General features: G+C 42.9%; 1 protein-coding gene and 2 pseudogenes across 6 annotated transcripts; 1 reads left to right on the forward strand and 2 right to left on the reverse strand.

Moving 5' to 3' along the window:
- Window positions 1-15,249: 15,249 nt before the first annotated feature.
- On the forward strand, window positions 15,250-15,613 carry LOC109450326 (testis-expressed protein 30 pseudogene; annotated as a pseudogene).
- A 28,842-nt stretch (window positions 15,614-44,455) lies between these two features.
- Window positions 44,456-199,393, reverse strand: AMOTL1 (angiomotin like 1). Of its 6 annotated transcripts, XM_088791502.1 has the most exons (16): window positions 199,229-199,393; window positions 190,285-190,372; window positions 176,799-176,933; window positions 165,490-165,540; window positions 115,776-115,925; window positions 110,971-111,898; window positions 97,310-97,601; window positions 89,809-89,953; window positions 88,530-88,619; window positions 69,384-69,529; window positions 65,498-65,647; window positions 60,060-60,250; window positions 55,345-55,470; window positions 54,498-54,724; window positions 51,378-51,641; window positions 44,456-50,430 (listed from the first exon to the last, which is right to left on the reverse strand). In XM_088791502.1, the coding sequence occupies exons 3-16, from the start codon at window positions 176,881-176,883 to the stop codon at window positions 50,324-50,326; spliced, it is 2,952 nt and encodes a 983-aa protein (XP_088647628.1). In that variant the 5' UTR covers window positions 176,884-176,933; window positions 190,285-190,372; window positions 199,229-199,393; the 3' UTR covers window positions 44,456-50,323. The 6 variants fall into 6 exon arrangements, with proteins under 6 accessions (XP_088647628.1, XP_019593105.2, XP_074191686.2 ...); XM_019737546.3 differs by lacking the exon at window positions 190,285-190,372; XM_074335585.2 differs by lacking the exons at window positions 165,490-165,540; window positions 190,285-190,372 and having other exon boundaries at window positions 199,229-199,392.
- Window positions 152,413-152,699, reverse strand: LOC109450308 (small nuclear ribonucleoprotein E pseudogene; annotated as a pseudogene).
- Window positions 199,394-251,614: the final 52,221 nt, after the last annotated feature.

A 251,614-nucleotide genomic window follows, 5' to 3' on the forward strand; every position in this document is an offset into this window, starting at 1 on the left:
CACAGCTCACTCTTAATATGTTCCTCTTATAACTTTAGTTATTCTTTATCTTTTTTGTTGATTCATTTTTGTTGTGCTACCTTCTAAATATAATAAATGATGTGTGATCTCGTCAAAAAGAAAAAAGTTCAGCTCTTGAATTTAGTGATTCTGTGACTATGTGGATTCATTTTTTTATATCCACAAATGTATTTTTATATAATGTTATAGTTCATATAGAAGTGTTGTAAAAGTTATTTTCTAGTAAGTTTGGATCGCTTGGGTGATAGGAACCCTCCTCTCTGCCCCAGGGTTGACTTTGTGGTCACCTTAGGGCAGGGAAGGGCAGGGTTTGTCTTACTATTTCTCCAGGAGAGCAAACCATTTGCGTGTGGATCCCTTCCTGCCTGGTGGTCACTGTGAACACAGGTCAACGTGCACCAGATGACAGACTTCCTCCCTTCGGACTTCCCTTCTTACCTTCCCCTCATTTCCCAAACAGAATCCACATTGTCCCTAGTGAGAATTTTTTAAACATAATGTATTATTTTATTGATGCATTATTTATTCTTCCTCCTTAATAATTATTGTGTAAAAGTCTCATCATCTGTCAGTTTATATATACTGTTCACCACTGACCTTATTTGCATTGCTTTTGCCTCTGTTAAAAAAAATTTTAATACATATATTTAATTTCACATAAAATAAATGTAATTATGTCTCATATATTATGTGTGCTTTTTAAAAAAAAAAAAAAAAGGATGAAAAGACTTAGTGTTTTACTTTGTTTCTTGTTTTCCTTTTTCTCTCTTCTCTTACTTCTTCCACACAACCACCCACCAGGCAACCCATGGTCACAACCTAGTGTGTATCGTCCACATTTTTCTCTGTGCTCATATTCTCTCTCTCTGTCTCTGTCTTTCTCTGTCTCTCTGTCTCTCTCTCTCTGTCTCTCTCTCTGTCTCTCTCTCTCTGTCTCTCTCTCTCTGTCTCTCTCTCTCTCTGTCTCTGTCTCTCTCTCTCTCTCTCTCTCTCTCTGTCTCTCTCACACACACACACACGGGCATTGTTTGTTTCACATATATGGGATCATAATGACATAATTCTCTGACTTTGTTATTCTTACTCAACACAGAAATATTTCCAAGATAACCAGTGTGGTTCTAATTCATTTTTCTTAATGGCTAAGTGCAAGACTCCATGGTATTCTGGAATCACCTGGTATTTAATAATTACATCTTGTAAGAGCTACTTATTCAATATTGAAGAATATTGTAAGCTACTTATAATGTCATAAGTACCTTGAAATTATCCATAATGGTAGAATTTACACCATGGAAATTGACAAACACTACAAATCAAGACCTTGGTTTTTTTCAGAGAGCTGGCCCACCACCAGTAAAAGTTACAATAATTTATGCAAGCCATCACCTCTCGACTGGCTGTTCATTTTATTTCTTTTTTTCTATTTCCTTTCTGCCTCCCCTCCCCACTGTGAACAATACTGTAATAAAATCAGAGGATTTGAGCAGTACTGTGCTGAAGAGGCTTGGGCAGTTGCTCAAAGTCCTTCTGCGACCAGCGGGGCAGGATAACAGGGGGTGCCAGGGAGCAGACCCCAGCTGCAGCTACCTTATTGTTCCCTTGCTGCCTCCATTTCTGAGAATTCTGTATGTGGGTCGTCCACTGTGTTAACCTCACCTTCTTCCTTCTATTTCATAGTCTCCTCCATTTAAGCCCTTCCTGCCTGTTACCCTCAGCTGCTCCTCCACCGTTAACATTCTGAGGAAGACCCACATAGAATAACAAAGTCACTGTCCCCTGGGTTTTGAAAATTCTGCACTTGGGGGACTGTGGGTGTGGAGGTTGGGGAGAGATGGGAAGAAGTTTGTTCCACGTGGGTTAAGTAATTTCAGAAAGCATGGTACAGGTTTATGTCACTGAGCCCATAACTGCATCTCCAGCCCACATCTACTTCCGGAGCTCTTGCCCTGATTTCTGATTGTCTGTTGAGCATCTCCACTCTTGGTCCACAAACACCTCACACTCAACAAACATCTCCAAGATAGAGCCCGCCCCTTTCCATCTCCGCCTTTTACCAACACCATGATTTAGGACAATACTGCCACTTCTTCACTGGTATATACCCTGAGAACAATAATTTCTGTGGGAATTTAAATGATATTATACATGTAAAAAGCCTAGGTGTCCAGCAAATGTTAGTTCCTCTCTTCCTGTCCCTCTCAATTCCTTTCTTTCCATCCTTCTCTCTTTTCTGGAGGAAGACAATTCTCAATTTAGGCAAAAAGCAAAGTTCATCGAGTTGCCAAAGAGACTGTGCTTGAACTTAAAGGTAGAAAATGTTCTTTAGACAGAGAAGCCAAGCATGAGAGTCTCAAGAGGAAAGTGATACTCTGAGTTGACATGTTTTACCACTTTTTTATTTACTGAGACTCACATGAGAAGGGAGAGGAGGCAGGTGATGGGGACAGAGAGGGTTGGGCTCATCCTGGCTTTCTTGTCACCATACAAAGGGGCTCCGGTCCAGAGCCCACAGGAGCTGATTATGTACCTGAGGACACTGGCCAAGCTGAGCAAGAGGCAGTTGTTTTACCAAGGCCAAATAAATCAGAGAGAGAAAAAACAAGTGTTTCTCTTGAATTTCAATTTTAGTTCCACTTGAAAATTACTGAAGGCTACAGGCACATCCATCAGCCCTGGATGAATACCGCTCCATCCATCCTCCTATTACCTCCTGCGCTGGGTCATTGGAAAAAGCTCATAAAACATGTGAAGACAGAACATACTTATTTAACAGGTTGTCAGAAGCCTGAGCGCACCAAGGCAGCCGACCAGGAAAAGTGAAAGATCGCTCACATGGAGAAGTTTGTAGGTCTGCAGCAGGAAAAAAGAAAAAGAGAGAGAAAGCGAAAGAAAGAAATAAAATCTATGGAGGAAATACATCTAGAATGTGTTTTGCTTATAATAGTCAGTGCCTTCAAAAGATGGTCATTACCACTGAGCACCTCCTACGTCCAAAACACTGTTCTAAATGTGGATATTCAAAGACGTTTAGGACACAGTGCTAGTCTAACATAGCTGTCTGCCTGTCTGGGGTCAGACAGAGGTGTGTTTGAATCCCAGCTGTGCCACTTACTTGACTTTGGTTGCACCATTTCATCTCCCTGAGCCTCAGTTTGCTGATTTGCAAAATGGGGTTAAAGAACCCATTTTGTAAGAACAAGACAAAACACATGTAAAGCTCTTTCCATAATGCCTGGGACATAGTAAATGATCAATAAACCTTAGTTCTCTCCACACCCCACCTTCTCCCATCCCTCATATCTACAAGCGACCTGTTTTCTTCACTACTGTGTTCCCAGTGCCTAAAGACATGCATACTGACGAGGTGGGGTAGGGAGACCGGGTGTCAAAGGGCAAAGCTGGACTTTAGGAGAAGTAAATGAACGTGTTCAGAGGAGAACTGGTGAATGGAAACTGTTGAAGGAACCCTACATTTACTCCAGACAAGAGAAGATTCAGGGTTTGGCTAGGAGGGGTTGGAGGCCTGTATTCATCTGTGGAGGAGGCTGTTGCGTGGACGGGAATGAGTCTTGATGGGCTTGGATCTAGACAGACTTCAGCGTGGTGGGAGGAAGCATTTTCTGCGGGCAGTCATCAGGGTGCAGAGGCGCCTTCTGGCGGCGGTGAGCGGTGAGAGTGGAGGCTGAATGTTTGCAAGTATGTTACGGAATGATCGGGCTTAAGTGCTGCGTGGTGGGAAGGGGGTGAGACGACCTTGCAACCCTGCAGGCTCTGATTCTGCGAATTGCGCTGTTTTAGAAACAGTCTTCTAAGGAAGTCAATGTTTGTTACTTGTGGCCACTCTAAACCTTACTTGGAATTTTCCCACTTCCTAAATAATTGTGCAAATTTTGTTGTTCAAGATAATAACCACCATTTCCCTCAGCCCCTATGTGGCCTCCTTGTAGTTTCTCAAATGTTCCAGCACTATTTAGCTTCTTGCCCTCTCACTCACACTGTTCTTTCTCCCTCAGCTGCCATCTCCCCTTCCCACAGTCTTTCCAAATTATGCCCATTCTCCTGGTCCAGCTTAAATCTATCAGGAACCTTCCCAGATCCCCACAGGTGCAATCAGCAATTCCCCTTCCACTTTTCCACGGCATTTTCTTTATAGGTATATTAAAGATCTCATGGGTGTAACTCTCTCCCACACTAGATTAGGAGCTTCTGGCCTCTCTTAGAGGCTTTGTGTTACTTATTCTCACTTTCCCCCACTTGAAAAAAAATGGGTGCTCAATATTTGATTTTTACTTGCTTGAATAGGGTAAGTTACTACACATCATGCTCTCCTCCACAAAAACAAGCAAATAAAGAAAACAAGCAAGCCATACCAAAAATCCAATTTACAGTCAGTTTCCGTTTGTCTCTTCATATCCTGGGTCCATGAGAAAAAGAGCAATGCAGTTATTTATTATGTTATGAATGACTGTGGGACAATGCTTAATTCATAATCTCAGGTCCTTAAATATCACTTTCCTCCTTTGTTTCCTATAACCCTGACAAATCTCCAGTAGTGAGGAGCACGATTTTGTGTATTTGGGTTCAAGTTCTCGCCCTAGCACATCCAAACAGGGCGACCTTCAGCAAGATCATAGACCATGGGGACTGGGCCTGGGTTTCCTCAGCTGTCACATGGGGTGGATGGCAGCTTGCTCTCAGGATGATGTGAGAATGCAGTGAAATGCAAAGTTCTTTACAAATGTTAGTGGCTCATATCCTTAGTATTTAGTGCAATAATATCTTCTTTGCTACCTTCCTTGTCAAGCAGTTAATTCCGTAGCAGATGCTTTGAGAAAGGCAGGAGACCACCTAGCCCACTGCCCTTGGTAGAGCTAAATGTGAACTCAGAAGGGAAGTTGACGTTGCTGGCCCACCCCGCCCTGGTGCCCGCTGTTACTACAAAGCACATTTCCTCGCCTGGCGTTTCTTGCTCTGAAAAAGAGAGAAGTGCATGTGTCCTGCAACGCGAGGGCATCATTTAAACTCCCATTTCATCTACTTTAGTCCTTATAGAAAGGAAGGAGCTGTCAGTTTCCTATTGCTAAAGCAGGAAGGAAGATTAATAACAATCATAGTTTATGTGGAGATAATGTTCCATGAAAAATACCCATCCGTTCTAATTCTCTCAGTTCAGAGAAAGGGGGCCTGAGGGGCAGTGGAATTGATGTGATTATGAGTCATTCACTTGGATACAGACATAACTTGACTGCCCCAGAATCCCATCTCTTTCTTTACTTGAATTCTCCATTAAACTCAATTTGCTTTTCTCAATTAGGCCATGGACTTTTAGCCTTTAGAACTGTGAGAAATGAATTTCTCATGTTTATAAGCTATCTGGTCTAAGGTATTTTGGTATAGCAGCCTGAATGGACTAAGACAATTAATTAAAAAATCAGTAAGTTCTGAGTCAAAGTTAATTTGTTCATCTTAATATGATGTGTTTCCCATGAACAATTTTGCCTTTGAAATTTTGCCTTTCAGTGTATCCTATGTGAAAACTTCTGGTGGGCATTTCAAACAGGCTGGCAGAAAGCTTTAAGGAATCTTCATATCGTGCCATGTAGGCTGGTATCTAAGTTTGCGAACTGGTTGCAATGATATTTCTAACCTTTTTCTTGATATCAGAGGGATTATTCGTTATGAATTTGTACCAACTGAACAAACACTTAACCAAGTTTACTATTTGGAAGTGCTGAAAAGGCTGCGAAAAAAGATGAAAACGACCTGAACTTTTCGCCAACAATTCATGGCTCTTGCATCACGACAATGCACCAGCTCACAGGGCACTGTCTGTGAAGGAGTTTTTAGCCAGTAAACAAATAACTGTATTGGAACACCTTCCCTACTCACCTGATCTGGTCCCCAATGACTTCTTTCTTTACTCGAAGATAAAGGAAATATTGAAAGGAAGACATTTTGATGACATTCTGGACATCAAAGGTAATACAATGACAGCTCTGATGGCCATTCCAGAAAAAGGGTTCCAGAACTGCTTTGAAGGGTGGACTAGGTGCTGATATCAGTGCATAGCTTCCCAAGGGGAGTACTTCAAAGGTGACCTTCTCCTATACAAAGGTGACCATAGTGATATTCAGCAATGAGGATTATAGCACTTTCTAGGACGAGTTCACGAACTTAATTGTCCGATTTCATATTTTGTCTGGCTTTAGAATCAGATATAAAGTTGTTAGCTTAAACTCCGAGACATAGTAAACATTCAAAATGGTAGCTATCTCTACCATGAGCACTGTTAGATAAACAAATAACTGTATTGGAACACCTCTGCCTTAATTTTTCCCGTTCATTCTTTTATTTACTAAACATTTATTGAGCACCTGTGGGTGGGAGGCACTTTGGTAAATGCCAGAGAATCAAAGATGAATCAAATACAGCTCTTGCCCTCCACAACACCAAATTCTAAGAAGAGAGAAAGTATAGGTACAAAAAGCAACTATATAAAGTGTAGAAAATCATGAGAATTTTAGTGGAAGGCTGGATAAAGTGCTAACAGAGTGGAGAAGAGGGAGAAATCCAGCAGGACATCAGGAAAGACATTCTGGAAAAATAGATCCTTTACCTGATTCCTAAATGTCAAAATCTAGAGCCACGGGGCCTGGGGATGTGTAGAAAGGAGCCCTGAGGAAAGGGAAACACGTTGGGCATCCTATTTCTCCTCTGCCGTCAGCTGGCCTGGGGGAAACTGCGAGTGCTTTCAGGGAGGCGTTGCTTTACAGGAAACAGCTGCCTCTCAGACCGTGTATATGATTTATAAACGGCAGAACTACACAGCGAATCAGAAATAATAACAATGATAGTTTCCAACCTGTCATCTGTTCCTTTTAAGCAATTTATAAACAATGCTCATCTCTGAATGTTTTGAGAAACCTAGGTAAATATGTGCATGGGGGCACACATCAGGGCCTTTTCCTTTCTTTTGTTGCAGGTCATTAATAGAATAATTGCATGAGGTGTCAGCACCCCATGAAGGACCTCCACTCCATCTCTTGGGGGAACTGCCACCTGTCTCCTGCTCAGCCTGAGCCTCCTTCAAATTATGTTACTCTTGGTCTGTTCATATTCTGCCTTTACAACTTTCATTTCCTGCACGACCCCCACTAGGCTTCTCCTAAAACAAATGCAACCTGCAGGCACACATCTCGTGTTTTTCTGTTCCTCAAGCTTCTTCTGGGAGACGGCCATGGCTGAGATTTCCAGTAAGGTGGTCCGGTCCTTAGCCACATGTCAATGACCCTCATTTGGGGTCCACTTTGTGGAACCCGGGGAAGTTTGCTTTTTCTTTTTCCCTGTCCACCTTTAATAACTGTGGACTGGCCTGGTGATCTCTGGTTCCCTGATCTGATTGTGGCAGACCTGAATCTCAAGCAGGAAAAATTCAGGGAAGCATGCAGTGCCACCTGAGGTAAGAGAGGGTTCCGGATTCCTGCACTATAGGTGGAAGCCTTGGGGAGAAATTGGTCGGGGAAGGGGGCAGCAGGGGGAACAAGAGTTCAGTTTGGAAAGTTTGAGATCCCTTTTAAATCATCCATGTCATGCTGTAAAGTAGGCAGCTAGGTCTCTGTGTATGGCCTTCTGAAAAAAGGTTAAGATGAAAGATATAATAGACATAAATAGAGAGGATTTGGGAACATTCAGATATAGGTGTTATTTAAATCCATGGGACTAGATAATATCACCAAGGAAGTGAATGCTCACAGAGAAGAGAAAAGCCCCAGGACCTTCCAAAGATTAGAAGTCAGGGAGAAGATGTGGACCCAGCAAAGAAAATGAAGAAGCAGCAGCCAGTGAGGCAGAACAAATCCAGGAGAATTTGAAATTGTGGAAGCCAGATGAAGGAAGCATTTCAAGGATGAGGAATGATCCACTGGCCAGCTGTCTGATAGGTCAAGTGGGGCTAGGGGAGTGGGGGCTGAGAACTGACCTTGGGTTAACAACATGGACATTACTGGTGACCTTGATCAGAGAAGCTTCAGGCAAGTTTGCACAAGCTTCTGGGCCTGTGTTCCTGCCCTACTAGCTGCTTGCCTGCCCCGAGCTCAGCGTTCCCTTCCCTTTGGGATTAGGGACTCTTTGAGAAACCGATACAAATATGTGCTCTTTCTCCACATAATCCACACAATTATGTATTATAATTTCAGGGGTTTACAGACTCTGTAATCCCTGATCCCAGGATAAGAAAGCCTTACTCTAGGCTTACCTACTGACGTTCCTTTAGCTCTGGAAACACAAAGGTCTTGTAAACTCTGTGCCTTCAAGACCCCAATGCTCCTCAGATCTTTGTTCAAATCCAAGACAATTAGAGCTAAGAGCAAATAATGTTTTTATTACCAGGTCTCAGGGAGACAATTTAGGACAAACACAAGCAGACATGGTAGCCAATTCAAATGTGTATTAAAAGGAATGGTTTCACCTATATTCATGCTTTTGAAGCTTAACCTTAGACCTGATCTCTTCTGCTAGTTACCCTAGGTGGTTAGACGAGGGGCAGACAAATCTTCTATGCCAAGGATCATAAAGTCCACATCTGCGGGGACCAGACACAATAAAATAGGTTGAAATGCCTATTTCACCAAGGAACACATCCAAGTGATAGGGTTTGTAGTGAATAGATAAAGTGGGGGGACATGCTTGGTTTAAATGGAACAGCTGATACTGCTACTCAGATTATTGACATGCAAGAATTTCAGCTCATATTGCTAGAACTTCTGAGTTTTCAAGACTATCTGTGCTCTTGAGTCTCATGCAGGCTAAATACAAAAATGTAAGCAGTAGTCGGAATGTGTAGTCTGTAGGATACCAGCTTATGAGCCCACAGCTAGGTCGAGTCACAGAGAAGTCTAAAGTATGTTTATAGATTGATTTTAGTGTAGAGTCTACTTCTTTTGTTTGTTGTGACAGATTGCATTTTCCAAAGTTCATCAAAGCAATATTTCCAGTCCCACATATTTTCCAGAATCTTACCATGGGACCTGGAACCTGGGCTGGCTTTTGTAGCTGGCTTGCAAAACACATGTGGTAGTGCATGACTTCTAAGACCAAATCACACAAAGTGACGTTTTCTACCTGGTTCTCTCTCTCTTAGGATGTTCACCCGTGGTGCCCAGCCCCTAGGAAGCCCAAAACTAAACCAGCAGAGGTCACATGCTCCTGTGGAGAGGAAATGAGGCCCTCAACCAACATCAACCCAACGTGTATAAGAATAAACCTTTAACTGATTTTAAGTCCTAAGCTTTTGAGTCATTCAGCTGAGGCCACCAGGGAGCAAAGACAAGCTGTCCCTGCTATGCCTTGTCCAAATTCCTGACCCACAGACTCTGTGAGCATAATAGTTGCTTTATGTCACTAAGTTAGGGTGGCTCGTTAGGCAGCCATAGTAACAGAATTTCCATTTACAAATATGGAAGTGCTTCAGCAATTCCATCTGTGGAATATACCTTTTAGAAACATCTCTCCAGAGTATTTTTAAATTATAATTTTCTTTGGCTGATGCCCCCACAGTCCCTCCTATGACTCTGAATTCCAGACTTTTCCAAGACTGCCTTCGTTTTGATGGATGTTCTTCGTGGGAGTACAGCTGTCGTTTGGCCAATTTCAGCTCCTGTCCACTTTCCCAGGAACCTCACTTATCATGCCTGAAGCAGACTCCCAGTGTCTCTCTGGACAGTCTGTCTGGGCAGCCTAGCGACGTCGACATTCTTTAAACTTTTGACTCTCTAAAAAATGGCAGTTTTCACTAAGCAGGCTTAAGTCTCAAACTCTGAACACTGCTTTTTTGTTGGAGAGGTTTCCTCCACCTTGCCCATCATGGTCATGGCTCAAATAGAAGTACATCCTCTGGGAGACTTGACCTAACCACATCTTTTTCCCCTGACAAAATTCAAGGCCTGGTGCCCATAGCAAACATCTGGTGCTGCACAGACTGGTGGTGAAGGGCTTGGGAGTTCTTAGTGAGACAGACCTGAGTGTGAATCTTGCTTTGCCAGTTAATTTTGAGCTGTGGACCATGGACAAGTTGGGCCCGACATCTATAAAATAGGAATAATAGTGCCTGTCTGTTAGTGTTGTGAGAGAGTAAATAAGGTATTGAAAGTGCTTACCCCTATGTCTGCACTCAGGTAGAGCCTGGTAGAGAAAGATATTACTAGTACCGCCACCACGTCACTTCCACCGTCACATTCACCACCACCACCTCCACCACCACTGCCTTCTCTGTCACCCCCTATTGTGTGTTCATTTGGCTCACCTACTGTAGGAAGCTCAAAGGCAGGCAAGATAACTGGTTCAGTGTATCCACAATGTCCCCACATTGTGCTCTGAAAGTAGTGGACACAAATACTTAATGAACAAGTCAATGAATGAACATGCATGACAATATTTTAAAATCCCCTTTAGCTCTATATAATTTTCAATAAGGATATGGGACCTAACATAATTTGAGTCCCTACAGTGTGAAAGGAGTTGAGCGGGGACTTTCTATATATTACATGGAATCTTTAACCTCACCTCCTACCCCAGCATCCCTCTCTCTATTAACCCGCTGTGGGGACAGAGTACCAGACAGCAGTTTGCAGGCTCTCGACCTCACGTGGAAAGGTGCTGGCTCGGGTAGTAGATGGCCATCAGCTGTTACCAGTTAGCCATTAGCCACTGATATAACTGCCGTGGCTACGTTGGTTGGTTGGTTGGTTGGTTGGTTGGTTGGTTGGTTGGTTGGTTGGCAGAGAAGCAGTTAGCACATTGCGGATTGTGTGGCTCCTGCTTCCTATGTCTCCAACCCAGCCGCCAGCGAGAATATAGTGGTATGACTCCCCTATCAATGGCTCTGTGGGTGTTCCTTTTTGGCCTCACCGTATCCTGCATTCTTGTGCAGGGAACGGGAGCAGAGACCCTGCATGACATCCCCCTTCTCACTCACCATGTCCTGTCATTTTGGGGGCTTACCTCCAGCTGAGCAAAGTTTCCATCCGCTACTTAGTGTCACCTTTTCCTTGAGTTCTTAAGTTCATCTGCATTCTTCATACCTCAGGCATGATTTGTGCAAATTTTAGATTGTATTCATATAAACTACTGGTTCTCAAAGGTGTGGTCTGGGAACTTGATAGAAATGCAAAATTCTGTATCCTCCACCTCAGATGTAATGAATCAGAAACTAAGAGTAGGGCCCAGTAATCTGAGTGTTTCTACAAGCCCTGCAGGTGCTTACCCAAGTTTGAGAACCACTGATATAAACCACGTGTAAGTTGGTATTAAACAGTTCCACAGAAATGATGAATGGAAAGTTTTCAACCTTAAGCACCACAGTGAGGCTCTGAGGCTATTTGGCATTCCTAAAATAAAGTGTTTATAAATAATAAGGAATTGGCAGGGATGAATGCAGCAGGGTGAAGAGGACAGGGATAGGAGAAGGACAGGAATAGAGATGCAAGTAAGCCTTCCAAGCAGCCCTCAGCTCAGAAGTGGCTCCTCTTCTGTCTAGCATCAGGGAAACTTGTAAAATCCTTCCAACTCCACAGCAGAGCTGTGGTTTTCAGTTGAAGCTTTATGTGGAGCTGAATGTAATAGGAAAGACAGAGCAGTGCTGGCTGAGGGATGGGGTACCCAGGGCCTCCTGGTCACTCCCTGCGGTAGCCCCTGAGTTACTTGGAGAAACCACACCCTTACTTCCTTGCAGATGTGATTCTGTAAAGCCATTAACAGAGACATTGGTCGCATCTCAGCCATAGGCCAGGGCAAAGCCACTGAATCTGTCAGCAACAGATGAGACAGACTGACAAACAGCAGGGTGCTTGGTGGAATCAGGGCACCTTCCTTGTGTGCCTGCAGGGGGCACCATCGCACAGGATACAGGGCGGCCTAGTCAGCCTAGAAAGCCACTGCCAGGATCAAATACCAGGCTAACCTCTCCTGCTTGCAATGCCCAGGCCAGTGGAGTGAGCGGGAGGACAGAGACCATGGGTGAATCAAGCCTCTGGGAGGAGACAAGACCCTGGGATAACTGGGAGCACTTGGTCAGCTTGAATGATTTCTCCTGGACAGGCTTCCAGTAGGGTGGGCATTTGGGGGAACATTTTATAGTTTGGGGTTGTGTATATAGGTGTGACACACATTGTATAGAAAAGTAGTCATGGTTCTTGTTCCTCAGAGAGTTCAGTCACTCTCAACAAGTCACTTTGTTGTATTTAGATGTACCACAGTAACACACCATGATGTTATTTTCTGCTCTACTTCTGCTCTTTCTGAAATGCCTTTCCCTCTCCGAAGATTCCTATCAGGGGTCGCCTCTTCCTGGCAGTCTTCTCTCCGGTTGGTTGCCCCTTCGTTCCCTTTGTTCCTGCTGAGTGTATTTCTGCACTGTATTACATTGCTTACGGACTTGTCTCTCTCTCTAGACTATGAACGCTTGAGAACAGGCTCTGTGCATTCAGCTAATACCAGCCCCAGTGCTACTGCATAACAGAGGTTCAAGAAATCCTGGTGGAATGACTGAGTCAGTCATTGCCGGGGGGAGGAGATCTCACCTGGGCAAGCCTAGCTGACAGTGGAGGTCATTCCAGTTACCTGGGCTCAGCATGGCCCCCAGTTAGACATCACACCTGCTGGGTTTGGGGATGGGCCCCCTTCACACTCATTCCTGGTTTTCTTCCCTCCTGCTCTGAGAGAGCAAGGGTAAGGCAGGGAAGGCACAGATCCCAGAGCCAGGAAGGGGCAGCATCCAGTGGGTAATAAACCCCACTGCTAACACCATAAGCAGAAATGGGATTGCAGCAGGCCTCACTGGTCCCCAGATTCAGAATACTAAATCTCCTTGACTACAAGTTTGCCACTGACCCTGGAGTTTTCTGCCCAGTTGCTTTTTACTGTGGCTCATGTAAGCTGCCACTCACTGCCAGGCCTCTTAGAAGAAAGGGAGTCGAGGTGAAATCAGCTATATTCAATTAATTTGACGAGGGGGACAATTTCCCTGTTTTCCCTTCATATCCTGTGCTAAAGTGTCTTTCCATAGGAAGGATGCATGACCTAAGATGGAACCCTTTCTCTTTCACCCAGATACATATTAAGGTCTTTGCTATGTATATAAAAATGAATAAATGACTACAATCAGGTTTTATTTTTAAAGCTGACATTTTTTAACCTTTAGCAAAATGTTCTCAATAAAATCCGAGTAATTGTAAGTTTGTATGATAGAAGACAAGTCTCCCCCACACACATTTCACTCCCTAGCCTGAATGGACTAGGATAGTAAAGGACTATTTATGGACTGAATGTTTGTGTCCCCCCAGGTTCATATGTTGAATTTCTGTCTCTCTGTTCCCAAGTGTGTGCACCAAGGAAAGGCCATGTGAGGATACAGCAAGAAAGTAGCCTTCTACAAGCCAGGAAAATGGCTCTTACCCAGAACTAATTTGGCCAGAACCTTGATCTTGGTCTTCCAAGAACTGTGAGGAAATAAATTGCTGTCGTCTAAGCCACCAGACTTAGAGATAAGGACAGAGATGGGAGTGAAACAGAGGATTGGAGCCAGGATCCAGCTCTGCTGCTGCCTTCCTCCTGGCCTGTGTAGAAGGAGACCTGGGTTTTCTTCACAGCTGTAGGGACTGGTCGCTATGGCAACGACACTGCAGACTCTGGCTGGGGCCTGAGCGCTGATTCTCTCCAGCCTTACCATAGGACCAGTCAGCTGCTAACCAAGATAATCATGCACCAGGCATTCAGGCCTATAACCAATCTCAGGTGTCCCTTTAGACCCCCACCAACCTACTCCAGAAACCAGAGCCTCCCTCTCTTGGGCTTTTTGAGCCAGAGAGCAAATAGTGTGTGTGTTTGGGAGAAGTTGGAGATCCGGGAGGTTGTACACAAAATCAGCAGCTTTCAATTCCTGCCTTTCCTCTCCACAGTCGAGCTGACCACCTTGAATGTGGGAGGCTGAAAACCTTGAATGTGGTGGGGTATGTTGCCAGATGCCAACATCTGTTCCAAGGAAAAGACAGTGTCCTTCTCTGTCACCATAAGGCCAAACCCTTATGGTGACAGAGCCCTGCCATTCATCCAGATTCCCCACATCAAGGCAGGGATGAGGGCAGGCCAGAAAGGTTGTTACCGTATTTACCTCAAGGAGAAAAGGATTATGTGAACGAAGTAAAAAAGGTTCTTATCCATAGTTGGTGTTGAGTTCATGCAAAAAATCAGAGACAATCTCTTATCACAGATGGTCCCTGCAAAAAAAAAAGCGAAAAACCCCATCGCCCATGACTGGTCTGACCCATCTGAAGCTCTCCAGGGAATCACGGGTCATGGGGTCAGGGGAGCAGATGGTGACCCAGAGTTGAGCTGCAGGGAAGAAATTTCTTGTTTTCTTGTCCTAAGGGCTTCCTCTTTCCCACTGAGACCTAAGCCCGAGGAAATTAGGTCAAATAGCAGCAAGAGAGATGCTTTCCAGGAGAGCAAAGAGCATTTCAGACAAAAACGAGGACTTTCTCGGTGGTAGTTAGCTCTCTGAAGGGAGTGAGGGTGGTTAGATGCTCCCAGCCAATTTCCCTTCCCCAGGAGATACGAGGTGTGATCAAACAATACGAGTATGGTGAATGTTTAGATTAAAAATAATTTATTACAGTAAAAGACACATTGCCATTAATCTCCCCCAAAATACACCCCGTCTCTTCGAACACACTTATCCCATCATGCCTGCCACTTTTGGAAGCAGTTCTGGAAGTCCTCTTTCATGAGTGTCTTTAGTTGCGCTGTGGTGGCTGCCTCGATATCCTGAATCGATTCAAAACATTTACCTTTCATGGTCATTTTGACTTTGGAGAAGAGTCAGAAGTTGCACAGTGCCAGATCCAGTGAATAAGGTGGATGAGGACACACTGACCATGAAAGGTAAACTTTTTGAATCGAGTCAGGACATCGAGGACAACAGTGCAACTAAAGACACTCACGAAAAGGACTTCCAGAACTGCTTCAGAAAGTGGCAAGGACGATGAGATAAATGTGTTTAAAGCAAGGGGGAGTATTTTGAGGGGGATAATGGCAATGTGTCTTTTACTGTAATACATTCTCTTTTTTTTTTTTTTTTTTATAATTTAAACATTCACTGTACTTTTTGATCACATCTTGTTTTCTTTGTTTCTCAGATGTAATGTACTTTAAGTTTGTCATTCAGCCGTGAAAATGAGTCATGCAGAGGCTAAATTAAAAATGCTTCTTGGAAATAAGTTACTAGACCCTGTCTGGTACCTAATAAGAGCTTAACACAGGGAATAATTCTTACACATGGAGCATCAGGAGATATGCATCTTCCTCTTTTGATGTCACTGGCATCTGATCTTGCATCTCATGTATTTTGTTTTGTTTTATTTTGTTTTGTTCTGTTTTTTGCTTGAGGTTTACCTGTAAAGGCCTCAATATTGTACATAGAATTAAGGCATGTTAATCAGTTTTGAGTGACCTAAAGGCCTCAGGAGAATATAAACTTGCAGGTGTTTTCCTTGGAGAACTAGTTGGAGAAAGTGGCACAGAAAATGCAAACGCCTAATAAAATCTACTGGATTGAGAAGGCAAATCATTCCATGGCAGTGAAAGGACAGTCAGCGAATGATGTTTTCAAAGAAATAAACACACAGATTTTGTTTGGGATCCAGGAAATCACTGAAATGGACAAGAAATAATTGTCTATAGTTAAAAGCCGTGTTATTTTTTATATTTATCAAATAATTAATTTGATAAAGAATAGCATGACTCTCGGCATTATGCGATATGTTTCCTACTAATTTAATGTTGTTTAATGTTCTCCCATTTTTAATACACTTTTTGTTTGTTTTACTTTTTTTTATTAGTTTCAAGTGTTTAATACATGTTTTAATTGTGAAATGGGTGTCTTTTACAAAGTGTTTTTTGAAAGCATAGTTCTATAAAGATGATGCACAAATACTGAAGATTGTCTAAATATAATTTATTTTCATTGAATAGTTAAGTTTTGAAAAAAATTAAACATTTGCATTTTGTTACAGTGAAATAAAATGAGGACTTTCTCGGGTTCAGGTCATTTGGTTTGGAGGAGCTTTCATGTCCATTTAGGAAGCCACATGGTATATTTGAGGGAACACTAGACCGGAGTCAAGAAAACTGGGTTCAGGGATTACTGCCTACTAGCTGTTCGATCTCAGATTAGACAAATCACTTAATCTCCTAAGGACTCAGTCTCCTCATCTTTTAAATGAAGAGAACATGTCTTGCTCTGCCTGTTTCACACGATGGTCAAGATGATGACCAAACAAGAGAGAAACATGTGTGCAAAGGTTCTTTGTGGACATGCACTATATAAACAAAACAGATTCCTAAGCACTTTGAATCATTCCAAGGAAATGTGTTGTGAAAATAAAGATGGTAGTAAATCTGGTAGCAGGAAACGAAAGCCTCTCTCTAAGAAGACGGCAGTTAGATCACCCAGAGCACCATCTGGCCTTGCTGTTCTCCTCACACTGGTCACCATTCCTGGATCACAGTGCTGACTGGCTTGCAACCCTGGGGAGAACGTGAATCAGTCTTTTCACAGAACTAATTTATTGGGCTAGATCAGGCCGACAGCTCTCCATTCTGTGGACAAAATTGGTCAAGCTGGATTTGGGGCAGAATTGAACTGACAGGTACGAGCTTGGCTTGGAAGGTTCATCTGACACAGCCCCGGGGGTGTAGAAAAGCCAGCAACCTGGTAGATTTAAAGGTGGCCATTCTAAGTGCACAGTGTAGAAGAGATGACTAACCACTACTGACCCTAATAAGCAGCTCAGTGCCAAGCCACAGCCATCACACACAAAATGTTGGTGCAAATGACAAGATCACCACTTCTCCCAGGCTATGCAGAACTCAGGGCTAGATGCAGGTCCGGGAGTGCTTTGGAAGAACGTCTTTGTGAAATTCAAAACCACACACCTGCACTTGCTCTGCCTTTTTCGGTCCTCCAATAGCTGTTCTAGAATTTTCCTCTGGCCATCATTTTCACTGAGCAACCTTGCCTTTACTTGATTGAGAAAGTAAAGACCATCGAGGGTCTCCATACATTTCTGGTTCCCATCCTTAACAAATTGGTCTGTATATGCACACCATTCTCAAAAGAAGGGTCTCTTCTGCCCATTAAGAGAAATCATTCTATTTGTGGTTGTGATGCTACCTCCTTTTCCCTTCTTCTCCCTTAGTCATCCCTCTATTCCTTCCTTTCTATCCACATCTTCTGACCAGAATTTAAATATGTTCAAGCCTCTCTCATTAAAACAAACAAACAAACAAACAAACAAACAAACCTTCTGCACAGTCTTAGCCACGTCTCTTTTGCCCTCCTTTCCTTCAGCCAATACAATAAAATTCGTATTATACATTTTCACAAACAAGAATAGACTAGGACAAGGTCCGTCCACATATTGTATTTACCCAGATTCAAGATACTGCCTTGTTTCCAGCCAGATTTCTTGAACAAGGGATGGATACGGACATCCCACTCCATCTATAACCCCGAGGTCTGTGTTTCCCCCTCACCACCCAGTGAACCTGCTCTTAGGTATTTCCATCGACCTGACGGCTAAATCTCATAGGTACTTTTCATTTTGTATCTCCCTATTGACCATTTCACCCTTTGATTTTCTCTCCTTCCTGGCTTATCTGTTCCATTTTTTCCTGTTTTCACTGCTGCTGCTCAAGTTTCCCCTGCAGCTCCTTCTAGCTCTGCTTATAGCTTAAATGTTCCATTGGATTTTATCTTTAATGTCTTCTTTCTCCCTCTTCCCTTAAGACTTCCCTGACACACACTCCAAAATTGAGTAAAACATCTCTTTCCCATGTTTCTGGAGCCCCTATCCCACTGAATTGTACTTGTCTAGCTACTTACTGGCTTTCCCTAATAAACTATAAATTCCTTAATATGGAAAACACAGTTTTTATTAGTGTATTACCAGAACCCAGCTTAATGTCTAGCTCAAAGTAGGGCCCAATAAATGTGCGTTGAATGAATGTACTTCAGTCCTTTAATACCAATGTCAAGAGAACAGGCCCATTCAAAATCCAGCAGAATCACTTCACCAGCTTGTTTATGGATGCCTCCAGCTTGGCTATGAGGAGGCACAAACAGAAACAACTCTTTATTGTCCCTGCTAATTGGGGCATGAATAGGGAAAATTCCAGTGAGTTCCAGAGCCTCGTTTAAGCCCAAATTTCAAAGTCTCCCAAAATAGCAAAAGCCATTTATGCCAGAGGAATGGCTCTATATTTTGGTCACTTCCCCTGTCCCTGTTCACCAAGTCACAGAAGCCAAGAAGCCACAATAAGATCTGCAGGCGGGGCGGAAGGAGATGCACTAAGAACAGAGATGTCCCATAAATCCTGAGTAACTGAATGGGATCATTATTTCTCTTAAGAATTCTGAGGCTGGGAGAACTCCCTTTGAGCCCAGTTGACCTGGTCTCAGGTCAGCTGGTCTCTCTGTAGAGTCAGAGGTGTGGATTGCTGCTCTACTGACCAGATAAATTGTCAGTTTCTCTGCTGACCTACCCTGGGAGATCCAGACCAGTCTGTCTCCAGCAGATGACAGGCATCCTCAATTGGTCCTGGAGACATAAAACTGGAAGCCAAATGGGAAGTTACTAAGCCAAAGTACATAAGGAGAATAACTGCCATTTCCCGAGTACCTACTGTGTACCAGGCACCGAACTGGTCTCTCTGCATACATTCCGTCCTCCAACTGGCCAGCAAAATAGCTGTTACTAATAATAGTGGCATTGGCAATAACCCAAACCATCTTCTTCCCTTGATATAAGTGGTTTCACATATTTTGTGAGCACTCTTATTGGGTTCATCTTGTTTAGTTTTTATACAACTCCATGAGCTAGGCACAGGGCATTGTTCCCATTTCATAAAGAGAGAACTGAGCCGTAGACAGCATTTTGTCCAGGACCACACAGATTATGGAGTCAGATCTGACACCCCTGCATTGTCTGCCTCCCAAGTTTGGGCTCCCTTTGCTCTACAGCTGCCCAGAAGGGTGTCTGTCCCCATTGCCACCTGGCTCTGTGGGTCCAGGTGTTGTCCCACATGGAGGGAAAGAACCATGAACTGATCTCATTTCACCCACTGACACTCTCTGAAAAACACAAATTCTCTGAAATTCAGTTTCTTCCTCTGTTAACTGGGGCTGGTGATACCTGTCCCGGCTACTTTGTGGGGTTTTGTTAGAAGCCAAAGGCACTTTGAAAAGTATGACATGGAGGCAAGTGCCCAGGAGTATGCTTAGGGACACAGTGTTCAGAGAAAAGCTGAATTTCTTTGCTCGGAAATATTTTAAGGCGACCTTTAAACAAGGAGCCAGCTGGGTTCTTAGTTCACAGTCATGTAGAATGTTTTAATTCAGAGGTTTTGAAAGCACAGATAAATCCAGAGAGAAATATTTACAGGCACAGTTCCCAGAAATAGCCAGAGAGGAGAAACTGGAGCTCCCAGGGGGAGTGGGGTCAGGGTCAGGAAGCTGGCCTGGAACTCCTTTGCCCCAGCTTCTCATCCCCAGACTCAGGAAATCCTGGCCACTCCGGGGGCCCTTTCCCACACCCCCTGTGGGGGGTGGCACTCTTCTCTGGCCTCCTGTTCTTGAACTGGGTGTGGTGGGGGGGAATGGAGGAGGGTCTGCGTGCAGGAGTGCCCTGCCTATGGAGAGAACAGGAGGAAGTTGGGAGAGGAAAGTGAGGGGACTCATTTGCTGCTCTTCTGCTGTATCAGGCTGGGCGCTCCTTATTTTATGTCACATGTTCTATACACAAGGGCCCTGCGAAGGAGATATACCTATTTTTACTTCAGAAATGAGGAGACTGAGGGCCGGGTGTAATTTGAGAACTATTACACAGCCCTGCAGTGAGCGAGCTGGATTTAGAACAAGTCTAGTTGGCTCCACAGTCACAGAACCCACTTTCTCCTGAGGATCTCTCTGCATGTTGGTCTGAAGGAGACGCAAACCCAACACTGCGCGTGGTACATAACGCCCCTCTCCTGGTAATACTCTAAACATGAAGGCATACTCTCTGTGCTCCAAGCTCTGTACTTCCCTCTTCAGTCTTGTCTTCTGTGTTACCTTTTCTGAACATTTGGCCTGGTCACACAATCCCCAAAGACATCAAGCATGTCTCCTTGCCTTTGTTCATAAGGTTCCCTCTGCCTAGAATTCCCATCCGGCCTCCCTCCCAATCTTTACCTTTCCACTTCATCTCCACACCCCAGTGGCCTGGCAACTATCTACTGTTAAAAGATAAACTGAGGCATATTAAAATTTTAAGAGATTATTTGAGTGTGTACTGATTTGAATCGGGCATTGCCAAACCAGAAGTGGTTAGGCATGCTCTACCAACAGGAGCTGGGAAGAGACGTTTATAGAGCAAAGGTAGAAGCAAAATAAGGAAATAATTGATTGGCTATAGCTTAAAGCCTACTTTGCTGTTTGTGATTGGTTGTCCTTAGGTTTTGATTTTTAACCTTGAGGCATTTACAGGCTTAGATTTTGGTTTGCTTACTTAGGCTGCCACGGCATTAGAGTCACCTCAGTCTAATGGCCTCCTGGTTTAATTCATTTAATATGACTCATTTTTTAAGATAGCTCAAGGATTGCTACCTCTATGATGCTTTTTCTCATCCCTACCATCCACCCAAAGATAGAATTGATTCTTTCCTCCTTTAAGCTCCCACTGAGACCTATAAAGATTTCCATCATAGTATGTATATATAATATTTTATTGTGCTTGTTTTTAGAGGTCTATCTCTCTTATCAGATTATAAACTCTTCAGGACAGGGACCATGTATTATTCATTTTGGAATTTTTACAGTACCTGGGAGAATTAGTAAGTGCCAATTTAATTTTAAAATATATATCAGTGCACAAATTTTATACTAATATATTTTCACTGTAAACATTCTAAGCAATAAAGAAAATGAGAATGTCCTCTTTAACCCCAACTTAATCTCACCACCCTTCCCAGAGTAATCAATTTGGTATGACTCCTTCCAGGCCTTTCTCTATGCCCTCACATAACTGTGAACATGGAGAAACATAAAATTTTGAGGAAATAAATAAAAATAGAATTATACTATCAATTGTTTACAACTTGTGCTTTTCACCTACAAGTATCTTCCAGACATCTTGACAAGTCAGTATGTATAAATCTACCCAATACATTTTAATTGCCAGTATTCCATAGTACGAAGGTACCATAGTTGATTCAGCAAGTTCTCTATTAACAGACATTTTTGTGGTTTCCAATATTTTGCTATTACAAGTAATACTGCAACAAACATCCCAGAATATGCCTCTCAGAAGACATGGCTAAGTATTTCTCTATGTCAATGTCTCTCATTAAAACTGTATATTGGGCTTACCAGGTGAGCTTTTAAAAAATGAACATAGATGCAAAAATCCTCAACAAAATATTAGCAAATTGAATCCAACAAAGTATAAAAAAAATAATATACCACAGCCAAGTGGTATGCAAAGCTGGTTCAACATTCCAAAGTCAACTAATATAATCCATCACATCAACAAGCTGAAAAAGAAAAATCATATAATTATAATAATAGATGCAGAAAAAACATTTGACAAAATCCAGCACCCATTCATGATAAAAAGTCTCAGAAAACTAGGTATAGAAGAGACCCTCCTCAACTTGATAAAGAATATCTACCAAAAACCTGCAGCTAATATCATATGTAAAAATGAGAAACTAAATGCTCTTCCCCTATATTCAGAAACAAAAAAAGAATGTCCCCTCTCACCAATCCTTTCAATATTGTATTGTAAGAGCTAGCTAATATAATAAAGCAGGAAAAAAATAAAAGGTATATAGACTGATAAAGAAGAAATAAAACTATCTTTGTTCGCAGATGATATGATTGTCTGTGTAGAAAATTCCAAAGAATCAACAACAAAAAAATCCCTCCTGAAACTAAAAAGTGATTATGGCAAGCTCACAGAATACTAAGCCAATTGCTTCCCTGTATACCAGCAATGAATGACTGGAATTTAACATTAAAAATACAAGACCATTTACATTAGCACCAAAACATTTAAAATAGTTATTAATCTAATAAAATTTATATCAAGTTATATGAGGAAAACCACCATACACTGATAGTAGAAATCAAAAAACTAAATAAATGGAAAGATATTACATGTTAATGGATAGGAAGACACAATAATGTCAGGACTTCCAAATTGGATGTATAGATTTAATGCAGTCTCAATCAAAATGTTAGCCAGGTATATGTGGGTAGCAACAAACTGACTGTGAAGTTTACACAGAAAGGGAAAGCCTGAGAATAACCAACACAGTACTGAAGGACAAAGTTGGAGGACTGACACTACCCTGCTTTAAGACTTACTATAAAGCCACAGTGATCAAGACAGTGTGGCATTCATGACAGAACAGATGAATAGATCAATGGAACAGAATAGATGGGCTAGAAATAAAGTAACATAAATGTAGTCAACTAAGCTTTGACAAAAAAGCAAAGGCAGTTCAATGAAGAAAGGATAGTCTTTTGAACAAATGATGCCAGAACAACTAGATATCTGCAGGCAAAAAAAAAAAAAAAAAAAAATGAATCTAGACATAGAATTTACATCTTTCACTAAAACTAACTCAGAATGGATCATAGACCTAAATGTAAAATGCAAAACTATAATATTTCTAGAAGATAACATAGAAGAAAATCTAGGTGTTCTTGGGTTTGGCAATGACTTTTAGATACAAAACCAAAAGCACAATCCATGAAGAAAAAAATGATAAGTTGGACTTCATTAAAATGAAAAACTTCTGCTCTCCTAAAGACGCTGATAAGAGAATTAAAACTACAAGCACAGACTGGGAGAAAATCTCTGCAAAACACATATCTGATAAAAGACTATTATCCAAAAATACACAAAGAACTCTTAAAACTCAACAATACAAAAACAATCTAATTTTTAAATGGCCAAAAAATATAAACAGACATCTCACCAAAAAGACATATGGATGGCAAATGAACATATGGAAAAAAAATTGCCCACTACCGTATGTCATTAGGGAATTGCAAATTAAAACAAGATACCACTACAGACCTATTAGAATGGCTAAAATCCAAACACTGACAACAGCAGACGCTTGTAAGTATGTGGCACAACAGGAACTCTCATTCATTGCTGGTGAGAATGCAAAATGGTACAGCCACTTTGGAAGACAGTTTGGCAGTTTTGTACAAAGCAAAACATAAGCTTATCATAGGATCCAGCAATCCTTGTGCCTCTAGATATTTACCCAAATGAGATGAAAACTTGTATCCACACTAAACCTGCACATAAATATTTATAGCAGCTTTAAACTTGGAAGCAACCAAGATGTCCTTCAATAGGTGAATGGCTAAACAAAGAGGGATACATCCATGCAGTAGAATATAAATAACTCAGCTACAAAAAGAAGGGAGCTATCAAGCCATGGGAAGACACGGAGGAACCCTAAGTGCTTATTGACAGAAACCAGTCTGAAAAGGCTACATACCGCATTATTCCAATTTTATCATCATCGTCGTCATCGTCATCGTCATCGTCATCATATTTGCAGTCCCACACCAAGTTCAGAAAGCACTTTCACACCAGTGATCTGATCCTCACAAGGGTCCCACAAAGCAGGCAGGGCAGAGGTCTTGATACCAGTTTACAGATGGGGAAGCTGAGATTGGGAGATTGCACTGCCTGGGGTCACATGGGGGTAACTAAGTCACATCTTTCCAGCCTAGATCTTATATTATACCTCACTGCTTCCAGTCCACTTCTTGGGCCGTGGTTAGATGTTAGACCATGGTGGTGGGGGGTACTGGGGTATGTGATCATGAGGCTTGATGTGTTATTTTGGAAAGGGGTGCAGAAGAGAGGATCTAACAAGTGGGTTCAGTGGCTCCTGCCCCCTCTGGGCCTTGGATCAGCACGGCCCTCTCTCAATCCCTCCTTCCATCTTTCCCTGTTGCAGGCATTGATACTCACAGCATGCAGAGACAGGGCAGGATGCTTATTATTTATTCAGTGAGAGGACATCAGCAGATTCCTTCTTCGTTTGCCTGGAGGAGGCAGGTCACGATGTGCTAACTTGTGCCCTATCAGTCCTGGAGGCTGGACTCGCTAGCCACAGAGTTGCCCATTCCCAGAAAGCAGAAAGAGGATTTTATTTAGGTAAGAGAGTACCTCTGAAATATCCATAAATGAATGCAATGGTGATTTGCTAAGAAAATGTACAGAGGGGTGGGGAATCTAAAAGAGGTTGAGAGAATTTCCCTCACTAGCCTCTGGTCACCATGACAACACTGGCATCTTGAAAGAAGCATAACTGATCATTTTAAGTCAGAGGGTTTATACACACACACACACACACACACACACACACACACACACACATATTAAGACATACTGGATTCCAGTCTCTTCCATAATTCTGGAATATATGAATGGAAATGTGAGTCTGCACCCCAGCTCAACACCCCATCATAGTCTTGGGGACAAATGTGTATCTGAGCTTGGAAGCCATTTTTGCAAACAGTTGAACATACTGGTGGGAACTGAAAGAGCCATACTTTGAGAGCCAGGCAGGGAGTGATTGTGGAGGGGTGGAACTGGCCTTTCCAGAAGAACCAATTAGGCTCATCCACCAGTGGACAATGGAGGGGGCACGGGGTGATCTTCACAGCAGTGGAAGAGGATGCAGCAGCTGTGTGGGATCTGTGGTTGGCTGAATAATGCCTCCCTCCCCCAAAAAACACGTTCATGTTCTAATCTATGGAATTTATGAATATAAATTCAAATAAATTTACCTTGGCAAAAGACACTATTAAGATTAATTTAAAGATCTTGAGATAGGGGAAATTATCCTAGATTATCCTGGTGGCCCAATGTAATCACAAGGGTCATAAGAGGAAGGCAGGAAGACCAGAGTCAGACAAGGTTACATGACAATGGAAGCAGAGGAAAATAAATATGACAACAAAAGCAGGGCCCATGAGCCAATGAATTCAAGCAACCTCTAGAAGGTGGAAAAGGCACCTTGATTTTAGACTTCTGACCTCCAAAACTGTAAGAGAGTAAATGGGTGATGCTTTAAGCCACTAAGTTTATGATAATTTGTTACAGTGGTATCTGAAAGGACTGATTTTCAGTAATGGCACCAGCCATTATCACAGAAGCAAGGGGACCGGAAAACAAGAGCCCACCAGTGAATGATCAGACTCTCTAAACCTCTGTGAGCCTGGCATCCTTGGAATGAATAAGGCTGGGTTGCTCCAGGGAAAGAAGGATGTCTGAGGGGCAAGAAAAGTCCTGGCTTTCAGGGGGAATCGCACAGAGTTCAGGAGCACTGCAACACAGAGACCTCTCTTTTCTACAGAATGGCAGCCAGAGTGGGTTGCGGGGAGGTGGAGGAATGGGGAAAAGGAATATGAACTTCAGGCTTTTTACATCATTAGCCATAGTCAGGAGTCTCAAGTAGCTTTCCACGCCATCCACTAACAGTTAGGGAAGGAAAAGATGACAGTGAGGGAGGTAACTGTGATCAGTACTCATCAACAAATTCAACTTGAACATTTGGAAATAGTCAGAAATCTTCACATTTCAGAGCTCAAAACAATAAATAATGAAGATAGTTCACAGTTCAAAGATCACCTAATGTTAAATAAAAGATTATGTATTACTTCATCTGTTTGGTAGACGTGGCTTTAGTGACGTATATAAGTCTTTTGATCTTTATGAACAAAGACACACTGCTGTGAAGATCCATCAGCTTAACACAAGCTGGAGGGATGAGAAAAAGGAGAACTATGGCAAACATACCTGCAGAGTATCCAATACACAAAGAACTGGATCACCCTAGAATAGTTCATCTCTATGATTATTTCTCCTTGGATACAAATATATTTCGTATAGTATTAGAATACTGTGAAGGAAATGACTTGGATTTCTATCTGAAGCAACATATGAATAGCAAGATACCCATCTCACCTTTACAGCTCTGATTTCAGGAACTGAGGACAAGAGACCAAATACAACAACAAATGTTCCCAGGAAATTCCACGGACGTTAGGAGCTGTGAACCAGGAAGAGTGGAAGAAAATCAAAGATATGTGAGAAATATATTTTGGTCATCTGAATTGGCACTATTGCATACATCTTCTAGGAGCCAGTTCAGCTAGATGAGAGCAGCAGAAAGCTGGCACAATACTACGGAAAGCTGGCACAATACTACGGAAAAGAGCATAGATGCTGGCATTAAACCTAGTTCAAATTCTAGCTCAAGTAATTCCTGGCTGTGTGTCCTACGGCCAGTGAACTAAGCACTCTGGCCTTGCCTCATTTCCTTATCTGTAAACGAATAATTGTTTTGTATTTAACACACAGGGCTGAGAAGTTTAAATTATTTAGGCAATTAATGCCTGGTATAAAGTATACCCCAGCTGATTATGATCTAGCTGTCTTCCTCCTGCTAAAGCGCTTTCTTCTTCAAGAAGCAGAACAGAACTGGGAAATGTAAAGCTTGTTCTTCAAATCAATTTGCTAGACTTCAGGGCTGTCCAATAGAACCTTCTGTGAGATAGAAGTGTTCTAGATCTGCGTGCTCTAATGTGGTAGCCACTAGCACATGTGGCTACTGAGCACTTGGAAGGTGGCTAGTGTGGCTTCAGGCACTGAATTTTTCATTTTAATCGATTAAATTTAAATAGTCATAGTTGGTTAGTGGCTATTGTAATTGGACAGCCAATCAGAATCATCACTACATTTACTTATGGATGCAGTTCTCAAAGAGCTTTCATCTCTTTAGTTCTTTACTGTCTCGTTGGATCGTCATAACAGTCCTGTGAGAGACGGATACCATGCACCATTAATCTCATTTTACAGATAAGGAAACTGAACCTTGGAGACGTGCCCCAGCTAATGACCAAACTGGGCCCAGAGTCCTGGGCTCTGGGTGACGTTCTTGCCTTTAAGACATCAGAGTATGACTGCTAGGCCCAAATAATCTCTCATCTTATTGCCATGACTGTATAAAGGGTTGGACAGAAGCCAGGAGCTGGCATTGGAGTAACAGAATTTTCACGTTGGGATCCGAGAGAAGGGCGGCCATTCCCATGTCGGGCCGCTAGAGGGGGCTGTTGTCAGAGAAGCGAGCTCTGACGCCAGGTCATTTCCTTTAGTTCCATGCTTTTTGAAGGTGGAGCAGATGGCCAACTTCTTGGTGATATTTTCATGTCATATACAGGCACTGGCTCCAACATACCTTTACCTGAGGTCAGAATGTACTGATTAGATTCATTTTTTAACCTAGTTATTTAAAAGCAAATTTCCAAAGATTCATTAAGCCTTGCCAGTCATTTTCTGAAAGTCAGCTTGAACAGGAGGAAGAAACAATAGGCGAGTGGAAGAGGAGCAGGGAGGGGGTGGGATAGGATTTATAGAAAAAACGTCACTGAAAAGGGAGGCGCAGAGGAATCCGAAGACAGGGCTCAATTACTAGCCCAACTCTTTTTCTACTGTGACACGTAAAGACTTTAAAAGGGTTCCCATTATCCTACTTGTGGCTGGGTGGGGAGGCACGGAGGGTTGCATATCCTCCTGGGACAAGGCTCCAGGCTCTGAGTTTTAATATTTCCATCTTATTTTAGAGCAAAAGCTCTCCTTCTCAGTCTTAAGTGACATTTCTTTCCAACCTGTGAACAAGTTGGATGGGGGACAATACTGCCTCTATTCCATTAGCAACTGAGCCTCAGAGAATCCAATGACCTGCCCAAGATCACTTAGCTAGATCACTCTGAAATGGCAGAACCAGTGTAGAGCCAGGTCTGTGTGACTCAGCCTGACCAGTATGGTTGCACAGATTACACAATATCCAATTGCAGAAGGTAACATGCACCTAGGCCTCACCCTAATGTGTATATTTCTAATCACAGTTTTCCATCAAATGGTGACGGAACGTTTTGAGAGACGGTTGCATTTCTTGTGACTTACAAAAGATACTATTTGAGCCTTCAGCAGCCCTGGCATGGCTGCAGTCATGCCTCTATCTATAAGAAAGTAGAGACATGATGGGCTGTTCCAGAAGCCCAGAAGATCAGTCTTGAGGGCTGTTCCTGCTCCGTTGGACTCCTTATGCACCTTTGCTCAGGCTAATTCCAAAACCTACTGAGAGCCTGCTAAATCCCAGCCTAGCCTTGGGGTAGGGATAGAAGCTGGAGGTCAGAGGACGATGCTCTTTAGTGAAGAAGAATTTGCAAAAACAGAAAAGGAAAGGAAAAAAGCAAAAAAGAAAGAAAGGAAGGAAGGAAGGAAGGGAGGAAGGAAGGAAGGAAGGAAGGAAGGAAGGAAGGAAGGAAGGAAGGACAGAAAATTAAAAGAAAAAAAATATTCATTTCTTATTGACCAGGAAAGGAACAGAAGCACGAATGGAGTGAGAAAAGCATGGATTCTGGAGCCAGCCAGACCAGAGGCCAAATCTTGGCTTCATCACTTACTATCTGGCTCACAAGCAATAAGTTCCTTAGCTTCTCTGACCCTCCATTTGTTCATCTGTAAATGGTATGTGTACGAGTTCTAACAATTAAGTTCGCAAACTTGCCACCATGCGTGCCCATTGGCAGCACTGTACAAACAGCTCGGTAAGGTTTCATAACCTTGATATATTAGTGTCTCACAGCTGTTTTTATGTCAATATTTGGTGGTGTCTTGCTGAGTGGCGTTCATTATTGTTGTGTGTGTTTTTGTGTGCTGTCACGAGAATGTCTGAGCTTGAATTAGAGCAACAAACATTAAATTTCTCGTTAAACTTGGCAAGAGTGGAAGTGAAATCTGGGACAGCTTAGCCCAAGTTTATGGGAATAATGCCATGAAGAAAACGGCAGTGTACAAATAGATGAAATGTTTTTCTGAGGTGAGAGAACACATCACTGATGATGAGAGGTCAGGGCAGCCAATAATGAGCAGAACTGATGAAAACATTGCAAAAATTCATTGAATTGTGTGTCAAAATTGTCAACTGACAGTGAGAAACATAGCAGACCAAGTAAACATCGGTAGATAAACAGGAAAATCTTAACTGAAAATCTTGACATGAGAAAGGTGTGTGCAAAAATGGTCCCGAAGGAGCTCTTGCATCTTAACAACGCACCAGCTCACACGGCACTGTCTGTGAAGGAGTTTTTAGCCAGTAAACAAATAACTGTATTGGAACACCCTCCCTACTCACCTGATCTGGCCCCCAATGACTTCTTTTTTTACCCGAAGATAAAGGAAATATTGAAAGGACATGAAGGGTAATACGATGACAGCTCTGATGGCCATTCCAGAAAAAGAGTTCCAAAATTGCTTTGAAGGGTGGACTAGGTGCAGGCGTCAGTGCAAAGTTTCCCAAGGGGAGAACTTTGAAGTGATATTCAGCAATGAGATATGTAACACTTTTTCTAAGATAAGTTCATGAACTTAATTGTCAGATCTCGGATATGTGTGGGGGGAGGTCACAATTATTCAAAGGTTGTTGTGAGGATTAAATGAAATAACACACAAGAGGACTTGGCATGATGTCAGGTGGTCAAGGCTCCACAAAGTTTACCTTCCATCATTGCTATTGGATGTCAGGTCTGCAGTCAGAGAGGTGGACCCAGAGGGCTAGGCTGGGAATGAGGAAGTCAGACCTAGAGCTGAGAAACACTTCGCAGTCCGGGTTGCAGCCCTAGGAGCTTGGGCAGCTGGGCAGAGTGGGCCTCATTCTCATCAAGGCCCATTCAGACATCCCACCGCAAATTTTTAACAGGGAGGGTAATGAGAGAGAGAGATCCATCCTGGGCTCTGAGCTTCCCCTGCACATTCCTACGAGGTATGCCAAGAATGCAATGCCCTGACTGCTCTTTGCCCAGACTGTTTTTCAAGGTTGTATTTGCAATAAGCACACTTGACGGATGAGGTAATGTCTCTCTGTGGACAAAGAATAGGCTTGCTTACCACTCTGTAAAAGGGGTGGCTTGTTCAAGTTCAGTAATCCTCAGCGGTGCAAATCCAATGCATGGACCTTCTGCATTGCCCTGTGTGACTTGGGGCAAGGGAGACTGGTCCCTACGTGATACTCACTCTGCTTTCTGTGCCATGAATAACAAAGTCCTTTGTCTCTGACCAGGAGTGTCATGTCTTCTGCCAGCATCCATGAAATAACACCAGACTAGCTTATTACCTTGGAAGTAGGGTAAAATCCCAGACTCAGAAGGGGCACTTTGGGAGCCTTCTAGTTGGGAGGAGGAACTATGGGTATTTGTCATTTAGAATTTTTTTTTTTTTTTGAAGGTATATCTGACTATCAAACAAACTAGGGACAGGGTAAGAGAGAAACAACACATTGAAATTTATCAACACACCTGCCCCCATGGGCATCAGCACGGCCTTGGATAGGCCTTATGAATCAAGTGGGCAGGTGAGTTGGATGGGGGGGGCATGCTTTATCTATATCGTAGAGGAGAGTGCTGCTGGCTTTGGAGACGGAGCGGGGGAGGGATGGGGAAGGGCCTGCAATGCTTTATTGACTATGCAGCATGAGGGCTGTCCTGCCTCCCAGGAATGGGACTGAGGCTGAGCAGCTAAATTTCAAGGGATTTCAAAATTATCCTACACCACTGATCTTCAGCATTACCAAAGAATAGCTGAAACTGGGAATTTGAGATTACAACTATCAAGGGGCTCCTGTTTTTATTTTATTAACCATTCTGTGTGTGTGTGTACTTTGCTGTTAGCTGCCTGGAATCCTTGTGGGAAAGATGAAAGATTAAAAAAAAAAAAAATGAACAAGCAGACAAATGTCAGAAAGGCAAAAAGCCCACACTTTGCTCTCCTGGGGGAGATGCTGGTGATGTTCAAAGGAGGTAGAAAAGGGAGTGACAGATTTTCTGAACATGAAATTGATGTATTCTTGGAGACCTGGGTGTAAACAGAAGTTTTGTAAAACTCCCACTTGAAATGCACCACCAAAGGAAGTAAGGGATCATTTCTTGTCACAGGACTCCCATCAAGAAGGCTGTGTTTTAAATGCAGGCATATCTATGGTCTTTAATGTTGATTTTTGTTTTTCAAAAAGGAAAGGAAAGGAACAAAACCAAATATTTAGCTAGCTACAAGAAAGCCTGTGGAGTTGATAATATAGAAAGATGGGAGGGGCATTCTCTTACTTGGAACCATTGGAGTGTTGCCTTAGCAGGTCTTACAGTGGGGTCCATAGAGACTACACACAACAGTCTGGTTTGGAAGGAAGCTTTTAGGAAGCCTGAGGGGTGAGGCCATGGTATGTACTTTCTAACTATCCTTACTGTGGGGCATGGGAGGCAAGTGGCCTTGGCTAAGTCATGAGTCTTCCGTGCTTGCATTACCCAGGACTCTGAGTAATGGGAAACCAAGGGAATCCAAATCTCCAGCTTGGGCAAGAGGAGAGATGTTTTGACTCACATAACCAAATTACTAAGTCACCAGAAGGACAGGATTGTGCCTTGATAGGGGACGATGAAAACCACGGCAAGGAGAACAAGCCAAGATGGCGGAGTAAACATTGTGCCTGCCTCATCCCATGAACACATGAAAATTACAACTAAATTATAGAATAATCAACCTGGAGAACCATCCAAAGTCTGGCTGAACAGAAGTTTTATAACTAAGGATATAAAGAAGAAGCCGAGGTGAGACTTGTAGGATGGGCAGAGATACAAAACAGGCTGTCCCCATATCTCCGTGTGGCGGATGAAAATTGGGAGGGATATCTCAGCCATGGAGCTTCCCCACAGAGGAGCAAGAAGCCCCAGCCTCACACCAGGCTCCCCAGCCAGGAGCACTGGTGCCTGGAAGAGGGGCTCCCACAACATCTGGCTGTGACAAACAGTGGGGATTTTGACCATCCAGGTGGGATAGAAAGCTACGGAAAACTGAAATGTCCTCTTAAAAGGCCTACACACAAATTCACTCACTTGCAGGTGCTCACTCTGGGCTCCAGTGGCGGGACGCTGACTCGGGAGAATCGGAGACAAACAGAGGGCAGACTGAGGTGTGTGGCCTGGAGGGGAGGCCTGGAGGACAGTTGGTATTTTTCCTGCGTGGAGTCCTCCTCTCCTGACCCTGGCAGGCCGATGCCATCTTTTCTGTGTTGAGCTCACCCCCTATGCTTTCGGTCAAATCTGAATCTGATTGGTCTGGTGAGCTCTGCAGCTCCACCCTGCTGACTCACTGAGACTCTGCCACACCCAATTCTGTACCATGGGAAGATTTATCAGTGCTGAACCTTATGGGAGTCGCAACCAGCAATTGGCAGCAGGCAGCAGCAGGCCTTGTTGTGTCCTGGCTTTTGGTGGAGCTACCTCAGGCCCAGTTGCTGGTGGTATCCTCAGTTCACAGCATGGCCTCTCTCATATGCCTCCAGGTCCAGCACAGGCAGTGACCCACCGTGGGTCATTCTGTAGCTCTTACCAGGTAGTCCCTGCTGGTCACAGACAGTGGGTGACCTGGGCCTGCACTGGAGCCCTTCCCAAGAGGCCCCAGAATGAACATATTTAGAGGTTGGCTTCAGAGCACAGCAGAGCACTGCCCAATTAGCCCCATAAGTGGCACACACAAAGTGTGATCTCAACAAGCACCAGAGTCCCACTGGGGCAAATCCCGATCAATGTGGTAAGCCCCCACACAGCAGCCTGTAAGCTGTGAATGTGGCCAAATCCCATAGCCAACGAGCCGAGCCTGAGGGTCATTCCCACCCACTGGTCTGTCAATAGCAATGAAGTTTCAACTATAGCAAGAGGGCATACACAACCCACATAAGGGACACTCCTGCAGCGCCTGAAGCAGTTGACTAGGGAGGCTGTGCAGGGACCCATAGGACACCTACTACACAAAGCCACCCAGCAAGAGATGTAGCAGACCTACCTAATACATAGAAACAAACAGACAGGCAGCCAAAATGAGGAAGCAAAGAAATCCATTCCAAATGAAAGACTAGGAGAAAACTCCAGAAAAAGAACTAAACAAAATGGAGGCAAGCAACTTACCAGAGACAGAGTTCAAAACACTGGTTATAAGGATGCTCAAGGAACTTAGTGAGAACTTCAACACAGAGATAGCAAGCATTAAAAAAAGACATAGAAATCATAAAAATGAACCAGTCCATAGTGAAGAATACAATAACTGATATGAAGGCACTAGAAGGAATCACCATCAGAGTAGATGAAGCAGAAGATGGAATCAACAAATTGGAAGACAAGGTAGCAGAAAACACCCAATTGGAACTGCAAAAGGAAAAAAAGAATTAAAAAAAAAAATGAGGGTAGTTTAAGAGACCTCTGGGATAACATCAAGCATAACAACATTTGTACCATAGGTGTACCAGACGGAGAAGAGAGAAAGTAAGGGATTGAGAATGTATTTGAAGAAATAATGATTGAAAGCTCTCCTAATTTGGCAAAGGAAATAGACATACAAGGCCAGAAAGCACAGAGAGTCCCAAACAAGATGAACCCAAACAGGCCCACACCAAGACACATTATAATTAAAATGGCAAAGGTTAAAGACAAAGAGAGAATCCTAAAAGCAGCAAAAGAAAGGCTACTAGTAAGTTATAATGGAGCTCCCATATGATTGTCAGCTGATTTCTCAACAGAAACTTTGCAGGCCAGAAGGGATTGGCAGGAAATATTCCAAGTGATGAAAAGCAAGGATCTACAACCAAGATTACTCTACCCAGCAAGGTTATCATTTAAAATTGAATGACAGATAAAGAGCTTCCCAGACAAGTAAAAGCTAAAGGAGTCCATCACCACCAAACCAGTACTACAAGTCAGAGGGACTTCTTTAAGAAGGGAGAAAAAAAAGATAAAAATATGAATAAAATGGCAATAGCTACATATCTATCAACAACTGCTTTCAATGTAAATGGATTAAATGCTCCCTTCAACAGATATAGAAGGGCTGAATGGATAAGAAAACAAAACCCTTACATATACTGCCTACAAGAGACTCACTTCAGATTGAAGACACACACAGAAAGCAAAGGTATGGAAAAAGATTGTCATGAAAATGGAAATGGAAAGAAATAAAAAAATCTGTGGTAGCAATATTTATACCAGACAAAATAGACTGTAAAACAAAGGCTATAACAAGAGATAAAGAAGGACCCAGTAATCCCACTTCTGGGTATTTATCTGAAGAAACCCAAAATGCTACTTTGAGGGGACATGTACACCCATATGTTTATTGCAGCATTGTTTACAATGGCCAGGATGTGGAGGCAGCCCGGGTGTCCTACGATGGACGAATGGATAAAGAGTAGGTGATATATATATATTGCTCTGCCATGGATAGGAATGGGTTCTTGCCATCTGCAGTGGCATGGATGGACCTGGAGGGTATTGTGCTGAGTTAAGTATGTCAGACAGAGAAAAACAGATGCAATGTGATTTTGCTTTTATGTGGAATCCAAAGAACAAAATAACCACACAAATAATACAGAAACACACTCATAGATACAGAGAATCTTTTAATGGTTGCCAGATAGGCGGGGTGTTGAGAGCTTGGGTGAAAATGAGGAAGAGTTTAAGAAGTATAAATTGGTTGTTACAGTAACCATGGGGATGTAGGGTATAGTATAAGCGATATTGTCAATAATACTGTAATAACTAAGTATGGTGTCAGATGGGTAATAGATTTATCAGGGTGAAAGATGGGAGGGGGGTTATGGGACAGGGCGAAAAAAGTGAAGGGATTAAGAAGCACAAATTAATAGTTCCAAAATAGTCATGGGGATGTAAAGTAAAGCATAGAGAATATAGTCAATGGTATGGTAAGAACTGTGTATAGTGTCAGGTGGGTACTAGACTAGTCAGGGGATCACTTCTTAAATTATACAATTGTCTAACCACATGCTGTACACCTGAAATTAATACAAAATAATATTGAATGTTAACTGTAATTGAAGAATTAAAAAAAGAGGGAGAAAAGGTGAAGGGGAATAAGCAGTTCAAATTTCCAGGTATAAAACAAATAAGTCATGGGGATGTAATGTACAGCATAAGGAATATAGTCAATAATATTGTGATACTATGGTACGGTATCAGATGGTTGTTGGACTTATCGTGGTGATCACTTCTTTAGGTATATAAATGTTGAACAACTATGGTGTACCCCTGAAATTGATATAATATTGTATGTTATCTTAGGTTTTAATAAAAATCTTAAAAAACAAAACAAAAAACATGGGCAGGAGCTCAGCCAGGATGTTCCCCATTGCTCCTCTCTGCTCAATTCTTTCTCAGCCCTGCTAACATAATGCTGGCACCTGCCCACCTGACCCCACTCAGCTCTACCACCAGAGCAGGAGTGCAGCCTGGGGCAAGCTGAAAAGGTCTGCATGGAGGGAATGCAGAATGCTGGCTTCGGGAGGGCGGGGAGGGGACTTTGAGACTGACTAGTCCAACACAAATGTCTGTGTCATCTGAGGTGAGGAGGAGGAGCTATGAAAGAACCGGCCTGGGCCTGTCGGGAGCAGAAAGGCATTGTGTGGCCTGTGTATGGATAGCAGCTCCCATCTAACCATGTGGTTAGTGTCCTAGAAGAGGGGCGGGGGTGGTGCTGGGCTCTCTAGGCAATGGAACAGTGGGTGTCCCCCCACAGCGTGTAAGTCAAAGAGCAGGGCTGTCCGGAAGCTTTGGAGTCTTGGCTCTTCATTCTTCCAAAAGTAGCCACGGGAGATTTTATGCAGCCTATAAAGCCCTTTTGGGCCACTCTGGCCCTCCATTCTGGTTGTGGGCTGATTCCTTGCAGTCATTTGCCTGCTGGTCTTAGGAAAAGCCTCTCCATGTAGTTTTATCAGTAGTAGCAGGATGATAACCCACCCAGGACCCTTCTCCATGTGACAGAAGACTCTGTAGAGGGGCTGGTAAAAAAAAAAAAAAAAAAAAAAGACCTAATTCAAAGTCTAAGGCAGGTCCCTCCTATGTTGTGCCTCCCTGTGTACAACCAGAGAACTCCCTTCCTTTCTTCTTAAAGCAGAAGTGGGTTTGTCTAAGAATGATGCTGACAATTGCAGGTGGCTCCTTCTTCCTTGTTGTGGGTCCTGGGCTAACCAGAAGCACGTAAGCCCAAATCCAGGGCCTCCTGTCCTCACTGGGACACAGCTGTGTAGGCCCTCATCAGGGTCACCCCTGGGTTTGGGGCCAGCTCTCTGCACTTTCCAGCATCCATGAGACTGCAAATTCCTCCCTCTGCACCCCAACCTCACTCCCTTTTCATTGGTTGGTTTATGCCTGCATGTGGCTGGGCAGATGAACTGACCTCCATCCCAGCAAGACAAGTGTAATAAAGTAGCTTCCTGGCTATTTGCAGCAAACAGCACAGATCCCTGGACTGTGAGAACTCACAGTCTGCGAGTTAATCCCAAGGAGCCTTGGGCACCAGCTTCCAGCTCATAACAATAGCTGGCAGCCATCGAGTGCTTTCTCTGTGCCTGCACTGAACACTGTCCAGGCTTGTCTGGTACTCCTGCTAGGGACCTCTATGAGAAAGTGACTGTATGCTTATGTTGTAGATGAGGACACTGAAGCACTGAAAGGGTAAGTGACTGGCTCAAGCTCACACAGCTAGTAAATAGAGGAGCTGGTTTCCATTCCTACCAGTCTGACTCTATGGTCACTAAGAGGGGAGGCCATCAATTAATCTCTTCATGTTATTATGTCACTGGATGGGGACAGGATTCATGGCGGGGAGGTGGGCGACCTCTTGGAGGTAAGGTCCTCTCTATACAATATTAATTAATGCCTTTAAGCCTAACAGTAATAACAGTAATAATACCTGTCTATAGGTTTCTTGTGAATACTAAATTAGCTAATGCACATAAGTGCTTAGCACAGAGCCTGGCATTTGGTGAGTGGTAACTATTATCTGACTCCTTGGTATTTGCAGTGCTTTGCAATGATGGATGACCACAGAAATGTCTGTCATATAGCATCTAGTATGATGCAGATACCGCATGGATTCAATTGGTCCACAAGATCTGTTGATTCAGCCTTTTATCCAGCTCATAAATCGGCTCACAAATTGCCTGCCCTTTTTAGTGGTGACAACATTCCAGAGCAGAACAATGACCTTTGAATTAATCTGTCTTCGTGCTTTCGTTCCCATGGTTGAAGCGGCAGCAGGGAGAGGGAAAAAGGCCTTGGGGTCATGGGCTTGCACATGGAATCCAGCTCCATCGCTGCTTGGTGCATGATTTTAGGCAGACCACTTAACATCGCCTCAATTGCTTGATATGTAAAATGGGCAGGATAATACCTCCCTCATAGGGAGAGAGGAGAATAAAATGAGAAAATGTGTGTGATTTCGGATACTGGATCTGGCATATACCCAGTGTGGCAGAGTTTATTTTCCAAAGTGGTCACAGCAGCAGCAGTATTTCCAGTCCCTCATGCGCTTCTAGAACCTTGCCATTTTCACTTGAAGAGACAAAGCCTATTATGGGTTATTTGTGATGTTGTGTATATTCTTAACATAGTGAGAATCCTGAAGAACCAGCTGCTACATGTGGTCTCCACAACACTGTGGTGAGTGTCATCTCTCCAACCCTATATCTCAAAGGTGAAAGGGACCAGCATTTGCCATCAGCTCTCTCATCCCTGGGAAAGGTCCCCCTGTCTGTTGTCATCCACCACACAGCCACCATGGCCATTCTCACCTCATCCCTGCTGTCAGGTCATAGGGTTCTGAGGCTGTCAAAGGAAGAGTCCCCAAGCCTGTTCTGCTATAATCTCATAATGCTGGGCCCAACCCTCCTGGCTCTGCAACTGGGAGAAATCCTAACTCCTCTGCCCAGAACAGTGCCTTTGAAGAGTCTCTTGGCTCTTTAGACAAGTCAGACGTAAGGCTCTTCTTCGGTGACTGCCCGACTAATCCACACCACACCCATCATTTCTCAGTGTATTGATCCCTGGGCAAGGAAGGGTGCAGGGCTCTGAAAAGGCCTGATGCCTACACAGCATCAGCATAGATGGCACTCTGCCCAGAAGGTGTTAAGAGGGATGCAGGAGGGCCTGGCTCTAATCTGGCTCTGCTGGCATTTCACCGTGACCTTGAGAAAGTGCTCCAGTTTTCTGTCTTGGTTTCTCCCAGCTGTGTAAAAAGGAATCACGGTAGCCGTCTCTAGACCATGTTAATAGTACGAAAGACATACTTAGGCTCTTTAGAAGAAAGGCATTATGCACAAGGTGGAGATGTTGCTAAGTAGAGATTTCACATGTATTGGCCACTCATTCAATGGCCAGTATTGCTTTACCGAAACAGATGTGGGTGGTGGTGTCCTTTGTTTGTTCGCTACCAGAAGCCCTAACAGTGGACATTCATCTTCCCCTCCAGGACACTAGGATGGTCTTGACTGAGAGGCACACATGGCTTGAGCAGTGGCTGCCTTTGCATTTACTGGTTCTTACCTCTTGTTATGACTAATGTACATCAGTTGTACATACCTGACATGTGCCCAAGCTGGAGTTCGTGAATTAAGTGGGGAAGAGGAGTGTGAGGCAAAAGAAGGAAATGGGAAAGGGGGTTTTTATTTACAAAGACATGTATTGTATTGTATTGTATTGTATTGTATTGTATTGTATTGTATTGTATTGTATTGTATTGTATATTGTATTGTATTGTATTGTATTAATCTGTTGACATCTAAATATTTAAACTAAAAATTTTAAATTAAAACATTTTCAATTATTGACACTTAAAATTTTTTAAAAACAAAGATACTCTGATTACTGCCTCCAACTGCCTTTCTTCGCCGTAAAATTATACTGAGAAAGTAAATAGACCGGCAAGAGAGGAGGGCAGGAAACTCCACTGGCTTCTGTGTGGGGTCCCTGTCAGTCAGTGGTTCTTCTGGAAAGGCTGGGACATGACAGTAGATGGCCCCTGCTTGGGGGGAGGGGAGCAGGGGAGGGCAGGGAGCTCTTAGAGATAGCAGAAGGGGGAAAGGATTCAGTCTGAGCTCTCTAAAACCGTCCCAACTATGAGACTGCCACATGCAAACAATGGTGGAGTCCCCAGACAGAGGCAGACGCTGGCACCGGGACGGGCTGTCCACACGGCCTCCTTGGAGTTGGACCTGCAGCGCATGGCCGGGCACCACCAGCCAGATTCTGTCCAAACGCTGAGGGTGGTAGGGTCTTAACAGAGCTGTCCAAGGACCTTGGTGTACATGCCCCAGCAAGGACGAGCAAGGAGTAAATTGTACTTGTGTTGTGACCTCAGTTAGATCTAAACACGGAGGCTGCATGACATAGTGGGGAAAATCTTGACTTTTAAGTCACCCAAGCCTAGGCTCAAACACCATCCTGCCACTTACTCAGGGAAGTGTGGACCTTGAGTCGTTTATTTAACCTCTCTGAATCTCTCTGTACTTGATGTCTTGAGGATCGAATGCATTAACTGATGCAAAATCTTGGCACACAGTAGGTGGTCAGTTCACCTCAGCCCCCCAGGATCTGAAATGTTCTGGGAACATAATGAATTTTCAGTGATAACCTGATAAGTGAATCACAAACTGGGCTTCTGTTTACAGGCTATTCCTCAAGCTAAATATTTATAAAAATCTGATAGACATTCTGCAAAATGAAAGTGCTGAGGACAAGGGAAGGATCAATGTCGTCAACATCCTGGACAAAGTCAGCCTGGGGCTAGCACTGACTTGGGTTATGCCAGGAAAATGGGTTCTTCTTCACGCCAAGAGTTAGGACGTTGGGTGGACAATCAGCCCCTCAGTTAGAGAGCTGACAGGTTTTCTGGATACAAACAGGGCAGGCTGGGCCTGAGCCATCAGCTGGGGCCATGGCACTGTCACGTCCTTCGGATCCCAACTTCATCATGACATTAATGACTAATTTGTGCTTGGACAGGCAATTGGAAATGTTGCGATGCACTGGAGGAGATGGGGGACAGCATTAGGCCTCGCCTGACATATATTGCATAGTTTGGTCTCTTTCTTAGCAGAAAAACCGAGTATCTCCCCAGCTTCCACATACTCTTAGCAATCCCTTAACTGCTGGCGCAAACTGTGGGGGAGCTGGGTGGATGGATTTCAGTAAACTCCCCCTCTTCCATACTCAGGAACACTGCACAGCCACAGAAAGGAGTGCGATAGATCCACATGTGCTGGTACAGAAATCTGCTGAGGAGCTACTGTTGAGTAAAAAATGCAAGTTGTGTAAAATAGCATGATCTTATTTTAAAAATGAATATGCTTTCATACATATCTACATATCTATCTATTTAGCTGTATACAACTGTTAACAATGGTTCCTGCTAGGGATTTAGAGGAGGGTGTGGCTTCTTTGTACACTCTGTATCTTGTGTTTGTTTTTATAACACACGTGCATTACTTGCATAAGTTTTAAATACGATTTAACTTTAGGGTCCCTGAAAACAATCACTAAACATGCAATAAGCAACTTAGGATAATTCACATTTAGCTCAAATTTTAATGAGCATCTGCTCTGGATACAAGATAGGGTTCTTACCCCAGACGGATGAGCTGACGGACACTTGGGTGTGTCATTCACTGTAATAGGAGGCATGGGCTGGAAGATGCTATGATGCTCAGGGCTGTCATTGGTGGACGGCCTACTATGTGCAGGCACATTATAACTCTTCTCCCTTTAAATCCTTAGGGTTGACTCGTTCAGTCATCAAATACTCCAGCACTCATGATGTATCATGCAAAGTACTGGGTGCAGGGTTCACATTCATGAAGAAACAGACATGGCATCTTACAAATGAGAAGTTCAGAGTTAGGCAACTTTCTCAAGGTGGTTCAGCTAATAATGGAAGACAGGCAATTAATTTTGACCCTGGTGATCTGGAAAGACTCCCTGAGAAAAGTGACATTTCAGCTTCACCTTAAAGAATGCACAGGACTTGGAGAGACAGACAAGAGGGCACTCCCAGACAAGGGACCAGTGGGCAGGAGCCGAAACTGAAGCCCACAGAGCAGATTCAGGGCACAGTGGTGGTTCCAGAGAGACTTGAGAGCAGGGGTGGAACGAGAAGTAGAGAGAAACCAGCTGGAGAAGGGGCCAAGGCCAGACTGCGTATGACATAAATGTCTTATTAGCAGTTTGAACTTTATCCTGAAGGCCACAGGAAGCTATGATTTTTGTTGTTGTTTCCCTCTGGGGGTGGGGTGATGTGATCAGACACGCTTTAGAAAGGGGGAACAGTGTGGCCTAGAGTCTCTGGGGCCAGTCTGCCTGGGTTTGGATCCCAGCCCTGCCACTCACAAGCTCTAGAATCTTGAGGAAGAGACTTCTCTGCCTCTCAGTTTCTCCATCAGTCAAATGAGGATATGCTAATATTGCTGGCCTCAGAGTGATTGCACGAATTCAATGTCCTTATACAAGAGGATCACAGGAGTGTTGGGTGCACAGTGACAATAAATAAATGTCAGGTATTACTCGTTTCTCTGGTGTCTGTGTCAAGGATGGAGTGGGGTAAGATGGGAGGCAGGAGGCGACTGCAACTGTCCAAGTGAGCTATGCGGCTGTGAGGGTGGAAACAGCGTGGGAAGGAGGAGAGGACAGGAACAGGTGAAGGACTAGCCAAGAGGAAGAGGGAGGCAGGAGCCCAAGATGACTTGGGTTCCTAGCAGAGGTGACCAGCATAGGATGGGACAGCAAGCAGAGCAGTGAGTGTGGTAGGGACGACACCAGGTTTGGACTGGGGCCATATAAGTTTTAAGTGACTGGGAACCCCACATATAGAGAGGTCCGTCAGGTACAATCAAGGACCTCATTTGATTGAAAAACAAAGGCCCTTCCATTTTTACCCTCAGCATCTCTGAAAAACAAGTGCTGTGGTTTCAGAATATATCTGAGGAAAAATAAGAGCAAGACCCCACCCTGAGAGTGGACCCTGCGAGTGTCTGCCTTTGGGTCCCTCTCCCCGGCTGCCCACCAGGTAAGCCCGGTGATAATGAACAGTCAAGCCACTCTGCATTAAGTCTGTATCTTACACATGGACCAGAGGCTTTGAGCCAGTCTGTCTGACCAACACAGGCCTTCTTCTGGAAATACCACATTTTCAAAAAGAGCCTTAAAAGTGGTTTCTTTTTCAGTTATCCATTTGCCGATCAATTCTCTTTAGAACTATTACAAACAAGCAGACAAGCCATTAAAAACAAAGACAAAAACTCAAAGGCCACAATAGAGTATGTGGAGAAAATGGGGACTTAGAAATGAGTAGGTCTGGGTTGGACAGTAGAGCTCGTGTCACTGCATTTCTCACAAGCCTGTTTCCTCATCTGAAACTCAGAGGTGAAGATTTATGATAACACCCACCTCAGGGGTTGTTAAGGGAAAGTACGCTTCCAAAGTCAATTCAGTAAATGCTAGGTCCTCTCTCCCTCCAACAGTCAAGGGGTGAAACCAATCCAGATGCAAAGTTAAGTGTTTTTAGTTTCTAGCCATAAGACTGAGACACATTATTTTACTCCAAATCACGGACAATGTAGGCTGTGAGCCCTGTAGTCTCTATATTCATACCAAGACCTTGGGAAGAGCCGCCCTTTGACAGAAACCCACACCAGATGGGAAGGGCCTCCTTCCGGGCCCCGTACAGGAAGTTCTGAGGCTGACAGACTAGTCAAGAGGGTGCAGGCTCGCCTGGACCATGGCATCGATATCTGCCTGCCAGGAATAGGGCTGGTAAAAAAAGCGCATTGGAGAGACACATGGTGGTGCTTGATTCAAGGGGGACGGAAACAGTAGAATGGCAACATTCTTTAATGACAGAAACCTTTCATTTCATCAGCACAGAACATATTTTTAAGAAAGGAGTTTCAGAGCTCCTGATCCATTTCTCATTTGGGACCTGACTCCTGGTAAGAACCTAAGCAATCTAAAAGGCACTGTTACCCGCTTTAGTTTACGGAGGTCCCGGCCCAGGACCTCAGGACAGAGGCCAGCATTCCTTCAGGTTTCAACCACAGATGGTGACCCCTTGGAGGAACTACGTAGAGCTGCTGAGGGTGTGGCTTTCTCTCCTCTGGTGCACATGGAGGCAAGAGAAGGGCCAGAGCTTGGGGGCACCTCACATAAGCTGCAAGCACTGGGTCAGGACAGGGAGATGGCAGAGGTGGACACTGGCTCAGAAGGGTCTTCAGCTGAGCCCAAAAGGCAATGAGGTCCTCCAGCTGTCTTCCTGGAGTGGTGATGGGGGTGTGGGTTCGGGAGCTGCAGTTTGTCCTTTATGCTACACGAATCACATCCGCATGTGTGCAGAGATCTCGGGGTCCCTGCAGAGAATTCCTTCGGGTAGAAGGTAGGACAGGTAAAAACCCAAGCAGACAGGAGCTTGAGCTCTGTTGCCTCTAGCAACCACTGCAAATGTACGGGCTCCGCGTCGGGTAGACTGGCTTCAAACACCGCTTTGCCGTCTTTCGCATGTTACTTGCCCAAAGTTGTATGAGCCTCAGTTTCCTTGTCTTTCAAGTGGGGATGACTAGGCTGTTGTGAAGACTGAAGGACGTAATGCGTGTAAATCACACCAGCCAGTCCTGGGGGACTGGAGGTGCGTCCCTATCTCTCCCTGGGCTCACACTTAGGAAGCAATCCCTATGCAAGGTCCTGGGGTTTAGTGAGGCGGGAGGCTTCTGCTGAAAGAGGCATGACTAGAGAATAAAGAGGGCACCGCCTCCTCCCCAACAGTTCCCCTTGGGAGGTCACTTCCCTTGGGAGAAGGCTTCAGTTGGGGGCTCTCACAGGGTTTCTTCAGTTCTGCTGCTTCAGTCACGGAATTTGACCAGTTTACCACATGACCCCTTTATGCCAAAGTCTCCCTCCTTTCCTGTGACCCTAAGACACTAACAAGGCAGCTGCATCTCCCATGCCCATCCTGGGGTGCATGTCTGATTGGGCTCAGAATGATTGGGTTAATTCCTGAATGACAGTGGTCACTGGCAGGCTCTGTACCCAGGAACCCCAAAAGAGGACACTCAGATGAGATCAAAGTGATACTGTCTCCCGGGGCCCAGCCTCCCTGCATTTCCTCTTTCCTTGTCTGGGGGAGCCAGGAGTGGGTAGACAACAAATTCCAGTGGTCTGGATGACTCATCTCCTCAAAATTAAGAGCGTGTGTTGGTGTAAGCGAGGCCCACAAAGGGGGGACCGGATACCTCTGGAAGCAAAACTGCTAGTGAGGTTGCCTGGGAGCAATAAAACGAAATGAAGTTCAACAAACATTTCTTGAGCACCCAGTGTGTAAGTTCTTTGGGAAAGAAAAGAGCAAACGTGAGGGAAAGAAGAGCTATTTTATCCATTTATTATATACAATATTAAGGCACACATTTAAGCAGCAAAGAATAGGAAAATCTTTGGCTGACCAACAGTATCAATATTTGCTGTGGGGCTTACGCCGTGTTCTTGATTCTCCCCACGCTGTACACAGACCCATCTGGCTGTGCAGCTCTGTACACCCCCTTCAATACAGACTAGTAAGACGAAGATGCCAAAATGTTACACCAGAGTCCTCTGGAGAGCACACAGCACACTGCCACCAAGCACACACACACACACACACACACACACACACACACACACACACACAGCAGGCCATAGCGTGGTGGCACAGAGGGCTGTTCTAGCTTTGGCTGAGGTTGGTACGGGCAGGTGCCCTTGTGTCACAGAATTTCACAGGTTCTGTAAGTGCCTCGTTGAGGAGGAGGTTCCACTGTCCCTCCGCAAAAGGGAAAAACACCTTAACTCAAAGAAAACCACTGTGGATAAATTTGCTTACATTCTGTTTTGTAATAAATACTTACAGGTGTCTATATGGGAACAGAATCCTAGGCAAAACCACATGTAAACACACCACTGGGCAGCAAAACTTCGGGAGCTGGTACAAGAAAATGCCGTATTTATACTTCATTATATTGAGAACAATATTTTAATGCTGTAGAGAAGCAAAAGTTTCATGACAAACACTTCAGTCAGAGCATAACATGACAATAACATGCACTAAGGATAACACGGCTTTACAGGGTACCTACTAGAGGTTTACACTAACTAATATGCACCTATATCTGTGTGTGTGCAGAGATGTGAACACATACAGGGCATGGTGAGAGAAGATTTTTAAAAACGAATCCACTAGAAGTTACATGTACTAGTGACAAATGTCCTCCTTAGAAGTGGTCACTTTGAGAGGCTCTAGGAGTCCAAAGACTCATTCTAAGAAACATCTTAGCGTTTTTTGTTTGTTTTCTTTTGTATTTTAAAGCTAAAATGGTGTGACTTACCTTAATCACACATCTTTACTTATCCAACTGAGCGAATGACTTGGGATTATTTCCAAACTTAATTCCATTCTCAAAGGATGAGGATTTCTCATCTTTAAGGATAATCAAAGGAATGTGCTAGGTCCCGAAGGTCGTTCCAATATAGAATCGTTGGCAAAATGTTTCTAGTTGGGCAGCACTGCCGTGATCAATATAGAGTCTCCCAAAGGGCCACCATTTAAGGAAGGTGGGGTGAGATGAAACACTTGGATCTTCTGGATATTAAGAAAAGAAACTCGACACACAACCCTATTGCCACACCTCACAGGTATGCACTTACATATACACATATTTATATACCATTAAATTACTAAATGAGAAAAAGGTATACTACTTAAAAGGAGGAGAAAAAAAATGCTCATTGGTTCCAGAAGAAATCCGTTTACTGAAATGCTGACCTTTACATGCTCCCAGCTGATCAGCTTTTGGTAATGTCTTAATTACTCTGCCCATCTCCCATGGAGCCACACGTCAGAGGCAAACCCATTAAACAATCCTCACACTGAATGAAGATATTTTAAACACACTGATTAATTAACAAGAAAGGAGAAAAGAAAACCAACGTTTATGAAGCGTATACCACGGCTTCCTCAGGTTTGGGGATATGAAGAAGCCAATTGTGGGCTGGATGCTCTCTGGCTCCACAAAACCACTACCATTTAAGAACAACCGTGGGCTCTCACTTACCACGACCATGGTTGTCCTGCCCGTAAGGCCTGCAAGGTCACTCGGAGCACACAGATACACGCCCCACCGGTGCCCATGCAGACATGGAGCAGGACTTTGCTTTTGGAAAATACACTTCTTTGCCCAGCATAGCTCTCTGCAGCATAAGTGTGAGTCCCCCGTCTCGAAAACCTTTTAAACCCCCAATCTAGTCTTCGCTCCTTCTGGGAACCCAGTCTGATGCCTGTGTGTACATCAGTCTGCAGGACTCAGAAGGTGGCCGGACAGGGAGAATTTTCCCATTCCGCCAGCACTCAGCATACAGGTGCTTCAGCCACTGCATCAGGAGGATACAGGTGGCGAAAGGCAAACCCGGGACAGATGACTGGCTTCTCTGCAGGGGGGCATCCCGACAGCCTCTTCCCTGAGTATCGGAACACCTGAATTCTCTGTTCCAGGTTCAGAACACATTTGGAGCAACTGTCTTGATATCCAACCCAAGCCCTGTGCAGTTCAATTCATACACGAGCTCCAAACAGCAAGCCTGGAAGGACTAAAGAAAGAAGGCCCCCCCAGCTCCCGCCACTCTCTGCCTAGAGCCCTGGGACGGACACGGCACCCCTGTCCTGTGTGCCTGCTCAGAACAGGCTGAACTCAGCACCACCATTGGCTACCAACCTCTGGGAAACAGAAGAAAAGCTGAGCGAAGAAAATGCTAAGCAAAGAAAGATTCTGTATGTGCTCTGAAATTAGTTGCCAAATCCAGCAACGCCCCCTAGTCCATATAATAAACCCTGGGCAGCATATAATAAAGCTGCCAGACAACACGTTCAAGGAGGAAGCAGAATTACTCTGGCCTTGTCTTCTCACAAAGCCAAAGCCTTTATCCTGCACGCCGAGATAGGACCTGCAAGTTCCATCATTAAGACAACACTGGGAAGTTCTGAAGATGTCTAGGCCTCTGGACAATGTGCCAGTATGTTTTAAATGGATGTTTAACTGGAACACAAAATCTCCATCTGTGCCTGGTGTTTATGGGCAAATCCAGGAGTTCTGGGCTTTAGTCCTGTTTCTTAGCTCCCGAGAGAAGGGCAGCTGTGCGTGTGCGCGCGCGCACGTCTCAGAGACAGGATAGACGTGGCACCCATAGGCAGTTAGTATCCCCACACCAGAGGCCGTCCAGCCTGTGACAAAGGCACAGCCCTTTGGGATCCAAACCCTTGGTTCAGATCCCAGCTTTGGGATCCAAACCCTTGGTTCAGATCCCAGCTTCTCCTGGCTGGGAGGCTTTGGGAAGGGATTTAATCTCCCCAAGCCCCAGTTTCCTCTAGTGAAATAAGGATAAAAAAACTTGCCCTGGCTCCCAGGTGGCTTGAGGACTCCTTAAAAGGTATTTACCACAGTGCTCGCATACGGTCAGCACTAAAAAAATAGAGCTACTACTATTTTTGTGAAAATCAAATGAGATAATATATTGTATACTGCCCAGAACACAGAGTGGGTGCTCAGTATTGGCAAACCCTTTCTCCTACATGCAAGCAAGGCTTCGAGAAAGCTATGAAGATGAAAAGTGTCAGGGGCTCTGGCACGGCAGGAAATCTCCTATAAAGAAGACTTCTTAAAGCTATAGACCCCTTTTTTTATAGAAAAGTCTTAGCAGGTAAGAAGAAAACAAGATTGACAAAGATCACGGCACAACCGAAATGTGGTGGTGTGTGTGCTTGCATTCTAACAATGAACATGCCTGGCAACTCAGGGGACCGAGGATAGCGTGCCAGCCTTGTGCCGGAGCTCAAAGATGAGGTCTGGGGGAAACCAGGCTGTGGCTCTCGCTCTCTCCCTCTTCTAGGGGAGACAGCCCAAGTTTGGTGGCCCAGACATGGGCAAGGGGACGGGCAGAGGTGACTTGCCCTCCTGGTTCTGGAAACTTTTTTTTTACTTCCTGGTAAATACCTAACACTAATTGGGGGTCAAACTGTCCGTAAGAGAATCAGTTGCCATCTATTGAACCTCGCCACCCATAAAAAGTGAAGGGAACCCTCTACTCCTGCACCTACACGATCCATTTCTTCATTAACGGTGCCTCGGGGCTCGCTCCCACACCCCAGGGCGTTCAGCAAGCTCCTCGGACCCTGCAGCCCCGCCAGTTTCCCCGGCTACACAATACTCAGTGACACTTACCCGGGACTGAAGGAGGCGACAAGCATGAAGCATAGCGCTCAGTGCCCACCGCAGAGCAGAGCCTGGGGAGAGTCCGTTCCTGCCTCCTCTGTCACACTGGACAGCTCTGAGGTCCCTCTGAGCATAGCCACTGGTTTCCTCCCTCCCCTTCTCTAGCTGTCACCTCTGTCATCCTTCTAGCTCCTCAGTTTGGGGAGGCTGTAACTCCACCCAGGTTACACTCCAAAGACCAACCCTCAAATAAGCGACCCAAGCCAAATTTCCTGAGCAGTGTTGTGTCTAGGGCTTCACTGGGGTGGGACTTGAAAAAATCTCAGACCCAGGGCTTCTCCCCCCGCCCCCCGCCCCGTCCCCTTTCCCTTAACTAAGCATGCATGGAATAACACACATCCAGCTGACCTGGAGGGAGAAAGATATCAGGATCCTGCCAGAACATCTGACAGGCTGGTCAACTCCTCTGCTCTGATCCAACACCTCCCAGATCTGTAAAGAAAGTGTCTTCTGAGGAGTTAGAAATGAACTGTCACACACACACAGTGATAAGGGACCCATACCTCACTCACTCCTAGCTCTTTGACATGGTATTGCCATCTTACTTTGGACAACTTGACCGAAACTGAAACATAGAAAAACCTGACCACACTATATGTATACTGGCCTGTTGGGGTTACAAAGCAAGTTCAGGATGGAGAAAAACTGCTGTGTTAACACACACGCACTGTCAGTCACGGGTATCTGTGTGCTCATCAACAGTGACCAGAGGAGCGCGAGGGTGAGGAGGGGGGCACATGCTCGTGAGCCACAAATACTAGAACGTGTACCAGGGGACTGCTGAGATTCTGGAGGCCACCAAGTCAAGCGTCATTTGTTTCCTGGAGTGCCATCCTGAAAGTCTTATTCTTATCCCAACAGAGCAATGGAGTGGAAACACCAAGCTCCGTGCAAGAGAGCTGACGTGAGAGAGAAAAAAGCCAGGGCTGTGAATATCTATGATCGTAATGCAAGATGTCACACGGACCGTGGATCTTCCACCTGGTCAAAGCTGACCTAGTTCACAGGCAGAATGTAATTAACAGCTGCAGCCCAACTACTCAAGGGTAGAGGAAGCAGCCAGGGAGCCAGCCTTTGGCTTTGTCCCACTGGTCACTATTAAACACAGCAGGAATGGTGATAGTTCAGATACTGCTGTAATAAATCCCAGAACTATACTGCCACGTCTTACTTAAAAAGGAAAAAAAAAAAAAAAAAAGAAGGAAAAAAAGAATAAAGTTAAAAGAGAATGAAGCAGAGACAGAAATGAAGTCGGGGAAGTGAGGGAGGATGAGTAGCAAATCACAGAGCCCCCATCCCGTTTAGAAAATACTGCTGAATCCACAAAAGCTAAGAAGCCCCATCATCTCCTGAAAATCCCAATCAAGCAGGTAATTGGATGAGGACCGTGTTTTACATTCCTCGTCACGCCTGGATATTTCTTCTCGTTGTCACACCCACACCCTTTCATGGGACACCCCCTGGATGGCACATTATGCCCAAATGGGCTCTCCAAGATTTCTAGGAGGTTCTTCTTTAAAGAAGATGCTAAGAGGCAAGGAGAATGGGGGTATTCCAAGGACGATCCATGTTTGGGTTTATCTGTTTATAACCAGAGAAGGGGTATACACAGACCCTCCCCACAGGATATGTTTTCTGTACAATGAAAAATTCCATTTCCTATTTCTTGTTTGTTTCTGAACCTACATGCATCACCTCTCTGACATCGTATGCAATAAAAATCCATAACCCTCTCTTCATCTTCACTCATGTAGGTCTCCTGATTTTTTTTAAAAAAAAACATTTATTCAAAAGTGTTCTTACTAATGTGAAATCTTTATCAGTTCAAGTCATTCTTGATTTTCCATCCACAACCTTCTTGATCTTTCTTCTCCCTCTTTGCCACGTTCCTTGTTTGCTTGTCAATGTCCCGTTACAAGATTCAGCAGGGATGCCAGCGTTAGATGAGAACTTCCATCATCTCCCCATCAGGGAACTCGGGCTTGTGGAGCAAGCAGCTCACTCGGCCTTTGTGGTCAGGTGACTTCCCGTGGCCAGGAGAGCTCTCTGCCAAACAGAAGGGTAATATCAGCAGCCAGCTCCTCAGGAGGGGCGTGGGTCTTACCAGTTCTCTCTAAAATGGAACCATTTCCAATACCACCACCCACCACCGCTGTATGTTGGAAAGACCACATCAACCGGCCCATGGCGGAGCCAGGTACTATACCTGTGTTCCCTGCTTTCCGTGGAAAAGTGAGTTTTAGGAATTAAATCTCAATAAAATGACAATGCAGTATTTACTTCTCTGTTTTGTTGGATGAACATAAAGAACTCCCTTGGAGGAAACAGTTAATGTATGCCCCCAACAGCCCTCAGCCCCTCAGAAGAATTCCTGAAGAGGGCTATTCCCATGAGTGAGATTGGTCCCCAGGACAAAGCCAAGTCTCTTTTTCCCCCTGGACGCTTCTGGACTTATCGAAAGCTCACTCCTCCCAAGCTGTCATCTCTTAAATGTTTTAAAGTGACTCACTAGTACTGGCCTGCGTGCTGTGCCACTAGTTCCCCTCCTCTGCCTTCTCCTTCAGTCCGGACGTGTTCCCACCCCCCAATCCTTGCCGAGTAAGCACCTTGAAGGCCACTGTCTGTGTACACCATGACTCCAATGTACCTGGTGCCTGGTACTAGCTCCCCAACATCCCTTGGAGCACCTATTTCCACCCCTTCTGGGTAAGGGCTAGTCACAAAGCATATCATCAAAGGCCAAGTTGTGTACTGTTTTAAATAGTAATACATTAGGAGGTGAGGAGTGTCTACATACATTTTATTCCCATAAGAGCCCACGTAGCCTAAGTGCATTAAGGGTCACCATCATCATAAAAGACGAGACAAGAAAACCCATCAATTGAGAGCTAATTGGGGCCCCTGCTCCCTGCACTGCTCAACAACAGGCTCCCTCTCTCAGGCCAGAGAACTCTACGGTTTTCCATAGTGTGAAAGGAGGTGGGACCTCTCACCCAGTTTCTCTGCAGTCCCTTTGGCCGCTGGGTGTTTCAGGACGGGGCTGTTGGAAGGGGTCCCGCTCAGCCTGCCGCGGCTGGGCAGGGAGGCCATGCTGGGCCAGAAGAGCTCAGCGCCCTTATCCGTCTGGGTACTGCTGTCCCTGCTGCTTGTCTTGGCGTGAGCGCTGCTGGCCGATGTGGGGGACAGTGCTGCCGCAGGTGGGGTGGGGAGCACGGAGGTGGACGCGTGTTCAAGGTGCTCCTTCCCCAGGAGCAGCCCTAGGGCAGAAAGACAGCTGTTTTCAACGCCATTCTTTAAAAACAAAACAAAACACCCTCGTGGGGAAGATCATTTCCTTCTTGACTGAGGATTGTTTCATTCATTCCCTGAGTCATTCACCAAATGCATTATGAGCATTTACTATGTGGATTAACTGAGAAGCACTGAGGAAATTTAAAACACAAAAAAGAAAGACCTTGTCCCCTCCCTAAAAATTTATAGTTCGTTTATCTTTTTTGAGGGGAGGAGCAGCTGTCAAGTAAACTGATTAAAATATGGTAAATAGTAGAATAAAATTATTCTCAGGAAGGTAAGAGGTGCCCACTAGCCAGTGTTGAGGGGTTGGGGGCATGTCTGCAAGGCTATCTAGAGATGATGCTTGCTTTCCCCAGTGCGGTCCGGGAGGGCGAGCCTTGAGCAGTGGTGTGTGCTGCAGAACTGAAGGCGTCCCTGGTCCTAGACATGGTCCCACTGGCCTGCTGGTTTCTGAATGGCCCACAATTCCACCCCACTCCTGATATTAGGTTCAAAAACAAGCATGCTTCCAGGTCAGAACACTGAGCCGTGCACGTTATTCCCTAAAAGAGACCCCTGCAGGGAAGAGCCATGTCCTCAAGAAGCAGGAAGCCAGCTGGGCTCCTGGAAAGGGCCACTTAGCCACGTCTTCCCCCTCACCCCGAGAGTAGAGAGGCTGTTGGAGGGGAGGGCGTGCTGGCTAGAGAAAGGGACGCATGATGGACAGTGCTGTCCTTTTCCTCAGTGTCTTCCAACAAAGCTGGACAGGAGAACAACTTTATTTTTAAATAGTGAAATTCGGCACACATTCACAACACGCCACAACACTAGCCTATAGACACTGTGGTGAGCACAGCCAACTACTTGTTCACGTATCTTACCTCACCAGCAATTCATAAAGCATCCTCAACAGGGCTGTTTCCAGGTGCCCATTCATAACTCAACACAGAGCATTTCAGTTTGTCTACAGCAGTGCTGCTCAAATGCAAAGTGCCTGTCAGTTACTTGGATACACTGTGAAATGGACAATTCGATTCAGTGGGTGGGGCCTGAGACTCTGCTTCTCTAACAGGCTCCCATGTGATGCCCCTGCTATTGGTCCATGGACCACACTTTGAGTGGCCAGGGTCTTCGGCTAGGTGCTTCACGCACATCATCTCACTTTGTATTTCCCAACCGTCCAATGAGACAGGCTCGGTGTTCTCCTCTGTTTTACAGAAAGGGAAATGGAAGCTCAGAGAAATTAACTTCTAAGTAGCAGAAATGAGATTCAAACCCAGCTGTGCCTGACTTTAAGTCCAGCCTGGGTTCTTCCCACCTCCTCAGCCGCCTGTCAGAACTCCACTGTCTGACAAGGATATTCTTGTGGAACTAAGTCACTAGCCTGTCATCTCACCTGGGAGCCCCTGAGCCACCAGAAACATAGACACTGTCACCTCTACCTCCTTCCAGAGTCATCAGACAAGAGATTGGAAACTGTGAAGTGGCCTGTGAATATGTGCCTCTGCCGGGCCCCTCAGAGGGCCCCTGTTTTTGTCAGACGTGGACACCAATTACAATGACAACAATGGGAGGAATACCAGCACCGAGAACACAGCAATTCTACCTACACACGAGGTCTTCAAGCTCCCAGGCCTGGTGTAGACATGTGAATGCTGGGAAGATACAGGCGTGGACACTAGAGAAATGCCTGCCTGGCTGGATGTCACCAATGGTCTGAGCACATTTCAGACTGCTTTATCAGGCCTGTCTGAGCATCGCCTCCCAGGCTCTCGAACGGGTGGGGAGCTAAGTGTCCGTGGCAGGGTCTTTGATGATCCCAGCTGCTGTCCACACATGTCCTCTTTGAAGTGTATTTCCTTGGAGGGCAGGGGCTGCTGAAGCGACCCGTGGAGGGAGTTCAAACAGAGATTCTGGCTGGGTGCCTTTGATCCCCCCAACTCTGTCAGGTTCATACTGGAAGCTCTTATCCCCTTTGGCACAAAGCAGCCAGGCTCCTCTGGGGTTCTGTGCTGACAAAACCTGGCTCTCGGCTCTGCAGATAAACAAAACACACTCTGACCCGGAGAAATGCATCAAAGGAGGGCGAGACCCCTGGAGTTGTCCGAGTGCAGGGAAGAAAGCGGAGGACGTGTGTCTGGGAATGCTGCCTGCGTGCCGGGCGGCGCTGCGTGCTTCCTCTCCAGACTCAGACAGCCCCACCAACCAGCCGGGCCTCGCCCTGGGAAACCCATTCGTGGCTAAGACCACATCTGCTGAATTCTCCTCAAAATTCTGCCTGTGCAACAACAATACAACAAGAGCCACCACCACCAAGCTCCAATGCTCGAGCATACTTCTTCCAAAGTGCTTTCTCCTCATTATCTCATTTTGCCCTCACCACGGCCCCATGAGATAACAAGGCAGACATTACCCTGGTTTTCTAGACACAGAAGCAGAGGGGCAGCAGTCTTACAACTGGTCTGGGGCACAGCCAAGTTCAGAGGCCTGACATCTCTAGGCTTTTCCCATTAGAACATTTTATGTTGTAACGGTTACCTCAACTTTCAACAATAACGATAATCATTATGTGAGTCAAGCCATGCCTAATAGTTACTCTGGTGGTATAGCCTTAGCTTCCACACACTTCATGTAATTTCCACATCCAAAGTATGATTGATTATCCACCCCATTTCACAGATGAGTAAACTGAGACTTGGAACTAGTTAGTGACATTTCTGTGTCCCATGAGCCACATATCTCAAAAGTGTCAGGGCTCTTTCTACCAGATGAGGTGGCCTCTCAATGTTTGTGCACCTCTTGCTTTCCAGACCCTCGCCTGAAGGAGGTGTGGGGCTCACCTATGCTCCCCTTCCAGGTCCTCTCTTCCTTCTTCTCCTCAGCTAACTGACTGCTGGTAAGAGAGGTCTGGCGAGAGTGTGTCCCGGTGGCCGCGGCAATGGATGGGACGGAGCGGGCTGGTCGCAGGCTCGAGGCGTCCGTCTTCCCGGCATCTTTACGGGATCGTTGCTGCAGAACCTTAATCATGGCGTCCTTCTCTATGATTTTGGCGTGGAGATTTTTAATGCTGTAGAACCAACAAAGCAAAACAGTCACAACCGGTAGACATTTGGCTAGAAAAACTGGACATGCTTCTCTTAGGCTGCCCCAGAGATTTGAAAGATAAATCGGGATGGAGAGTGAAGCGCAGTTAAGTCTTCAAACATTTATAACCTGCAAATCGTACAAGACGGATCTTTTGTAGTAGATCAAAAGGGTGTACCTTCTCTGGACTCTCAGGAGATTCTGGGACGTCCTGGGAACCTGAGGACATACAGTTAGAATGACTGTGGCCGCCCAGCAGGGACCAGCTCAGAGGGGCTAGGATCCCCGGCTGCGGGGACTGCAGAGCAGCAGGAAGCACAGCAACTCTGACACCTTACACAGGCTGAGCTTTCCCCCAAAATCAATTTCCTATTTTCTGAGAAAAAGAACTCAAAGGTAGTTTCCTGGGAGAAGATAAGTTTTCCCCCTGAAGGCCAAAAACGAGAATCAGAAAACAGGTGTGAGTCCTTTTCACAACCTGGAGAATAGGAATTCGCTGAGCCTATTAGCTGTCCAGAACGGGAAAGGGCTGGCGAGGGAGCGCAAACGTTGGTCACTGAGGTGAGGGGCCGGCGTGGAGTTGCGCACGGGGCTGTCCCTTACGTGTACTCCATGTCCTGACACCGTTTGGTGGCCTGCACCACCTCCTCCTCCTCCTGCCAGATGTGGGCCTCCAGCGAGCTCTCGCCGTAGCTGCCGTTCCTCGAGTGGTTGATGATCGTGGTGTCCCTGGAAACACAGGACACACACAGAGAATGACGCGGATGCACACGGGAGGCACCCCAGAGCACCACACTACCAGTATCTCTCTGCATCTCCTTCACCCGCTTTCCCTCTCCTAATAAGTCCTGGCCATCTCTCGCCCTCAAACTCGACAGAATTAAGACGGTATCTAAGAAAAACAAAATAAAATCCAAAATAAAAATTCCCTGCCCCTTCTACGAACGACCGTGTATACCGAGCTCTGTGGCATGCTATGAATACACACACCTACTGACACGTGGATGCTACTACTGCATTTGTTAATTGCATGCGTTAGTGTCTACATGCTGCTCCTCTTTCACTTACTTAGCCTTCTTGCCTTTTTCACTCTGAGTTAAAGTTTTACTTCTATTTCTCACTCACATAGTAGCTGTTTCAGTATTTTACAGTAAAATGGAGACTCAGTAAACACTTGACACTGGTCCTCTTGGACAGAGAGACCTGAGCTGAAATCTTCCTTCACGTCCGCCTTCTAGCTCACTTCCTGTTTTACTGGCCCTTGCCTAGGATTCAGGTCTGCTCAGCGTGACCCTGTCCTTGGAAAATCAAGTCCAGGAGGTGGAGTTAGGGAGAGACAGACACAGGTAGCTGGTAGCAAGTGTTTGACGGAAAGCAACTGGTCAAAGAGAACGATTCCTGCCACTGGTTTTGGCAATTTAATCACTCCTAATTAATGATGATTGGTAAATAAAATAAGTGTGCCGTCTAAGTGAAAGAGACATTTCCTCTTGCACGAAGAATGACAAACAAGGCTGGGCTAGTGTAGTGTGAGTATGTCGTAGACTGAAAGGCAGAAAAATATCTCTGATCAGTGAATGCTAAATTAAGAAGAAATGATCCAGCCAAATATGTCTCGTCTCTTTTAATGTCTTATTCCAATGTTACACTCATACTTAAAATCTTACAGCTCTTTTCTAGAACATTGAAAAACAGCAAAAAAGAGCCCCTTCTTTCATCTCTTTTAACGACAGCTATCAAGGAATGAGCACTTCCTTCGCGCTGGGGACTGGGGAAAGCACGTCACACATAATATCTCACTTAGTTCTCACAGGAACTTGTGCAAAGGTATTATTATCCTCATTTTGCAGATGAACAAACAGGTTAGGTGACTTTGCAAGAATACCCAATTAACGAAAGTGGAAATGGATTCAAATCCAGATATTTTATGACTCCAGTGTCCATGCCTCCAACGTCACTCTACACTCCTGCAGTTTCCTGTGTTTTGGGGAAGAAGGCCTTGGCAAAGATGCTCATAGATAAAATAAACCAGTCAAGTGGGCACATGAGAAAATGTGGCTTAAGTGCAAATCACAGCTAAAAATAAATCATAAAGCCAAACAATGTAGAAAATAAGCAAAATGCTTTAAACATACTGGCAAAATTATAAATGTACCCTACAGTGCACAAAAAATCATTAACATAGGAATAATGGCTGGAGAAACGTTTTCCACCAATTTACTTTTACAACATAAAAGTAACGTTTATATTGCTACTGGGGCTTCAGTGTGCTCGGCCAGTGGAATGGGTCTGGTTCCCTGGTTGTCACCAGCCAAGAATTATAATTTCCGTTTCAGAGCCCAAACCAAGTGTAAAATTTCATGTTTATACTGCCACGTAAGGACAGCAGGTACAATTACACGAAAACAACTTAGAAAGTAAAAACACAAGACTCTGAAAAAATATGTATTACATTGCTTTGAAATGTGTACAACGTTTCTAAGCCATTAAAAAATAGGTCCAACCTCTCAGAGAATGATCAATGGTGCCCAAACACGCCACAATGGCAGTCAGTTGGTATACAAAAATCATGTTCTTTGTTTAAAAATCATTGCTCATAAATGTGAAGTAAGCAGTAGTGGCTGAAAAGATATAAAACTAATGGCTGGAGATACTCACTTTTACCAATTCACATGCAGCCATTTAGCATCTAGACAAGAGCTCAGAATTTGGACCTTTCTCAAAAATTCTTCATTTTCCTTTTCTCTCTTTCTATCAACGGAAAAGCAATGTTGAAATTACAGAGGTTTTCTTTGAAAAGAACATTAAGATTGGAGCTAAAACCCTGATTTTTCTCAAGACTGTGGGAAGGAGTGGTCAGTAAGGGGGAAGGTAGTTCGCGTAGAATTATTAGATGCTCAATAAATACACGTGGAAGTGAAGAAGGGGGGAAAGGAGGAGTGCTGGAAAGGGCCCCCTTCCTTCCTTCCTTCCTCCTTCCCCTTCCCCTTCCCCTTCCCCTTCCCCCGTCCGTACAGGACTCCAAACAGGGCCGAGGAAGAGAACAGGGCTAGGTGAATCCCACAGGACTATTCTCCGAGGGCAAGAGACGTTTCCTCTTGCACAAAGGATGACAAACAAGGCTGGGCTAGCGTAGTGTGAGTGACGGATGGTGTGTGGGCTGGCTGGTTCTTCCCATGCCCCCACCATCCCCCTCCTGTGCGCACGACAGGGGTCTAGCACTTCAGATATGTTCATTCCCCGCCACTTCTGATTTTACATTCCAGGCCTAGTCATCCTCTTAGGGCCCAGGATCCCAAATATGCATCTAATCTGATAAGTCAATAGGAGCTGAGATGACAATGACACATGAAGGCCCCCCGTATCATGCTTCCAAAGTGAAATGTTTACATTGCTATTGGGGCTTCAGTGGGCTCGGCCAGCGGAATAGGGTCTGGTTCCCTGGTTGTCACCAGCCAAGAATTATAATTTCCGTTTCAGAAATGTCTGAAAGAAGTGACACTGAGAAAGGCGTTTGCAGAATCACACGTCTGTAGTCAGCGATAGCGGGAGAAGCCTTGAATGTGGGTGCCCTGCCTCCCTGTGCAGTGTTCTCCCCGTTAATAAACCACACGAGTGACAATTCCCAGGGCATCACTGACAGCTATGGCTCAAACCAAAGTTAGCAAAAAAAGCCAAATCCCTCTGTAACTTCACGATGGTTTGTTCTCTTCCTCAGAAGTGAGAGGTGATTTACTTATTACCTCACAAAACAAAAAGCTGAAAATAAAAACATCGCAATTATGGAAATACCAAGAAATGTTTCGAAGAGCTTCCCTGTTCTCACCCATACAGTGCAAGGGCTGAACTGGAGGCTGCCACCTCCTCCACCTCTCCGTCATGACTGGAGCTTTCCCCACACAATGCACATCTCAAATGCCTATTCCCACTCCCGGGGGCTCACTCACATGGAATACTGTGGGTGGTTTTCCCTCACAGCACAGACATGCATAAACAACATTTGAGCACAAGAAAATTATCTCAAAATGGTCATTTCCCACATGAGTCCGCGGATCTCTCTAGGTGTGAATGTGCTGTGGCCCCCAGTGGAAGCATCTTGTATGCATGGCACTGCTCTCTCTCCCAGTTCCTGGAGGCAACATCTGAGCACGCTGCTAGCGGTGCTTCTGTGCTTGAGTAACGAGCACGAGAGCCCATGAATAGCTTATGAAGTATGTCCTCTCCACCCCAATGGGCCTTCTCTTCCTCATTAAAGAAGAAGAACCATCCCAAGGAAACGTGGGGCAGACTGTAAGATTAGGGTGCATCCTGAGTGCTTGCTCCTTTCACCTGAATCAAGTGCAACCATCCCAAATGGTACAACAACAGCCCTTTGTTGAGTCTAGTTTCATACTGTGTTTCCCCGAAAATAAGACCCAGACGGATAATCAGCTTTAATGTGTCTTTTGGAACAAAAACTAATATAAGACCCAGTCTTATATTATGTTATGCAAGACCTGGTCTTACATTATAGTAAAACAAGACCAGGTCTTAATATTAATTTTTGCTCCAAAAGGCGCATTAGAGCTGATTGTCCGGCTAGGTCTTATTTTCGGGAAAACACGGTAGATGCTCCTTTGAAATTTGAGGATCTCCTTCAAATATACTGACCCTAAATTTTAGTGAATTCCAAACAACTCTGCCCAAAATAGCCTATGGGCAAAAAGCAAACTGGTGGAATGTGGGGTGCAGGGCAGAGGCAGTGAGAGGCTTGACCGATAGAACGCACAGGCACTCAAGCCAGTGCAGCAGTCACGCACGCAGGTGAGCTCCAGCAGTCAAATGGGACTATCTGCTTACTCAGACAAGAGTATAGCTTCACAGAATTACTTTGGGAATGACTGAGCATTCTGAGCTGATTTTTAAAGGAAGAATAAGGCTGTGTGCCTACAGAAAGGAAAGAAAGCCATAGCGATAATAACTGACAGCAACAGAAAACAATTTCAAGGCAACTGAGGTCAGGCTTTAAGTCAGACAAATCTCACTTTGACATGTGGTCCCACCACTTACTACCAGGGTGACTGGGAATAAACCACTGCACCTCTCTAGGCCTCATTTCTTCACCTGCAACATGAGGGTAATAATAGTTCTTCCTCAGGGCTGTTACGAGGATTATGTATTCTTCTTGTCTGGCCCCTGATACATGCCCACTGTTAGAAAGGAGCATAAAAAAGACGTTCACAACATCACTCTTGAAGAACACATACTCCCACTGTGTGGATGGAGGTCCCTTACGTGACAGAATGAACGCCCTGTGGGCCTCTCGGCTGCGGCCTCACCTCTCTGCTGCGGCCGTGGCTGCGGCATTCATGGCAAAGTGGCGGATGGTGCTCTCCTCCAGGTACTTCTGCTCCCACTTGGTCATGTCGGCCTCCAGGGCCAGGATCCGCTCCTCCTTCTCCCTCACAAGTTCCATGAGGGCCGGGGCATTGTATTCAGGCATGCTGGCTGGCGAGCCGTTTCCATGTTTCTGGAGAAGCAGGAGAAGTTAACAGCTGATGCTGAAATGGGGCTCTGAAGCAGACCATATAAACCGTGTCTGTCTGCGTAGTTCCCCACAGACAGCACACAGGCTTCACCATCAGCACAGGCACACACATTATCATCACGCTTTTGCTCCCTCTCCTGCAGGGATGACCAAATTCAGGGGCTCCTAACTCCACGCTACCAAATTCCTCCAGCTCATTGAAGTCTCAAGGAGCTCTATGAAACAGATAATATCATCCCATTCTTACAGGGGAAAAAACTGAGCTTCTGGGAGGTTAAATGAACTATTCAACGTCTCTGAGCTAATCAGTCGTAGGGTCAGGATTCAAACGCGGGTCTGTCTGGCCATACAGCTCTGTGTGACAGGAAGTGGCTTGTTCAATGTCCTGCAGTTAACGTATACCAAGCGTAACAATAGGAACTAAGTCTTGGGCACTTTCTCCAGTGTTCACGGAAGTGATTCCAGTTGTTTGTTTCCCCCTGAAGCTCGGAGATATGATGTAAAGGCAAAGGAAGGGGCAGTGAGATGCCCTCATGTGCTCTATGGGCTGCAGTGCTCTTATCTGGGAAACTGAGACATTAGTACCTGCCCTGCGTACAAGCCTGAGAATCAAATAATGCATATGAAAGCATTTAATAAATTTTAAAGGGCTAAACAAAGTAAAGTGCTACCAGAAATCCTCTAATGCAAATCAAGCTCATTTTTAAGCCCTGTCTTTTCATCTATGTCTTAAGATAGGAAATAAAGTAGTTGTGTTATCACGACTGCTTACAAACTAAGGATACTCACATTTCAGATTGTTTCCCTTTTTACTTAGGTATATGCTACTTCCTCTAAACAGCATGACTTTGAGGATGATGGCGTTTGGAGGAAGTTCTGACTTTAGGGGAGAATGATTTCATCCCAGCTATTCTATGTCCCGGGAAATACATTCCCCTCACGTTTTCCAGGGATCACAAATTTTAAATGCAGAGCTGGTTACAAGGTGAGAGGTACCCGAACGCTTTACCCCAAACCACATAAATTACCTAGAGCAACAGCTGGGCATCTGAGCTGCTCTGATGGACTCTAATCCGACCAGACAGAAAAAAGCAAATGGGCCCGTGGACTTTTGTAAACCAAATGTTTCTATTCAATTTTTTAAAGCTAAAAATACAAATTATTCTAGGGTCTTGTCAGTGAGCAACATTAAGCAACAGTAGAGCGGAAGGCATGTACCTGGCCCCATCCCACTACACAGGAAATCACTGACCCCTCCCACACCCTCTGGCCAGGCACTGGCTTCAAGTAGGTGGACAAATAAACCAGTCCATTGAGATGAGAAGCTCCCGTTTTAGACATTTTCCAAGAAAAAGATCCCACAGCCTCACTAAGCTGCCATTTATGTTAGTCAGTTTCTATCAAAATCCCTTACATTGCCATCTCAACTAGCTTAATTTTTCAGAATCCTCTTGACCTCAAATGAGATCATGATAATGCTTCATAGAGCAGCTAATTCAGGTCATTAAGGGTTATTCAATAAATGCATGCATTTCAACGTTCAAGCATGCAGACATGGCACGGTCTCACAGGTAAGTAAGCCGGCCAGAAAAACAGACTGAGCATCAGACCGGCCAGCTTCTGCTGCTTCTTCACTTGTCAACAAATATTTACTGAGCATGTACCATATGCTGGGGGTACCACCGTGAGACGTATAGGTAAAATCCTTGCCCTCAATGTGTTTACCTGGGAGGAACGTCCTAATTAGCTAATGACCTTGGGCTGACTGCCCTGTGCCTCATTTTTCCTCTTCAAGGACATCCCCCCTTCACTCTTCTACCTCATAGGACTACTGTGCAAGTAAGATGTGAAAATTATTTTGAGCTCCTTGCAAGACAGATAAAATTTTGAGTTCTTAAGTGTGAATTTCCCTCTCTCTTACCTTTATTTCCCTTTCACTTCCCCCAGCCTCTGAGACTAAGTACTCCCTCACCTCCCGAGGTGGAGGGAAATGACTTACACTAACAAGCACCTGTTCATGAGAAGGTGCTCTTTTCTAGGGTCCTAGTGTCCCCCTTCTCAATCAGCCACATTTCTGTCACGTTTGTCAGCAGAATAGAAAAGCTGGAGTAAGGGAGGAATCTGGGAGAGGGTACCAGATGCCCTAAGCCTTCAAACGACTCAAGGCAAGGATGATAGTAAGAACAGCAATGATAGTATTCTTCCTTTTCAACGGCTACGTGCCAGGCACTATGTAAGCCCTTTGTGCACATTTCCTTATTTGCATTTAAAAGTATAAGGTCAGTATCACTTATTTGACCTCATTTAGAGATAAGGGCGCTGAGGCTCAGAAAGCTTACTTACTCAAGGTCACTTTTCTAGCAGGAGGAGCAGGCAGGATTCAACCCTGGTTCATCTAACCCTGGAGCCCATGCTCTGAATCCATTCACGATTCCATGTCACTCTGCTCACCTCCAGTCTACCCACTTTCTGGAAGGTTCCAGGGCACCTCGCTCTGGAGCTCACCTGGGGGCTCTGTGTGGTGAAGGGTGTGGGTGGAGCAGTTCAGCTGTGCCCTGGTGTCAGTCTAAGGGGAAAGCCCTTGCGTGGGGTACTGACTTACTCAGTGCTCTAAGCTACTCTCTCAGTGGTCCCTTAGGATAATTCCCTGTGGAAAGCGGCTTTCTGGAGTGGGAGGAGATGACAAGGAGCTTTGTTATAGTGGGACCTCAGTGTGCTTTCTAAAGGGGTCAGAGCAATGCCTGGGAGAGGAGAGGAGCAGGATGCAGTGTGAACTGGCCACGTCTAGGACAGGCGAATGCAGGAGCTGCTAGAGAGTGAATGAGGAGGAAGCTGGGCAGAGGGGCCCCTGACACCTTTCGCAGAAAGGCTGACATTCTCGGGTGACCCCACCTCTGGAGTGCACGACAGGGGGCTGCAGGCATCCCTGCTGAGGACCGGCAGGGCTGTGCTCACCACGCGAGTCCACGGACTCCAGGCAGCAATCTGACCAAACTTTATAATATCTATCCCATGAAACTAGTCAGAAACTCTAGGCTTTGGGGTGGATTTACTTGTAGTAAAATTCTTTACCTTTTCTGCGTGTCGAATAATGTATGCTCACTGGTAAAATGACAGGATAAAGAGGGATTAAGGGAAAAAGTAAAAATAATACTAATCTTTTTAATGAGTAGGCAAAAGCGACAGGGAAATTCCTAAGTGTCTTTCGTATCCTAGGAGATGGATTATCACACACATTAAAAAGCAAAACAAAACAAAACAAAACTATACTACTTTTAAAGCGATGCCGAGTTACAGTTCTGTGTAACTCTAAAGATGATCTCCCCTCTCTTTGGCCTCATGCCAGCCCTAAACAGCTGGGGATCTGCTATCAGCGCCCCCAAACCAAATTCAAAATGCAAGCCGAGTACTTTCCTAGCGGAGCCTCAATTCTGAAACTTCTGTCTTCCGCAGGTATGTTTCAATCTGCCAGTGGCCTTTATGCATAGCAGGAATGTTGTTTTTGCCGGTCTGAGGAAATAGTGGGTGTGAATGTGCATGGGTCTGAGTGTGTATACTGTGAGTGGTCCTCTGGGGCAATAGAGATATTATTCAAATAATTCTAACTTCACATTTCTTCCTGATAAACAAGGATAATGGAATTGAGTCCGGTTTCATAGCACTCAAAATAGAAGGTCCCAAAATAAGTATTCTTACTATAGGATATGGGTGACACATTAACTGGAAACAAACCTTTTTGGCTCTAAGTGTTGAGATGTGCCCATTTTGTCAGGCAAAGATTTGTTATGTATCCACCGGGTGCGAGCACGGTACCAGGCACCAGAGAAGCCTGCCCTCTGGCTGCAGAGGTTCAGATCTCAATAACTGCACAACAGAGAACAGCTGAAGGGTGGACCACAAGTGGGCTCTTGTGTCATCAACCAGGGAATGTACAAAAGTCCAGAGACAGACTCACCCTTCCTTACGAGCCATCAACCAAGCCAAGATGGTGGGAGGCCGGGTGGGTTTCTTAATCTTCTGGGCAATCTCACTAACACCTCCTTCTCCAGCCAAGTACACATACCCAGAGGGAACTGTGTGCGCCTGCCATGAGAAAGGGCTGGGCTGGCCTGAGTAGACGCTTTCAAGTGTTTTCAAGTGTTTCAACCACAACCACTATGCCCTATCCAGTAGATAATTCCATGGAGCCCTGTCTGGAATTCGCCTGGTTCCCAACTTAGGGCACACCCTTCATCAGCTGCAGTGGGGGCTTTGCCCACCTCCCTGGTTGATGACACAAGAGCCCAGGAGCTCTCTGGAGCCAGGAGCTTCTGATTGGCCTGAGCCCAGTCCGGCTGCAGAGCTGTCCTGCAGGACTTATCCCCTTGCCCAGGTGCACGTGGACCCTGGGCTGGGCTGTTTTACCCTGAGCTTATTTGTAGCTGAGTTACATTAACAGCTGTTACCAGGAGAAAGAAGGAGAAACAGGAGAACTAGGAGTTTATGGCCAATATTATATTCCAGGGATAGTCCCGAACTCCTTCCTTTGCTTTACCTCTGAAAACTCACCGCTGATCATGTCCTGCTAATTTCATCCCGTTACTAGCTCCCCCACAATGGTACCAGCAGCCCTCAGGCCGGCCTCCCTGACTTCACCATCCACCCCTCCAGATGCTCCTGACACCACCAGAAGCCTCTTCCCCCAATCCTTTGTTCCACATTCCTCTCCAGTGTAAAACTCCCAGTCGTTGGCTCTGGGGACCACAGGAAAAAGTCCACTCTCAACTTGACCAACTGTCTTCCACAAACGGGCCTTCGCCTCCGCCCCAGCACCTCACTGGGCATTGTCCCCCAGCTAGCAGCAGCCAGCTGTCCTGAACCTGCCATGCCGTGTCACGCCTTTCACCTTTACACGGTCTCTTCCTCTACCTCTGATGTGCTTCCCCCCGGAACCCCCAGCAAACTCATCTTTCAAAGTCCAACTCAATGTCCTCTGTGAAGCCATCTAAAGCCACATTCCCCGATGCCCAGCCCCCAGGGGTCACCACTTTCTGTAAGGATGTCTGTCACTCCAGTGATTGGACTGCCTGGCCCCTCCACTGGCTGCTGTGCTGCTTCCCTAGGGCAGGGAGCTCTCATTTACCTCTGCATCCTCAGCAGACAGCCTGGGCCATGCAGGTGCTCTGCTCCAGAACGCTTGCTGAAGGAACATGTGGGATTCTTCTGTCGGCCCCACCCCCAGCCCCTCACCTGCTGGGTTCTCAGTGCATCCAGCTCTCTCTCCAGCCAGGTCCGCAGTCTCCGCTCCATCTGCTCTCGCTTTTCACATGCAGACTGCAGCTGGGTCAGGGCCTGCTGCAGCTTCTCAACTTTCTCAACATAGGCTTGTTTCTCTCGTAACTGAGCAGAGAGGAAAAAGGAGCACAGTGATTCTCAAAGCTGGGGCGGAGGTGGGGGGTCAGACTACCTGGAGATCCTACTTAAACTACTGGTGCATATACCCTCCCTACCCCTATCACTCAGATGTGCTGGGACAGAAAAGGTTTAGTCAACGGTCACCAGTTATACCCAAAGCATTGGGATGCTTGGAACTGAAGACCTTACTGGGGGCACCTGCTTTCAGTTATGTATAGCGCTGAGCTCAATCCTTGGTTATTGCTTAGCAATTATGGCATTTGCTGGCATTGGAAATGAGATTAAGAGTCTTTAAGGAAATCCCTATTGCTAATGTTTTGAGGAAATCCTTATTCTATAATGTTAACAGAAAAATCCAGAAAAAAAATTATATACGAGGTCTGACAATTAAGTTTGAGAACTTGTTGCAATGATGTTGCTAAACTTTTTTGATATCAGAGGGATTATTCATTAAGAATTTGTACCAACTGGACAGTTAACCAAGTTTACTATTTGGAAGTGCTGAAAAGGCTGTATGAAAAAGTTAGACGACCTGAACTTTTCGCCAACAATTCATGGCTCTTGCATCACGACACTGCACCAGCTCACACAGCACTGTCTGTGAGGGAGTTTTTAGCCAGTGAACAAATAACTGTATTGGAACACCCTCCCTACTCACCTGATCTGGCCCCCAGTGACTTCCTTCTTTACCCGAAGACAAAGGAAATAGTGAAAGGAAGACATTTTGATGACATTCAGGACATCAAGGCTAGTATGGACAACAGCTCTGATGGCCATTCCAGAAAAAGAGTTCCAAAATTACTTTGAAAGGTAGACTAGGAACTGGCATCAATGCATAGCTTCCCAAGGGGAGTACTTCGAAGGTGACTCTAGTGATATTCAGCAGTGAGGTATGTAACACTTTTTCTAGGATGAGTTTGCAAACTTAATTGTCAGATCTCGTACATTATCACAACTATATCTGTCTGTCTATCTGTCTATCTATTTACCTATCTATGAAAAAAGACTGAAATACTTAAAAGCATTAACTATGTTTATCTGTATGGCAGAATAGTAGCTTCTCATTTTCTTTATTCTCTTCTATATTTTTCAAATTTTCTATAACTACAAATTATTTGTTAATTTAGAGAACTGTGTATGTATTATATATGCATACCCATTGTATATGTGTAAGTAAATATAAAAATTTATTATAGATATTTGTAGAGTAACTTCCTCCTAAAGACTTCAGAGCCTTTCTAGATGAGTAGTTGACAGGCCTGAAGAGACAGGAACACTCAACACAATAACTGAGGAGGTGGAAATTAAGGTAAAAATGATTTAAGTAAATGTCACATCAGGTAAGGACTGAGAATCCTGATCAACAACTGCTAATTCTGACCCTCAGACTTTGTTTTCTCCCAATTAGGAGTTTGGCCCTTGTTCATGAATCCCAGGCACCTTCCTAACCTTCTGGGAACTGGCTGGTGCCAAAAATCAGGCTGAGGCATTTACTTCTCTGGTACCAAGTGAGAAGACACCAGATACTCTTTCCTGTCATCCTGCACCCGGTGTGCAGACGCCTTGCAGGTGACTCAGATCCCGAGTTCAACCCCCGATTGCACTGTTGGAACTTACGAGTGCTGTGGGAGCTTACTGGGAAGGGTGGTTTCTGACTCAGCAAGCAGGCTGCCATGAGCTATGCCTATATCCTAGCCAAAACTCAGGACTACAATGGAGGAGGTGCTTCTGATCTTTCATCGGAGGTGGGGGTGGGAAACAGCAACTTTACAGCCTTTTTTATACTTGCTCTTGGGGTCAGTTTTCTTCTGGTCCTTTCATTCACTGTACTTTTGATTGTTTGATTCAGTTTAACAGACACTTGAGCACCTACTAACTGTAGGATCCTATGCTAAAAGCCTCATCTGAGCAAATACTTTGTGACTACCATTCGTATACCACTTACTACATCCTAGGCTGTACACAATTTTCTAAGTGTGTAACCACTAGAGTATAAAAGCCACGAGACTTGTCTGTTTTGGCCCCTGTTGGGCAGATTGCACAGTGTGTCTCCAATACCTGGACAGTACCTGGCATTCAGTAGGTACTCAATAAATATTTGTTAGCTGAATGAATGAATATTATCTCTAATCAACTACAATAATCTTGAAGGCATGGATTTCTCTCATTCACCTTTGTATCAGCCTTAAGTCTAGCAAGGAGTATATTATGATGAGGACGATTAATAATAACAGTAATTAATTTTGAAGCACCGCCAGGCCAAGCTTTGTGCTTTACACGCAGTATCTCATGTAATCCTCCCAATAATAGTAAAAAGGGAAACTGAGGACTATAGAGGTGAAATGACTGTTCAAGGTCACAGAGCTGATAGGTCCGTCCAGGGGTCTGGATTCTAACTCACACCAGTCTGGGTCTAGTGTCCAAGCTCTTTCATGGGAAGTTACGGTAAACACATAATATGAGCCATTTAGACTGAGTAAGGCCCTTCAAGAGAAACTTTAATTAAGAACAAGGAGTGATACCAGAAGCCAAACACATGAGACATTTTGGAGAGGCTACAATCAAACACAATCAAACCAAGATCTGCTATAAACATAATGACAAGAAAAGATCCATAATGGTGATCATAAAGAACCTATCTTCAAGGAGTTCACAACTTTTACTTTCATGGAAATATTGAAACAAAAAAGATTTTAAAAATTATAATTTTCCTTTGCTCCACACACGGAGGAGCTTCAGTAAGCGATTTCAGTTATAACAGTAATAAGGGGTCTTGATTCTTGATACAAGACGCTTATCAACTTAACAATCCTCCCCTTTAGCTGCTTTAATCGTGAACTTGAAGTTTGCTGGGACACTGAGTTACCTGGCATCCAGGTAGTTTTCTGAAGGAATAAACAGCTTTTTATTTTCAATAGCAGCAACAGCTGGCTTAATAACAATCTTGTTTTCTGCATGTCAGGCACCAAGCTAAGCATTTCGTATAGACTGTCTGGGTTCTGTGTCTTCCAGACTTTGGATTTCTACTTTCCAGGTGGCTCCTGCCTATCTCTTCCTCCTGCTCTGACACTGTCTACAGTCTGAATGCCCTAGCTTGGACCTCTTAAGTGGTCATTCCACTTTCACAGTCAGGTTGAAAGGAAAAGTCTACCTCGCAAAAAAATTTCAAGGATTGATTTCATCAGAAATCACTAAGTCCATTAATACTTGAGTGGGATCAAAATTTCCTGGGTGGGAAGGGTCATTGCATGGCTGAGCCAACTTCTAGCGACTGGAGACAGGTTTGCTGAACGCCACCCCTACCATACCCCCATCAGAGGACTTTTGACTTTTTAACTCAATTAAGAGCCCAAAGACAGAGCAATTGAACAATTTCTTTTTACGTTGTCAGTCTCTTTTCTCTACAGGTACCAGTGGTTTCCAGTCCTTCCATTTCTTTCTAGCCCTGCACACTGGCCAACCATTGGGCTGTAGGCTGGGTTTTAGGCTAAAAGTAAACTCTTAGTTGATGGTATTCACGTATGCTTTTCATACTTTGCCTGGCTGGCTCTGGCTTGAAGCAAGTCTGTTTTCATGACTTTTTATTTGGGAGGTCTCCTACTTCCCTTCCCCTGACACAACTCCTTGGCGTTGGCTCCAGTTCAAGTTGCTAGGTGAGGAAACGGACATGGGGGCCCTCAGGGCTCCGCCCCGCGCGCCCCCACCCCCACCTCCATCTCACCTCCTCTTCCAGCTTGATGACCCGGGCCTGGGCGTTGCTCAAAGCCTGGTCCAGGATCTCAATGTGCCTCCTGTGGTCCTCACTCGCCGTCCTCACTGCTGCTAACTCCATTTCTAACTTCTCCTTTTCCTTCAAGAATTCTTTGTCTAGAAGGAAGACGAGAACAAAACCACCTCTATCAGAAAGCACTCACCCTCTGGGCTCACTGCCAGGCTGCATCTGGCAAGGATTAAAAATAAAAAGCACGCGAAGAGCAGAGGGTTGAATTACTGCTTTTGCTCCCTCTTAACAGGGGTGGCATGTGAGGTAAGGAATTTCTCAAAAATCACTGTGAACTCTGGAGACATCCAGGCCACAGTTCCACAGAGGAATGGTACACAGAGCACCAGTGGCCCCCTATTCCAACAACTCACTTCTGTACGACATTTACTTTAATGCTTCAAATTAACTTTTTACCTACGAGTTCATTTTATGCTCACAACCACCCTTATGTTTCCATCTTCCAAGCCAGTGATGAAAGGGCAGGCAATACCAACCACAGTACTAATATTCTCATTCATAGAAAAATACACCAAGGTCCAGAAGTTTAAGCTCTTGGTCTGAGACCAGAAGCAGACGGGAGCTTCCACCCAGGCCTCCCACTTCCGGCTGCATCCTCTTCCCATATGACCCGGCCCCACATTTTCCCCTAGTTCTGTTGAAGAAAAAGAAGGGAAATTGCTCTGGATTTAGGAAAACTGCTTTCCTCTCATTCCATGACAATTTAACTGACGGTGATCCTGTCTCGTTGCACGTGGAAAACAAAGGCTGCCTTGTACTCAGCGCTTCCACACTACCTTCCTACGATGCGTCTGCCATTTTACTTAAGCAGGCAGGGCCAATAGTGTCATGGGATCAGTACTATTTATCAAAAACATTTTTCTTCTTACAAAAGCAATACATTTCATTTTATAAATAAATTAGAATATTTAGATGTGTTATTTATAATATGGAAAAACTTGAGTGGACTTAATCTATAAGACTAAGGGATTGGTTGAATAAACTACTGTAAGCTCTACAATAGAATAGGATATCACCGTTAAAATTAAATAAGTGAATTTTAGTGACATGAGGAAAAAAATCTTCATTATTGACCAGAGGTAGTTGGTTACAAAACCCTATGCGCACTATTCTATATTTTTAGAAAACAAGGCATATACTTAAAACAAGAGCAGCGGCAACAATAGCTAGAAATTGATTTCTATGTGTTCACACCATCGAATGCCTCATACTTGGTTAGCACAATCCTCACAACACAGAGCACCAAAGTCTGGAAGCCACACCAGCATGTGACAGTGGCTTCATTCATTCATGACTTCCTCATGCAGTCATTCATTAATGTTAACAACAGCTATCAAATAGTAAGGACCAGCCCTATGGGCACTGAAGCAATAGAAAGAACGCTGTGCTTAAGGAGCAGAAAATGTGGTTTTGAAAACAGGGCATGAGAATAAAAAAGACACTTTGAGGCTGCAAATACCCAGTTAACAAACTCACAATTGTAGAGCCGGAAGAGATCATAGGAAACGTCACCATCCAGTTCCACTCCCTTTGCTTTAGAGAAAAGGAAAGGAAAACCCAGGAGCGAAGGCAGTTGTCCAATGTCCCCCCGCCAGCTGGGGCAGAGCCAGGGCCAGAATCCGGGTCTCCTGATGTCCCACTGCAACATCCTTCCCGCTTGACTGCACTGCCCTTGAATTGTGAGCTTATGTCAATGGGATCGGACTGCAATGGAACAGCTTCAGAACTGACAAACTGAATGAATAGCCTTGTAAAGCTAAGTAGTGGCTCTGTTGCCTGGAAACAGTGGCGTCCCCTGGAAACAAAATGAGGCCACCAAGATCCCGACCTAGAACAGAGCATTACTTTTGGGCTCTTTATGCCCCACTGCCATGTCCAACTGCCCTCCCCCTTTCTCCATTTCGGTGGCATTTGAAATGCTGCCCCTGAAACTTCCTTACCAGTCCGTGGGGAACAGGCATGCGAAAGGCCTAAACAAATGGGTCAGTAGCAGCCCACTGGCTCTGGGCCCCACGATCCACAGCCCTGAACGGACCAGTGCATTTCACTCTTTCTGTGCAGAGTCACTGCTATTTGAGCACCAGTTTCCTGGGCTTAGACAACATCTCAATGGGCACGGTGCCCACTGGCCTTGTCTAGGCTCTGGAGGGCACCCAGGAGTTACTCAGCAGGCGTGTCTGGGAATGAACCACCGGATCTCAGAGCTTCTCCCTGTTTATCAACCTAAATGTAAAAATTCTTGCCTTCGTTGAGGGCAGCCAAGGACATCGATTTTGACCAGGAGCAGTAAAATGATAGGCTGAGCTCAAGACTAAAGGCCACAACCAGTTTCTTGCAGTTTGCAAATCGATGCTCACAAATATTGATGTATCACTACGACAGCTATTTTGATTTCTGAATTAACAAATACCTCTCCCCTCCAACACACACACACACACACACACACTCACACAGGAGTCCAGAGTTTGCTATTTCCTATAGGCAGTGTCATATTGTGGCGTAAGAATGGTCTTCGGCGTCAGAAAGAATTGGACTCAAATCCTAGGTTCATCACTTTCCAGCTCTGAGGTGCGGTATATAACCTCAGTTCCCTCATCCATCAAATGGGACTGCTGACATCTACATCACAGTGTTATTTTGATGACTGTTGATGCATATAAAGTATAACAAAAGGACCTACATATCTAGGACTTCATCTGTTTTAGTCATTATTGATTCCCTGAGCCTATAATATTGCCTGGCTCAATGAATATTGTTGAATGAATGAATGAATCTCTATAGTGTGTGAAGTTCATTGCCAACTATGCAATAAATGGCAACTCTTTTTCGCTGTTATTATAGTACAGTGGTACTTGGTTTTGGAACGTAATCCGTTCCGGAAGACTGTTCGAGTTCTGAAACATTCGAAAACCGAGGTGCGGTTTCCCCATAGAAAGTAATGCAAAAATGGATTAATCCATTCCAGACCTTTAAAATCAACCCCTAAAACTGCAAATTTAGCATGAATTTTACTATCTAATGATACCATAGATCAATAAAATCTATGGCGTTCGTAAGCCGAAATGTTTGTCAGCAGAGACGTTCGAAAACCGAGGTACTACTGTATTTGGTATTCTCGTGATCTCCTGACAGCTCTCCACTCCACCCGTGAGGCCACCAGGCATCAGATGGCTGGTACCAACCATGGACACCCCCAGTTTCCTTCTCTGCCCAGGCTCCCGGAACCTCACAGTGAACACAAGTGAGATGTGGGTATCGGATGAAGACTCCATCAGCTCTGCAACACTTTGCGGGCCTCTGGCACTCATAGGTCAAAATCTGTCCTGAGTTTTGTGATCTTAGACTTCAGGCTACAGCCATATCACTTAGTATCGCCCACCCTGGCTCAGATCTCCTTGTCCACTGATAGGAAGTAGAGCTCTCAATAAAGTTTTTTAAATGGCATTCCTGACAATGGTGATAACAACTACACCTGTTTGCTGAATGACTGTGCTTCAAAATGGTGTGTTCTATTATTCCCTCGATGTTACTACGTCCTTTAAGTTTGCTGTATGAGGTGGGCACCATTATTAATTTCATTTTCCAGCTGAGGAAACTGACACTAAGGAGGCATAAATAATGTGCCCCCAGAAGTGGCGTTCATCAATGGTAGGACCAGAACTTGCATCTGCATCTAACCCACGCTCACAAGCTGTACGCTGCCTCCCCTGTGCAGGCAGCAGAGAGATGAGGAACTGCAGAGTAACAGAAGCAGGAAGCACAGAAGAGCTCCACTGTAACACCTCTTGATTGCAGAGTTCAGTTTGTCACGGGTCATATCGCGTTTCTCAAAACACAGCAATTATACCCACATATGTCTCCATCTGCAAGTGTCAATTAATTAAGCATCTCCTAGTACGTGGAAACAGCACAGAGTACTGGTTAAAAGGGGGGGGGAATCTAGAATCAAGCTGCCTGGGTTCATATCCAGCTCTACCACTTACAGTTTTGTGACTCGGGAAGCTAAAGCCCTTCTTTGTGCTGCAGTTTCCCTGCCTTTAAAGTGACGATCACAACAGTACCTACTTCAAAATGCACAGAGTAAGTACCTAATAAATGTCAATGACGATAACGCTGTGGTTACCGTTGTTGTCCCAAAAAGTGTGATAGATTCTGGGGCTACACAGCAAGCAGGACGTAGCATTCTGCTCTCAGCCGGGCTGGAAGAGAGGCAAGGAGGTAGGTAGGTAAAGGCAATGTGACAAGTTGCTCTCAGGTGATTTCATGGGGCGTTATGAGAACACACGACATCTAATCAGGCTGGGGGCAGGGAGGAGGGGTGTCAAAGCAGGGAGCCTACAAGGTGGGGTAACGGTGCCCTGTAACTCCCTGGAGACTTGGGGACTGACATATACTACAGCCATTCTAACAAGTCATCTCTTGGGAGATATCAAGGGAGAGTCCCCTGAGTGAAACCACCTCGTAGGAAGGTCCCTTCAGTTTTATTAGCTAAGCCCCTTGGGAGGCTTGGGAGGGATCTCAAGAAAGACCAGCCTCACAATGAATTTTTGGTTGGGCTCCAACGTATATACTGAGAATTCCTAGAACAGGCAAGTTGACACAAGGGAACTCTTGCCCAGAATGGTGTTTACTCAATGGATATGAATTACCCTGGGCTGCGTGGAGCAGGGAGTTGTTTAGCCTGATGGCTCCGGTCCCATTTACACAGAGATGTCTGCTCATACACTGTTTACTCTGGAAAGCACAGTGATGGCACAGGCTTTGTAGCCAGGCTGACCTGGTTTGATTCTGGCACCTTCACTACTGGTTCACCCGGACACGTGGCTTCACCTCTCTGAGACTTCATCTCCTCAAGTGGAACTAACGATCGATTTTGCAATGATATTTTGAGGATTAGAATGACTATCTGTAAAATACCTATCACCGTGTTTGGCACGTAACAGACACTTAAATAACAAGAGCTAACACATATTACTGGAGGCTTATCATGTCCTAGGTACTCTGCCTTGGACTTGACAACAGAACTTCATTTAATATTCATAAATGGAGATCTGACAACTGATAATTCTGAAGCACCATGAGCTGATACTTGTACAAGATCAAATGGTAGTTGCAGTGGGTTAGTCTCTTTGCTTAAAGAAAGAGCGAAGTAGATGGAAACTAGAAATGGGCCCAATAATTCAAAGATGCCCCCTTTGCATCTTACTGTTTCCTTTGCCAGTTCTGGGTAAGGTCCAAAGTGGTCAGTCTGTTGAAACTGTTTCTGCAATTACCATTTGAGTACTAAGCTTAACTTCTGGCTGAATCATGGGATGTTGACCCTAGTAACCTGTCAATAAATACTGAGGGCTGGGCATGTGTGTAGGGTCTCACGGGGGAATGTCAGGGCACCGTGAGCTGTGCTGCTAGTTTTTAATTCAGTGTTCCAACTTAAAGCTGGAGCTTATGAAGAGAGCAAAGCTGTAACCTGGCCCTTCTCAAGTTGGAATGAATTTCTAGGCCTTTCGTGGTCTAATGGGTTTTTGATGAGTTTTTCCCTCAGCTCAGTATTGCTGGAGGGGCAGAGGAGTCCAGCTGCTGCCAGCTTGACCAAGTGGTGACTAACTCACTGGAATGCTTGGAAGGTAAAAACGATAGGTCTTCCTCTCCCTCTTCTTTCAGCTGGAACCAAGGTTTGACACCCTAACTGGCTGTTTCTTTGGGGATTTACATCTATCCTAGATTGTGTGTGTGCGTGTGTGTGTGTGTGTGTGTGTGTGTAGACCTAAACACAGAACAAGCTAATTCTGTTCAAGTTCCAAATCCCATGTGCTCACATAGCAATGCACAACTAGCCCATTCTGGCATCTGATCCTGCAGTTATTTCCCTGGCATTTCTCAAGGAGGGTACTTTATTGCCTTGGTGTGGGAGGAGGGAGTGGTGGTGACAGAGTTAAAGGCAGAGGAGGCAGGCACAATCCAGTTAACCTTCTCTAAAATGCCAATGACTAGAAGTCTCGTTTTGACCGATGAGACTGATTTCAGGAGTACAGTCTCTGGGCCTCTCCGAGTGAAGAGCGCTTAAAGGCTGTAACTAGAGAAGAGGCCACAGACAAAGGAGAGGCTGAGGAAGGAGGGTGAGAGGGATGTGGCTGACAGTGCCCAGGCCGTCTGCGTGCTATAGCAGAGGCCCCATGTCGGCACAGGAGATTCACTGGGAGAGGGCCTGCAAGAGGCAAGTGCTTCCTAACCTGGAACTCTCTGTGGAGTAGACAACTTTTAGAGTGTCCACTCAGACAAGACTCAGTTTTGAAGAGCTGTCTACCACAGTCCTCCATCCACAAAGCTAAGTTCTGGCAGCTTGCCATGTCTGGATTACAAAGCCCTTCTCATCTGCCCCTGCCCACCACTCCAGTTTGACAGGATCAAACCTGAAGGGCCACGTGACCCAAGCTAGGCCAGTCAGAGTCTCCCGTCTGAGGAACCTGGGAGATGCAGGGATGCAGTCAAGCCAGCCACCTACTGTGTTTCCCCAAACATAAGACCCAGCCGGACAATCAGCTCTAATGGGACAATCAGCTCTAATGCGTCTTTTGGAGCAAAAATTAATATAAGACCCAGTCTTATTTTACTATAATATACGACCTGGTCTTATATAACATAATATAATATAAGGTCTTATATTAATTTTTGCTCCAAAAGACGCATTAGTTGATTGTTTGGCTAGGTCTTATTTTCCAGGGTAGCTCTTAGGCCAGCAGCCATATTTCAGTATGTGCTCTGGAAAGACAGACAAAGCCGGACTGTAGAAAATGAAGAATCAAGCAGACGGATGTAGAAAGGAGGATGAGAGTGTATGGTACAAAGGAGAGAGGGCTTCAGAGACACACAGACAGACAGACAGACCCCTAAACACAAACCAAACCTTAATTCTCAGACACACCAGCCCTGGCCCCTGGCCCTATGAGGCCGGCCTGCATGTTCTGCCTGGGAGCTCTACCACACACATATGTACTTAAAAAACAGTCCTTATATTTGGGCTTAAGCTAGCTCAAGCAGGTTTTTCTTTTTGTAATAAAAAGATTACTGAGACACTTACTCATCTTTCCTTACATCTCTACTCCCTCTCCCTCAAGAAGACTTGGTATTAGGTTGGTTCAAAAGTAATTACGGTTTTTGCAATTATTTTTAACCTTTTAAACCACAATTACTTTTGCACCAACCTAATAAAATGACGATGCCTGAGGACAATGGTGACCAACAAGAATGGCATTAATTCTGGGAACTAGAAACTTCTCCACAATGCTGATGAATGGTCTCCTTTTATGCAAAGATGTCTTATTTGCCATATTATCCCTACCCAAATTTCTCCTCCTGTTCCTTCTTCCTCAAGGATCCTTCGGCCCTGAGTTCCCTGTCACTGTATCCTGAAATACAGAACAAATGCTGGGGAGGATTCCATGCCAAGGGGCAGCTACACTCTATGGGGCAACTGAAGAGTCAGATCCGTTTGGAAGCTCTTGTTGACACCAAAAGTAATTTCTTTTTTCTGAGGTTGTGGGAGTGGGAAGATAATAGAAAGGTATTTCATTTACCTCACTATTTGCAAAACTATTTAGATTTAGATTTATTCTGCCTCAAAGATATTCTCTACTCAGCTCATTCTTAACATCTACCCTTACTCCCTCACCCCAGTTTACAAGTCAAACTGATGAATTCAGAAAGAGACCCCCCAAAATATAATCCAAACAGAGCACTGTTTACATCATACAAACATAATCTACTCGCATGTGGCTTACTTGCTGCAAAACAATGTGAGAGAGATGATCTACCGTTAGAAGCCACACTCATTAATTCAGAAATGAAAAAGTAACATACAAAACTAACCCCATAAGCCACTGATCTGGCTTTTCCCTGTCTTTTTAAAATTTTCTGATAAAGTTCCTCAGGTAACTAGCCTTGTTATTTCAGGAAAGGGTCTTGAGTCCTATGCAGTCCCTGTAAGCCACTGCAGGTTGCCATGGTTCCACCAAGCAACCGGAGACAGAGATTGTGAGTGGGCGGCCAAATAGGTCTTTTAACACATAGGAACACTCCAATGAGGGCTTGTCTTAAATGGCTGAGAGAGTGAACTGGTTTTAAATGGATTCTGCAGTAAGGAAAATTAAGAACAGGAGTTTAAACCACATTCTGTTCTGCAGGACCCTGGGGGAGAGAGAGAGGATGGGGAGGGGAAAAGGGATGTTGGGGCCAAATAGGAAGGGGGTGGGGCTGAAAAATGCACCCCTGTCACAAGTAGAAATGTTTTTCAAATTTCGTGCATTTTACACTTTGGGTTTCCAAGTAAGCTATCTTTTAAACGAGAGTTCTGAGTTTCAAAGGCACTGGTTCAGACATTACAGACAAAGATTGATAGCAATGGCTGTTGTTCAAATGTAGGGAAGAAATCTTTCGGAGAGAAGAATCAATATGAGAAAGTGAGACAATGCTTGAAGTGTGAAGGATTTATTCAAATTTTTGTTGCCCAAATTTAAAAGGAAAACAGAAATTTTTCCTTTTACATAGTATACTATGGCAGCAAAATTACTCTAAAAGACTAATTAGTTTTCAAGGCCCATCCTACAGGCTACACACTGCATGAAGTTCTTCTGACTCATTCAATAAAAGATCTCCACAGCTCTCTCCTGTACGGGAGCACCTGCACATACAAGTATACTCTGGGGTGGGAGGCAGTGGTTCTGTAATGAGTCCTGGCCATATTCTGTCTTGTATTCCAAGTACAGTGGCTGAGAACTGTGTCTCCTCCTTCCTAACGGGATTACTTCATAATGTGTCTAAACTCTTCTATCTCTGTAGGATTTGAAGAATCTAAGCGAGCAGAAGTGTTTCATGTGTGAAGAGATATGACAAGTGTAGGCAACAGTTTATTGAATAAGACGATGCTACTGATACATGTTCAAACTCAAACTCAATCTTTAAAATAAAATTTTAAAGTGATAGTTTTCAGATACTTATCACTGGAAAGGAACAAATCCTAACCACAAAATCTTCTATTGATCTAGTGGAGGAAAACAATACATTTCAGTCTTCACATACTTACTATATTTTTTGTTACCCATGGAGTTTACCTATTGCTCGTTAGTATTCAGGCCCCAAGGTGAGTGTGTAGCACCAAAAGTACAATATCTCAGGTATGATTTGGTAAAATATTTGAATACCAGCTTAAGCTCTCATAAATATAATTTTCTCTAATCTAGTCATTGTTTCTGTTGCATTTTAATTCCAGAAACTGTACTTGCACTTTTTGGTATAATTCATAGTATTTTTTGTAACCTACCTAAGTTTATTACATACGTAACTTGTAAACTTGCTTGACTAAATATACACCCATTCATCCAGTTCATCTTCCATATATACTGTTTGACCCTCTGCTTTATTATTATTTTTTTACCTGAAATAAAAATGTACTGCTACTTCTCTGTCACTGCCGACAGCCTAATAACAAATTAGGCAATGAATGAATAATGCCACATAAATATGGGAGGCACAGGGCATCTGATTTTGACTATATACATATTTGTGAATCAATTATAAACCAAACCTAAAGACTCACGTTTTCTATAACCACCACAGAATGGAAGTCCTTTTTCTGCTTACTTTTAATATAAAAAGATGAATGACAGACACTTCTATTTCCAGGTATGACGAAGTAAGTCCCTACTAGATGATTTGGCTCCCTGTGCAGGAAACAACCACAAAACCTGGACATAATACCAAGAGCAGTGATCTGCAGGTAGTGAAAGTGAACGTGGGCAGACAGTGGTGGGGAGTGCCAGCTCACTTGGAGAGGAAAGGAAGAACCCTACAGGCTCTGCAGTGCTATGTCTTGACTGTGGAGTCTGTTACATTTCATAACACTGTACGCTGAGAATGTGTACGTTTTATTGTATATATTGTTTATATTGTATACATAGCTATTGTAAATATAGGTATAAAAATGATCTTAGGTATTTATACCTAAATAAATGCCTAGATATTTATAGGCATATATATTATTAGACACCTATGTTTGTTTTTTAATCACGGCATTAAGGCAACATTATAATATGTACATATAAAACTATGTTTTTAAAATGGGTCTTTTGAATGGCAAATATGGCTTAACACCACAACCCCGCCCAACGATGGACGTTTATCCTGGGGAAATTGTTATATGTGGGGAAAGAAGTGGTTCATTCCAGGATTGATCAGGGAGAAAGAAATGTGTTTTTTGCAATTATATTTTTCTTCCTTCCTTTGACTTCTGCAACCCCTCCCACTGTCATTTTTGTAACTTGCTTTGAATGGATCCTTTTTTTTCTCTTCTTTCTACCAAACTACAGTCTTTGTAAACAAAAAGAAAATTAGTAGCAGATGCAAGCTTATTTGTAATGGTCTAAGACCAAATTTTCTGGACTTAAAACAAACATTTTGTCCCCTCAAAGTTCTCAGATTCCATTAAGATACAGCTGTATGCTCTCACTACAATCCGTGAACCAAAAATAGTTTCAAAAACTAACTGTAAGAAACTACACCACAGTTACTCATTGTATTTTGCTTACTTTTTATTTTTATCATCCAGAGAACAAACGGTTTAATTTCATAGACATTTTGAGAAAAAACTTTTTTTTAATTCTCTAAGCTCTATTCTGGTTTCAACATTTTTTTATTTTTACACCTGAAGAGATATACTGGATTATTAAACAAGGCCTTTTACTATAATTGGTTTTGGTTCAAAAATAGATGTAGAAATCAGAAGCACAGAGTGTGAATTCCAGTAGTTGGAACACACTTGAGAAGAGCTGGATAATTATTAAGTCACAGTACTGGGCTAATAATTTGCAACCAAAGAAGACTTCTAGTACAAGAATTATTTATGTTCACTTACTATCCGTATTCTTCTTGGGGTAAAAATGTGAAATCTTTCATCACCTGCAGAGTCAACAGAGATGACTTTTAGAGAAGGGGAAGGGAAAAATAAGAAAAAGGAGGTCCCAATTCTCATTGTGGTTTAACCACTGAACATCTGTGGGGCCTTGAGCAAACCATTTGATTGCTCTTGGTTGCAGTTTCTTTGTTAGTGAAGCATGGAGGCCACACGAAATGAGCTCTAAAATCCGGGGAGTCCACCACTGTCACCTCCCTCCACCTTCCGATATACAGAAGTGGCTTCTGAACAGCTGCTCAGTATGAGTTTAGGCTCCAGAGTCAGAAGGCCCTAGGTTCAAAACCCGTCTGCTCCACTCACCAGCTTGTATGACCAGGACAAGTTACTTCACCTGCCTGTGCCTCAGTGTCCTCATCTGTTAAGTACCTGCAGAATCTACCTCACAGGGTTGTTTGGAAGATTAAGGAGACAATACTCCTATAGAGGCTGGCATAGGGCTTGGCTCACAGTAAGTGCTCGATTAGGGTTGGCAACTGTTACTGTTGTTAAATGACCACATCCAGGCCGGCCTGAACCAGAACCTGAAGGGGAACAAACATGCAACTCCACCTGAGGATAAACTTAACCATCAGATCCAAAGCCTCTGGAGACACTGTCACTCACAATGGCAATCAGATGGCCTCTTAATGATCTCCAGTTCAGAGGACATATGCATTGCTGGTGACCAGACTTGGGACCTTGAAGGTCCTCTCCAGCCCTGAGACCTAAGATCTGCAGACCTCATCTCACAGGAAGATGCCTAAGGTTGATGTACGGCACCGCTGGGATGGAGGCACCCCTGACACCGCACTATCCAGGCAGTTAACTGCCATGGCTAACCACAGGGCTGCTCCTGCTCAGCACCATCTCCGTCAGGAGCTAATTTTAGATCCCGCTGGGTAACTAAGGTCTGTGACTACATTTGTATGTGGCTGTTTACCTGACATGAAAATAATCATGCTCACCTGATTAGGCGAGTTGTGATGACTGTAAAACTCTACCAGGAAGGAAAATAATAATTACGTCCTGATTTATAAATTAGGGCAATTTACACAGTACGATCTAGGGAATACTTCTTGAGTTCTTCACTTACCATCCCCCTTTTGCTGAGGTTCTTTCTTTTTCTTCCCTCCCATGACTACTGCCGAGAACAGAGGTCAGCAAACCATGGCCTACAGGCCAAGTCTAGCCCACAGCCTGATTTCGTAAATAGTTTCACTGGAACTCAGTCGCGCCCATTTGTTTATAGATCATCTATGGTGGCTTTCGACTACAGGGACAGAGTTTAGTTGTGGCTCTTTACAGACGAATTTTGTGGAATCGTGGCCTAGAACAGTTAGTTCACAGGAGGTAGCCAATAACTGTTTGAATAAATGATCATCATTTCATTGAAAATCCAACAAATACTTATTAAATGTCTTTAAGTGCCAGGTGCTGGAAACACAATGACCTGGGTCTACAGAGGTGAGGATGACAGACAGGGCCCCTGCCCTCACGGTGCATACAGTTTAGTAAGGAAAGACAAAACATGATCACCAAACAGTTACTTACATACAGTTGCAATGAGTGTTTAAAAAGGAAAAAGTATAGGGTGTTGGGGGATTATATCATAGGAAGACCTGAGCCTATCTCAAGATTTCTCTGAGCAACTGCCATTTCATTTGAGCTCAATGTGGATTTCCTGGTTCTGAAATGTCAGGGAAAGTGAGGGCTCTCTGATGGCACATGAAATGCAAATGGATTTCAGTATGTTTTTCAGCCTGTGCTTATTCAGTCCATCCATCCGTCTGGCTGCGTAATGCAAGAAACGTGGGCTGTAATAAAGTTTAGGACACTTGACTTTTCAGTCTCCAAACAGGAACACCAAGCAAATAAATAAATTGTAACCCACGTTCACCTGCTAGAGACCAGATATCAACACATAACCAGGAGACAGTTCTTCAATCAGCTCTGGTTCTTTAAGCACAGAAAATCAGCCTCCGTTGAGTAATGCTAATTGTCACACTTGGGGAGATTTGATTGAACATAAACAGATGCCCACAGCTTGGGTGCACTTCTGGTTGTCACATAGGTTTGAAGTGTCTCAGTGCTGCCTGTCAAGATTGATCAAGTGACTTAAGCACTCACATGCTCTGCTTCCCCAATTCAGCAAGGCTCCATGAGCCACGCAGGCACGCAGCGGGAAGGAGCATGGACCATTCCCCCATCGTGAGTACTGGCAGGTCCTTCCAGGCAAGGTGTGTGCTAAACTAGATGGAGGGAGGCAGGAAGAAGTGTTGCAGAATAAATGTCTTTTATAAAGTCTTCTTCACACTTCCTATCACTGGTTATTCCTCAGAGCTCTGTTGGCCGAATTAAGGGCTTTATTCCTGTTTCGTTAGAGGAAATGGAGGTGCAGTGAGATTAGGCATCTAACTTTAGAATCACTGAGCATGTTGGTGCGAGCCCAGGAATTAGAAGAAGGAGCAACTGGTCCAAAATTATTTGTTTGAGGCAGTGCCTACAAAACCTTATATTTTTAGAATTGTACAGTCCTATGAAATGTAGGGTTCACCTTTAAGGAGAATCAGTTAATTTAGGGCAAGAAAATTTTCTTGATTTAATTGATGCCACCTTGGCAGGCTTCATGGGCAATTCCGTCCCCTTTGCCCAGGTGCTGGTCTGTGGTGTCTGGCACGGTCTACGGATTGGTCAGTGTGAGCATCTGGCCGATTGCTACAAAAACCTTTACATACCACAGCCAACTGTCACCTCCAACTTATCTATGTCAGAGTAAAAGGGAAGGCATCAAGGGAACAAGACATTAACGATACCAATTTTCATGAAAAATACTACGATTCCTGACAGTGAAAGATTCCCTTTACCTGGATAACCAACTACCTGGAAAAAACAAACAAACAAACAAAAAACAAAAAAGGAAGAAAGTAAGGAACAAGGTAGGCCAAAAAAAAAAAAAAAAAAAAAATTCAAGCATTATTAAGTTGCTTCTATTCTGATAGTACAGGTAACCCCTATATAACACGGCACTTCTATAACACGGTTCGAGAACTGGGGAAACCCTCGCACAACACGGCATCCTAGGACACCGTTTCACTCTAACACGGTTTGAGAATTAGAGAAATCCCCGAATAACATGGAGCGTAATAAGAGCTTTTAAGAGCAAAAGATATCTCATTTGAAATTTTTCGTTCTAGCATGGATGTCGTATCAGATTTGACTGCAGAATTTCCTAAATGAAGATCCTTTCACTGAAAGAAGCACAAAGTTTAAGAGAACTTCACAAGTGCTTAGCACCATATAATGAAATTTATAAAGATCTCTCAGCTAAAAGCAAGCAATCTAAAATAACAGGTTTTTTGCAAAAAGTACAGAATAGAAGTCCAGATAATGCTGAAGAAAGTTCAGAGGATGACGATATCTTGTCAAAAAGAAAACACCCTCAATTAATGGTGCTTAGTAGTGACGACGAAGAAAACATTATTTAATACATATTAATGTTATACTTTTGGTGAAAATTGCTTTAATAAAGATATTTCTCTTAATTATAAAAATATAATAGTATGTTTTTTAAATTTTTGGAAACTACCCCCATTTTTGGACTAGTTTTTTGTTTCGTATAACACAGATTTGCATAACACGGCATTTTTTAGGAACCTAACAACCGTGTTATACAGGGGTTACCTGTATTTCTTTTAATAATTTTGCTCAATACCTTGAAATAACCAAGGATAGCCTGGGTTATCTCCCAACACGACTGGGAGACATTAGGCTAAAAGAATATTTTAATACTGATGCTGCATGAGGAGGATTTCAAGTCTATTTTAACAAGGACTTTCCACTTTTATTCATTCCCTCAGTAAACATTTATTGAATGCTAGGTACCTAAAGAGTCAAGGGGTTTCAGTGATGGCTGGGGATGTGTATTGGTAAAGAATACCTATGGTTCTCCCCTCTAGTGGAGGAGATCCATGCAAATAAGTGGTGCCTGTACAGAATGTAGACAGAAAACGCTGTGTAGTAGGAGTTTGGCACTGAGTCAGGAGGAGCTGCAAGCGCTGGCAGGCGCAGAGGAGGTAAGCCAGTGTGCCCCTACGTGACCACATCTAACCTGTCCTTCCTAACGAAGCCTGACAGGAACCCACAGCAGGAGGTGATGAAACCCAGCGAGGATTCAGAACAATCTGACGCTGCGTGTGAGTCAACAGAATTAATGTTTATATCACTGTAACTTCTGCTTTGTGTTTCACACGAACCCTTATAGGAAAGACAGAAGCTAAAGGGACTTTATTTTAAGGAAATTATTTTAGTCTCTTTTACATTCTGTAAGAGAAAATCAAAGTACCTAAAATAAAGAATTCCACGGTAAGGTGATGATTACAAGACACAATGAAAATGGTAAATGATTATTATTTTTAAAACAGGTGGTCCAATAAATCTTTGTCAATTTTTAAATCCATGGAAATTACAAGGGAAATCAAATCCATATACTCATTGATATCCATTACTCATCAATTTAAACAAATAATTGAATGTTTAAAAAATCTTTTTTTCTTAGACAGAGATACCATTTAATGGCCAGACTCTAACTCACATAGACTGAAGTTTAACCTGATGGGCTTAAACCCTCAGGGCCTAAAGAACCCAGAGGGGTGGAGATAAGTTCTAGGGCATCCCAGAATGTAACTTGGTTTTATCCTGGAGTAACACAAGCATCAGAGCTAATTGGCTCCCACTTAGCCCAACAACGTAAGAAGATCATCTCTGCCCACCTAGTTTCCCCACATCTAATATTTTATTTTTGGCTTTCTGGCCTAATTATGATGGAAATTGTGCAGGGCTATCCATTTTCAGAAAGAAATGATTTAAAAGTTTCACTTACTGAGAGGACAGAGCTAAGAATGACGACGGTTGTCCCCAGGGCTCTGCCTTTGGCAGATGGTGGCCTAACGGTTGTGTGCGTGTGTACACTTATGTATGTACGTGCACATGTGTATCTGTGGGTACATGTGCAAGACAAATAAATGAATAGAAACACCAGAAATCTCAGTGAGTTAAAAAAGTTAAAGGACAAAGAAGCCCCAGTGTCACACAGCCAGACCAAACAGGAATAGGCTAGATGTCCTGTTTTTCAGGAGCAATTTCGCTACAAAAACATTTGAAAAAATAAGCAAGCAAAACCAGAAAAACAACAAACAAACCTCTCAATTCCTCCAATGAGAACAACACAACACCGTGATGTGATAGAGAAAACAATTCCTCACAGTCATCAAAGTCCTAAGCTTTTCTCACTTAATTCAGTGAGATTCTTTAATATAGACTGATCTCATGACCGAGAAGAGCATAATAGTCACCCTGTTTATTATTCATCTCAACCTGTAGAGCTAAGTGGCACTGCCCAGGCAGTCCACCAAGGCCTTCATCGGGCTCCAACTAAAGGGCAGAGTTCAGTCTTTAAAGGAAAACTACCCTGGGCAGCAGGAACATTCAGCAATCAGGCCAGGAAGGACCTTGTCTTTCCATCAACGGAGATAGCTTTACAGAAGGCCTCGTACTGCAAGAGTGCATTGGGTGTTCTTGGACCTGGACTCCTGGCTTCAACACGAGCACCCAGCAAACAAGTCAGACATGTTATTCTCTCCTTTCCCCTTCCCTCTAACTTTTCCACTGGTCAAGGTGGTTGTCAGGGGCTTCCCAATTGAGCTTTAGCTCCGTGGGAGGCATTATCCAGAGAAATCAGCACTATCTGCTATGCAGTCTTGCCTTTCCCTGAGCCAAATGCTAGAATCTCAAAAGACTCATTTGAAAAGGATGGCTCCTCGTGAGTACACAATGCTTAGAATTCTGATGACTAGGCATTTGAAAAGTATTCCAATAATAGAGTTTCAAAAGCATATACAGAGAATGAAACACATTAATAACTACGAAGACAGGTAGTAATTCATGCCTGCCATTCTGTACCCACATGCTGAAATGAAAGCCTGACAGCACCACCCACTGCTAGCCTTCTGGGTATGTCTGCACCTTCTGTTACATCTGCTCACTTAGCGATGGGCCGTGGTGCGAGAGGACTCAACACGCTCAAACTTTACCTCATTATGGAATCCCAACCTGCTCCTTCTGCTTTTTATTGGTAAAGGGTGACCCTTCATCTAGTTGCTCTAGTCACACTCCTTTCTCTCTCACTGCATTGTTCAATTGGTCACCAAGTCCTAATTTGCCATTTGCTTATCTGTCCCCTACTCTCCATTACTACTTCTGTCTTAGTTTAGGACCTGGACCTCTCTTGCCCAGATAATAACGTATCTGCTAACTAGTCTCCTTGCCTCCAGGTTAGTCCCTCATGAGTTTCTCTTCCACTGTGCCTCCTTAACTAGCTTCTAAAATATAAGCCTTGCAAACAATGAAATCATAAACATATTTCAAAGAAGACATAGGTGAATACTTTTATAATCCTGGAGTGGGAAAAAGCATTTCTAAGCATGATATAAAATCTAAAAAGGCATAAATATAGTTAATTTTAAAAAATCTTCTGCAAAATAAAAAAACACTATAATTAAAAAAAAAATCTCAAATCCATCTCTTGGCCACACCAGGAGAGGAAAAGCTAATGCAAATAATTATAAAGCGTGATGAAGGCACAAAGTGTGTAAACACTAGGTACTGAAAAATACTACTCTTAGGAAACCTGCTTCAAATGATTTGCCTAGATTCAATTATATCACATGTCAACACTGAGACACCTATAAGCAGTTGCAAAATGCCTCTGGACTCTCTTATTTATGCCTTTGGAACACAACGCAGCATGTTCGCACAGAACAAATCATTGCCTGTAAAGCTGGAAGGGCCTCTTTGCCTGCATTATTGATGTTTTAGCTTTCAGCCAGAAGGCTGAAGTCTTCAGAAACATTTCTGAACTCACACAACACCAAACCCTATTATTCCATCAGCCCAGCCTGGGCTAGGAGGCTAGAACAAATGCCCATCAGATTAAACTAATTGGCTTTTCTATTTTGACCTGAACTAAGTGACAAAACAATATGCCCTGACAAGAAGGCAGAGAATCAGCAGTGACACTGCTGACATAACTGCCACAAAGATATTTACTCTACCTCGGCAAATAATCATCCAAAATCAGGTGTCAAAATTCTAAATGCAAATAGTACAGATGAGTCATTTGTCAAACGAAAACTCAGACGAGATGGTAAATCCTGCACTCATAAGAAGAGATCAATTCTGTTAGGAAAGTAAATAATTCAAGATGCTGATACAGCCTTTTAAGTGAATCTGGAGCACAGGCCAATTTACCTACTGCAAGACCACAAAGGCTCCGAGGCAAAAGGCCTACACAGTGCTAGTGTCCACTTGCCAAAACAGAATTTAAAAAATGAAACTGTGACTAATAACTGGAGTATAATCATGAGTAAATTTGGGGGAAGCAAAGGAGTTTCACTCCAGCCGAACAGTATTGGAAACTGAAAATTTAAGCAATTATTTCCCAGCCTTGAAAACGTAGGGCTGTACTGAGGGATCCAGGCATCAGAATAGCACCATTATACAACGGATGGCCAGTGTCGATAAATGACCTTTTGTGGTTCACATTGTCGTTAGCTTGTGAGACATTAACTCCCAATGTTGTTGAGAATGATGATATAGAAATGAATTCAATTTTCTGAACAGCTTAAAAAAAAGACCGTTGGAGTTTTACATTTATGACTTGCACAATGAATTTTCAGAAATTCAAACCTTCACCAATGGTTCTTCCAAACCCATTTGATTCTATCATTTGCCTTTGGTGAAATTAATATAATATTGTCCCAATAAATCTTGAGGCACAGGAAGCCACTCTTCATTGTATTCCGGGCTGAAATGGGCTCCATGGCTTTTGGAACCAAGCATCACATATGGAGATACGCGATCATGTAGGTGACACGAGTCAGAAAGTCAGAATAAACATTACTGAAATAATACGGATCAACTTTGGCTTTGTCTCAGGCAGATGTAGGAGGCCCAACAGCTTACACAGTAAATTAAAAAACAAAAAGCACACAGCACAAAGCCTACTTAAAATGAGCACGATTCTTTTCCTAGGCCCCCAGTTTTTAAAAATACCAGCTTTGGGATGGATCAACGTGAAGACTCACTCTGAGAAGCATAAAGGCTCTCTGCCGCTCTGTCGTCGTGCCCATCGTACTCCCTGCTGGACAGCTGTCTGTTGGCCGTCTCCAGTCGATCTGTGCACAAAGAGGAAAAGATTACAGAGAAATGCATATGGATCTAAGTCATCATCAAGTGAGAAATGACCTGGGAGCCAAGAGCAGGGTATAAAGAGAGGTTCAGGCAGGAGCCCAACTGAACGTTTGGAGAGGAACAATACTTTCCAAAATATCACAAGAAGAGTCCTGAGATGCCACGCTGTGCTTTTATGCAACCGAATGCCAAGGCATGTACCAGCAGGAGGCAGCTAAGAACAGGTTCTAAGAAAAACACGCTTTGCTGCCTGCGAGCCCAGTGAACCTCTGATCTGAAGTCCCTGCAAAGTGGTTGAGTCTCTTTGGCCTCAGACCCAGTCCTAGCCTAACCGTGGTCGTCAGCCCTCTGCTTTAGCCAGTGACTACTATCTGTACCTTAAAAAGGTCAAAATGACCCAACTGATGAAGATTCTAGTTAGTTCTAGTGGTTGCTCAAACCACTTGGTAAATCTTCATCTTCATTTATTTGATTAGCTAATTCAGCTTAACAAGTCTTTATTGAAAGTATAAGAAACTGCAATACAAAAGGGTTGGCAGTAACAGAAAAGGTAGGATCTAACTACTGGAAATTATCAGTACATTGAGTATTTTGACCTATGAAGCAACTGAAAAGTGGCGTGGCTGACTGAAAGTGAAGGTAAATTTTATGGGTTAAATCATTTTGCATGTTGGAGGTTGCCAAGATCCTGCAGCAGGTGGCATCTAGCTTTCGGGGAATCTATCTACTTTTTCCACAACTGTGGGCCTTTGTTTTTCCCCAAGAAAGACATATGTCTACATTTGTCTTCTATATAACACCTAGCAAGTGTTAAGTGTTGGCTTTCAAAGAATGCTACCAAATGACTCGGCTTGATGTGGGAAGGGCTGTGCACCCAACACCGGTCTTTTCAAACATTCCCATTCACAGAGTCACGAGTCACTGTTAAGTACTTTTTAAGCAAAGAGGAGCTACACACATACGCCCTCACTTCTCCCAGAGGTTGTCACTTTTCAGGCTCAATGCTGCGACCTACAATCGACAAGGCAGCAAAGAACAAGTCTGTTCTTTGAGCGCCCTTTCCTCAGGTGGTTGGAATTTACAAGATTATCCACCACAATCTGGACCTGATGTTAGGCTGTGAGCTACACGGGTAGTCTGGAGTAGAGAGAGCATGAATGGAACCTGACGTGCCTCGGAGGTCTCTGTTGAAATCATGAAGTCTTCGAATCTCGCCTTCTAGCCTGTTTCTCATAGCCTTGTCCAGTGACTCTCGCTTGGTGGTGGACTTGACCAGACTCTCATAGGCTTCCGAAATTCTCTGAAGTTCTTTTTCAAACTAAAACAAAGAAATGGCATGAAAGTGGCCCTCTGGCATTTACATCGGCACTTTAGTGACACTGACTCTTTGACATTCTAAGTGTGACAGTTATATTGTCAACACAGCCTTTTCTGCATCTTCAGTTTCATGTCTCCCAAACCGTGTAACCAATTCCCTCCCCCTACCTCCAACCTCCCTCCATCTGCCCTCTAAGGGGCTAAGCAGGCTCACACGTCTGGCTGGATCATCTGATGTCACCTTGGAAAAGCTCCTCTGTAGAAGTAGCAGAAAGGGGTGAACTTGAATACAACTTAAACCTCTTATATCCTGTCTGGTATTTTATAACTAGTATTATTATTCTTGGTTAACATAAGGGAAAATATAAAAGGACAGAAAAACTAAAGGCCCACAACTAGAATCCGTATCTCCAGATCTCACGCTTGGCGCTCCTCTAGAGACCTTCCCACCCAGCCACAGAGAAACAAACACCCACTGACGGGGACGCACCTTTGTGCATTTTTACCCCCTTTTCTATAAAAGTATCCCTATAAAAGACAAACGGACTTGTATCTAATTGTAAACAAATGTACCACAGAAAACCTCTTTATATGAAGGAATGGTAAGATGTGGGACTAAAACCATTTTTTGTTTTTGGGTTTCTTTTTTTGTTTTGTTTTTTGTACTTCACTAAATAAAGAGCTGTAACTGGGAGAGCCTTTAACCTATGGCATATATAAATCTATAACAAGTAGCTGTAATCATAACAGGAGTCTAATATAATTGTATTTTTGAAGTAAATATCAAAGTAGATAAACCCCATTTTATTGCTGTGTAACATAAATGCAGGAGAAAGGAGAAAGAGTGTCTGCAAACATAGAAACCTGATGAACTGCAGCCAGTAGTCGGAATCAGAGGCAAAGTGGGCAGCGTTGAGAGCAGTAGCGCCCCGCACTGGGCACGAAGAGAACTGCACCATGTTTTCGGTCTCCACAGGAGACGGTGTCACCATGAGCCAGGCACACCAATTGCCTGAACCCCAATTGTCCAGATCAGAAAGTTCCTGCTGAGACTCCTACAAATAAAACATATCCTAACAGATATCTATTGTACACTTACTATTTGTCTGGGTGCCAAGGATACAGAAATAAGTAAGGAGCTCCTAAAAACCAGAAAGTGGTCTAGAGTTGGCCTGTACCCAGACACATACACTTCTATAACGCAATGTGACAAGGGGTGTGGTGTGGTAACGCTATTGACAGCCTAGAGACAAAGTAATTTTTCAGGGGTGAGAAGGAGTTCCTTTAACAAAAATTTTACAGAAAATTCCATTTAAAACGAAGGGTGAACAGGAATTTGCCAAGCAGAAAAGAAAAGGCCAAAGGGCCTTGGCATCCTAGGTAGAAGCTAGGGCACGAGCCAAGAAAAAGCCCTGAAAGAAAGTGCGTGTCTCTGACACGACAGGTAGCCCAGGCGGTGAGAGCAAGCAAGGCGCAAGTGGCAGAGGTTAGAAACAAAAGGAGGGAGTTTATGGGCAAGGGAGAATCACCGGGGTGGGAGGGCCAGGCAGGACATACCACCGTATTAGCATGAGCTTACCTGAGGTTTTATAAAGATCAAACTGACGGCTGGGGTTGGAGGGTGGGGGGTGGGGAGACAAGGCAGGAGAAAAGAAGTCCAGGTAAGAAACTACTGTAAACAATTCAGTGACAGGTGACAACAGTGTGAACTAGGACAACTAAAAGGACAAACTCCAAAGACTCTGAAGAGTAGAATCAACAGGTCTTAGTGACTGGTCTGGACATGAAGGGAGAAAGAAAGAAAAGCACATAGACACTCAAAGCTTAGAAGATGGAGTAATAAGACTTAACCAAGATGGATGAACACAAGAGAAATGGGATTACCAAAGAGAGAAAACCAGTTTGGTTTCGGAGATAGTGTGGTCTAAGGAGCCAACCGAATATCTTGGCAAGGATTTCCAGTTAGGAGGTGGAGATACAGGTCTGAAAGTCAGGAGCGCAGCTGTGGTACTGCATACAGATGACAGATGAAGGCACATAGTGGAGACCACTTAGGGAGATCAACAGATTAGAGGGCCAAGGACGGGGGGCATCAACAGTGTGGGAGAAGGTGGGGCAGGAGAACCAGTGAGAGAGACTGAAGCCAGTGGCGCCACAGCCAGGAAGCCAAAAACTTAAAAGAGGAGAGAGAACGTGGTCGGTGCCTCCAGAGGTTACCATGGAGCCAAGACACGTCTCAGAAGAGGCCAATGAAAAGTCTGGAGAGCATCAGGGCTTCTGCTTAGTAGCAGCCAACCAGGGCAGAGCAGAGAACACCAAGGCTCCTGTCGGTACCACGTTACTATCTTCAAGGCATCCTAATACCAGATGGGATCTTCCACGGTCCCTTCAGTTCAACAAGGCCTTTCTGTTTCTTTAAAAGAGATTATGAACTGTCAGTAATGTGGCAGCAGAGAGAACAGCATGTCCTGAAACCTGTTCATACTTCTACCATAAATTAGGTTCCTTCCTTTTAATTTTGTTTTCAAAGAGATGGCTCCAAAACATACCCCCATTTCTATGCGAATTTCATCTATGAAAGGCGGCCTTTGTTTTCAGACAGATGGGCATGCCACAGGGACACTTCCTACAAGACAGAAGGGCATCACCTTGTAGCTAGGAAGCTGAGAGGACCCTAAAGCCTGAGGCATCCACCATCCACCGTGAGAGAGAGCTTCAAGCCCACAACAACTAGGTCGCTTTCCTCAACTGATAAACCACACCTGAGCTTGGATTTTCTCCTTTCATTAAAAGAACTTCCCTCTGCACACTATAAAAGGAAACTGCAGGATCCCTCTGACAGCGTAGTTTACAATTTCAAACACTAAAACAAGAATTGGGATGTGGTTATGTGCTTATAGGTACTAAGAGAGAAAGGGTAAGAGTCTTAGTTCAGGATAAGGTATTTCCTATGAGAAATGACAGCTGTGATGATGGAGACAGATTAGTCTCCTTCAGTGTGGTGACAGAGGACAGAACGACGACTAAATGTAGGAAGTTAAAGAGATCAGATTTTGATTCAACTTAAGAATTTCCTAACTTAGGAATTTCCAGGAATGCAGTATGCCCAGTGGCGAGCTTCTCTTCTCTGGAAGCATTCAAGTAAGAAATGAATGACCTCTATTCAAGGACACGAAGCTCTGTGATTTCTGATTGCACACTCCTTCGGAATGAGAACCACACCCTCTTCTTATCCGCCCAAGTCCAGAGTATCTAAGAAGAAGAGAAGGTTGGACAGGCTGGCCTTGACATGAGAACCATCTGAGCCAGTGCAGGCTCTGAGTGTGATTGTATGAAGAGAATACTAGGTTTGCCTTCACAGCGCCCGTCCTCTATTCCAGTCCAGGTGTCAAGAACCCTCTAGTCCAGGCCGTTAAGAGCCCCTGAACTCACAGAGAAGCACTCACTGTCCCAGAAGCAGAACTCTGAGCAGAGTGGAAAACCCAGCCGCCTGGGGCAAATGGGCAGGGAAGAGCCCTGAGACAATTTCAGCCATTCCAAGCTCTAGATGCTGGCTTGTTTCCCTGAGCACCTTCCTGTGCATAACTCAGGGACCCAGAGGGCCAACGACAGGCCTACTGTCTAAGTCACAGACTGCCCAATCAAAGCCACCGCTGTTGCACTCGCAGAAGAAGAGGGTCTTCACTAAAGCAAGCCAGCAGAAACCGTAAACGCCTTCAAATGCCTTCAAGCCCTTTCCCTTCCAATGTCCGCCTATGCTCGGATGGCTTCTGAGGCCAACCCGCTCAACAGCCCACAGTCTGGCCCTGCTGGAAACTCTGTCCATTAATTATGTTTCAGGGAAACTAGGAGGAAAGAGAAGCAAAATGAGTGACCAAAAGGAAATACTGCAAAACAACCGCTCTTTCTGGGGGTTCTTGACCCTCATTCCAACACTAATAGTGATATTCACCACCTCCTGCCTCTGGAAACAGGGTCTTGCTGTCTAGGCTGTGCTTTGGCGGTCTCTGAGTTAGTCGTTCTTTCTACGGTGTCCCTGGCACAGTACACACAAGTGAAGCCCTGCAATTAAAAACTCATCTATTTTTGGTTCTCTGCGAGTGGTCCCAGGGCATGAGGATCCCAGATTGGATGTTATTGCTGGCACAGGGCAGCCACATCCTATGACGCAGTACAGTGGTTCCACCCAAAGTGGGGGTCCTCATCCCTGAGAAGCAAAGTCATCACTCACCCGACAGTCCTCTCCCCAGACCTAAGGCTCAAGCAGCTGCTGGGAGACAACTGAGCAGTGAGGCTGACGTTGAGGGAAGGCTTTGGACTAGGATGACCTCGGGAGCACAAGCCACGAAATGCTAAGTCACAGAGCTCGTGCAGCTCTTCTGTCTCCTGGTCCTAGTTGTGGAGAACGGTTACGGAACGAGCGATGCGAATGGCAAGCAATCGTCAAAATCGGAGTTTTTGTTTTTTATTGTTTTTTTAAAGATTTTATTGGGGAAGGGGAACAGGACTTTATTGGGGAACAATGGTCAAATTGTTGTCCTTTGACTCTTAGTTGTGGAGGGTTCTGAACGTTCAGCTTCAAGTTGTTGTCCTTTCAGTCTTAGTTGTGGAGGGCGCAGCTCAGCTCCAGGTCCAGTTGCGGTTTTTAGTTGCAGGGGGCACAGCCCACCATCCCTTGCGGGAGTCGAACCAGCAACCTTGTGGTTGAGAGGACGTGTTCCAACCAACAACTGAGCCATCCGGCAGGCAGCTCAACTCAAGGTGCCCTGTTCAATCTTAGTTGCAGGGGGCAGAGCCCACCATCCCTTGCAGGACTCGAGGAATTGAACTGGCAGCCTTGTGGTTGAGAGCCCACTGGCCCATGTGGGAATCGAACCGGCAGCCTTCAGAGTTAGGAGCACGGAGCTCTAACCGCCTGAGCCACTGGGCCGGCCCAAAAATCGGAGTTTTGACATTGACAATTCCAGTGTGACATACGACAGATCAACGAAATGTACTATCTATAGAACCATCTATGATATTCAAGGGACTGAAGGAGTTTTGGGTTCCAGAAGGCAAACGGCTTTTCATTTTTCTCCTTCTTCAGAAGTCACCAAAACCCTTTTGGCCACAAACTTTAAGAATCGTTCCTTTGTGCAGGGAAAATGAGTCACTGGGAGATTGATTTTTGTTTATCAAAATAGAAATATGCGTCAACATAAAAAAAGAGATGCATCTGGCAGGTCAACAAAGTATATGTTACTAAGTCAATAGAGAAGAACAAGACCTCCCAATTTCTACACCCTCCATGTAACTATTCAAAAACATCCATGGGAAAAGACCCAGAACCAAACTCTGCCCTCAGGGGGGGTCTGCATAATCCCTGGACATGTCTGCCACAGAGCTCCATTAGGGAGAGAAGAAAGAACTACTTATTTCCCAGAAGTGCTGAGTTGGTCCTTTCCAATTTTCAGACCATACCTGGAAAGAAGCTGCCCGGGGAGGTGTCCAAGGCAAGCGTGGGCCTGAGCAGTGACTTACAGCCAAGGCCAGGAAACAGCACACTTGTTTCCCAACTTCTAAATGATACAGGAGAGTTAACATGTCCCTAGGTAGACAGGGAGGTCCCTGGTGGAATAAACAAAGACAGCCATATCCCGAAACTTCAGGTTTTGAAATCACTCCTTCGCTCCAGGACATAATGTGACAAGGCCTTGAGATTAATCATAAAATTCGTTTTGGCCTGACAAATGGAACAGATCTGATAGGTAAGAGTGGGTTACTTTGCTAATTCCTTTAGGATGGGCAAGCAGAACAATCCTGGTAGACAAATTTCATTAGAAGGCGTCAATTCCCTTCTTCAAACAGCTCCCCTTCCCCAAGCAGGCAAGGGAAGGTATAAAAAGTAAGAGCTTTTGCCTCAGTCATGGGGCACCCCCCATTCGGGACCCCCTCCAGCTCGGGAGCTGCAACCTCTTCTCCCGCCTCTAATAAACTATCCTCTTTGTAAAACTTTTTGCCTCTCCCTGGTCCGTGTTTCCACTCTTCAGCTTCACGAGATACAATCCCAGCCCACACCCAGAAACTGCCGGCAGATCCAACATCACCTACATCATAAAGATGTGACTGGGGTGGGAGTGCGTCTGCAATCTTTAGGCAGCCCGTCTGTTTCTGGCTATCATTCCCACCCCCTCGAATAAAGGCAGCCAGAGCTCTCTGAGCCAAGTCTGGTCTTGACTCCCGGGAGCTCCAGACCTTTTCAGTGAAAGTTCTGCATAAACGTGCTCAGGCAGATTCTGTGAACATTCCTACCATCACACCACTGCTCCCAGCGATGTATTGCCAGCCCTCAGGAAAGCAGGAGGGCGACTGTTCTGAAACTCTGACCAGCAAAAAGACTTGGCTTGACCTGAGAGAGCAGTACTAATGGGGAACACTAAATGGCCAGCCAGGAGCATTAACTGTCATAAGGAACCAAGTGACAAGGCTCCTGTGGTCACGCAGGGTTTATATTCCTACCCTTCTTCTTGGCAAACGCCCCTGATTGCCCAGGACAGAACCAGGCAATCAGACTCATAAGATCCCTTCTACCACACGTGCCTCCTTGCCTCCAGAAAGGAAACTCGAGTGCCCTGTGGCCTTAGAACACCTATTACCTTTGCCCCCTCACCCGCACCTTTTCTATTCTACCTGACGCATTTCAGGTGCTGACGTGTGAGTCATCATGAAATCACTGCCCGCAACAGTTCACTCTTGCTGGATGTTTTCTTATCAACTTTGGCTCTCAGCATAAAGCCCTAAGAATGATGGCTGCCATACATCCTCATATTCCCATAATAACTTCACAGGCTGGAATTACGCAGCATCTTCCCACCTGATAAGTCACAAGCATGGAGAGAGCACGCAGTAACTATACTCTCCCCTGCATTGAGACAACACTGCTTTTTGCAGAGATCAGCTAACGAAACAAGCATGACAGTCATAAGGTTCCTGTCCGAGATTCCCAGATTTAACGGAAAACCTGTCTCTCAACTCATTCCACTGTGTTACTCTCGGTGTTCCCTCTTCCACACTGCCCACCTGGGGCAACGCTCTGACTCTCAGGCCCACCTCTGCTGTACCTCCTGTAGCACCCGACATTCTATTGCAGGTATCAGCATAGGCAACTCTCCCCTTGGGGACCGTAAGCTCCTCCAAGGCGGGCACTGTGTCATGTTTATTTTTGTCTCCTTAGGGCCTTACGCAGTACCTGACATAACAAGGGGTCTAGTTAAATGTTGGCGAGTGAGTCAGTGACTCAAGCCCCCCACAAAAAGGTAAAGAATTCTGTCCGTTCTAGAGAACCTTCTCCCTCTTCTTCCCTAGGGAAGTCACATACCTTGTGGAGCTTGTCAGCATTGTCATAGTAACCCTGAAGTTCCTGGTGAAGCACCCGGTTCTCCTCTGTTAGTATCTCCACCATCTGCTGGGCTCGCTCCACAATTGCAAATGCATCTGGACCAAGCTGCTGGCTGGGGGAGGCGGCAGGTGGGGGCTGTGGAGCTGCCAGGGTCACCGGAAGTGGAAGCGGCAAGGAGGTGGAGTGCAGAGGCCCGCTGACGGAGGAGTTCTGGGAGGACATCGGGCTGTGCTGCTGCACGGTTGATGGGAAAGGCAGTTGGCATGGGCGGCTGCAAGGAAACAGACCAGTAATCAGACCCCAGGGAAATGGTGGAGAAGGAAGGAAGCCCCAGCGATATATCCACTATCGATGGCTTCCACTACCAGAGGTCATCAATGCACTTTCCAATGCTGGGCTGAGTACGACAGGTTCAGTGCCTCAGTCCACAGACATTAAATGTCTCCCTCTGAATCAGTTCTGGTCATTGGAGTAGAGAGAACAAGACAGACAGGGCCTCTGCTCTCATGTAGTTTACATTCTTAGGCAGAGAGACAGGCAAGCCATCAAACAAGAAACAAACAAAGCCAGGTATGGAAAAGCAATGAGTACTCTCCAAAGAACAAAGTAGAGAGACGTGACAGTGAATGACTGAGGGGCAGGTTCATACTGACAGGTCAAGGTAAGAGTCTCTGAGAAGCAGATGTTGAAGTCTGAATGACAGGCAAGAAGGAACCAGGGGTTTCACTATTGTTTATTGAGGGGGAACTATTGTTTATTGGGGGGAGAAAGTAGAGAAGTGGGAAAAAGAAGCATGCAGATAGGGGAATCAGGATTTAGCATGGGCAAGGTCAAGTCGCAGAAGAAAGCCAACTGATACAAACCATAGCCAGCAAAAGCAGTCACAGCTAGATGGCCCACGCCTTTGTAAGCCAAGCCATTCCCTCAGGGTGTAAACGGAGGCCAGTGGAGAAGCTGCCTTTACCTGCCTAAGGTATGTAGACGGTACATACAGTGGCAAGAATGGAAGAAAGGTGACCAGTGAGAAGGCCTAGGTGTGGTCTCGGTGGGAACTAAGGAAGGTTCACGGGGACGTAGCAGAAGAGAAATAACAGATGGATTTGGGATAGGTTTTGTATATATTACGGATGGGGAAGGGAAAAGTGAGAAGAAAAATTAAAAATTATTCTTCGATTTTGGGTTCTACACAAATCACAAATAAACAGGGATACCATTTAAAGAAAGGGGAAAAATCTTGGGGAAGGAACTTTTATATTTTGTGTTTTGATTTGCTGGAGTGAAGAGGTCTGGAAATCAGTCTGATTTTAGCCACATTACAAAGAACACATACAAGTGTCACTTGATGGTTCAAATTCCAGGTAGTAGCTCCTACATTTAAATTATGAATTTCCATCTCCTGCCTCCACTCCCTAGTAATTCCTTCCTCACTATTCTGTTAACCAGTTTTATAAGAACCAATGTATTTTCTTTCAGCCTAAGCCAAGGCCTCCGAACAATTTCTACAGGTAAAGACAGCAAACATAGTCTTGGTATGTAGTTCTCCAACCACAGCTGTCTCACTTCTTCAGACTTAGGAAAACTAGTTTCCTTGTTGACCCCCTCAGCCTTTAGGTCTCAATCTGGGAACTGGGGTGCTAATAATTATCAGCAACCCCAAAATTATCAACATTCTGCCTCAAAGGGCTAAATAAGTCCTCTAGAAATTCAGCTACTTCTAATCTGTAAGTTACCTGTGTCACCTCCCATTACTCATGACCATCCATAGTCAAAGCTTTCAGAGCTACTCCCATTTTTCCCAGGAGGTTGCTTCGCCTTACATTTTTCCTTTTAAGTATACTTGCTGGCATGTTTCTAGACCCTGTCAGCCTCCATCTCTCATTCCGTAAGCATTTCTTGTAGCCAGGATTCCTCTGAATGCCAACTCCTGGCAGTTAAATGTCAAACTCTAGAAGACAACTTGACAAGGGTCATCTTAGCCCTCCCTACAAGGATATACAGACATTCATAAAGATGACCTCAGAATAAACCCGGCAGTACCTAACAGAATAACTAACCACAGGCCTCGCTTTGGTAGCTAATATCAGAGGCTCCATCTGAGCTTAGGAGATATTTCCCTACTAGATTTCCTTATGCCTTCAACCCAGAAGCCCCTTCCATTTCATGTGAAAATAACCAGATCTAAGTTCCCCAAGGCAAGGTGGAGAACCATGGAGCTCAATGTGATTCTTTTTTCCTTAAGTGAGCTCCCCCTTCCAGCCATCCTCAGATTTCAGATAGAAATGCTGTCAGTGGGGAGGTGAAAACCATCCCTCCTCCCTCCCTCTCCACACCTATTACATAATGACCTGGGCATCTCTTTAGAAGTTAAACGTTTCTGTACTTGGATGAATTTGGGCCCCTTCAGTACTGAAGTGTATGTGAATATGTGTCATCCTGAGTGTATGAGGTCCAACTCTATCCCAAGAGTGAAATGCCCCGGAGTGCCATTCACAACGCCCAGCTTTCACCCAATTACTGGTACTCCTAGCAGGCATGGACCCAAGAAGAACCACAGATCTGTTACTGAGTAAGTGTATTCTTGCAGGCTGGCTAAATCCTACAGTACATTTTTCATGGAAAGAGATTACCTTGGCAAGAGACAAAATACCACAAATTACACGGCCTCAATTCAAAGGCAGACTCCCATTCCCACCTCCTAAATACTCCCTTCACACTTCATTCAAAGCAAGGGATAGATGTGGTGGTCTCCTCGGAGCTAAGGGGTCCACAGGAGCCTACAGTCCCGTTTTCCAAAGCATCAGGGATTCCCTTTGACCCAAGCAGCTTTGGGCTGGGGCTTCTTTCTTTTAATATCTAGTGAACTCTGGGATATGGAACTCACTTATGGTCCATGATGAGCTCATCTTCTCCGTTATATAGCAAAAAGGAAGTGCCTTGTTAACGCCAGCCTAAGTCATCCATGATGGTGACTAGCTACCTGAGCGGCACTGCAAGAAAAGGGTGTTCGCCAAGCTTAAGGGACAAGAAAGAATAGGCCTTTTCAAAACGGGAAGTCTTCTATTAAACAGAGAACACTGGTCGCACAAATAACTCGGTTACATATTCAATAAATACCAACACCACATTACAATGGATGAGGTGCAGGCAGAACAGCAAACCTCTACTCCTGGGCCCCACTACTCAGCCAGGTGGGGTTGGTGGGCTCTAAGATCTGTACAGCCAGATTTGTGCTTAGTGTAAATGAGGGGGAAAGAGTGTTAGGAGAAAATAGAAAAATTTCACATATGGTCATGCGAGTGTTATGATACAACTTATCCTCAGCTTCCAAAGAGAAGGCTACTGACTGGCCATCAGGATAAATACTTCATAGCAATGGAGATACAGAGAAAAGGGGAAAAGGGATGGGAACTATTGTTTATTGAGAAACTACCTGCGAATAGCATTCTATGCCATAATTGTCTATCTGTGAGCCCATTTCCCGTGTTAGATTGTGAAATCAGAGAGCTACCTTATTCCATATCATGTGTCTCGGTTTCCTGGGACTATATGCCACTTAGGTCATCGTTAAAGGACTTAGGAGTTAATATGTATAAAGCCTGGCACAAAGGAAACACTGGACTAATGTTAGCTATTATCACCATTACTGTAATTATTATCATTTGTATCCCACGGTCCCAGTACAGAGCCTAGTACTGAGTGTGGCATTCATGAGAAGTCCAATAACATTTTTCTGTTACAGTCAACATCCATTGAGCACTTTTTACATTCCAGCAGCAATATGAACTGCTGCATGCATCATCTCATTTTAACCTTTATAATTGTTTTACGAAATAGGTATCATTGTCAGTCTCTCTAGATAGATGAGAAAAAAAGGCATGGGATGGTAAGTAACTTGCAAAATATAACGGAGACAATAGGAACATAAAGGAGCTCTAAGCCCAGGCTTTTTGATTCCAGGGTCCATGCAGGTCACTGTTTTCCTGTACTAGTGAAAGCAGGGAGGAAAGGCAGCGCCCTTTGGTCCTCTGATCCTGGGTTCCTGTGTGGCCCAGTCTGAGCCACCACCACGTCCGTGATTCACACCCTAACACAAAAGTATCAGAACTTTTTGTAGGCTCGAGCAGCCTCAGGGGAAGTGTAAAGGCGGGAAACTTCCTGAGTTGTTCTCTTGGACTGTTACTTATTTTGAACATTATTATCTTCCGCAGGTGAAGGTCTTATCTACCGAAAGCATTTTTAACTAACATTTATTGAGGGTCTCTGCTACCTACCAGACACCGCATTTCATCACTTTGCTTAATCCTCACAAAAAACGAGGCAGGTACTACCGACACGTCCTGGTCCTTGCTCAAGGGACCGAATGAGCCTTGGAACACCATAGAAAGTAACCTTTCTTCCATCTACCATCAAACTGACCAGTTATTTAAATGCATCAAAGAAGGACTGAAAAAGCCTTTTCTCCCCAAGTACATAGTGATGTATTAAAAACAGGAATCAAAGCATCTAAAGAGCCGTATCTATGAGACAAAACAGGGGTAATATAGAGAAGCTCTGTAGGCTGGCCCTCCGTTGTCAGAGACTTGGACCATGCTGCCTGCGCATAGCCCAACCGCGGAATTCGCACCCATTTCTTTCCTCTGAACTTACAACCTTGCCTGAATCACATTCTTGACAATCTACCACCACTGCCTGATGTCATGGGTTTTGTTCTCGTGAATTTTATTTAAATGTCATATTATTTCATTTTTCAAACATGTGTGTCTTTTCTCCCTAATTATTAGCACGCCTGGTTTTTGAGGGTAGAAAATTATGACTTATACTAAGTTAATACTAATTAAATTTTTGTTAATTGATTTGGCCCCTAAGCCCAAGAGCAAGTTAGAAGAGGCACTTTCAAAGAAAGGCTAAACCTTCAACACTGTATTATTAAGGAAGAGACCTCTGGTATTTAGATTTGTTCTGGATAATATACTGGTAGGTAGAATCTCAAATCATGACGTTGCCAATATAATAACAAAGCTCTGCGCCACTGCCTTCTTCTTATGTATTTGGGGTCACAAAATGCAGCTCAAAACTAGAGGGATGACGGTATTCGGAATAGGGAAAGAAGGTTATTGGTGACATCTAATCAATGGTCCATTTGCCCCTCTTTATATATAACAAGACTTAATACATATGCTTATTTTAACTTATGTATTTACATTATAACTGTATGTAAATGTGCCACGTAGCTCTTTACATCTACTGTGTCATTTAATTCTCACAAATTTGGGCATTCACTGCTCTCATGCCATGTATCATCCTATTTTTAAAGTATGCAAGCTAAGGCTCAGAGGATTCACAAACCAGAGATCTCAGTCTTTACAAAGTGGGGAAACAAAAAACAAAAAAACGGCTTTGAACCCGGCACAAAGTAAATACTGGACTAATGTTAGCTGTTATCACAATTACTATAATTATTATCATTTGTATCCCATGGCCCCAATACAGAGCCTAGCACTGAGTGTGGTCACACCAGCACTGTTCCTTAATATGGGGGGTCTCTTTTTTCTGGTTCTGCTTCTTTCTAGCCATGTAACCATGGGCAAGTTTTTAATTTCTTCACTTTTAAATGGTGACAGTAATAGTATCTCCCTCACAGAGTTGTTGTAAGCATTAATTAAATAATGCATATAAAGCATTACACAGATAGCGTCTATCTTTAGGAAAGTATTTAATACCTGTTAGCCTCTATTATTTGATCACACACTGCTAATGGGTGTTATGAGAAAGGCAAGAAGCACCATCCTTGGGTGTCCCTTACGCTTCAAACCCTATGGGGTGAGAATCATAGTCCCTAATCTTAAAGCCTCGATGAGGAGTCAAAGCATACTCCAGCACCACAGAATCTTCCAGTTCAGAAGAGTTTTCTTACAATGCAACAGAACAAGAGCACAAGGTGATGTCCATATGTGGCAGGACACTCTCTCTCGGACACAGATTCTTACTTCCTTCTAGACCTGTGCTATCCAAAACAGCAGCCACAGCCACTAAATGAACTAAAAGCTCATTAATAGTTTTTTATGTTGATTACCTATTGAAGTGGTAATTTTGATTATAATGGGTTAACTAAAACATGTTTTAAAAATGTTTTTAAATGGATTAACTAAAATGTTTTAAAATTATTTTCACCTGCTTCTTTTAACTTTTTCAAAATGTGGCTGCTAGAAAATTTTTAATTAGGCATGTGGCTCACATTATATTTCTATTGGACAGCACTGCTCTAGACCATATTGCTCATACACGAAACACCAAAAGGCCTCATTTTGGAGAGAATTCCAGAATCCACTGAGCATCAAAGCAAGTCAGACAAACAGACCAGCAGTCCCTACTCCGTTGTCCATATGTCCCCAAGCATCAGTGGTGAACAGCACGCTATATTCAATATGTTAAACTATATGCCTAGCTACAATTAGGCAATCATGCTAACATTAAATAAATATGGCTTGTGTGATAGACAAGAATTTTTCAAAACATGACGGGCAAAGAAACCTCAATGGATAAATAGATAAAGGATGTGATTAAGTAATTCAAAAGAGAAAATGCAAGCAGCCAAATATACTTCCCAAAGCAAACATTAATAGACAAATAAAATCAAAACAACTTTTTTCAGTTTATCAACATTAACAATTCAGTTCAACAAGCTTTTACTGAGCTCCTAGGCAAAGATTTTTTTTAAATTCTCAAGATCTGACACATATTAGGATTTCATCTGTGTGAAAAACAATGCAGAGAAAAATGACTAGAAGGAACTATGACGAAAGGTCAGAGTGACTATCTGCAGGTGATGGGTTTATGGGTTTTTCCTTTTTTTACTCCTCATATTTTTCTGTTTTTTATATAATTTCTACAGTAAATATATATAGCTACTTAGAAAAAAAGACATTTCATTATCTAAGTAATACATGTACATTATAGGAAATTTGAAAAATAAAGATAGGCAAAATATCAGCATTATTATTTTGATAATCAGAAAAAGTAAACAAAATGAAATAAAACAATTGAAAAATGAGATGAAATAAAGGGCGTCTTGGCTGTGAAGAAGTTCAAATTTTACAATTTCTTGCCCAATAAAAGTACCTCCTATTTATACAGAGCTTTCCAACTTAAGAGTATTTTCTTATAATTTTCTGACCCGCAAAGCAACATAGTGAACAGTGGTTCTAACAGTGGTTTTCTTTGGGTAATGGGACTGTGGGTAATTTCTATTTTCCTTCTTTTTCTTTTTTAGGGGGTGGGGGAGTGGGAGTTATCTATATTTCTAAATTGTCTACAATGCACATGTTTTATTTCTGTCAGGAAGCAAGTCAGTTTTAGGAAAACTCAGCTATAACAAGTGGCAGATAAGGAAAGTCAGGCTCAAAGAATTTACAAAATTTGCCACAAAGTGGAAAAGCCAGAATTCGAACCCCCCTCAAATCTTTTCCTAAACATACTGCCTTCCCAACTTGACCCCTTTAGTTGTGCAGATACCATAAGACTCTCCCAAATGTTCAAATTAAGACTCCACTCTTGGGTAAACTAAAGTCATAATTATGACTATGCAGGATGGATATAGATAATCCTCTTGTTTGGAGAAGTCACTCATTTTAATGCCTTACAGCTGGAATTGTGTTAGGTTTCCTGAGAAAGTAACCTGAACTTGACCCTTGCCTTTTGAAATTCCCATACAGCAGGGTTGTTTCTCAGGATAAACAGGGCATTTTACTTGGCTCATCCAGCCATAATTCAGCTTAAAAATTGGAGAAACTCCGGAGATCTAATGCTGGTATTCAAAACACGTTTAGCTGATGGAATTTAAATAAGGCCTCTCAACCTCATTTTTGTTTAGGACCACGCATACTTTTTAATCCAATAGATGTGGGTCTGGCTTACCTTTTGGTCCCACACAGCAATTCATTTTCACGACTATATAAACTGCAAATCATAATTCACAATTTTGGAAACATACACTTACTCCAAAAATTCTCCTTTTTCCTCCAGCCTTTTCCAACTCAAAGCAAGATGGGACCACCAAACATTCTTTCTTGTACTACGGCACATTCCAAACCTCAAGCCCACCAAGACTACGACCTGCTCTTTAGCACATATCTTTATGCTGGCTCATGTTTTAATCTGCACTCTGGCTGCACTGTCGGACTGACATGGGTTTCTTGGGGAGAGGCGTTCTCGCTCTTTAATTTGCCACATGTGCTCTTGGGCTCTGCCCCACTTTGCTCCCTCCCTCTTCCCTGCACCGTCATTTGTTCTCAAGAGAATGTCAGTAACTTTGACTCTATCTTAAATAAAATCAATCCAAAAGGTTTTCTCGGGGGAAATGCACGGCGCATATTTTTAAGGAAAATGTGAGCGATTTGGGGGATTGGTCGCACCATAGGCTCCTTCCGTTAATGCAGGAAACTGCAAGGCCCCTGCACTGATGGGAAGGATGGTGGTGATGCTGGCTGCCCGTGAAGAGAAGGGAGCGAGCACGCTCTGTGGAGAGACAGCCATAGCACCTCTTCCTCTGACGTCATCTTAGAAGATGATGTTTTTATCAGCTTAGGACAGAAGGGCTGGGTCAAACGCCACCATATCATGCTTTGTATCTACCTACATACTAGAAATCAAATTCATGTATTAATAGATGAATAAACTATTAATAATAAACAATTCCACTCTTCTCTGCTTCCGGTCAGCTGGTAAATGAAACCCCCTATGCTGAACAGGTAAGATTCCGCCAAGATAAAGGGCAAAAAGGCAGTGGACAGGCTCAGAGAGTGGAAAAAAATGCTCTTTTCACCAACAAGAGTCACATTTTCCAAACTGATGCTGCCAGAAGCATAAAAATTAATCATTAAAACATCACTTATCGTCCATAACTGAAACATTCTGCTAAAAACAGGCCAAGGCAACACTCTTCCAGGTTCCCACTTCCAAATGCAAGCAAACCCAAGACAGACTAAGCTCACAGCCTGGAGCTGTCGGCAGGGTTAAGTCTGCTCCTATAGTCTTCCAGGATATGGAAGAAAAAGGATATCTGCGGGATCCTCCTCCCAGAGTCTGGAATACTCACTCAGTCTTCTGGTCCTAAAACAACAGAGGTGAGCAGAGCATAGGCTGTATGTACACCAGGTGAGAGATATACACCTGATTAGAAATTCACCAGAAAAGTGACACCGAGTAAAAATGTAAATCTTTGCTGCACTGTAATATACAGCAGACACACAGACGCACGGTGTGACCGAACGGGATGTGCAACGTGTGGCAAAGAGACCCAGGTGTGCACTGGCTTCTGCATTTCCCAGCTGGCGCCCGTGACTAAGTTACTTTAACCTCTCTCTCTCTCCAAGCTGAAGTTTTTATCATATATAAAAGTGGGGTGTTAACAGTATGTACCCCTTAGGACTGCTGTGAAGGAGGATAAGCCACACCAAGTGCCTGGCACACAGTAGGCACCAGACAGTGTAGTCCTACTGCCACCACCACCACCCACCTCTGCTCCACTGTCACCCACTAAGGGTGAAAATGGAATTCTCGAAACTGGAAAATCAGAGCAAGTGTTAGTGAAAACAGGTTTTAGTTTACTCTGAATCCATTAAAATATAAAAAGCATATGAACAGGAAACACAAAGAACCAATTTTCAAGATCAAATAAATCTAACCACTAAAATATACCCTCTCAGAATTTAACCTAGCTAATAACTACAATTAAAATAAGAAGTTAACACTATTTGCCTATTAAATTAGCAAAATTTCTGATTATAATGACTTACATTGATCAAAGAACAGTGAAACAGGCACTGTAATATTTTTACCAAGTTATCTGGTATCAGAAGTCATGAAATGCTCACTACAATTTACCCAATAATTTCAATTCTAAATAATGATCCTACAGAACTAAACCAAAATATGGAAAATCTGTCATGCACGATGGTGCTCATAACATTCTTTATAAAGTGAAGCAAATTATATACTTCATGAAATATTAAGCAGCAGTAAAAAGGATCGTTATGGAAACCAATATTGTATAAAAAACATGATAAAACACTATCTAATAAAAGCTAAGATACTAAACTGAATATAATCTATAACGTGAAAAAATTAATTTGTATAGGAAAATTGTTAAGAGTGGTTACATTAAGAAAGGATATTTTAAGTAATTTTATAGCATCTTTAGTTCTCACTTTTGGAAACATGGACAGACTTCTTTGGAAAACAAACATGTACTTGACTAATGTACTCCAAACTGCTTTAATAAAAATCAGATCATCCACCGGTATTCATTCATGCATTCACTTCCATTAAGCCAAGTCGCGGCTTCCAGAAGTACTCTGTTTTTACGAAGTGAGTCAGAATTAACATCCAAATGCTTGTCTTTTTTTTTTTTAAGCACAATTTTCCATGGAACAACTTGTTCCATTCTCACCTTTTCTATGTCTACCCGTCTCCATTTCAGTTTGAAGGAAAAGGAAGACGGAGCAGAAACAAAACCAGAGCCTTTATCCTCAGCTGGCTCATGTTCCCTGGAGGGCCCCACCAGCTACCCCAGTAAGTCCCACCTTAGTCCCTGCATCTCCACCAGCTTCACTAACTCACCCAGGACAAAGGGCAAGCCTTGACTGATGGCCTCTCCGAGGGGTTTCCCATGAAAGAAGTCTAACGTGCTTTGTAACAATCCACCACACATCTCCATCTTTAGCAGATCAGAGCAGGTGAGAGAATTTGTACGCTATGGTGAATCAGCAATGAAGGCAAGCACTCCAAGTTCTTACTCCTCTTGTCCTAAGCTCTAAGATCTGTCTCGCTTGTCTCTTTCGATCTTTCTGTCTCTAGGCGAAAAGCAGGCAAGTCTCAACAACATAATGGGTTGGATCAAACCACTGAATATTTGCAACATACTGAGTCCATTTTTGCAGCACGAGGCAAGGAGATGGACTCAGGGAACTCACTCAGAGGCCTCTCCTTCTCGTCCAGTAGTCTATGATATACAGACCCAACAGCCTGCAGCTTTCTAAACCTTCACTATTAATGACAGATCACCCTTTAAGCTCAGGGGAATGTGTCAGTAAAATTGGAAAGAGTCCTGCTCATCTTTTGGGTCAAAGATAATTTGAACGTCACACACACTGCTGAGTTTCAGATCCAAACTTTGGCGTTCAGGCCACGTGGAATATGTCTGAAGCAGGGCTGGTGTGGATGCAACTCTGTTTACCCTGTCAGCCACGGGCTGTGCCGCGGGAGCCATGCTGGCTCGTCATGGCCAGGCTCACAAAGGGGCCTTATAGTTCTGGGGCTCAGCCTCAATGGCCTGTCTGTTGTGTATCCTGGGACGTTTTGATGTGTCACGTCAATCCAGCTGCCAAACCTGGCAATCGGCTCTCATCCCTCATACATTTCTTCTTTTTGACGTCACAAATTTGAGACAAATGACACCTTCCACAAATAACTCAGCAAACCTCCAAGAAGTGTTTCCCTCCTCCCCTTCCCATGTCTCCTACCTTATGTCACACCTACTGCCAAGGCACAAAAAGCAAAATGATGCACATTGTGCATTGCCATTTAACAAACAGTAAAGCCAAAAGGATGGAGACTTCACTTGGGGATATTTTCACCTTCTGTCAAGCTCTAGAGGCTGAGTTAAACATTCAGGAAAAAACAGGAATTATCACAAACCAAAGTCTGATATGACTCTGGGATCAACAGCATGGATTATTTGAAACAATTCTGGTTAATCAATGTGGCACAAATACCAGAGATTTGAAGACTTTTTTTTTCCCCCTCTTCAAGCCTAATAGTTTTTAATTTAAATTTCTCCTTTGGCTTACGGAACCATAAAAGGGTAAGAATAAGAGCCCCGGGGGCCCCATCTTGGATTCTCCAGTGGGGTCTGACTATGCGCAGGGAAGAATGAGTCCTACTGCCTGTCAGAGGTCTGAATGATGGGATACGGTTTCAGTGCTGGCATTCCCAGCCTAATGGAGGGACATGTGTCAGTCAGCTCTCTCTGCCAAGGCCCAGTCACTCCTTTTTCAGAAGAGGTACAACCAACGTATGCCCTGCCCACATGGGGTAGCACGGGGAAATCTCAGCTCATTCGATGTAGAAACAGATCAATAACATCCTTTGTGCAAATGCAGACATATCCAATAATAGGCAGTGGCCACTTGCCTTCTCTTCTCATGCTCTGTGCTCTCCTCAGGCAAGTTTAGAAACCTCCCAAAGCTGGCAAATCCCACACTTGTACCTTCAGACCCAATTTCTCTCTTGCGAGCTTGATTTCCAGTTGCTTTATTTCTAACTGCCCTATTCCTCATATCTAATCAATCTCTAAATCCTGTCAGTTCTATTTCCCTTCCTCTCTTAGCACGTAATGCTCCCCTACGCCCTGGCCTCAAACCGAGGCCCCCCTCACCCATTCTACCTGGACCACTCAATCTGCCCCAGGGCCTTGTAGCCGCCACTCTCCCTTTCCTCCAGTTCCTCCTTCACTGCCACTGAACATCACTGCCTGTTAAACATCAACAGTCTCTACTTAAAAACACTGGTTTTCCCAACTGTTGATGGATCAAGTCTAAACTCCTGAGTCTGACACTCAAAGACCTTCATGCACTGGTCTCAACGTTCCTGTCCAAACACATCTTCTGCCACTTCTTACCACATCCTATCCTGTCAGTGCTTCGCATTACTGCAGCTCATTCCAGACAAAACCTCCTAAACTTTTTATCTAAATAAATGACATTCCCCTCTGCACGGTACATCCTGCTACTTCACCTGTAACCCACAACTCTTGTTTATTCTTGGAGACCCAACTCAAATGTCACCCCCTCTACGAAGCTCTCCCCGGTCCCTCCAGTTGCGAGTCATACTATCCTCAGTCTGGTCCCCTAGTGCTCTGCACACTTCTATCCAAAAATAGCACACTGCACTGCAATGATGTATGCATACGCTGGTTTCCCTGGAGACAATGCTATAAGGTTGTCCTTAAGAGAAAGGACTACGTAGCTGGTACAGGGCTGCATAGGACACATATTCAGTAAGTGGTGCTGAGTCTATCAATCAGTCAGAAGAGAAATCAGGGTAACGGAGGGAAAAGATTTTGACAGGATACTTGAGCCGAGTTCCAGCTGCCTCGGAGTTATGTACTGTGGAAATTTATTAATCTCTCCAGGCTTTAGCTTGTCATCTGTTGAATAAGGGGGTGGGACAGTATGATTTCTACAGTCCCTTTAACTCCTCCATTTTAGCATTCAGACTACATTTTCCTTTAAAATCTACAATGAAGAAAGACTCTATAAAATCCCGTGGTAATAATATGTTCCAGGAGTTTGGATGGTCTCCACAAAGCCAGCCAGGAAAACTGCTGTTTTGCCTGGCCATTTGGCAGAGCTCCCAGGGACAGCCAACAACTGAGGCTCCTCCCCTAAACTCATAAATCCCCAAATGCCCTCTGTTTCGTTTCACTCCACATATTTTGGCCAAAAAGTAGCTTACTAAATATTACGCACAGAAAAAGAGAACACTGATGACAACAACCTAACATGCCTTGAAAACAACCAGTGCTACAAACATGACTGCTGAATTTTAAAAAGCCGAGTGAAACCTCTAGGTTCGATAATCACCTCGTTACCCCATACTCTGGGGGTGGCTGGTACCTCAGGACAGCCACTTCTGTCCTCGCAGGCTGGGGAGCAGGGTAAGGCTTGACCATCTCGTGGAGCATCCCCGGGTGCTGGTCGCTGTAGAAAAGTCCATGCTCCTGGGTCTTGCTGACCGGGGACATCATTTGCTTGGTCTTGAAGGGGTACTCAGGTGGAGGACCGCGGGGGTCCAGCACTTTACCTGTAGGCTGGGCTGAGGAAGGCCCGCCTCCTGTCTTGAACCCCTTTCCATTCCCTGAGCCAGGGAGGTGTTGCTTAGCACCATTCCTCTCCAGTGACAGCTGCATGATTCTCTCACTGAGAGAGCGGACGTGGCCCTGCTTGAGTTCTTTCAGGGCCTCGTCCTTATGCGCTTGTCCACTATTGGCACGGTTCACCGTGGGTCTCCCCTCAGTCCGGGACTTCTGACTGGTGCCCCCGGTCATGTAGTAGCCATGACTTACGCCCCCCTGCGGCGGCGGCTGTTGCTGCTGCTGCTGCCCCCTAAAGAACTGGGACTGCGCTTTGGCCTCCTCATAAGTGGGCAGTTCCTCGTTGTTTTGCTGAGGCTGCGTGGACCGGACCTGTTTCTCCATCACCGTATTGTCCACCTGGTGTTCTTGACCCTGCGGTTCCTGGCGTGCCGACTGGTAGACCATTTGTGGGTCTTCTTGAGTGAGGTTTTCCGTGGAAGAAAAGCTGTTTGTAGGGTGGGCTGGACCTGCACTCCCTGTGGCCTGGTGCTGAATGGCCAGCAAGTTCATGTTCTCAGTCGGGGTGCCATACCGCAGTTGTTCCTGGATCAGCCGCTGTAATACTGTTCCAGCTGCCGCATCCTCGGAACCTCTCATTTCCACCTCTGAGATCCTCAGGAAGTTTGGGGAGTGGAAGTTACAAAGAGGCTCCTCAACTGAAAGATAAGCACAGGAGAAAAGGTATCAGGCTGTTCCCCAGGAATATAGGTCTGTAAGTACGTGATGAATAATTAACATTCTAACTATGGTCGCATTTAAAGAAACGATTTCAAATACACCACCACCACGTACCCGGCAGTTTCTCATGGAAGTGTTTGTCCAATTCAAAGTGTCTCTACTGCTCTTCCTGCTTCCTCCTAGACCTTGCTCCATCCTTCAACCCCTCCCTTTCCTTTAATCTCCCCACTAACCCCGTCTCTTCATATAAACATGCCAAGTCTTTCCCATTTAAAAAAAAAAAAAAAAAACAAGGAAAAACCAAAACCAAACAAAAATAAACCACTTTTTCATGGCCCTTCATATACCTCCAACTGCAACCCTGCCTCTCTCCTTCCCTTCTCTTTTTATTATCCTCCGTAAGCAATCTACACTGCCGTCTCTACTTTCCAAACACTCCATCCACTGCCCTCCCCATTGCTCTGATTAGTAACCAAGCCCAGTGAGAATGTTCCAGCTTGCACATTACTTCCTGAGGCATTTGGCATGTTGATTACCCACTTCTTGAAATGTTCCCCTAACTTTGGCAGCCAGGTCACCCCCATCCTGGGTCTGGCTCCTGCCTCTGTCCACTCCTTCTGACTCTCTTTTCTCCACCTGGCCCTTACATTCTGGTGTTTCCCACAGCTCTGCCCTGAGTGCTCTTCCACCCTCACTCAACAGAATCTCCTGGGCATCACATCCACTGCTCTTTTTCAATTACTGATCCATGACCCACACATCTATAACTGTCAGCCGATGGCCCACGAATTTTTCAAACTCAACGTGTCTTCCTAAACCCTCAACACTTACCCACCCAACCAACCCCCATATACCTGCCTTGTCTACACTTTGCCAAGCAGAAACCTGGGAGTTTCCCAAAATTCTTTCCTCTCCCTTACACCCAACATCCAGTTGGAAATCAATTCTACCTCTTAAACATCTCTCCCAACTCTCCTTATTCCCGTGCCAATCCCAAGGTTGATTATTAATAACCACAATAAACCACAAGAACTATAGCTGAGGTGCATATGATATGCCAGACATTGTATTAAATTGTCTCCATATATTATTTCATTTATTCCATATATAGTCATATGAGGCAGATATTAATTCCCCTAATCTTACAGATAAAGGAGAATGGTTTAGAGAAGGTAAATCACAGAGGTCACAGAGGTAGGAAGAGGGAGAGCCAGGATCTGACTCATTCCACAACAAAATCTGTGTTCATTCCATGCTATTACAAGCCCTCAATGCCTCATACCCAGCCTCCTTATCTATTTCTCTGACACTAGTCTCATTCCCACTTCCAAGCCCACCCCTCAGACCCCCAACCTATCTTCCACATTAACCTGAAAGATTGTTCAAATAGGAAAACCTAATCATATCAGTCCTCTGCACAAACTCCCTCAGTAATTAATTATAGGTGTAGCAGGTACTGCCTTACCAGCCAGCAACACTTCATGCCACCAACACCCTGCCCTCAATGGCAACCCCTTAAAGTTTAGGCTCCAGCAATACCTAAGAACACACAGTTCCCAGACATGCTTGCTCTCTGGCCTCTAGGTCTTCGCTTGCATTCATCTCTCTGCCTAGAAAGATGCATCTCACCATGTCCTCCTGGAAACGCCTGGACATCTTCACGTGATAGCTCCCAAAGCTACCTTCTGAGTAAAACCTATTCTGCTGCAGCCCAGCAGGCTTAAGCCTTCTTCTCCGATGTCTCCCCTCCATTTGTACATATCTCATTAGAGTAATTATCACAATAGATGGCAATTCTTTATTTACACAAGACTCTAAACTCCTTCAAGGCAAGGATCATACCTTCTTATCTGGGTCTCCCTAGTGCACGGCCCAGTGAGGGGGATCAAAGATTTAACCAGTAAAATACCTACATGAGCTCCAAGAAATATAAAAATTTCCCCATTTCACAACAGTACCAGCAAATAGTGTACTGAGGATACTATATAGCATTGTAATAGTAAAAATTCTACCACTTACTACCAGCATGATCTCAAGCAAATCACTTGCTCTCTTCTAGCTCAATCTGCTCGCCTGTAAACTGAGGGAGCTGAACTAGATCACCTCTTAGCAGCCTTCAATTCCATGCAATGATGGCTCTGCGTTTTCATATATATTATAGATATAGAACACCTCAAACTGTCTTTCTTCCCCAGGGTTGCCTTTCCCCCATATAAATGGCATTCTCATCATGAGTCATTCGGATAGAAATTTCAGATTCACTTTTGACCTTTTTGTCTCCTTTGCTCCATACATTTAATCAACTGCCAAGCTAGTTTTTCTCAGTCCTCAGTGAAATGAGGAAAAAATAAAGGTGGTGCGATATGCTTACAAGATATATAAATATACGCATACTCACCCATATACATGTATATATAGACACATGTCATTAGGTTTACTGTCTTTTTTTTAAACACTGCAGCCTTAGCATCCATGCTCCCCACCACCCTCTGGTTCTAGCTCTCCTTACCAGTTGCTTAGATGTCCTGAAAAGCCACCTAGTATCTCTTGCCTCCAGCGTCTTCTTTCAATACACACTGTTTTTATTATCTGTCTTCTCTACTAGAATTCAAGAACCACAGGGCAGAGAGTTTCATCTGTTACATTTACACACTGTGCCCTAGTGCCTACAACACAACCCTGAACCACAGAAGGCCTTTAGGATGTAATTGTCGAGTAAATTAAAGAACTTTACAGACTGGTTCCTGAAGCTCAACTCTGATCACATCGCTCTCCCTGTCTCCCCAAAACCATACCTCTGTGACCTCAGGCAAGTAAATTACTTGGCTTCTCTGATCCTCTCTGCTCTGTAAAACGGACAGACTTCGTATCTGCCTCACAGGAATGCATGTAGAGAAAATTCAGACTTATTCCTTACCTTTAGAGAATGTAACTCCAAAGTTCCACAGAAAAAAATTGTACACAGTAAAAACAGATCACTGCAAGTCCACACAAGATGAACTCCCAAATAATTGTAATGAGCAATGAACAAATTCAAGGAAAGAGAGATGAATGTGGGTTGAACTGGGCCATCATGCACTCTGCAAATATTGACTGAAAAACTGTTATATTCAGGGACTATGACAGGTGATGGCAGAAGAAGAGTAAAGAGGACTAGTCCTTACTCTCAGGGTAACTGATCTGAAAGGCTTAATGAACAAGCAAATTCAAATAAAAACCAACATTTTTTGAATAAAACTACAAATAAAATAAATACACATTTCCAAAGGAAAATAATTTTTTAGGTGACTAATAAAAGGAATGGGGTCTCATCGATCATGAAAACTATTAAATTCACTTTTCATAAGCACATTCCCTGAGATCCTTCCCTAAAGTGGTTTTAAAGATTTCCTCAGTTTTACCAATCTCAAACGCCCTCAAAAATAGGCAGGAAATCTTTACAACGGAAGGAATTCCCTCCCTACTATAGTTCTGAATTTCTTCTGAACCTCTGAATTATTTCCAGAAAAGATTAAAATAAAGTAGAGAAGGAAAAAAGAAATGAAAGATTCTGGGAGAGAGTACAAAAACACATTTAGGAATTAGAAAAAAGTTAGGGAATAAATGGTATAATTCTGAACTTCCTACATAACCTAGGAACTCTCTCTGTTGAGAATCACATATTACAGTGAAACAGTGTATTAACACCATAGCACAAACATTAAAAATAAGGTACCTCTCAATAAAGAGACAACCAGTAATCCCGTATGCTGGTTTTTAAAATGAGGATAGAGAAAAAATTATGCAAAACAGCTAAAAATGAAACACACAAGATCATTTTGCTTTTCCAACACAAGTGCCAGTAAAAGAACTTACCAACTTTTTCCCTGATGGTACTGTTTGCCTCCACCGTCAAAACAGATGCTTCATGCCTCCCAGAATAGAGCGGAAAGTCTGGGAAAAAGTAATTGGGGTCTTCTAGAATCTGGACTGGACTACTGGGACTGTAGCAGGCAGGAGGGGGATCTGTGGGGCGGAAAAAAGCAAAGCGTGTATTAGCGCCAAAAAAGTTTTCCACTCCCTCCTCCCTATTTGACTCACATAGGCCCACGAGGCATTCCCTCACATTTCAACTTGCTGTGGGAGCTCTGTCTTTTTGATTCATAAAATTCCAACACTACTATTCAGCATCACCACCATTCTAGCCACCCACCAAAATGACTCATGAGGTCAAAATAACAATCTTCAAGACACACTGAGCAAAGGCATGGATGCTTTGACACAACCCAGTTCCAAGGACAGTACGGCCACCAACAAAAATCAAGTCCTCTGCAGAACTGGACAAGTCATCAAGTTCGGAACAGGCAAGAAGAGGGACAGAAAAGAGGGAAGTGAAGAGGCCAGAAAAGGGACACTGAGATGGGAAGGGCAACTGACTCTTGGAATATATAAAAGATACGAGAGAGGGGTGGTCATTTTGCCAGACCATCTGTTAGCAGGAGTGTGTCCCAGCCCAGGACAGAGCACTCGGCCTCCCTCTAAGGCTTCCGGAGCCTTGTGTGGCAGCGTGGAGCCAGGGTCATGGGTTCTGGCCCTCTGCCAACCACTGGCCTTTTGGCTCCAGTTTATCTGCTTCACACAAACCGGAGTGTGCTTCCTGCTCCAATTAAACGTGACACTATATTCAATCCCAGTCACCAAACATGAGATACCACTACCACAACATTGATAGCGCACACCCAACATCGTGGGAACACACAGCACGATGGGCCCGGCTGTCTCCTCTCTCTGCACTGATTTCTCTGTGTGGGGACCCAGTTTAAGGCTATTTTTGGCAAAAGTAACTTCGTTTACCCTGGGAAAAGAGTCATGTGTTGTTGTTTTTAATCAAAATCCTTGCTCAAAAGATCATTCCATTAGAAGAAAAATAATGTTTTGCCACAATCACATCAAATTAGTGATTTGAAATTTCTTGCTAGGTGTGTTATCTACCCATTTCTCACAAGGAATAGGCCAGCAGTAAGTAACTAATTATTCTGAGAGGCCTTAAGATGGGAATTTACTCATCGTCTTTCTGAGTTGTTTTTTTTTTAACCTCAACACATGAAATAGTATTTGTATGTGGGCTGTCATGTGTCATAGGCATGTTTGGACGAGAGAAAAAAGATTTTGACGACTGGACTCTTTATCTTATAAAGTTAGAATAAATAATGTAGTTGTGACTTTCATCTTAAAGATGAATATAAACCAAGTATGAATGACATATTATATGAAGACCAGTCTAAAATTACAGTTCCGTGTGGCAAGTATCTGTCAGCGATCTCTTTTTGGCCAACCTGAAAGCACTACCCTGGAAAGAAACCCAGTCCGTTTCTTTGCCTCACCCTCTACATCTATAAACCTGAAAGTCTAAGGCTAAAATTAGGAATTGTAATGGCTGAGATCCAAAGGCAAATCCTGACCTGGCTTCTGCTTCAGGCAGGTGGAAAATGTTGATGGAAAATTGGAGAGGGGCTAGGTGCAACCCTGGCCATACATTACAGTTACCCGGGAACATTTAAAATCCCAGGAGCCAGGCCTTACCCAGAGCTGCTCAGTTGGATCACCAGGGATAGCGTCCAAACATCTATACTTTATAAAGCTCCTCAAATGACACCCATGTGCAGCCAAAGTGAGAAGGCCTAAGCCAGTGAACATAGGAAAAAAGAAAACACACACACAAACACCTTTGTGCACCACGAGTCCCGCTCCCCACCAAATCAGAGTCAGAGAGGTGTTGAGGACCCATACACTTGAAGAAAAGAAAGTGTGGTGCTTTCTTCCGGGAGGTCTGGCTCAGGAACGGTATGTGCATATTACAGGGGTCAGGAATATCCAGCATATGACAACTTTGGGAGACACGCTCTAGTCACATGACTAAGAATTTTAAGTGATAACAGAGAGCGAACCGCTAACAAAACTGAGGCCTAACTGAAAAGATACATGCATGTGCACACACATATAAAGGAGTGTGAGGGTGTGTGTGTGTGTGTGTAGATAAATGCTTGCAATATGCAGCTCAGTGAAGAACCCCTGCACTAAGCCATTCCTAGTCACTACAAACCCTGGTATAAATCGCCTTTTCACACTCGATACAGTGGCCGGCCAAGTGAGAGGAGGTGCAAGGGCTCCAGGTCACAGAACACTTTACAGAGAGCAGTCCTTGAAGGGGGGCTGAGCACAAAGGGCACCAACGATATGCCTCCTTTCATAATGTTGAAAGAACTAATGCACTACACACACATACACACACACACGCACACACACTCTCACACACGCATGCATTCGCACACCCATGCAGACTGAAGGACAGATGCCCAACTACACATCAACAATCACTTAAGATGTCTTCTTTTGCACACACCTGGTGGCCCACACATTCACTGAGAGTGACATTCTCACTGCTGCTCCCATTCTCTTTAGAGCTGAAGAAAGAACGGAGAAGACTTGATCAGAATGGATCTTGTAGACAGATACGCCTGGGGATCATTCACTCCACTAAGCCAAGAGACAACCATCTGAGCTATCCCAGCACTGACACACCCTCAGGGAATCGTTTTACCTTCTCACTTGTAAGTCAAGGTAATATGACAATGTGTATCCCACGGTTTGCATCAGATTCCTGGGCAAAAATGTGAGCTAGGCCTTATCTCTAATCCCACACATCCATAACTCTTCCTTTCCTATTTTAGCTCAGAATCTTCACTAGGAACGTCTACCACAAATTGAGTTTATTTTCTGATGCAAAATGCAGGGTACCTGATCTAACCAATAAGGTCTCAAGGGCACCTGAAATAAGAAACTGGAAGTAAACACATGACATAAGGGGCGTACTGTTTTCTCCGTTAGCAGTTCTCCTTCCCTGGGAGCAAGAGAGGGAAGAAATCACTGGAGTCTCAGAACACCATTCCCACCCCGCTGCCCCTGCAGGCCTGGCTCCAGCCCGAGGGTTGAGGAACAGTCCAGTTTTTAGGGGAGTCCACCGCCAGTCAAAGATTCTGCTGGCTCATCAGTGTGTAATACATCATGCAGTTGCTTCTGGGGCTTCAAAAATATTATTTCCAAATAAGGTTCTCTGGACTTAGTAAACTTTTGATCACCTGCTTCTTTCAAACCAGTGCCTTGTCTGAGAACGATCACACACAGCTTCAGTCTGCACGGGGAGAGTGGCGAAAGCAATGGAAAACAGGCTAAGGTCAGTGTAAAGGAGTCAGCTCTCTGCAGAGTCTCCCTCTGGGGAGGACAACTGCTGCTCCTAGGCCTCCAGCCCTGAAGCAAAGCTGGAGATCTGTTTGGGCCGCACTCGACAAAGGGTGAAATTTTAGTGGGAGGGTTCAACATTCCTGCCTTCTGTTGACTATGACCCATTAAACCAAGAATGGTTCCTTTTTCTTTACGAAATCTGCGTGTCATTTGTCAACAAGAAGAATCCTTTGCTTCTCTCTCTATGAGCATGACCGCTTTTGGCTAACTTCTAAAGCATAGAAAACTTCCTTCCCAGTATGGTTTTATGCTGTTACTTTCTTTGTAACTGTCCGGAGGCCTTTAGGTAATGTGACCCTGAATAAGACTTTTTATTCCCCTTCCTCAGTAATAGGGGTAACAAAGGGCCTCATTATTGAAGGAAAAATGAATTAAGGCAAAATGAAGTGAGTTTTCTAGGGGAGACAAGAGGCACAAGAATGCAGATGCCCTGTTCATCTGCTTCACCTCCACCGTAACTAGTTACGAGGTGTGATCAATAAATATGGTGACTGTTTAAATTTTTAAAAATTCTTACCGTAAAAGACACATTGCCATTAACCCCCCTCAAAATACTCCCCTTCGCTTCAAACACACTTATCCCATCATTCTTACCACCTTCTGAAGCAGTTCTGGAAGTCCTCTTTTGTGCCTTTAGTTGCACTGTCATGGCTGCCTCAATGTCCTGAATCAATTAAAAACATTTACCTTTCATGGTCATTTTGACTTTGGCAAAGAGCCAGAAGTCACACGTTGCCAGATCCAGTAAATAAGGTGGATGAGGACACACTTTGATGTTTTTATTTTACAGAAATTGCCATATACCAGAAGCGAAGGTGACACAGAGCCTTTCTGTTGTGGTCAAAAAGTACGGTGAATGCTGCTGCCAAGTGCCATCCAACAGGAAGGCAGGGATCTTTATAACGGGAAGCTGTGAATTGAAACTTAGTAACAGTGTGTGACAAGTTTCGACTTGTTCAGTGCAGTCAGTTGGGTGTGAGCTACGGTTGAGAGCAGGTGTGTTTAAAAGTGTGATGTAAATCATCTTCCATAATGACAATGCTCCTTTGTCATGGACAGCACAACCAAAGATACTCCTGAAAGAGGACTTCCAGAACCGCTTCAGAAAGTGGCAAGGATGATGGGATAAATGTGTTTGAAGCGAGGGGGAATATTTTGAGAGGGCTTAATGGCAATGTGTCTTTTACTATAATAAATTTTAATTTAAATATTCACCGTATTGTTTGATCACACCTCATATTTCCCTAAGATCAGATCTTCAATCCATAAACAGGCCAATGTAACAGGCTCAGAAGTCTCCTTCAGGTGTAAACACTGGAGGACATTCAAACTGTCACCCCACTATCATCCAACATGCACACAGCTGGGAAATCATCTGATCTTAAATTCCATTTCCAGCATGCCACTCGCTTGCATACAACCATCTTGGCTATAGTTTTGAGTTCCAATTTTGTTTGGTTTTCAAGGCAGTCTATAATTAGGTCTGTCCTTTAGCTGTTGTCAGTCTCACTTCAGCATCTGAGAACACATCGCCCTCATTCTCCAAATCCCAGCTAAGAAGGCCATCCTCTAGCTGCACAGTCCCCTCTAACTACTACCAAGTTCACTCAAGTAAATTTTCCTCTTCAGTACTTCCTCTACAACACATGCCCCCTACATTGGCCTTCCTGCCCTCAACTGCCACTGCAATTATGATCTGAAGCATACAACTCAGCACTCACATATCAACTGCCTAGTATCTTGCAGTAGTCATTTCATATAGGTTGGTGTGACTGCCCTGGGAAAGCCTGAAGACAGGCACCATATGTGTCCTTGCTTCTTTCTGCAAGCAGTATATATGGTATACACTCTCTTATTACTTGCTGGCTGATGGAGCATATGGCATTGTCCTCTGGGATGGTCTCACTACCAAGTTAGTTCAAAGAAAAGGTCAAAGACCCCTACAAAGCCAGTCTCTGATTCCTTGCAGCTCCTTGTTCCCAATGATGAGGGAGCATGTACTCTCCTTTTTGCAGCTGACAGTGGTGCTCTGAGGTCTACAGGCCAGAGGCCCATTCCTCAAAGCCTCCATTAACTGCAAAGCAACTCTCAGGTGTTACTTCACCAAAGTGTACAACCTTCTGCTCTTTCCATGTAACCCAAAACCTCCTGATGCATTTAAAAACAATTTCATGGTCTAGATTAGAATAACCTCCTATAACTTTATAACAGAGATTTCAACCACAGCAACAAACAATTCTGTGGCTTCTACCTTCCCTTTCAACGAGCTAAGGAATTTGCTGAGTGTGCCAGTGACCTCCAAGTTAAATGTAACCAACCAAGCCTTCTGATTCTGGCAGGGTTTTCCAAAGAGTGGAATACTCTGCTCAGGGAGACAGATGCCTTAGAAACAAGGTTTAGAAGGGGCCTGAAGACTCCATGACTAGTATGTGAAAAATAAGGGCTAGTCTGTTCCCAAGTCCTCATGTGAAACCAAGCTAGCTCATATGTGTTAGACAGTTCACACTCCAGGAAGCTGAGACCTGAGTGAAGCAGAGAGGTCTTGGCACCCTCCTCTATGAACACCTGCATGCAACACACACATTTTTTAAAAAAGAAACAGAAAGCTCTACGACTAAACTGAGAACACACACTGGAAGGTGCTTTCTCACTCTCTTTCCCCAAGGAACCAATACGTGAAACCCAAGATGGAGCTGGGGAAGAGTGGGGTGAGGGGAGGTTTCGAGGATTCCCAACTTTACATGGTATGGTCTTCCTGGACCCCAAACTTGAATTGTAATCCCAGGACTAATCCATCTAGAGTAGAAAACAAGTAAAATAAATAACACACATACCTATTTAATTTAGACTCTCTCAAAGTGGAATGCCGGCTCTCCAAACGTCTTGTGGTGAATAACTTTATCTAAAGTTGTGTGAAGTTCAACTTTGTATTGTTTATTTTTAGAAATATCTCTGATATTATCAGTGTGAACCAAAATGCAGAATGCATGCTTAACCTTTAAAGTAACAATTGAGTTCAACAGGGCACTGTGCTAAGAGCTATAAACACGAAGAAATGAGTAAGACTGTCCTTAGCCCTCCGATATTAAGATTTGGTTCTGGAGACGAATGTGCACCCAAATTTCAATGCACAGTAAGTGCTCTATTAAAGAGACGCAATGCTTTGAAGCTCAGGAGTTAATTCATCACTACCTGTTGACTGAGGGAGGTGATACAGAGCTGAAACGATGAGAAGAAAAGAGACATGTGAGGAGGATGTACGTTAATCTGCTGTGGGGTGAGCGGAGGGTGCTGCTGAGGAAAGACCGGTGCAACATGGAAATGGAGAAGCAAAGGGACTGAGTCATGAAAGTGTTTCCTCCCGTGAAGGAATGAGAGCTCAGTGTAGCTTGGGCACCAGTAAAGAGGAGGATAAAGCTGCTCCTACAGACCCAGAATCCAGTATTTACAAGAGCTTTTTAAAAGCATTAGCACACTATTTTCATAACACTACAGAACTGGAAAATAATACAGAAATTGGGTGGTTCAGCTTCTAACTACTACCCACCATATTCCTGATAGTCATTTGCCTCTAATTAAATACCTTCAGCGTTAGGGAACCCTATACTCATTATGTAAGCCTTGGGGGTAGGTTCTACCTCCCATTACAGAAGCCAAAATGTCCCCTCCCTGTTCTGGCAATTAAGATGACCTAATTAAGCTCAGTCAAATGGATGTTCCAAACAAAGACTCTGAATCTTGAGGAAATGACACAAAGACAAAGGGTACTGGTACATTATCTGTGCTAACACTATCACCAGGAGTCCAGCAACAGCAGTGGTGTCCAGGGTGGCCCCGTCCTCCTGACACAAGCCCATACCCCTGAATGGGCTCCCGGTATATCTTTCTTCTTCACCTAAATCCCTGCCCATTTTTTGAGCCTTCCCATTAATTTGTGAGCTGCCCAATATACTTCCTACAAATTGCTTTTTTTGCTTAAGTTAACCAAAGTCACTTTGTGCTGCTTGCAATCAAGAACTTCTGACAGTTCTCACAGAGACATCAAAAAAATTAATTGTTTGAGCCCCATTTTAGGAACACAGTATTGTTTGTATCAAGGACTATATGACTTAGCACAATCTGCTCTTAATTATAGTAACCCGTATCTACTGCCTTTGCACAAACCCTAGAGAAACACTTGCAGTTCCCCCAAAGGTTCTCCATCTGGGGGCCTTTCTCCCCTTATGAATCGAGGAAACTCTTACTTTGGCACACTTTAAATGTTAAAATACGTACGCTGACTGCACATCTTTTCTTCAAGCTCTACGACAGAAAGTTATCTATCCCTCCTCCATATATGCCACGCCCCTTTTTATATGTATGCCACTCATCTGCGCTCTCACCTCATTCCATGCATATTCATGCTACAACATATTAAATTGCCTCCACATTTAGGTTGTTTTCCTCCCCCATTAACCCGTAAGTTGATTCACAGCAGGGACCATGTCTTATTCACCTTTGTATCTCGTTTCTAGCAGAAATAAGATCATAATGAGCACTCAATACATATTTATTGACTCAATGAACCACCTGCATAGGTTCACAGTACCTAGTAGTTTCTAGCACAAAATGAGCCCTCAATAAATATATGTTAACGGAATTAAGATTCATTTTTAAATACCCAGTGACAAACACATTCTTAACTCTACAGAGCTTAAATAAAAGGCAAGTTTGTCTCTTTCAAACTTTTCGCGACCGAAGCTGGTAAAAGCTACTGGCGGGGGAGAAGGGAGATTGAGAGAGACAGTCACCTATTGCTAAAAGAGGCTAATTACAGGTGTGCTATGATCCAGTTCCTGCAGGGGCTTTGTACATGATGTTAGAAATGACATCACAGGGATTTTATAGCTTGAACACAAACTCGCATTTAGAGAAAGGTGTTCTTTCCCCCTCCTCAGCCCAGGCAGGCGGGCCCTGAGCCCTAGGGCTGTGCCCTCTGTGCAGCCCTCGGCTCCCTCTTCCTTCCAGGAGCAGAACCTGGACACCTCTCAGGATATGCACTCTCTCACGTTAAAAAAAATGAAAAATAAAAAAATAAAAAGCAGCCATCCCAGTCCTACCTATCACACAGAGTCACAGGGAGTTCACAATGAGAGTATCCGTAACAAAAAGGGCTGTACCTATAAAGAGGTAATAATTTTTTAAATGTGGATTTTAACATAAAATCCCAGGGTTACTTAAATATTAGGTTGGTGCAAAAGTAATTGTGGCTTAAAAGGTAAAAAATAATGGCAAAAACCGCAATTACTTTTGTACCAACCTAGTATCTTGACTCAAATTGTACAAAAAAATAATCAAAGTTCGTATTTCATGTGATACATTTGGTACTTAAGTTATCTAAAACTAGAAGTACCTAGACTCCAGAGATTCTTTTTCTCAGATAAGATTTTTTTAAACCGCTTATGATTGACATGTAAAAAGCTGTACATATTTAATGTATACGACTCGATGAGTCTGGGGATAAGTATTAACTCGTGCAACCATCACCACCATTAAGACAACCGACATAGCCACCAAATCCTAAAGTTTCCTCCCATCCTGTTTATTATTTGTGTGTGTGTGGTAAGAACACTTTAATATAAGATCTACCATCTTAGCACATTTTATGTATACAATACAATATTGTTAGCTACAGGCTCTATGCTGCATAGATCTCTGAACTTACTCAGACAAGTTGTGATAAATAAGCCCTATATTAATGAAATAATTGAAATTTAAATAATCTTTAAATATATCCCATTTGTTTATACCTATCTCAGGACCACAAAGGTATTCTTCTGAGTGGCCCTGGCACACATTATGTTCCCACTAAGAAAGAACAGTTATTACTAGTGTTGAAGCTCCAGTGCTTAAACATCTTTCTATTACTGTATGCAGACAGTAAGCACTCAACGTTTTTTGAACAAAGGAAGACAAACAGGATGAAAAGCCTTCAAATAAGCACCAAGACATAAAATGACAACATGAATGCACCCACACTGCTCCCTCTCTCACCCACACTGAGGAAAGAGCGGAGCAGTTCAGACACTTCTGGCCTGCCACCTATTCCTGCAACTTTCCAGGTCTTATTAGTGCATATTGCTGCAGCTGCGTGACAGCGAGATGTCTGTCAGGCAGCAGCATCTCACAGGGACTGGGATTCTCATGGGACGAGGACATGTCTTCTCATCACACTAGCCCGCAAGTCAAGATTGGCTCAAAAAACCCCAATATTTCCCAAGAATCTAAACATCCCTTTACTAATAAGAGTGTAATCAATAATGGTAGGAGCTGCCATTTATTGAGGACCTATAAATGCAGGGATGATATAAAAATTATCGTGATTTTAATTATCACCACCCTATCTCCATTTTGTAGCTAGGGATACAAGGCTCACAGTGGTTAAGTGATGCCCAAAGTCACAGAACTAGCCAGTAGCACAGCCCCTCTAACAAGAAGGTTCTTTTTACTATGCCATTCTGCCTTCTGAAGGTCCCTCAGTAATACACGCAGAATCCTAAATCCTCTTTTCCTGCCGAATTTCTTACATTAACATTAGGGGAGTTTTAATGAAATCTGGTTGCTTGTGGATAATGGGGAAAGATACTGGAAAAGTTTCCTTCCCTGCATAGATGAGGCAGAGAAGGAGCCAAAACTATTTTGTGTCATTTCTTATAAAAGCTTAAAGTAATCATAGCACACTCCCTGCCAATCACCAGAACCCCAAGGCAATTGATGAAGCCACCCTCCCTCCTCCCTTCCATGTGGCTGCATACTATTTTCAGGATGGTGTCGCCACTTTAATAATGAATCCCAAACCTGTGGTGTGTCAGTCACTTGTGGAACATGTTAAAAATGTCACTTCCAAGCCACGTCAGACCTGTAACATCAGGCTCTCCACAGTGTGGACCAGACATGGATTCCGGGGGGCCACAGTTCATGGGTGATTTGAATGCGGAGTCCGGTTTGGGAAGCTTGCACTTCTCTGCCACCTAAGCTCTTAAATGGCATGCCTAAAAAGTTGTGGTAAACTGAAATTTCATACATCAATCATATTTTTAGCCAAAATGCGTTGGATTTGATGAATCCAAATAATAATGAATAAGTAAAAGAGACACTTTTTCTAAGAGAAACAAACCTGCATTGACCCTTGATAAAATGAACAATTCTTTGTGTACATTAGTGACTTTAATCAATTCAAATTGGAAGGCAATAGTTTTAAATGCCCTACATGACATAATTGCTAATCTGAATGACTGATAAAGGGAACATGGCTACTCCTGTTACATCTAAAATATTGTTATAAAGATACAAAAGCAACGCAATTATACCAAAATACGTCTACTTCAACATGATAAGAAAAAAGCCTGTGAGACTGCCTACCGGAAATGATCAATGCTTGCTAGACCTGAAACTCAAAAATGACACGGCTAACTACCCTCCCGTCATATAAGCAGCAAGCTAATTATAGGAAAGGAAGGCATAGAAAGTAACACTATTGAGCAGGACATGATACAAACATTATCTCAGGTAATCCTCTTATCTCCAAGAATTAGGTTTCTTTATCTCCTGTTCACCTAAACAAAAACAGGAATGACCTGCTCTGGGTCACACAGCTCACGGCTGTAAGGCTGAGATGCAAACTCGATTTTGACGATTCCAAAGCATCCCACAGAATTCCAGTGATATTTTTAAATACCTAGATATGTGTGATAGTGTCTGGGTTCCTCATAACTCCTCCGAGTTCCAAAGGGTCATGGTTCTGTGAATGTGATCAGCAGCAAACTCATTCGTTCATTCATCCATTCATTCAGTCATCCCACAAAGATACATGACATCGAGCATCTGCCACAGGCAAGATAGTGCCTGGTACAGGGACCCACATTTGACAAGCTAGTGAGGCAGGTAGATGTCTACAGCAGACCACTGACCAACTGCACAAACGGAGTGACACAGGTAGGCTCAAGGTCACGTGCAGTGGCGAGCAGGGATACCAGCGTTTGCGTTCCTGTTCATCCGGGAGCACACATCCTGGCTCTAGGACTGTGTGTAAGAGTTACCTTTATCTCTTTGCCCTCTTCGGCCTGCTTATTTTGGATTATGGGTACCCTTTAAAAGAATCTGTCATGAGCTACAGAGCTTCTCCCTGGGTCTAGAAAGTGCACAACACTAATTGTATAGAGTTCGCTACAAATCCGTGTTAGAACCCCTAATTTATAATCAGCCATGATGCCGAGAGGGAAAATAGAGGAAAATGTGCTGCAAAAGAAAATTTTCTGGAGGAAAATCAGCTGGGGGCCTTGAAAAGGGTAAATAAAAGTAACCAAACGCCTTGAGAATTTCCTATGTGAAGGGCACTATTCTGAGTAATTCACATCAATTCATTTAATCCTCGTAATAACCTATGATGATTTCCTCATTTCTCCAGATGAGGAAACTAAGGCACTGAGAGTAACTTGCCTAAAGTCACACAATTAGTAAAGGGCAAAACTAGGATTCAAGCTATTCTCACTCCAGAGTCTATGGGCTTTACCACTATACCAACAGTGCTCAAATTTTTGGTTATAGAACCCCTTTACACCCCTAAAAATTACTGAGGACCAAATGAGCATGTGGGCCATATCTATCAATATTTACTGTATTAGAAATTAAAATTGAAAAACATCAAAAAATATTTTAATTCATTTAAAAATAACAATAAACCCATTATAAGTTACATAAAGTATCTTTATAGAAAATAATTCATTTCTAACACAAAAAGCAGTGAGAAGTGTATTGTTTTATAATTTTACAAATTTCTTTATGTCTGGATTAATAGAAGACAGCTGGGTTCTCATATTTGCTTCTGCTGACAATCTAGTCTATACGATTTTTAGTTAAAGTAGAGAAAGGAAATCTGGCCTCATTCAAATATGTAGTTGGAAAAAGGAAGAGTATTTTAATAGCCATTTCAGATAATTGTGACTATTCTTTGAAACTACACCAAAACTCAACAAGTGGCAATTTCTTAGAGGCAGTTGCAATGTGAAATACAAAACTTTATCAGGGACCTTTTCATGGGTCCACCTCCACGTCCTACTACATTAAAATCAATTAGTCCATCTTTCACTTTGAAGGGAGCTTTCGTTACCCAGGCAGGATTTTGTAACATCATATATTAGTCATTTGGAAAAAAATGGTTCTCTGAATTATGCAAATCTTCCATACATGGAAACATTTCAAGTATAGACTATCAACAAAATGTCCATGTGGTAAAAAAGGTGCGTATGTCTTAGTATTTTTATGAAGACAGTTTTTAGGGCTCAGAAACCTCCAGGGTTCCACAGATCACACTTTGAGAAACACTGCTCTATGTGACATAGCCTCTTCTACGGGGAAGGGAGCAAAAGCTATAAAACCTAAGAACTTGGAGATGAAAATGGCTACAAATCAGTTATAACTGAGGATGAGTTACCTCCCTGTCCAGGCAAAGTACGATGCCCACAGTCCCCAGAAATCTGTGAAACTTGAAGGCACACAGAGGTCCTTTGATGTAAAGCATTGTTTGAACACTATTTGTCAGATGAACGGACCCCGTTGATTAAAGAAAATGCATGTGAAGACAGATAGTAGTCCCTCCAGACAACACCTGCACTGATTGCATCTTCTTAACCTTGAGAAATTTTTATAAAAGGGAATAAAATCTATAATTGCTATTTCACTAGCAAAAAGGCTCCATGAGACTACTTTTAGGAGGTGAGGAGAAAAGAAATTGAAATAACTTGCCCAGCAGGAAGTCAGGCCATCCTTGGACAAAGGGAAGGATGTTAAGATGTGATGACTGAAAAGAAAATGGTGTTGTCAAGCTAAAAGCCTGGAATATTAGAAAGATTTAGAGAATAAAAAAGGTAGCGGAGAAAATATCTGCTAAATGAAAAGAAAGGATGTGCCTTGGTTTTTTTGTTCTGTTTTGGCAAATCTGATTCTTAAAACACTGTAAGAATCCAGGCTCTACCATAGCTACCATTTATTAGCTATGTGAACTTGAGCAAACGAGTTAACTTCTTGGTGCCCGTTACCTTCTCAGTAAATGGGGGTAATATTAGGACCTACGACGTAAGGCTATTATGAAGATTAAGAGACCATAGGAAGGGCTATAAAGGGTTCCAGCACGTAGGAAGTGCTCAGTAAATTCTAGCTTCTTTTTATGAGAATGGAGAAATGGAACACGAGTCACTGTTGTAAAACTCACTTTTAAGAGAGCATCAGTGAGCTTTTAAAAAAAACAGCAAACTAGTGAGCTTTTAAAAAACAGCAGCAAGATTCTCAAGCAGATCAGAGATGAAGGCTTTTAGAGCTTTTTAGGTCAGACTGTTTGGCTGACTGACAAACTAAACTAAAATTACATTTTCTATTTTCCAAGAATTTGAAATAAGGATCGTCTTAAAATACAAGTTTCTCTGATAAGAAGCTCAATGTTCTTGGTCCTACCATCAAAAAACAAAATAAAAATACATGGTGTTATCCAAAGGTTCTGCAAAATTCCTAACTTGTCTGGCTACCTTGGCATGTAGGTCAAGGGCTACGAGGAGTTGGAGAAAGTATTGGGACTCTAACCTGAATACCCCCAGCTACTGAGGAAGATCCACACTCAGTCAGAAGGACAATAGGGCAGCTACTGGGAGTGGGGGAAGAGGCAGAATTGCCTTCTGTACTAAGCATTACAAATAAGGAAACAGCCTCTCCTCTCCTTGGCACCTTTGTTCCATAACTTTCCTTTCACCTGTGGTATAATAGGATGGAGGTCAAGGTGTGGACTCTAAATCTCTTCTCTGAGTCTCCTGTGGTGCAATCTATCCCTTTTACTGACAATGGAGGAAAAACTGACCCTGTACTACCAAAGTGAGAGAAAGTCTAGTCCCTCAGGATCATAACACGTGGGGCAATTTAACGGCTATTTTCATCCCCGAAACAGTGAGTCTCATAATGGCCTGGTCAATAAGATGAAAAATAGAAGAATAAAAATGGCAGACCTTAGTTCAAGGTATATAGTCTAACAGTTGACTAGAAGAAGCCATCATAACATTTTCTCTAATACTCACTGCAGCCGATAACTGAATAATTAATTCCTCCAAGTCAAGAGTTTCAAAAGTGATTTACAATAATTCACTGGGGGGGGGGGGGGGGGGAGTTTGAATCAATGTAACCGGTACATAATGTAATATTTCTGGAGATTTGAATCTCAGGTCCAAATCAGCACAAAGATCATCAACGTGAACGGTTCCAAATCTGCTATGCTGATGAGCCTTACATTTTGTCTGATGGAGATTCATAGTTGATAAACGAAGTTAAGAGTCTGAGGTGTTTTTTTTTAATTTCTTAAACTGAAAGAGCAAACAACAGATCATAGATTTCTAAGTCCTTTTTTCTACAAGATTAAATAAGGCAGACTTTGCAAACAATAATGCATAATTAGCATGAAATTTTCCCTGTTCTCTCCAGATTGTACAACTCACTCAAATCGAAGGGAAAACTGAAAGGCTAATGTAGACAAAACCCACGCTGTCACCACAGAACATGTATCAGATGACCCCCTGACATGCTCCCCACTTGGTGGTTTTTCTCCCTCATATGGGAGAACCTGCTGAATCTGACCAGGTCCTTGCCAGGCACGTCAGTCGCAATTCCAGCCACCTGAGCTTCCCGCAGTTCCACCCAGGCGCCATGCTCCTTTCCAACAAATAGAGAAGCCTTTAGGGCTAAGACCTGCATCGTTCCTGCCCACTTCCAGTTCTCAGACTGGTTGTCACTTTCTCCAGAGACCAAAAATGACAGTGCACCACAAGCCAAGGATTGTGACTTTTAAATTATGATTTAAAATACAATATTTTTTTTAAAAAAGGGGGGGAGGTAGGGAAAGAAAGAAATTAGGAAAAATCAAAAGAAAAGTGACAGGACAGTATTTATAGATCAGTACAATACTGATTCACCCACCCTATCAGACTCAGCTGTTAGATTTATGCCACAGTTCTGAGCTGCTGAGATTTTTCTAAGAGCAAGTTCTTAGTGAAAAAGAGCTGAAGTAAAAGGCTACTATTGTGTTTGTTTGTTTGTTTGTTTGTTTTCAGGACACAAAGTTTTCTTGAAATGTTTCTTTGGGGGAGGAGACACCACACTTCTACTCAATTAAGAGAAATATTTTTAACAGTACAGAGGTCTTGTATTTTTTTACACTTATCGTGCCATAAATTCCTAGGGACTGGGTTCCAGCAGCTCAGGCTCCTTTCCGTTGGTTCTCACAGAGTGTATTTCTCTGTGTGCCGCAGGCTGGTGCTTCAGTTGAAACCAGGTAACTTTTTCTCTTTGGGTTTCTTCTATTTTTGATCATTTTCCTTCACACGTTTAGGAAGCTGTCCTGGCTCTTCAAGAGTGCTTAATATGCTCAATACGTACATTAATTCTCTTGGCAAGAATCTTGCCCTTAACTTATTTGTTTACAACAGTGCCAACCACATGCTGGGTAATACTGTAAACTCTTCCAGTTTTGCCATGGTAACGTGTGTGGGGCATTCCTTTGTGAACAGTCCCCATTCCCCTTTCTCGTAGATTCGCACGTATGTGGCCAAAGGAGCAACTCCATGTTTTCTAAAAGGCCTAGAGAACACGGAGCGGGAACCTCTCCTCTTTCCCTCTGTGTTGGTCATTTCGGCAAATTACTGGAAGATAGAGACTCTGGCCAAAAAGGCTGCTGGGTTTTTTTTTAATGAGCAAAATAATCAACTGGACTGTAAATGTAAGTATTTTCCATGGAGGTCATTAAGGCTGCAAATTAAGCTATGGGCATTAAAAGGCTAGATACAACCAATGAAAAGAAGTCTGTGAATTGGAACACCCTTTTTTAAAAAAGGTGACTTTTTGAGAACTCAGTCCAGAGCAGCTTCTATCGCCTGAGCTGTTTTACAGTGCTGATGACTCTACTCTGTGGGTGCTGACTCACATCTACCCAGCAAGTGCCAGGGTTCTCATAGCCCAAAATCTTTCCAGAATGGAAAATGCAAAAAACATAATAAGGCTTTCAAGTGTATCACCCAGTACCACTCACTCACAGAGCATCCAAATGAACTTCTACACGATTTCTATCATTATTTTGTACCTTCAGTTACTGTCTATTTTAGAATCATAATCTTGGGTATGGATAGAAAAGCATCCTCTTAGAAGAAAACTGTGGTGCTTACACAAAAAAGCGAGTCACTCTCGGGAAATATTTATATTACCTACAAGCTTCTCTCTCTCCCACCCCCAACTCAAAGAACACATCACATTAATTGATAATTATAAGGATGATCCCAAACCATCAAGAAAAAGTTACACAAGGCAAGAGGCGTGTGTGTGGTGGGGGAGAATCAATCTGGCAGAAAAACTGCCTATCAAAAATATTTACCTTTAACTAGAAAATTCACATCTCCAGAACAATGTACTGTCTAGATGGTCCATATGCTGAGGATTTACTGTGTGCTACATTTTTAATACTTTATCTTAATAACAACATCATGAGGATGATGATTACAGCAATTTAATACTGGGGGTGCCAAAAAAATGTATACACATTTTAAGAGATGTTTTTTCTATGCTCAAGCAGTAGTTCACCGTAATCAGAAGAGTCTGGACGCTGATCGTAACCACTTTGAGCATCTCTTGTAATTGCAAGAAGTCAAACGTGACTTGTATTCATCTTCTATTATCAGTATATGTTGAGTATTACAATTAATACAGGTTTTCCTTTCTTAAAGTATGTATACATTTTTTGGCACCCTCTGCAAATTCTTTGACACTCATAGAAAGCTGGGTTTCCATCACTACCACCATGACCCCCCTTGAATTTAGGCAGGCTTTTAAGTCCATTGACCAATAAAGAATGACAGAAGTGACTCTCTGTGACTTCTACGTTGAGATCATAAAAGGCGATGCAGTTTCTATCTTGTTTGCTGGAATACTCCCAGCTGGGCCCTGAGCCCCCATGTAAGAATTCTGACTAGCCTGATGCTGTCAGGAAGTCAAGCCGCCTGGAAAGGCCACTGGTAGGTGGTCCAGTCTGCCAGACCCAGCCTTCGAGCCATCCCAGCCCTGGTACCAGACATGGGAATGAAGACGACCCCAGGTAATCCAATCCTAAACCATCCAGTCCCCCCCAGTCCCCTTCTCACCTGAAGTCCCAGGCACAGTGGAGCAGAAAGAAGCCATCTCTACTGTGCCCTACCTGAAGTCCAGACCGACAGAATCTGTTAGCATAATAAAATGGTTGTTTGGAGCCACTAGGATTTGAGGCCATTTGTTACACAGCACCAGTGAGTGGAACAACGAAAAGAGTTACCACAGAACTCTTTCAGCGTGTCAGAGATTGAATTCACTTTCCATGTTTTTACTGACTTAATACTTGTAACTTCTTATAATGACTTAATGACATAGGTGTTATTATTATCCCTGTTTAACATTATGAGGAAACTACTTAACAGAGAGGTTAAGTAATTTGTCCAAAATTATAAAGCCAGTAAGTGGCACAGGTGGAAAGTGAATCCACATTTCGGCTCTGGTGTCTTAACTATAAAGCTCCACAGATGAACACATCACAACTAGCCTGTTAGGCCCACGTCCCACCATCAGCCAGGACCACATTAAGTGATATATGCATACAATGTATATATATTAAGTGATGTACATTTAGTGATATGTATGGACAGGACCACATTAAGTGATACACATTTAGTCCAGTGCCAGGCATGTGCCAGACCCTCAAACGTCAGATGGAGGACCTGTATCCTTTGATGGCATCCTTGCCAAATTCTCCACCTCTGTATTGACTTGCACAGTCCAGTTACTCATTCAACAGTGACTGTTTCTGTACCCAAATTTTTGCCTGATTTATATTCTGTCCAAAATTAAGAAATGCCACGTTCCCTCATGTTCAACATGTGCCCTCTTCAACAGAAATGGAAAATACTTCAAATAAATTCAAATAGAATATTTGTGATTGCTGCCTAAGTAAACTATTAAATTTAATACTACAAAATCTGTTCATTTATGAGCAAGTTTAATTACACATAACCCATTTTATGTTCCTAAACTAATAAAGTGATCTTAGTTACTTAATAAATGCTATTCAAATATAAATATCGGTATTTATATGGTTTTTTTTGGGGGGGGGTTGTTTTGTTTTGTTTTTCCCTTCAATTCCTGGAGAAAGTTAAAAGGAAGAAACTTCAGAATTTTGGAAATTTTATCTTTATGCTCAAGACTAAGATAATCCATATCTCAGAGTAGACTTTTTTAGACCTTATATTCTTAATTTTTTTGATGAATAGCTTACAGAATCAAGTCTAAGAGTAAGCTGAAGTAAATATATTCACCACTTTCATGTCACCAGCACTCACTTTTGATCTACCAGGTCAGTTACGACCATGGGAAGGTAAATTGGACAGGATTATGTCCTGTAACAAACCTCTTGCTTATTATCTGACACTCCCTCTATCTTCTACCTTTGTACAAATGGTTTTGTGATGGTGACACTACTTCCCCAGGTGTCTTAGTTTAATCTTGTTGTGATATCAGAATACATTTCCTTTTACTCTCCTAGGCAAAGGAACACTAGACCATTTCTCTTTTCAGAAACTACATTGGTGCTCTGCAATGAATTTACTGCAGTACATGTGTTCTGCAATGAATTTACTGCTGTCCCCTAGGTACTACCTCCAATAGTTTCCATAATTCTGAAAAAGCACGTTTCTTAGTCTCTTTTTCTATTTTTCTTCCTCTTTCTCCCCCATTCCTCAAAACAGATCAGAGAGGCAATCTTGTCTGCCCTTATATCTTTCAACCTTTCCCACATGAACCAGGGTTAGCAATCAACCTAGTTACAGTGATATTTATGGACTAGTCCCTCAGGACACAGGACCTTCCCAAGAGAATTGCATGTTCTCTCCTCTCCCCAAATTCCCCAAACAGACGGGCTCTCTAACAAGAAACTTGGTTCTCAGCCCTTTAGAGTACAGCTCATGTCAGGAAGGGACAGGCCTGTCTTACACCTGCTTTCGGGCGTCACATTCCTAGGTCACACCATATAGAGCAGCCCTTACAGCTAAGAGGCAGCAGCTGAATGTGAGATGCCTCCCTCCCCCACCAAGCGCAGGGACACAGGATGTGCAAAGCCCCCCCTCCCACAAAGGAAGCAAAGATGGGAAGACAAGATATCTACCACCCTTGTCTTGCTCTGCCTGTTGAGAAGAGTGGAGAGAAGGAGGGAAGGAGGGGAAAAGAAGGAAGGAGTAGATCAGAAGAGGTATGAGAGAACAGAAGTGGGAAGACCTGCTCTGTGGCTATCATAATAGTCCAGAGATAGGTAATGAGTGCTTAAAATAGTTGGGTTGTAGAGACATGCAATGGAAGGGAAAGTATGCAAGTATTTTGGAAGTCAGCTACAAGGACCTGGTGACTGCCTGGATATGGGAGACGTAAAGAAAGGAACTTTACAGTTCACAGAATATTTTCAAAGGAGGCAACAGTTAAGATGATGCAGTGTGGAGTGGTATCTGAGCAAGCCTAAACTGGTGAGACGAACGAGGCCAGCCTCTCCTTGACAAAGGCTGGTTCAACAGTGGAACAACACCCAAGTGCAAGCGTCCAGGCTGGCCTCAGAGCCGCTCCAGGAGGCCAGGAAGAGCCTCTTAGTGCTAAAGCCACCCTAGCATTTCTGTTTGCTTCTCTCAAGGACCAGATTCCCGGGAGAATCCCATGAACGGAACCAAAGCCTCAAACATCCCTAGAAACAGTAAATACTGCTTCATCACAGCGTGCTAACCTGGTGAGCTCCGTCCCCAGCATAACTCAGATGCCTCGCCCACCCACCTTCCAAATGCAATGAGCCTCTAAAAATAGAAGTGGCAAAATGAGGTACGAGCTGATAGAGCCGTCACCCTTTGGTATTTCCTCCCCATCAGGTCCACACCAGACTTCCAAGGGAGAAGTGGTATATTTCACTAAGAAATGTGTCACTGTTCTATCATATGAAACCCAGGAATGTTGCTGTCAGACAAACAGGGCTAGTCTCTCTCTAGAACAGCACTGGCCAATGGAACTTACTGCAATGATGGAAATGGCTCTTAAGTACTTCGATTGTGGCTAGTATGACAGGGAACCTGAATTTTTAGTTTTATTTAATTTAAATAGCCACATGTGGCTAGTGGTTACTGTGGACAGAGCAGGCCTAGAACTTAAAAAAATAAAATAAAATAGATTCAGCTACTACCACGAGCTGAATCTTGAAAGCCCAGCATCTGCTCAAATGATTTTCTAGCCCCGAGCTCTTCTTTGGTCATTATTACAGCTAGACATCAATGTGTCTCCAAAACATCTGTTTGGAAGGCATTCAAAGCTGCTAGCCCAGCCACTCACCAACGTTTGAGAACCACTGATCTAAAATTGTACATCCATTTCCCTTGCGAAACAAACAACTTGGTCGTCAAGAGAAAGGAAAGGGAGCTGCCACTTGTGAAGTTTGCGACATGTCCTGGTGACATCAGTCCTAGCTTACTGTACCTCCAGGAAGAAGCACTATAAACTCTGAACTAGCTCACAACAGCAGACACACTTCCTGCCACCTCCTGTGGTCTGGGTAGAGAGGAAATTGTTCTTTATTCAGCAAATCTTGGTTTATAAGTGGGGAAAAAGGTATATTTTATAGGCAGTGAATAGAGAGTATCATCCTGGCTTCTAACCTCATTCAGGAAAAATTTGGTACATGATACAGTGTTCCCAAGTATGAAAAGGTAATCTTCTATGAATAAGAACTAGGATTCCAGTTTCTCAGAGAAAGGAGACATATGAGAAAACACACAACATGTCTCTCTGCTATTTTAATAATAATAATAATAAAAATTATTATTATCATTATTACCAGCATTTATTGAAGTTTTCAGTGTGCCCAGCATTGTGCTCAGGGCTATATTTCATTTCACCCTCATGTAACTCCACGAAGTAAGAACTATTACTGTCTCTATTTTAGTCCTGAGGCTTCAGCAAGTCTAATTCCACGAGGTTACACAGCAAGGAAGAGGTGGGACCAGGAAGCAAACCCTGTTTGTTTGTTCCTCAAGAATCCAAAATACTATCTCCTTTTACATTTTCATACATATTCAAACTGTAAATCTATTCAATCGTATTCATACCCTTTATGTTATTGAGTTTTAAGTATAGCATCTTCAATTATTCAAGCTATGACGCCACATGCTATTTTAAAAAAGTCTTCAACCACTCAGTTTACCCCAAGTCCTTCAGCATGTGCTGAACCAGGGTAACCCACACTGAAGAATTTGTGGCAATAAAGATATCCAAATACTGGATCAAAGGCAAGAACCAATTTTACTCCCGCTGTGCTCAGGCAACATGCCAAGGGAAGGCTGGCCTGACCACCTGGATCAAAGCAAGCCCTCTCTACTCAGCGTTCATCACACTGTCTCTATTATGGCACTTAACACATGGAAATATCCACATGACCCCACTAATTAGTGTGCTCTTAAGAGTAGGAACTATGCCTGATTCATCTGTGAGCTTCCATAGCACTAAACACATAATAAACACCTAATAGATCAATACCAAGACACAAATTCTTATGACAGTAAAAGTGAACTACAATTTGACTATAAAACATACAACTATGAAAATGTAAGAAAGTTTTAAGAAACTCCTAAGAAAATATAGGACAAAACCTTTGGGATATAGACCTAGGCAAACTGTTCTTAGATGTGACACCAAAAGCATAATCCACAAGGAAAAAAAGATCAATAAATTAGACTTTTATCAAAATTCAAAACTTTTTTCCTGTTATAAGGATGAAAAGACAAATAACACACTGAAAAAATATGTGTGGAAGCCACACATCTGACAAAGGATTAGTATCTAAAATATATAAAGAAGTCTCAAAGCTCAATAGTAAAAAAAATATATATCCAGTTAGAACAAGGGCAAAAGACATAAGCAAACATTTCACCAAAGAGGATATACGGATGGCAAATAAGCACATGAAAAGATATTCAACATCATTAGCCATTAGGGAATGCAAATTAAAACACTTAATGGAACAGCTAGAATAATAAACACTGGTGAGGATGCAGAGAAAATGGATCTCTCATATACATTGGTGGTGGGAACGTAAAATACTACAGGCACTCTGGAAAACAGTTTGGCAATTTCTTAAAAAACTAAATATACACTTACCATACAAAATCCAGTAATCACACTCTTGGCACTTCTCTAATTTTAGGAGCCAAAAACTAGAAACCTAAATGTCCTTCAATAGGCAGATGGTTAAACACACTGTGGTACGTTCACACCATAGACTAAACTATTAATAATGCAATAGCTTGGGTGGATCTCAAGGGTATTATGCTGAATGAAAAAAATCTCAAAAGGTCACATACGACATGTAATTTTACTTATGTAACACTCTCAAAATTACAGAGATAGAGAATAGATCAGTGGTTACCAGGGTTTAGAGAGAGAAGTGACTATAAAGGGGTGCCAGAAGGGAGATCCTTGAGGTCTGGAGTAGTTCTGTATTTTCACTGTGGTGATGGCTACAGGAATCTACACGTGAAAAAATAACTGTACAGAAGTATACACGCACAAACACAAACGCGTGCATGTAAAACTGGTGAAATCTCAATATGCTCTGGATTGTACCAATGTCAGTTTCCTGGTTCCATTATTGTATAATATATGGTAATATATAAGATGTTACCTATGGGGTAAAGAAAACACAGGACCTCTCTACTGTTTTTGCAACTTCACATAAAGCAATTATCATTTTAAGACAAAAAGTTTATTTAAAAAAAGAAAAGAGCTCACACTATAGGCATTTTACTTAAAACAAAACAAACAAAAAAGAGGTGTCTATAGCTTCAGTACTGGCCAGTAAGGTCCCAAACACAAATTTAAACATACACAGCAGGACTATACGACTTCATTTTCTAAAAGCTTAAATCGAATTCTCCAGGGTCTTAACAGGGCTATACATGGTGCGATAAAAAAATACAGTGAATGGTGCTGCTGAGTGCCATTCAACAGAAAGGCAGAGGTCTTCAATATGGGAAATGGAGCATCAAACCTTAGTAACAGTGGGTGACAAGTTGCAACTTGTTCAGTGCAGTCAGTCAAGTGTGAACCACAGTTGGGAGGTGTGTTTTAAAGTGTGATGTAAATCATCCTCCATCATGACAACGCTCCGTGTCACACATGGCTTCTGGTACATGGCAATTTCTGTCAAATAAAAACATTACGGTGTATCCTCATCCACCTTATTCACCAGATGTGGCACCGTGCGACTTCTGCGACTTCTGGCTCTTCCCCAAAGTCAAAATTTTTCAGGACATCGAGGCAGCCATAACAGCTCAACTAAAAACATCCACGAAAGAGGACTTCCGGAACTGCTTCAGAAAGTGGCAAGAGCAATGGGATAAGTGTGTTCGAAACAAGCGGGAGTATTTTGAGGGGGATTAATGGCAATGTGTCTTTTACTGTAATAAGTTTTTTAATTTAAACATTCAATGTATTGTTTGATCACACCTTAGAGTTATTTTCCCCACCCCCTCATATAAGGAAAAACAATGCCTAATGTGTGAGCCCCTTTGCCTCTTCCGGAGTCCAGGATTCCTGTCCTAAGTGCCTGGAATGAATATACCCTAAGGTTTCACAAGAACTGAGGCCAAGGGGCCTCCCAAGTTGGAGAACTCAGCGTGGTGCCAACACACAAACAAGCCCAGGCATAGTTTCCCGTCAGCAAAAGCAATGCACTGACCTACCCACAAATGGCCCAGATTTAAATTTTGCCTTTCCTCCAAGACAAAACAAAATCAAACCAACAATTTTTTTTAATTGCTAAGCAAACAAACAAAAACCTCAACAACCTCAGACTATTTCAACAAACCTTATAATCAAATATGTCCTCTTACTTGACCTCCAAGTTACCCCTTGCTTTTCAAGTATTCTATTGCTTAGTAAATTCTGGGACATAAGAACCTACCAAAATTAATGAAAAAATAGGAGGAGAAAAATTATTCAAAACACTAGAAAGCTTCCTTACCTGAGCTTCCATATGCATTTAAAATGCAGAGAGCCACACCGGGGAGAGGGACTACTATGGGAGAATTTTGCAATATCAGAACTACTACTAACAGGTCTTACAAAGCTATTTCCTTTTAATTTACTGACCTGGAAAGTCAGATTTTTACAATTTTCACTAGCAATTCCCTTGTTTCATAGTCATTATTTTTTCTTAAAAGCCCTATGTTACATACAGTAGTCTGCGGGTTTGCTTTCCGCAGTTTCAGTCAACCTGGGTCAACCACATTCTGAAAATATTAAACAGAAAATTCTGGAAATAAACAATTCACAAGTTTAAAATTTCCCGCTGTTCTGATCAGCATGATAAAATCTCAAGTCAATCCCACTCCATCCTGCCCAGGACGTGAATCATCCCTTTGTCCAGTGTATATACGACCTGCCCATTAGTCACTTAGCTCAGTTATCAGATGGACTGTCCTGGTATTGCAGTGCTTGTGTTCCAGTCACCCTTATTTTACTTAATAACGACCTCAAAGCAATTCACACAACTTTCATTATATTATATTGTTATAATTGTTCTATTTCATAAGTTAACTGTTGTTAATCTCTTACTGTGCCTCATTTATAAATTAAACTTTATCACAGATATGTACGTATAGGATAAAACATAGTATACATAGGGTTCAGTAGCATCTGAAGTTTTAGGCATCCACTGGAGGATAAGGGAGTACTGTAATACTTTCTCATTTTCAAAGCACTTCCACCAATTACTATGAAGAAACACAGCACTGGTACCTAGGGGCTGTACTTTTCAACAGAACTCTTAACCAGCCAGACTACCATCTAATTTCAATTAGTTCAGCCATCTTTCCCCAGGCTCTGGGTCCACACTTCCCCACAGGGGTGGACAGTTAAAAAAAAAAAAAAAAAAAAAAAAAAAAAAAGCAGAGCTCTACCCACAGAAGCTTCCGGATTAACTAGCCAAGGGCAGACACTCTCAGTCTAATCAGCAGAGTACTTTCCCATAAAATCACTCATATTTCTGCATTCATGTGCTTTCTTAACGACAGCACTTTAAAATTTCATTTAAACTGAAAATTCTCCATTAGCTTCCATGAAAAGATGTATTTTTAAATGCTTTGATCTCCACATGCCCTTTTGTACATTAGTATTCTTCACCCTCCACCATCTGCACAGAACCTAAAAGACCACGACTTCGATGCATTTTAAAAACAAGGGGGAAGCGAGTGTAGTTATAAGTGCAGCACCTTCTCTCCCTCCTATGCACTTGTAGTTTACAAGGGTTTCCTTATTTATCTTGAAAAATGTACCTCGCAAAAGCGAAAGCATATCCATCCAAAAATTAAACACCCCCACACACCACACCTCACCAGGGAGAGTAGCGGCATCTCTAAAGCCTCTACTCTCTGTCCTACTCCTTTTCATTCTGGTCAAACTAGTGATTTCCAACCCTCTACTCCTCTGTAAAACAGTTCAAAGTGTATTTAAGTATTGTTCCCATATAATTCCCATAAAGAGCGGTCATAGTAGTGCCACTATAATGCTCAGAGCAATGTGATGGAAAATAAATTTCACATTGGTCTAGATTCTTCAAGAAGTTGCAATCTAGGGAGACTCCTAACCATTAACCTGGGTCTGACCTGCACAGGGATCTGTCAGGGTCCAGGAGTGGGCAGCCAGGAGTGGTGGGCAGCCTGGGGAAATCTCAGTCAGTGTGGCAGGGACCCACAGGCCAGTTTTGAAAGCAAAGAGCCATGACTGTTCAACATCTCAAACCCTGACTTTTACTTCCCCAAAAGGAAGAAAACTTTTTGGAATATAGCTATTAATATCCCTCCATTCTGGTTTTACTCCCTTATGGCAAGTAATATTATTTGGAGTGGTCAAAAGCATCTCCAGCTATCATAAATGGCTCTCGGGACCCCCACACCCACCCACGCCTACCCCTCCACCACCACTAAGGACTTTAGAAGCAGTACCGTGTATCAGGATGGCAAGGGAGCAAAATGTTGGTCCAAACCGCAAAGCCTCTGGAGGCCCACACAATCTGGGCCTCTGTCTACTGAAGCCCCAGTCCAGGTGATCCACACGTAAGCCAGGCATTTTCCAAAGCATTTGCCACTTGGAGACAGTAAACCAACACCAAAGCCCAAAAGGCAAAAACCTTCAAACGAAAATGGAAAGGGAAAGTCTTCCCAGCCACCAATCAAGATACCAGAGAGTAGGGCGTGGCAAGGCGCAGGAGCTGCGGGCGGGGAGTAGGGATTCTCAGGCTGGGGTTCCAAGGGGGTAAACTTGGCCTCAGCGCCGCGAGCTCAGTCCAGGCGGCAGAGGCCCTCGAGGTGGGTGCGCGCCGGAGTTCGTCTGTTCCAACGCCTTGTCCTCCAGCGGGGCTGACTATGGCCGGCCCCTACCCAAGTGCAGGGCCCCGGCTCCGCTCGGCTGTCATCGGCCGACGTGCCAATCTCCTTCCTGCCACAAATGTCACATTCCAAGAAACAGTTCCACTTGGAAAGTTTAATGTTTTTTCATTTCTTTAAAGGCAGCACTAACGGCAAGGGAGAGCTAGATGTAACTCCCTGGTTTCTGTCAAAGAAACTTGGCTAGGGAGAACAAAGAAAGAGTAGCAGCTAACGCGATCCGAGCTTCGGGGTCCCGGGCGCGACCCCTTCGTCGCCCTACCCGCCAGAGCCGAGACTCCCCCGCCAGCAGGAAGGGTCCCGCCTGGAGCGCCACAGCCCATCTAGCAGGCGGGTGTGCGCGCCTTTGTCTCGCGCGGAGGGAAGCGGCCACCCGCCACCCTCTTCCGCCTCCTCCTTCGGCAATCGGGAGACCCGCGCGCGGGCGCGTCTCTGAGAGTGCAGCCATATGGCAGCGCCCCTCCGGAAAGGCCAGCGCCAGCATCGGGGGCGCGCCCGCACCCCGGGGCCGCGGGCCCGGCGGGAGGGCACAACTTGTTTTCTATGGGACGCGGAGCGGCGCAGCTCTGTTACGCGGCCCGCCGATACAAGGGGCCTGCCGGGTGGCGCGGGAACAGAGCTCAGCTCTTTAAAAAAAAAAATGGGGGGAGGCGGCGGAAATCTGAGTAAGAAAGCAAGATTCTGGTTGCGGACACTCCCGGTCCCTGGCGCGGAACCCGCTGCCCTAGTCTCTCCCGATCTCTTTGGCGGATCTCAGCCCGAGCCCCCGAAGAGGGGCCCCCTGCCCCGAGCAGCAGGGGCCCGGGCGCACTAGACGGCTGGCTCCTTCTCCTGGGAGATCTGGGAGACTCGGAGGCGTCCTCCCCTGCACCCCGATCGGGGACTGTGGGTTACCTTTCACCGCAGACTCACAAGTTCCCCGACGCAACTTTGCCCTCCACATGAGGCGATCATGGCTAGTTCACTTTCGCAGCTGGGGAAGGCGGCCGCCGGGCAGCGCGTTGGGCATGGCGTGGGGCAGTGCGGGAAAGCGGCGCGCGACAATCAGCCCCATTCACACAGGGAAAAGAGAAATGCCAGGGCTTCACTTCCAACCCCAAACCCGACAACCGCTGCTGGGTCCTAGAGCGTCCCGCGAGCTCCCGCGGCCGCCCGCGCTCCCCGAGCGCAGGTCGGGAAGGGTCGTCCGGGCTCGTCACTGTAACCCTACACTCCACCCCCGCCCCGGCGCCCAGCCTCTGGGCCCTAGAGCCCGTCTCCAGCCTCCCGCCACCCCTCCCCCGGCCCGCGAGCTTGCCTGCTGAAATAGCCTGGAGCCCGCTGACGTGTCTCTGAGAGTTAGGAGGGCAATAGCCTCCCTTGTTTTGTCCCCTGCCGTGGTTTAATTAATGTCAGACTCACCAGTTCTTTCTTCGACATTCTCTTCCTTCCCACCAGGCCAACTCCCGACGAAATCGGTTTCCCAATCTACCCTCTAGGTCCAGATTATGTTCTGTTTCGGAATTTTTCTTGAGTGGAATCTCCAGGTGAAAAGTGGCCACATTTTTCTCTTTGCATTCCCCAGGGCCCAGCTTCCATCACACATTGGGATTGGATGACAAGCTGCTCGATGTGCTCTGTTGACCGGCAGAAGGGCCGAAACAGATCTTACAGCCTCAGCTATTAAATGTGTTGGCAGAACTGTACATCCTGTGGCTACAAACCCCCAGGCCGTTACCTGCCCCAGTGTAGGAAAAGAAAGTGACTCTAGGAAAATATTGCTGGTTCTTCCCCACCTCTTAAATCAGGCTGCACTAACACTATTCACCCATTCCATTATACTCAATTATACTTGGCAGACTTCCGGAGGCTTGATTTGGAGACCAGGAACTGTCCCACCATAACATTTCTCCCTAGCTTTCAGCGGCCAGCTCTGCTGCTCACAGGATGAAAGGTCAGGCCAATAGGGCAGTTGCTGTGGAAGATGTTAATAGGAGAGTCAGTATATACTGTCTTCTGGTGCTTCTCTCCTACCCTTGCATTTTCACTGGACCAAATGTGTGGCAACTACCTAAATAGTCAGCCAGCAGTTTTATCCCTCCACTTAATCCTGGTGGGTTGTGTGTCCTTCTAATTCCAGCCTATTCTTCTCTTCTCAAGATAAAGCTCAAATCCAGTCATTTAACAATTATTTACCAAATACCTAATCTATTTAAAGTCAAGTATCCTAGTACTTGATAGCACATAAAAGAAGCAGCTAAGGAGCCCTTCAAAGATTTATTATTAGGTTGATACAAAAGTAATTGCAGTTTAAAGGGTTAAAAATAATTGCAAAAACCGCAATTACTTTTGCATTAACCTAATATCTAGTTAAGAAGACAAGATATGCAAACGAAACAAGAAAGCAACAACACAGGAGATCTAAGTATTGGAGATGCCTGGAAAAGGTGGAGAGAAGGTGTGGCTGCAGAAGAAAGGAGAGGCTGAAGGGTGGTGGAGCTCAGATACAGCTAGCATTTCAGCATAGACTGGGGAAGAGGTAATGGACAGAAAAAAGAGGGAAAGAAGGAAGGAAACATTTATTAATTGTCCTCTATTAGATATCATGCTATATATACTAGGAGGCAGCAGAATTTACCAGTTACAAGCATCCACAGGAAAAAGACAGGCATGAGTTGAGTAACCACTCACTAGCTGTGTGACCTTGGGCAAGCCATCTAACTTCTCTAAATCTCAGTTTCCTCATTTGCAAGATGATGAAAATAGCAGGAAACCTCATAGGGTGGTTGTAAGAACTGAATAAAGTAACAAATGTAGAATACTTAACACAATGCATACAAACACTCAACATATACTTGCTATTATTTCAACCAACCCTCCAATAGCCCTATAAGATAGAATCTGGGAAATATTAATAGTTGCAGGAAACAATGCCTTGTGAGGTTGGGGCAAAGGAGGTGGAAAGGAAGAGATACCATGCAGATACCAAATCTTTGAAGATACCGAATACAATGAAAAAAGATACCGAATCTTTGAAGCAAGATTTTACTCTTTTTATTAACTAGATGGCTATCCTGGGAGGAAGAACAAAGTAACCAAGTTCACCCAGATTTTGAAGTCGGGTCATAGGAAGAATGGGTCATTGGACCAATGATGGAAGAATGGAGTTGAGAGGGAGAACTAATCTGAGAAAGCTGTTGAGACACTTAATGTCCTTTGGGCAAGAGGCAACAAGAAACAACAGGCTGGGTGAGAAGTTGAAAACAGAGGTGTAGAGAATAAAAGAGATGGAGCTGTGGATATCAGTTTACCTGGAGAATAACCACAAAGAAAACTTAGGGAAAGAAGGAAGAAGAAGAAGAGGCTGAAGGAGCAGAGAACTGGGCAGGTTTAAAGGCATGGAAGCCAGAGAAAGTTTTAAGATGGTCCCTCTTTCAAGTGCTACAGATCCCTAGACTTCTGATGAAGGGACAGGTGCAGTTTGTGGGCTCAAGGATCTTCTGATTCAATCAGGCGAACGTATCCTAGACTCTTCAAATTGGTACCACAGTATAACACAAGAGTCAAATTCATGGCAGCACAGGCAGAAAAACCTGCTGGAGGCCCGGTACCTTACTTTCTTCACTATTAATCATCACTACATCAAATATGGAAAATGAATAATCTTCTACATCAAATATATCTGAATCTATTGTTCAGGAACTAAGGCCTAAGAAAAAGACTTTGGATTTGACTAGCAAGAGATCATCAATAACACTTTACAGTATATTTGGTTGGAGAGTCCAACATGTGGTTGAATAGAAAGGAGGTATGTTTATGACAGAAGCTGAATGTAGCTTTACTAGCAGCCAGGTAGTGAAACAGTCAGCATCTGTGTTTTCTTTGGATCTATATTGTCACTCTAAAGGTCAGCATCCTTTCTAAAGTGACCCAGGTTGTCTTTTACTCACCCCTAGGAAAGTTAAGAAGGTGATAGAAGACTTTCAGTGCTTTTAGAGATAGCTCAGAGAACTGTCTCCAAACAGGGCAGGTACCACGATGCAGGACATTCCAGACAAGCACAGAGGCCAGAAGAGTGAGGTAACAGACATCCAGATAGAGGAGAATGAGCTTGGCCTTTAGAGTAAGTCCTGTGTTCTAGTCCTGGTTCCACCTATTTCCAACTATGGAGAGTAACCTAACAAGAGCCTCAGCTTCCTCCTCCGTGAAATAGGAATAATTATACTTACCTCATTGACTTATTGTGAGGATTAAATAATATATGTCAAGTGCTGAGCAGACAATAGAAATTCAAAAGAAACGCTTCCCTTCTCCTCCAATGATTTGAAACACCAAGGAATTTTAAATTTCTATAAAAATGCAAATTTCCTCTCCCCCCTCCCCTTCCCACTGAGTTGAGTAATTGATGTTTCCCAGTTTTTAGACTCCCAAGCTTCTACTGTGTTTCCCCGAAAATAAGACCTAGCCTCTTCTCCTCTGCACCCAGCAAATACACCTTCAAAGTCCTTTTATCAGCTACTCCTTTGACTGGGATGAGCCCTAAGAATGGGCCTGAGTTTGCTAGGAAGGAAATAGCAAGTGGCAAAAGGAGAATGGACAGGCACGGCCACAAAAGGGATAGCTACCGCACAGCATCACCCAGGACGAGGCACACTGCAAGTAGCAGTTCTTGATTAATGCCTGAACAAACCAATGACTGAATGCGACCAGAACGTCTTAATCAAAATGTTTGGTTTGCTTCTAGAACATGTAAGGATATTTTTAAGCCCAAGTTATGTAGCGCTTCCCAAAGATTGATTTATAAACCAAAACACGTAAAATGTTACATGCCTGATATCCCCACCTCCAAATTCTAGAGGTTCAGAATCTCTAAGGGTGGAGTCCTAGAAGCCAGTCTAAGTGACCCCTGGCACACTGACATTTGAAGGCCACGGACTAAGGTCTCCAACTGGCTCACTGAGGGTATGGGGCTCTTGCAAGTCTCTTTCAGTAGCATTTATTACATCAGAGCTTAATATGATAAAGGTAAAGGTTGATGGCTGACATATTAGAGGTTAAAGCATGGTGGGAACACAGAGTGACTGATTTTGCATGGTGGTAGTGGGGAGGTTCCAAGAAATCCACGTGCTGAGAGAAGGATATTACTAGCAAAGGCGTGGGCACGAGAAAGAAAGTACACATTGCCATGCTTCTCAACACCCTTTCTTTGAGTCTCTTCTTTCATAAACATACAATGGTCACACCAACCCCAGATATGATAAACCCCTATGTTATCATCAGGCTAGAAGATTTTTCTAAGCTTTCCTTTCAGTCCTCTGTTTTACAAAGACAATAGTTGTATTTTTTTTCCTGCTCGTTTCCAAATATGAAATCATGTTCTCAAATAAGCTTTTTCACATGACACATGCCTCCGCTGGAGATTCTGACACATGTCCTGCCCTAATTCAGCAAACCGTTGACAGGAGCATAATTCAGGGAATAGTGGGAGTACCTAACGTAGAGGGTGCCATGAGAATATAGCTGTGAAGAGAGGTGGGGGCAAGGGATGAGCCTTTGCCAGGCCACACTAAGAATGAAAGAGTGAAAAGCAAGAGGAGGAAGTTGTGAAGGTCAAGTAGAAGATAACACCTCTGCAGTGAAAATTTCTGGTGCCTTAGAGATCAGGAAACTGCTCCTAGGAGAATTTAAATGTATTAGAATAGATTATCTAGAAACCCTGCTCCATTTGAAGCTTACCCAAAGACTCGGTTGATTATGAAAAAATTTCCTAACAACTATTTATTAAGTACCTAAAAAGGGCCAGGCTCTGTGCTACCATCCTACATAGGCGTTTGGCTCAATTAGTAAGTTATGGATCTGGAGGCCTGTTTGTCTGGATGCCTTTAGCTTCACACCCATAGTGACACACCAGTCTCTTCTTGCCTCATGGCTTTCTCCGTGAGCATATTGCCTAATATGCTCTAAACACATAATTCGATCTATATAAAACATAAGAAACAGAGAGTAGATGTGATTTGGTCCAGGGAAAATGCACCTACATCAAATCGCTAAAGAGGAAGAGGAGAGACATTGGCCCCAAACAAATTTGAGGTCAGATTCTGACTGGGACACTGCGTAGCTGTGAATATAAAGAGCCTGGAATATAGCAGGTATTTAATAAATGATAATCATTCTAATTATTATTTGCTACTTTTACTACAAAAACATTCGGAGTATTTCAATCTCATACTTTGGGGTTGATTATTTCAAGGGTTCTCAGCCTTGGCACTACTGACATTGAGGGCTGACAATCCTTGTGAGGGACTGCTCTGTTCACCAGAGGATGTTTAGCGACATCGATGGCTTCTATCTACCAACTGCCGATTGCAACCCTTGCCGACCTCTAGCCCAAGTGTGGCAACTGATTACGCCTCCAGACACTGCCAAATAGCTCTTATGGGTCAAAATTGCCCCTGGTTAAGAACCACTGAGTTGAGTAATTGATGTTTCCCAGTTTTTAGACTCCCAAGCTTCTACGGTGTTTTTCGGAAAATAAGACCTAGCCAGACAATCAGCTCTAATGCATCTTTTGGAGCAAAAATTAATATAAGACTTGGTATTATATTATATTATTATATTATGCTATATTATATTATATTATATTATATTATATTATATTATACCCGGTCTTATAGTAAAATAAGACCAAGTCTTATACTAATTTTTGCTCCAAAAGACGCATTAGAGCTGATTGTCCAGATAGGTCTTATTTTCGGGGAAACATGGTAACCATATTGACCATTCCGTTGAGTTGTTAGGTGAATCCGAGTGCATATTGGTAGGAAGCAGTCTCAGTTTTACTTGTCCTACAGCATATCTATCATGTGATGGCAGTTTCTTCCTTTTCCTCTTTTCATGAACAAAAAACTAATCATGTTTAACTCTCTTACTTCCAATGATGATATAGACACTTCTTTGTTTTTTTTCTAAAACTGGCATCATACTGAGTTTCTAACATAATGGCAACATAAAATCACCATTAAAAGCAAGGATTGTCACAATAACTGGAGATAACTTAGACCAGAATGTTCATACTGAAGATCCCTGATAGTCGCCATTCTGAAAAGGATGCTTAGGTATTTTATTCTGAAAACGTGCCCTTCTGTCCATAGCTAGAAAGAACAGTGAGAAGAATGGTCCCTCCACAACCTATACATCGGTTCTAGTTCTTCTTTTTCTAAAAAATGTACCCAAACCAGCATGTCTTGTACTTTAAATGCCAAAGACAGAGAAGTGAAGAAGCTCTCACCATTCCTAATTGCTTTAGCAGTTTTGGATGGTTCAATCCAAGAGAAAAATGTGTTTTACAGCATAAACTCATAGTGGGGGAAGGAGTTAAAAATTCACATCTTAAATGATTAGCTATCCATCCTGAAACCATAAAGTATTTATTGTGTGTCAGTGATAGAGCCAGCATTACACGATGCAGAACAGAGTCTTCACAAAGGCTAGGGTAGAGGGAAATAATTAGGAATAACTAGAAAAAACTAAGTCTTAAACAGAAGGACTAACTGAAAGGATTAACTCAAAGTACAACAGAGTTTGAAAGAAGGCAGAGCCAAGAGAGTGTTGCAATGGTTCATTCAAAAAATATTATTGATTACTTGAACGACAAGACACTCCTCTAAGTGCATGAACACCCTGGTATGGGCTCTGTCTTACTAAAACGTATATAAATAAATCTATAATTACAAATTTGTTTATATGTGATGAAGCAAAGGAACGGTACAATAACAGAGACTAATGAAGGAGAGCGGTAGCTACTTGGGGGGAGGGGAGAGGGAAGGCTTCTCCAAGGCAGTGCAAAAGGGGAAGAGCATTTCAGCAGAGCAAACAGCAGGAAAGAGCTCAATGAGTGTAAGGAACTTCACGGAGGCAAAGGGAGAGGACCTGCGGGTATCCAGTACTGAGGGTCCAAGGACAGGCCCAGGAAGAGTTCCTGAGGAATGTTACCCGTCTCCCTTATGTGGTGTCCAGGAATGGTCCCTTTCTAGTCAACCTTCATAACATAAGGTATATACAGTATGAGTTTCAAGTCAAGTGGAAGAGAAAAGGAACATCGGATAATGACCAATTTGGAATAAGTAAAATAAAAGGATCAAATAGAAAACAACCTGAAAGTAAACTCCACAGTCTATGTATTTGGTCACAGTATCTACACAAAAGATACAATCTCTCCAGAAGCTTCAGCTGAGTCCCATGGAGAACAGGGGAGGACCCAGGATCTTCAGTGAGAACAGGGGAAGACCCAGTAGGGCCATGTTCTTAAACTTGAGCTGCATCAGTATCTGAAGAGCTTGTTAAAACAGACTGCTGGGTCCCACCCCAGAGTTTCTGATTCAGTAGGTCAGGGTGGGGCCCAAGAATTGCATTTCTAACAAGTTCCCAGACGATGTTGATGCCGCTGGTCCACAGACCACACTTTGAGAACCACTGGTGTGGGACATTTGGAGAACCTACATGTCTATGTACTCCGAATCCCAACCTAAATGAGGGAATACACAAGAGAGATTGCCGAGGAATGATCAAAATCCAGTTTTCAGTCTTGAACTAGCATGTACAGAATAGTGTCTGCTCTGTGCCGGCTGATTTCACACATTATCTCATTTCGTCTGTACATATCACCCTGCAAAGTCGGTATTATCATCCATGTTTCATACATGAGGAAAAGAGTCTAGGCGAGGTTATGTGAATTTCCCAAGATCACGTGGTTCATGAGTGACAGAGCCAGGATTCAAGCCTGTTTTCAGAGCAGAGCTCTTGCTTTGAACCACTGCATTACCATGCCTCCCAAGCGAGCAGTTCCTCCTCCCAGCTTGCCTTATTTACTCAGATGCTCCCCCAGCTCCAGACTGTAGAGCATCGCTGCAAAGCCCTCCCGAGGCCTGACCCTAGTGCAGTTAGTGATGGATGGAGACAGTTTCCAGACTCCTGGGGGCTGCTAGGAACCTGAACTTGTTACCAAGTCCTTCCCGTCCCTGATGGCAGGGAGTAAGATCTATTAAGCCCCCACAAAGGCACTATGTTAGGCATGTTACATGCATTGCCTCTTTCTAAACCACAAGAGGTGGTTTCCAATCCGTGAGGCACAATGAAGTATTTTAAAACACAGGCTAAGGAGTCAGATGGACCTGGGATCAACTCCCCCTACGCCATTCAGTCGTTATATGATTGGCTAAATTACTTGACTTTACTAAGGCTTTTCTTTTAATAAGTAGTAGTTACAATAGTATGTACCTCGAAGGGTTGTGAGAAAGTCATGAGTCAAATTGCATGTAAAGCCCCCAGCACAGGGCTTAGCATGCAGCACACACTCCATAATTATTAGCTATGATCACTCACTTGTTATCCATTTTCTTTCAAAATATAGTCATTTTAGAGGAGTTTTAATTATTGCTGTGCTAGACACACAGTTTCTTTTTGTTTACGTGTCTTGAGTTTGGAATATTTAATTGGTCCAGGAAACGTGAATGATGGCCATCTTTTTAATTTTTAATAAAAATAATCCCACAGCATTTATTGTCATCTAGTAATAACATAAGGGTAATCAAAGCAATATGAATAAATGTTTAAGAACTAGACTCCCCACAAAGGACACCTAAAAAACACAAACTGTATTGCCTTCTCAACAATTTCTCACTTCATTAGTCATTTCTAGTTGGAGACACTTGGAGCAGAGTAATACTATCTCCTTTTAGCATGATCTGACCCAGCTGTTTTCTTGACTTTGTTTTAGAATGAATCTCTTCTGCATCACCTAATACAAGGTTCATATATTCATCAAAACCAATGATACAGCCCTCTATTTGCATATTTACTTGCTCATAACACCACACCTGAATCTGAGACGTATTTTGCAAGTATCTGAAGATGAGGTTGATGGAATGCACCATCACCTTCTGCACTTTTGGCCCTGGCCACGGTATACCATGGTGGAAGCCGACAAAGACCGCACTAACCCACACGCTACCTCAGAAAGCTACTTCCTGAATGCTGGGCATCTTGATTTGAGTTCCTCTGCCCCAATGAAGAAAAATATCTCCAGATACTCTTATAGATAAAACGGGGATGGACTAGATTAGATATTTTAGGCAAATTTAAAATAAATAACCACACCCAATGTGTATTGATTCATGGAGTGATATTCACTTGGATGGGAGGTTGAGATCAAAGGGTCTGATGACCCCACTACACCAAGTATTGGTCAAGCTATCTGTGAGGTCGTGTGCTCAGTTCTTAGCGCCAGGTTAAAGGGAAACTTTCCTCAACTGTAAGGCACTCAGCAGATATTGAGCAGGATGGGAATGGATGGAGGCACCAGAGCATATTAAGAAAGATACCTAGCATGGAGAAGAGACAATTAAGACACAATTTGATAGCCATCTTCAAATATTTCGGGAACTTTCAGAAAGAAAGGAGGAACAGACAGACTTATTCCATATTTGTTAAATAACACTCTAGAGCATCGTTTTTCAAATGGTAATTGGCAACCCATTAGTGGAAATCAATTGAACAGGTTAACCAGCATTTTAAATAAATAAAATAGAACATAATAGAAAATATCAGGGGCCGGCCTGGTGGCTCAGGCGGTTAGAGCTCCATGCTCCTAACTCCGAAGGCTGACAGTTCGATTCCCACATGGGCCAGTGGGCTCTCAACCACACATTGCCGGTTCAACTCCTGGAGCACCTAAATGGAGTCCGATGGGGCATGAAAACCTGATGATAGGAACGGAGCTGTGCTTTGCCACACCTCCTAACAGAGCAAGCTGAAATCCAAAGCAAAGAGCAGAGCATGCCCAGATGCTGCTCCCACACCTGGGGCTGCCAGGTAAAACACCTAGCTGGATTTGGATTAGCTAAGCAACAAATTTTTTTAGTACAGTATGTCCCAAATGTTGCAGGGAACACACATATACTAAACACAATCATTTGCTTTTAACCTGAAATTCAAATGTAACTGGTATGGGGACAGAGCCAGGAGTGCAGTTTCCAGGTTCTCGGCCTCACGTGGAAAGGTGCTGGCTCAGGTAGTGAATGGCCATCAACTGTGACCGCATGGCCATCAGCTGTGGCTAGTTGGCCGTCAGCTGTAACCAGTGAGCCACTGGCCACTGGTGTGACCACCGTGGCTACGCTAGCAGCAGATGGGGGCTAGCAAGAAGATGGTAGCTGAGCTAGCAAGCGGCGGAGTGTGGATTGTGGATTGCAGAGAAGCAGATTGCTAGCAAGTAAGGTTGGTTGGCAGAGAGAAGTGGATGACAGGTTGCGGACAGTGTGGCTCCTGCCTCCTGTGTCTCCAACCCAGCCACCAGTGAGACCATAGTGGTATGACTCCCCTATCTATGGCTCCATGGGTGTTCCTTTTTTGGCCTCAACACATCCTGCGTTCTTATGTGGGGAGCGGGACCAGAGACCCTGCATGCCACCCGCGTGACAACTGGGTATCCTCTATTTTTGTTTGCTAATTCTGACAATACTTGCCTACATTGGGTTATGTCCCTATACCTGCTTTAGAGGATTCCTCAGTCTCTCATTTGGTAAACAGTGTGGAACGTCAGCTCCAAGGAGCTGGTACTAATACAAACCATGCTGATGACACTAATGCAAAAAGGAGTGAAATTCAAATGAGCGTGGTATAACAGCTTTGTCCCATCGAACCCCACTGAGCCAAATGTCAGGGCCTTTTAAGAGTGAGACAAACTCCTTGAGCCATGAGGACATGTACAGCATTTGAGGAAGGAGATAATGAGGTTAGAGTCCCATTCTGTAGAGTACCCATGCTAAACGTGGGCTGGTATGAGGGAGGAGATTCAGCGTCACGCACTCTATTATTCAGCCCTCGGTCAGGCGGACCCTAGAAGGAGTTGACTGTGGCAGCTGCCAGGTGTTCTAAGGCAGACCTGATGCTGTTCATGCCCCGTGCCTTTGCTCTTTCAGGTCAGGCTGAGAAGGATGGCGCTCCCTCAGGAAGCCTGCCTGACCTCCCCTCGACCTCCATGATTGAGTCAGTTTCCTGTTCTCTGGGGTCCCATGCCCTCCTTGCATACTTCCCTTACAGCTCTCACCATAATAATTGCAACCACTCATGGAGTCCCAACTATGTGCGAAGCACTTTACTTCCATTATCTCATTGAATCCTTTCCAATAACCCTATCAAGTATTTACATTCCCATATCACAGATGAGGAAACTGAAGGCAGAGAGGTTAGATAACCTGCATAAGGTCACACTGTCAGTAAGTGCCCATCGGCCTGAAGGTGCTAGAGCTCCACACTGTAAATTTTTCTGTTAGTTGGTCTTTATCACCCAGTTAGGTTAACAATTCTTTGAAGGAGGGACTGTGTTTCATTCACCCTCACCTCCCCAAGCCTAGCTTGCAATGTGTGGCAAATTGCAGGCAGTATTGTAAACAGGTCAGCCCATAGTTTTATAGTCAAATAGACCTGTTTGTAAATTATGGTTCGGCCAAGAATCTGCCACTGAGAATCAGGAGTTTGGGTTCTGGTAACTCGCTCTGGAATTGAGGATTGTGGTTAAAAATCCGTGCGGTAGAGAACAGAGCTGGGTTCAAGTCCTGGCTCCACCACTAACCAGGTGTGACTTGGCAAGTTATTTAACTTGTCTAAGCTTCAGTTGCCCATCTGTAAAGTGAGGGAAATGAGAGTATCTACACCTCACAAGATTGTTCCGAGATGACTAACAAAGTTCTTATCAAGATAACTAATACGTGAAAAGCACTCAACAAATATTAGCTCTTTTTATTATGATGCAATTAATAATGCCCTTTGAACTGGAGTAAGTAAATTTTATTTAACTATTGGCATAAGTATTGCACGTTTTAGATATAGTTTTTATTCAGGAGATCAGAACTTAGGGAGAATAAACCTTATCATGTAAAAAAATTGGGGGGAAACTTATTTTTAAAGAATTTGACATAGGAGAATTAAGTCTTTTCAGTATTCGCACAACACTGAAAGAGTTCCCAGAAAAAGGAAGCAATATTCATGAGAATGAATTCCTGGGAATGGAGAATCAGGGCTAGCATGTTCAGTTGTATAAGCTGTTCCCTGCACAAAAGTGCTGGGCAGATAGAGTAAATGAGGCAGGGGAAATGGGGATTGCAATCTAGCTTGCATCTACTCACTAAATTGGAAACACTGTCTCTGCTCTTCATCCCCTTGGAGGAGATGCTTTTTTCTAAGCTGGGCTTGTGGTGACTCTAGCTTTCTATTTTGGGGGTTGATTTTTCTTTTCCCTTTTTGCTTCTTTGGGTGTCACTAGATGAACAGAATAGAGGAGGAGAAATACCATGAGTTCAGGGAAGGAAGGAAGACGTACCTGAGAGTGATAAAGCAGTGGGGGAAGGCAGGAAAAAAGGAAAGCAGGAACGGATAATGTTTATTAAATGCTGGTCATTTGCCAGGCACCGTTCAAAGTGCTTTAGACGTGCTAACTCATTTATCCCTGGTACACTCCTACACAAGGGGAACCACTGGAGGTGGAAGGGGCAGGTGGTCACAGGAGGTTAACCCACACTGACAGGGAAGTAAAACTCCTGCCACATTCCCTTCGTCCATAGCAAATGTTCAGAATCTCGAAACCCTCTTTTGAGTTTAGAGCCAAAAGAAAAATATGTTTTTTTTAAGAAGGAGATAGTCTAAATTCTCTGGCTGGTCAACCCAAGGGCCACAATCATTTACCTTTCTTTTTGGTCAACAGTCAGTATATAGCAAACCTTTGGGGAACAGAAAGAAAGGGGCCCTGGCAGGTTAGAAATTCCGGCAACAGACCTTCTTCATTCGCCCCCCTGCAACCTCAAACTTTCCATAGGGTTCGTTTCAGACCAGGTTCTGCACACACAGGTCCCTTCTCTATTTTCTTAAGAACCTGAAGTTTCCATAAACTATTGACTACTAAACAGTGACCCAAAAGCAGCTACAATGTCCACTCTTCCCAGTAGTCTTAAAAAAAAAAAAACCCTGTGAGAAAAGGTTGAAAATAAATCTTGCTACCAGGTGATCAGTAATCTTGCCAACTCCGGATTTGGGGGTACAAAGGTCACAGGGAGAGGAGAATTAAGCAGAGATAAATATATACACGTATTGGACATGAAAATAACCACACATATGTGCCACAATGAGGAGCATCCATATCGAACAACCTTGTAAGGAGAGTGTTTCAGCAGCTAGCACACAGCTAGAGACAGCAAAACCACCCCTGGACATCTGTTTCCTCATTTTGCCAAAGAGCCTTATTTTTGTATCCTCTTTTATAATTTGACCTGTTCCATTTTCTGGCTGAGAGCCCTGCCGGAAAGGAAGGCAAGCACTGCCTTTTCTGTCCATATTACAACTTAAGATGGGAAAAGCAAGGAGGGAGCAAGGGGAGGAAGGGGGAGAACACTGACATAGGGAAACAGAAATAGGGCGGGGAGAGAGACAGAGGGAGGGAAAAGAGGAGGGGAAAGACAAAAGCGGAAGGGGATGGGGGGGGGGGAGAGAGAGAGAGAGAGAGAGAGAGAGAGAGAGAGAGAGATCATTTTAATGTGCCCACCCTGAGATAAACTGATGTGAGAGAAACAAAAACAGGACATATTCCAGAACGACCATCCAGCAAGAACGTGACCCAGAAACCATAATCATAGTACTTTGGAACAGATCAAGCTGGTTATTTAAGACTCTTTAGACGCCAGTAGTCCTTAACAAGTGATGAAATATCATCATTTCTAGGCAGCGGTGCTTCTGTTTAATGCAGAAATAACTTGACACAGTCCTATACACATATTTCTAGTGAAAACATCTCATTGGCAAGGAAAATGCCCTTTCTATTGTCTCGTGTGCATATCTGTGTGCGCGCGCATGTGTATTTTATCCCACAATTCCATATCTCCTTCCTTCTTCTTTCTTCTTTGTTTTAGCTGAAGTAGATAAGCACTTATCCCCCAGAATTTATTGTCATTTTCCCTTTCCTACTCCCTTCTCGCTCCCAACTCCATTCTCTCCCCGAAATAAAACTTCACCTCCTGGGCAATTCGTAGTATCACTTCGCAAACAAACATTTGGGGGTAAATTTTACACGTGAGCCTGAGTTCACCTGCTCTTAGCTATGCTTTCATATTTCTCTCCAGGCTTCCACTGGCCTGGCCCACATTATGCTGCTGCAAAGGTTTAGTTTCCTTTAGAAATAGTGTCTGCGCCGCCATCAGGAAACCGTAAGAGGTTTACTGTCCCCAGGGACTCCACAGTGTAACACAGAGCGGACAGAGCAGGAAGTGAATAAAGGAAGCTAGGAGGAGTTTTTCTGGTTGTTGCTTCAGATACCGTTACAGAAAACTCCTTTGGAGCGTATTGATCACTACATGATGGTCTAATTTAATAAACCATACATATACATATATGTGTATATCTTGACATATATGGTTTTGAGTACCTACCACTCATTCATTCATTCATTCATTCATTCAACAACTATGTACTGAACAGCCAGGGCTCTGTGTTAGCTACTTTCACATGTTATTTTATTCAATCCACAACCACATCTCCCTGGGAGGAGGGCAACTTATCTGTTCTCCTCCCCAGGAAACTGAGATTGGCTCTGGAACCAGAAATTATGTTTTGAATCTAAGCTTTGCATCTAACTAGCTGTATGACACTAGACAGATAGTTTAACCTCTCTGAGCCTATTTGGTCCTTCATAAAGTGAAAATAATTTCTTCTGCTTCACTGAGTTGTTCTGAGGATGAAAGGAGCTGATATACCCATCATGGTATATCAATAATAGAAGAGACTGAGTCGCCCAGATTTAGGGAGTTATAACAATAGTGAACTATTCTGTGATTGTGTTGTTACAGCCAGGACACCAGACCACACCCCTGCAGCAGGGTGAGGTTTCCTGTGGAGGGAATTGAATTTTCCACTGTCAACCATCGTGAGAAAAAGTTAAACTGGGGTGAAAACTCCTTTCCTCTGGGAAGGTCTGTTCGGGGCTGGGGGAGGAGGAAGGCAGGAAAGATAGGCTTCGAAGGCTGGAGAGATCTGGGCTGGACCTGGGGTGGGGTGCATGGCCCTGGCTGTTTGGAGACTGGCTCCGGGCTCGGCAGGTAGCCAACCTGATCCCAGATCCTCCGTGGTACTAGACTCGTGTGGTAATTAGAAGGATCTGGGTCCACGCTGAGCCTGAAAGACTATGCAGGAGATAGTGTTCTCAGTCATTGCAACCAGCAGAGGGCAGGACACTGGGAAACCAGTTAGGACCCCAGCAAGCGAATGCTGAGCCTGCGGGTTCTGGTGTGAGCAGGGTAGCAGCAGTGAGGGCCAGCAGCGTGTGGTCACCGGTTTCTGGAGAAGAGAGGACTTGGAGTAGTTACCCTGTTGTCCACTGGCCTCAGTCAGGTGTCTCTGAATTCCAGTTCTCCTGGCAAAAGGCTAGAGCAGCCAGAACGGACGCTGTGGAGGCAAACGGCCACCCCTGAGATTTCTTGGATGTAAAATTACAGAGAAGCCTTAAAGAAATACTTGATTTCTTAATAATATGGGCAGGCACATCCTCGGAAATCAATGTATTTGGGGTGACATGATTTAAACGCCAAGCTGGGAAGCTGGGTGGGCTGTTTATACACGTCAAGTACCCAGCACCAAGTAGGTGAATTTTAGGTCTAGAACCTTTCTCCTTATTCATCCTTATGTAATGGAAGTAAAGAGACTTTGGATGCAGGATGCATTTTACTTAAAACAGATTTGTTCATAACTCTTGAATCTTGACACTGACACATCCTCCCAACACGGAGTGAGGAAGAGGAGATGAATGGCAATATTATTTAACTTATTATATATAAAAACTAAATCTCTCAGGTTTTGACCATGTTTGAAGGTATCAGAGCACTTGCCTAGCAACATGAAAACATAGTAAACATTTCATGGCTATTTCATTTGCGCACTCCTCCTAAAATGCATTTGTTCCTCCTGACCATGGTCTGAAGCTGGTACTATTACCATCCCAGTCATATCAGTCACGGCTCTATCAGGAAATGGATGGCATGCTCAAAAGGAGTGACTAAAGAAAGTCTGGTGAAGGGACTGCTGACAAGACTGTGAAGGGCAGGGGTAAAGAAAAAACAAGAGATAGAGAAGCGCCTGGGGCTAGCCACAGTGGGGAGCTGCTACCACCCCTAAGTCAGAAGGGGAGGTTCCAGAATCCAGCAAGATCTGATGTTATAAGAGGGGGCGACTCTAGAGGAACTGTGGCCTCGGATAATACAGCCATATTATCTCACGGCCTGAAGGGAAGAGAATAAGCACAGAGACATCTCTCTTCCCACTCTTCCATATCCTGCCAGTGCCTCTTACTGGCCAAATCCAACTGGAAGCCAAAGGATACGTTCCCAAAAGTATGTTTTCCAAGGCACTAAGCAGACAGGTGAAGGGTGGTGAGTGGGTCTGGAAGAGTATCAGAAAATAGCTGGCACATGATTTTATAGATTAGTAAACAGAGATACGGTTTAAGTGACTTGCCCAAGGTCAGAAAGCAAGTAAGAGGTAGATCAAAATTCAAACCCACATAGTGTGACTCTTAGTCCACGCACTTAACCACTAAGATATGCTTCTTATAACTTGTTAAGAAGATTACTAGTTATCAAGCATCTCTTTCTCCCTGCACCCGACCCAATCATTCTTCTGGTAATAGACTCCACTTACCCCCACCCAAATTCTCCAGCCTTCTTAAAGCTAGGTATGGCCATCTGACTGACTTGAGTTCAGGCCAAAGGAATATACGTGAAATTATGTGCACAGTTTTCAGGTTGTGTTCTCTACTTTTCTTCTCTCTTTCCTATGGACTAGAATATGGCTGTGACATTGGGATCTGAAGCAGTTACATTACACCACTGTGTGGAAGCCGTATTTGAGGAAATCAGAGCATCACAAAGCCACCAATAACCAGTACTGGACATGCTTATGATCTAAGTCAGAGAGAAATTAACTTATATCTTTTTTAAGTCCCTGTCATTTTGGCCTCTGTTATAGCAGCCAAACTGGTATTATTACAAAGACCAATCTCCTACATGGCCAGAATGAGGTTCAGTCATTGTGGTTTGAGCAATAAAAGAAATATGACTGGTAAGATTGCCAGTCATCACCAATGTATGTGTTCTCTTCTTCCTGGCACATTGCTAGACTATATTTCCCAGCCTCCTTCCATCTGGCTGAGGCTATGTGACTAGTTCTCACCTTTGGAATATGAGGGTAAGTGAGTATGTTACCTTCAGGCTGAGACAACCAAGAGTGAGCATACCTTTTCCTGGCTCACTTTATCCACCTTTCTGCCACATAGATGCAAAGCATCCAGTGAAGGAAGAGTCTAGATCCTGACGCTCTAGAAGACAGTGGAGCCAGAGGATAGAAGAAGCCTGGTTCTCTCAGTTACCACATGGAGCAGAGCCCTCTGACAACCCAGCACTAAGCTATAACACAAGCAAGACACACTGCCTTTATCTTGTTAAGTCACTGACGTTTGCATTTGTTTGTTATAGCAGTTAGCCTCTCCTGATGGATTTTATATTTACAAGCAGATGCACTCTGACAGACACAAATACTATTATCCAGTGTGACGTCTCATCTCATATTTCAGGAGGGCAAGGGGATGAGCTGGCAAACACTTAAGTTATTATTTTAAAGATGTTACACAAATGTGATCATTTATTTAAATAAAACCAATATGTCCTGTTTGAATGAGGAAGGCAAGAAAAGCACAAGAAAACCCTTTTCTTGCAGACCTCGTGGTACACTGGCCTGCAAGAGTTAGCTCTGGTGAATCCCAAGAATCCTAGGCTCATGAGCGCTCCTTTCCAGCCCTCAGAGGAAACGTCACAGGGTCTGAGCACAGAGAGTAGCAACTAAACGCACTGAGGCATGCCAGCGGTCAAGCGACCCCCAAAGGGCAACAAATTAGGAAAACTTAAGGAAACAAGGGACCTGCCTGCTTTTGGATGGTGAGAGCTGACATTTCCCCCATTCTTTCTAATATCCACATTTTCTAAAATAAGCATGTATTTGTTTTATCCTAAAAAAGGGTTTTAAAACTTCAATTTTTAAGGAAGATTAAAAAATACACTGGGTAATCCCAAAGAATGAACAAAGAAGACAAATATCGCTCACAGGTCAAAGGATTCAGTCCCTGAGGCACTGTCACGACAAGCAGAGAGGCCAATCTTAGAGATATATAACTATGACAAGACAGCATCCTGGGGTGACTCCCTCCCTCACTCACTTCTACAACAAGCATTTATGGAAGATTTATGTGCACAGGGCACTGTGCTGGCTGTTGGAGTGACCAAGAAGAATGAGAGGGCCAAATCTAAGGCAGTGGCTCACAACACTGGCTACACATTGGAATCACATGAGATGTGAGTTAAAACACACACACACACACACATACACACACACATACAACCACCATCACCACCAACAAAACACTGATGCTTGGGACCACACTCCAAGGATTCTGATGTAGTTGGTCAGGATTAGGACCTGGTACCAGGACTTTTCACAGTTCCTCCGATTTTGGTGTGCAGGGTGAAGAACCATTAGCAGGACATGACCCATGGGCTTAGCACTGAAGGAGGGGTAAGAGCCAGGCACAGGAGGAAGAGAGAAAGGGGAGGAAGGGTCTGCAGACAAAGGGAACAGAGCTGAATTTAGAGGATTGCTCCACAGTTCAACATACGTAGGAGGTGATAGTGGATGGGGATAAGACAGATCATGGAAGTCCTCCTATGCCAAACCGAATATCTATCCTCTGGGTAGCAGGGAGTTGTTAAAGACTATTAGACAGGGGCAGACATGGTCACATCTGGGTTTATCCCAACTCTGCATGCATTCTCTCTTACCTCCTCAGACGACCCTCACATCTAACTGTGGATGGGACTACAGATAGGCTATGGAGAGGTGTGGGCTTTGCCTCCTCAGAAAATGGTACTACTACAGAAGAGACAGTACCTTTCTGAACTCTCCGTCATGGGCAGACTTCAATGAAGCATTCATCCAAAGGCACACTTCTTTTTCTATTGCTTTTTCAAACCCTCCCCTTTTTTGCAACATAATTTCATTACATGATCTTGCTGCAACACTAAGAATAAATTCCCTAAGGAGCCAGTTATTGTTCATCTGGAGACTGATATGAAAATCTGGAGGTGAAACAAACGACCGATCATACCACAAAAAAGCAATGGGATTGTCACCAAAGACCTCAGATGAAAAACCATTCCATATGCTGCTCCAGGGATAAATCACTAAATAATTCAATTGACCGGATAATCATGCCCGAGCATCTGTTTCTGGAGACTAGATATATTGCAAAGAAATTTGTAGAAATAAAGATGGCTTTGGTTACTAGGTAGGACAATTGATAAGAGCTATTCCATCCTTCATGCATAGGAAATAAATGTCTTTTAAATAAATAATAATAATAATACAATAACAACAACAAGCACTTCCTGAATACTTGCACATACAACACATGCTGCTAAGACTGTACATGTCACATTGCAACATCTATGCAAGGTCTCCAAATGGGTTGATGAGACTCAAAGTACTTTAGTCACCTGCCCAAGGTCACAAGTAAGTGCAGTAATAGAATTCAAACTAAGTTTTTATTACTTACCTCTATCCTTATATTCTAGCTAGAGGAGTGAATCTGTGCTCATCTATGCTCCGGAAAGGATGACTGCTTGACAAGCTCATTCACTGCTATAAGAGGCATTTTTCCTGCTGTGTCTAAGAAAAGCACCAAAACTATCATGATTCTTTCCAAGGGAGAAATGCCAGTTCCCTCTTTGACCTGAATAGCATGGAATCAATGCAGTATCATCCAGTTAGCTGCTCTGTCTGAGAGAAAAACCCTTTGGAGACATCGTGTAACCAGCAGCATGGCACTTGAATATAAATAATAAATACCCAATAGCTATGGATCTCCTTTGGTTTCGGGCCCCTCACAGCATCTCAGGAGGCTAGAACTGGACAACACCTCAGAGGTCACCTGGCACAATCCAGCTTCTTGAAGATGAGAAGACAGGCTAGTTAACATCTACTAAGGAAGTGAGGGCTGGACCCCTGGTCTCAGACTCTCAGACTTGTGTTTTATATTCCCTATCACCTTGGAAGCCTAGAGACCCATGGTTCCTATAACAGTTTCATCTTCTCATGAGAAACTGGGCTTTTCACCCAGAGGAGCTGAAGAGAACAAGGGGTCCCCCTATTTATCAGTGCCTCAGCTGGGCAGTCCTGTCTGTTAGTCCCAGAGAGAGATGGGAATGGATGAGGGTCAAAAACCTGGGCCCTTCTGGTGCGTAAATCATTCTGTAAATGCAAATGTCTTAGTAGTTAGACAGACGGTTTCTCAGAGCAAGGAATCCTCATCCTGCCACTGCTTACGCTTATCTGTAATTTACGGGGACCAAACAGCTTCTGTCACACTGTGGAGTGCCAATGCTGGTGTCGTTAGTACACAATTATACACCCATGGAGCATATCACCAAGAATTTGCCCTCTTAACAAATCACTTCATGCAAAACTATGGGTTAGATGTCACTTCCATTTCATAAAAGGATTCACCATAGCATGCCTTTAAAGGCTAGTTTTGCTCATGCATTTATGATTCCATTTACAGAGATGGGAATGCCTCACAACTTGCCAGAAACACATCTTCTGAATAAACAAGGTACTCTTCTTCCCCACTTTCGAATGCCACCCTTAATCCAGACCTATTTTGGGTGCTCTGGAAATGAATGAAAGTTGTTGCTGAGGTGGAATTTTACTTCAGGTGGTATGGGACTTGATGAAGACATACCTCCCAGGACGAGAGGCTGACCGGAAACAAAGCACCCAAGGCTGAGAAGGATACCATGAATAAACATTTTTAAACAGCTGTCCTTCGTGGTAGGAAGGTAAGATTTTTAAGCTGATGATAAGAGAACAGCAAGGGCAGACTTGATAGCCCAGGCTGTCAGCAGCTAAACTAAATCAGAGAGTGAGAAAAAAGGGGGGAAAAAAGAGGAAGAAGAAAGAAATTAACCCAACCACAACCCACTAAGTGAGAAATACTTAAAGGGATCCTGACAATGCAAATTTCCTTCTCCTCACATAAGGAAGTCTGTCTTTGATAAGTGTCAGTGGTTCACGGACCACAAATCTCCACTTAGAAGCACAAGCATGGGAGGATGAAATGCCCTGTTCCCAGGATAAACAAGGAATAGAAACCAGGAAGGGATGCAGCTTCCAGGTCTTGGAGTTTAATTACTGGGACGCCGTTTTTTTGGTCCTTGACTTCATTAAATTCAGGTTAAGACTACCTATACGATGTCCTTTTCGTGCAAAGTACTTGGCACGGGAGAACCAGCCACCGCCGCATCCTCCAGGCAGGATGAGTCTCAGTGCTTACCGAGGCCCCAGGTTGGGAAGTTTGCTGGGCCGCGCTCCTCGGAGCAGTATCACTGACCTGGCCCGCCGACCTCGCTCCCCTCTCGCTGCACAACTGACACTTTCCCCGCCACTCCAGAGCACACGCTCCGAGAAAAGGCCAGTCAGTTTTCGCGTGGAAGGGAACGTACGGCCCGGGAAGTGACCTCTGGCTCTTTCCCTCCGCCCCTCCGGCTGATTTCGTCTGGGCACCCCCAAAACTCGCGGTTTCCGTGAGGAATTCGAGAAGATAGGCGAAGGGGCAGACTTACCTAACTCCTCCGGGTTATAGGGCGCGGGAGAGGCTTCCACAAACTCACTGTCTGGAGAAAGAAGAAAAACAGAAGAAAAAAAATAGAATCGCAACCATTCAGGGCGAATCGATTAAGCGTCAATGACCGCGCAGGTCCCTAAGAAAAGCGCGGGTTTCTCTCTCCCAGCCATCAGCATCTGTGAACCCGGGGCCACAGGGCGTTCGGGGCGCCAGACCCACAGAGGATAAAGAATGGTCGAAGAAACCCCAGGGGCAATTCGGCCCAGGGACCGTGCGTCTTTCGGGCGCGGGCAGGTGCGCGCTAACTTTCCCCAGGTGCGACCTTGCGGCTCCCCGGGCCAGCGCGGCGGGCTGCGACCTCATCCTCTGCCCTCAGCCCTCGGGGCGCATCGCTGCGTCCGCCGGCCCTGGCGCCGACGCCCAGCGCTGAGAAGTCCCAAAGTTTCCCGGCGGGTCCAGGAGGCATCAGGGGGTGCGCGGCGGCGGCGGAGGCCAGTTCCCCGCGCTCCCCCGGCCCGGCGCCCCGCGCTCATCCCCCGCCGCCAGTTGCTAGGCGACCGCGGCCGTCACGCTCGGCAGAGGCTCGCGCGCTGCCTCCCAACTCCCGGTTGGAGGGTGTCCTCTCCCACCCCCATTTATTAAAAATCAGAGCATAACCAGTTACAAAACGATTCCTGCTTTTTTTGTATTACGTCTGTCCTACTCGGATGCTGGGGAGATCATTTGTTCTGTGTTTCTCATGGGGAGATGAAGGATTTTTAGAGCTTTAATGCAGAGAGCAAGGGAGGACGATCCTCAAATGCCCTCAGTCCCCTCCTTCTTTATGAACCTGAATTCTAACTTCAGTCCAAACAATATTTCTTCCCCTTAAGACACGGCCTGGTTCAAGCAGGGAAAGGAATGTCTCCATTTCACAGGCAAGGAAACTGAGCCTCAGAAACTAAGTAACTTATGGATGACTGCTCAGCCCTATGAGGGGAGGTGTCTGTCTGTGTGAGGAGACCAGAGCTCTGCTCCTTCTACTATGTCAAGAGTTAAGCAGTTTCAAACATATAATGTAGAAAGAGAGGCTATGGTCTGAGAGTCGGAGTTGTCGGTCCTAAGTCATTCATGTCCGATGTGGGACTCTCTCTGGGGCAGTGGCCTGAAAAACTTGGGCCGTTGCATTACGCATTTCCCCCCAGGACTGACTGACTGCCCTGCCTGGGAGGGCCCTGGGCTTTTGGGATGTGCTCCAGAGACAGAAACCACACTAATGCCAGGAAGAGGTAAAAGGAATGTAGGAGCAAACATGGAAAATGGTTGTCCCTTCTCTATCCTTGTCCTGGAAGACCGACAGTTGGAGTCAACAGTCTGGGCAACCTCTTGGGGGCCATCTATAGTCTCAAAGTGATCAAATCACCAGCTGCTGCAGCCTGAGGGCCCCCAGATCTGTGCCAAAGTGCTGTAATTCTGTAAACACTCAGCCATCTCTGGGTTTTCCACTGTCAGCTCTGGGTTTACAAATTACCTTGGAGGACAGAAAGAAGCCACTCTAGCCAGCATAGCTCATGGTGAAGCAGGGTGGGGCTGTCCTTCCCCACTGAAGCAACCACTTTTGAGCTGCCTACCCTACCTACCTCTGCCCTCCCCTCCCCCCCACCCTCCAGCTCCTAAATCCAAGAAGCGAATGTGCTTGGGTGAATGTTTGCATCACGCCACCCCTCCCACCTCATAGAACCCTCCCATTTGTCTTCAGGAATTCATGACCATCACCAGCAAAATCCCCATTATCCTCAGCCTCTTGTCTGAATGTTTCTTTCAATTTCTTACTCTGATCAAACCCGGGCTCTCCTTGAAAATAACAGACCACATTACCCTGCTTACTGAAACTGTCTAGAGATCCTTGGTTATTCTACTCATTCCTTGAAGATATTGGTATCTGGCTCACTGTCACTTTCCCCAATACCATTCCCATGACAATTCTTATTTCTGAATCTACTTAATGGACTCTTCTCATACTGTAGTCTCTCAGCTCTTCAGTATCCTTTCCCATCCTTGACCTCTAGCTACCTCAGCTCTCTGCTCTCATAGTGACACCATCCAAAATCTCAATGTCGAGCATTCCACTCTCCAATCACTGCCTCCTAACTTTCCAGCTTATTCTCTCTATTACCTTAATTCAATGTCCCTTTGACCCTAGCTGTTCCTATAATTTACTTATCCCATAACCTTTTCTCTGTTCCTTACTCTCCTTATGATCTTCCTTCCTCCTATATCCACCTTAGCTTCCAGGTTCATCATTATTATTTCTCTTTTATATATCTACTCGGATCCGTGCCCCTCTCTCTCCATGTTACATCCTTGGAAAAACCATACCCCTGATAAAATCGTTCTTCACGATTTCTCACGTTCTTCTCTCTCTGCCAGCACCCAGATAAACACGATTGGAGAAGCACACCATCATGCGGCCTGGTCTTATTTTCAATTCATGACCACTAACCTTAACTGGAGCTTAGGGCAGCGCAGCAATCACTCTGTGTATGCCTGGTTTACTTACTCTCCTGCTCTTCTGTTACTGTGGATGGAACTATCTGTACTCCATCTGAGGTCAGCTCCTCCAATGTGGATCAAATCCTATGCCCTCTCAAGTGACTTTTCCCCCTGGCAACCTAAATTAATGTTTTCCTTCTCCTAGATCATTCTCATCAGTATATACACATGCTACTGTGTATCTGTCTTTAAAAGAAAATTCCTTTCTTGATTCTACCTCTCTCCAGCTACCACTCTCAATTCCCAGCTGCCCTTTACAACAAAATTCATCAAAAGAATTGTCTATACTCATTGTGTCCACTTGTTCCTTTTGCTCTTAAAGGCTTCTAGCTCATCACTTACCCAAAATAGCTCTTGTCAAGGTCAAGGTTTGGCCTTGGCATTGTCAATTCCAATGGTCAGTTATTGGTCCTGATAGCAGCTTTTGACCCACTGATCCCATGAGTGGATGGGCTCAGATGCACTTTCTGCAGGATCTGTCTCTTTCATTTCCCCATCATTCAGAGGCAACTAACTAGCCTTTGGACAGTCTACAGAGGGCTTTAGAGTCAGCCAGACCTTGATTCTAATACCGGCTCCACTATTAACTAGTAATTTAATTTCTGCCAGCCTCAATTTTATGTAAACATGGAGATAATAATCATACCTAACTCTTAAGGTTATGATGAGAGTGCAATGAACTAAACCACTTAGAGCTCCTAGAAGAGAGGCTGTCACATTGAGAAGATCAAGTAAGTATTAGTTATTATTGGATGGTGCACTCCTTTCACAACTGGGAAAATTGGCTCTTTTTTTCTCTAATAACTTTGAGTTGCCAAAGGAGTCATTAACCATAGAGTATGCTTCAAGTTAAGGGCAATGTTACACTGTCCCTGACTTTCAGTCTGTGTTCTATGAGTTGGTCATATGGAGCTGGCACCAGATATCCCCCATAGGAACAGCATTACAAATATTCCACCTGGTGATTAGTTCTGCATCCTGCCCAGCTCTTCTAACTCACTCACAGTGGACTCCCCTTCACTTTGTTCCCATACATAGGTGACATGTAAGCCAGGAACTTTCCTTACAGCACTTTCATTATTTGAATTTCCTAATCAACTGAAGGTCAATGAGAAAATATTTTTCTGGTTTCAATACTTGCTGCTGAAAATTGTTTTAAATAAATGATTCTAATTTTCTACCTTAGGAAGCCAAGCAGAGCAAACAGTAATATTTCCTGTTAATCATACAAGCATTTATGGAGGATTTCCCGTGCTTCCAAGACGATGCTAGGCACTGCAGACACATAGGTAATCAGAACAGGTTCCTGCGCTCAAAGCGCTCACCTTCTAATAAGGAATTCCATGACAGAGGTCCTTACTGACCCTTAGGCAATGTCTAAAGTGCCCAGCCATATTTAACTTTAATAGCCCTCTTATAAAGAAATGGTTCTGTTGGAGGGAGACTCAGTTTAAAGGACAGTGCACAAGTGTATAGGCTGGACTCTCAGCTCTGTCCGTCATCAGAGGCACACTCAGGTATGTCACTAAGACTCTCAGAGCATCAAGTTCCTGACAATAATACCTATCTCATTGGATTGTCAGGAGAAGCAACACAGGTAAAGGATGAAACAGACCAAGTGCAGTACCTGGCACACAGCGCATGCTCAGTATATGTTCCTTTCTCTCCTACTTAGAGGGCTTGAGTCCCTCTTTTGACTGCCCTAGGAAAAGAGTGAGCCTCCTTCTGCCGTGGCCCCTGCAGACAGGAAAAGGAAGTCCCTTCTCCTATTTCTAGGGCAGGTTTTATTAGAGAGTGGGACATGTGGGGAGAAAGCAGCAAGGAAGAAATATTTCTGGGGCTCAGGGTGAAATATTCCTGGAGCTCAGGTTTTCCATAGAAACAGATAACACGGGGGGGGGGGGGGGGGGGCGGGGGGGGGAGAAGGGGAGGGCTAATGTCTAATGTCCACTTTTACTATTGCCCTGCTACATCATGAGTTGAACAGGTTTGGGGAAGCTAGCCTGAGAACCCAACCCCTAGCTTTTATATATGTATATATATATATATATATATATATATATATATATATATATATATATATATATATATTACTATGTGTAATTATATCTATTATATTGTAATCTAATATAGAATTCTAAATTAATTTTTATTATATAAGCAAATAATATATATTCAAAGTAAAGGAAAAAACAGAAAATTCTCTTTCCCATCCTATCCCCGTCTCCATCTCCAAACTGAAACCTCATGCACAGCTTCATGTGGTCGTGGCAGAGTTTTCTTTAGGCATATTCAAATGTGTTTATGAATTGGTTAAACAAGTTGGACATCCTATTACAGATTCCAAATTAAAGGCAATACATTACTAAATGAAAAGTTGGTCCAACTTTAGTCATAAGCTGGGATGTGACTATTTTCTGTTCAGTAGGGCAAAAATGTACAAAAAGCCATAGGGGGAAAAAGTCTTATCAGCTATTAGAAAATGGTAAAATTTGGAACAAAATTTAGGCATTTCAAGGGTTATGCTTCAGTTATCTGGAAAACTCAATCAGGACCTCCGTTCCTCGGTAATTGAAGTACGGTCACATAGCAATATTGGGTATAACTCTAGGATCAAAGGCATTCTGCTCCATTTCTAGAACTGAGAACACACTCCAAATACTTTCTGGGGAGGCTGGAAGAGGCATTCTTAGTACAAGCCCCATCACTGATATTCTGCTTAATGTGAAGGGACTGCTGTGGGCCAGTGCAGGAGTCCAGGCATGCCTTCAGCCCCTAGCCGGCCTCTACTGCAAAGGCTGCAGGCTCTGCTTGGAAGAAAGGCCACACAGAGGGCCCCTGCTTTGGGCCCCAGCCAGCCTTTATGGACTCCAGAGTCCCCAGGGGATACACAGCTCCTTAGTCAGTAGAAAAGAGAAGGAGATGAGTCCTTTTCTTGGCTTCTTCCTCCAAGGAATGGGAGAGGGGCTCAAAGCCACATAGGGAGAAGTTTTTCATTTTGTTTTTTCAACGAAGTTATGTTATCAATTCCCTTTATAAAAAAGAGCTACACAAACACCATAATAACAAGTTAGAATGGTAGCCAGAGGCCACTAGGATCTGTGTACAATCTTCCTAACCCCAACCCCTGGGAGGTCACCAATTTCAAACATGAAAAACAGAAAGAAGTGGCCTGAGCCTTCCCTCTGCCTTCCTCTCCTTCCTGGCATTGCTCTTGGTTCATCTTCGCTGCAGGTAGCCTCCTGTCTACGGGAGGCCCTCTGCTAGTTAATAGCAGAGCAAGTGGAGAAGCAGTGCTTGCCCCTCCTCCCCTCCTCTCCCTGGGGAGCATAGGAAGGGCTGATATAGGAGGAAGGAGTGGGGCCATGGCTGCCTGAGCACAGCATGGCTCTTTTCTATTACCTTTTCTCTTATCTGCCTCCTCTTAGGACAAGCCAGCAGAGGACATCAAGGACAAATGCATGTCCACCCATATGGTTTTATCAAAAAGGAAATTGTACTTAATTGGTCACATTAGTTCCAGGGCTAAATTGGCCAAAAGAACATTTCTGCTCCTCTTAGGGTTTAATATTCTTTTATTTTAGCACAACCCTACATTTTCACAATCCTTGTTGAAAGGGAGAAACAAAACAACATAGCGGCTTGATTTCCCTTAAATAAAAAAATCAAGCCACAGATAACTGCTTTAAGTTTTTTTACAACTTCCAGAGGAAAGAAATGGGCTCTATAGGAAGAAAAGTTAACCATATCACCTAAAAAAAAATAATTTTCTTTAGCAGAAACAATACAGGCCAAGAGATGATATGATATTAAGTTTGACAGGAAGCCAAGGATTAATTTGGGTAAAAATGCTGACTGTGTTCTCTGAAAAATTCAAATGCCAATGCAGTACATGCTATTAACAATAGCGAGGTGTTTTATAAACAAATTGGATCCATCCAGCCCCCTAGAATTCCTGTTCCCATCTATGGACTAGAGATGAAGATTTAAAAGACTCTTCACTCAACATCATATCAAAGGAAATAAACTCTGGCTGAGCCAGGAAGCTACTGGAAGGTGTATGTGGATATGAGTCAGAATAAAGAACCGTTTCCAAAAATACACACAGAAAAAGGGCCCTGCAGAGGAAAATCATACACTTCCAACTCACACTTGGCTGGATCTGCTGGGTGAAATCAGACAAAATACCCTGTGTTAGGATTAAGTGCAAAAACATTAGCTGCAATTGAAATCTATGACTGAACTATTAAAAAAAGAAATCCATAGGATGAAATGTGAGTTTCTGCTGAGTTGCAGAGACTACCCTGATCTCAAATTTTCCACCCCAGTTTCCTGGACAGAGGCCTGAAAGGGAATCGCTTCTTTGGGGGACTGCAAATAGTCTTCTTGGCTGCATAGGGGCCTCTCTTCTTTCATAGTAAAATGGTTTTTCCGAGAAGCTAAGGCCTTAACAGTCAGCATAGTGCATATAGATGCTGGAAGGAGAAGCAGACGCCTGCGTTCCAGCCTGAGTTCTGCCACTAATCTTTGATATGTTTCCAAACCTGCCCGGACTGCGGTCTCCTCTGTAAAATGAAACGTGTTTAAAACAAAATGCCAATAGGAGATCATGGATAACAGATTCCATTGTATCAGTCCTTTTCACTATACCTTATGCAAAAGAACTAGACAAAAAGACTCAAGCTTCACAGGAAGGTGGATGCCAAAATGTTGCTTTTTTTTTTTTTTAAACTGACAGAGATTGAAATGGACAGAGCATAGCTCTGAGTTTGCTCTGAGGGGTATGAAAATCTGAGTTTGAACATGAGCTCTGCTGGCCTGTGCTGAATGAGCTTGGCTTAGTTCTTTTGCCATTCCAAGACTCAGTTTCCTCATCTGCAAAATGCAGATAATAATAACTGCTTGACAAGATTTCGATGAAGATTTGAATAAAATGAAATAATGTCCATGGCAGTGCTTGGCACACAGACTGCTCTCAGAAAAAGGTCCTTCCTTCCTTCCTGATGTTTTAAAACTCCCCCTGACCTTGAGAGTCACCAGAAAGGAAATCTGTTCCTTCCTGTTTTTATACCCTTACTCCGAACAGCACCGCTGACTTTCTAGACGCACCTGGCCCGACCGCCAGGTTGTTTCCCAGACTTCCCTCCTCTCCCCTAATGAGGAGCTTAAGCAGGTTCAGTCCCCTGGGAAGAGTGGATGACAGCAGGATTCCCAAACAGCTGAGTGAGCACATCCGTAACAGAAAGAAGTGTTTTGTGGATTCACTGAGAAGGGCTGCGGAGGCCTCCCTTTCAGCACCAATACCCACCCATACGATGCGGCAGCTGGTGAATCGAAGGAGCAGCCACATCAGCTTCCAAAGTGACAATCAGAAATGGGGCTCTGGCCCAACGCGGGCCAGTTTTGTGTGTCAGGCACTGCCTACAATTTTACTTGAAAAATGTTTTCCAGACCTTAAAAATACGTTTGCAAAACCACTGGCCCAGGCCCTTGAGGGTATTTTTGGGAGTGTAGGAAGCAGGAGTGGCAGAGGGACTTTCCTCCAGAAACTCCATATCACCCCCAGATCTCCTGGGTTCTCCCCAGGCAGCTTCCTGGAGGCTGTCCCACACTCACAGCAGCCTGAGATGCTCTGAGGACAACACAAAGGCAGATGTTGCAGGGATCTGGCCCTGCCTCAAGGCCTGTGACTCACCAGGATGACTGAGCCTCCCTGGCAGATATCACAGTTCTCGGAGGACTCCATGAAGCCAAGAACAAAACCCCGGGGTCTGGACACTTCCAGGACTTTCCCTGGGACTTCACTAGAAATGTCAACCCCATCAGCCCACATTGGGCCTCAGAGATGGTACAGCTGGTACCAGCCAGTGATGGGGGAGGTGGGACACGGGTGTGGGGTGTGAAGGAAAGCAGGTGGGTCATGGCTTTGGCATTAGCTAAAGCCGTAGGAGGGTCTTGGATGATAATCCACACATTGCGACAGCACTGTTTATTTTCCAACCCTGCTCAGATCTAGTTCTGTTTTCTACTATGACAATGAAATAACCAGCAATTAGAATCTGTAACTGGACCACCAGAGCCTTAAACTGATAAGGCAGACTAGGGAGTTTTGGAGGATGAATTGAGGGGCAACAGCCTACGGTAGCTTGGGGTTAGGCAGACCTAGGTTCAAATTTCCACTCGGCCATTTACCAGTTGAATGACCTTGCACAAGTTTTTCAGCCTCTTCAGGCTCAATTTCTTCGCAAAATGAGATTAAGCTTGTTATAAGAATGAATTGAGACAATCTATATCTATACAAAAAAGGCTTAGCATAATGTCTAGTATAATGTATCTACCTAATAAATGGTTACAAATATTTTTTTGTAATTCATCCAATTCTGACTTAGGTCTGGCACAGCAGGGCTTCTACTTCATTTCTGAGGGCTGGTTTCTTCATTTCACTCAAGATTTCACCAGGTTCCCATTTGGGCACACTGCCACATCCTCTTAGGACTGGAGCCCTTTCCCTGAACCCCGGCCCAGACCTCTGAGAACCATCCTAATACCAGCTGCCCACAGGATTTTCAAATTTCAGCCATATTGACTCCTTGTGTTAGTGTTTCACCCACATATGGCAACACTACCCACTCTTTCTTTGACACCTCAATCATCACAGACTGATTGTCTCAACTGGGGCCAGATATCATGGTATCTGTTGCCTACCAGACCTAAGCTCCTCTATCAGCCCCACGAGCTCATCACTTACCCAAGAGCAGTGTCCTCCCATTAGGCAGATCTAGACACAGGTCTGTGTCCCCTTCCTACTAGCCAGCCATGCCCCCAAAGATTGTGGAGACATGACAGTGAACTCATGAAGGGATGTGGTAGTGCTTGGAACTGGTCACAATAAGCAGTTTCTAGCCACCCCTTTGTCACACTGATCACTAAGGCTTCTTTCAGTTCTAGAATTCTATGATGGATGATTCTATCGCCTAGGTTATGGTGCCAAAAGCAGTCGTGTGACCACTGGGGTTGCCACAGCCCAAAAATGTACTCAGTGAAATCAGAGCGATGCAGAAGATGTGGTCCTTCCCCTGATTCATTCATTCATTCATCCACTCATTCATTCATCGAGTCACCCAGCCATTAAATATACATCAAGTATTTGCCAGGCTATTTGTGTAAGGGATGCAACAGTGACTAAAACCAGACATCTGTCCCAAGACTCTCACAGGCCATCGAGGACATAGAGAATCACAGGACAGTGTGCTAAGTGCTGGGACATGGGAACCTGCAAGTTCTGTGGCAGCACTGAGAAGGGACCTCGCATTCAGACCAGGATAGGTGTGTGTAGGTGGCAGCAGCAGGAAGAGATCCCAAAATAGATGACTTAAGCTGAAGCTTCAGAGAGGAATAGGAGCTGACCAAGTAGAAGGCAAATAGTAACAAATGTCTCTGCAAAGTCTCACAGGTGTGTGGGAGCTTGATCTACTCAAGGATCCACAGGTAGGTTGATCTAGCAAACTCCCTATGTTAGGAGGGGGCTTATTTTCAGTGATGAGCAACAGAGGAGTCCAGAGAGGCAGGTAGAGGTCACATCAGGGAGGTCTGTGTGTTGAGCTGAGGAGGTTCAACTTTATTCCATGGGCTATGAGGAGATACTGGCTTAGGAACCTCTAAGAAAGTGGCTAGGGTGGCAGTGTGACAGGGCACAGGTATGTACAGCTGTTGAGTTGTGGCTAGACTGCATCCAAGCTCCCACTCTCAGAGTATCGACCTTCCTTTTGGGGAATCTCCTATTGTGTGCAGTAGTCTTGGTTGGAAGCTGTACCCTGGTGCAGTGCAGAAGCTCAGGAAATGTTCATTGCTGTATAACTTAGCCCATTTTAGAGATGGGGCACAGCAGAGAGAGTAGTCTGGCGATCTCCATGTCTACATTGCTCACTCTCTGGTATTCCCCATGCTTGGCACATAGTAGATACTCAGTATTTATTGAGTGAATGAATAAACAACAATAGGTGACATATCCTTAGCAAAAACACCATGTGACTATGTCAACCTCAGTGGCCTTTGATCTCCCCATCCATAGAGTGGCTCCTACCACTAAAGGAGATCTCCATTAGTTTTGGGGGATGGAGAAGGGTTAGACTCATAGAATTGACAGAGGACCACAGCTCTGTCTGTGTCAGGATTATAGTTTTTACATTTATGCTCCACTCTAGGACAGTCACAATATCCCCACTATTTAATGCTGAGTTGCATTAATCAGATGCTAGGACAAAGAAAAAGAAGGGAAGGTGAGCTGACCTACTCTGTTTATATTGATTGCATTATCCTCAACTTTAATCCTCGCAGGGCTGTGGAGAGGAAAGGAGAGGAGAGGAAAGGAGAGGGGAGGGGAGGGGACCAGATAAACAGAAACACAGTACTTAACACAGGTTAGGTACTCAAAGATATGTGACTAACCTCCCCCCTGGCTAGAGTAAGGGCTAAGTAAATGACAGCTTACATTACTCATGGTCCTTATCACAACCCTACGAAGTAGGCATTCTTACTCTCCTTTAGAGCTGAAGACACAATAGATTTTCTCAAGGCCACATAACTTGAAAATAGGATACTCAGGATCTGACCCCAGGTCTGCCTTATTCCAACGTCCATGCCCTCGCCTCTCTAACCGCCTGCTTTTGAAATGACAGACGGCACTGGGCATCTACTGAGTACAGCTGGGTTGACACAATGAGTGCAGGGATTGAAGAGTACCACGTGTATCAGGGACATCAAAAGCAGCCATACCCACTCTGGTGTTGGCATAATGATGAATTCCAGCATGAGACAACCAGGCTCCTTCTTCCAAAGGCCATTTTTCACTGAGGTCCATGCTTCCAGCAAGTCTCTTGTATGTGCAGCTCTCAGATCAAATGGAACCTCCTAAAATAAATACGAGCACAAACAATAGAGATGAATTACTATTGATGCTCTCCTGGGAAGGGGAGGCTACCTTGAAGGAAAGTAGTCAGTTTCTAGTTTATTATATTTCTTTAGTATGCAAATATTGTTGTCAAGATTCAGGCATGGCCTGTGTGTGAGAGATCTTCCAATGAGGCTGCTCAAGTACAGGAACCATGGTTTCCCTCTCCGTCAATTAACAAATGTTTATGGGGAACTATCACATGCTAGGCTTTGAGCAAAGAACTTACTGTGTTTAGTTCTGCATGTTTTGTAGACTCCTAGAATTTCAGGGTAGGATACAGTGGGATCTCAATTTCTTAAAAATAAATAGGTATATACACTATACATGCCCGAAAAAGAGACTGGAAAAACGTTGAATTAAAAAGTTTGAAGTAGCTACCATTGTATTGGAAATATGAGTGCTTTTAATTTTCTTTGTAATTTCCTGCATTTTCCACAATACACATACATTCCTTTTATAGTCTGAAAAAAGTATATAATAAATATTATTTTAAACGAAACTTCCAGGGCCAATAAGGACCATGGAAACTAATTTTCATTTCCTCTTGAAAACTGTGATAAAAGGTCATGTGTCCCAAGGGCCTTTGGCTCTCCTAAAAAGGTCAACTCACTGGCTATCCCCAAGTCCAGCCTGGAGAATGTCTATCTATAAACTGTATCTGGGAAGATTACAACTCATGGTTAAACTTCTGCCCATATTACAAGCAGGTCTTCCTAACGCTCTGCGTGTAGCAGGTTCTTAAATGTGGCTGAATAATTGAACATGACTGATGGACCTAATCTGCAAACACAGCAAGTGGAACATCTACATGGCAGAAATCCTGTCTGCCTAATTAGGATGGGCAGCCATTATCATTTGTTGTAATCAGAGCACCTGGCTGGATTTGGTCTCCAGAATGCTGTTCAAAGTTGCCTCGCAGGCTCCTGCACAGCCTGCCCGACTGCAGACATGGCAAACTGACTTTTTGGCTGTCTGCCTAGAGAAGTCTCGTACTCTTGGGAGTTGTAACAAACAATCAAAAATCTCTAGTAAAATACCAGGAGGTAAAAAGATTGTACTGCACTCTATCACATACTGGCTCACCGGGGATTTGTGTTCAATCCAAGTACCCCAAAGTTTTAGAAGAACCCTACATCAGAATGGACATAGCACAATGCCAAAGTGAAAACACTGGATTTATCAAGAAATCCAGATTTGAGCGCTGACTCTGGCACTATCCAGGTCACTTCAGGCAAACCACTTTACTCTCTCTGGGCTTAATTTCCTCAATTTTAGATGAAGGAATTGGGACTAGATGTTGTCAAAGGCCTGTTCGGTCTTTCACGACTTGCAGCCTATAATAATATGCTTTTACACACAAAGGCAACCCCTCCACCCACATCAGTGAGCTGAAAAATCTGCAATATTTATCTATTAGCAAACTGAGACATCAGCCTCAGTATGTGAGAGGTGGCTGATTGAGGCTAGAGGCAGAGCTTCATTAGAACAAAACATGCTCTTGGTGCAAAAGTAAAAGCATTTCTGGAATCGAAATCCAATCTTGGGACATGATAACATTGGTATCATCATTTAATTAAATATTTAACATCTTGTGTCTTCATCAATTATGAAATAACATTAACAATTACACTCCATCCTTAAAGAGCAACATTTATTTACAATAGATAGGTCATTCAAAATCATTCAATGAATCCTATAGTATCCTTGAGAAGTGAGTGAGAGATTTGCCTCAGTCTTAGTTCAGCCACTATCCTCTCTCACTGAGATACTGCAGTGACTTTAGTGGGGCTTTGGTCTCTCTTTCTTCCAAACCATGCTCCACGTTTTCTTGTAGTACTAATATTTTTAAAGTGCAAATCTGATCACGTCACTCCTTGATGAAAATACTCCAGTGCTTCATCAATCCCTGGAGAAAGTCTGGACCATTTAACAAGGCATATAAGGTCCAACAATAGCAAAGTATTTGCAATCCCTGAATAAGCGCCTCTGTTTGGTCTTTTGTATATTCAGCCGTGCCTTGAGCACCAGCAAGATTGTTCTTCCTGCCTCACAGTGCTAACTACAACTTCTCCTTTCACATCTCATCTTAGATTTGGCTACATGCTCCCTGCAGATTTCCGTGTGCTTACTCCATTACAGCATGTATCACACTGTACTGCGATTATGTGTTAATATGTCTCTAGAGTTTAGTTCATAATTTATATTCTCAAGAGCAGAGATCCTACTTATTTGTATCCCTAGCATTCATACAGTGCCTGTCACAAGGTAAGCACTCCGTATACATTTGTCGAAGAAACGCACACAGGAGTAAATGATGGTGTTTAGCACAAGCATATTTCAGGTTAGCCCGTCCCTTTGGGAAGTATTCTCTGTTGCAACCTCACCCATCCTCTCTGCTTCTTTGGAAATTTCTCCACCTACAAGCCACACCCAATCTGCCTCTGCTTCCTGGCCCCATTCTGACCTTCTCATCCAGTCTAACTTGCTGAGATTCTCCCACTTACACTCCCACTTCAGTTTGTATATCTGTTCCTCTGCCCAGCATGCGACTAGAACCCCCGTCCTCATACACCTGCATCCCTCTCCCAGCTTGGAATGAAGCTACGCAGGAGACACCTGCCCACCTAATGCAGCCGAGTCACACACCAGCACCTCCAGGCTCATTTCTGGCAGTGGGGCCTTGATCTAGGAATCTAAATTCAGAAGAACCCTGGCCATAATTTGATTCTGCCTTAACTGCCATGATATAACTCCAACTATAGAGAAGGAAGGAATGAACTAGAAGTGCCATGTTTGAGGAATCAGATGGCATATGCCATCATTCAGGTATTCAAGCAACGATGAGTTCTAAGGAATATGAATATTCTCACAGCAAGCAAGTCCATTCACTGAAAACTTCTACTATAAAGCAAGATATATATAACTATAGGGAGACATAGATATACAAAATGAATTCATTCATTCATTTGATACATAGTTACCTGCTGTCTCATATGCACTAGTCACTGTACTAATTGCTGGGTATAGAAAAGGATAATTATTGCCTTTCCTTGAAGGAGTTTTCAACCTTGTGGGGGAGACACATATCTGGATATATCATGACAGAACAATGCATTAAGTGCAAGAATCGACGCATGCACAAGGGAATCCAAGGATATGCAAATAATAGAATCTGGAAGTTGGAAGGGATCTTAGGTCCTTTAGTCCAACCCTTGATTCATACATGACTCCCCAGCATATGCCTACACAGCCTATACTTAAATACTACCAGCGAGAAAGAGCTCACTTTCTCCCCAGACAGCCCATTACATTTGTGAACACTTCTGTCAAGCAATTCATTTAAAATTCTCAACAAATTATTGATGTTCACCAACAACCCTCAGTGCTGCTAAACTGTTCCAGGGCCTCCTGCCCCTTGTTCGGTTCTTCAAAGGCTACTTGAAAGAGAGATATTATTCCAGGAATATCAAGATTCTACCCCACTTCTGATACTCTCCCAGACTTGCACATAAGGACCTTCTTCTGCAGTGAGTAAGGAATCAAAAAGAACATTCCATCTTGGTTACAAGAGTGTAAATCGATCTTGTCACACCCAGAAAACAAACCAAACAACTAAACTGAAGCGCAAGAGGGAAGAGGTAACATGAAGGGATCTTCCTTCTCAACTGGGAATTTCTGGCTAGGATCGACGTTATGTAGGCTCTAGGTGTCTTTGTCCATTTGGGAGGCACCACAGACTGGGTGGCTTATAAACAACAGAAACTTATTTTCACAGTTCTTGAGGCTGGAAAGTCCAAGATTAGGGTGCCAGCATGGTCAGATGCTGGCCAGAACTCTGGGTTGAGATTGCTGGCTTCTCATTGCATCATTACATGGAAGGAGAGCTAGAAAGCGCTCTGGGGTCCCTTTGACTAGCATACTAATCTCATTCATGAGCACCCCTCCCCATGACATAATTACCTGCCAAAGGCCCCACTTCATAACACCATTGTATTGGGGTTAAGAATTCAACATATGAATTTTGAGGGAACACGAACATTCAGTCCACTGCACTAGGTCTTGCCTGATAATACCAGTCATCAGAAAAACCCAATTATCAGTGACCTTGTGGACCACAGAAGAAGAGAAGACAGTCTCCTCTTGGGCTGCCCCAAGGGTTTGGCTCTGATGAGTTTCAATTTCTAAACTTGGAAAGTTCATTTCCTTCCAGCTCCAAATAGTCCAAACACCTAACACATCACAATATACATCTGGGCTCTTAATATTCAAGTGATAAAATTCCATAGCACTTAAAACATCAAACTATTAAATTTGATTGAAAGAGAAGAGTAGAATGCTCTAAGTATCCACCATAAAAGAAGATGCCTCGTCACATAAACAGAAGGACATGCAATGCTAGAGGCAGAGTCTTCCTCTGACTGAAATGGCTGATGTTCAGAAAGTTGACATGATTATTCTGGGCTTCTTATTTTTTCAAAGAATTCCTAGCAGCTTTGTAACATTGGAAAATTTCAGGAACTTGAAAACCATTATTTCAAATTGGCTACTGTGGAACTCATTGGTGATACTATTTTAAGTATACCAATAAGTAATTCATGCTACTACTCTAAGAAAGTGTGGCAACAAGCACATTTTTAGGAAACATAATGAAGTTATAAAATTATGAGGTCCTTCGGTCCTTCGCAGAACTCTCAGTGACTCAGGCTTTTAATCTGTAAGTCAGTCCATCGAGACAAAGCTCAGAAGTCCAACACGCAACTTTCCCTGACAGAATCATTTCTTGCTCCCTTTGTGCTTCTCAGAAATTTAAGACACTGCTTTTCCATTGGAAGGTAATACTCTCTTTACAAGACGATTGTTGTGTCCATTAGAAGGTAGTCTCCTCCTGACAAAGTCATATTTTATCCACCCTTTCCTTCCACACAGTGCCTAGCCAGACTTGGGATTAAGCAATGCTTGTGGAATGAATGAGACTGACATACCTATAGCTGAAAAACTCAAATGACTCTGCACCAGCAAACTCTTCACATAACTCAGGGTTAAATCAGCAATCATAACAAAACATTTGTCACTATATTCTGCCACCCAGCAACACAACACCCAAGTACACATGGATGAGCAAATAAAAAGGAAAATAAATATTTCAAAAAAACTGTGTTCTCACCTGGCTTGGAATAGTTTCTTCATTTAGTGACCCTGGACAAATCGCTTCATCTCCCTGAAGCTCAGATTTTCCTAGTGTGTAAAATAGGGCTCATAAAGACCATCATTCCATCTTTAATAGAGTTTTGTTACTACCAAATGTCAACTGGAGCATCACCAAAACAGTGGACAATGCATAGCATTGTCATCATTCAGCAAGTTTGCTTATAGATATCCCTTGCCATGTAGCACTGAATTCCAACTTGGAGTTGACCAGTGTGGGAGGTGACATAACATATGGGAGACAGTATAAACAGAGTGGGTAAGAGCAAGGACTTTGGGGACAGATTGAGATTTAAATCCCAGGTCCACAATTTCCTAGCAGTGATCTGTGAGCAATGTATGTAATGCTGAGCCTAATTTTTCCCATCTGTAATAGGGGATCAAAGCACACGCTTTTGTGGACTTGCTGTAAGGATTAAATGAAAACACCAGTCATGTACCTAGTACAGATCCTGGCCAGTAATAAAATTCAATACATGGCAATAGCAGTTGTTTTTATTATCATCATTATTAACTCTTGAAGCAGATACACTTCTGGAAGTGCCTTAGTCCCATCCGCAAACTTCATTCCATGGGGAAACAGGATGAACTCTGATGAGGTGTTAGGAAGCAGTCATTCGTCCCCCAAAGGAAGGCTGCTGGCTAGAACACACTTCCCTGGAAAAGGATGTGTGAAAAGTGGGTAAGACTGCACATGTGAAACATTTGCAGTGTGTCAGTCCTAGAATGGAAGGGAAAAATAAAACTAGGCAGGAAAGAGTAGCAGAGTCAGAGAGTCAAAGAAAAGTTCTGTAAGGACTTGTTGCGGCAGAGCCATAAACAATGCCTCCTGGGTGTGGAATGCTGGAAAACCACAAGAGAGAATTAAGTCGTTCTACTTGAGAAAAGGAATTGGGCTGCAGCCTCTGAGGCAAAGAGAAGAGCCAGAATAAGATAAACTGCCACAGCTATGATAATGAACCAAGAATAGGATACTGATGTGGGCTCCACAGGTCACACACAGATACTTACAGCCACACCTGTGCAGGGGAAAATATCAGAGTCACCATCTAACCCAGCTGTCCATTAGAAAAATAATGTGAGCCACATAAATAATTTCAAATTTTCTAATAGTCACCTTTAAGAAAAGTAATGCGGGGGAATTAATTTTAATAATATATTTTATTTACTCCACTATATCTAAAATAGTATTTCAACATGTAATCAATATAAAAATTAGTAATGAGAATGTTAGATTTCTTTTTTTACATCAAGGCTTCAAACTCCGGTGTGTATTTTCACTCACAGCACACGTCAATTTGTACGAGCCGTACCTCAAGTGCTTAATAGTCACATCTGGCACAGATCACATCTCAAAGGAAAATGAATCCCATTCACTTGAACTCCTTGACTGACTGTTAATATTTTTTAAAAGCCCAAATTCATAGAGCCAGGGAAAATCTTTGGAGATGTTCAGAGTGCAAGAGCCACGTATATATTCCTGACAGATTTTCCCTTAGCATCTTTGCTTGAATTTGAGCAGTTTCACAACCCGTTACAAACCATCCTCCAATTCATTCAGGGCTGACTTAGTGGTTGGCCGGACAGGTTAATCATGGTGGATGTTCTTTCCACCCCATTGTATGGGAAATGCCTTGCCCACACCTTCCTCATGCAATCCCAAGGCAGCTTTATGCACTTACTGCTCCCCACTGTCTCTCTGGCCCAGCTGCCCAAGGGTGGGTATATGATTCTATGAATCATTTGATACCTTTATGTAGTCACCCTGTGTGGAGAATCCCACCCATCCAGGGACAGATCAGCTGGACCAATCAGATCCTGTCAGGAATATAGAGGCAGAATTAGTCAGCTGATGAACAGAAACATCAGAAGAAGACACAAAAGAAGCAGAGAGAGCAACAAAAATATTGGGTTTCCTTCCGGTCAATCTGCAGGTGTCTTTAGGTTCCTCTTCAATCTGTTTTCCAGCTCAGCCTTCCAAAAGCCATTTCTTCTTTTTTTTTTTTTTTTTAGATTTTATTGGGGAAGGGGAACAGGACTTTATTGGGGAACAGTGTGCACTTTCAGGACTTTTCTCCAAGTCAAGTTGTTGTCCTTTCAATCTTAGTTGTGGAGGGTGCAGCTCAGCTCCAGGTCCAGTTGCCGTTTTCTAGTTGCAGGGGGCACAGCCCACCATCCCTTTCGGGAGTCGAACCGGCAACCTTGTGGTTGAGAGGACATATTCCAACCAACTGAGCCATCCGGGAGCCGTGTTCAATCTTAGTTGCAGGGGGCAGAGCCCACCATCCCTTGCTGGACTCGAGGAATTGAACTGGCAGCCTTGTGGTTGGGAGCCCACTGGCCCATGTGGGAATCGAACCGGCAGCCTTCGGAGTTAGGAGCACGGAGCTCTAACTGCCTGAGCCACCGGGCCGGCCCTGCCATTTCATTTTAACAAAGCAATTCTCCAGATGAAAAAAATTTTGAAAGCCTCCTATGGGAAGGTCTCCAAATAACGTTGGTTCCTGGAGTTCTGTTGGAACCTTCCAGTACCAACCACATTCTGGGCTTCTGAGACACAGCTGCTTTGCCTGTTTTGGTTTTCCATGAGATTCTTGTATCTCTTAGGTCATGACTAGTTTACAAGAATCCCGTATGTTCTGAAGTGAGCCTATGCCTTTCAACAATAAGGCCTACCACAGAGATAGAAGCTGTCACACACATGTGAGCAAAGCTCTTTCCACCACTCTGCTCTGGACTTGTTTGCACTCAGTCTCATGCCAACACTTAGCCTGACAGAGAAGTGATGGATTATTTTGGATTGCATTCCCAAGTAATTATTCTGAAAAGACCTCATCACAGTGGCCTTCTGGGGACTCTTTTAAGCCTTATGTCATCTATAGCAGTGCTTCTTAACCATGACTGCACATTACAGCCACTTGGGATTACATTTAAAATATGTTGATGCCAATGCCCTCTCCCAGACATATGAAATCAGAATCTCTGAAGGCAGGTCCCTGGACATCTATCTGAATTTCTTAAAATCTCAAGTAATTCTAATGTGCAGCCACAATTGAGAAACACAGATACACAGGAGATGACCTTGTACAGCTTTGGGTTTCTGGCAGAGAAAATCATGTACTATTTTTAATGATAAAAAGAAATGCATATTTGTTTTTAAAGAATATATAAAAAGTAGGGAAAGATTTAAAGTAAAAAGTAAGTCTTACTCATAGAATCCCCAACAGCCCCACTCCCTAGAGGTAACTATTATAGTTCCTTGTATGCCCTTCCAAAATTGTCTATGCCTATGCAAAAAAAAAAAAAAAAAACATATATATATATATATATGTATATATATACATGCAACTATGCATATACATATATTTGTATATGCACATATATTTATATATACAAATACATGTGTATGCACATATATATTTATATGTGTATATTAATATACACAAAAACACACACGCATACATACACAAACACACACATATGTTTTCTTTTTTCTGTAGTTGGCTTTTTCTCTTACTAATGTATCTTGGTTATTAGCCTAGAAATTTTTGATAAAGAAAAATAGTGGCAGGTTTTGAGAGAGTACTTACTTTCCCAGGTAATACAGTAAATGATAAAACCAAAGTAACTAAAACAGTGTGATCTTGTTGCTGTAATAAATTATTTGCTTGATTAGAATCAAATGTTCAAAAACTAATCGATGAAATTCATTTAGTATATGAAAAAACTGGCATTTCAAGTCACTGGGACTAAAGGATAGACTATTCATAAATAGTATTGGGTAATTGGCTATTTTTTAAAAGTGATTTCCTATTTCACAGTATATATAATCCATCAATGTGATACAAAAATCATATGATTATATCAATTGATGCAGAAAAAGCATTTGACAAAAGAACAAGACAAAAAAATGAGAAACAAAAACTCATACACACAGACAATAGTTTAGTGGTTACCAGAGGGTAAGTGGGGTGGGGGGTGGGAGATGAGGGTAAGGGGGATCAAATATATGGTGATGGAAGGAGAACTGACTCTGGGTGGTGAACACACAATGGGATTTATAGATGATGTAATACAGAATTGTACACCTGAAGTCTATGTAATTTTACTAACAATTGTCACCCCAATAAATTTAAAAAATCAATCAATCAATCAATAAAAAGCGTTTGACAACATCCATTTATGATTAAAACACTTAGTAAAATAGGCATAGAAGGAAAATACCTTAACATAATAAAGACCATATGTGACAAACCCTCAGCTAATCTCATAATTAATGGTGAAAAACTGAAGCCCTTTGTTCTATGTCCAGGAGCACAACAAGGCTGTCCCCTATCACCTCTGCTTTTCAACATAGTGTTGGAAGTCCTCGCCAGAGCAATCAGGCAAGAGAAAGAAATAAAAGGCATCCAAATGGGAATGAAGAAGTTAAATTGTCACTCTTTGCAGATGACATGATGCTATACATAGAAAACCCTAAAGACTCCACCAAAAAGCTATTAGAAACAATCAACGAATACAGTAAAGTAGCTGGCTACAAAATCAATGTACAAAAGTCCATTGCATTCCTACATACTGACAATGAAATCTCAGAAAAAGAAATTTAAAAAAACCAATTCCTTTTGCAATTGTAACAAAAAGAATAAAATACCTAGGAATAAACTTAACCGAGGATGTGAAAGATCTATATGCTGAAACTATAAGACATTTTTAAAAGAAATTGAAGAAGACACAAAGAAATGGAAAGACATACCGTGCTCATGGATTGGAAGAATCAATATAGTTAAAATGGCCATATTACCCAAAGCAATATACAGATTCAATGCAATCCCATCAAAGTCCCAATGGCATTTTTTAAAGAAATAGAACAAAAAATTATCAGATTTGTACGGAACAACAAAAGACCCCAAATAACCAAAGCAATCCTAAGAAAAAAGAACATGCTGGATGTATCACACTCCCTGACTTTAGCTTGTACTACAGGGCTACAATAATCAAAACAGCATGGTATTGGCAGAAAAACAGACACATAGACCAATGGAATAGAATTGAGAACCCAAAAATAAACCCACATAAATATGGACAGATAATTTTTGACAAAGAAGCAAAACACATACAATGGAGAAAAGACAGCCTCTTCAATAAATGATGATGGGAGAATTGGAAAGCCATGTGCAAAAGAATGAAACTGGACTGCTATCTGTCACCATGTACCAAAATTAATTCAAAATGGATCAAAGACCTAAGCATAAGACCTGAAACAACAAACTGCATAGAAGAAAACATAGGTACTAAACTTATGGACCTTGGGTTCAAAGAGCATTTTATGAATTTGACTCCAAAGGCAATGGAAGTAAAAGCTAAAATAAATGAATGGGACTATATCAAACTTAAAAGCTTCTGCACAGCGAAAGAAACCATCGACAAAATAAAGAGGCAACCAACTGAATGGGAGATTTTTGCAAAGAATGTCTCCAATAAGGGGCTAATATCCAAAATATACAAGGAACTCATACAACTCAACAACAAAAAACAAACAACCCAATTGAAAAATGGGCAGAGGACCTGAAGAGACATTTCTGCAAAGAGGACATACAAATGGCAAATATACAAATGAAGAAATGCTCAACATCACTAATCATCAGAGAAATGCAAATAAAAACCACAATGAGATGTCACCTCATCCCACTTAGAATGGCTATTATCAACAAGACAAATAGTAACAAGTGTTGGAGAGGCTGTGGAAAAAAGGGAACCCTCATACACTGTTGGTGGGAATGCAGATTGGTGCAGCTGCTATGGAAGGCAGTGTGGAGGTTCCTCAAAAAATTATGAATAGAATTACCATATGACCCAGCAATCCCTCTCCTGGGTATCTACCCAAAAATCTGAAAACATTTAGAGATAAAGACATGTGTGCTCCAATGTTCATTGCAGCTTTGTTTACGGTGGCCAAGACATGGAAACAACCAAAATGTTCTTCGATAGATGAATGGATAAAGAATTTGTGACATATGTACACAATGGAATACTATTCGGCGGTAAGAAAAGATGAAACAGGACCATTTGTGACAACATGGATGGATCTTGAGATTATAATGCTAAGCAAAATAAGTCAGGCAGAAAAAGTAGAGAACCAAATGATTTCACTGATATGTGGTATATAAAACTGAAAACAACAAAAGAACAAGACAAACAAATGAAGAAACAAAAACTCGTAGACATAGACAATAATCTAGTGGTTACCAGAGGGTAAGGGGGGGGCTCTAGAAGAGGGTAAATGGAGTCTAATATATGGTGATGGAAAGAGAACTGACTCTGGGTGGTGAACATACAATGTGAGATATAGATAATGTATTACAGAATTGCACACCTGAAATCTATGTAAATTTACTAACAATTGTCACCCCAATAAACTTTGATTAAACACACACACACACACACACACACACACACACACAAAAAAAAAAAAAAAACACAAAAAACAAAACAAAAAAAAACAATGCTGACTTTTTTTTACTTATCATATTGCCAAATTGTTTTAAAAGATTGCTTAACATCAAGAAGTAGTGATTCTTTCAAGAAATAGGTAGTCTCACTCTTTGGTAGAAGAATAAAAATTGATACAGCTTTTAAATGGCAATTTGGCATATTCTCTAATGTAAAATTCATACATTCTTTAGGATACAATTGGTGTAAAAGAAAGAAGTAGACACACAGACACACACACACACACACATACATACACACACACGCTTTTAATCATATAGAGAAAGGGCTTGAAGAAATCTCAGACTTTTAATAGAGATACTTCTAGAGAAACAGTGGAGATTTCAAGCTTAGGACTATGATTTCAAATGAAGGAAAAATTCATTTAACATCATGTACTTTATATATACAATTTTTATAATGCATGTTTATTAAGTTTGTAATGTTTTCAATAATAAAAAGAAAGATCTCTCATTTTTAATTTATTCTTCTTAAATTGTGAGTTTATTTTTCTTTCTTATGTTTATTGGTTATTTTTTTTTTCCCTTCTGAACAGTCTGTTCATGTACGTGGCCTATTTTTACTAATTTTTTTTTCTTATTGAGTGTATTATTTTAATTTTAAGCAAAATATATTTTGCTATGTTACATAGATAATGTAATGACTTTTTCCATTTGTCATTTGTGTTTTGATTTCATTTATACTGTTTTTATCATATAGTTTTAATATTTCATGTAATTATTATATAGTCTTTTTCTGTACAGTTTCTGGGTTTGGTACCATACTTAGGAAGGTCTTTCCTACTTCAAGATTATTAAATAATTTACTCACTTAAAATTATTTTTATTGTTGAATATTAATATATGTTTTCATTAATCTGGATTTTATTTAGAGATAGGGATCCAGCTCTATTTTCCTCTCCAAATGGCAGTCTTCTCCCAATGCCACAAGGTTGAAATGCTACATTGCCATGTTTGTTGTGTCTATTTCTTGAGTGTTTATGCTTTTCCATTGATCTCTCTAGTGTTGCACCAGTATTTTAATTATTGTACGTTGGAACATGCTTGAATATCTACTATGGCTAGACTTCCTTTCCCACATTTCTTCTCTCCCCTGCCCCCCCCCCCCAGAAGTTGTGTGGATATTCCCATTTTTTAATTATAGAAGTTTATTGTTGGATAAGATATTATAGACACATTTCTCCCTGTTCATATCCTCTAAATTTAACTAAATACCCTGGAAATAACTTGATAGAAAATCCTAAAAGGCCCCTAAAAGGTAGAGAGACGAAGGCTGACTGGTTAGGGACCTCAGGACTTGAGATACCTAGGTTTTCTTTTTATCTTCCATATATCCCATACTAGGAACCACAGAAGCCTACAATCCGACACCACCAACAGGCATAGAATGTTTAAAAAGCAAGCAAGAACAGCTTTCTCTGTTTGGACAAAGGGCAGAGAAAAGGTGAGCCCAGCAGAGACCTAGTGGGTAGATACATCCCCTGGTCCCCAAGCAGGGCAGTGATAGGACCAAGAGACCCATCTCCCTGCAGCAGGAACAACAGTAGAGCAGCCTAACTCATTCCCTGCCCCCACACCTGTTGGCAAGACTTACCTTCCTCAATGTCAACATCAGCTGGATCCCCACTCCATACAGAATAGAATAGCAGTGGTCCCCATTTGCACCATCATCAGAAGGGTCCCTGAGACAACAGATGAGCCAATTCATCCTTAGGGATAGTATCAGCAGAGCCTGGGTGAGGATCCATTACCTGCCCCATACCCACCAAGCATCCCAGGAAGCACTTGTAGTAACAAAGAAGGAACCCAAATAGCACCAGGAACCCCATATTAGTATTGCAAGAACTCTGAAAACAAACTGTCACTGGAACTATAGCTCACAAAAGTAGGCCAGGACTGACACTCTAAATCTAAATACTGTGACTGCCTACAAAAATAAAATATTTAAGTATGGTCAGGAGTCTCCTAACGATATCCCAAATGTCCAAAGTACAATTAGAAAGCACTCATCATTCCAAGAACCAGGAAAAACACAACTTGCATGAGAAAAGACAGTTAACCAATTCCAGCACTGAGGTGAATGAGATGTTGGAATTATCTGACAAGGATTTTAAAGCAGCCATTCTAAAAATACTTAAACAATTACAAATTCTCTTGAAACAAATGAAAAAATATAAAATCTCATCAAAAATAGAAGTTATATAAAAGAACCAGATGCAAAATATAAAGTTTAAATACACAATAGCAGAAATAAAACAACTCACCAGATAGGAAGGAAATAAAAAACATAACAGCAGAAATAAATGAAACTGAAAAAAGGAACATGATAGAGAAAATCAGTGAAACAAAGAGCTGGTTGTCATAGGAAAAAAACTCAATGATATCAATAAACCTCTAGCTAGATTGATAAAGATAAAAAGAAAGAAGACACTGATTACTAACATCAAGAATGAAACTGGAGATATTGTTACAGATACTGTAGACATTAAAAGGATAATAAGAAAATCTATGAACAACATTCTACTGTTAAATTTAACTTCAAAGAAATAATGCCTTGAAACCATAAACAATGAAAACTCAGCCAAGATGAAAGAGATAATCTGAATAGTTTTACAATCATTAAAGGGTTTGAATTTATAATTATTAGGTTGGTGAAAAAGTAATTGTGGTTTAAAAAGTTAAAAATAATTGCAAAAACCACAATTACCTTTGCACCAACCTAATAAAAAGCTCCTGAAAAAGAAATCTCTAGGTCCAAGTGATTTCACCGGAGAATTTTACCAAGTATTTAAAGAAGAATTAATATGAATTTTACACAATCTTTTCCCCCAAAAAGAAGACAAGGAATCACTTTGTAACTCATTTTATGAGGCTAGTATTACCCTGCTCCCAAAATCAGACAAAGACAGTACAAAAAAGGGAGAACTATAAATCATTAACTCTTACGAACTGAGATGTAAAAATTCTCAATAAAATATTAGTAAATTGAATCCAGCAGTACTTTATTAAAAATAATATATCATGACCAAGTGGAATTTAGTCCAGATATGCAAAGTTTGTTTGATATTTAAAAATCACTCAAATGTAATCCACCTTAGCAATAAGCTAGAGATGAAAAATTATGTGATCATATCAATGGATACAGAAAAAACATTTTAAAAGACCCAACATGCATTCATGATATAAATTTTCAGCAAATAAAGTATAGACAGAAATTTACTCAACTTGATCAAGATCATGTGTGAAAAATCTACACTTATCTTACTTAATGGTGAAAAAAAGCCTGAATACTTATTCTCTAAGACTGGGAATAAGGCAAAGATGTCTGCTCTCACCACTCTTACTCAACATAGTACTGAAAGTTCTAGCCAGCACAATATGGCAAGAAAAAGAAATAAAAGTCATAAGATGGAAAGGGAAAATTAAAATTATCTCCATTTTCAGATGACATGATTATATAGACAATTCTGACAAATCTAAAAAAAGAAAAACTGCAGCTAATAAATGCGTTCAGCACAATTGCAGAATTTAACATCAACACACAAAAATTAATTGCATTTTGGGGAGATTGATTAAAAGGTACAAATTTTTAGTTATAAGATGAATGAATTCTGGAGACCTAATGTATAGCATGTGACTATAGTTAATAATAATGCATTGTACACTTGAAATTTGCTAAGAGAGTAAGATCTTGAGTAAGCTCTCGCAAATGTTCTCAACACACACAATCACATGCGAAACACACATGGTGAGCCGATGGATATGTTAATTAGCTTGATTATGGTAACCATTTCACAATGTATATGTATATCAAAACAGCATGTTGTACACCGTAAATATATACAGTGCTTATTTGTCAATCACAGCTCCAGAAAGCTGGGGAATAAAGAAAAGAAAGAAATTGCATTTCTATGTACTAAATGTACACATGAAAAATGAAATTTAATAATGTCATACCATTTTCAATTGTTCCAAAGAAAATAAAATACTTAGCTATAAATCTAACAAAATATGTACAGAACTTTCATGATGAAAATCACAACATGCTGATGAAAGAAACTAAAGAAGACTTGAATAATGGCAGAAATTTTTCATGTTTAAGGACTGGAAGACTCCATCGTAAAGATGTCATGTCTCTCAAATTAAACTACATGTTTAACAGGATTTATATCAAAATCCCAGCAAGGTTTTTGTAGACATAGACAAGCATTTTATAAAATGTATATGGAAAGTGAAAGTCCTGAGTATAACCAAAGCAATTTTGAGAAAGAACACTAACATGGGAGGAATCACTCTGCCTGATGTATAGTTTAATGTATAGCTGCTATACAGTGTATGATATAGTAATCTAGATGGTGTGGCATTGTCAGTCAGAGACATATGGATCAATGGAATAGAATGGAAATCCCATAGATAGAATCACATAAACACACCCAACTGATTTTTGACAAAGGTTCAAAACCAATTCAGTGAAGGAGAGATAGCCTTTTAAACAAATGGTACTACAGCAACTGGGGAAAAAAAAAGAACTTTGACTTAAACCTGATACCTTATACAAATATTATCTCAAAATGGATTACAGACTTAAATGTAAAACTGTAAATCTTTTAGAAAAAAATAAAAGAAAATCTTTGAGAACTAGGACTAAGGAAAACATACTTTGCACTAAAAGAACAATCCATAAAGGGAAAAAATGGATAAACTGGACTTCATTAAAATGTAAAACTTTTGCTCCATGAAAGATCCTATTTAGAGGATAAAGTAAAACTTTACAGAGCGCAAGATAATATTTGTAAACTACACATCTGAAAAAGGATGTTTATCTAGAATATATAAAGAACTCACAAAACTCAACAGTGAAAAAACAAACAATCCAATTAGAATATGGGCAAAAGTCATTAACAGACACTTCACTGAAGAAAATATACAGATGGCATACAAGCATATGAAAAGATGTTCAACACCATTAGCCATTAGGGGAATGCAAATTATTATAAAATCACAATGAGATATTGCTACCTGCCTATTAGAATGGCTAAAATAAAACAGTGATAACACCACATTCTGACAAGGATGCAGAGACCCTCCATTATTCATACACTGCTGGTTGTAATGCAAAAGGTTACGGCCACTCTGGAAAATAGTTTGGCAGTTCATTTTAAAACCAGAAACGGACTTACCATAAAAACTTAGATACTGCACTTTTGAGCATTTATCCCAGAAAAATGATAATTGATGTTCATGCAGAAACTTGCACACAAGTGCTCAAACTGGAAACTATCCAAATGTCCTCCAACAGGTAAATGGGTGAATAGTTAAATAAACTGTGGTACTGTGCAATATTACTCAGCAGTAAAAAAGAACCAAGTATTGATACATGCAACAACTTGGATGGATCTCAAAATACTTATGCTGAGTGGAAAAAGTCAATCTTATACTGCATGATTCCATTTATACAGCACTCCTGAAATAAAATTATATAGATGGACAACAGTTAATGCTTTCAAAGGGTTAGGGATGGGGGTAGATACAAAGGGGTAGTACAAGAAAGACTTGTGGTGATGATACAGTTTTGTATCTTGATTGTGGGGGCAGTTACGCAAAGTTAAGCACTCAACAAATATCATCTCACTTAATCTTCATGAGAACTTTGTGAGATGGCATTGTGATTCAGATTTTAAAGGTGAAGAAACTGAATAGAGAGATGTCTAGACACTTTTGAAGGTCAGCCAACTAAAAAATGTCAGAATCCAGATTGGAACCCAGGTCATCTGATTTCAAAACTCGTGCTCTAACTGCTAATCCATGTGTCTTCCCTAAAGCTATTTTAAATCCTCCTCTTTGGGGCTCTTTCCTAGGGGTCTCAGTAGCTTTCCACTGGGCACTTCCTTGACTTCACACTTTTTCTGTTCTGCCTGTTTTCCCCAACAAATTCCATGTGGAGGAGGAAGCAGGGTAAAAAGAACAGGTAAGATCTTCCAGTAGAGCTCTACATGAATACAGCTCCGTGAATAGGTGAGGGAGGCAGATGAGAGAAGAGCGTGAGCTTGTGTGTGTGTGTGTGTGTGTGTGTGTGTGTGTGTGTAAGAGAATTTTTTCACTGATTTAATCTTACGAGGTCTGACAATTAAGTTCGTGAACTTGTTGCAACGATGTTGCTAACATTTTTTTATATCAGAGGGACTATTCATTATTAATTTGTACCAACTTTACAAACAGTTAACCAAGTTTACTATTTGGAAGTGCTGAAAAGGCTGTGTGAAAAAGTTAGACGACCTGAACTTTTTGCCAACAATTTATGGCTCTTGCAGCACAACAATGCACCAGCTCACACAGCACTGTCTGTGAGGGAGTTTTCAGCCAGTAAACAAATAACTATATTGGAACACGCTCCCTACTCATGTGACCTGGCCCCAATGACTTCTTTCTTTACCTGAAGATAAAGGAAATATTGAAAGGAAGACATTTTAGTGACATTCAGGACATCAAGGGTAATACGATGACAGCTCTGATGGCCATTCCAAAAAAGAGTTCCAAAATTGCTTTGAAGGATGGACTAGGTGCTGGTGCTGGTGAACAGTTTCCCAAGGGGAGTACTTTGAAGATGACCGTGGTGATATTCAGCAATGAGGTACGTAGCACTTTTTCTAGGATGAGTTGCAAACTTAATTGTCTGACTTCAAAAGGGTAAAATTAGTAACATAATCAAGTCTCTTTCTCAGGCTGTTTAAACTAAAGTATTTTCTTCCTTAGTGGTCTAAGGCCTGAAAATGTGCAAGAACTAAGAACTGTCTGGATAGATTCCTCTACTCTTCCAAACCCTCTGGGGGCTTGATCCAGATGGGCTTTTGAGTAAAGCAGACACCACCTTGTTCCAGTTATCTATTGTTGCATAGCAAACTACCTCCAAACATTGTGATTCTCTCTCAGGGTTCTGTGGGTTGACAGGGCTGAGCTGAGCAGTTCTCACGCAGGGGCTCTCATACAGGTGCAGTCAGTGGCTGGGTCTGGGGTCATCTGAAGGCTTCTTTCCTGGAGTCTAAATGTGAATGCTGGAAAATCTGGGGCTGGTTGGTCTTCTCCCCATGCAGCCTCCCCACCCAGCTAGCTTGGACTTTCTCTCAGTATGGTGGTCTCAGAGTAATTGGCAGTCATGTGCTGGGGCTTGCTTGTACCAACATGTAAGAGCTGATTCTCTGTATTTCTTGCCAACCTGCGTTCAGTGTTGTCACTTTGGTAGCTTGAAATCAGCCATAATGAGAGGAAGTATTTTTACCATGACAATGGGAAAACACTGCAAATCAGGGTTTCTTTGTTTTCCCTGGCTTCCCCAGAGTAAGTGGGCCAAGAAATTCAGGAGGAAGCAGCAAAGCTTCTTAGAACTTATTTGGGTGTCCCCAAATGTCCTTATTCTATTGGTCAAACAAGTCCCTAAGTCTAGCCCCAATTCAAGAGGAGGAGAATTAACTCATCCATGTCCCATGGAAGAATAGTAAAGAAATTGTATAATATAGGACCTGGCACAGAATCAGTAATCAATAAATACTTGATGAATGAATGAATGAGTAAATTCACATAAGCACTAATCTGTATGTCCTTCAGTCACCCTAAAAGTATAAAACCTTCTGGGAAGTTTTATTTCATCATCAGAGAGGTCAATGATTTTTAAGTCCTCAAAAAGCCTAAATCTGAATTTCCCTGATGTAGATCTATTTACACTCTGTCTGCAGGTATTCGCAGACCGGTTTACTCAAGTCCTCCCTGCTTATGTACTCAGCGGTACTGTCCACATGACAATGGCACAATGCTTGTTTTATAGGTGTTTATATACTATTTGGGTTTGCTTTACCATCTTAAGTAAACTGCAAATTCCTTAAGAGAGTTCTGTGTATTTTTTTGCCACTCTTTCTTGCTACCATGACAAAAACAGATAATTATACATACACACATATATACTTACAAGATATGTGATGATTAGAGATTATAAGCCTTAAAAGAGAAGGGAAGGGAAGGGAAGGGAAGGGAAGGGAAGGGAAGGGAAGGGAAGGGAAGGGAAGGGAAGGGAAGGGAAGGGAAGGGAAGGGGCCAGCCCGGTGGCTCAGGCGGTTGGAGCTCTGTGCTCCTAACTCCGAAGGCTGCCGGTTTGATTCCCATATGGGCCAGTGGGCTCTCAACCACAAGGTTGCCGGTTCAACTCAAGTCTCGAGTCTCACAGGGGATGGTGGGCTCCACCCCCTGCAACTACAATTGAACACAGCACCTTGAGCTGAGCTGCTGCTGAGCTCCTGGATGGCTCAGTTGGTTGGAACGCGTCCTCTCAACCACAAGGTTGCCTGTTCGACTCCCGCAAGGGATGGTGGGCTGTGCCCCCTGCAACTAGAAAACGGCAACTGAACCTGGAGCTGAGCTGCGCCCTCCACAACTAAGACTGAAAGGACAACAACTTGACTTGGAAAAAAGTCCTGGAAGAAGTACACACTGTTTTCTAATAAAGTCCTGTTCCCCTTCCCCAATAAAATCTTAAAAAAAAAAAAAAGGGAAGAAGGAGAGGAACTAAGCATTCTTAATTGCTATGTTTCAGAGCATTTCATAAATGTTCTCATTTAACTCTTGTCTTCACCCAGAAAAGTAGACATTCTTATTTCCATTTCACAGTTCAGGAAAATGTGTCTCCAGACGGTGTAGCCATCTGGTCAAGGCCACACTAGGAAGTGGAGGAACTGGGATTCAAATGTAGACCTGCCTGGTTCCAAGGCCTGAACTTCATGCATTCCTCAGGCCATCTTCCCACTGCAATACCCATCCCCTGCCAGCCCCCATTCTCTCTGCTTCCCTCCTTGAAGTATCTACAAAAGTCGTAAAAATGCTGATGCCTCTAAACGTGATAGGGAAACAGGTGTTTCAAGTTCTGCTCTTGTAAAAAAAATGGAGAGAGAGAGAGAGAGAGAGAGAGAGAGAGAGAGAGAGAGAGAGAATGTCCTTTAAAAGCTTGGGAAGATAAGAAGCTCAAAACATCTTATATTGGGAAGGGAGTGAGCCTAGTCGCAGAGAAGTCAACTAAAAGGCTATTGCAATAACTCAAACAAAGAGTGTTGGTGGGTTGGACCAAGGTAGTAGTTGTGGGATGGATAGATGTGAAAAATTTGAGGGATATGAAGAAGACAGAATCAGCAGATGAGTGATTGATTGGATTCTACTGGTGCTGATTAATCATTGTGGAATCGCCTGGCTGCACCAGGATAGTAAGACTGAAGAGAGGAAGCCTGGATGGGAGGTTTCTGGAAACCTCCTGGGAAAAGATGATAAGAACTTAGTTAGGAAAATAGCCATGGAAGTGGGAGAATGCATGGATTTGAGAGACAACATAGAGGCAGAATCTGCGGGATGTGTTGCCAAACTAGATGAGGGAATGTGAGGACAAAAGAGGGGTCAAAGGTGAAGTCCAGAAATCTGTTATTGACAACCAGGTGCTTTTTACTGAGCTAGGAACACAGAAGGGGGAAGCAGATTTCAGGTAAGAATGAATTCTGGACAAGCCAAGTATGAGGTGAACGTGTCAACAAACGCTGGCAGGCAGTATGTAATTGCATTTAAAACAAAACAAGCATCTCTTGTCTAATGAGATTCTTGCTCCCTTCAGACGTTAAGCATGAACGAACTGAATGCTATGTAGTAGGGTTTTGTGTCAGCTAATAAAGGGCTTTACAGTTCTCAATGTTTTCACTTCACAGTGGTTCAACTCTCTCCAAAAGCCATTTATCACCCCGTAGGCCCCTCTGTCATAACCAAGATGTCTTTATTGAGCTTTTCAAAGCTAATAAGAGATATATGATTCAATCGGCGACCATGACTCATATAACTCACAGAAAACGTTGCAGGGAGGTATCCCTAGGACCTCAGATCTGCCTGCACACACACACACATACAAACTCATGTTCATTTTCTTAGAACTTGTATGGACAGGCACGAAGACGTGTTTGCACATTTCTGCCCCACATAGCAGCACAGCCATTGTTTACACAAGGTGCCTGCATGTCAGGACAAGATTGCCTCCTTCTATACTCCAAGGAAGACGGGAAGTATTCAAGCCAGCAAATAAGCACACGAAGGCTCTCCGGAGAGCTACTGCATTTCGGCACCTCAACTTTTGTCATGAGACCCTATGAGAATTCCACCCAAAACACAAAGCCAGTAGGTAGGAAGACAAAGGGGTAAGACAGCCCCAACCCAGAGGAGACCACCTGTAGGTGCTTCACCAACTTGCTGGTTACACAACTCTTAGAACAGGCACTTGAAACCAAGCCCAGATTCAGTTTCCATGCCCACTGTGAGAACTCGCCACTGCCCCTGAGCCCTGCTCACCCAGCCCAGGTCCTGCCAGCCCACCAGGTAGACATCAGCTGCCTGGGAACCAGCCGTACTCCTCAGACAATCGATTGTCTCTTAACCTGACTCCAACTTTACCCAGACATGCCAAAAAACTCCCCCTCAAATCAAGCTTTCCTGGATGGAAACCCACTAAATAAGAGCTTCCTTACCTGAGAGAAGGTTCCAGTGATCGGCAGTGGAAAAAAACACCAACTTCTAACAGAAGTGACAGGGACTCAGAGGGCAAATCTGTTGGTTTTAAAAGAAGAAAGGTGACTTCATCCTGAGTGCTGTGGAGTTTAAAAGAGCAATGAGTGCTCCCCTGCTGAGCCAACTCTGCCTCATCAGTGATGACTCCATCCAAATTATGCAGCCGCTGCCCAGACACGCTCAGCCTCCAGAAGGTAAATCACTGGAATCTGACTAGCCCTGTTGTTTTCAAAGAGCTTCAGAAAGTCCTGAAGCACCAATCGCCTGAACCGGGCGGCACCGGGGTAGAAAAACCACTTACGACTTAGTTCCTGAGTCGTATCATTGTCTCCCAGGAATCCCAACTGTCTGAAAAACAGCTTCTAGGGAGAGAAAACAGGTATTTAAATTCCTGAGAGATAAATTTTTGCAGGAAGGGGGAAGAGAAAAGAAGCAAAGTTATTTCAGTCTGGACAAGGGGCATAAGAAGCTGAAAATGATCACCTTGCTAAGAATTTTTCAGAGCTGGTAGATTTATAAGCATACAAAGGTCACAAACAGGTGACAGTCTTTGCAGAGAAGGTAGTCAGGTAAGCACAGGGGATCAGTCAATGTATGGAAAGAAATTGTGACAGCCTTTCTAAGAAGGCAACTGATTTTTATTTTCTTTTTATTGAATATAAAAAGTACCACTTAACCAATTTGGGGTCATTTATAATATTATGAGCTAATGTCATATCAGCTCAAAACATGCTCACCTTTCCCAAGATGCTTTAGGACAAGAGATGTTTAAGTAAGGAATTTTCTCTTTTGTATGTTAAAGGGGAGGCTGGAGCAATTGGATTTATAACCAGGGATTCAAAGTCACGTCAAGCTATCCACGAAGCCAGGCACCTCTCCCTAATGCCACAACCTTGGGCTACACTTTGGGCAGGATTTCTGGCTGTGGTGCCAGCGCAAAGAATGATAATGCGTGTGACCTTTGTTGAAAGTGGGGCAGACAGACATCAAGCTTAGTGACCCAGCGCCCTTTCCCTCACACCTCTACTTCAGCAGAGTATACGGGGACTTTAGGTCAACAGGCATGTGTTCAGTTTCTTGCTGAGCTGTTTTGAGACTTTGGGATCTTCTTGTGTCAAATAGAGAGAGTCAAACAAGAAAAAACATCTCTTTCTGTTTAGATAGAGGTATGCAGTTTCAACATTAGAAGGGGGTTTTTGAATTCAGAGATTTAAGAAATGTCAACATGGCTTATAAAAGGAACTTGCAAGTCTTCTGGTCAGGGTGTAAATAATGATAAAAGTAGAAGAGGAACAAAGTTTAATCAATAGTAAGATCAATAAAAGAGCAGGGGCCATTTTTATTCACTTCATCATAGTATCCTCAAAGCCTAGCACAGAGAGTAGCCCACAGTAGGCGCTCAGTAGGTAGAGTAAACAGTGGCAGGCAGCCTCTTGCTGTTCAATTTCTAGAACAGATATGGTGAGAACTTTTTTTTTTTTTTTAAATGTTACTTTCTTTTTTTTTTTTTTTTAATTGGGGAAGGGGAACAGGACTTTATTGGGGAACAATGGTCAAATTGTTGTCCTTTCAATCTTAGTTGAGGGGGCTCTGTTCAGCTTCAAGTTGTTGTCCCTTCAGTCCCAGTTGTGGAGGGCGCAGCTCAGCTCCACGTCCAGTTGCCGTTGCTAGTTGCAGGGGGCACAGCCCACCATCCCTTGCGGGAGTCGAACCGGCAACCATGTGGTTGAGAGGACAGGCTCCAACCAACTGAGCCATCCGGGAGCTCAGCGGCAGCTCAGCTCAAGGTGCCGTGTTCAATTTTTTAGTTGCAGGGGGCGCTGCCCACCATCCCTTGCGGGACTCGAGGAATTGAACTGGCAACCTTGTGGTTGAGATGGCAGCTCAGCTCAAGGTGCCGTGCTCAATCTTAGTTGCAGGGGGCAGAGCCCACCATCCCTTGCGGGACTCGAGGAATTGAACCGGCAACCCCGTGGCTGAGAGCCCACTGGCCCATGTGGGAATCCAACCGGCAGCCCTCGGAGTCAGGAGCACGGAGCTCCAACCGCCCGAGCCACCGGGCCGGCCCCCGGTGAGAACTCTTAAAGTCACCCTCTGGTAAACAAGGCAATTACAGAGAGCACAGCCATCGAATCTTATGGAATGCAGGAGGAACTTGGCTCTTTGCTTTGCCTCAGCCTCCAGGTTCCTTGCCAAAGTTAGAGTAGAACAAAGAAAAGCAGTTTCTGCACCCAGAAAGCCTCCTTTGCCTACCCTGATCCCCTATACATCAGCTAGACCCTAATGTCCTTTCCTAAGGCAAGACTCCATGTAATGGGCAATCTGCCAAGTACCTTCAATTATCTTTTGTTTTCAACATTCTATCACAAAATTTTCAAACTTAAGAGATGCATTGAAAGAATTTCACAGTGAACACCAATATACTCATGTATTTCTTCAGTTGACATTTTTTATTATATTTGCTTTATCATATATTGATTCTATAACCATTCCTCTATCCATCCAGCAACTCATTTAATTACTTTTCTTATTGTGTTCTTAAGTAAGCTGCAGATATTAATACATTCCCCCTAAATACTTCAATGTTATTAACCAGAGTTCAGTATTTGTTTACAAATATTGTTTCCAATGTTCTCATACCATTTTCCCCTCCTACCAACAATGTTTAAAAGTTTTAGTTGATTTACATTGTTCCAACATCTGTTGTCCTCCTAATACCATCCATGAAGATAATGTATGTGGTATCTCATCATTTGCATATCCTTAATTACTAAAGCTGTTGAATGTTTTTTCATGTGCTTATCAACCATTCATTTACTATCTTCTGTTCAAATCTTTTGGCCATTTTTAAGTTGAGTTGTTTGTCATTTTATTCATGGGTTTTAGGAGTTTTAGTATATCTAGGATACAGTTCTTTGTCAGACACATTTTGCAAGTATTTTCTCCTGCCCTGTGGCTTGCCTATACATTTTCTTAATAAGGTTTCTTCTGATGACCAGAAGTTTAATTTTGAGTAAGTCTAATTTCTTTTTTGGTTTTTGTCTTCCCTCAGTCATGAAAAGATTCTCCCATGTTTTCTTCTAGAAGTTTTATAGTTTTAGATCTTTTCTCCAGGTCTATGGTCCATCACTAATTGATTTTTGTGGATAGTATGATATTGGGCAAGGTTAATTTTTTTTCCATATAAATATGTAGTTATTTCACCACCATTTGTTGAAAAGACTTTCCTTTCCCAGTTGGGTTGCTTTGACACTTTTGTCGAAAATAAAATAAATGTGTAAGTGTGGGTCTATTTCTCGATTCTTTATTCTGTCACTCTGTTAATCCTCTGTCAGTACCACACTGTCTTGATTATTGTAGCTTTAGGGTAAGTCTTGAAGTCAAACAGTGTAAATCTACAAACTTGAGTTCTTTTATCAAGACTTCTTGAGTATTCTAAATTCTTTGCATGTCTATAGAAATTTTAGAATCAGCTTGTCAATTTTGACTAAAAAACATAGTAGGAGTATGGTTAGGATTGTACTGAATCTATAAATCAATTTTGTAATTGACAGCTCAACAACATTGAGTCTTTCAATCCATTAATTTAGTATATCTCTCTATTTATACATCTTTAACTTCTCTCAGCATTGTTTTATTGATTTTCCTTGTAATTGATTTTCAGCAGTTTGACTGATATGCCTAAATACTTTTACTTTTATCCTGTTTGTTTTCTATATTAATTTTGCTTTATTGAGGTTTAAGAGTCTGTTTAGACTTTAAATTTTTTACCAAATGAATGAACTTTTCACCCATTATTTAGTCAAATACTTTTCTATGTCATTCTTTCTCTTTCTCCTAACCTTCTGGGACTCCAGATATATATATATATATATACATATATCTGTATGTATATACACACGCGCGCACACACACATGGTGCCAAAAAATATGTATACACATTTTAAGAAAGAAAAAGACTGTATTAAAATTATGCTGATGGTAACTACTTGGAGCACCTCTTGTATTCTCAGAAGTCAAACGTGACTTGTATTCATCTTTTGTTATTGGTATTGAGTATTACAATTTTCATACAGTTTTTTCCTTTCTTAAAATGTGTATACATTTTTTTGGCACCCTCTGTGTGTATATGTATATAATATAAAATCTTCTGGGACTCCAGTTTCATTATATACATATATATGTATATAATGAAACTTTTTGGTATTGCAAAGATCTATGAGTCTCCGTACATTTATTAAATCTCTGTTCCTCAGTTTGGATCATTTCTGTTGACTACTTTCACTGACTTTTTGCTCTTTCTGCTTTTAAATATGTCCACTGAATTTTTATTTCAGCTATTTGTTTTTCAGTTTTTATATTTTCATTTAGTTCTTTTTTATAGTTTATTTATCATCTAAGATTTTCTATATTTTCATTATGAACATATTTTCCATTACATACTTGAGTATATCTATAACTTCTTTAAAATTCTTGTCTGCTAATTCCATCATCTAGGTGATTTCAGATTTGGTCTCTGTTGATTGTTTTTTCTCTTTGAAATGAGTCATGTTTTCCTGTTTCATTGTAAGTTGAATAAATTGTATCCTGATTATGAATGATATGTTGTAGAAAGTCTGGATTCTATTATGCTCTTCTGATGAGTACTGACATTTCTTTATTCAGGCCTTTTAAGTAGCTGACCTCAAGTTGCAAAACCCTATCTCCCCTGTAGCAGCTGGGATTTCAATTCAGCTCTTCTAACTGAAGCTTCTTAAAATTGGCCTCTTGCATATGTGGTTCAGGAGTTGGCCAGAGATCTGGGCAGAGTTGCTCTGCATATCACAGGCAGGGCCCTATTCTTAAGCTAAAAGCTGCAACTCAGGAAACTCACCCAGGCCAGTCTGTTTTTCCAGTGCTTCAGTCTCTTCTGGTTTCTGTTTTTCTTCTCTCTCCAGTACCTTCAACTAGTCGTTCTTGTATTTTATCCAGAGTTTAAAGTTGTTATCTGTAAGAGGTATGGTCCAATAGGACCTACTTGGCCATACCAGATTCAATTACCTTTCGAGTCATCTACTTAACTTCAACAAGCTCTTTCCTAGGATACTAAATAAGTTTCATTTCAAGTGCCACCTCAGATTGATTGGTAATATTGAAAAGGGTACAGAGCTTCAACAGAAAAGGGTGACATAATCAATAAGCAACTTTTTAAAATCATATATTGTTTTATCACATATGTCTGCCTTGGACACAGAAGGGGCAGTGTAAGCCAGATATTTGCAATTTCTCTTATAGTTATTTACATAACAATGTGTAATACTCAGCAGTTCGTACCTTCTACCCCATTTCCCTGAAAATAAGACCTAGCCGGACAATCAGCTCTAATGCGTCTTTTGGAGCCAAAATTAATATAAGACCCAGTATATATTATATTATATTATATTATATTATATTATATTATATTATATTATATTATATTATATTATATTGACACAGTCTTATATTATAGTAAAATAAGACCCGGTATTTATTATATTTATTATTATATTATATTATATTATATTATATTATATTATATTATATTAAAGACACAGTCTTATTTTACTATAAAATTATTTTACTATAAAATTAGACTGAGTCATATTAATTTTTGCTCCAAAAGATGCATTAGAGCTGATTGTCTGGCTAGGTCTTATTTTCGGGGAAACAGGATAGAACATCTCTTGAAGTCAGAGCACTGTATTCACTTATTTGATGGTTAATCTTCTCCATTAGATGAAAACTTCATGAGACCCAGGTTTGTGTTTGTGAAACTGTCTCTTACATGTCCAGTGTCTATTATGTGGCATACAGCATGCTCTCAAAAATCTTTGGTAAGTGAGTGAGGATACTGTCTGATCAGACTTGGTACATGTTATCATCAGTGGTCTATCCCTGAAAAAGTAGACAACTTAGAACTATCTAATCGAGTTTCATATTTGTTTTAGTTTTACTTTTAAAAATTATGTAACCAATTTAGAGAAACAAATAGAGAACACATATTAGCAAAAATAAAATAAATCAAATTACCTCATTTCCCCCCATTCTAATATAACCATTATTACAATTTTTTTCATGTACCTTTTTGTTATCTTTCAAATTTTTAATTTCAACCTTGGGTGCATATTAGAATTTTCTGGGCAGCTTGGTAAAGTCACGATGTTCATACCATACCCCAGACCAAATAAATCACATTCTCAGGGATTGAGATCCAGGCATTAGTACTTTTTAAAATTCCCAAGATGACGCCAATACAACTGACCCTTGAACAACACAGGTTTGAATTGTATAGGTCCATTTATACACAGATTTTTTTTTCAATAAATACAGTCAGCCCTTCGTATCCCCAGGTTTTGCACGCACAGATTCAACCAACCGTGGGTCAAAACCAGTATTTTCACATTCCCAACTTCAGTTTCCCAACCGTGGATTCACAACCACATATGGAAAGTACATTTTTCAATCTGTGGTTGATTGAATCCGCCGATGCTAAGGGATGGCTGTAGTGTCGAAAGTTACATGCAGATTTTTGACTCAACGGGTCAGCACCCCTAACCCCCAAGATGCTCAAGGGTCAACTGCGTACAGTTAAGAGGACCTATAAGATGTCCCAACCAGGACTATCACAGGTTTTTCAGATTTCATCTTCTGTCTTCTATATGACACAGCCCTTACCCTCCAGTAGAGTTCAGAGAAAGCAGGATTTGAAGCAATTAAATATGAAACAATTAGAAATTAAAAGGACACCGAACATACATAATCAAGTATTAAACTGCATAGAAGCTGTGAGTTAAGTGTGCCAGGACAGACACACCTGAGTGCAATCAGAGGTGGACTCACCTGTACTTCGTGCTTCTTGGTGCAGCCCTGCCAGTTGGTTTTCCATAGCAAGTTGGAGAAAGGGGCACAGTGGCACCTTAGAATGATAGATGAGGCTGATTCTATGCCTCACTTCTTTGAAAATGTCTGCTTTTCTGAGTCCCCTGGATCCTGGCCTCTGCTCTCTGTGATTTTAATGCTGTTTGAACTCTTTACCTGACTTCAGAATTTGAGAAGACCACCCTCCACCAGAGAATGGCTGCAGACCTGTGCCGTTGCTGGCCAGGTGGCCTGCCTGGCTGGTGTGGAACCCAGGTGAGTTGGGCATAAACATTTGTCACCACCCTTTCCCCAGCTTGCCCCAGGGGAACTTATCAACAACAAAGCACTGAGCCTAGTTCTTGACCCAGGGAACACACCAGAAACTCCCAGAAGGTAAAATACCTATTCTTAGGCCTCCCACAGAAGAGTTATCTCAGAACCTCTGGGTGATGATATTCAAGCATTGGTATTTTTGTCAAAGTGCCCCAGGAAATTAGGACATGACTCAGGGTAAGAAATATTGGTGAGGCAACTTGGTCATCTAGCCTCATGGGCTGTGGCTAGATTTGAAATCTCCCCTCTGCTATTTCTGGAAGCAGCAGAGAGGAAAGTGCCAGGTGTTATGATAAATAGGCTAGGGTTTGAATCCCTGCTTTGCCATTTCCTGGCTGTGTGACGTGGGCTAAGTTACTGAACATCTCTGACATTCCAGTTAGTTAACTGTAAAAGAGGCAAAAGAATAGAACCTACCACTGAGACTCAAGGAGACACCATATATAAAGCAACTGGTACACAGTGTGTACCTAATAAACATCCGCTCCCTTCCCTCCCTGCTCCCCACACGCCCACCCTACCTCAGCTTGCAATAGAGCTGTGGGCAGCTCTAGCTTGCTTTTGTGCTTATTCTCCTTGATCTGACCCTGACCACAACATCAGTCTGGATTTGCAGCCCAGGTCCCTGGATCTGGCATTCTGAGCTCAGCTTCTGAATGTGACCCGGCTCTTCTTTCCTGCCTTGCAGGTTCTGGGCCCAGTTTCCATCACCTGTTTCTGTTGCTTAGCTCTAAGCCCCACAGGGATGGTTTCTAAAAGTAACTGGCCCCATGTTGCTCCAGCTGTTTTAGCACCAGGAGGGGGTGGGGCTAATTTTAGATTTGTCCTGGACTAACATCTGAGTAAAGGCAAGGCAATGCAGGTCCAATCTGCCCCCGTAGTATCTAGGTTTCAGTTTACAGAGAGAGATTGGAGAGATTTTGCCACAGGGTTTATGAGTCTGTAACATGCCAGGCACCTTATATGGAGACATAATACAGGAAATCGTTTACCTCAAAAATCTATTCAGATTTGAGCCTCAGGTGCTGTGATGAGTGGGCGTAACCACAGCACTCTTGAAATGCTAATGCTTCTCCTGAGCTAGGGTGGATTATTAGCTAGCACCCACCTCAGGGACAGGACCAGGCCCTGGCCTGAGACCCCGCAGGGAAGAGGCTAATGGAGAGAAAAGATAGAAGAGGTTATTGATTTATTTCTGTTTTAGAGAAACTGAGAAGGAAATAAGCTGAGGCAGTGCAGTAACAGAAAGCCCTAATTGAAAGAAGCAGCTCCCAAAACAGCCTGGCCCGGAGTAGGTGTTGAATGACTGTTGCATGAGTGTGGAATGAAAGGCTACTAAGGTGGGGAAGAAGAGATGCTTTGGGAATGGCCTGAGTATCTTGTGCTTTGGAAGGACCAGCTCAGAGAAAATTGGGCATTTAAGGGCTGTCCAGGGACACACAGCAGCAGAAGGAACTTGTGGCCTCTGGGTCCAGAGAAATTAGCACTTACGTGGTCAGGCCCATAGATATTTACAACAAAGTAGTATTGAGGACCCCCAAGCTCAAGAAATAAAGAAGACAGAGAAGAGTAGTAAAGAGTAGGCGCTTTGGAGTGAGTCAAACTAGTTTTCTAATTCCACCACTTAATGCTGTATTATCTTATGCAAATTACTCAACTACTCTGAGCCACAGCTTCTCCATATATTTATTCAACATCCACCACCATATTTATTGAACATTCACCAATCATCTCTTGTGCCAGACCCTTGGATACAGCAGTGGACAAACAAGTTTCTTGCCCACATGCATCTAACAATCTGGTAGGGGAGACAGAGAAGAGACAAGGAAAAGGTGAAGGCAGATAATAGGTGCTGGGAAGAAAGTAAACAGGAGTAAATGATGGAGGGGAATTTGGATAGGATCAGCTTCTGTGAGGAGGTGTCATTGGAACTGAGCCCTGAGTGGGGAGGAGCCAGCTCTGCAGAACGATGTTGGCACAGGGAACAGCAAGTGCACAGACCCCCAAACAGCAAAGAGCTTCGCAGGTTTGAAGAACAGAAAGGAGGTCAGCGTGGATGGAAAAGAGTGAGACAAAAGGAGATGGACTGAGGTAAGGTAAGAGAAAGAGGCAGGAATGCACAGGATCTCGAGAAGTCTGAATTTTGTGAGAGGAAAATAATTCCCATCTCTGGGCAGGAGCTGCCTCTATGAAAGATATAAGCACCGGGCCGACTCTGAGGGCAGAGGAGGTGGAGAAGTACCTGTGAAATGGGTGCCATTGAGACGCAGCCCGGATGTCAGCCCGGCCAAATAGGTGAGAACCCCTATAAAAGGAAAAAATCATTTTAAATCTGGTCTAGGACCGAACCTTTTTGATTGATGTAATTTGGAATCTACTTTGGAGAAGAAGTGAGCATTCCTGATAAAACTAATCAATTTTCTGGTCAACTTTAATGAGAGTAAGCTTTGTTGTGGGGATCTAATCATTCAAAGAACGAACAGAAAGAGTTTATCCATCCGGTGCCAGCAGAGCCAATGTAACTAAACACCAAGATCTGCCGTGCAGAAAGTCTGGCTATGTTATTGGTGAATGGTGCCCTACAGAAGAATGGGAAACTAATGCTCAAAAACCCAAAAGCCCAAACTCCCCAATGGTGTGGAGGTTACAGATTACATAGGGCAAAATCACAAGACACTGTGGGTTAGGGAGTTCAGGGTCATTCTGGGAGCTGGTAAGGGGATTAACTCATTTCTACAGGTCTTGAGGACAGTTCTGAGGTTTGTTCCAGTGTCCCTCTGTCTGGTTTTATGGGAAAGTAGCCAGGGGGTTGTTCCACCTTAGGGCTCAGGAACTGAAGCATAACTTAGATCTTTAGCCTGCCACAGGTCTGGACCAAGTAACCATTAGTCAGGTCTGGGCTACTGTCTTCTGCTGCCTCAGGGGTTGCTGTTTATCAGGGAAAGACTAGGTCTCTGAAGGATAGATAGTGAGAAAGAGAGATATGATTTCTAGAGCTAGGATTTAAAGCTAAATTTAATCGAATTCATAAAGACCTTTGGTTTCATGCCGAAGATTTCCAGCAAATCCCCAGAAGCTAGGGGAGAAGCATGGAACAGTCTTCTTCACAGCCCTCAGAAGGAACCAACCCTACTGATACCTTAGTCTCAAACTTCTAGCCTTCAGAACTGTGAGACAATACATTCTGTTGTTTAAGCCACCCAGGTGGTCGTATTTTATTATGGCAGCCTTAGCACATTAATACAAGAGCTTTATAGGGGACATTACAAAACTTCTTTCTTCAAACCTCCTTCAGCATCTCTCGCTTGGAGTACCACCTACCTGGTCCTAGCCTCTCTCCATCTTGCTGGCTGTTACCCCCTGTCCTTCCCACCCTCATTATTCTCCCACCTCCTTCTCAAAGAAAAGCAAATTTCCTCATTTTGCATCATGCATAAGGGACTCACTCTCATCTGAAACAACTTATCAAATTCTATTATTTAAGTAAAATTTTATAGAATTATAATACATGTCCACAAATCTTAAGGAAAAACTTGATGAGTCCCACGCTTCCCGCTGAAGCTTCTTTCCCTCCCCTCCCTCTTACAGTGGGTCACAGACATTTCAGCACCCTGCCCATGGGCTTTAGCACGGCCACTTCCCAACCTTCGAGGTTCTCCGCTGGTCCAGAAAAGCCATTTTCATTTTAATCACCCAACGAAAAGATGCTGAAGATATGAAAAAGATAAACATGGGGAACTAAGATTATGACAGATTTCAGCTGCTTTTCTTCAGTTCCAGAGACCATGTTGACATGGGAACAGGAAGTGCCTTTGGATTTTTGTCTTCTTTGGCGGCTGCCACCTCTCAAACTTCTAGAAGGACATGATGCCCCTTCTCCCATAAAGGTTATTTTCTTCAGCACTGGGCCCATGCGGTAATTAGAGCAGAAAAATTGGTGCCCCATGGGTTGAGTTAAATTTGACACAGAGAGATACCTTGAGAGTTAGCAAGCAAGGTAAAAATTGAGTAGAATTCAAAGTAGCATAGAAAATCCCTTCTAAGGTATCATTTTGGAGACTGAAATACTACTTTTCAAATTCCAACAAACATGACAGTTGCAACCTGTACAGAAGTAAACCGCCATTTATTCAGCTGAGTCAGCTGGCTGGCTTTTAGACAAACGTTGTACTGTCTTTATTATAAAAATCACATTCAGTACAGCAAGGAGCTTGCACTGGAGGTTACTGAGGGAACATGAGATTTATGTCTCCCATCTCACATTCCTTCTGGAGCACACCTTTATTAAGTAGAATGGTTTGTTAAGCAGAATTGCCCACAACATTTAGATGATTGTTTTCTCTTTCTAACCTCAAGTGCATATAGTTGAATTTGCTTTATAACAAACCTTTATTATGTAATAATTCAGATAAATTGTTATCATCTTAAAACCCATCTAGAATTTCTCTTTAGGTGAAAACCACCTTTAAATGAAATAAAAATAATAATAAAAAGGAGAAATAAAAGATTACTTTCTTTTTTTCTTTCCCTTCTTCCACCTTCCCCCTCACTCTGGTTCAAGCCGTTGTTTCTCAGTCTAGTTGTGTAGGACACAGCTCCCTAGCCCATGCTGGTATTATGAGCCTTGTGCTCTCTACGGCTGAGGCAGTCAGGTTCGCCGAACGCCCACAACGATCTCCGGCTGCTCAAGGCAGTCCAGCTCCAGGAAGAGCTGTTGTTCACAGGCTTAGCTGTAGGGGGCATAGCTCACTGGCCCATGTGGGAATAGAACCCGTGACCTCGGCCTTAGGAGCAAGGCACTCCAACCACCTGAGTCACCAGGCCAGCCCCCAACTGACTGCTTTCAACAGTATGAGCTGCGTCAGACAAATTTGCAACAGGCCAAACTTCCCACTGACAAACAAACCACAGAAAAGCCAGATTTTAAAAATGGCTGAAGGCATTAGAATGTGACCATGGAAGCCAGGATTTGAGGGGCCAATGTCTCTAAGAAAAGAAGAAATTCCTTGAGGTGACCCTGACATTCACTGTTGCTTTTCCTCTCCACGAATTTGCCAACTCATTCAGTTTAGGATGAGAGACCCAGAAGCCAAACAAAAAGAGGTGGCTAAGTAAAACTTTTGGCAAAAATTGAAGTTTAGGACGACCAAAGAGAGCCAGGAATAAAGGGATGGAAAAAAAAAGAGTACAAAAGAGTGAGTGGGACAATCTGAGATGCTTTTCTTCTCAAAGTATTTGTCCATTCACAAGTAGCATGAAGTCGCCGAGCAGCCAAGTGGAAGTGTTGGATAAGAGGCTGAGACCTTAAGCAGACTTCAGCAATCTCACCAATTTGAGAAGGGAACCTTGGAAAATCCTTAGCTCTATGCCCCAGATACAGGGGCAAATTCAAAATAGACCCTGTGTTACAAAGACTGAAATGCAGCCTCAAACCCATCCAATGCCAGATGGGACTGCCTTGGAGAAGTAATTTGGGCTGTAAACTCACAGTAGGTCACTGTGGTCCACTAACCTCTGGTTATAAAAATAAGCAGAAGCTCTAAGGCAGCTCAAGAAGGCAGCCCTTTGCAGTAATTCTAGAACTGTGCTCTTCCCCAAGATCAGTGGTATCATGAGACACGGTTAGCAGCACCTGTGCCTGTGCTAGGCACCACTCTGAGGGTGGTATGCAAAGACCACAAAGGTCTCTCCTTGTCCTCAAAGGGCTCACCATCTACAGGAGAAGACCAATAAGCAAAGAAGTTGATGATCACTGAGTGTGACAAGTGTTGTATCATTGGAATTAACCCCTGGTCACTCACAAAGAGTGAAAAAATTCACAAACTCAGCCTAAAATGAGGAGAGCAAGGAAGTTTATTCAAGAAGAAAGATGCCGGCATAGAAGTTGCCGGGGCAGACAATTGCACCTAACTTTAGGTTAGCTTTTTCTTATATAGGAAAAGGTAGGTAAATGTTCTTACAGCAGGAGATGTGACATATAGACTGAGGTCATTTGATTGACATATGTTCGTTATATAACTAGTTTCTTTCTGCTCATGCTCTTACCCAGAATGCATACAGAAACACCCATGGGGGAGGGGAGTGGCAAGCCTTAATGTTCATTTTATTTTAATTGTATTATAATGAGCCTAGAGTTCAAGTAATGGACAGGTTTCAACAGTTTGCGCAGATGTCAAAACCATATTACTCTGGTTAGGGTCTTATCTCCTTTTTTAGGAAGGTTTGGACATCTTTGATTTATTTCTAGGGGATGAGCCTGGGCAGTCCCCCTTCAGGTTTTATTAACCTTTTTTTGGCTCCTCAACAAGTGCTATGAAAGAAAAGGATATCCTGGAAGCTTAGGGGAAGAGAACCTAATCTATCCTTGAGGTTTTGAGGTGGGGGTGTGGGGTGGGGGAGGAGAGTAGGTGAAGCCAGAGGGGCTTTCACTCCCAGAGGAAGTAAAATCTCAGCTGAATCCAAAGGACTAGTAGGATTTTTGCGGGTACAGAAGGTGGAAGGTAATAAGAGAAGCTGTTAAGAGAGTAGATCCTAAGAGTTCTTATCACAAGGGAAAAAATCTTTTTTTTTTTTTGTCTCTATATGAAATGATGGATGTTAACGAAAGTTATTGTAATAATATCACAATATATGTAAGTCAAATCATTATGTTGTACACCTTAAACTTATATAGTGCTATACGTCAATTATATCTCAATAAAACAGCTAGGGAAAGCAGTTGGAAGAGTATATGTGCAAAGAGAGAGCATGGCTTGTCCAGCAAATAGCAAACAATTCTGTTTAATGGATGTGCAAAGTGCCATGTGAGGGAGAATCAAGAAAGAAAGCCTGAGAGAAAGGCAGGAACCAGATTATGAAGGGGCTCTTACACCAGAAGTTCAGAAGCCAAGCCATGTGTAGCAGTTTCAAGACTATTTGAAATGGCATGCTGACCTAGGGCAGTGCTGCCCAGGACCACATTTTGTTTCTTCTGGGAATACTGCTTGTCTCGTATGATCAGCTCTAACTGTCTGTTTGTGTGTATATCTTTGATGAATAAACTGATCCATCAAGGGGCCAATATTGCAATATAGGTGGCACAGCATAATGGCTTGGATTGGTGAAGAGGCCTTGAAAGGGAACAGATAAGAAAGATATTTGAGAGTCAGACCTGGCTGATTGGCTTTGGTGAGTGAAGGTGAGGGAGGAGTCAGGGATGACACTTAGGTTTCTAGCTTGGGCAATTGGAGTAATTTTCTTATGACAAACAATTACAGTCTTGTGCCTTATCTGCCTTCTAGCATGAAAGCATCTTAGATCAAGAAATTCAGAATCACAAGAATTTACTGAATATTGGCTACGTGTCAGGCAACTCTATATCCCATTCATTCCTCACAACAGTCCAAAGAGGTTAACACTATTCTTTTTTTTTTTTTTTTTTTTTTTTACCATTTGGCAAAAAAGAAAACTGTTTTAGAATTTTCCAATATACAAGTGGATGACTTAGAATTTGAGTCCAAGTGTGTCTTACCCTAGAACTTGACTCATGCTTGGACTTGAACATAAAGCTGCTTTGAATTGATTCTCAAATCTACCCAAGTTGGTGTGGCTCATACAGCTGGCCCCACAAACTATGGAATTAGTTGGATTTCTAAGTCCTCTTATACTGGGAACCTTAGATGCTGTATAGATGGAACTTTTTCCAGTGGTTCAGGTGGAGCCAGCCCTAGGAAAGGAACTCTGGGGACATGAGACTTGTTCTTAGCCTCTCTCCGTTGTGGGTCCCATTCTGGGAGGCTCGGAGATATGAGCTCTTCCCAGCCATTTAGTGCTTCTACTGAGGAGCCAAACTTGAGCTGAGAACCAATTAGCGTCAGCTGGGAGTGCAGGTGCTGTTCCTGGGAACATAAACCTCACTCAGCAGCATGGGGTGGGCAAGGAACTAATTACAGTGGAGCTTCTATTACAGCTCTCTCCCTCCAGAAACAGCACACAAACGCTACATTGTATATACTCCTCTGAAAGTACAACAGCCCCCTTCTCTCTCTATCCTTAAAATGGCAGTCAGGGACATTTTGATCAGCCTCCCCCTGCCCCTTGTGGGTTAGTTCCTGCAAATGGTCTCCAGACTCCACCTGGATATGTTCCCTGGATCTCGGGGCCCAAACTAGTCAGTGAACATAATAATACTGATAATGATGAGCATAACCACAACTTAGAATTTGCGAAACACTTTCACTTAGATGATCTCATTGTGTCTTCACAACAGGCCGGTGAGATGGGCGGGGTAGGCGTTGTCATTTCCCTTAGTTTACAGCTAAGGAAACTGAGGCTGGAGCTGTGAAGTGAAGCTGGTGCGTGGCTGCTACAGGGCTAGAGCTGCTACCACTGGATCCCTTTAGAACCAAGTGGAAATGAAGACAGGGCACACAGGCTCGCAAAGGCTAAGGAACTCCTAGCTAGGAGACCAGCTGGTGGGGGTGGGGGGTTCTCAAGGGCTGCAGGGAGTTGAGTGTGTGGGAGGGAGCTGGGACTGAGAGACGGTGCTGTGGGTGATTCCTTAGAAAAGGAGGACTTCTGAGCCATCCCCTGGGTACCTAGGGCTCATTTCAGGAGCTGCCTGGGGTCTGCCTGAATCTGTCTGCACAAGCCTGCCACAGTCTCTTCCGCAGGTGAGAGGGTTAAGAATCTTCACCCATAGCTGTTGGGACAGGTCTAGACCCCTCCCCATTAGCCTAAAAGAGGAATGCCAGTCATCCTCTAATGCCATGCCGACAAGCCACTCATCAACGTGACCTCAACAGAAAGGACTGGAAGCTGGGAACTGCCCATCTTTCTCACCCCTAGGAACTTTTTATATTGAGTTTGAATGGAATCTAATGCATGATGGACAAACTGAAGCACATTTTAGAGGTAATGACTGCTCCCCTCCGCTCCCTTCCCGTGCATGTTTATTTGGGTAACGCTTATGTGTCCTTTTGAAAGATGCTCATTTCTGTCTTCAGACACAGTGGCATGCTGGCTCCCTGCCGGGGGAGCCCCCAAAGCTTTTTGTGAGGTCTATGTCTCTATCAAAGACAGCTCTCCTCACCTTGGTTTAAGTCCCACGCCCCTGAGCCTATCTCTGTGTTCCCAGCATTCCAATAAGTAGAAGAAAGAAAGAGAAGCAGTGAAGGGGTCAGGGCCCCTGGTCAGTTACATTGCCGTGGTTTACAAGGAGCAGCAATACAGTTTTAGGTTCAAGAAACCTAGCATTGAATCTGGTTCTGCCGTTTAGTTCTGTGATCGTGAACAAGTTTTGAGCTTGGTTTCATTAGGTATAAAATGGGGATATTAACACCTGCTCTGAGAATAGTATTAACCTCTTTGGACTGTTGTGAGGAATGAATGGGATATGGAGTTGTCTGACACGTAGCCAGTATTCAGTAAATTCTTGTGATTCTGAATTTCTTGATCTAAGATGCTTTCATGCTAGAAGGCAGATAAGGCACAAGACTGTAATTGTTTGTCATAAGAAAATTACTCCAATTGCCCAAGCTAGAAACCTAAATGTCATCCCTGACTCCTCCCTCACCTTCACTCACCAAAGCCAATCAGCCAGGTCTGACTCTCAAATGTCTTTCTTATCTGTTCCCTTTCAAGGCCTCTTCACCAATCCAAGCCATTATGCTGTGCCACCTATATTGCAATATTGGCCTCTTGATTCATCTGGGCCTTGAGCTTTTATACAAATGGCTATCTATTACGTTTATGATCTTAGTGAGCCTCACACAGCTCTGGAAAGAGAAACTTTAGCTACACAGGAGTTAAGGGACAAGGCTGGAACTAAACTGCACACCTCTTGAGGCCCCTGCCTGTATCCTTTCTCCATATCAGCCACCCTGATGGGGGAAATTTTGACTTGGAGATAGAGAACGAAGGCTGAGATTATTTTGGAGAGTGGACCACTTCAGGGAGACGAGGCCTAGGGTGAGGGGAGCTGCAGCAGGACTTATCTAAGAACCGTAGCATAGGTTGAGGACCATGGGTGACTGAGCAGGAAGTAGGAGAGAAAGTAGGGAAATTCATTAATTCATCACTCACTCATTCTATCTGATCGCCTTTTTAGGAGTGTGGGAGCTGAAATGATCAGCTCCAGACTGGCAACTTGGGGGCCGGAGCAGCTCACAAAGTGGGGGGGGAATGAAAATAGGGGTGGGGGGGGGCTGTTGGACCAACCCATAGAGGTTGTCAGAGGCATCAGGGTGAGTCTGAAATAATAACCAAAGCCAGGCAGATGTGCAACCGGTTAATGAAACTGAAGGTACTGGTCAGAGAAAGATCTTGTTTCAAGTCCTCAGAACTGAAATTAGGAACTCCAGAGCAGAGTGAGAGGGTTTTAAAGGCTGGAGTGGGGCACAGAGAAGGCAGCCTGGGAAACTGCCCGAGTGTGGGGGTTGAATGGTGAGAAGAAGCCGGAGAGGTGAGGAGTCAAATGAAAATGACATTAAGTTAAGGCTTTAGATTTATTCCTGGGACACTAGGAACCACAGGAAGATTTCAATAAGGGAAGGGGCCTGATTGGGTTTGCATTCTAGAAAGAGCACTCTGGCTGAAGTATAGAGGATAAATGGCAGGGGACATTAGTGGGTAAGATGAGTCATTAAAAGGCTGCTGAGAAAAAATGAGAACAAACAAACAAAAAAGAAAACATAAAGAAAAACAAAACAAAAGGCTGTCGAGGGACTGAATGGATTCAACGACAATGGCGATAGAGAGAAATGAAAGGTTTTAAGGAAGCAGAATCCATTGGATTTAGTAATCATTTGAATATAGGGTGACTCGTGAAGGGGAAGATGTCAAGAATGACTTCCAGTTTTCTAGAGACTAGGAAACTTGATGCAGGACCCCACTTTGCCATTATTTTCAAACTTGCACATCCTAGGTCATCATACCCTTGAGGCCTCAGTTTCTACTTCTTGGAACAGGAAAGTCGATCTAGAATAGTGGCTTTCTAATTATAGTCCTCAGGGCCGTCCTCCTGGGTGTGGCTGGTGTCCTGGCTCTCCCTGTGACAGAAGGCAAGACACGGTATTTCTGAACCTGGGTCTTCATTTGTGTAAATGGAGATAATTAATCAGATATTCAAGAAATACACATTCTAGGTGAAAGATAAAAAGTATGAAATTGGTCTGTGCCTCGTGGAGCTCTCAGCCTAGGAAGAGAAGCAGAAATACAAACAAATAATTACAAAGGAGCTTAGTAAGTGCCACAATGATATAAACTGTATACAGAGGGAGGTGGCCCAAAAGAGGGAGGGACCAACAAGTGCAGGGACTACATCTAGAGATAGGACAAGGGACAGACAGGTAGATCCAGGGAGAGCATGGTCTGGGTTGAAAATTAGGCTGAGCCTCTCTTGTCTATCCCTTCTTTTTTTTTTTTCTTTTTGCCTTTGCTGGACCCTTACCTCTTCCTTCTGCCTTCTAAATGGCATCGTCTTCCTCACCTACACGTGAGGCCCTGAGGGATTCTTCAAAAAGCAAGACATTGATCAACTCCTTATTATTAACACCGAGACAACAAAGAAATCGGCTAGCCCAACATCAAGAGATGGACGCACCAGTAGAGGACCTCCAGGCATCAGAGACAGGCCTTACGCCACCTTCTGTAAGCTAATATCAACATATGTCTTGCAGGTTCTGGAGAGCAGGTACTGCATGTAGTCCATACTTGTGTCCCTAATGCCTCATGTCATGCCTGACACAGGGTAAGTGACTAATGATTGTGTTGAACGAATAAAGCTCCATAGAATCTTTCAATCCCAAAAGGTTACTGCCTCATGTATCTCCCAGCCTCGAGGGAGGACTGCATCTCAACCACCTCACCTGGAGCCTGTTCAGACTCTTTCACAGATGTCACGGCACCCACCCAAGAAATAGGCAGAGAAGTAGCAACACCTCTTATTTTTTAACTTTCATTTATTCAACAAATACACACTGAGCATCTCCTCTACGCCAGTCTCTGGACTCAGAGATGAATATGACCTCAAGAATGTCACAGCTTCATCAGGGGACAGACACTGCATTCCTCATTGCTGTACAGTGGAGGCTCAAGGAGGAAGGGATCGGCTTTAACGAAAGGATACGTGTAAGAGATGCTTGGGCTGCATCTTGAGAAATGAGTAGGTGTTCGACAGGTGGATAGGCTGGCGGGGCTGAGGGAGAGAAGAGTAGCTGGGGCATAGGTATTTAAGATGAGAGATACAGTGTTTACAGCAGTGCTACTCAGAGTGCAGATCTGCAATGGGATAAGAAACTTGCCCCAGCCCTGCTTCTTTCAACAAGGGAGGCTTATTATAAACAAGCTCTCCTCTGGATTAAACTGTGTGTTTAGTGACCATTGATTTACATTCTGGCACAAGCTTCTCTGTGAAATTAGTAACAAATGGTTTGTAGACAGGCAGCTGGTCTGCAGACCACACCACGGGTTTACAGTTTACCAAATGCTTTTGCACAAGTATTTTTTTCCCCCTCAGAAAAAATTCTATGAGGTCGGCAGGGCAAGTATCATAATACTCATGGTACAGGATGGAAGTTGAAACTCACAGAGGTTAAGGTTCACGGCACACAGTAGGGAAGCAGTGAGGCTGGGATTCAAAGCCAGAATCCTCGCCTGGCCTTCCCCTCTTCCAGACTGTGTGGGAAAGCACCATCGACTCGTGAGATGGCTTCCTGGCCAGCAAGTCCCTAGGAACAAATGTCAGAGAGAGTCTGGCACGAGTGGATCATGTGTGTGACCTCATATGGCATTTCTCATGTTCCTCTGTCTCCTATTACTGGCATCTCAGAAATAGAGGCAGGATGACTCTTCCTTTCCATCCGCCCACCCTGAAGCCACCCACCCCTGCCATCCCAGGAGATCTGCCTCCAGCTCGGCCCTCTGCTTAACATTTTACCATCCAAAAGCGCTTGGGATTGGCCGCCCCACAGGGAGATTATCTCACAGATACAGTAGGCATCTACTCAAAATAGGCTTCACATCCTACAAATGCCATTCGGGGGCATATTGCTCTTACCCTGGCCAGGGGCGCCATGGCACTGTGGTGAGCTGTCCTGGCTTCCCTTGGGGCACAGCTCCCTGAACAGAGCCTTTATTCTTTTTTCTTTGTTTCTGGGTGAACAAACCAAGAGCAAATAGAGACAGTTACAACTAATGGCCAGGAAAGAGGGGAGACTCCCGGCCTCGGGGACCTTTAATCTGCAGTAATGTTCTGTCCATTGCTGCAAGCAGCAAGCTAGTGAGGAAAGCTCCAGGGCCCAGGTCTGTGTTACCACAGACGGCTGAGGGAACAGCCTATGAAACTGGAGTAAGTTGCCTGCAGAGGGTCAATGTCTATAACACCCAGCCTCTGGAACAGTCATGTGTCCTGTTCTGGACGAGTTCCTGCTTGGAAACGGGGCTCAGGCAGAGCTCCTCCCATCTGCTCACCCTCAGATGGAAAGCAGTCTCGGTCTGCAGCCTTTTAGAAGCTGTGTCTAGGATGCCAGGGAGGATACAGAGAAAAACAATTGGAGAGATTCTTGTTACATGTGTCCTTCCTTCACCTTGGCATGGAGTCCCACATTCTGAAAGACCAGTGCCGTAATGGAGAAGGGAGAAGAGCACTCGATGGCAGTCAGGACGCTGTCCTGATCCCAGCGCCAACTCCACTTTGACCCAGGGTGGTTCCCTTAACCTCTCTGGGCCTGTTTTCTATTGTAAAAGAGGGGATGCTGTTAACTGTCATAGCTGCCTCAAAAATGGAAGATGATCCCTACCAATAATCCCCAAAGACTTTGGGGACGCTTCAGACTCCAGCTGGCCCTCTCCCTGGCCACAGTGCCTGCATGTTATTTACCACTCTATTCTATCTACTTAGATCCATTGGCCCAGGAGATCATGGTTTTTCTTTTTTTTTTTTCTTTATCCTCTTGAGAATAACCTTGAAAAATCCTCCTATATTGAGAAATTTCTGTCTTCATCCAATGGTGAGCGTCTTGAAGCCAGGGGCCTCACCTTACTTGTATTCACAGAAGTCACAGAATGATTGCTATTTCCCCCCAATAGAATCCCCATGATTCCCAAAATATTTCTCTTATATTTAACAAGCACTTATTTTAGGCTTACTATGCACCACACATTATTGCGAGCATCAAACATGTATTAATTCCTTTAGTAGGTACTATTGTTACACCCATTTTATATATTAAACTCTACGTCTGTTAATGCCAACAGCTGGATCTCCTACCGGTCTGTTTCTCTTGTCAGTTTTTCTCTTGGTTTTGATCCTTTTTTGTTCTTGATTCCTGGTGTGTCTGATGATTTGGGATTGAATGCAAGTAACTCTGAATGGAAAATGGTAGATATATTTCAAGGTTCTGGATGACATTATCTTTCTCCAGAGAGAGTTTACTTTAGATTCTGAAGGCAGTTAGGAGAGCAGATCAGGTTAATTGATTCTGAGACTAAGCTGATTTAAAGAGCGCCTCTGTCTGCCATGACTGGCATTTCCAATTCATCTTTGCTCCTAGGGTGTTTGTCACCTTTCCGTGTGTTTATCAGGGTCTCTCCACCCTGGTGGGCCCTTGATTCCAATTTTTAACTTCCCAAATCTGAACGACTACTTAACTCTGCTTAACTGCTCCACTCTTTAGCCATCATTTGCTGCTCAGCTTCTTGGCCTCTTTGTTACTACTTAGAAATCAGCAAATACCTTGAGGGGCAAATGGGCTGCAGATGTTGGGCTACCTTCTCTTTTTACTTTTCTTCCTTGTTCCTGCCAATACCTTTTAAGAAATATGTACATATATTTATTATGTCTTAAATATATATACATATTTCTGTTTTTATAGTTATTTTTAGCAAGAGATTGTATTATTCTAACACAAACTAGTTCACCAGAGTTGAAAAATAAAATACTTATCCCTATTCTATACGTGAGGAAACTGAGGCATAAGAATGTTAAATAACTTGCAAAATTACTGTGTTTAAGTGAAACATTTACTCATTATTAAGCACCCACCATGTATTAGACTGTCTTGGGCATTGGAAATACAAAATTAATAAATCAGTGTTTGTCTTCCAAGATCTCAGTATTGAGTGGATGTCACTTATAATTCAACATAGACAGTGCTATTACTGAGGGAGGTATATGTGCTCCAGGAGCTCAGGTAAAGTTTTATCATGCTGACCTGTGCTTACTTCTCTGCAGAAATCTGTCCCCTCGTACACAGTGAACTTCTTGAGGTCAGAGTCTATAGCTTATTCAGTTCTGTGTCTCCAGTGCCTTCCCCAGTGACTGGAACAAGGCAGGTGTTCCATAAACACTGGTTGAATTGATTTTCAAGCAGGGAAGATGAAAACTAGGAGAGGATGAAGGCCATAAGATAATGGAGATTAATTGAGTCTGGCAGTTAGGAGTCCCTGGTCCACCAACTCTACCAGCAACTCTCTGTATAAACATGGAAAGTCTCCTCCTCTGTCTGGGCCTCAGTTTTCTCATCTGCAAAATGGAGAGGATGAACTAAATAATGCCTAAGATCTTTCCAGTAGCTGCGTGTCCCTGTAACTGTGTGTGACCCAACTGAGGATTAACTGACCATAGCCTACCTCGCTGTGTCCCCATGTGCCATCTAGAGGCTGCAGTACTAGGCCAGATGGCCTGTGAGACAAAATCAGGCTGGCTGTTCCTGTCTGTCTTCCCTATTTTCTCCCACGGAAAAATATAGAATGAAAAGAGTTTCTCAAGCTCACCTGGCAAATGCGAGAAGTTTCTTGTATGGGGCAGGCTGGCGGAGACAGGCAGAGTGTGAGAAAACATTTCTAGGTCCTCTTCCCCTGGACCTGCTCTGGCCAGCCTTCTGGTCCCTCACTTCTCCAAGCACAGAGTTTACTTTCTGATTTCAGAAAACAGTGCTGTCTCTACAGCCAGCACAATGCGTATCCCAGCTAAAGCACGGGAATGAAGCCAGTTCACTCGCCTCATTTGGCTGAGTGGGGCTCCTCTTTTCAGACACCCATCTCTCCATCACCCTGGCATCTGGACATTCTCACAGAGGCATCCAGAGAAACAAGTGGACACAGATTCACACTGAGCTGATTAGTGGCAGGGACCTGCACCCTTGAGAGAGCTTCTGTCTCCAAAAGGCTCTGTGGAAGCGAAGAAGTGTGGGCATGAAAGCAACAAGGGGCAGCGTAGACATCCAGCCATCTTGCCTCCTTATATGGATGAAACACAGGGCCCAGAGAAGGCCCATGCTTTTCCTGAGGCCACATCATTGCTTTTCAGGGTAGGGCATAGAATTTAATGTCACCATGAGAGAGCTCAGCTAACCCCTTGGCTGGGAGCATGGCTTGATTTCATTATGGAATCACACAACCAACTTTCAGACCCTTTTCTCATTACATGTCTTGTATGCAGTGAGCCCACAGCCACCCAGCATTCCTGGGCCGAGTTCTCACCCAAAACACTGAAGTCAGCTGGGGGAAGCATTTGGGCCATTTCCAAACATACAACTCCAGAGGTGGGAGGAGGGAGAGGAGGCAGCCAGGGATGTTTTTGTGGATTATGCAGTTACTGACCTAAATTTTATATCAGGGGAGAGAAAAAAAAAAAAAGAAAGAACTGCCGCAGGTAACACTGACATGTTGGAGAAAGTGCTGAGGAGACGAAATGCCTGACTGGGGTCTTTGAAAATGTTGTCTGTTTTAATTGGATGTGTCCTTTCAGAACTAGCTGGTGGCAGGCCCATCACAGGCTCCTTTTAATCAGTGGAATTCACATTTCCCCACTGCGTCTTCATACAGAGTAAAGTGCAACGGGGCAGGGACTCGGGGACCGGGGGGTGGGGAAGGACGTGATTCCAATTTGAAATATGATAATTGAGAAGGGTTTTATTTTAAATGGAATTGCCATGCTCCTTCTACTTCATGCCTTAGTAAGTAGATTTTTCTAAGGAGAAAGAAACTGTTCTCCTGGAGCAAGAGGCTAGAGTGATCTTCTGGCCCGTTTTGTGTCTCTTTTTCCAGAATGTGCACATGTGCGTGGGTGTCTTTCTTTTCCGAGGTGTGCAGCAGTAGAGTTCACTGTCCCCAGCCCAAGGAGCAATATAGAGAGGAGAAGGATGGGTGCTTGTGTCTAAGGGTGGAAAGGAGGAGACACAGGAGGGGCCAGGCCTTGTCATTGCAAGGGCCAGGCAGAAGAGGAACAGCCATTAGCCTAGGACTCATACCAGGGGCCAGGCCTCTACCATCTACATTTAACCTCAGACTAGAGAATGTGACCAGAGTGGGGGCAAGGTTGTCCCTAGCGTTCATTCCGTCACTCAATAAATGTTGGTTGGGAAGAGCTACTCATTGTTAAGCACTGGAACTCTCACCTTCTAAGCCTTAGGGCCCCATTTCTGGCCTTAGTCAGAGGTCTAGGTTACAAGCTCATCTTGGGACCGCCTGAAGCAGACCCAAATGCTCAGAAAGTGCTCAGGACCAACTGAGGTACCTGAAAGTCTCATGGGGCTCTATCAAAAGCCTGTGGCCCACCCTGAGCTTCAGCAGGTAGTGAGGCTCTAGGTTAGATCCATGGCCTCCGAGGAGCCTCAGAGCCATTCGAGATTAAGAGATGGAGGTGGGGAAAGGTAAGAAGGGAGAGACGGAAGGTGGAGAGAGGGCGTGCTGTGAGCTACAATATCTGAGCAAGTGGCCGAGAGACTCTTTGAAGCCTGTTTCTACAGCTTAATCTGTAAGGGGGAGTTGATACATAGCTCTGGATGTCCCATTTCTGGTTCAAGGACACTCAAGCCTCAGGGATTCATTCAACAGTCACTTCATGAACATCCATGGTGTGTCAAGGACTGCATCAGACTTCATGGCCCCTGCTCTTAAGGGGTTCACAATATAGTCAGGGAGACAATCATTGTGTCAACACATTTTTGTCGAGTGCATTCTTTGAACCAGACTGTTCTGGGTGACGGGGATACAGCAAAACATAAGGCAGGCTCTCTGCCTTGAAGGCCTCTACATTTTATTGTGGGAGGGGGAAAGCTGACAGTCAGCATATAAACAAATAACACATGATAAGAAACAAGAGAATTTCAGATATTGATAAGTATTAAGAAGAAAAAACAAGGTAATATGTTTGAGAGAGAGCAACTGGGGTAGGACTGTTAGATAAAAGTGGAAGAAGGCCACTCCGAGGAGATGACAATAGAGCTGAGCGCTGAGTGATGAGAAGGAGCCGACAGGAGGATACCAGCGATATTAACCTGAAGGGAGACCCAGGACAAAGGCCAAGATGCAACCTGTTCCACATGTTTGAGGGGCAGCAAGAAGACCAGTGTGGCTGGAGCAAAGTGAGTAAAGGGGGAGTGTACAGAGATGATATTAGAATGGGAGGCAGTGGTCAGCTCATGGAGAGCTTTGATTTAATCTATATATGATTCCATTGAGAAGCCAGGCATCTATATCTCCTCCTCTTGAATCTGTGGCTCCTTGACCAATAGAATTCAGCAGACGCGATGCTGTGCCAGTCTCTGCACCCAGCTCTCAAGAGACTGGCAGCTGCTACTTCCTGTCTCTTAGAATACTTACTGTTGGAACCCACGCTATGAGGAAATCCAAACAGCCCCACATAGAGAGGAACAGAGGTTCTAGAACAAGAGCCCCAGCTGAGCTCCCAGACAATGGGCAGTATCAACATGTCAGCCATGTGAGTGGGCCATTCAAGAAGTGGATCCTTCACCCCAGTCAAGCCACCTAGCTGACCCTCCGTGGAGCAGAGAAGTATTGTTCCTGTGAGCCATACCCAAATCATAGATTCATGAGCAAAATAAGGGATTGTTGTTGTTTCCAGCCACTAAGTTTGGGGGGGAAGGGTTGTTACGTAACGATAGATAGCCCAAACAAATGAGAAGCCAATAGAACGGGGTTGGCAGAGTTTTTCTGTAAAGAGCTAGATAGTAAATACTGTGGTCCTTGCAGATCAAAGGGTCTCTGTGGCAACTACTCAACTCTGCTGCTGCGGTACAAAAGCAGTCATTGATAATACACAGATAAATGAGTATGGCTGTGTTTCAATAAAACTTTACTTATAAAAGCACAAGAAGGGCCAGATTGGCCCACTTATTATAGTTTGCATGACCCTGTAATAGAGGGTTTTAAGCAGCAGAGTGATCTACTCTCATTTACACCTAGAAAGCTTCTTCTGACTGCCAAGTAGAGAATGGACTGACTATAGGAGAGCAAAAGCAGAGATGGTGACAGCTTGACCACGGGTTTTACTAGTAGCAGTGGAGTGATGCCGTCAGGGGTCTCTGTTGGAGGTGGCACTGAGAGAATTACTGAGACTGCTAAGAAAATAGCCAACTGATCATTGCTTGGAGAGAAGTATGGATAAGGAAGCTATGTGAAAACTCAAAGGAAGGACACTCATTCTGAGGATCAGGGCAGGCTTCTTGGAAGAGGCAACTGCTGAATAGGAACTGGTCAGGGGAAGAGCTGGAAGAATTATCTTCCACCCCAGCAGAGTAGCAGTTCATAGGGGCTAAGTTGGGGGAGTCGCGAGTGCCAGAAATAAGAGGTGATAGAAGGTAAAGACTCAGAGTGGGCAGGGGCCAGCAGGCATAGGCTTTGACCTTGGTGCTAATCCCAGGACCTGGCACTTACAAGCTAAGAAATATCTGAGCCCCAGTTTGCTCATATAATAATAATAATACTTTATGGAATAGTTGTGAGAATGAATATTTTACAAACAAAGAAAGTGAGGAAAAAGAGGTCAAGGGATGGTTTGGACCTAGGTGTTCTGACACCAAGTGGCATATGATAGGTGCTCAGTTAAGTGTTTCATTAATTGAGGAATCACGCCAACAGCAGGCCTTCATTGGTGATTCTGTGGGAATTTTACTGTATCTATGTAATTGTGAATTCTTTCCAGTTTTCAAACTAGGAGTATGAATTACAGTTTATAATCAGAATAAAATCCAATAAACCTTAGTAAATAAGTACAAAAATAAGGGCAAGAAAAATTAATAATGATCGGTGATGAATGTGACCGTAAGAGTTATGTACAAATTACGGAACCGCAAGTAATTTAGAATCCTCCTTTGTTAAATGTAAAAAGGAGCAAGTTCTTAGGATTTTTCTTCCACCTGGCTATTTCCTGCCCCAAAGAAACTTGCTATCGAGTGGAGAGAAAGCTCTATAAATCAATTTGTATGATAAGGGCAGTGATTGTGAAAGCTAAGGGACACAGGAGAGGCCCCCACCTGGCCTGGGAGGCTAAGGGTTGGGGGGTCAGAAAAGGCCCAAAGAGGAATGAATACTTGAGCCAAGCCTTGATGAGTAACCAGGAATAATCCAGGCGAGGAAGGAGGGGCAGGATTCTCTGGGACAGGGATGGCATATGCGTAAGGTTGGGGTAAACACAGTTTTCTATCTCCCCAGGAGATGATTGCCCACATGACGATAAGCAGGGAGGACAAGTCACTTTGAGAGGTAATTCTAGGTGGCTGACTAGATTCCCTCACTAGGTAAGGAACCACCTTGTAGAAACCTGCCTCCCAGCCTGTAGAATACAAACTGGTGCCTCAGCAAAATGAGCAAGTTCTGATATGTCATGGATGTTCCAATTGCTGGATTGCATTTAAACCCATGAAATTTAAATCCGCAATTACTAATAAGCATCAGCTTTACTGGGTAGAGTGGTTGCACAGAAGGAGCAAGTAGGGACAGGGGTGTAGTAATTCATTCTCCTTGAGTGAGACTTCCTGGAAGGCTCTTGCATTTAGTCTTGATGACTTGAAAAAAAAAGATATTCCAGGCCAAGAGAAGAGTCTTTAAAGAGCCTGGATTTTGGAGGTAAACAGTTCGGTAAGAACAGAGCAAAGGGTAAAAGGGTCGTGGTGTGGGTGGGTCAGTGGGTAATAAGTAAGGAGTTCAGGCTGGAAAAGAAGGCAGGGACCTCATCAGTGAGGGCCCACAGGTTATGCTAGGAGGGTAAACTTTCCTGAACGGGAATGACTAGAGCCATTGAATAGCGTTATGTAGGAAGTGGCATGGCCAGATGTGTATCTTAGGGCTATCACTTGGATGGCAGAGTGTAAGATGGTCTAGAAAGGAGAGGACAGTGGGACCAAAAGCTGCTGCTATTTTTTCCGGTTCCTTCTGTGTGACATATTCCATTCCTCTTCACTCTCCGTGGACATTGTGCAAACTTTCTTTTATTATATACTTGAAAAAATATCTCAGTTTCCAATGTCATCACTCTATTCTCTTTCAACTATGTTGTCCCTGTTCCTGCCAGGTACCCCTGAGACCACTGAAATCATCCTGAAGGATTTCCTTAACCTTATCCATTAGAATCCCAGTGATTTTCCCTTAAGTCCTGAACACTTGTGGGAGTTTCTCTAAAGTCAGTGATGCCACCTGGAGTAATAAAGCACATGATGGATGCCTTTTCCCCACCAACACCCCATCTTCTATATATGATGTCCCTGTCACTAGGACCCCTGGGTGAGGATCAAGTTCCTCAAAGGGATTCTTTTTGGGGTTTGAAGTGTATAATCATCTTGAGATATTTCCTCCCAGAATGAGGTTTTACAGGATGCAAATAGCAGCAGCATTAGAGTCAAGTGTGTGACTGCTTCGAGGCCCTGCCCTTTCGTCTGTGCATCCTGCTACCTTCCCTTAGTCCCAGAGAGAAACACAGCTGCTTCTCTCAGCCTGCTCCTGCTGCCCTTTCCTCAGCATGCCACTATTGAAAACCAGGAGGCACCTTCCTTGGCCTGATAGCTTTAGACGCTCTGGATCTGCTATTGAAAATCAGTTCCTCTCATTCTTGCCCTGACACTCATTCTACCATATCTCAGTATGTTCTCTTTCATAATTAGACAAATGCATGGCCATCTCCAGAGGCACCTATAGCCAGCTTATAGTCCCTTCTCTGAGACCCTCTCTGAAGCTGGCAATAACGCCAGCAGCCACTTCTCAGACACGATCAAGCTTGCTGAGATTTTGTACTTCCCAAAGCTCCTGTCTCCCCAAAACTTCAATATTTGGTTCCACTGAACATCTTACGGAAGGGCTACCTCCATTTCATGCTTTTCCTATTCCCAGAACCTTCCACACTTATATGGAGTAATTCAATTGCCAGGTCCTTCTAGAAATCCTTCTGTCCTCTCCGCCTCGGGGCAGGAGAGTAATGGAACAAAGTATTTTGCCAAGAACAATAACATACAATACCTGGCGAGTCACAGAATGTGTATTGGCATGGAGGAGAACTCACATAGTAACAATAAGCAATTAATAGAGATAGGCACACAATCTCCTCTGAGAATCTGTACCTGAGACACGGTAAGAATTGGAGCCCAGTTTATGCGTTTCCAGGTACATTTAATTTTTTTTAAGTGAAGAAAGAAGACACAGTCTTTTTCTTTGTCTTTCTCAGAATGCTGTTTCTGAAAGAAAGAAACAGATTGCAGCTAAAGGCCAACTCTGGCTAATATTCAGATTAGGCAATTCATTTTGATATTTGCCAGAGGTTCTTACTAATGTGTCCTAGAAAAATAAAATGTAATTGACACCAAATATAGCCAAGTTAGCATCATTAAAAAAGCCAGCAGCTTTGAAAATTTTCAAATATGTGAGTGATTATGAGTAGCTGGCCTTACAGAGCAACATTTTTCAAGTTAATGGGAGTGAGAGAGAGGGAGGAGCTGAACATAACAAGGTTTCTAGTTGGGGACTCGGACATTCTTGTTCTTTAAATATCTTAAACCTTCTCTTGATAAAACACATGGAACTCACCCGCACTCAAGTGTGAATGAGTGGCAACGATCTAAAATATGTGTCTGTTTTTTGGAGAAGGATCAAAACTTTGAGCTCAAAGTAGATGCACTGAGTAATGGTGAGGAGGTATTTGGGACAGAATTGGCTCAATGTCCTGTAAATCAGAAATTGTGGTGGTTGGCCATGGCTTTCTCCACATGTGAGCTGGGTCAGCCCTAAGGTTAGGCCCATTTTGAGTTCCCCACTGCTTATAATTTTATTTTTTTAATTAAATTTATTGGGGTCATAATGGTTAGTAAAATCACATAGGTTTCAAGTGTACAATTCTGTAATACATCATCTATATATATATCACGTTGTGTGCTCACCACCCAGAGTCAGTTCTCCTTCCATCACCATATATTTGATCCCCTTTACCCTCTTCTACCATCCATCCTCCCCCTTTACCTTCTGGTAACCACCAAACTGTTGCCTGTGTCTGTGAGTTTTTATTTCTTTCTTTGTTTGTCTTGTTCCTTTGTTGCTTTCAGTTTTATATCCCACATATCAGTGAAGTCATATGATTCTCAACTTTTTCTGTCTATTTCTCAACTTTTTCAACTATTTCGCTTAGCACAATAATCTCAAGATTCATCCATGTTGTCGCAAATGGCAGTATTTCATCTTTCCCAGACTCACAGACCAACGGGATGGAATTGAAAACCCAGAAATAAACCCATATAAATATGGACAGATAATTTTTGACAAAGGAGCCAAACACATGCAATGGAGAAAAGAAATCCCCTTTAATAAATGGTGCTGGAAAAATTGGAAAGCCATGTGCAAAAGAATGAAACTAGAATGGTATCTGTCACCATGTACCAAAATTACCTCAAAATGGATCGAAGACCTAAACATAAGACCTGAAACAATAAACTGCATAGAAGAAAGCATAGCTATTAAACTTACAGATCGTGGGTTCAAAGAAGATTTTATGCATTTGACCTCAAAGGCAAGGGATGTAAAAGCTAAAATAAATGAGTGGGACTATATCAAACTAAAAAGCTTTCCCACTGCTTATAAGTTCCTGAATGTCATTTCATACGTCCATGTTCCCCATCCTTTTGTTGAATCCTACTGTTCTGCCTTCAAACCCGCCTCTGACACCCCTCTCCCCCTCCTCCAACATCACCCCTCCTCTATACGACCTCTGAACCTAAAACACATCTTGATGTTGTACTCTGGCTCTGTTTCCCAATTTGTTTGTTCACATAATTAATTTTGTTCACACGCCTGTCCCCTCCACAGCCCATGAGATTTTCAACAACAGAGCATCGTAACCTCCAGGCACAGAGTTGATATTCAGAAAGTACTCGTGACTTTAAGTTGAATTGAAAATTGGTTGGAACCCTCAAATCTCTCACAGTGGGGTCTGTTCAAGCTGAGTTTCTCTGGCGGCTATTTTTAAAGCAGATTTTCTTTATTGTTGAAAACTCATTGAGTTATACTTTTTAGATATAGGACAAATGACTCTGGCTTTGCAAGTACATGTCAAAGCAGTAATCTCACATATCCTAAAGCTGCCATATTTTATTCTGACCCATTCCAAAACAACTCTTAATTGCTCAGAAAAAAAATGTTCTTCCATTTTTTTTAAATTTTTTTTTTCTGAACTAGCAGTTAGGGATTGCATTCAGACATGGGGAGAGTGGGTCTTGTCATTTCGACCCTGCCAGCCATTGTCCCAGCCTGGCCACCCCTGCCCAATAGCAATATCATTTATGAGAGCACCCACCTTCTCCATCCTCCCCGGCAACTTAGCCGACTTAGATTCAACTGGGCTTCTTCTCTAGGTCTTTACTTTATGTCCCACCCACTCGTCTGTATGTGTCTCTTTAGGTCTCTCACATCACCGTGCAAAATAATTAGCACATAGCAGATATTCAATCAATGTTTGTTGATTTTTTGAAAACCAAGCCTCTTATTTTATGAGCCCTCAATTTCACATTGGAATTATTTTTTCCGTTATTGCTACTAATTTTCCTTTCATCACCAAAGAGTCAAACCGTACCAAAAAGCATGGTTTCCTTTGAGGATAAGCATACTGACAATATTGTTGTTACCATTTGTTGAACTTTTACTCTGTGCCAGGTACTATGTTGGTTTTGTCTTACTTTTCATTATAACCCGTGAAGTAAAGGATTCTATCGGTTTTTATCAGTTCTGACACTGAAAGGGTGACTCAGATACTCAACATCGTGCACCGAAGAAATGAAAGAAGCAGGATCTGAGCCCATCTCAGATTCCAAAGCCCATGTATTTTTTTTACTATATCACTCTTCAAGACCTGACAAGACAGCAGACATGAATTGAATTCCTAATTCCTTTCTTTCTAGTCTGTCACTCTTAAGATTGTCCTGACTTTTTATTTACAAACTCTCTCTTCCCCAGAATTTTGAGGAGAAAAGTTAAGAACAACTTTTTAAAAATTCTAAATAATTCTCTTATCACTGTCAAGAGCAGCAGCCTTGGGCTTCAGAAACTGGTAAAACCAAAGGGCTTAACCTCAACATAGTATTTTGAGCATTTTATGTAACATGACATTTATCCATTCTTGTTATCTAACAAGTTATTTATTTTTCCTGCCCGGGGAGAAGTTCAACGTCTTCTTCAGAGTCTGATCAAACAGGTGAGCATCAAGTGGAAACATTCTGCCTGCTTTCCTGATACTGTGGGAATCCTTAACAATGGAATATTTGAGGAGCTTTTAAAGTTGAGTTGAAAAAAAAAAATTTTTTTTAATAAAAAAATAAAGTTGAATTGATTTCTAAGAGCTTTTGACTAAGTTGAGGCCTGGCTGTGTTTCCTTTGTGTTCCAGCTTCTATATGGAAGGGCCCGCTATTGCCTTTGTTCTGTAAGAAGGAAAGCAAACACAAGAAGCCTAAGCCTGGGAGGTAATGAACACCATGGAACAAGCGAAACCTTTGATCTCTGTTTCTCCCTTGCCACCACCATAGCCATCCTCTTCCCTGCATGTCCATTGCTGTTACACTAACCATATCCTTTGCTTGGACTATGGCAGTAGCTCCTCATTTGTCTCCGTTTCCACTCCTCCCCTCCTTGACCTGCAGTCTATTTCCTGCATGGCAGGCGGTGTGATATTTAAAAAATACAATCTGAATATGTGACTTCCCTGGCTAAACACCATCAAGGCTTCCCATTGCTCTTTGAATCACGGCAAAAATCTTGAACCAGAACTTCAAAGCACTTCGTGGTCTGGCCCCTGCCTGCCTTCCCAGCCTCCTCTTGTCCCACGCCTCCCTTTTCCTACCCTTCAGCCGTATTAATAGATTGTTATCTTCCATGAAGGTGCCAGGCTATGCCTTCTGCCTGGAATGCTACCACCACTGCCAATCTTCTTCTGGTTACAACTTTTGGCTTTCAAATCTTAGCTGAAATGTTATCCCTCAGAAGAAATGTTCCCAGCTCTCGAAACTAGGTTAGAGATTCCGCTAATAAACTCACACAGAACTTTGCATGTTTCCTCCATAATCACATTTGAACTAACTAATTATTTCTGTGGCTGTTTATTTGATGGCTCGGGGCCATGCCTGCCCTGTTCACTGCCACATCTCCAGAGCACAGCACAGTGCCTGGCACCTGGGCAACCTGGGGCATGTCTCACTGAGCTGTGTGATCTTGGGCAGGTCATTTAGCTTCTCTGAGCCTCAGTTTTCTCATTTGTAAATGGGGTTGACAACTGCGCTGTTTCCAGGGCTGTTGAGAGAACCAAATGATAAATGGAGCTTAAAGCAATTTGGAAACTGTAAAATGGTAGGTGGGTGTCATATATTAATAGTCTTTTACAACTGGGCTGGATACTAGAGGATTCAACAGGCCCAACACCTAAATCTTAAGCCTCTTAGCCTTCAGGTTTTCCAGAAAAGTGCCGAATGGCCAGGGGCCTGCTGGACTCTGGCCAGTGGGGGAGTGACCTGGGTAAAGAGGTGTGGCAGTGAGCCAGGGTTCTTCCTGCCAAAGCAGAATCTTGGTCTAATTTCCTGTCTGTGAAGCGATGAGGAAAGTCCCATCAGTAAGTCTTATGCTCACGTTTTGTGTCAGGGCCAGTATAATTTCACATGGGTTTTAATCCTTGGGACCAGGCAGTCCTAAATATCTTCCTCTCCCACCTCTCTCCTCACTGCTGCTAGTGGTTGAGATATTCTTTATGACAAGCTACCAATTCCATGACAAGAAGAGCTGAGTAATGATTTTCATAAAATTGCATTGAAGTAAAAGGCTCAAGGATGAAAAGTAAGAAGTAGGAATATAGGCAACTGACCTCTTTGGATCCGTCTAGACAATCGGATTGGTGTCATTACAGATCAGATCTGAAAGACAGTGCTGGTTGTCATTCAAAGGAGAAAGGTGGGCAGAGAAGGACTTGAATAGGGAATTGAATAGCCAGTCTCACCTTCTGTACTAGTTTTCCATCGTTGCGTAACAAATAACCACAGACCTAATAGCTTAAAACTTAAAAGTTTCCGTATATCAGAAGTCCGGGCATGGTATAACTGAGTCCTCTGCTCAGGACCTCATGAAGATGTAATCGACATGTCACCCAGGCCTGGGGCTCATCTTGAGGCTTGGGGTCCTCTTCCAAGCTCGTGTGGTTGTTGGCAGAATTCAGTTATTTGCAACTGCAGAACTCATGCATCACGTTTCTTCAAGGCCAGCAGGAAAGAATGAGTCTCTGACCTCTAGACCCTCTTTTAAAGGCTCACCTGACTAGGTTGGACCAGCCCAGAATAATCACTTATTTGATTAACTTAAAGTCAACTGATTAGGGACTGCAAACTCCCTTCATTGTATTATATTCTATGGGTCAGAAGCAAGTCACAGATCCCCCCCCTCCGCCCCCCTACAGCTCAAGGGGAGAGGATTACACTAAGCATGGAAACCAGAAATAGGAATCGCAGAGGCAATCTCAAAATTCTATCTGCTGCGTGTCGCATTTGCTGAGCTCCTGGTGTGTGTGCCTGTGTATGTGCACATGTAAGCAGAAATCAATGTGCTCCATCTCACCTAAGCAAACTCATTCATGGAAATTTGTTTTGAGGAAATAAAGATGTCTTATGGACCAAGGGCAATAACGCAGCTAGACGGAGGAAGGACAGGAGTTAGGATGTGGAATCCCAAAGGGAAACCTGTGTCTCTAAATGCACTGGCTTCATCATTGTCTCTGGGGACCAACTTTCACTGCCCCCCATTTATACCTTACAGTTCCAGCCACATGCTGTCCTAGGCAGAATCCGTCTCTCTCTCTGCTCCCCATCCCTCCCCTGCTAGTTTTAAATTCTCAGAGAAGGAATCTTGGACAAGATATTTATCTCTAATGTAGTCATCTCTGGCCAGAGTGGGAAAGACACATTCTACATTGCCACCCATGGTGACCACGTAGAGAGGGGAGAATGGGAGTCAGTCCGAGAAAGAGGCTGAGTTCCCAGAAGCTGTGTGCTGCACAGTGTAAGGCATCGTCCTCCGTGGCCAGTATGCCTGCATTCCACATCATCTTATACATGATTCAGCAGCAAGGCCCTTCATTTAGCAGGGGAAGGAGCAGACGGGATATGTTTAATGGTGTTCCACAGGTGGTGCCATGTCCTGCGTAAAAGCAGGGTCCTGTTTTCAACCAGAAATGACTACTCCTGTCAAAGTGAGTTTAAAACTGCACTCCTGTTACCACAGCACTTAGACGGGTCACCCCACAGACAGAATGCAGCAGCTACGGAAAACACAGGTACAGGTGCAGAGAGCCCAGTTTAGAGACAGAGCACAGAAGCATCTTCTAACACCTTTCCTAGAAATGGCGGGGAAAGAGCATGCTTTGAAGTGCAGAAAGCAAAAAGGTCTGGGTAACCAAAAGCCCTGAAGGAGGAAGGGAATGTTCTAGCACAGACTGTCCTGCTCATGTTCTGATAAGAACAAAGTGAGACACACAAAAGATAATCAAGAGAGGGCCAGTAGTTGAATCTTAGCCACGCAGCCTAAGAGCACTTACCATTCTTACTTGGCAGGAAATGGTATCAGATTCCCTCGTGTGTCTCATAATTGCTTTATATAAATGTATGTAGTGATGTGTAAATGGGTGTGGTTCTTACTCGGGGCGTGGGTGCATTACCATCCAATTCCTCTGTAATCTTCCTAGAGTGCAAAGTTAAAGAATCATGTCAGTGTTGTCAGATTTGTGGAAATGTGTACATCTGGACCAGGTGGTCTCTACTGATGATCACAGTTAAGATTCTGATGCTCAGAGTGGGCCAAACAAGGTACATCATCCCCAGTTCATATCCTTAAAGACCTTGGTTTCAGTGAGGTTTATTTATGTCTGAGTGTTCTACATGTTACAAAACATTCTCAAAATGGGGGGCTTGACCTGGCTGGTGTTAGAGTCCCATTAGATTGGGGGCGTCTTAGTGACAGGGGTCAAAACTTAGTCAGCTTCATATCATGGTGCCAGCACATAGTAGGTCCTCAAAAACTGTTGATTGAATAAAAAAAATTACTTAAATTGCCATATCATATCAACACTGTAATTATAATCTGTTGTCCTAATAGATTGTAACCCTCTGGAATGACACTGTCCAATATGATTGCCATTAGGCACTCACAGTTTTTTTAAAATTTAAATTAATTCAAATCAAATAAAATTTAAAATTCAGTTCCTTCATTGCAATAGCTACATTTCAAGTGTATAATAAGCACATGGGGCTAATGGTACCAAACAGAACTTTCCCCTCATCACAGAAAGATTTATGGGACAACACTACTCCCAAGGGTAGAAACTTCAGTATCCCTCACAGACCCTGTATCAGGATCATATACATTGTGTTCAACAACATTTCTTGAACAAATGACCATTACACTCTCCTGGTGAATCTCAGCCTTGTCTTCGTCGCTGCATAGAAGCCTTCCCTGAGTTCAACTCCATTCTCCCCAACAGCGAGGTAAATCTCTGCCTTTTCAGATTCTGACTCTTATCTGGCACCATACACAAAAATCAACTCAAAATGGATTAAAAACTTAAATGTAAGACCTGAAACTATAAAACTCCTGGAAGAAAACATAAGGGAAAAGCTTCGTCATTGGTCTTGGCAATGATTTCATGGCTATGACACCAAAAACAAAAACGAACGAACAAAAAAGTGGGACTACATCAAACTAAAGCTTCTGCTCAGCAAAGGAAACAATCAACATATGAATAGAGAAAAGGCAGCCTATGGAAAGGGAGAAAATGCCTGCAGTCCTATATCTGGTCTGCACCCATACATAATCTATAAAGGGTTACTCCAAAATACATAAGGAACTCCTACAACTCAATAGTAAAAATAAATAAATAAATAACCTCATAACCCAATTAAAAATGGGCTAAGCACTTGAATAGACATTTCTCCAAAGAAGACATACAAGATGGCCAACAGGTACATGAAAAGATGCTCAGTGTCACCAATCATCAGGGAATGCAAATCAAAACCACAGTCAGACATCACCTCACACCTGTCAGAATGGCTATTATCAAGAAAACAAAAAATAACAAGGGTTAGTAAGGATGTGGAGAAATTTGAACCTTTGCACAATGTTTACAGGAATGCAAAATGAGGCACTACTATAGAAAACATTATGGAGTTTCCTCAAAAAATTAAAAATAGAACAACCATATAATCCAACAGTCCCACTTGTGGATACTTTTCCAAAAGAACTGAAATCAGGATCGTGAAGAGAGACTAGCACTCTCACGTTGATTGCCATTGTAGCCCTATTCATAACAGCCAAGATGTGCAAACAATCTAAATATCCATCAACAGGTGAATAGGTAAAGAAAATGTGATATATATGTACAATGGAATACTATGCAGTCTTTAAAAAGGGGAAATTCTGCAAAATGAGACAACATAGATAAACCTTGAGGACATTATACTGATTGAAATAAGCCAGTCACACACAAAAAATACTGCATGATACCACTTATATATAAGGTATCTAAAATAGTCAGATTTATAGAATCAAAAAATGCAATGATGGTGTTTGGCAGGGGCCGGAGAAGGGAGAAATGGGGAGTTACTAATCAACGTGCACAAAATTTCGATTAAACAAGATGAATAAGCTCTGGAGGTCTGCTGTACAACATTGTCCTGTAGTCAAAAATAATGCATTGTACACTTAAAAATTTGTTGAGAGTAGATCGCATGTTAAGGTTTCTTACCACAAATAAAATAAAACAATAAAATAGTTTCTGCTTCATTTTGAAGTGGCCCATCCTTCAGGGTTATGTCCCACTGCCAGTCAGGCAGCAAAGCCCTTGAGAGGAGGGATGGCTCTGATAACTGCACGTCCAGCGTCTGACTTAATGGTGGCGAGAGCAGAGATGCTCAGTCATGTTTGGGGAACAAAACCAAACAGGGAGAGAAAATTGCTAGCTTATAGCAATATCTCTGTTTTGTGTCAAGTTGATGAAAGGGTAAGGGGCGAATTTTCCAGCCTGTGTCTCTAAAAGAGGGCTAGACTCCTGTGTGTCACATCTGGAGGGGTGGGTATATGTGTGTGTCACAGAATTCACATAAAACACGAGAGTGAGGGTCCTTTTTTTTACCTAATGTGTAGTTCCTCAAGGTATCCCAGTTTCTTGGAAAGCTTTTCATAATTTTTGGCTTCCTCCCTCTCAACTTCTTATATTTCTAGTACTTCTTTTTTCCTTTTTTACTTTGGTATAGTTTTTTGTGTTTGTTCACTATTTTTCTTTCTAAACCTTGTATTGTATTGTCTAATTTTTATGTGGTATATATAGTTTTAAAAATACAAAAATTGCAGAGAAGTAGCAAACACCTTAAAACCTTGTATCAAGAAAGTTTCTGACAGGAAATATATGACAAAGGAATGAGCAGGTGTGGGGGGGAAAATCACAAGAGATAGTGCTGTACTCCAAGGGTTCAGGGAATCTTAGCATCTTAAAGGGACAAGGTGGGGAGCCCTTACCAGAACCTGACAACAGAGGGCTTCCTGAAAGGAGCATGCATTTCCGCACAGGAGGAGGAAACTGGGGAAATAAATATCCAGAGTCCCTCTCTTCCTTCCCTCCCACCTCTGCCCTATTCCCAGCTGGATGAACCCAGTGGAAGCCAGAGGGCTGGGCAGCTGAGCAGAGAGGACAGCCTCCAGGAGTATAGCAGGATGGAGAAGGGTGAAGAGTAAACCTGGAGGGCAACACAAAATAACCCGTGTTAACCCTCCATCTGGAATTAACAAACCATAACAATTTGATATTTTTGCTTCTCATTTAAAAATAAATAAATCGAATTTTACAGATAGAATGTCTCCGTTGTTTTTCTCACCATTCCATCTCCTTCTCTCATCAGAGATAACCAGTTTCGTGTATGTCCTTCGTGCACATGTTTTGTTTTTGCTGTTACTTTTAACCCATATATGTAAATATTTGGGCTTTTAAATATTTTTATGTAAATATTTTCATGCTGTGCCTATAATTCTGTGGTTTGCTTTTTTCATTCAATGGTGTGCTTTGGGGATATTTGTATGTTCCTATGTATCAGTATAGTTCATTCATCTTAACTGCTTATGGTATTCCACTCTATTTCTCTGTTCTCCTGATGATAGATATTTATGTTGTTTCAAATATTCACTATTCAAATAGTGCTGCAATGAGCAACCTTGCACTCTGGCTCATAGGGTCTGAACATCACCAACTTTACTAGAAATTTCCAAATTACTCTCCAGAATGGTTGTACCATTTGAAATTTTTACCAGCAACATATGAGAGTCCCCGTTTCCCACATCGTCACTTATTCTCAGTATTTCAAATTTTAATTTTTGCCAGCACAATGGGTGTGAAATGGTATCTTGTTGTTGTCATTTTTCTGATCACTAGTGAAGGTGAGCATAATTTTCAGACACTTATTGTCCATTTGGGTTCCCTCGTGTGTGAACTGCGGGTCTATGTCCTTTGCCTACACTTTATTGAATTGTTTCTCTTTTCCTTTATGATTTGTCTTTATGTATATTCTAGATCTTAAATTTTTACATAAAATGTGATTTGTAACATAAGACACTTCTGACTAGCTCAGGATGAGGTTCTATAAATATCTGAATCAAGAGCCTAACAGGTACAATCCTCCTCAAAGCAAAAGGAAAAGCCCAACCCAAAGGCAAGGCGGTATTTGCACGCTTAAGGAATTTTTTCCCAAAGTACTGGAGAGTAACAGGTAAATCTATAACATTCAAAGGGAACCGCTACATTAAATGTGGGCTTGGCTTCCCTTCTCCATGGAGTTGCTGTCCCTTTGTCTCCTGGCTTTACATGCATTGCATCATGACAGGAAATTGTTGCTGTTTTCAGGAAGGGTTTTTATCATGCAGATTGCCTCTTCTTTCTATAGGGGATGGAGAGGATCCATGGGACAGATTACCCTATTGGTGCTTGACCAGAAAATTCCATCCTGGTTGACTAAGATTATGTTTCTGGGAGCAGTTGAAACTGCAATTAGATCAGGTATTAAGTCTTGATTCGGTATCAGGGTTCTTAGCATGAGTGATGCCATTTGGAGCCTGTGGTCTTTTTCTTTATCAAGGGCAGAAACCACATTTTCTTTGTCTCTGAATTCCAGGTGCCCAGGATTTGCCTGGCACTGTGAATCAAACAGAACTTTGCTTGGAGGGATGAGGAAAGGCCTGGTGTTCGAAAAGGATTCTGATTTGGAATTTAGATGATAAAGAATAATCTACGTCAGGCTTGCCTAGAGAACTTTCTGTGATGATGGAAAGTGTTCTACACTTGCACTTTCCAAAACGGCAGTCATTACTACATGTGGCCTTTGAACATTAGAAAATGTGTGACCAAGGAACTCAATTTTTTATTTCGTTTAGTTTTAATTACTTTCGATTTAAATGTCAAAGGCCACCAGTGGCTAGAGGCTGCCATATTGGTTAGCAGAGCTCTACGCATTGAATAGTCTGCCCTAGTATAAGCACTACTCACCCAAGGTGGGGGTGGGTTTGAATAATGTCCTAGATATTCACAAGCATATTTACACTTCCAGTTTGACCATTATCCAAGCCTAAAGCAATATAGAATGCAATAAAGTGAGTATTACCATGCTTCCCTCGCTGTTAGGTGCTGTTGAGTTGCCTCCAAATTCTGGTGACTCTGTGAATCAGTAATGTCTTGTTCTCAACAGCTCTGCTCAGTTCCTGTGGACGATGCCTATGGCTTCTTTTATGCTTCACTCTACAGAGGTGGTAAAAAGCCTGATCCCACCCATTGTAAATAAATCAGGGGTACCAGGGCTTCAAGATAGCTGCTGGTGGAATTCTCAGCCTCACCCAGTTTATTTAAACGTAGCCCATCCATATACATATCCTTCCATGTATTTATCCAAATAACACATAATGACAGCCTGTCATATGTTCTCACTGAGATCACAAAAATTATGCAAAACAGCCAGAGAAATAAATGTGTAAACAACTAACGACAATTCATTGCCAGGAGAGTGATGATGATGTTGTGTGTGAGGACACAGAGAGGGGAGATCCAAAGTGTCTGAGACGGGTAGAGAAACCTGGACAGTAAAGCCAACGCTGCACTGAGGCTTAAGAGAGAATTAGCTGAGTCAGTTTCCTAAACTTATCTGAACCACCAATACTACACACACACACACACACACACATACACACACACACACACACACACACTCACACACACAACAACAACAACAACAACAGCAACTGGTTTCTTCCCCAGAAATTCCTAGTGTAGAGTTTTGCACTTTTATTTAGCAAATCTAGTAAAACAGGTGTTAGGAGGATGGGGTCAGTAATTCCCATGTGCCAAGATAAGAACAGTGTCAGGTCTTGATATTCCTGATATCTGACACGTGTCAATATATCATGCCGGCCATATAATAGATGGCAGGAATTTGAAAAATATACATTTTTTTTCTGATATCAAAACTAACTAGAAAAATGGGAAAATAAAAAATAAATAAAAGAATGAAAGAGAAAATAAAAGCCACTAATAATCCCATCATCCAGACCAAATCATTGTCTGATATTTTTGATATTTTGCTGTCTTTTTCTTTTTACAAACACATATAACACATAAAATTGGAATAATACTGTACCTATCCTGTTTTTTAAATGCACTTTTGTATTTTATATTTAAAGGAAAGTTGTGAAGATGGTACAAAAAGTTCCCATGTCCCCTACCCAGTTTCCTCTATTGTTAATATCTTACATTTGTCACAATTAATGTATCAATATTGATACATTATTGTTAACACAAACTTTAATCAGATTTCCTTACTTATTTCCTAAATTCCTTCTTCTGTTGCAGGATTAGGTCCAGAATACCAGATTACATGTTGGCAACAACAGTTTCTCAGACTTCTCTTGTTTTTGATGATTTTGACAGTTTTGACGAGTGCTGGTCAGACATTTTGTACAATGTCCTTCACTGAGGATTTAGCTAATGTTTTTCTCATTATTAGTCTAGAGTTTAAACATGCACATAACCTCAACCCAGAGTTTGTTATTCAGCATTATTATCTCATGTGCTATTGAGAAACTAATATTTTGACACAGTCAAAATTATCAGTCTTTCCCTGTATAATTTATGCTTTTTTGTATATTGCTTAAGGTTTTCCCTACACGAATATCATTAAAGTATTCCCTATTTTTTCTTTTGGTTAACAATTTTGTTGATTATCAGGTTTCTAATCTACATGAAGTTTCCTTTTTTTCACATAAGAGGAGACTTAATTTTCTTTCTGTAGGAAGCCCAGCTATCCAGCACCTCTTACTGAGTAGTTCATCCTTTCCTCTCTGAAAAGTAATGCCAGCTCCGTTAAATAACAAGTGTCCATATATGCAGTGACCCATTTTTGGAATTTCTATCTGTTCAACTGATCTTTTATCTATAGCTCAGCCCAATCCACACTATTTTTCATATTTAGCTTTATAATTAAACTCTGATACCTGGTGGAATAAGCGTTTCCATCTTGTCATTCTTTTTCAGAACTGTATTTGATATTTTTAAACTTTTATTCTGCCACATGAATTTTACAATAAGTTTTATGGAAAACTATGTTAGCATTTGTATTACAGTTGCATCGAAATTTTAGCTTTATTTGGGGGAGGATTTACCATCTTTACCACATTGAAGCTTCACATTCATGAGCACAGTTTATCTGTCTTTCTTTTTTAAATATTTTATTGATGAATATTGGGGAACAGTGTGTTTTTCCAGGGCCCATCAGCTCCAAGTCGTTGTCCTTCAATCTAGTTGTGGAGGGCGCAGCTCAGCTCCAAGTCCAGTAGCCATTTTCAATCTTAGTTGCAGGAGACACAGCCCACCATCCCATGCGGGAGTAGAACTGGCAACCTTGCTAAGAGCTTGCACTCTAACCAACTAAGACATCTGGCTGCCCCTTATCTGTCTATTTTTAAAGAACTTTTTATATGTCTTTCAATACAGATTTTGAAATTTTCTCAGCAACAAATTTTACAAAGTTTTTATTTACTCACAGGCATGAAATTACTTTTATTGTTAAATTAGATTTTTTTCTCATTTCTTTGTGTAAATGCTATTTGTTTTTGAAGATAGTTTTATATAATCTATCTTGTTGAATAATTTCATTAGTTCTGTAGGACTTCGTAGACTTTCTAAATAGACAATTATACCATGAATAAATAATGATAACTTTGTTTCTTCCTTTTTGATCTATGTATCTCCATTGCTTTATTAACTAGAAGCTCTAACACAGTATTGATAATAGTTATATTATTATACATAATATATAATATCTCATAATATATTATTACATATAATATATATTATGTATATAACATGTATATATAATGTATCATAAGGTATATCTTATAATATATTATATATTACAGATAACGTTATTTTTATAACATAGTATTGATAATGTGGTAGTGGATATCTTTGTCTTGCTCTTGACTTTAACGGAAAAGCTTCTAAGCACTTATTTATGATATGTAATAAAATTTATTATGATATGATATAGGTTTTTGTTAGCTGTCTTTTTTCAAGCTAAGGATGTTTAAGTTTTCTTCTGTTTTTATGTTGTTAAAAATTGTCTTTTTAAATCATAAGTGAGTACTAAATTTTCTTGAAGCGTGGTGTACACCTATTGCAGTGATCATGTGGAATATCTCTTAAAATTTGCTAATATGGTGAATTACATTGATAGATTAAGTTAAAATTTCTGTGCATTCCTGGGATAAACCATGCTTGGTCTCCACTTTAAATCTTATTCTTCTATTCTGCCAAACTGGATTAGTTAATATTTTACTTGGATTTTTAAATATCTATGTTTATAAGTGAGGTTGGCATACTGCTTTTGGTTTCGGAATCAAATTATATTGTCTCATAAAATAAATTGAATGGCTTTGTCTGTCTGCTCTCTGGAACAGGTTGTGTATGATAGGAATTATCTGTTCTTGAACTATAGTAAAACTAACCTGTAAATCTTTCTGTCTGTTTCCTTTTTCGAGAGGACATTTCTGATTACTGATAGAATCTCTTATTTTGTTATTACCATATTGGCAGTAGGTAGCACATACACAGTGCCAGGCCCCTGCCCTAATCTAAGCATTTCAACAACTAATACTCATTTAATCAACACAACAGTCTTATGACCTAGGTACAATTATTATTCCCATCTCACATATGAAGAAACTGAGGGAAAAGGGGTTAGGTATCTTGCTCAAGCTCACACAGTAGTGGCAGAGCCAAAATCAAACCCAGTCAGTCTGGCTGTAGAATCTGTGCTCTTAACCACTACACTATAGTGATAATTTTCTATTTCTTTTGGGGTAATTGTGTTAATATTCCTAGAAAATTATACCTTTCAAATTTTCAAAAATTTTGGCCTAGGTTGTTATAATATTCATGATATTTTGAAACCTCTACTGTATGTTTTTTATCCATAATACATATTATTTTATTTCTGTCGTTTTCTTCATGAGTCTTGCTAAAACTTTCTTCTACTAGGTTTTCCCCCCAGAGAGTCAGATTTTAGTTAAAAGACGTCTAGATTTGCTTTAAAATAATACAGTAAAAAGTATGAGTCAGTGAGAGTATATATGAAACAAGATTGGCCATAGTTTGGGTAATTAGTGAAGCTTGGTAAATGAGGGTCCATTATACCATTCTCTATTTTTATCCATGTCTGTAAATTTCCACAATAAAAAATAAGCAAAGATAAATAAAATAATCAGATTTTTTTCATAATCTCTCTTGAATTCAAAGAAATGTATGCTAGGAGATCCAAGATGGTGGAGTAGATAAATGCTGTGCTTACCTCATCCGTGATCACATCAAAATTATAACTAAATTATAGAACAATCAACCTGGAGAATCATCTGATGTCTAGCTGAACAGAAGTTTTATAACTAAGGATATAAAGAATCAGCTACGTCGAGACTGTTAGGAGGGGCAGAGACACAAAATGGGCTCAGCCACAGAGGTCCCACACGAAAAAGTAAGGGACCCCAACCCCCCCACACCTGGAATTCTGGTGCTGGGAAGAGGAGCCCTCACAACACCTGGCTGTGTAAAAAGGGATTCTGACCGTTTGGGTGGAACGGAAGGCTGCAGAAAACCCAGACGTCCTTTTAAACAGCACTCACACAGACTCACTTGTTCACAGGCACTCACCTTGGGCTCCTGCAGAGGAAGGGTGACACAGGGGACCTCGGAGACATATGGGAAGAGATTGAGTTGTGTAACTTCTGGGCAAGGACTGGAGCAACAGTCCCCATTTTCCCTGTGTGGGGCCTTCCTACTGAGCAGCTTGCAGGCAGCTGCCATCTTTCCTGTGTTGAGCCTGCCCCCTACACTTCTGGCCAAATCTGAACCTGAATAGTCTGGTGAGCTCCACTGCTCCACCTTGCTGACTCACTGAACCCTGCATCACCCAATTTTAGTACCACAGGAGGCTTTATCAGCAGCTGAACCTTACGGAAGCTGGAAGCCAGCAGGAGGCAGCAGTGTCCTTGGAGTTTCCTGGCTTTTTGTGGAGCTACACCAGGCCTGGTACTGGTGACAACCGTCATCAGATCGCAGCATTGCCTCTCCCTCCCGCTTCCAGGTAGAGCACAGGCAGCGACCAACTGTGAATCACTTAGTAGCTCCTACCAGTTACTCTCTGGCCAGTCACAGGCAGTGGCTGACTTGGACCTGCACCAGAGCCCCTCCCAAGAGGCCCAGAACCAACATACTTGGAGCTTGGCTTCAGAACACAGCAGAGCACCACCCAATTAGCCCCACAAGTGGCACACCCAAAGGGCAGTCTCAACAGGCACCACAGCCCACTGGGGGAATCCTGCTCTATGGGGTAAGCCTACCGCACAGAAGCCTATAAGCTATGGACATGGCCAAACCCCACAACCAGTCAGCCTGAGGGTCAATTCCACCCACTGATGTGCCAGTGGCAACCAAGGCTCAACTATAACAAGAGGGCACACACAACCCACACAAGGGACACTCTGGAACATCCAGTGCAGGTGACCAGGGAGACTATGCCATTGGGCCCCAAAGGGTACATAAGGCCACCTGGTCAAGACTGGGGGACATAGCAGATCTACCTAATACATAGACACAAACAGAGAGGTAGCCAAAATGAGACAACAAAGAAATACATCCCAAATGAAAGAACAAGAGAAAACTCCAAAAAAAGAACTTAAGAAAATGGAAGCAAACAACCTACCAGAGACAGTTCAAAACGTTGGTTATAAGGATGCTCAAGGAATTTAGTGAAAACTTCAACAAAGAGATAGCAAGCATAAAAAAGGACATAGAAACCATAAAAAAAAAAACAAACAAAAAAAAAAACCAGAAGTGAAGAATGCAATAACTGAAATGAAGAATGCACTAGAAGGAATCACCAACAGACTAGTTGAAGCAGAGGATAGAATCAGTGATTTGGTAGACAAGGTAGCAGAAAACCCCCAATAAGAACAACAAAAAAGTAAAAAGAATCCAAAACCATGAGGATAGTTTAAGAGACCTCTGGGACAGCATTAACAATATTTGCATCATAGAGTTGCTAGAAGGAGAAGAGAGAAACCAAGGATTGAGAACTTATTTGAAGAAATAATGACTGAAAACTTTCCTAACCTGGTGAAGGAAATAGATATACAAACCCAGGAAGTGCAGAGTCTCCAAAAAGACAAACTCAAACAGGCCCACACCAAGACGCATTATAATTAAAATAGCAAAGGTTAAAAACAAAAAGAGAATCCTAAAAGCAGCAAAAGAAAAGCAGTTAGTTATCTACAAGGGAGCTACCATAAACTGTCAGCTGATTTCTCAACAGAAACTTTGCAGGCCAGAAGGGATTGGCACGAAATATTCAAAGTGATGAAAAACAAGGGCCTACAACCAAGGATACTCTACTCAGCAAGACTATCATTTAAAATTGGAGGACAGATAAAGAGCTTCCCAGACAAGAAAAAGCTAAAGGAGTTCATCACCACCAAATCAGTATTACAAGGAATGTTAAAGGGACTTCTTTAAGATGGAAAAAAAGAGATAAAAAATATGAATAAAATCACAATAACTACATATCTGTCAACAATTGCTTTCAATGTAAGTAGATTAAATGTTCCAATAAAAAACATAGGGTGGCTGAATGGATAAGAAAACAAAACTTACATATGCTGCCTACAAGAGACTCACTTCAGATTGAAAGACATACACACAGACTGAAAGTAAAGTGATGGAAAAAGTTATTTCATGAAAATGGAAACAAACAAACAAAAAGCTAGGGTGGCAGGTGGCCAGATGGCTTAGTTGGTTAGAGCATGGGCTCTGAACAACAGGGTTATTGGTTCGATTCCCACATGGGCCAGTGAACTGTGCCCTCCACAACTAGATTGAAGACAACGAGCTGCTGCTGAGCCCCTGGAGGGGCAGCCGGATGGCTCAGTTGGTTAGAGCGTGTGCTCTTAACAACAAGGTTGCTGATTCAACTCCCGCAGGGGATGGTGGGCTGCACCCCCGCAACTAGATTGAAAACAGCGACTGGACTTGGAGCTGAGCTGCACCCTCCACAACTAAGATTAAAGGACAACAACTTGACTTGGAACTGAGGGTCCTGGGAAAAACACACTATTCCCCAATAAAATCCTGGAAATACAAAAAAAAAAAAAAAAAAAAAAAAAAAAAACCACCACAACAACAGAAAACTAGGGTAGCAATACTTATACCAGGCAAAATAGACTTTAAAACAAAGGCTATACCAACAGACAAACTTCTCGGAATTTACCTGGAAAAACCCCAAACGCTACTTCGAAGGGACATGTTCCATATGTTCATTGCAGCATTGTGTACAACAACCAAGATGTGGAGGCAGCCTGGGTGTCCTTGATGGATGAACGAATAAAGAGGAGACGGTACATATATACAATGGAATATTGTTCAGCCAGGGAAGGGAATGGGTTCTTGCCATCTGTGGGGACATGGATGGACCTGGAGGGTATTGTGCTGAATGGAACATGTCAGACAGTGAAAGACAGATGCGATGTGATTTCACTTATATGTGGAATCTAAAGAACAAAATAATCAAACAAAACAGAAATAGACTCATAGATACAGAGAACATTTTGATGGTTGCCAGATGGGAGGGGGGTTGAGAGGGTGGGTGAAAAAGGGGAAGGAATTAAGAAGTACAAATTGGTTGTTAGACAGTAGTCATGGGGATATAAGGTATAACAGAAGGATTATAGTCAATAATATTGTAATACCTACATATCTATGTATGGTGTCAGATGGTTACCAGATTTATCGGGGTGATAAATGGGAGAGAGGTTGGGGGACAGGGTGAAAATGGTGAAGGGATTAATAAGTACAAATTGGTAGTAAGCAAATAATCATGGGGTTGTAAAGTAAAGCATAGGGAATAAAGTCAATGATATGGTAATAATTACGTATAGTGCCAGGTGACTACTAGACTAGTCAGGGGTCTCATTTCTTAAATAATATAAATGTCTAACCATATGCTGTACACCTGAAATTAATATAAAATAATATTGAATGTCAACTGAAACTGAAAAATTAAAAAGGAGGGGGAAGGTGAAGGGCAATAAGTGGCCCAAATTCCCAGGTGTTAAGTAAGTCATAGGGATGTAATGTACAGCATAGAGAATGTAGTCAGTAATATTATGATAACGTGGTACGGTGTCGGATTGTTGCTGGACTTACAATGGTGATCACTTCTTTAGGTATATAAATGTTGAATAACTATTGTGTACACCTGAAACTAATACAATATTGTATGCTAACTATATTTTTAATAAAAATATTTTTTAAAAATCCTGCTTTTTTTGTTAATATATGATTTTATCTTTATTTTCTAATTCTTTTTGGGGGATTTTCTCTGTTCTTTAGTTTCTCTCAGTTAAATGCTTAATTTCAATACTGTTTTCTAGTATGCACATTCAAGCTGCAAATTTCCCTGTAAATATCAATTTAACTTTATCCTTCAAGTTTTTTACTATGTAGTGCTCTTTTCAAATTAAAATTTCCAATGTGATTTTCTTTAAGCCACAAACTATTTTGAACTGTGTCCATAAATGAATCTATATGGTGTCAATTATTTGGAATTTTTACCAGCTTGCTTTGTGACTATTAAATCATATTTGCTGTTCTTTCAAATAATCTATATAATTTCTAATGATTTTGTCTTTTTTACCAGTTTTTGAGACACATTAAAAACTCCTTTAATTGTGAATTAAAGAAATTAGCAAATTTCTCTCTGTACTTATTTCAGCTTTATGTTTGTATTTCATTTACACTAATCCATGCCTACTCATTCATGATTGTTATATCTTCTTGGACTTATTCTGCTACTTTTGTAAATATGTAATGTCCCTACTTTTAGCCTTAAATTCTGTTTTGTTTGATATGAATATTGCTATTCCAACTTTATTTTGACTATTAATTCAAAGTATATATTTTCCTATTTTACTTTTACACTTTCTATGTTGTTTCATTTTAGATGTGCCTCTTCTATACAATATATAACTAGATTTTTTTAAAGATCCAATCTCACAGTCTTCAGTAATAAATGAAATTATTTTTTTACATTAATTACATTTTTGAGTGTATATGTACCATTTTATTTGGTGTTTCCAGTTACCATGTTCTTTTTTTCTTTAGTCTTCCTCTTCTCTTTTCTTGTCCTCTATTGATTTGATAGTATCTTTTATCCTCTTTTCTTCCCTTCCATTAATTCAGAGTAATAGATAGTATTATCATTTTTAGAAGATACCCAGATTTTAACTTTATCTTCTAGTGAAATGTAAAGTTAATTATCTGTAACCTCCTTTCTAACAAGATAAGGACTGGAGCACACTTTAGTTTTCTTCTAAATGCTCTCATCTCGCTGGTGTTACTGTTGCCCATCTAGCGGCTGTCGGCCAGCTCGGGAAGATCTGACTGGTACACCTCAAGGCCTCCACAGTAATGTATTTAAAGTATACTTTCTTCAAGAGTCTCTGTCCTACCCCCCAAATAAAAGCAAATCCAAAAACCTTCCCCATAAAACATTAAGTACTAGATTACTTATAGCTGGAGAAAATATTAAGCTTTTCCTTAAGTAGGACTGTAGAATTCAGAACCTGGCACACAGTGCCTAGCACATTATATGTACCCGTGAGTACTTGTTGACTAAATTATGTCATTTAATACTTCTCCTCTCATGAGGTAAAATAATGTCATTCTTTATTAAAGTCAGATACTTTAGATATTTCTAATCTTACAACAACGCTATGATGTGGACATTCTTAGGTATCTGTACAGGCAAATAGGCTCGGAGAAGTAACTTGCCCAAGGTCATATAGCTAGTAGTAAGTGGTGGTTCTGGGATTCAGACCCAGTGCTATCCTAGACAGTAGTCCTCAACCCTGGCTAACCATCAGAATCACCTGGAGAACTTTTAAAATTTTCAGGTGATCAAGCTTTATCTCAGACCAATTAAATCACTATTCCTGGAGGTGGACCCAGACATCTGTATAATTTTTAAAGCTATTAAATACCTACTCCAATACTGTCTCATATTGCCGATGAGTAACTGAGTCTCAGAAAGGGGACCTTATTGCATATTACAGCTAACAGTGTGGAACCGGAGCTCAAATGAAGAGTTTCCTAATCTCATGTTCTCCCGGGGAGTTCACTCACCTGATGTTGACTATTCTTCCACTGTCTGTTGAACCCCACCCACAAAGGGAAAGGGCTCTGCTCATAGGACAGTCCTTGTGTGCCCCCTGGTGGACTAATATGGTAAAGGAGCCATTACCTTGGGTGATACTTTATAGTTAATAAGGTAAGAAGCTCTACAGACCAGTGTATTGATTAATCGAAATAATGCATGTAGATTTATTTAAGCCAGCTGGTAGGTGGTGGCACTTGACAGCATCCTTGTACTTGGAAGAAAAAAAACATCCACACAAAAACACAACCACTCTGGATTGGTCCAGTACCTTGCCTCCACTTGCTATACGATGCCAACTTTAAATCATTCAAGGCACTCCCTCATCTAAGAACTCAAGGCAGCAATTTAAAAATCTTATTGTACCTTATCGTACCTTGTTAAGGCAGTAGAGTCTTGTGGTTCATCTCCCAGGTTTTGGAGTCAAACACACCCAAGGACAAGTTCTAACTCCACAATTTATTAATGTTATACACATTGGTGAGTCACACGGCATCTTTAATCCAGTTTTATCATCTGTAAAATGGTCATTATAGTGCCTAATTCATACAGTTGTGGAGATTAAATGTGAACGTAATGTGTTTGGCACTGTGCCTGGAAAGTAATAACCCTCTCCACCCTCATACCCCACAAATGGTTATTATTACTGAAATGGACCACATTACCAGGCCTGGAAAAACTCTCACATTGGAGAATGTTTTCAGCGCCATCTTCTATGATGTCTGCGTTGCTGTCTGCTTTTTCCTTTCCCCTCTGAACCTTCGGCTCTCTAATTCCCCTTCACTGCAGCCTTCCACATAATATTTCCCGTGAGAATCTAGAACTCGGATGTTTCCTTCATCGAAACAGTTTTTGCATGCAGCCATATTCTCATTTCTGGGGCATCTCATGTGAAAATGATGAGAAGATGAGGAGAAACCAGCAAAGGAGACTGGGGATGAGTGGCTGATGCAGTAGGAGAGAAACCAGGAGAGTGTGTTATCCTAGAGATCAGAGTGTCTCAGGATGCAGGAAGGGACCAACTGGGCCACATGCTGCAATGTTAGGTAAGTTGAGGACCTAGACTTGAT

Source organism: Rhinolophus sinicus, chromosome 14 (genome assembly GCF_057876585.1).
Source record: "Rhinolophus sinicus isolate RSI-liver-muscle chromosome 14, RSI-T2T, whole genome shotgun sequence".
In the NCBI taxonomy this organism is placed as follows: Eukaryota; Metazoa; Chordata; class Mammalia; order Chiroptera; family Rhinolophidae; genus Rhinolophus; species Rhinolophus sinicus.

Coding starts and splice junctions, on each gene's coding strand:
- AMOTL1 (XM_019737546.3), bottom strand. CDS start 176,883: ATGGACCTCAGTGAAAAATGGCCTTTGGAAGAAGGAGCCTGGTTGTCT. Junction 97,602..110,970: donor CCAGAGTATGGGGTAACGAG/GTGATTATCGAA, acceptor GTTTCCTTGCAG/CCGCCCATGCCAACTGCCTT. Junction 65,648..69,383: donor TCATCAAGCTGGAAGAGGAG/GTGAGATGGAGG, acceptor CTCTCTGCTCAG/TTACGAGAGAAACAAGCCTA.